At 44.4% G+C, this 261,344-nt stretch overlaps 8 protein-coding genes across 19 annotated transcripts; 5 read left to right on the forward strand and 3 right to left on the reverse strand.

Moving 5' to 3' along the window:
- Positions 1-14,904: 14,904 nt before the first annotated feature.
- YWHAB (tyrosine 3-monooxygenase/tryptophan 5-monooxygenase activation protein beta) lies at positions 14,905-36,763 on the forward strand. Its single transcript, XM_027977229.3, has 6 exons — positions 14,905-15,086; positions 29,648-29,950; positions 32,152-32,275; positions 33,338-33,501; positions 34,425-34,520; positions 34,810-36,763. Exons 2-6 carry the CDS (start codon positions 29,651-29,653, stop codon positions 34,864-34,866), a joined length of 741 nt encoding a protein of 246 aa, XP_027833030.1. The 5' UTR covers positions 14,905-15,086; positions 29,648-29,650; the 3' UTR covers positions 34,867-36,763.
- Positions 35,952-63,072, forward strand: PABPC1L (poly(A) binding protein cytoplasmic 1 like). 4 transcript variants are annotated; one of them, XM_042230170.2, is made up of 15 exons: positions 35,952-39,087; positions 41,401-41,594; positions 46,864-46,979; positions 48,541-48,680; positions 48,835-48,929; positions 51,181-51,318; positions 51,622-51,717; positions 56,729-56,995; positions 57,855-57,939; positions 58,566-58,694; positions 59,234-59,340; positions 60,373-60,466; positions 61,887-62,017; positions 62,462-62,539; positions 62,893-63,072. In XM_042230170.2, the coding sequence occupies exons 1-14, from the start codon at positions 38,895-38,897 to the stop codon at positions 62,531-62,533; spliced, it is 1,857 nt and encodes a 618-aa protein (XP_042086104.1). In that variant the 5' UTR covers positions 35,952-38,894; the 3' UTR covers positions 62,534-62,539; positions 62,893-63,072. The 4 variants fall into 4 exon arrangements, with proteins under 4 accessions (XP_042086104.1, XP_060253031.1, XP_042086105.1 ...); XM_060397048.1 differs by lacking the exon at positions 58,566-58,694; XM_042230171.2 differs by lacking the exons at positions 61,887-62,017; positions 62,462-62,539; positions 62,893-63,072 and having other exon boundaries at positions 60,286-60,397.
- On the reverse strand, positions 54,797-84,959 carry TOMM34 (translocase of outer mitochondrial membrane 34). 4 transcript variants are annotated; one of them, XR_006055720.1, is made up of 8 exons: positions 84,704-84,959; positions 80,412-80,511; positions 79,126-79,278; positions 75,768-75,937; positions 72,791-72,938; positions 66,190-66,316; positions 60,526-60,984; positions 54,797-55,079 (listed from the first exon to the last, which is right to left on the reverse strand). XR_006055720.1 is itself a non-coding variant. In XM_042230172.2 (7 exons), exons 1-7 carry the CDS (start codon positions 84,828-84,830, stop codon positions 60,871-60,873), a joined length of 939 nt encoding a protein of 312 aa, XP_042086106.1. In that variant the 5' UTR covers positions 84,831-84,959; the 3' UTR covers positions 54,797-60,870. The 4 variants fall into 4 exon arrangements, 3 of the variants coding, with proteins under 3 accessions (XP_042086106.1, XP_042086107.1, XP_060253032.1); XM_042230172.2 differs by having other exon boundaries at positions 54,797-60,984; XM_042230173.1 differs by lacking the exons at positions 54,797-55,079; positions 60,526-60,984 and adding an exon at positions 64,338-65,369.
- A 4,859-nt stretch (positions 84,960-89,818) lies between these two features.
- Positions 89,819-218,486, forward strand: STK4 (serine/threonine kinase 4). Of its 4 annotated transcripts, XM_060397051.1 has the most exons (13): positions 89,819-89,918; positions 95,374-95,454; positions 95,879-96,763; positions 97,370-100,908; positions 101,822-101,950; positions 105,061-105,175; positions 107,651-107,815; positions 110,000-110,167; positions 113,036-113,173; positions 116,643-116,771; positions 117,885-118,071; positions 140,488-140,645; positions 181,310-185,571. In XM_060397051.1, exons 5-13 carry the CDS (start codon positions 101,934-101,936, stop codon positions 181,466-181,468), a joined length of 1,236 nt encoding a protein of 411 aa, XP_060253034.1. In that variant the 5' UTR covers positions 89,819-89,918; positions 95,374-95,454; positions 95,879-96,763; positions 97,370-100,908; positions 101,822-101,933; the 3' UTR covers positions 181,469-185,571. The 4 variants fall into 4 exon arrangements, with proteins under 4 accessions (XP_060253034.1, XP_042086108.1, XP_060253033.1 ...); XM_042230174.2 differs by lacking the exons at positions 95,879-96,763; positions 97,370-100,908; positions 181,310-185,571 and adding an exon at positions 212,645-218,486; XM_060397050.1 differs by lacking the exons at positions 95,879-96,763; positions 97,370-100,908 and having other exon boundaries at positions 95,374-95,472.
- KCNS1 (potassium voltage-gated channel modifier subfamily S member 1) lies at positions 191,899-199,502 on the reverse strand. Its single transcript, XM_015099896.3, has 3 exons — positions 199,427-199,502; positions 197,693-198,735; positions 191,899-194,864 (listed from the first exon to the last, which is right to left on the reverse strand). The coding sequence occupies exons 1-3, from the start codon at positions 199,500-199,502 to the stop codon at positions 194,394-194,396; spliced, it is 1,590 nt and encodes a 529-aa protein (XP_014955382.2). The 3' UTR covers positions 191,899-194,393.
- On the reverse strand, positions 204,310-207,249 carry WFDC5 (WAP four-disulfide core domain 5). Its single transcript, XM_004014592.5, has 4 exons — positions 207,083-207,249; positions 205,073-205,213; positions 204,839-204,979; positions 204,310-204,465 (listed from the first exon to the last, which is right to left on the reverse strand). Exons 1-3 carry the CDS (start codon positions 207,165-207,167, stop codon positions 204,840-204,842), a joined length of 366 nt encoding a protein of 121 aa, XP_004014641.1. The 5' UTR covers positions 207,168-207,249; the 3' UTR covers positions 204,310-204,465; position 204,839.
- Positions 217,900-219,438, forward strand: PI3 (peptidase inhibitor 3). The gene is given in 2 exon segments (NM_001035224.1): positions 217,900-217,981; positions 218,858-219,438. Coding segments are annotated over 2 exon segments (663 nt in total).
- Positions 219,439-236,526: 17,088 nt separating this feature from the next.
- Positions 236,527-237,965, forward strand: WFDC12 (WAP four-disulfide core domain 12). 3 transcript variants are annotated; one of them, XM_042230175.1, is made up of 3 exons: positions 236,527-236,630; positions 236,758-236,916; positions 237,752-237,965. In XM_042230175.1, the coding sequence occupies exons 1-2, from the start codon at positions 236,549-236,551 to the stop codon at positions 236,913-236,915; spliced, it is 240 nt and encodes a 79-aa protein (XP_042086109.1). In that variant the 5' UTR covers positions 236,527-236,548; the 3' UTR covers position 236,916; positions 237,752-237,965. The 3 variants fall into 3 exon arrangements, with proteins under 3 accessions (XP_042086109.1, XP_042086110.1, XP_042086111.1); XM_042230176.1 differs by having other exon boundaries at positions 237,756-237,965; XM_042230177.1 differs by having other exon boundaries at positions 237,772-237,965.
- Positions 237,966-261,344: the final 23,379 nt, after the last annotated feature.

A 261,344-nucleotide genomic window follows, 5' to 3' on the forward strand; every position in this document is an offset into this window, starting at 1 on the left:
TGTATATGGTGATGTTGCTAAATTTACTTTTAATTCTATTAGCTTATTGGTAGATTTGGGATTTTTCCTTATATGTAACCATGTTTGTAACTCTCTTCCTTTCATATCTTTTATTTTTCCACTGGCTAGGATCTCAAATACAATGATAAATAGAAATGGACATACTAGGAATGTGTTTCTTTTTTGATCTCAGTGGCAATGCTTTCAATATCTTCCCATTAAATATGCCATGTGATCTTTGTAGAAAATCTTCATCACACTAAGGGAGTTCCCTTCTACTGCTAATTTCTGAAGGTCTTTTTTTTTATTATTATCATAAACTTGTGTTCTATATTACTGAATGCTTTCTTTGCATCTATTGAGATGGTTGGGCTTCCCTCATAGCTCAGTTGGTAAAAGAATCTGCCTGCAATGCAGGAGACTTGGATTCGATCCCTGGGTCGGGAAGATTCCCTGGAAAAGGAAATGGCAACCCACTCCACTCTTTTTGCCTGGAGAATCCCATGGACAGAGGAGCCTAGCAGGGTACAGTCCGTAGGGTTGGCAAGAGTTGGACGCAATTTAGTGACAAAACCACCACCACCACCACCGCTGAGGTGGTTGTATGACATTTCTCCTTACTTATTAAAGTAGTAAATTATATGAGTTCATTTTCTAATGTCTGTTTTCTTTTTAATATTTATTTTTATTTATTTTACTTATTTGGCTGCCCCGGATCTTAATTGTATCACTCAGGACCTTTTAGTAGCAGCATGTGGGATCTAGTTCTCTGACCAGGGATCAAACCTGGGCCCTTTGCACTGGGAGTTTGGAGTCTTAGCCACTGGACCGCCAAGAAAGTCCCTCATTTTCTAATGTTAAATCAACTTTATATTCCCGGAATAAAGTGATATTGGTTGTCATGCAAAATAATAATTCTTTCAATCATGAAAGTGAAAGTGAGGTCGCTCAGTCATGTCCGACTCTTTGTGACCCCGTGGACTGTAGCCTACCAGGCTCCTCCGTCCATGGGATCTTCCAGGCAAGAGTACTGGAGTGGGTTGCCATTTCCTTCTCCAGGGGATCTTCCCGACCCAGGGATAGAACCCAGGTCTCCCACATTGCAGGCAGATGCTTTACAATCATGAACATACTTTTTAATGTGAATTTTTTTTTCTCACTTAACTCCTTTCATCCTCTTTCCCTATCCTCCATTAATCTTTCTAACTTACTCCACACTTTCTGGCTCAAGACAAGCCATGTTAATAGCTGATGTGCACATTTACAGACTTTTCTCCAAGTCAGTATAATCTCTTTCTTTCTCTCTCTCTCTCTCACACACACACACCCCTACCTATATAAAGGAGCTCTGTTCTTCTGTTCTGAACTCTCGCAATTTTCATTTTAAGGGACAATGAAACACTAATGGTGGCATTTGGGGCCCAGAGCCTGGTTGATGAGAGAGGGATTTCATCTGTCGAAGAAGCCCTTCTTGGCACCCCTAAACTGCCCTGCTGGCGTGGTCTTCCGGTGAGTTCATTCCCCTACAGCTCTGGAGTGGGTGAGAAAAGGCTGAGGGGGGACCCTCTCTCCCACTAGGACCTCAGCCGGCCTGGTCTCCTGGCTTCCAGGGATGCTCGCTGACTACTGAACGAACTGCTGCAAAGCCGCTTCTCCCAGGGGCTTCTGCGTTCACGCCGGCTGACTCCTCTTCCCTGCAAGCCTTCAGCATTTCCTTCACAGATTTGTTTTTCCTCTGACTGGGCCATTTTAACCAGCCCAGGTACCATGTGCTGTGTGCCCTCAGATCAATGGCCCTTGGGAAGGACAGCAGAAGGTCTCTGGGGAGCCACCTTAGCTGTCCCTGCAGAGGTGTCATCTTCCTGCCTCCGTTTCACTCAGATCAAGCTTCTTGGGCTTTAGTGCTTTATTGAAAGCAGAATTGGCAGCAGGTCAGGACCAGAACAAAATCAGTGGCTAAAACTTGTCTTTTTTATCTGTAAAAGTTCAGCTTGCCAGCAGGGTCTTGGAATTTTATTTCTTTTCTTTAAAAAAATATTATGTATGTATTTATTTATGGCTGCGCTGGGCTTAGTAGTCATGCACAGACTTCTCTGTAGCTGTGGCATGCAGATTCCAGGGAGCAAACCCACGTCCCCTGCATTGCAAAGTGGATTCTTAACCACTGGACCACCTGGGAAGTCCCTCGTTTGTTTTATTTCTTAATCAAATGCTTAAGAAGGGATGCTCTAGAAGGGATTTAAGTCTGCTCTTTGGCTGGAGTAAAGACTCGGTAAGCATGCGTTGAGAAAGAGATGAAAGAATGATGAAATAGTTAGCCCTTGAGACATAGTTGATGACAGAGAATCAAATGAGATAGTCCCAATGAAACTGATGTCAATCTGTGAACAGTGAGAATTGTAACTGAGCTGGACAGGACTGCAGCCTTACCCACTGGCGTCATCTGCTGGAAAGAACTTAGCATAACAGATCCATTTCTGCCTTGGTGAAGTATGAGGACACTGGCTTTTGGAAGTCCCGGCAAAGATCTGAGTAAAAACGGAATACATTTCAGCACAATCTAACATGTGCCAGGTACCATGTGATTTACATGCATTATTTCTCTTCATCCTCACTGTAAATATAACTGGCATATGCTATTATTATTTTGCCTTCAGAGATTAAAAAATTGAGGCTAAGGTGGTTGCATCATGTCTAAGGCCACATAGCTTGTGAATATTTGGGATAAAACTCAGACGCCAGTTCCATCTGACCTCAGAGCCTGTTGTGGGTTAGAGTCCCCAGAGGCCTCAGCTGATGCAAAGAGGTAAGCACAGAGCTCAGATGGCATGGAGGCTAGCCTCTGGGACTCCTACTTCACCCAGTCATTGGATGTGCAGAACTTGGACTAGGTTGCTTTCTTCAGCCAAGGGCAAATCCTCATGAAGGATTCAATTGAGAGCTGTCAGCAGCCTATGCTTCCAGCAGCAGGGGGAATATAAGTGCCTCAGTCCTGAGTGAGGGGTCTGGGCAGCATGTCACTGTATCCACTACAGAACCCACATATTTTTTCCATCTGCACTGCTCTTCAAAGAGGGGGAATGACTGGTATGTAACCAATGTCAATCTCATGGGTAGGGGGAAGGGGGATTTAAAGAGTGAAAATGGTTATGCTTGTCATCCACTCAGTGAACCTGTGACCCAGGCCTTGCCAATTGTAATAACCAATGTATTTTGACCAATCCATACAGAAATAAGACATATAATATTTTATGGGTTTCATGCCATTAACAATGATGACTATTCCCAAGTGCTGACTATTTCATCATTCATGTTAAGCAATGTTCAACTAACTGGGCAAGTGGTTGGTGATGGATTCCTTGACCTCTTCAAATAAGTAATGGAAGAATCGAGTGCCTCAACATTACTAAGGCATTTGAGTGATTTATTTAAAAATCAATTTCCTGGCAAATTTAAATTGTTTAAAAACATTTCACTCCCTCTCCCACACCACTTCTAGAGGAAGAGCAAAATTTTGATGTTGGGGATGTTGACCTGGATCACGTTCCGGGATACTTTCCACCTGCTCGCTGACCTTAGGCTTTGCTGCATGACTTGTTTTCCCAATGGGATGTTAGCAGTTATTGACTCAAGCAGAGGCTTAAAGTGTGCTCACGGGGTTGGCCTTGCCCTCTGTGCTTCTGCTATGCCAGAGAGTGCCTGGCTGCTGGATCAGCCAGAGTGCAGCCGCATACATGAAAGTAAATCACTGTTGTTTTATATCACTGGGTCTTAGAGTGGCTTGTTAGGCAGTCCTGGCTAACTGATACACATTTACAAAATCATGCAGGATAACAATCTATCAATAATATTTTGACTGTGTATGATTTTTCTTTAAGAACTGTCTTTAGGGACTTCCCTGATGGTCCAATGGCTAAGATTGCACTCGCCCAGTGCAGGGGGCCTGGGTTTGGTCCCTGGTCAGAGAACTAGATTCCAAGACACAGCTAAAGATCCCGCATGCCACAGTGAGGGCCAAAGGTCCCATGAGCCGCAACTAAGACCCAGTATAGACAAACGAGTAAATAGTATTTTAAAAAGAAATAAAAGAAAAAAGAACTGTCTTTAGAACTTAGCCTCCATATAGGATGTGACTCCTGTGCTAAAAACACAGAAAAAAATGGGCTGGGCATTATTCTGAGTATCTGAGGAAGAGACCACTAAATGTCCCCTAATAAACATCTCTACCTTTATTTCTTCCTCAAAGAAATGAGAAACCCTAGGGTCTCCAAACTATCAAGAAACAGGGGTATAGTATCTGTGCAGTCTCCAAAAGGGTAACACTCGGGTATCTATTAAAAGGATTATCTATTAAAATTTAGCCATAAGAATACTGAACTAAGAAGAGTGTCCCCAAGGAAAGAGCCAGGGGTTATGGAGGTTAGAGGACAGGTACACTCCTAGAAAGCAGGGCCCACTCACCTTCCAGAGAAGTATGTCTGTCCAATTCCTGGGCTTTTAAAAACAGTATTTACAGGTCATCTCCCTAGTGCCTAGGCACATAGTCTCCCAAATAAATGTTAATCTTCTCAAGAATTGAATCGCCAGTCTATGTCTGACGCAGGATACAGCATGCTTGGGGCCGGTGCATGGGGATGACCCAGAGAGATGTTATGGGGAGGGAGGTGGGAGGTGGGTTCATGTTTGGGAACGCATGTAAGAATTAAAGATTTTAAAATTTAAAAAAATAAATAAATAAAAAATTAAAAAAAATGTTAATCTTCTCAACTTTCCTTATAGCCAAGTATGGCCATGTAACTGAGTCCTGTCCAATAAGATATAAATCAGATAATCACATAGCAGATTCTAGAACCTTTAAGAGGCAGTGGGATTGTACCCAATACCTCCCCCTTTTCCCTCTGGCTGCTTCTTTTTTCCTTCTGGTTTGGATGCAGATGCAATGGCAGGAGTTGAAACAGACATTTTGTACCCATGAGGTGATCTTGGTCCAAATGAACAATTAATGTAAAATGAAGCAACAAGACTAAAGTAGCCCAAGTCCCAGAAGACTTGGTGGTACAAACCACCAAATCAACCCCATTGTTTCTACAAACAGTAACAACAAGATCTCTTTGCCTCTAATTAAATGTAAACACTATGAACTGTCAATAGTTGGATGTTGTATCACATGAGTCTGCAATCTTTTTGGCATCAGGGAAGATAATTTTTCCACAAGCTGTTGGGTAGGGGGCCAGAGGTGGGCGGTGGTGGTGGTAGTTTCAAGACGATTCAAACACATTACATTTATTGTGCACTTTATTTATATTATTATTACATCAGCTCCACCTCAGATCATCAAGGGTTAGATCCCAGAGGTTGGTGACCCTTGCTGTAGCAGTTAGGGTTAGATTATTTAAACCTAGCTTGTCTGGGTCTCTGCGTTATAAACAGAAGTCCTCACTAATAATTGTTGTTCATTTGCTAAGTTGTGTCTGACTCTTTGCAACCCCATAAACTGCAACACACGAATAGCGTCCTTCACTGTCTCCTGGAGTTTGCTCAAATTCATGTCTGCTGCGTCAGTGATGCCATCCAACCATCTCATCCTCTGTTTTTCCATTCTCCTCCTGCCCTCAATCTTTACAGCATCACGGTCTTTTCCAATGAGTTAGCTCTTCACATCAGGTGGCCAAAGTATTGGAACTTCAGCTTCAACATCAGTCCTTCCAATGAACATTCTGGGTCAATTTCCTTTTGGATTGACTGGTTTAATCTCCTTGCAGTCCAAGGGACTCTCAAGAGTCTTCTCCAGTACCACAATTAGGGCAATGCAAGTTCAAAGTGTACTTTTAAGTACCTTATTTTTTCTTATAATATTGGCAAGCAATTAGGTCATTTCTTGTTCCATGGATAAGAGAACGGATGACTTATCTTCTGTTTGCTCCTTTAGATTGGCTTTCTATCCTTTCTACCTCTTCTGTGTTCCAGAAGGCAGGCCAGGATGGGCTAGATAAACAGACACCCTGGCTGTCTGTTAGCTGGTTGAGGTCAGTCCCATAGGGGACCAGAGGGAAAAGCGGGATTTGAGACGTTTACTCCCTTTTCTCCTTCCCTGTGGGGCCCTATCGGTCTGGTTTCACCCTTCCCTTTCCGTGTGACTGCTCAGTGCTCTCTTCTTGTTCCTTCGGGTCTAGCCTCACCGTTTTCAGTCCTGGGATACTACACTGTTCTTTGTAAATAGTCTTTGTGTCAAACTCTTTGACATTCTCCTGATGAGTGTGCCATACTAGTATACAGAGAGAGAATTGGCAGTGCTTTTGGAACTATTCATGAGCTCTTCACGAACAATTCTACTTCTCTGTACCCACCCCAGAGAAAGCTGCACATGAGCACAAGGGGCAAATTTGAGGATATTTACTACACTTTGTTTGCAAAAATAGCACATCAGAAACAATTTGAATGTCTTCAAATAAGGAAATAGCTAACTAAACAATACTGCATCCATATTATGGCATGTTAATACAACTGTTGAAAACAATTCCAAGGACAGAGAAGCCTGGTGTGCTGCAGTCCATGGGGTTGCAAAGAGTCAGACACTAGTGAGCACCCATGCAGCAATAAAGAAAAAGTAAGCTTAAAAAATAAATAAACAAATAAAAGGGACATGGATCCACTATCCTGGTGACCCAGTGGCTGAGATTCCGTGCTTGCAATGCAGGGGGACCAGGTTAGATCCCTGGTCAGGGAACTAGATTCTACATGCTGCAACTAAGACATAGTGCAGCCAAGTAAATAAATATATAGAGAGATTATATATACAGATATATTTTAAAGTGAGAGACAGGTCTATTTTTATAACATGGAAAGACTTCTAAGACATTTTTGCATGAAAAAAGTAAAGCTCAATATTGTAATAAATTGTATTACAATGACACCTGGGCCCTGGCAATCCAGTGGATAGGTCTCTGAGCTTTCACTGCCAAGGAAGCAAGATCTTGCAAGCTGTGGCCAAAAAAAAATTTTTTTAATAAAAATAAAATGATGCCTATTTCTATAGTTTTATGTATGCTATAAAACTGCAGAAAAATTTTTACTGCCCTTCTCTATGGAAGATTATACATCCCTACTAAAGTAGACTTGGCTATATAATTTGCTTTGACCATGGAAATGTGGGTGAAAATGACATGTGCCTTTCAAGCAGAGGTGCCTCACTGTTTCTTTTCCCTCTGCTTTGAGACTACCATAACCTTCTTGCTTTCTTAATCTGTGTCCAGAGATACCACATGACAAACATGTAGGATCAAGAAACAGACCTTTGTTGTGGTAAGGCACTGAAATTTTGAGGGTGTTTCTTATGGCAGCAAAACCTCACCTCCCTTGACAAATGCATGCTGCTATACTAGCTGATAATTGGTTACTTTCTGGGACTTCCCTGGTGGCTCAGACCATAAAGAATCCGCCTGCAATACAGGAGAGGTAGGTTCAGTCCCTGGCTTGGGAAGATCTCCTGGAGAAGGGAATGGCTACCCACTTGAGTATTCTTACTAGAGAATTCCATGGACAGAGGAGCCTGGTGGGCTACAGTCCATGGGGACGCAAAGAGTCAGACACAACTGAGCCAAGAACGCTTTGACTTTTCACTACTTCCTGGGGAAGAGAAATGGCATTGGGGGTGGGGATCACAGGAGACTTTAGTTTTTATCTTTAATATTTTAGCTTTCTTACAGTGAAAATATATTCATGCATAACCAGGTAATAAAAATACATGAGTTAAAATGAATACAGCAGATGTTTGCTTACTTAAAATTAAACGCTACAAAATATCATTCTTAAAATACATAGACAAACACCCAAGAAATTAATGGTTCTTTTTGCTCAGCTGGCACTCTGAAGAAAGAGACTGGAGGCGGATAGTTCCATGAACTTTCCAAGGTTAGAGCAAGTACTGGAGTGCGATGATGCTTTACCACTTCCTCAACAGGTACAAATTTTTAAAACCTAGACATATCTTGCAGAGAAGGCAATGGCACCCCACTCCAGTACTCTTGCCTGGAAAATCCATGGATGGAGGAGCCTGAAAGGCTGCAGTCAGTCATGAGGTCACTAAGAGTCAGACACGACTGAGCGACTTCACTTTCACTTTTTACTTTCATGCATCGGAGAAGGAAATGGCAACCCACTCCAGTGTTCTTGCCTGGAGGATCCGAGGGACAGGGAAGCCTGGTGGGCTGCCGTCTATGGGGTCGTGACTTAGCAGCAGCAGCAGGCATATTTTGAAACTTATTTCTAGTTATCATGAAATCAAAATACAGATTCATATTTGTTTCCATAATGATGCCTACCTTTCCAGTGACTTCATTTACTGGAACGAAGTAAATGAAGAGCCAAAGTGATTATGTGACCAAAATTCAATTCAGTGAGTTTGGAGAACTCTGGTCTCCTTGACACAGCCTACTCTGGTCTGGCAAAGTTAGTGAGAGCTATCAGAGCTCTGTTTCTGATTACACCTTACAACTCTCTGAGTCAGGAGTTCAGCTTCTGTTCCATTAAAACGAAAGCCCAAAATTGGCTGGATGAACATCAAAGTCCTCTTGCAAGTTGACATGTCATAGACTACCCCACAATTTCAACATCTTATTCAAGCCAAACAAAAACCCTCTTGTCTTTAAACTTTACTTTTGAACCAAATGTCAGTAATCAGACTCCCTGATCCAGCACCCAGTTCCCAGCTTCCTGTGGTCAGGAAGTGACGATGGCAACAGCAGGAGTAGCAAAGGTAACCTCTCAGTCACAGTTATGGAGACTTTGAAACAGAAATCTCCCTGACTTCATCAACCTCAACCCTATGTTAAATTCCTTTCTGCTTAAAATACCTACTGTTTCCCCATCTATTTGTAAGGCCTCCCGACAGCCATTTTGCTTTTTTGCATTTCTTTTCCATAGGGATGGTCTTGATCCCATCACTTCATGGGAAATAGATGGAGAAACAGTCAAAACAGTGTCAGACTTTATTTTTTTGGGCTCCAAAATCACTGCAGATGGTGACTGCAGCCAGGAAATTAAAAGACGCTTACTCCTTGGAAGAAAAGTTATAACCAACCTAGATAGCATATTCAAAAGCAGAGACATTACTTTGCCAACTAAGGTCCGTCTAGTCAAGGCTATGGTTTTTCCCGTGGTCATGTACGGATGTGAGAGTTGGACTGTGAGGAAGGCTGAGCGCCGAAGAATTGATGCTTTTGAAGTGTGGTGTTGGAGAAGACTCTTGAGAGTCCCTTGGACTGCAAGGAGATCCAACCAGTCCATTCTGAAGGAGATCAACCCTGGGATTTCTTTGGAAGGAATGATGCTAAAGCTGAAGCTCCAGTACTTTGGCCACCTCATGCGAAGAGTTGACTCATTGGAAAAGACTCTGATGCTGGGAGGGATTGGGGGCAGGAGAAGGGGACAACCGAGGATGAGATGGCTAGATGGCATCACGGACTCGATGGACGTGAGTCTGAGTGAACTCCGGGAGTTGGTGATGGACAGGGAGGCCTGGCGTGCTGCGATTCACGGGGTCGCAAAGAGTCGGACATGACTGAGCGACTGAACTGAACTAAAATAGTTAGAGTGGTTTCTGATCCTGCGTTTTGCACAGAACTCTGACTAAATACAGGTTGGAAGATACTATTCAGAAAAGCAGACCCAAACACAAAAAGGTAAACAAATAAAATAAGAGAGGGAGGAAAAAAAAAGGCAATAAAATTAGGAACTTCCCTGGTGGTCCAGTGGCTAAGACTCTGAGCGCCCAATGCAGGGAGCCAGGGTTCAATCCCTGGTCAGGAAACTAGATCCCACATGCCACAGTTAAGGTTTCACATGTTACAACTCTGACCTGGCACAACTAAATAAATCAATAAAAACAAATATAAAAAAGCAAAATTAAAAAATCATTCCAGGACCGCAGATTCCAAATAATTGGAGTGACGATGTAGAAAATATGGAGATGAATTGAAGGAAATCTTTGAAGAAATAATTCGCAAAAATACTTCAGAGCTGAAAGAAATGAGTTTTCAGATTGGAAGAGATCACTGAGGAACAATTAGACTTTACATGCCTCCTGATCTGATGAAATAAAAAATCTAGTCTCACCTGCAAAACACTGTTGCCAAAAACTGACATCTAATCAAGCCACTAGATCTCACTACCTGTTTACAGGACATTCAAGGGATAGTGTCACATTTTTAAAACATTGCAAAGATTCAATCAGCCAGAATCAGACTGTAAGAAACTCTATAAGAGAATTTACCTAGTTTCTTCATCAAATCAATTGCATTTTTAAAATGGAGGAATAGGAGTAACGGTTACAGATTAAAAGAGGCTTAAGAGACTCAGCAGCTAAATTCTTTGTGTAGACCTTGTTTGGATCTTGATCTAAATAAACCAGTGTGAACAGTAATTTTTAAGACAATTAGGGAAAATTGGACCTGGACTCTCTTTTAAGATAGTAAGGAGTTATTGTTAATTTCCTTCAGTGTGATCATGAATTATGGTTATGTAAGTTCTTAGAGTTAGAGCTTCTTACTAAGATATTTACAAAAGCAATGATATAAAATGATATGTCTGGGATTTGCTGTAAGATTGTGCTGCCAAAACGGAGAAGGCAATGGCAACCCACTCCAGTACTCTTGCCTGGCAAATCCCATGGACGGAGGAGCCTGGTAGGCTGCAGTCCATGGGGTCGCTAGGAGTCGGACACGACTGAGTGACTTCACTTTCACTTTTCACTTTTATGCACTGGAGAAGGAAATGGCAACCCACTCCAGTGTTCTTGCCTGGAGAATCCCAGGGATGGGGGAGCCTGGTGGGCTGCCGTCTCTGGGGTAACACAGAGTCGGACACGACTGAAGTAACTTAGCAGCAGCAGCAGCAGTGCTGCCAAAAACTGTGAGGAATAGTGGAATAGTAAAATAAAGCTGAGTTATGAGTTCATAGAGCTTACTGTACTATTTATTGTTGTATTTGTTTGAAAATTATCATAACAAAAAGTGAAAGAAAGAGAAACAAAGACAGAAGAAAGAAAAAGAAAGGAAGAGACAGGAAGGGAGGGGCGGAGGTAAGGAGAAAAAACGGAAGAAAGGACAGAAGGAAACACTGGGTTTCAGAGTAGTAGGAACAAAAAGAAACTTTGCGGGAGACAAACCAGGATCTTACATCACACATTTATGTTAAGAATGGATGAAATTAAAAGCAAACAAAACAAAATAAAAACAAACTTGATAATACCCAAGGCTGGCATGAATATGGGTCATCAGAAACTCTCTTTCATTGATGGTGGAAATGCAAAATGGTGCAGCCACTTTGGAAGACAGTTTGGCAATTTCTTCAAAGCCAAACAGTCTTAATACATGATCTAGGATTCATGCTCCCAAGTGTTTATCCAAATGAGTTGAAACCTCACGTCCACCCAAAACCTGCACACAGCTCTGTGTAGCAGCTTTACTCATAATAGTCAAAAGCTGAATCAAGGTGTCTCTTGAAAGGTGTATCATTTTTATAGGCCTACTGCAGCCAAGTACCACAAACCAAGGGCTTAACCAACCAAATTTACTCTCTAGCAGTTCTGGAGGTGAGAAGCCCAAAATCAAGGTGTCAACAGGGCCAAGTTCACTCTGGGACTCCAGGTAGAATCCTTTCCTGCCTCTTTCTAGCTTTTGGTGGTAGCTCTGAATCTTTAGCATTCCTTGCTTTGTAGCTGTATCACTCCAATCCTTCACTCTTTCATCAAAAGGTATTACCCTCTCTCCTCCCCCACCACGTGTGTCCATTTGACCTCTTCCCTTTTTAAAAACAGTAATTAATTAATTTGGCTGTACCAGGTCTTAGTTGCAGCATGCAGGATCTTCATTGTGGTATGTCGGATCTAGTTCCCTGACCAGAATTGAACCTGGGCCTCCTGCATTAGGAACAAGGAGTCTTAGTCACTGGACCACCAGGGAAGTCCCTTCTTGCTCTTTTTATAAGGACGTCAATTATACTGGATTAGGGCCCACACTAATGACATCATCATAACTTGATTACATATGCAAAGGCTTTTTATTTTTTTCCAAATAAGTTTACATTCACAGGAACCAGAGATTAGGACTTCAGCATTATCTTTTTGGAGAACTTGAGTCAATCCATTATGACAGGTGAATGGACAAAATGGGCTACATTCATACAACAAAATATTATTCAGTCATAAAAAACAAGCTATCAAGCCATAAAAAGACATAGAGGAATCTTTAAATCATTGTGCTTCATGAAAGAATCCAGTTAGTGAAGGCTACACACTATATGATTCTGACTATATGACATCTGGAAAATGCAAAACTAAAAAGAGAAGTGACTGCCAAGGGTTGAGGTGAGGGGAGAAGGTGAGAGCTGAATAGGTGAAGAATAGGCCATTCTAAAAACAACATATTGAAACAACAGTGAAACTGTCCTGTATATTGTAATGGTAGATACCCGACATTATCCATTTGTCAAAATCTTTAGAACTGTACAGTAGAAGGAATGAATCCTAATGCAAACTATGGACTTTAGCTTAAAATGTGTCAGTATTTGCTCATCAGTTGTAACTAGTATACCACAATGATGCAGGATGTTAATAACAGGGGAAGCTGTGATGGGGAGATATTGGATATATGGGAACTCTCTGTACTATCTAGTTTATTTTCTATAAACCTAAAACCATTCTAAAAAAATAAAGCCTATTAATTTTTAAAAATTCATTATGAAATTTAGGGCTCCAATATCACCTCTTTGAGAAATTCTTTCCTGTCTCTCACCATTCTCTCAAGATGGGTTAGGTGCTCTTCCCTTAGGCTCCCATAATGCCCTGGGCATATACATTTCCACAGCTGCATCTGCCACATTGTATTTTAATATCTCCTTGCTTCTCTGTTAGTTAATAGCTGTGGTTTGCTGACCCCAGGCTGAGAATGCAGAGGTAATGAAAGTAATCCTGCAGCCTGTTAGCAGGCACCCAGGGATGCCTGGCAAAGGGCACTTCTGTTCCCTCAATGCACTGATGATGTAATTTGCAGTGTAATTAACATGAGCCCTCCAACCTTCTAGGGTATTTACTGGATGGGAACCTAAGGTCATATCACATGAAGGTTTATTTCAATCTGAGCAGTCTCTGGACTACGGATCTTTGGTTTGCCAGAGATGGATTCCCATGGGGAAGTTTTTGCACTTGGGAAAATTTTCCAGGGTTCAAATCCTGTGGTTTTGATGTCAAGTCCATATCGTGTATATTACACAACACTTTCAATCTTGCTCAAGTTAAAAGGGGGAATAGTAACGAGGCGCTGGCACAGATGCCTGTAGGACAGACATTGTAAATGATGAAGGCAGTCTCAGGTCAGGTGGGTACCTTGGCACTTTGGCAAGTCCATGCCTGATCTAAACCAAGGACAGTCATTCCTTGGTTTCAGCCGATTGTTGCCACACAGAAATGTAGACAGAGATGCAGAGATGCAGATTTTCCCTCACAAAGATATCTCTCAATCTTTAAAAAAAATGTTGGCAACTAACACCAATGGTTTAGAAAGACTGAAACTGGCATATTGAGAGGATAAGGAACTGAGGATTTGGGGTGGGAAGAAACAGCAAGGAGAAGCTGAAAGATGAGGGCAGCTTCTGGAGAACCTTGACTGTCACATTCAAGGAGCTTATCGATTGTCTTCAAGGTCTGAGTGATCACCGAACATATTAAGAAAGAAGAGGCACCAGTTAGAACGGGGTTTTTCAACAATCACTTTGGCAGTTGATGGGAGCAGGTCTGAGGGAAGGACGATGCATTAGAAGTTGATCAAAACCTAAGTAAAGTTAAAGGAGAAATGACAAGGACTATTTACTTTGTTCTGTCTCCTACCAGCCTGTAAACTCCAACACAGCAGGGCCCCTTCTGCCTTGTTCTTGCTTTGTTTCCAACATCCAACATAAAGCCTGCTTAATAAGTATTTGCTGAAAGAATGAATGATGGGGGTGGGGTGGGGTGGGGGGAGTAGAGGTGAGGCATTTTGAAGAACTGCCTTGGGAAGTGCTTAATGTTGATAAAGGGTGAGAGCAGTCATGAGGAGTAGGAGGCAGAGAAGGCCTGGTTCCTTTCGTTAAACTTCCTTTAAGATCTTGAGTAGAGAGTATTCGGGAATCCCTGATAGCTCAGTTGGTAAAGAATCTGCCTGCAATACAGGAGACCCTATTCCTGGGTCAGGAAGATCCCCTGGAGAAGGGAAAGGCTACCCACTCCAGTATTCTGGCCTGGAGAATTCCATGGGCTGTATGTATAGCCTGTGGGGTCGCAAAGAGTCGGACACCACTGAGCGATCATCGGCAGTCTGATTCCCGGTTTCCTCAGTCCATAAAATGACGTACCTTGAAGGACGGAAGGGAGGACTAAAGAAAACTCTATGGATGAGCAATTGCAGTCCTTCCCTAAATCTAGTATTTCCAGAGCACGCAGCAATAGGGGGCTGACTTGCACCTCCGATCCCGTGACGACTCCTTTCGGGGAGGGGTGGGAACCAACGACCTCGGACACTGGGCCTGGCCCCGGCGAGCTCCGAGCCTAAGCCTCAGGCCCGCCAAGCCCCAAGCCTCGCCCAGTGCCCCCAGTTTCCACACAGCCCCTTTCTAGAGCCCTCTCAGCCCCGCCTGCACTCCGCCCACCTCCTTCTTCCGCTCCCCCCTCCATTTCCGTACCCCCCCGCCCAAGCCCGCCTCCTCCGTGCTCCCGGGCCAGACCCCCGCCGCGCCCCGCCCCGGCCGCGGCACCCCTGCCCTCCGCTCTCCTCCCTCCTCTTTCGGGCGGCGCCCCTCTTGGGCGGCCGGGGCGACCCCGTGCCCCGCTCGCCCAATGAAGAGGCGGCGCAGGGGCGGGGCTCGAGCCGGAGCGGAAGTGGTGACCGGAGCGGAAGTGGAGCCGCCGCAGCCGCCGATTCCGGAGCCGGGGTAGCTGCCGCCGCCGCCTCTGCAGCCGCCGCCGCCGCCGCCGGAGGAGTGGGATTGGGGAGGAAGCGGTCACTGCGCCCGGAGCTCTGCTCGCAAGGTTCTCTGCCCCCTGCAGTCCTCCCACGGTGAGTGCGGCGCGGGGTCCGCCCGAGGCCCCCAGGGGCCCGAGCCCACGGCTCCCCCATCACTGGCAGCGGCGGCGGCGGCGGCGAGGGCGACCTCCCGGGTGGGCTTCGGGGGCGGCGGCGCGCGGCCTTCTCGGCCCCGCGAGGCCGCCCGCTGCGCGGGCTCTGCCTCACCGCGGCCCCTCCCTGTTTCCGGGGCCGGGCCCGTCGTTCTGGGAGAGGCCCGGGCCACCCTCGCCGCCCGCGGCCCTGCCCGGCGGGCGGGGTGCGGCTCCCCATACCAGGCGGGAACGGACGAGGAGTCGCGGACTCCCGACTCTTCCTCACGACCCAGCCTCGATCCCCGCGCGACCTTTCCCTGCACCTTGAGCGGCCAGATCGTACCCTTTCAGCTCGGTCACCCTCGTTCCTCGCTTTCCGGTTTTCAAAAATGAAAATGTAACCAAATGCAGGCGAGCTTTCAGGCCCAATTCCTCTGTTCGTTACCCGCACCCCCCGCCCCCCGGGATGGGTAACAGGTTTAACCTTGGGAGAGAGCAAAGGGAAAACCCCCCTCCCACTTTGCAGTAAAGCCATTTCATCATCATTCGCTGGTTTGGGAGCCTGGCAGGACCCGAGATTCCCTAGGAGGCACAGGGTTGAGATTTGTATCAAGAAAATGCATTTGCTGGAACTGGTTACTGAGTCAGGCCGGATCCCCAGGAAAAAAAATAAAATGTCTGAGGCTCAGAATTGGAATATTTTCCCAACGGCATTTACCGTCATTTAATGCCAGAGTCATTGTGTCCTCGCCCCAAATTCCCCATACTGTGTGTTAACGCGACTTTAGGACTGAAATTTGCCTGGTGGCCTCCCTGGTGGTGGCGAAGGGGTGGGAGTAATTAAGACCCTTTTCTGCACAGAATGAGTGCATCTTTGTCTATTGCAAATGGAGAACTCTGCGTGTAATGGGGCTTTGAAAGGTGGCAGTATTGGTAAGACAGGTTGCCAACCTTTCTGTAAAATTTTTGTCTCTTGTCCTTGCCATCACTGCTTTTCCCTTTAGTAAGGCTAGATCGCATCAGGTTCTGATTTTACTTGCCCTGTGTGGGAGAGAGGATTTGGCAAGATTCTATTATGAACATAGAACATCAGGCGGCCACGGGAGCCAGAACAGAAAGATGAAGCACTTGGAAGAATATGAAAAATTGTCTGCATTTCTCAGTCTATCTCAATTGTTCATATGAAACCACACACACACGCAGCTTACAGAACTAGACACATGGGTACTCTGCTTTTTGCCTTTTCATGTTAGAAATTTATGTATTAATATGTGTTCTTGATTCTTGGTCATTTCCTTCTTGACTGCTTCCAGGGCACTCCATTTCTTGTTTAGGAATGTGTCAGTTGCCTGAGCCCTCATTTTTAGCACACATGGTGAGCATGAAACCTGGCATTGTGCTGGACCCAAGTTAGAATTTTCCAGGTGATCTTCATGGTGGAAAGCTAATCCAGTAGCCACTGCTGAACTGTTTCTCTGTTACCTCCTTTCAGTGAGATAAGAAACCCTTCACCTGTCTTACAGATGAAATCCTTCAGAGAAAGGAGATGATTTGGCCTAGACCACACACCTGGTTTCCAAGTTGAATATCCTCCTTCATCAGTAGCAAATATTTATGGCCTGTCAGTCCCAGGAGTGTGGCTCCTACCCTATAATCTTCTGTACATTTCCCATCAGGCAGTGCTTGTGTTAGGTTGGAGCCATTTTAGAATCAGAGCTCTATAGATTGGGGAGGCAGCCTCCAGAGAGCCAGGCTGAGCACATTCCCATAATGCTAGTTCTTGAGGCAGAGTCTCCGGAGATTTGGGCCGCTGCAAAAAGTGTATTTTGCCCGGCTGTGGGTGTGAAGCAGGAGGAGCACTGGACTCGGAGTCAGGTAAATTCGATTCCACCCTTCCTTGCAGCATTTTCTAGTTGTGGGATCTTCAGTGTTCTGCTTAATCTCTGGTTCCTGGTTTCTCTATCTCCAGGTTTGTCAAGAGACCTTTTTACAAACTGTAAACTGTTAAATATAAGCTTTTGTGTTTTAATCACAGAGTTCACTGTTAAGGGCTTTTCCCCCCTTGGTTGCATTCTGATGAGACCCAATGTTACTTTGTATACATGTTGCTTTAAAAAAAAAAAAAACTGGTATGGTATTATGGAACTGCATTGTGGACCAATTTTCTCATTGGTCAGTGCACACGGTAGTAGTCTTTGATGTATTATTGTGACAAACTCAGTAATTAAAATAAGGGTGTGAAATCTACCTGATGTTTAATAAATGTTATTTGACTATATTTGTGAGTATACATATATATAGATAAGACACATGCATATGTGCTATAATGCATAGGCACATAGAGAGTCCATCCAATGTTTATTCATCAACTGATGAGGTGGTATCAAGCTGTAATAGTAATAATAGCTGTTGTTTATATGTGCCAAGCTTTGTTCTGAGCACTCTACACGTATTAACTAAGTCTTCATAACAACCTATGACAGGTAAGTACTGCTAGCCCCGTTTTAGTTGAGGAAACTGAGGCACAGAGAAGTTAAATAATTTCCCTGGAGGCATACACACACGCAGCACTGGGTCAGTGCCAGAGCCAGGAATCAAACCCAGGCAGTCTGGCTCTAATGATAGATTTCTACTTGTGGTAGAAACAGCACATGTTTATCTTTCATGTGAACACCATGTAGTAGTTAATTTTTCTTTACATGTATCTTCTTCAAGTAAATGTGTTTGGATGAGAATTTTAGCTACTTTTGGAAATATAGTTTATTGCAGGGTGGGGGGAGTATATTTATTGTGGAATGCAGGGAAGATAACTGCTGGTGTGCTTTAGGAAGGAAGCTTCTGAAAAATCCAGTTTTTCTAGTATTTGCTTGGTACTAGGGAGAAAATTCATCAATCACTTTATGGCATACTGATTTATCCAATCCTAGGTGGTTCTAATAGAATTTGGTCGGGACCAAATATCTATTAATATATATCCATAAGTAGAGAAAGAATTCTAAATTAGAACATCGTTTTGTGCTGCCTGCTCCTTCAGTGGCATCAAACTAAGAGGTTTTCCTTTAAATGAAGGGTACCTTAGAGAATGAACTAAAATTTACTTGTAAAGGGAATTTAAGTTCCTAGGTTCCTATGTTTTTCTCGGGAGAGGTGACAATTCTCACTAGCTAGGAGGCAAGAAATTGGTTGTGTAATAGCAATTTTTAAGTTTTAGAACCATCTTGGTCTCCCCACAAATAGGTTCTAGTCTTCTCTGTCATGATGGAGAAACTGACAGAGCTAGATTCTGAGGGAATTTGTCTGAAGAGACTACGTAGGGGGGAAAAATGGACGAAAGTACTTTCTGTTTTGTCATGTGTTATGTTGAAAGTCAGCCATTCTTCTGCTTTCTCTGCTAAAAGATTTTCTAACATAAGCATAATTATGTGTTTCTGTTACAATGAGATGAAATTGATTGATGGCCTCAAGATGAAGGCATTTCTAGCAGACTGTAGGTTAGTAAGGTGACTTTTTAATAATCTGGCCAGCCCTCTGTTATGTAAGTTTTTTCCTGTACTGATTAGTTTATTTTATTGTTTTCCCTAAGAGACCCAACAATAAAAAGTTATTTCTGAATAGCCTTGACCTGGGCAGAGATTGGAGGAGACAATAAAGTCGAAGTGAGTCCTTGCCATTTGTTACTGTTTGCCCACAAACCTCACCTTAAAGCCTGATGAGCTTTTGGCATATGCTGTTTGAACTGCTAGTTTGATTTTGATTTTTAAAGCTCCATAAATTAAGGCCAGTTCTCAGACCTCACTGATAACTTTGTGTGGTTCGTTGAAAAAGTGTTCTTTCTCTCTTTTCCTTCAGTAATCATTCAGAGTCATAATTGGTCTTTAGGAGATGGTGCTACACAGAGGAAAGAGCATGTGCCAAGTACACCTGTGAGACCCTGGACAGGTTACTGGGATGGTGACGCCTACCCCTTAGGATACTTTAGATGAAAGGAGTTGATACAACCCCCTGTTTTGCACATTGAGGCAGACCATAAATGAGGGATATTTTGTTATTATTTACTAATAAGCTGGTATGGCTTTTTGTATAGCTAATCGTTTGGACTTCTGAAGAGGGGAGTCAAAGGGCTTTTGGAACTCAGTTAGAACCTATAAATAGAACAAGGGGTACCTGAGAAATGATTGGTCAGAAAGTGTGCTGTGGTCTCCTGGTTGGAGCTGAGATGGCTCTTTTCAAAGAGCACTCTTAAGACAGCATATAAATGTACTCTGTATTTTATAGGCCATATGTGGTCTGCTTACCTCTTTCCACATAGGAAATAGCAGCCTTGTTCACTTCTTTAAAAAGCTGCATCAGTTGGTCAGATAGTTTCACATGCATCGTGCCAGGCATCATGCCACGTGTTGGGCGCCCAGAGATGGAAGTCTGGATTCCCATCTTAAGCTCACAGTCCAGTGTGGGAGCCAACAAAGACATTTCTCTAGATTCTGATAAATGCTATCTTAGAAGGAGGCGTGGGTAAGTTAACATGCACCTTCCTCTTAAAAGTCTTGAAGAAAGCCATATGGATTGAAGAGAAATGAGGTGTGTAAGTAAGTGTCCCTTCACTGGCTGACCATTTATTTATTGACTTCTGTGTGGAATATACTGTTGCTGCCATTTTAGTGCTTACGGAGACTCTGCTAAATGTTTTGCATTGTGAACTAATTTACCCCTTACAAGAACCCTCTAAGGTAGATTTGCTTATTTTATGCATGAGAAAACAGACTTCACAGAGGTCAGGTGACCTGTGGAGTTGGAACTGGTAAGTTGGACTGTGTTGTTCTATTGTGTTGGTGGGCCCAGAGCTTTTGAACCCTATTCACCTGGTTGACCAATTGGTTATCTTTCTGAATCAGAATTAGCACATTAAAAAAAATTTATTCTATATTATAGATCACTTCAAGCCGAGAGATGAGTTTATTGTCCTGTCTGCTATTGATTCACATTGTATGACCTTGGTATAACACCTTGATTGTTTTTAAGTTTGATTCTGGCTAATTGGACATAATTAGCAGTGATATTCAATAACTGATATGAAGGAACAAATTTTGAAATAGAAGTGATATTTCTCTCCATAATTCAGTGTTGGCTGGATATCAGAGCTATTGCCTTTGTATTTTAGACATGCTGTGTTTCATTTTCTTTTCTTTTCTTTTTTAATAAATTTTTATTTTTACTTTATTTTACTTTACAATACTGTATTGGTTTTGCCATACATTGACATGAATCTGCCACGGGTGTACACGAGTTCCCAAACATGAACCCACCTCCCACCCCATATCATCTCTCTGGATCATCCCCGTGCACCAGCCCCAAGCATCCTGTATCCTGCATCAAACATAGACTGGCGATTTGTTTCTTACATGATAGTATACATGTTTCAATGCCATTCTCCCAAATCATCCCACCCTCTCCCTCTCCCTCAGAGTCCAAAAGTCTGCTCTACACACCTGTGTCTCTTTTGCTGTCTCGCATACAGGATCATCATTACCATCTTTCTAAATTCCGTATATATGTGTTAGTATACTGTATTGGTGTTTTTCTTTCTGGCTTACTTCACTGTGTATAATCGGCTCCAGTTTCATCCATCTCATTAGAACTGATTCAAATGTATTCTTTTTAATGGCTGAGTAATACTCTATTGTGTAGATGTACCACAGTTTTCTTATCCATTCATCTGCTGATGGACATCTAGGCTGTTTCCATGTCCTGGCTATTATAAACAGTGCGATGAACATTGGGGTACACATGTCTCTTTCAATTCTGGTTTCCTTGGTGTGTATGCCCAGCAGTTGTGTTTCATTTTCTAACAAAGAGCCTGTAAGCATGTGAATGGAATTAAATTTGTTACAGTACTCAGAATTTTGTGTGTAGAATGGCACACAGACCTGTTTTTAGAGCGGGTGTTTTTCAGTGAGCAGTTAAAATTCTTTAAGAGCCAGGAGTACTTCATTTTTCTCTGGGTAACACCCACCAAACACCTGGGCCCACTGGCGTTCTCAGTCCCTCCCACAGTCACCTGGCATCTGTTTCTCCTCCAGCCGTGACTCCAGAACTGTGAGTTTGAGTTAATGGTGCTGTGGATGCTGTGTCTGGGGTGGTACGTCAGTGAATGCTATTCAGAATTTACTGTCAGTTCCTCACCCCATGGAACCTTCTAGCATAGATTTTTAGGGTGCTCCTGTCAGTTTCTTCTCTCCAAATTTCTTTGTTGTTCAGTTGCTAAGTCAGGTCCAACTCTTCATGACCCCATGGACTGTAGCACACCAGGCTTTCCTGTCCTCCACTCTCCCGGAGTTTACTCAGATTTGTGTCCTTTGCGTCAGTGATGCTGGGATCTCCAGATTGTGCCTTTTCTCATTTCCTCTCTACTTTGGCCTGTGATTTCTTTTGCATCTAGAAACAAATGCATTTTATTCGTACATCTGTGTTTCTTGTCTCTGCCTAGAGCCCTCTTTTTCTCTCAGAACCCCTCCAACCCATAAAACCAAGAAGAACCCGGCCTCTTTACAGCTAAACCTCCTCCCTTTCTACCTGGTTGCTTCCTCAAGGAGATTCTTGTGTGCGCCCTTCTCATGTTCTACCCTGGGAGTTTCAGCTCTCGGAGGGGAGAACCGTACTATACTGAACTCCGAAAAAGAGTTCTTGGAAATGCTGGTAGTGTTTTCTTTTTTCATTTGCAGTTATTGCAACACATACCAACTTATGTACATTATGTTTCTGTGAAGTAACTTTAAGAGTGTAGGCCTATTTATGAGCCTCCACTTTGGCCAGCACTGTCTAGGCATTTTTATGTATATGGTCTTTTTTGATAGCTATTAATGTTTCCTTTTAACATGTGAGGAAACTGAGATTCAGAGACATTAATTTTAAAGTCACCTGATTTCTCTTTAGAAGCCCAGATGTGTTGTGTGTAGGGCTTTCCTAGAAACAGATCCCACTCACATGGGTTTTAATGCTGGAACTTCGGTAATCCTGTGAAGTGAAAGTCGTTCAGTCACGTCCTACTCTCCAGGCCAGAATACTGGAGTGGGTAGCCTTTCTCTCCTTTAAGGGATCTTTCTAACCCACGGATCGAACGCAGGTCTCCCACATTGCAGGCGAATTCTTTACCAGCTGAGCCATCAGGGAAGCCCTCGGTAATCCTGACACCTGGTAATGGACTCCTCATTTTAAATTTCTAGCAAATTGCTAAACTCAAAACCTCAATTCTAGAATTGGGCATTTTCTTTTCCTTGAAAACAAAACATAGCTGAAAGCTAATACTTCTAAAACCCACATTCCATAAGGTCCTTTGCAGTGCCTTTTTTTTATATTAGCAGTGAATAGTCGTTTTTAATTTTTTTTCCTTTCTTATTCTTGGATGTCTCCTTCTGGCCACTGGAAAATGACTTCTCAGGATTCTGACCCAGGCTTAAAAAAAATGTCCCTTAAGCAAAGAATCCAGATAGAAGGGCTAGGTTGATTGATTTATACTTTTGTTTCAGCATTTACTATTTAGGTTTTCATTTATTTGAGGGAAATCCTGTTGTTTCATGGGCACCTTTAGAATTATTCTTCATAATATTCTTTAGGGGACATTTTACAAAATGGAAGACTAATTGTAAACTCACCCTCCCGTTACACCTCTTTAACAAATCTATGACATGAAATCCCTTTTGATGGCCATGTAATCTTGTACCAACTGTGTCTTTTTAGCCATTCCTCTGTTGGCTACGTAAGACAGTTTCCCCTTCTTCGCTAAGCAGTTGCTGGTTTAATCAGCCAGTGCTCCCCAGTCCTCTAAAATGCAGCCTGCAGTGGCTGAGAAGAGATGGGGAAACCTGTGCTTGAGACCTCTGCTCTGACATGTGTCAGCGGCTTCCTCTGTCCACTCTGGTGTCTTGACTCTGCTTTAGTGCCAGGCAGGCCTGATGAGGAGACTGTGGTCATTTAAGGCTTTTTAGGGGCAAATAAAGGCTCTCTTGCTAGTGCTTTCCTTGGTGGGTCCTTGATTCAAAAGTCTCACCAGGGGAATGGTAGGTCCTGGTATATAAACCATGACTACTGGCACCCACCTGGTGGCTCAGACGGTAAAGCATCTGCCTGCAATGTGGGAGACCCGAGTTTGATCCCTGGGTTGGGAAGATCCTCTGGAGAAAGAAATGGCACCCCACTCCAGTACTCTTGCCTAGAAAATTCCATGGATGGAGGAGCCTGGTGGGCTACAGTCCATGGGGTCGTAAAGAGTCAGACAGGACTGAGCAACTTCACTTCACTTTCACTGGCACCTCCTAAGGAAATCAGGAACTAATGAATGAAAGTGTTATAGTTAAGGAGTGTGTCCCATTTTTCAGGACATTGAAGGGTGGAGTCTTATCTAGGAATGTGAACATTGTAACATACTCTCTTCCTGTACAAGATTAATCTAGACTTGTTTTTTCTTCTCATGGCTCCTTTATTTTTCTTTTTTTAAAATTCCAGGCTCACATTTGTGGGCCAATGGTGATGTATCGATACTATTAGAGGAATCACACTGCTTCCAATTTGTTTTGCCCTGTGTACTTTTTAAAAAAGATTTCCACATTTATTTAATTCCTCGTCTGTCTTTTTCACGGGCATAGCTGTTCCGCACCGAAGAAGCTGCTGTTAGGGCAACAGTTCAGGAATTGGAAGACTGAGTTTGACTGAGCTGACAAGGCCGTGTACATTTCATTCAGAGATGGGCACAATAAGGGACAGAAATGGTATGGACCTAACAGAAGCAGAAGGTATTAAGAAGAGGTGGCAAGAATACACAGAAGAACTGTACAAAAAAGATCTTAATGACCAAGATAACCACGATTGTGTGATCACTCACTGGAATGCACCTTAGGAAGCATCACCCTGCTTATTTAACTTATTTGCAGAGTACATCATGTGAAACGCTGGGCTGGATGAAACACAAGCTGGAATCAGGATTGCTGGGAGAAATATCAATAACCTCAGATATGTGGATGACACCACCCTTAAGGCAGAAAGTGAAGAAAAACTAAAGAGTCTCTTGATAAAAGTGAAAGAGGAGAGTGAAAAAGTTGGCTTAAAACTCAAATTCAAAAAACTAAGATATGGCATCTGGTCCCATCACTTCATGGCAGATAGATGGGGAAACAATGGAAACAGTGACAGACTTTATTTTCTTGGGCTCCAAAATCACTTTAGATGGTGACTGTAGCCGTGAAGTTAAAAGATCCTTGCTCCTTGGAAGAAAAGCTATGACCAACTTAGACAGCATAGTAAAACGCAGAGACATTACTTCGCCAACAAAGGTCCATCTAGGCAAAGTTATGTTTTTTCCAATAGTCATGTATGGATGTGAGAATTGGACCATAAAGAAAGCTGAGCACCGAAGAATTGATGCTTTTGAACTTTGGTGTTGGAAAAGATTCTTGAGAGTCCCTTGGATGGCAAGGAGATCAAACCTAGTCAATCCTAAAGGAAATCAGTCCTGAATATTCATTGGAAAGATTGATACTGAAGCTCAGGTATTTTGGCCACCTGATGTGAAGAACAGCCTTACTGGAAAAGCCGCCAGTGCTGGGAAAGATTGAAGGCAGAAGGGGATGACAGAGAAGGAGATGGTTGGATGGCATCACCGATTCGATGGACATGAGTTTGAGCAAGCTCCAGGAGTTGGTGAAGGACAGGGAAGCCTGGCATGCTGCAGTCCATGGGGTCACAGAGTCGGACACGACTGAGAAACTGAACTGAACTGACAGGGCCATGTGTCAGCCCCTGCTCTCACACAGAGGCCTCTTTTCACACCACATACAAGTAGCCTCCGAGTAATGACTTGCTGAAAAAATTCACAGATAACTTGAGTATTAGTTTTGTTCTTGGCAGAGTTTTAGGCATTAGATGAGAAAGAAATGCAAAGCTTTCCTTCAGAAGACATACATGTGACACACTGTACGTGGTCCACCGCTCATCACCTGGACCATAGAGCGTATAGAACGGAGGCCTGGAGAAGCGCGGACTGTGTAAGAGGCCACAGTGTATTTGAATTCATAGTCTGGGTAGATCAGTGGGGACTAGGGTAGTCAGGGAAGGCTTTGTAGGCCCACATGGATGGGTAGAGTTTGCCCCAGCAGGAAGTAAATAGGGACCTACAGAAGTAATTTCAGACATGTTTAAGCCTGACATTTGAGGGTATCTGGTGATGTGCAGCCTGCGAGGAAGGTGCGTGTCGGAGAACAGTGGATGAAAAACAGGTACAGAGGATCCAAGTTATGGAGGACTTTGCAAGCCAGGTAAGAATTTCAGCTGGATGGAGTAGAGAAGAGAGAGAGTCATCAGAAGTTCCTGAGTGAGAGTCAGGGCATGACTGAGGGGGTTTTGGAGTCAGAAGCGAATGGAGTGAGGTATGGATTAATGAGGATCTAATGTGCTTGTGAAGAATAGGTGCTTTGAATTACTTGAGAAGAGACAGAACTCTACCAGATTTGCCGTTTTAGGATCTGTTTGTTCATTCAGTGAAAACTCATTCATGCCGATTCTCCACAAGGTGCTGTGGGGGATGTGCCCTAAAGGGCTTTGTAGTGTGGGAGGGGACTTAAGGGACGTAGACAAATAATTTTAGTACCGAAGAAACGCGATAAGACATTAAAGAGAAGTGTGGAGGAAACGCTTTGTGAGACTGTTTTCAGCTTAGAGCAGTGCTGTCCAATAGACATAGAATGTGAGTCCCATGTAGTTTAAAATTACTCTGGTAGCTACCTTTAAAATGTGAGGGGGAAAGATGAAATTAATTTTGGTAATTAAAAAAAATTAACTCCGTATATCCAAAACAGTACAATTTTAACATGTGGCCTGGGCAGTCTTATTAGACAGCTTAGGTTAAGCAGCTTAAGAAAGGTTTCATGGAGGGAGTGTCCTTTGAGCCACGCTCTGAAGAATTTTAAATGCAGAATAAATGGGAAAGGCTATTCCAGGTAGAGGGAGTGCTGGATGAGCAAAGACCAAAAAGCATGTGGACGAAGAGCATCGTGACGGAAGCACCTACTGCGTAGATGGTCTATTAGGGCAAAAGTCTGGGAAGACAGCTTGGAAAGCCTACACTGACAAGGGAGGAAGTCTGACTTTACTGGCAGTAGTTGGGAACTTTAAAGAATTTTGAGCAGACAGTGACTTGATCAGAGCTTTAAAATGGATCTGATAGCAGATATGAAGGGGGTTAAAGAAAATGGGAGACTGAAGGCAGTGGGACTAGGGAAAGACGATGGGTATAGGAGGTTTATTAGGATGCACAGATAGGGACAATTTCATTCCTCCCTTGTCTGCTGCCTTCCTCCAAACTGCTGGGTGTTGTGTAACCCATTTCCTGTTGAAATTGGTCTAGCTGCTTCAAAATCCTTGTTATATAAGCACAAGTTATGTAAGCAGTAGGCATCAGACATTTAGCTATGGATTTTGTTTGTTGTAAGTTGGGGGCAGGGGTTGTAGGTAAGAAATTTTTGAATAGATAGATACATTTTTTAAGGCATGCATTCAATTTTACCGTATCATAATGGTTCTCCATCTCTAAGAGCTCTTGCAGGGATCCCAAAGAAGCCTGAAATAGTTGACTCCAAACCAAAAAGGCCACATTTTATTTTGAGAAATAGGGCGTGTACATTTGGGAGGTCTCAGGGAGTAGTCAGGATTCTTTGGAGAGGTATGGTTGAACTTTTAATGTTCGGGAAGAGAAGAAGTGGGGGGTGAGGGGACCTTAATTGAGGAGCCTAGTAAGCTGAAGAGTTTCACAGTATCCTTTAGCAGTGCTAATTGTATTTTTTTATCACTCTTTTGTAATAACTCCATGGGATGGCTTCACTTTGAATTGGCTTTGGCCAGGACTGTTATTAATTGGAATTGTTCCTGGGTAGAGTTGCACAGGTGCTGTTTATGTACTAAGTAACTTCTAACTCTGAATTAGTCTACAGACTGGAAAATTTCTTAAAAGTTTATTAAAAGTTGGCTTCCCTCTGCCTCTTACCTTTAGGGACCATGAAGTAGGGTTGTCTAATGGTAAAGATAGTATCCTAATCAGAAAGATGTCATGATCAAGAAAGCTATATGGAGAAAGTATGTAATTTTAAGAGGATGACTAGTGTACCTGTGATGCACGTGTATCAGAGCAGACTAAGTTGTGTTGCTGTAACAAACAGCCCCAGTGTCTAAATGACTTCAGCCAACAAGGGTGTATTTCCTTCTCACCCTGCGTGTCCACTGTGGGCCTACAGGAGTCTCTGCACTACTCAGTCACTCGGGGGCTCAGGCTGTAGAAACTGCTGTTTTGTGACAGCACCATCTAAGTGACATGGCTGCTGTAAGAGAAGAGAGCCTCGCATGGCCTTTCGCAGTTTCAACATTTATCCTTACTGAACAGAATGAACCATATGACCCCTCCTAAGTACAGGGGGGTTGCTGGGAGATGTAGGTGAGCAGATGAATTGTTATCTCTGCTGTAGGCTTATTCTAGTCATGTGGGTGAAGATGTCAGACAGGTCAAGGTGAGACTTGTCTTACAGTGTAGGATTCGAGTCAGCAAGCCTTACATAGGACACAACTCTTAATATGACTTAGATAAAAAGAGGTGGGGAGAAAACTCACAGTTCTGAACTGGAGCACCAACTCTTTCTAAATTGTCTAGATTTAGGGTGTATCTTAAAATTGTCCTTCATTTAATAAGACCTTTTCATGTGGTAGAGTCTTGTCTGTAGAATTTCTCTCTTGAAAATACAAAAATGGCTGTGAAGGCAAAACCAGAGTCTTAAATTGTGGTATGATGTATAAAGTAATGAGAGCATTTGTTTAAAAAAACACTGGTATTCCCACTACTGTTATAAAATAAAATACTATAAGTAGTATTTTATTTTTTTTCTACCTCAAGATATTAGTGTATTTTAACACTGTGGAATAGGTGAATACAATTGAGATTTAAACCAGCAGTGCCTGAAACTATGTCTTACTGGTTAATAAATATTTTTTTTAGCTACATGTTATCCAGAAATTATTGCATTATATTAATGGTGGCTATTTTTGCCTTGGTGTTTTTTTGTTTGTTTTTTTTTTTCCGGCCTTGCCTTGAGGCTTGTGGGATCTTAGTTCCCCAAGCAGGGGTCAAATCCACGCCCTTGGCAATGAGAGAGCAGAGTCCTAACCACTGGGCCCCCAGGGAATTCCCGTAATGGTGATTAGTATAGTTGGGAATTGACTGAGGTGAGGTGAATCATTTTAAGAGGTATTCACTGATTGCTGTATAGAGGGTTTGAGAAAATGAAAAGCTGAAATCACCAAGATTTTTGTCTGTTTCAGGAAAACTTTTAAACAAACTGAATTATGGTTCACAGCTCTGTTGCTGTGCGTCTTGGTGAATACACCCAGGTCTCTCGCAGTCTGTACCGTGTACAGAGTCAGTGCCTGGTATTTGTATATAATGTTCTCGACCAGGGGTCCCTGACCTCCAGGCCATGGACTGGGACGTCCTGTCAGATCAGCGGTGGCGTCAGGTTAGATATAAATTGCATGATAAGTGTAATGTGCTTGAATTCATCTTGAAACCATCCCACCCCCACCCCTGGTTGGTGGAAAAATTGTCTTCCACGAAATCAGTTCCTGGTGCCAGAAACTGGGAACCGCTGCCCTGGGCTTTCCACGGTGCCTTCACACAGATGAGGCCACTTGTGCCTCACAGCAGCCCCCAGAGAGTTGGCAGTGTTCTTCCTCTCCAGTTAGCAAACGGAAGTTCTCAGAAGCTGAGTGATTTGACCAAGGTCATGTTTCTTGTAAGTAGCTGAGCTGGTGCAAGGTTGAGCCAAATCTGCTGTCGTGGACAGTGTGTCCTTGTACCAAAGTTAGCACTTTGCAGACGATGGGATAAAAATGGCTTGTATGTTTAAGGTACCTACCACTTGATGGGCACTGCCAAATATAACACTGAAAGTCCTATCTTTTGCTTTAAGGTTAATGAAACAATCATTGCATGGTGTTTTTCCCTATAGTATGGGGAAAAACAAATTTGGTGAAAACCAGATATTTCTTGAAAGAAGAAAAGGCTGTATGTTTAACATAAGCTTCTAAAGAATTGAGCCATCTCTGGCATTGAGGAGGCAGATTAGGAAAGTGGAGGAAAACAGCTCGAAAGATAGACGTGAGTTTGGGTTCTGGCTCTCTGCTCTCTCCTGGCTGTGCTGCCCTGGACACAGCAGTTGGCACCTCTGAACCTCTACTTCTTCACCTCATGGAGGGGGAAGGGAGTGTTGGAAACGGATCTACCTGTAGGACTGCTGTGAAGGTAAAAACACCTTTTTAGCAAAGTTCCTAACCCGGTGGGTGCTCCTGCTCAAGTATTACCGGAGGCATTTGGAAATAGACATTTCCCATTTAGCTGTGTTTCCTCCCAGATGGGTTGAAAGAAGATTGGCACGTACGCGCCTCCTGGGCCTCGAAGCCTGATGTTCACTTTCTCTCTCCCTCTCGTTTTAGGGAATGACCATGGATAAAAGTGAGCTGGTACAGAAAGCCAAGCTCGCCGAGCAGGCCGAGCGCTACGATGACATGGCTGCAGCCATGAAGGCGGTCACGGAGCAGGGGCACGAGCTTTCCAACGAGGAGAGAAACCTGCTGTCCGTCGCCTACAAGAATGTGGTCGGCGCCCGCCGTTCATCCTGGCGTGTCATCTCCAGCATTGAACAGAAAACCGAGAGGAATGAGAAGAAGCAGCAGATGGGCAAGGAGTACCGCGAGAAGATCGAGGCTGAGCTGCAGGACATCTGCAATGACGTGCTGGTAAGAGGCCAGTGTTCCTGTTCTAAAGAACACCTCTTAATAGCGTTCATTTCATGAACAAACGCCACCTCTCAAACAGCTCTTGAGAGAAAGGTGGCTGAATATACTGGGAAGCTGCAAACCATTTGCAGCTAAGTTTTAAGCACACTGTGTGATTTTTTTTTTTTTTTTTCTCCCTCAGCTCTTAACCTGATCAGAGGTTGCTCATCACTTGTGGGATATTTTCCTCTCTCTTCCAAAGACCTCTGAAAAACGGGAATGTTTGCTCAACATCCCTCCATCTTTTCTTTAGAAATTGAGGGCAGAGAGGCAGCATTTTCGATAGGTGCACCCACAGAGAGGCTGTTCTCTGTGGAGTCTGACGGCGGTGTCCTCTCCGGGAGGGGAGAGGGGAGCCAAAAGCTGACCTATCTCTCAGCTGCTCCCTGGTCCCTGCACAGTGGTAGTTTTGTAAGTTAGCCCTGTCCATCAGTTTGGGCCTTCTTTCCAAAGGCAAATCACAAGTGGAATGGAGATTTTCCCTTGCCGTGATTTCATATGAACCTGAGTTGGACCACTGATTCCTCGCTGCTTTCCCTCGAGCCATCACCTGGGGGTGGGTGGGAGGGCCTCATACCGTAGAGCAAATCATGATCACACTGTCTTTCCCTCACGTCTTGAGCCCACTGGGAACTCTCTCTTTCTTCCAGGTGAAATCAGGTAAAAATGAATGGTGAGGGCTGCTTTGAAGGGAGAAGGAGTTCACATTTGTGGATCTCCCTCCTCCCCTGCTGGCTGCCTTTCCGAGTTACTGCCCTTGACACCTTTTGAAAACCAGTACAGAGCTTGTTAGCCATCAGGCAGGACTCCTCATGTCCAACCCATAAGGAGTCGCACCCTGTCTGTCTGCACAGATGATTAAAACGACTACCGCCCCCCGCCCCCGCATCCTCTCACTCTGATTGATTCGGTCCCCCTTACTGCTAAGCTTTTGCATCAAGCTGCTGTTTAATTTTTTTTTTTTTTTTTTTTGGTTAGACTCGTGGTATAAGAGTGTCGTGGCTAAATTTGTTGCCTGTCGGTCATTTGGGGGTTTGTTAATGGTGCGCTAATTCCCGAATGTTAGGTACATCTGGTACTCAGATGAAGTATGGCATGCACTCCCAAGGCAAGAAAGTTCCCTAATTCCTGAACGGTAGACCAGCTTTTACGAGCATCTGAAAGAATGTGAAGAAAAGCATGGTACTTACTGCCTCTTAACCAGTTTTTCAGGATGCCACATTCTAAAACAACTCTTCGAAAATATTGCTCTGTATACGAAGCGTGGACTCCTTCACAACTGCTTTTGTTGTAAGCATAAATGTTTAAAGGAATTTATTATTAATAATAGTCTTAGCTACTTTTGGAGTGCTTCCTAGTGCCAGGCGGCGTGTTAAGCACTCTGAACATTGGCTCATTTATCCTCGTAACTGCACTAGGAGATGGCTGTTGGGCTTCCCCTTGTGTAGCTGAGGAAACAGGATCAGGGCAATCAGGTCCTTTGTCCAGGGTCATACAGATGGTAAGCAGCAGAGGAGGGATTTTTTTACCCAGGTCTGAGCGATTCTAAAGTTAGTTCTTGGAATTTCTCCCTACTATCACCCTTTTTCTTCTGAAGTGGAAAGATTTTTTTTTTAAAATTACAGAATTAATACGATTTTTTTTTAAGCACAAGGCAGAAGAGTATAAATAAGAAAACTTTAAAATCACTTCTAATACTATTACTTAGAGAACCATTGTTAACATCTTGATAAATATTCTTCTAGATTTTTCCCTTAGGTATTTATATGCATGTGCATATATCTGTTTTAATATTAAAATAGGATTCACTTGGTATTTATTATCCGTTTTTCTTTTTCCCCACTCAGACTTCTTGTGGAGAGCCTTTCCACATTATCAGTGTAGTTCTGCCTCGTCATTTTTAATGCCTGTAGCATGCCATTGTATGGCTGTACTTTAACCCTTTATTGGACCGTCAGAGTGGATTTTAATGGATACTGGCATCTGTTATGACCTGGGCTAAAAACTATTTAAAAACTTTGGATGAAAATCATGTATTTTGTAATCACGACCCCTCCCCCCCCAATTATTTAGAAGTGGTAGTATCTCAAATCTCAAACATAGTTTTAACATCTTGTAAGTAATATTTCCAGAGTCTTAACAGAATGTGGATCATTTTTTAGGAGCTGTTGGATAAATACCTTATTCCCAATGCTACACAACCAGAAAGTAAGGTGTTCTACTTGAAAATGAAAGGCGATTATTTTAGATATCTTTCTGAGGTGGCGTCTGGAGACAATAAACAAAGTAAGTAATTTTTTTTTTTTTTTCTTTCTTTTTTTTTTGAGGAATTTGACCAGTAGCAGAGACCATCTTCCTAGTAATTTTGAGTTTTTGCTTGGTCTGTAGTCAGAGTTTAAGGAACCACAGCATTGTGCTGACCAGTGACAAACAGGGTCACATGTGCTCAGCTGCTCTGTCGTGTCCGACTCTTCGTGACGCCATGGACTGTAGCCTGCCAGGTTCCTCTGTTCATGGGATTTTTCAGGCAAGAACACTAGAGTGGGTTGCTGTTTCCTCCCCCAGGGGATCTTCCTGACCCAGGGATCCAACCGGGGTCTCTTGTGTCTCCTACATTTAATTAGCGGGGAGGTTCTTTACTACTAGTGCCACCTGGGCAGCTCCTGAACAGGGTCATGGGGTGGCAAGTATGGGGGTATTGAAAGTCTGGTGCAGTAGTGCATTTAAAAAGATCTTTATTGTAAGGATTGTTTGGTAGCTGTCTTAGATGTGAAACTTTAAAATATTTGATAGAGTAAAACTGCCAAGGTAAAAAGAGAAGTGCATTTCTTGTGTCATATATGTGTGAGTGTAATGGTGATCGTGGCTCTGCTTTATTAAGTGCCTCCTGTGTGTTTCATTTATTCCTCACACAACTCTAGGAGTGTAGGTGGGAGTCTGTCCTTTTCTTCTGATGAGGACACCAGCACTCCCAGAGGTTTTCACTCAGTCCAAACCAAACAATTAAGAGTTGGGAATTCATTCCAGCTTTGCGTCTTGACTCTGAAGTCCACAGTCTTTCCATTAGAGCACATTGCTTTCCATGTTTCATCTTGTTCAGGGTTATTCCTGTATTTCCTAACTGCTTTTGTAGACTTTGTCGTCATTGTCTTTGTTTTCCCTTGAAGCATTTCATACAGTACTCAGATTAGAGTATATGTTTAACAGATGATTGTTAATCGGATAGTAGAGGCATTTGATAACATATTTGCTCCAGCCCAGTTTGGCAAAATAATTTGGTAGTGGATCCAGCGTACAATGCAACCTTATGTAAGACCCACCCTTTCGTGTTTTTTCTCTTTCTTATAGCCACTGTGTCGAACTCCCAGCAGGCTTACCAAGAAGCATTTGAAATTAGTAAGAAAGAAATGCAGCCTACACACCCCATTCGACTGGGGCTGGCACTTAATTTCTCCGTCTTTTATTATGAGATTCTAAACTCTCCTGAAAAGGCTTGCAGCCTGGCAAAAACGGTGAGAAAGACCTTCTGGGGTTTCTGATAGTAAAAGTGCTCATGCTTTCTAGAACCTTGTTTTAAAATTACCTGAACGTAACTCATTGTTTTGGACTTCTCTGAAGATTTTTCTGGGGGTAGGAGAAACCATCTGTATTGCCTCCATTTTTTATGGAGTCAGTTACTATTACTTCTTGACAACTTCTCAGCGCCTGTGCTGATTGGCATTTGAGATCGGTTTCCCTCTCGGGGTGGAGGTGGTAGACAGCCCAGAGAGGAGGCACTTTGTTGCTCTCATCACGCTCTGGGCTGTAGGCCTCTGCTCCACACTGTCGTCTTTGTACTGAGGCGGGAAGTTATGGCAGGAGGTGTAGAGAAGGAAGTCAGATCTTGTTTCTTTGTGTCCTGAATTACGTCTTGTCTTCTTTGGGTAGAAAACTGCCTTTTCTACGTGTTTTTGTCATCTTTCAATATGCACAGTCCTTGAACATTTTTTTAATTGGTAAAAACTGTGTGAAATGAATGCTCAGAGTTCCATCACTTAATTGAAGCTCAGATTTAGTGATGTGAACTTCTGTTCTCCATTTATCTCCTTATCTAAACCTTTTGTTTTTCCTCTTAATGAAAAAGGGGGAGGGATTACTAGAAATGTCTTTGGTAATTCAAATACCATGTGAATTCATTTAGAATGAGTAATACTTGTTGACTTGATAGGTACAGTAAAGTTCTTAGCTAGGAATTTTTGTCATGGTTGGTTGATGCTTTAGAAACCAGTATCACATGTTTACTGACATGACTAACAAGTAAGGTAACAATAACCTAGGTTCCCCAAGAATACTGTACAGGAAGAGAAATGATAAGTCACTTGGTAGCAGGAAGAAAACGGGGCTAACCTAGTTCCAAGGAACCTGTGACATCTTAGCTAAAGGCTCTTTGTTTTAGGCGTTTGATGAGGCGATTGCTGAATTGGACACACTGAATGAAGAGTCTTACAAAGACAGCACCCTGATTATGCAGCTGCTTAGGGATAATCTCACTGTAAGTACTGCCCATTCCGTGACTGCTTCCGGGGGGTGGGGCTTATGGCTTGTTCCTGTTCCTCTTCCTCGTAGCCTGAGACTCAGGACAGGATTTGTGCCCTGTAGGTGTAATTAATTTGTTTAATTGGTTATAAGCACCTGCTGAAGTTTTGACCTTTGCCATCACTGTCTGCAGTCATATGAGAAGAATTATAAACAGTTGAGATGAGGTGATACAGAGTGGGCCACCTCCCCGCGGAGAGTTCTCAGAGCCCTACTTTGTTTATAGCTCTGTTTTTCTCTTGCAGCTGTGGACATCGGAAAACCAGGGAGACGAAGGAGATGCTGGGGAGGGAGAGAACTAATGTCTACCTGCTTCGCGATCTCTTGAGTGTCACTCTGTACCTTCCACATATATCCCTTTGTGCGATAAAAAAAAAAAGAGAAACGTACGTCGACTTTCAATGTTTCACAGCCTCAGCCTAGCAAAAATGGTCCATGGGATGAACAGCTGGTATTTGTATCTAAAATTCAGATTGGTCACATAAATGCCACGGCATTCTGAAGTTTTTTGATTTTGATTAACATTGACAGGATTACTGTGTGTTTCATTTAAAAAAAAAACAAAACAAAACTGAACACTGTGATTCTGGGGTTTTGTAATTTAGCAGAACTCTTACTGGTAGAAAAAAAAATAGACCTGAATTATGTGTAACTTTTTGGAAAGTTAAATTTGATTCAAAACAGTTGTCCCTGAAATACAGTTCCATTGTAAAGCTGTACAGAAAGTTATAGATTCTATTGTGACACTGGGACCTGGAGTAGGTCACCTTTCACTTGGTATTCGAGTTTTACGATAATTTCTAGTGATTCTGCCCATTCTGATCAGGGCTTTTAGACACTTGGTATGTTGGGGCTTGTTGCCACTGAAAAGTTCGTGACCACAGATGGCCACAGTGTCTTCCTCCAAGGAAACTCGAAGCCAGAAATGAACATTCTTGGTCGCAGATAACTGGGTTATGACAGCATGCAAAGGTCCACTGCTCATAGACCACCTGTGACTCCAGCCCCTTCCCCTATAGCAGCATGTTTACTGATTGGCAACTTGTGCTTAGGTAGTGGAATCTGTTTTCCCTGTAACCATGAGCCCAAGATGGAAAAAAGAAAGCCGTGTATCTTATGAATGGCCTTATCTGTTTCCTGGGTAATACCTTTAAGAATAATGTTGTGCAGAGATTGTCTTTCACTTGAGGAGTAAGTACTCAGTGTTTGGGTTCTTCCTAGCTCGGGGCTTTAAAATTTTGAAATCTAAACATTCTTTCCCACAGTCCTTTATGACTGTTGACTTTAGTATTCTCTAAATTTCTGTCCTGCTTCCTTATATTTTTTCCTTTGGGCATTCACTCTCTCTCTATGCCTTTTATTCGTGGTTTAGAACTAGATGGGCAGGGACAGGGGGTCCACAAGGGGATGAAAGATGTTGGCGAGCACTTTGGTGAGCCAGCCTTGCTTCAGAGTTGAAAAGAGCTTCCCACATTTCAGCTGTCTTCCTCCAATTCTCAGCTCGGTGGTTGCTCTTCAGTCACACCAAGATCTGACTCCAAAAAGTATTTTTAAATATCCATGGTTTCTCTTTATATTGCAGCCAACCCTGATAATGCTTGTTAGCACCTGTCACCAGCTCTCCCAAGGGTACCCATCCCGTCAAGTTCACAGACACATGTCAGGGAAGTTGCATGAACACTGCGATGGGGAGAGTCAGGAATAGCCCGGCCTAGCAGTCTCAGTCTCCACCTTCCTCCCCGAACATTCCACGTAGCCGTAGTGTCCCATCTGTTTGTCCATCTGCTGAAATAAGAAAAGAAACATTCATGCACTGATTTCAAACAAACCAAAAGGAAAAAAAGAAAAAAAAAACCCCTCTCTCCTTTCTAGCTGAACAAAAATGTGCAGTTAATACTTGCCGCTTGAAAATGCAGTAGTGACTGTGGAACGAGCCTGTCTGTATATCTGGTAGCTCTCTCTCTCTCTCGCTTTGTTTTTCCTCACCAGTATTCTGCCTCACGTTTGCTTCTGTGATGGTTATATTGCCTAGCAAGCACACCCGTGGTTGTGAAAATAGTATAGCAAAAAAGAAAAAACCCCGGTTATTGATGTACTAGATTTGTGTATGTCTTTTAAACAGTTCTAGTTTCCACCTTACACGGAATAATCAGGAAAAGTGTAAAAACTCAAAAGTGAAATAAAAAATTTTATCAGTTAGTTGGCTGATGCACTGATATGTGGCGTCACCTGTATCACCACCAGAACTAGCTAACTTCTGAGCACACTTATTTGGTTCGCTACAGGCAGCAGCTTCATTTCATCCTTTTGAGCCAGATAACCCAGTTGGTAAGGAATCTGCCTCCAGTGCTGGAGACCCCAGTTCAATTCCTAGGTCAGGAAGACCTGACGGAGAAGGGATAGGCTACCCACTCTAGTGTTCTTGGGCTTCCCTGGTGGCTCAGCTGGTAAAGAATCCACCTGCAATGCAGGAGACCTGTGTTTGATCCCTGGGTTGGGAAGATCCCCTGGAGAAAGGAAAGGCTACCTACTCCAGTATTGTGGCCTGGAGAATTCCACGGACTGTATAGTCCACAGGGTTGCAAAGAGTTGGACACGAGTGAGTGACTCTCACTTTTACTCTTCAGAAGGAGGCAGCAGCTTCATTTCATCCTTTTGAGCCAGAAGTAGTGTTGGGGAAGAAACTGCCTTGAATGAACACAGAGCCTGTCCACCTTCCACAGCAAACCATCAAGGTGTTAGATCCTCATCTGTGGCTTCGATGACTTGGTGATACGGATTATTACTTTGCATCCCACTCATATACCACCACCACTTACTTTTTTTAAAACCCTGAGATGTAACCAAAGGAGATGGTAGCAGAAGTCCTAGTCATCTCCAAGGTTGTACAGGCTCTGTTATCTGCCCTAACATTATCTAAGATAGCCTGCAGCATTGAGTTTCCTCATGGGGTTTGCCCCAGTCTCAGAACATCCACATTGGGAATTCCCTGGCAGTCCAGTGGTTAGGACTGGGTGTTTTCACTCACTGCACCTAGGTTTGCTTCCTGATCAGGAAACTAACATCCTGCAAGCCACGGGGGTGCAGCCAGAAATGAAAACATCCACATTCCCACAAGGATGGAGGGGAGGGTCAAGACAGGAAGATAATTTAAGCCCAAGTTAGAACTGGTTGATGCTTGGTAGTGTAGGTGGGACAGCCAAGACGCACTCCTGCCCCTGGTTCTCAAGCTGTTCCACTTGTCACACCCAACCAAAGGTCAGTGGGAACCTACCTGTTTTATTGAAGCAGGAAACAGAGACTCGGGAAGTATTTCACGGTAGGCTGGACCAATATTTTCAAAAAGGACTCCACACCACAGATTGGGGCTGCAAACGAAGGCTGGACGGAAGGGTCTTGGGGCTTAGTTTGGGACCACCACCATGACCTTGTTCGGTTAGGTCCCTACAGTTGCCATACAGGTTGGACTTGGTGAACCTTCAAGGCGGAGCGCAGGTGGGTTGGCTTCGCTGAGAGATAATCAGGGAACGTCCCACGAAAGGCTCTTGGCAGAAGAACTCCGGTCAAGAAAGACCTTGGAGTGGTCCGGAATTCTCACATGGAGCCTTCAGGCCCAAATCACCAAGCCGGGGGATTTCCCTGGCCGTCCAGTGGTTAAGAATATCCTGTGCTTCCAGTGCACCCGGCATGAGTTTGATCCCTGGCCGGGGAACCAAGACCCCCCCAGCCTGTGCCGTGGGGTGCGGGCGCAAAAGCAAATCACCAGGAGGGTTCCAGATGGCTGGGACTAAACCCAGACTGTCTTGATGAGAGAAAGCCTCCTTTCAGGAGGGTGGGTCCACATTTTGAAATGGCATCCTGCAGGGAATTCTCCCCTTTGTGTGTAAAACGCACAGAGCACACGGTCGCCTTTCATCCTCGTGTAGAGGGAATCCTCTAAATCACAGAGAGGAAACAGGTGAAGGACGAAGACGTGATGGGGATCAAAACCCAGGTCTCTTGCCGTAGAGTGCCGCCCTCTCCGCGCCGCTGGCGCCGGCCCGGAGCCCTACTCGGGGCCAGGTGAGGGTTCTCCCCGCTTCCCGTCGCGGGGCCGAGATGCTCCCACCTGGTGCTTCTAGAAGGCTGAGGTGGGGGGGGGGGGGGGGGCGGGGAATCCCAGCTGCGGGGGCGGGACCCGAGCGCGCTGGCGATTGGCTCGGACGGCGGGGGCGGTCAAGGCCGGGGGCGGACGTGGGTGGGAAGAGCGCCGCTGCCCTGCGCGCCCCCGCTGCCGCGTCCCACCCGGGTGAGCGCACGCGGGCGCCGAGCGCGGGGCCGCGCGCCCACCATGAACGCCAGCGGCCCGGGCTACCCGCTCGCCTCGCTCTACGTGGGCGACCTGCACCCGGACGTGACCGAGGCCATGCTCTACGAGAAGTTCTCGCCCGCTGGTCCCATCCTGTCCATCCGCGTGTGCCGCGACGTGGCCACGCGCCGCTCGCTGGGTTACGCCTACATCAACTTCCAGCAGCCCGCGGACGGTGAGCCCCCAGGGGAGCGGTGGGGCGGGGGCGGGGGTGGTGACGGACCGACAGACAGACAGACTGTATCCCAGCCACCAGCGCGCTTTCATCTCTGGCCACTCCCGCACCTTCCATTTTGCAGCCAGGAAAACTAAGGTCCAGAGTTGCAGGAGGGGGCCCCTGAGACATGAACTAGCAATTTGTGTGCCCCCTACTCTTTTTCACCGGTGCTCCATCTTCCAGAAGAGAGGTGATGCTGCTGAGTGAAAACAGCCAAGGGCTTAGGGGTCAGCCAGACCTGGGATTAGAAGGCCAGCAACGGTGCGACCTTGAGCAAATGAGTCAGTCTGAAGTTCAGTTACCTGTCTGCAAAATGGAGGTGGCACCTGCCTCGTAGAGTAGGAGGAAAGCAATGCACACCACCTGCTGAGGAAGATGCCCCGGCAGGCACAGGTGATGGTGGGTGGGGCAGCCGGGAGTGCTCAGCCTCGGTCTGCGGCCTTTCCTGACAGCGGATCCCGAGGTCTGTCTGCATCAGGCGCCTCCACTTTGGGGAACCCCGAAAAGCTGCCTCCCCTCTGGAGTCCACAGTCCATTTCTCAGAACTGATAGGATCGATCAGAGCTTGCCAGCTGGGTATGTCCTGATTTCTGTTCAGAGCCGAGAGGAGAAAAATTAAGAGCGCTGGATTTTGTTGGAGTTCTGCCATGAGAGTGTGAGCTCGAGCAAGTCGTCACACCTGGCGCCTCTTTTTCTGTAAAATGGGACTAACGCTTGTTCCCCAGGAGCATGGAGGCAATGGGGATTGTGTCTAGGAAGTAGTTCCAGTGTTATGTGGTACATTGTAAGCCCTGGGTAAGTGCTAACCTAAGAAGAATCCTGGTAACTATATATAGCAGGTGTGAGACTCTGGAGACGTAACCAAGAGGCCTGCCCCAGCCAAGTCCACAAGGGGGCGCCTTTACTCTGAGGCTCTTGCGAGGCTGGGGAGGTACCCGCCTCTGGGAGTTTGCTGGAGAGGTTTAGCTGGTTTCCCAGCAGGTGACTGAGCCGGATTCCAGGGAGCTTTCCCCTCTGCTCTGTTTCACCCGGCCACTGCCTCTTGCCTTCTTCTGCCAAGTCCTGTACAACCTGATTTAATAGAATGGGAAATTGAGCTCCAGACAGGAGAAGGAGTTTACTCCTGGCTGTTTATGGCAGGACTAGATGCAAAACCCAGACTTTTCCAAACTTGCCCACTGAGTATTCCATGGTTCCCCTCCATGCCTCTGAAACCTGAAGTGTCCCTGTAGCTGGGGACAGCACGCCACCTGGCAGGACGATGGGCATATGCTGTTGTGCTTAGACATACTACTGTTTACCAAATACTTATTTGAGCTAGGCACAAAACGCTTTGCACAGGTTATTTAATTTTTAACACTGAAAAAAAAATGATTTATTTATTTGGCTGCACCTGGTCTTTATTGCCACATGTGGGATCTCTTAGTTGCAGCATGCAAACTCTTAGTTGCTGCATGTGGGATTTAGTTCCCTGACCAGGGATGGAACCAGGGCCCCCTGCATTTGTGAGCACGGAGTCTTAGTCACTTGACCACCAGGGGAGTCCCACACCTTATTTAATTTTCAGTCTGTCTGACAAGCTGGAGGTGGGTGATATTCTCTCCCTTTGTTAGATGTAGAAAGTGTGTTAGCCAATCAGTTGTGTCCGATTCTTTATGACCCTGTGGACTGTAGCCCTCTGGGCTCCTCTGTCCATGGAGTTCTCCAGGCAAGAATACTGGAGTGAGTTACCATGCTCTTCTCCAGGGGATCTTTCCAACCCAGGGATCGAACCTGAGTCTCGTGTATTGCAGGCGGATTCTTTACCCACTGAGCCACCAGGGAAGTCCTTGAGTAGTATAATCATCAGCATCTCTTTCCAAGTGTAGAAATGGCCTCAGAGATGTGATGTTCACTTTCCTGAAAGCCATCCTCTTTGGGGTCAAATCTCAACTCTGCTGCCCAGCACCTCTGAGCTTCACTTTCCTCAAACTGCTGCCACCCTTGTCATAGGGACCCTTCTGATCATTTCCCCTTCTGAGCCTCAGTTTGTCTTTTTATAAAATGGAGGTAGAAATTCATGCTCATTTCACTACGATAAAAGAGTTGAAGGAGATCCTCCCTGGAAGCCACACACATGAATTCTATTTATTCCTCTTGAGCCTTCAAGCTCATCTCGAGTGAGACCCAGCCAGTGGCTCATTTATTGCTTGGCTCAGCTCCCAATTAAGCTGTTGAGGGCTCAGGGAAAGAAAATGCCCTTAGTTAGCTCCTTTCTTTCCTCCTATCCAGCGGAGCGGGCACTGGACACCATGAACTTTGAGGTGATCAAAGGCCAGCCCATCCGCATCATGTGGTCCCAGCGAGACCCAGGACTTCGTAAGTCAGGTGTGGGCAACATCTTCATCAAGAACCTGGAGGACTCCATTGATAACAAGGCCTTGTACGACACCTTCTCCACCTTTGGGAACATCCTCTCTTGTAAGGTGGGTGTGCCTGTTGTGGTGGGGGGAGGCGGTTGGTTCTGGGTTAGACATCTGAATGATGGTAGAGGATTAGCAAGCAGCACCTCACTTTACACTTTACAAGGTCTTATCAGTAAAGTTCCAGGTTCAGCTAGCACCTGAATGATAGTCGTTCTCAGTTTTCTCTTCATAGAACTATTCAGTGGTCACCTATGGATCGGCTAACTATTGCCGAATAACCACCTCAATATAGCAGGTGTCAACAGCAGCCATTTATTTTGCTCATAATTCTGCCATTGGTGGTTTGGGCTGAGTTCAGCTGGGCAGTTCTTTTGCTCTTAGCTGGATCCTTCGTATGCCCACTGAGAGCTGGATGGCTCTGCTGCTAGGGAGTGAGTGGTTGTCAGCTGGACTGTCCTGGTTTTCCTTCCTGTGGGCTTTCCTCCTCCAGCAGGCTCGCTCGGGCTGTTCTCATGGCAGTAGTAGGGTCTCAGCAGATGGAGAGCGGAAGCTCGCCAGGCCTCTTGAGACCTAGACTCAGAACTAGCACTGTCATTTCATTGCATTCTACTGGCCAAAGTAAGTCATGAGAACAACCCAAATTCAGAATGAGAGGGCAGGAGACGTGATAGGACAGAACAAGTAGATGCAAGAAGGCTCTTACCTGGGGCCATGATGGCAGTGGACATCATGTTTGTAGCATTTCTCTTATGATAGAATGGAAATTTCCTAAGAATAGGGATCTTGTTCACCACTGTCTCCCAGTCCCTAAATGGCATATGGAAACATAGTAGGTGCTCAATAAATATTTGTTGAGCTAATGGCTGTATTATCATTTGGGAAAGAATGTGGGCATTTCTCTGACTTATAGTTGAGGGTCAGGGGGCCATACAGCCGGTTAGTCTGTCCTGACAGGCCTAACCCTGGGTGGTTTTGCCCCCTGATTTTATGAGGATGGTTGCTCAGTTACCTTGCAGCCTTTGGTATGTGCAGCCTTCTGGGGAGGTGGCCAGGGGAAGGGGGGTGATGGCGCCCCCATGTATTAGAACTCTTCCTTGACTCCTACTGTGTGACAGGCACAGTCCTGAAGTTCTCAAGTGAGGATTTAACCCCTCTCTGTGAGTGAGGGGGTATTCTCGTGACTCAGAGGGACACACAGACTGGAGGAGGTGCATTAGCTGCTAAAGGCACTCCATGATGGAAAGAGCTGTTTCCTATGTCTGAGGATCAGTGGAAGGGGAAGTCTTAACTGTGTGCTAAGTTCCTAGAATAAGAAGAGCAGATTTTCCCAGCACTTTCCGTGTGCAGATCTTCTGCATATACATCCTCATTGAATTACCTACAGTGGCCTCTTAAGATGTAAATAGGAGGATCCCTGAGTTACGTGGAGGGCAGAGAGGCTCAGAATTGGGATCACTTATTCCCAGTTATATGTTATGGGGGTGGGAAGTAAGTGGCTAAGCCAGGATCTGAAGCAGTGGGTTTGCCAGCTTAGTTGAAGCTAACTTAACAGGCATGAGTATGTCTGTCCCCATCACTGAGGGCTTGAGGCTCCTTCTAGGTCACTGAGGATTGGAACAAAAGCTCTGTGTGACTTGGGCAAGTCTTTGCAGGCCTAATGAAGCCCTGTTGGGGGCCTGGCTAGGTACAAAGCATTCAGTGTGGTCCATTACCCTGAGTGTTTGCCTTTATATTTTATGAGGATGGCTGGTCAGTTACCCTACCCAAGACCCTGGCATATCCAGCCTTCTGGTGAGATGGCGAAGGCAGGAGAGAGGTTGGGAGTGATGACACCCTCTGTGTTAGAACTCTCTCTTGCATGCTCTCAGGCTGTTGGGAGGAAATGGTGAGACTTTTAGCAACAGCAGGAAATTGAGCTCTAAGGGAGATGCATTGGGACCCAGGGAGACAAAGGCCCGGAAAGGACAGTGCCCTGAGTGGCTGAGGAAAGGTTTGTGAGGCATGGTGGGACTCCCCCTGATCTGGAGCCAGGCTCCCCAAGTGCAGATGTCAGCCCAGCCTACCAAGCAGAGAGGCAGTGTAACACAGTTGGTTAGACCTTGGACTTTGGGACCAAGAGTCCTGGGTTCAAATCCTGCCTCTTCCACTTTCCGGCAGTATGGCCTTGGGCTGGTTGTTTAAGCTCTCCATACCTCAGTTTCCTCTAAAAGGGGGCAGTGACAAAACCTACCTCGTTAGGGTGGTGGTGAATGTATTGGTTGGTCAAAAGTTTCATTTGTGTGTTTCCATAACATCTTACAGAACCCCTTGAATGAAATTTTTGGCCACCCAGTGTTAACTCGGGTAATTTTCACAACACGGGTAGCCCTAGAGAGAGTAATGGACTTCCCAATAAGCCTATGTCAAAAGTGTCACTTGCTCATTTGTGTCCGACTCTTTGTGACCCCATGGACTGTAGCCCACCAGGCTCCTCTTTACACAGGATTTCCCAGGCAAGAATACTGGAGTGGGTTGCCGTGCCCTCCTCCAGGAGATCTTCCTGACCCAGGAATTGAACTAGGCTCTTCTGCATTGCAGGCAGATTTTTTACTGCTGAGCTAGTGGGGAAGCCCATTAAGCACCTACAAGAATCAAATAATGATTTCTGCTGGCTGGCTGACCTTGGACAAGTCATTTATTCCCATTTTCCCCAATTAGGCATTTGAGACTCAGAGGGTAAGAATTGCCTAGGAGGGTTCTTATGACAAATATATCAGTATGGGATGCCCTTAGCAGGTGTTTGGCTTGGAGTGGGGCTGTCAGTGTGATTAAATCTGAATGGCAGAGCTGGGCTTGAGTTGAACATGGAGGGGCCCTACTTGGGGCTGGAGCGGTGTGTGTTGGTTATAGATTTGGAAGCAGGACTTGTGCACACCAGTTGGAGAGCCTCAGTTGTCAGGTTGGTGTAGTTCTGTGGATTGTAGGAGCTGCTAGGGGTTATTCCCAGAGAGACATGGTCACAGTTATATTTGAGAAAAAGTGTCACACAGGTCAGTCCAGAAAGAAACTCAGTTGGGAAACTGGGATGGTGGTTGAGGTAGAAAAGTGTCACTTAGCTGAGTGGGGGCAGTCCCCTCAGTGAGGGGAGCCGGGGACCCCATTACATGGTCACTAGGGGTCTTAGGGCAAATTCAGTCAGAGGAAAGGGGACTCTATGAACCCAAGATCTTTCCTGTTCTTGAGGTCTCTCCTAACTTGAGAGGGGAACCTTACAGAATGGGAGTAGGATGTTTGTAGATCTTTTCAAAATTTGAAACAAGTCTGCTGTTGAAATAACTAATTGGTAAATGTTTTTTGAAAATATTTATTTGGCTGCAATTTTTGTTGAAGCATGTGAACTCTTAGTTGTGGCATATGGGATCTAGTTCCTTGACCAGGGATCAAACCCAGGCCCCCTGCATTGGGAGCATGGAGTCTTAGCCACTGGACCACCAGCGAAATCCCATTAATTGCTACAGTATAAACAATTTGGAAAGAAATAAAATAAAAAAGATTCCATCACTTTCAACTGTAGTTCCCCAAAATAGTAATTCTTAACAGTTTTGTGTGTCTGTTTAAAAATTTCTTTGCCAAGGTATGGAAGCAACCTAAGTGTCCATCAACAGATGAATGGATAAAGATGGTGTGGTTTATATATGCAATGGAATACTACTCAGCCATTAAAAAGAATGAAATTTTGCCACTTGGCAGGAATGTGGATAGATGTGGAAGGCATTATTCCAAGTGAAATAAGTCAGGAAAAAACAAATACTCTATGACATCATTTTTTATATATATAGAATCTAAAAAATACAACAGATGAGTGAATATAATTAAAAAAAGAAGCAGCCTCACAGATATAGAGAGCAAACTAGTGCTTGCCAGTGGGGAGAGGAGGAGGGACAGAATAGAAGTGGTGGAGTGGGAGGTACAAAGTACTGGGCGTAGGCTTGCTCAGGGGTATATTGTATAACAGACTATAACCAATATTTTGTAATCACTGTAAATGGAAAGTAACCTTTAAAAATTATATAAAAATAAAAATATAGCCATCCCACATTTTCCCTCTCCCTGCTTTCCTTCCTTCTTTTATCTTTCCCCTCTCTCTGTCACTTTTCCATTCTTTCTCTATCTCTTTGTCTCTCTCACTGTCCAAATGGTTTCCACTACATATGTATTTCTTGTGTTAGCGGAAACTTAAATGTTATCAAAAATGCCAAAAAAAATGTTCTCAAATGTGTAGATGCCCACTTGAATCTAAGTGGACTCGATTTTTTCCCCCAGGTAACAATATACCTTACAGGTAACTCTGCCAGCCATGAAATCTCTTCGACTATGCATACAGCAGACCAAGATGTGTTATTTACTTAAACAGTCTTCTCTCTTCTGTCTGTCTCTCTTTTTTTTTTTTTTTGGTCTTCCAATAAATAGATTGTTTATTTAAAACAGATCAGCATTAATAAAATGTACAAATTATATCTATAAATATTAGAAACAGTGTGTCATTATTATTTTGCTGTATGCCAGAGACAGTGAAGTGAAGTGGTTCAAGTCTCAGTTTTGGTATTCACTAGCTGTACAATCTGGGAGCAATTTATGAAGCCTGTTTCATTTCACTTATCTGTAATAGGGGTTAATAACTTCTACCTCACAGTTCTCTTGCCTGAAAAATCCCATGGGCGGAGGAGCCTGGTAGGCTGCAGTCCATGAGGTCGCTAAGAGTTGGACACACTGAGCGACTTCACTTTCGCTTTTCACTTTCATGCACTGGAGAAGGAAATGGCAACCCGCTCTAGTGTTCTTGCCTGGAGAATCCCGGGGACGGGGGAGCCTGGTGGGAGGCCATCTATGGGGTCGCATGGAGTCGGACGTGACTGAAGCGACTTAGCAGCAGCATAGTGTTATAACAGGGATGAAAGAAGTTAATTTCACACAAGCAGCATTTGGGATGCCAGTGTCCTCTTGATGGACACTTGGGTTGTTTCATGATGCAGCAAGGGAGGGCAAGTGACTTGAATCTAATCCTTTTATCCATCGCGTTGGGAAGATCATTAAAAGCTGGTCTGTGGTATAGACAAGACCTGTGTTCAATCTGAGGATTCTGTCCCTCTTTACTGTGTGATCTTAAGCAAACAGATTGACCTCTCTGAGCTTTCATTTCCCACCTGTAAAATAGGGCTGTTGCGTGACATAGGATTGTCTTGACAGGCAGGGAGCCAGCACTCAGATATTAGTCATTTATCACGGTTGTCATTCTTTTCTACGGGAACCTCCTGCTGGATGCTCTGTGTCCTGTTTTCCTGGGGTGCAGGTGGTGTGTGATGAGCACGGCTCCCGCGGCTTCGGCTTTGTGCATTTTGAGACCCACGAGGCTGCACAGAACGCCATCAGCACCATGAACGGAATGCTGCTGAATGACCGCAAAGTGTGAGTGAGGAGGTGGGGGGCGTGGGGTCAGGGCTAAAGGAGCAGAATCATGGTACCACCAGCCTGGGACCAATCCTGCTGCTGCCCCCTAACGGACACTGGACACGGAGCAGCTGTGGTCTTACTGGCAGTGGGACCTCACATGAGCTGCTCAATCTCCCAGGGACTCATTTTTCCAAGTAAAACATGGGGCTGCTGACATGTGTTGGAGGGTGATTCTGAATAGTAAATGAGGGGATGCTTTGGAGATTCCAGCTAATGGCCAAGTCATCCATGGACTCAGTGATCTGTGTCTATTTTCCAGCCTTCTCAGTATGGCTGTGAACTTTATTAAACCTTTTGTTTCCTGGGATCTGGAGACAGGAAGGAACGTTGGCATACGCTTAGCCTGCCACTTTCATACCTTTAAGTTTGGCGTCTTTCCCACTTTACAGATGGAAAATTGAGTCACAGGTGCTGGAGAGAATCTGCTCCAGTGATTCTCACTTAGTTCTGGTGTTTTTTTTGTTTTTTTTTTTGGCTGCACTGAGTCTTATTTGCAGCATATGGGATCTAGTTCCCTGACCAGGGATCAAACCCAGCCCCTTGCATTGGGAGTGTGGTGTCTTAGCCACTGGACTACGAGGGAATTCCCCCCCTAATTCTGGTTCTGCTCATCAGATGGCCCAGCCCTAAGCCTGAGGCTGAGCAGTGGAAGAGACTTTGAGCTGGGAAATGCCCAGGGTCATTTTGTCCAGAGTTTCTCTATCAGTAAACCTGAACTTTGGTGGGCTTTTCCTGAATCTCCAGAAGCATGTTTCTATTTTTGGTAGGTTTATTTTGCCTGTTTTCCTGTTATTCCGTTTCCTTTCATTTTTGGTGCCAGCTATAACTATCCTGTGCTAAATATCTTATAGGTACCTCAAGTTTTCTTGTGCTTGCTTTTTTCCCCTTAATCTAGGATAGCTTCTTAGATTTTATGTTTATGTGGACTTGGAAATTACCATTTTTAAACTTCATATTACATTTGAATTATTTCAGGGCCCCCCACCCCCACCCTGCCACCTGCCCCAGCGACACTGGCATAAACTGCATCTGGTTCTCTCACAACCAGCGTACCCAATACATGTTAAATGAATAAGCATATCCCTGTGATGTGAGTTTGATCCTCAGTTTTACTGAAATGACCACTGAGGCTCAGAGAGGTTAGTAACTTGCCTGGGATCACACAGCTTGGCAACTACCAAGTGAGGATTCAAGCCCTTTTCTGGGTGGTTCCCACCCAGCTTTGTGCTCTTGTCTCTTGGGCACTCAGCTGCCTCATGTGCAGTAGGAGATCCAGTGCATTTGTTACAAGAGGAAAGTCATCTGAACCTTACTCTGGAACATAGAGTCTTGGCTGTTGGAAGTGGTTGGGTCTTGGAGTATTATCCTGCCCAGTCCCCACGTGAGGAGTACAGAGGCCCCAAGGCCGGCAGCAATTGACTCAAGTGACCCAGGCCTGCTGGGCGGGCTGGAGCAGCAATGGGGGTGGTTGATGGCAGCTGTAGGGCAGCTGCCTACCCTGTCTGTGTGTCCACAGCTTCGTTGGCCACTTCAAGTCCCGACGGGAGCGGGAGGTGGAGCTGGGCGCTCGGGCCATGGAGTTCACCAACATCTACGTGAAGAACCTCCACGTGGACGTGGATGAGCAGCGCCTGCAGGACCTCTTCTCCCAGTTTGGTGGGCGTGTTTCCCAAGGGAGTTGAGGATCACTTCTACTCCCAGCTCAGGCTGTAGGGGAGGGCCCCCTGGGGCTTCCAGAAGGCTTGGGGGGAGACTGGGGGCCATCTCGAGGCTTCCTTGACACCCCTTTGAGCTGAGTTGCCCTTCCCAGGGAAGATGCTGAGTGTCAAGGTGATGAGGGATGACAGCGGCCACTCCCGCGGCTTTGGCTTTGTCAACTTCGAGAAGCATGAGGAAGCCCAGAAGGTAGGAGCATCCCCATGGCCCTGTTTCATGGAGGAGGTGCGGAGTCAGGCCTGGGACCAAGGGAGATTAGGAGCGGAGGGCTCCAGCTTCCCATGGAGGAAAAAGTCCCTCCCCAGATTGGGTCCATCGGAGCCAGGGCCCTTCATGCCTGTGGTGAAGGCAGATTCTTTCTGCCTCCTCTGGTTGCTTCCATACCCTGAGGTTGGCTGGCTTTTCACAGAATCTTACTATACGGGAGCTAGTAGGGGCCTTTGAGACAGCCATTGTTTTGGCCCTGCACATGGCATATGGGATCTTAGTTCCCTGACCAGGGATCTAACTCTCACTCCCTGCAGTGGAAGCACTGAGTCTTAACCACTGGACCTTGACTTGATGGTGGGATTGAGGCCAGGGAGGGGCAGTGCCATGTTATTCCTTGCTTCCAAGCCTTTGCAAACGTTTTCTCAAAACACTTCCCCTCCCGTATTCTTTAGACCAGTGCTGTCCACTGGAAATATAACGTGGGCCACGTGTGCAGTTCAAAACTGTCCAAAAGCCATGCTAGCAAGGATAAAGAAACTCCTGTAATTTTAATAATATATTTTGTTATTCAAATGATCACTTCAATGTGATATAACAGTGATACAATGGATTGTGATACAAAATTTGTATTGATAAACACAGATTTTTACATTGCCTTTTTTGTACTAATTCTTTGAAATCTGGTGCCTCTAGCACGTCAGTTCAGACACCATATTTCAAGTATTCAGGAGCTGCATGTGACAAGTGACTGCCATGTTGGACAGTATAACTGTAGATTATTGACAGGTCTCAGCTTATACTTTTCCCTCCTCAGGAAGCCACCTCTTCCTGTCCTCAATGCTTCTGATGAGGTGCCCCTCCTGTCTGTCTCCATCTTTAGCATAGATTCTCCTTGGATAGAACTGAGGGCAGGGACTGGTCTTGTGTCACTGTTAAATCTCTAGTATTGCTGGTAGGTACTAGGTACATATATCCTGACCTAGGGAAGGGTTCAAGGTCACACTATGAGTAACAAAGGGTTAATGTCCTATTTTACCTCCCACCATGAAGCTGTTTCCATGACTGCTGCCCCATTAAGCTCACTGGTCATGGAAGAGCTCAGCCTATGGTGGGATCCTGGGCCCATCTTGAAAGCAGCCACTTCTCACGGAGCATGTACCACGGGCCAGGCGCTGCCTGGTTTTTCATATGCTCTCCTGTCTCTCCCACCGATGTGGGCTCTACTGTAATTATCAGGATCCAGTAGGTTGTAGCTAAGAAGACAGATCATTGGAGTTAGAACCAATTCTATGAAGTTTTGTCCTTAAGTAAAGGGCTCCTTTGAAAACTAACTTTTTGTGTGCCCTTGAACAAGTCCCGTCCTTTATGTAGACTTTGATTGTCCCAACTATAAAACAATAAGCTGGAGTAGATGGATGAAGCTGGCAGGGGGAACCGTAGTCTCCAAGGTCTTGGTTAATGACCTGAGACTAATGTAGACAGTCAGTTCTTGGGGGCCCAGTGTTTTTATATATATTTACATTCATCTGCATGTTTAGGTAGAGAAGCAAGTCATCATCATGTGAAAGTATTTACTAATGAACTGACCACTTAAAAATTCCCTTCCAAACATTTCTCCTCCCTAATCCATGTCTTTGAGTCAGTACACATATGGGTCTGCCTTTTGCAGATTTTTGCAGATGAACTGATGCAGATTCAGTTCATTATGAATGGGTTGCAGAAAGATTGTACCTCTTACAGAAGATGTAGGATTCCATAACTGAAGAAAAACCAACAAGGTTTAAGTCAATGCTTCTAATTTAAAGCCTTCATAGTTAGCAAAAAGGGTTATCTTTGCTGTGAAACCCCAACATGAAGGCTGTGGATGATGGCATCACACCATTTTGAAAGAATCATGCTTGCTGCTTTGTTCAAATCATCAGTGTGTAGTTACACTTGGAAGCTAAATGGAAACGTCGCAAATTAAAATTTCACTTTTTAAAGTAAAGCTCAAAGCAATTAAAAAAAAATCTACAGTTTACTCTGAAATTTTGTCCCATGTTTTTTAAAAAAAGTGGAGTCGCTTTAAATGGCTTTGATCCTGGTACCAGTTTCTCTCAGCTAACGAGGCTGGCCTGGCTTGCAAGTGGCTCCCCCTGGACCCAGGAGATGGGACTGGAGTCCAGGTTAAGGCCAAAGGCTCATGAGAGTGGTTACCAATGAGGTAACTGGCTGCCTCTTCTCTGCACAGGCTGTGGTGAACATGAACGGGAGGGAGGTGAGCGGGCGGCTGCTCTACGTGGGCCGGGCCCAGAAGCGGGTTGAGCGGCAGAATGAGCTGAAGCGCAGGTTCGAGCAGATGAAGCAGGACCGGCTGACCCGTTACCAGGTGAGGATCAGGCTTCCTGGGGCAGCTGTTTCGATGTGACAGTGTGTGTGCTGCCCTGAGAATGTGGCTCCCTCCCCCAGCAGTCCCATTTCTGGAAATTTGGCTTTGGGGATGAGGGTGGGGGAAGGGGCTGCAGCTTCCAGGTGCTGGGCTGGTTGAGTGAAGGGTGGGGTGTTGGGGTGCTGCCTGCTGGGAACTGGAGGCTTGGTGGGTGGAACCCGTATAAGCCCCTCCTTCCATCCCAAGGCATTCTGGGACTTGGAGGGGAAGGGGCGTGTCTAGCAGGTATCCTTTTCTTTCTAGGGCGTGAACTTGTATGTGAAGAACCTGGATGACTCCATAGATGATGAGAAACTGAGGAAAGAGTTCTCTCCCTATGGAGTGATCACCAGTGCCAAGGTGAGGGCCTGGGGCACACACAGGGGATCCGTAGCTCCCTTCCATCCTCACTGGCCTTGAACACCCAACCCCTGCCCTGCCTTGTGGCTTTCAGGGAGTTGGTGGTGCTAACCTGCATCTTCCGGAGTGGGAACTGGGTCTGACCCCACTGAAGCTTGTTGTTTATCTGCATCTCATCTGGACTCGAGGGGAAGAGGGTAGAAATATAGGCCCATTCACACAGCTGGACTTATTGGGGCTCACAGTAACCTAGGTTCATTCAACAAGCATTTATTGAGTGCCTACTGTATGCCAGATACCAGAAATTTATATCTCGGAATTTCCATTGACTTCTGTTGTCTGGCCCTGGCCGGTGATATAACCTGTTTCTGGGCCTCAGTTTCCCCATACGGAAAATGAAAGAGTTGGCCTACATCATTCTTTGCTTATTATTTATTGAGCACCTGCTGTGTGCTCAGCCCTCTTAGCATCAGAGACATGATGTTGGCTCTGTGACCTTGAACAGATGTCTCCCTCGCCTCCTCTGTAAGATGAGGGTGATGGGCTCCCTAGATGGTTCTGAACCCTGGCTTCTCATTAAAATCCACTGGAGAGCTCTAAAGCAGACACCCAAGTCAGAGAACCTGAATGTAGATCTCTGCACATCTTAATTTTAAAAGCTCTCCAGATTTTAAAAAATATTTATTTGGCTGTCTCAAGTCTTAGTTGCAGAGAAGGCAATGGCACCCCACTCCAGCACTCTTGCCTGGAAAATCCCATGGATGAAGGAGCCTGGTGGACCGCAGTCCATGGGGTCGCTAAGAGTCAGACACGACTGAGCGACTTCACTCTCACTTTTCACTTCAATGCATTGGAGAAGGAAATGGCAACCCACTCCAGAGTTCTTGCCTGGAGAATCCCAGGGATCGGGGAGCCTGGTGGGCTGCCATCTATGGGGTCACATGGAGTCAGACACAACTGAAGCGACTTAGCAGCAGCAGTCTTAGTTGCAGCATGTGGGTCTTTGTGGTGCACAGATTCTGTAGTTATGCCGTGCAGGCTCAGTTGTTGCAGTTTGTGGGCTTCGTTGCCCCAAGGAATGTATAGTCTTAGATCCCTGACCAAGAATCGAACCCGTGTCCCTGGCATTGCAAGGTGGATTCTTAACCACTAGATCGCCAGGGAAGTCCCTCCCCAGATTATTTTTAAGAAGAAAGACACAGTGATCATTCATTCCATACTTGAGCACCTGCTGTTTTGCCAGGCCCTGTGGGGAGCACACAGGAATAAGTCAGATGTAGTCCTTGCTCTTGAGTAGCTTATAGTCTTGTGGGGAAGTCAAATGCATCATTAACTCATGTCTACTATAGGGTGTGGTGGGGGTGAGGTCAGTATTGGAGGCAGAGTTGTGGTAGCTTAGCAGAACAGGAAGGAGGACTTCCAGTAAGAAGTGGCAGTGGCAGCAGCATTTGCCGTGGCTGTGAAGAGGTAGCAAGCTGCAGGTGGGAATGAAGAGCTTTCCAAAGAAATCAGTGTGGGTGAGGGCCTTGGGACCTGCACATGTAGTGTGATAGTTGGGTTCTTAGGAAGTGGTCTAGAAGATCTTTTGCCTATTGAACCCTTTTAAAATGTTCTTCAGGGAGCCTGGTATTTGGGGACGAGGTTCTAACAGTTTTTGAGTTAAGGACCTTTTCTCAAAAAAAAAAAAAAGTGATAGAACTCTATGGGACATGTGAATTAAACACCAGTAACTCAGATTCAACTGAACAATCAATAAGCTGATAAATTTGATTTGTATGAAGGTCTGGGCCCTCTTTCCTGATAAATGCATACTTTATATAGTATTGTGGTTGGAAGCTGGGATTTTAAAGTTAATCAGAACTAGGTCTAAATCCCAGTCCTAGCATTAACTAGTTATAGAGCCTGGAGGAAGCCATTTGGTTTACTTGCTGCTGCTGCTGCTAAGTCACTTCAGTCGTGTCCGACTCTGTGCGACCCCATAGATGGCAGCCCACCAGGCTCCCCCGTCCCTAGGATTCTCCAGGCAAGAACACTGGAGTGGGTTGCCATTTCCTTCTCCAATGCATGAAAGTGAAAAGTGAAAGTGAAGTCACTCAGTCGTGTCCGACTCTAGTGACCCCATGTACTGTAGCCTACCAGGGTCCTCCGTCCATAGGATTTTCCAGGCAGAAGTGCTGGAGTAGGGTGCCATTGCCTTCTCCATTGGTTACTTACTCATCTGTAAAATACGGGGGTAATACTGCCTACTTTGAGAGGTGTCCTAAGAACTAAAAGGCCAGCAAGTGGAGCACCTGCCCTCGATAGGAAGTGAAATAATGATCTAATTGTTTACACATCTTGCATATAACTTCAGGAGGCTCACTGACCTCCTTGAAAAGCTCTTGAATTGAAGGGAATTATCAAAATCTGGGTTGCTTAGAGATGAGGCACACTGGGATGATTATCTTGTTATAAAATGGGAATTTTTTGTAATCTTACATAGACATATAATTTATTTTCTATTTTATAAAATAGTGCTTGAAAATGAGATGATAGTGTTGTAAGTATGTTACATAGATTAAGTTCATAGTAAGCTCTGCATAAGTATTCATCGTATAATTATCTCTTTTTAAAACCACCTAATAGGAGTTCTTATTAACTTGTTAAAACACTGTTTTTGTGCCAAGAAAATTTGGCTGTCTGATAAAGCTTATGGACCCCTTCTGAAGATATTTTTAAATGCATAAGAGAAAATTCATAGGATTAACAAAAAACAGCTGTATCGGAATATATTTGTTAAAATGCTAAGGTGATAGCAGTATGTGCTCCTTTAGTAATGCCTCAAGCTATAAATTCTGAAAAAATAAAAACCAAAAAACTAAGATCTAGGGAAATTCCTTGGCTGTCCAGTGGTTAGGACTCTGCGCTGTCACTGCTGAGAGCCCAGGTTCAATCACTGGTCGGGGAGCCAAGATTCCCACAAGCCACATGGCATGGCCAAAAGAAAAACAACTGTAAGACTAGTGAACTGGCAATGAGCCTAAAAGATCAAGGTCAGCAATAATTAATGTGATAGGAAAATATTCCTCTTGACAAAGTCTGCACAGCTAATGCTACTTTATTTTTTCTTTGCCTATATTCAGAATAGAAGGAAATGCTAATATGAAAATATACCATTTTTTCCCCCATCAAAGTTCACAGACCCCTAGAATTCTATCCAGTGATCTTTCTGAGGGGATCTGTGAACGCTCAGGTCAAGGCCTTGTATGAATGGGTAGCAAAGTGCAGTTGAAAGTCACTTATGTTAGGGTGTGGACTCTAATAGAGCAGATTTACAATGTTCTCAGCTCAAGTCCTCAAGGAGTCAGGCCAGTGTCTCAACCCTAAAAAAAAAAAAAACACAAAAAAACAAAAATCAGGAATCGTAAATGCAATATGGATTGAATCTTGGGAGAGAGAAATGTTAGAAAGACCAGTGAAATCTGAATAAAATCTGTGTTTCAGTTAATAGCATTGTAGATAATAATTCATAGTATTGTCCCAATCAGTGGATATTGTAGTTTTGTTCCCATGTTAACATGGTACATTTGTCAAGCTAGGTGAAAGGTATGTAGTAAGTCTGTACTATTTTTTCTATAAATCTGAAGTCCTTCCACCATAGAAAAGTTTTTTTTTTTTTTTTTTTTAGTATCACCTTTATGACCGATATGAACCAGGCTGGAAAAGTGGCTTCTTTTTCTCTTTAAAATATGTATTTATTTGACTGCTCAGGGTCTTAGTTGTGGCATTCAGGATCTAGTTCCCTGACTAGGGATTGAACCTGGGCCCCTAGAATTGGAAGCACAGAGTCTTAGCCACTGAACCAGCAGGGAAGTCCCAGAAAGGTTAAGCACCTCTTCCTGAGATTTCCAAAGAACTTGGCTCATGCCTTGCCAAGGCAGTGGAGGTTTTCCAGCACTGTGCATTGGGTTTGAGTTGTGGCTAATGTGTGACCTGCTGACTGGGTGACCATGGACAAGTTGTTGTTATTATTTTTTTTCATAATAGGATTTTTGTTTATATTGCAAAGAAAATCAACATGATAAAGCACCAAAAATACAATTCAAATTATTTTCTTGTTCAATACAAATCCCTTTAATGGAGTCTCTAGAAACTACAGCTCTTAAGAGCATTTCACTTTGTTTATAATTCACAAATGAACTAAAGAACTATATGGGTAGTTTAATGAAACCCAGAGAGTAGTTGAAATACAGATTTTTCATCATAGTGACGCCCACCAAAAGGTTTAAGATTGTAGCCTCGCTGAGGAACCCTGCCCCTAAATTTTAACCTGTTCCAAACTATCAACCCACTTCATTATAGCCTCACTGATGAGGGCAGAAATAGTAACAATTTAAAGCAGCTTTCCATCACTACTTAGAAAAATCTTAAAAATATTTATTTATTTTTTTGACTGTTTCGGGTCTTAGTTGCAGAGCGTGGGCTCTCTAGTTGTGGCTTCTGTGGTGGCAGCTCATGGGTTTAGTACCTCTGAGGCATGTGGGAATCTTAGTTCCCTGACCAGGGATTGAACCCATATCACCTAAAATGTATGGTGGGTTCTTTAACCACTGGACCAACAGGGAAGTCCCAGGAAAATCTTTAGGAAGAAAATTTAGAGGTCAAAATGAACTCTGAAATGCACCTATTCTCACTAACTCTGGGGAATGGTCTAGAAACTGAGGATCATCCCCCAGGTAGCAGGTGGGCTGGTCTTGGACAAGTCATTCTGAGCCTCACTTCCATCACCTGTAAAGTGGGAGTGGCCACGGCTCCCCGCTCAGGTGGCTCTGCCTGTCAAATGAGAAGGCCTGTCAAGCATCTGGCATGCGGTGGGCCTCAGTAAATTTAAGGGTGAGAGGACCTCCATCAATTGCAACTTCTGGGTGCCCTCTGCACCAGGCTGGCCCCCTCCCTGGGGGAGGGAGGGGAGCTTGACCCCAGGAGTCTTCCTTCTTCACCCCCAGCAGCCCTTGTCTTGTCTTGCTTTTAGGTGATGACAGAGGGTGGCCACAGCAAAGGGTTTGGCTTTGTGTGTTTTTCCTCTCCAGAAGAGGCGACCAAGGCCGTGACAGAGATGAACGGGCGCATCGTGGGCACCAAGCCACTGTACGTGGCACTGGCCCAGCGCAAGGAAGAGCGGAAGGCCATCCTGACCAACCAGTACATGCAGCGCCTCTCCACCATGCGGGCCCTGGGCGGCCCCGTCCTGGGCTCCTTCCAGCAGCCTGCCAGCTACTTCCTGCCCGCTGTGCCCCAGGTGACCGCCTGCCCACCCCCCTTCCCTGATGGCCAGGGAGAGCAGGCAGATCCGAGCTTTGCAGGCAGAGAGGGATTCCCAGGGTGCTTCTGCTGGAAACTCACTCGGCAGGCGGCCGTGGTCACCCCATCTCTGAAACGGGTAATAGTGTGTCCAACAGTGTTTCCTGATCTAGGAGAGATTTGTGAATATTGTGCAGAGAAAGATACTCTGTGGTCAAATACTGGGTTGGCCAAAAAGTTCACTTGGGTTTTTCCATGCTCTGTGAAAAGATTGCATTAAGCCAGACAAGCCTAGATTTCTTTACTGTGTGCCTTCTTCTACCCAATATGCCAGCAGGCACCGTGACTTTCCCAAACTGGCAGGATTTACAGATTCTCCCAACTGAGATGGTCATTTTTGTGGGCTGTCTGCTAACATCTCTCCTGGATGTTGATGTCCTGAGGGGTCTTGTTTGGGGAAGGAGCTTGTGTGACTTGGAGCGGTAGGAAGATGTCTGCAGGAAGATGAATGGCTCAGAGAATGGGAACATTCCTTCCCCTTTGTAGTTACTTAAGCTGGCATGAGGGACAGTGGGATGTGTCACCATTTTATCCAGGTTACTGGGCTAGTATCACTGATCAGCAGAGCAAGGACTGAGCCTGAGGTCTTGCCCTGAAGGGCTCAGGGCTAATGGACCTCCTGAGATGGGAAGTAGGAGCCTTCACCCAAACTTTCTGGGTGTTTGCTGACTAGTCCCCTGGAGGGCAGACTGGTATTCCTGCAGTGGTGTCCTTGAGGGATGTAGTTGCTCACCTCTCCCCCTGCACCCCCTGCTGCTGCCACCCCGCTTCACTCTAGGTCTTTCTCTCCTACACAGCCTCCGGCTCAGGCTCAGTACTACGGCTCTGGCCCACCCATCCAGCCTGCCCCCAGGTGGACGGCCCAGCCACCCAGACCATCATGTGAGTGACCCAGCCCCTCCCCCCTCGTGCCCCACCCCTGGCTGGGCATGTGTTAAAGATGTGGACTTGGGGGTCAAGCCTGGCTCTGTGGCTTCCTAGTCATTTGGGTGGGTGACATCTCCCCTCTGAGCCTTGGTTTCCTCTTGTGAACATGAGCCCGAGTGAGATGCGTGTAAAACACCAAGGACAGGGCTGTGTGCATGTAGAAGACACGCACACCTGAGCTGTTACCTTCAGTGAGCTCCAAAGGCTCTCTTGACTGGTGGTAAAAGTTCCTGCAAAGCTGAGAAAACGAAACTCCATTGGCTGTACTGTTGAGGATGGTCCCTCTCTTCAGAGGGAAGTTCACCCTGACCTGAAGCTGACTTTGGGGGGCCAGGGTGTGTGGTCCTGACACCTATGCCTCTTGGGGTCCCGGGTAGATAGAAGTTGGGTGGGCTTTGTAATTGCAGATTTCCATCCCCCTCCCCTGGAGGTCTGGGTCTCTGGTGAATTCCCTCCCTCTCCTGTCTGCCGTTCATGTTCACCTTGCCACCCCCTTCCTCACCTTGGAACTGTCAGGGTGTAGTGTGTCCCTCTGATTGTCCCCTTCCACTAAACTTCCTCTGTGTTCCCTGTGCCACAAGCCGCTTACCCGCCCGGGGCCTCGGTGGTCCGGCCAGCAGCCATGTCTCGGCGCCCCTTGGCCCCTGTTGGAAGCTCCAGGCAGCTCTCCACCCACATGCCACACCTGGTGCCCCACACCCAGCGAGTGGGTGAGTGTGGGCAGGGCCAAGAGGAACTGAATGGAGGGCAGGTGGGGGAGCAAGGGCTTGCTGCTGGGGTTGATGCTGGTGGGGAGTCAGAACCGGCCTCCACAGTGACCCTGCCGCTGGCCCCCTTGGAGGGCAGTGCTGGCATTAGAGGCTGTGCAGCGTGATAGTCAGCGTCGGCTTTAGGGTCCTACAGACCTAGTTCTGGGGCTGGCTCACTCTGATCTTGCTTGCTGCTGTACCTGATATCCTCTTCCCTAAAATCTGGGTGAAAACAGTATTCCTGCTGTGTTATGGAAGTGAATGCAGTCATACCTGCAGGGGCTCAGCACCAGACCTGAATCTTAAGTACCTCAGCAGCTGTGAACAGGGGCATAGGTGCTGGCTATAAGGCCAACATCTGTTCCTTCACCTGGCAGATGTTTGCACGTCTGTGTGTTGACCCTTTATGCCCTTTAGGGAATTCAGTGTGAATGCTGGTTTTGAGCTGTTAGGCTTTTGAGTTGCTATTGGGCCTTATCATTCCTACTTATTTCTTCCAGCCAACATTGGAACCCAGACCATAGGACCCAGTGTGACGGGATGCTCTACCCCTAGCAGGCCTCTCCTGACACACAAATACTCCACGCCAGCACACTGCACTGACAGGGTAAGGCTGGCCCAGCTGCCCCCTTAGTTTGGGCTCCAGGGGTGCCTGGCTCAGAACCTCCTCTAAGGCATTGCTGGTCTCTGGGCCTTGGTTTTCTTTCTTTTCTTGGCTTGTAAAGTTTCATTTATTAATGTGTACCATCAGAAGAGATATTCCACCCTCCCCCCTGCATCCCACCCTTACCAACAGAAAGGGAAAAAAGGCTAGGATCACATTTTGTTTGTTCATCACAAGCTGCTTTGCCTGGGTTATTACCAGGATTAACTTGGGTTTCCTTAGTATTTACGTGGTGAGCAGCGAGAATGTGATCAGTCTACAGAACAGAACTGAAAACATCTTCTGTAATTAAAAGACTGTGTGTTTATCTTCCTGCCCCTTTAAAAAGTCTCCAAGTCAGCATTTTCATATCCTGTCTAGAATTTCTGTATATATACTTCAAACTATTTCCTACAGAATGAACAAAAGTAGGCTTTAGAGAGCAAAACTATTTTAAAGTTACCAAGATGTGAAAAGTGAAAGTTGAGTCTGACTCTTTGCAGTGACATGGACTATATTCCCCAAGGTCCTCTGTCCATGGAATTCTCCAGGCAAGAATACTGGAGTGGATTTCCCTTTTTTTCTCCAGGGGATCTTCCTGACCCATGGATCAAACCCAAGTCTTCCACATTGCAGGCTGATTCTTTTCCAGGGAAAGCCCACCCAGAAAGGGTCAGGAGTCATGCTGGGATGCAGCCATAGAGCTACCTGATTAAAAGGTGCCTGTCCGGCACCAGGTGGTCAGTAGCACGTAGCTTCACTTGGCCACATGCATTGGTTCCTAGCATCACAGAACACGTCTGTGTTAGAATGCCACTTTGTCTTCTAGTCCACTGTGCCCTTGTTAGGGATTCTGCCCACCTCCTGCCCCTGATTGTCCATATCTTGACCCTGCTCCCCCTCTTCCAGAGACTTCCTTGGAGGCCTGTGCTCACCCGCTGGGGGTAGCTTTGCCCACCTGTGTGGTTAAGGGATGTGTCCCTGTGCCATGTGCAGGTCCAGGAGCCTGCTGTGCGTGTCCTCGGACAGGAGCCCCTGACCGCGTCCACGCTGGCTGCAGCACCGCTGCACGAGCAGAAGCAGATGATCGGTGAGTGGCTGGTTCCCCTACCCTAGAGTGGGAGGGGGGTGCGCCACCAGCTGACTTACCAGCTGGAGGTCAGATGTGGAGACCAGGTCCCCAGCCTCAAGCTGACCCGCCTGCTGGGTGAGCTTGTCCAAAGCGCCTTTACTTCCCAGGCTCCTGTTCATCTTCAAACACTGGTCAGACCAGGTAGTCCGAGATTTCTTCCAGCTTCGCTGTTCAAAGACTTTGACTCAGGCTGGGAGAAACCCCAGATGTGGGAGATGGGTTGGGGGGAGCTCAAGGGGGTAGGAGGAGGAGCAGGAGGGTAGGGTCTTGGGTTTCTGTCAGCAGATGGCCTGTTGTAGGGTGGGTGCTGTGGTTCCTCACACCCCTCCTGATGGGAAGAGGCTGTCACCACGTTTCATCAGTCACCCAGTGCCCACTGCTGGGAGGCAGGATGTAAACATGCACTGGGGAAAGAAACGGTGTCCCCCACACCTGAACTCCTGTGCACGCATCTCCCTCCTGGCGTCTGGCAGGCCCTGCGGAAGTGTTAGGGTTACGGTTAATTAAAAGAATGAATGAATGAACGAGCTCGCCATGGTCCCTGGGCTCTCTCTTCACCAAGACCTCCATGCTCTTCTCTGAGGGCCCCCACTGCCGTCACCCCATCGTTTACTCAGCTCACTGGGGCTTCTGTCACTCTCCTACCCACCCCTCAAAGAAGAACTCTAAATGGGCTTCATGGAGGGGAAGGCTCTGTGGGCAGTGCCCTGGAAACTCCTTCACTCTCCTCATGGGGGAAGCCCTCCCGCGCCCACTAATGGCAACTAGCACTTTGTCCTGGCTGCACCCTCCACACATCGCCACCAGCACGAGGCCCCGTCCCTGGAAGTGCCCGCTGATGGAAGGTGAATTTATCTTGTGTGTTTGGCTCCACTGTCTCTCCAAAAAATCAAGTTCCATATTATTGTGTCCTGTCTAGAATTCCATGTGATCCTTCAAATGACTTCTTGCCCAATGAACAAGAGTAGTTTGGTTTTTTTCCCCGCCATACCCTGAGGCATGTGAGATCTTAGTGCCCCCGAGCAGTGATCGAACCTGCGCCCGTTGCATTGGAAGCAGAGTCTTAACCACTGGAGTACAAAGGAAGTCCAGCAAGAGTAGTCTTTAAGACACAGCAATCAAAGCTGTGCCAGAGCACCTATGCGGTATAATGTCAAATTTGATTCTTCAGCCTCCAAGGTGGGGCTTGCAGTACTCACTTTACACTTGGGGAAGAGGCTCCTAAGAAGGTTCAGTGACACACCTGGAAGGAGCCGTCCTGGGGCAGAAACCTGAAATGCCTCTCTGTTCGGTTCCACGATATACACCGACCCCTGCCCCGGGAATGCCCGGCTGTCCACCAGGTGTGTGCCTAAGCCTCAGAGGCTGTTCTGTACAGGTGAGCGTCTCTTCCCCCTTGTCTACAATGTCCACGCCCACTTGGCCGGCAAGATCACGGGCATGCTGCTGGAGATTGACAACTCGGAGCTGCTGCTCATGCTGGAGTCCCCAGAATCCCTCAACGCCAAGGTGGGCTGGAGCCTGGTGGGGGGCCGGGGAGGCCTGAGGGTGGAGGAGGGTTACGGAGCCAGGCGTCTGCTACTGGGACAGAGGAGGTGGGTTTTCTTGCTAATACCTGCTGGAGGTGGGGCTAGGGGAGAGCCTGGTAAAGGGCCTGCAACTTCAGCCCCTCCCATTCTCTGCAGCTCCACAGGCAGGACTGTGTAACAGGGAGGTGTGTTCAGACCCAGCCTAGGGGAAGGATTCCCCACCGCTGTCTGGCTAGGGTAGAAGGTGGCTGCTGGGGGTTTCTGTCATGGGAGCTGCTGTCATGGGAGCTGGTGCAGATGACAGCTCTGCAGCAATGCTAGGGAGGTGGGGGTTCTAGCCTCAGCTGGAGGTAGGGGAGGAGAGGCTGTCTCAGGACCCTGCTGGGGCTGCTGCCCATGTACCCCCCCACCATGTACCCCACAGGTCGAAGAGGCTCTGGCAGTGCTGCAGGCCCACCAGGCCACGGAGCACATGCGAGGAGTGAACCTGCGCTGAGACCAGGTGGGTGGGAGGGGGCGGGAGAAGGGTGAGCTGAGTCCAGAAGCTCTAAGGAACAGGGCAGGGACATTCAGACTCCCCGAGAACCCTGTGGTGTCACTGGCTTATCTCAGAGACACGGAGGAGGCGTTCAGGGGAAGCGGTGAGGATGAGAGGCGAGGACAGACTGTGATGGGAACTGGCGTGGACTCTGGTGCCCAGTGGAGGGGTGGTTATCTTACTGGCTGCCCACCGTGGGGGGCCAGCTCAGAACAGGCTGGCCTTGCCCTGGGGCCTGCCTGCTGGTGCTTGGGCTAGTCTGCATCCTTAAAGACTGCTGTGCTTGTTTTAGAAACATCTTATCTTTTCATCCCCAGAAAATGGAATCCTCACTCCCTTGGCTGAGAAACAGCATTTCCTGCTCGTCTCTAAGGCCCTGTGAGCCGTGACTTCCCGATTGGGGTGTATCTGTACTTGAGCTTTTTGTGGAGTGAAGGCTGGTCACCCGGCCGACCTCTTGCATGTTGCTTTATGTATTAAAACTGCTGCAAACTTCACCTTGTCTCTCAGGAGGCCTTGTGTCAGAGGGAGGTGGGCAGGGCAGGGGGTAGCCTTGGTTGCTGGGGGCTTTGGCTGTAAGGAACAGGGAGCCTAGACCTGTGGTAATGTACACAGAAGGCCTGTCAACCGTGCGCCTGACAGAGCAGAGCTGCCAAGGACTGAGCCAGGCCACCCGCCAGTGGTGCTTCGGGGTGCTAAACAGTTATCACAGGGCACTGGAGCGCCACACGTGAGACGTGTATGGGGGTTCTGGACGCCTGGCTTGAGTAGCCTGCAGGGCGGAACACTCTGGAAGCACCAGCCGCTGCTTTGCTCTGGACTGGCTGGTTAAGGGGTCACGTGGCAACTCCACTCCTGTAGAAAGACCTCAGGATGCCCTCCCAGGTTGTTGATTTATGCTGCTCCGTTTATGCTCCAACGTTTTTGTGAGTAAATCAAGATACTTGCCTTCTATGAGGAGCTCGAGAAGGGAAAGTCACTTGTGACTAGATGTTACCACTGAGCCTGCCTAAAATTAGGGGAAGAGTCAGGCCTGCTTAAGAGGCAGGGAGAAAAGGGGCGTGCAGCTGCCCAATTTGAAATGGTCCCTGGGCCAGGCCCACAGAGTTGCTGATTCAAATTTGCTTCAGCCTCAAAGTCTGGTTGCTCAGAGACTCTGCCCTCGGAGAGGATGGAACCCTAAGAGCTGAGTATTGCCCCGCACTGAGCATGATGGGGAGCAGGCAATAGACCCTGTCTGCTCAGCTTTATAGAGTCAAAATGTCTCCATTAAGGTGAAAATGGTTTAACTGAAGACAATAAGACAAGCCCAGGAACACAGGTAATGGAGGGGAGCCCTTTGTTCAGGCTGATCCTCAGGTGCTCCCAGCCTCACCCACTTGTTTTGTGAGGCTGAGAACCACTGCTGGCAGGTCCTCCCAGCCAAGGTCTTCACCAATGCCGTTCGCCTGCCCGGGTGGCTCTTCCCTCCCTTCTTCACCCACTGACCCTCCCCACCCCAATGTTAGAACTCAGTTCAAACTGGACTTCCTCAGGGACCCCTTTTTCTCCACAGGGTCAAATCTCCCTAGTTGGAGGGGAAAATGTGACTGCTCATTTATAACACTAAAGCGGCTGCGGTTTCACGCACCGTGTGTCCGATGGGACTGTCAGCTTTCTGAGCGCAGGGATCCTGTCAGTTCATTCACTGCTGTTTCTCCAGCACAATGAGTAGGGCCTGGCCCATGCAGACACATCCCAGTAAATTTGATCAAAAAAAGGATGAATGCTCCATAACCAGTTTTTATTACTGCAAAGTTCCAAAGTGAACCAAAGCTGAACCATAAATCAAAGTACAACAGACATTCATGTAGATGGTGTGAATGCAGTAGCTTAAACTCGCAGTTCAACAATAGTCAGTCTATTCAGTTCAAATTAACTTCAACGTATTACAAAGAACTAAGAAGCCTAGTGGGGCCACTGTGGAAGTCAAAAGGCAAGTCCCTGCCGGGAAGGGAAGGACACGGACTCCAAGGAGGTTTCTCCCCACCCCACCTTCAGGAGCAGCAGCCACACCTCTGGGCTCTTGAAAGAACTTAGGTATCTCTATGTGGGCGACAGCAGCGCAGAGCCACAAACGCCGGCCAAGGGGACAGGTTCCGCATTCCTGTCAGGAGGCTCCGCCAAAAGGCACTGGGGCTCAGAACACGAGTGCTGTGCAAGGACAGGGAAGGGGTCGGCAGCCTTGGAGAACCAGCTCAGCTGGCTGCCATGGGTGTAGGCGGGCCAGGGTTTCCCAGTTGTCCTTCCCACGCCAGCCTGTGTCCCATGGGACTGGCAGCTTTCTGAGCACCCAGATGGACCGGGGTGAGAGGACCTGGTGACCGGAAGGGCAGCACTGGGTCTGGAGCCTCTGGGCAGAGACCAGGCTGAGCACACTGCTGATGAGCACCCATCGCTGTGACCTGCTCACTGTCCACAGCACAGGGGAGTGCAGAACAGGGGGAGGCTTTCCCAACAAAACGTCTGCTTTCTGACTACACTGAGCTTAATGTGAACAGGCGGAGCCTCCTGAGGGGTGGGAGGCCATCACGTCTCTGAGGGGGAAAGGAGGGGGCTTCAGAGCCCACTCGGGGGCCCACCAGGTTCCAGGAGCAGGCACAGAAGAAGGTGCTCAGGCAGACAGGTGTCCTGCTGCCCTTCTGGGATTTTAGTTTAAGCTCCGGTTAACCTCCTGCCGCAACTTCCGCGCAGGGCCGTTCCTAGGCTCTATCTGCAGGAGGCTGTCGATGTCTGCAAAGCTGGATCTGAAGTCCTGAGGGGAGAGAGGCTGTGAGCACCTGTAGTCCTGAGAGGACAGAGATGCTGTGGGGACCTGCAGTCCTGAGAGGAGAGAGAGGCTGTGGGGACCTGCAGTCCCGAGAGGAGAGAGAGGCTGTGGGGACCTGCAGTCCCGAGAGGAGAGAGAGGCTGTGAGGACCTGCAGTCCTGAGAGGAGAGAGAGGCTGTGGGGACCTGCAGTTCTGAGAGGACAGAGAGGCTATGGGGACCTGTATTCCCAAGAGAGAGAGGCTGTGGGGACCTGCCGTCCCGAGAAGAGAGAGAGGCTGTGGGGACCTGCAGTCCCCAGAGGAGAGACAGGCTGTGGGGACCTGTAGTCCTGAAAGGAGAGACAGGCTGTGGGGCCTGTAGTCCTGAGAGGACAGAGAGGCTCTGGGGACCTGTAGTCCCAAGAGAAGACAGGCAGTGGGGATGCAGTCCTGAGAGGACAGAGAGGCTGTGGGGACCTGTAGTCCTGAGAGGACAGACAGGCTGTGAGGATCTGCAGTCCCGAGAGGAGAGAGAGGCTGTGGAACCTGAAGTCTTGAGAGGACAGAGGCTGTGGGGACCTGCTGTCCTGAGAGGAGACGAGAAGTTGCGGGGACGAAGCCTGGGCCCTGGGGGACCAGGCGGGGGTGAGGACTGCTGCCGAGCTGGTTTCTGCACCCCAGGCTGGAGGCCTGTCAGGAGCACCTGGGGCCCTTGGATGAGGAGGGATGTGAAAGGGCCCCCCTCACCTGGACCATGCTCTGGTAGTGCCACCACAGGCATGATTGGTTGTGGCTCTTTGGTGCCTCTGGACAGGATCTCTTTACCTTGAGAGCCTTGTAGGCTTGAGCCCGGCGGTAGAACGCCTTCACGTTCTTTCCATCCAGCCTGAGGGCTTCTGTGCAGTCCTTCACCGCCTCCTGGTACTGCTTCAGCTCCAGATGGCAGAGCGCCCTGCGGGGAAAGACCAGGCTGTCAGCTGCTCCCTCGGGGCCACTAACTCTGAGGAGCGCCCCGAACACTTTGTGCTGGGTGCATCACACCTTCCTCAGTTCTCACAGCCACCCAGCCCGCTTTTACAGAGGAGAGTGGCTCAAAGGGGTGAAGAGACTCCCCAGGCTTCCTCCACTACTGGTGCGCAGACCTGGGGCTTGATCTGGGTTTGAACAACCTGAGATCCCGACAGTGTTCAGAGCTATCATCCCACACTTAACTCTTTCAAGCAAGGACTGGAAACTTTCCCCTTGACAAAAAATTATCTACCTTAAGAAAAAACCACATAAATGAAAGTGTTAGTTGCTCAACCATGTCCAACTCTTTGCAACCTCAAGGACTATAACCTGCCAGACTCCTCTGTCCATGGAATTTTCCATGCAAGAACACTGGAGTGGGTTGCCATTCCCTTCTCTAGAGGCCCTTCCCAACCCAAGGACTGAACCTGGGTTTTCTGCACTGCAGGCACATTCTTTACCATCTGAGCCATCAGGACAGCCACATAAATACTAAGCTCTAATTAGTTATATGCACACTGACATGTTTGGGGTGAAATGTAAAGAAGATGCATCAATAGATGGCCATAGTGACCAACCAAACTGTTCTGATAGTTGTGTTACACAACACTTTTTAACTGAAGTTATAGTTGTTTCTATAACTGCTTATAAATTTAATTGGGAGTATATGGGTGTTTGAGATCTAATTCTTCCAACTTATATTTTGCATCATTCTTACATTCTGCATCAGTGGGGGAGAAGTACATACTTGTGTGTATCTTTCTTATTCAATTTTAGTCCTCTTCCCCAGTGACTAAAAATGAAACAGACAGTTTTCAGTGGCTATGGAATATTCACTTGTCTGTATCCTAATTTATTAACTCCGTATCAGGAGACATATTTCTATTTCCAGTTAAATGATAAATGCTGCTGCTATGAACATCCTTGTACGTCAGTCTTAGGAGGGACTGCCGACCGCTGCATCAAAAGGTGCGTGCACTTGAAATTCTGACTCTTACCAAAATGCTTCCCAAATAAAGCAGCTGACCTTAGCAACACAGGTTTGAACTGTGCAGGTCTACTTATGTGCAGAATTTTTTTTTCAGCAACAAATACTGCAGTATTACATCATCTGCATTTGGTTGACTTTGTGAATGCGGCAGAACTGCAGGTATGAGAGGCTGACTGTAAATTATATAGAGATTTTTTTGACTGAGGAGGGTCAGTGCTCCTGACAGCCGACTTTTTCAAGGGTCAACTGTACTTAAGAACAGTTACTAACAGAACCCATTTTTCTGCAGCTGTACCAACCCTGGGGCTCAGCCTTTAAGTTCTGCCAATATGGAAGAAAACAGTATCTGTTTTACTGTAGCTGCTTTAAATACAGTTAAGCTGAATACCTTTTAAATTTTATTTTATTTTTTTATTTTGGCTGTGCTGGCTCCCAGCTGTGGCACACGGAATCCAGTTCCCTCATTAGGAATTGAACCTAGGCACTGTGCATTGGGAGCATGGAGTCCTACCCACTGGACCACCAGGGAAGCCCCCAAACTGAGCATCTTTACGGAAGATTTTTAAATCTTATGAAATAAAACTTCTCCAACTTATTTAATGACTTCCGCAGGTTGCCCTCCACCATCACCCCGTATAATACCTTCCCCACTGCAAGATAATTAACCCACATGTTGTTTAAGAACTTAATGGTTTTACTTCTTCCATTTGAAACTGATCCATTTAGATTTTATTTTAAAATAAAGAGTGATGATGGAGGTTCAAGTTTCTTTTTAATTCTTTCCAGCCAATCCAATACCTTTATTGGATAATTCCTCCTTTTCCCCACAATTTATCATATACTAAACTCTCTTATGTTGTTTTTTTTTTTCCCTCATGGGATTATTACCATGGAATTGTTACCATTATTCCATTTTTCCTCCTGGAATTATTATCATGGAAGAATGTAAAAAAAAAAAAAATTCTAGTATTTTCGTTCAGATTGCATGGAAGTTATAAATTAACTTAGGAAAAGCTTCTCCTTGTATCAATTTTAAAGCAGATGCAGGGATTTCCCTGGTGATCCAGTGGCTAGGATGCCACATTTCCAATGCGGGGGACCAGGGTTCGGTCCTTGATCAGGGAACTAGATCTCACATACCACAACTAGGACCTGGTGTAGCCAAATAAATAAAAACGAAATTAAAGCAGCACAAATTCTGTGGCATTCTTTCCACAGAAGAGGTCCTATGTATCAACACTTTCTTCTCGACTTTAGGCAGGTTCTGTGACTGCTCTGACCAGTGGAGCACAGAGGAAAGGATAGTGTGAGTCCCACGACTAGGCCTCAGAGGTCTTGGGAGCGCCTGCCTGAGCTCTGGGAACACTTGCTCCTGGAGCCTTTAGCTGCTCCTGTGAGAAGCCAACTACCCAGAGGCCACCATGCTGTGAGGAAGCTCAAGCTGGCACAAGTGAACAGACTGCCAGGAGGGGAGAAAAAAGGCTCTAGCTTGCTCTATCAGTTCCATTCCCAGCCATGTCAGTCATCGCAAGCCTGGTGCCAGATATGTAGGAGAAACCTCTGTGCTGTGCTTAGTTGCTCAGTTGTGTCCGACTCTTTGTGACCCCATGGACTGCAGCTCACCAGTCTCCTCTGCCATGGGAATTCTCCAGGCAAGAATACTGGAATGGGTTGCCATGCCCTCCTCCAGGGGATCTTCTCAAGCCAGGGATGGAACCCACTTTTCCTGCATTGCAGGCAGATTCTTCACTGTCTGAGCCACCAGGGAAGCCCAGGAGAAGCCTTTAAATGACTCCAGTCCCAGGACCCTTCTTGTTGACCCTGAATGAGACCCTGAGTCAAAGAACTGCCCTTCCTGAACTCCTGGTTCACAAATCATGAGCAAAACAAAATGGCTGTTGTAGGCCACTAAGTTTTAGAACAGTAGGCCCTGATCTTAATTTGAACACACAAGAATTCTAAGGAAACTGATGTGTTCTCCCAATGGACTCTAGCAATTTAAAGAATAAGCCAAGTTTCTGGGAAGTAGAAGCAGCACATTGTAAGCATTAGGTACTATTTGGTGACTTCTGAATGTAACTGTTATAATGAAAATGATTCCATATGAATGCCAAAGATCATATTTCAGTTCAGTTCAGTCGCTCAGTCGTGTCCGACTCTTTGTGACCCCATGAATCGCAGCACACCAGGCATCCTTGTCCATCACCAACTCCTGGAGTTCACGCAGACTCACATCCATCGAGTCAGTGATACCATCCAGCCATCTCATCCTCTGTCATCCCCTTCTCCTCCTGCCCCCAATCCCTCCCAGCATCAGAGTCTTTACCAATGAGTCAACTCTTTGCATGAGGTGGCCAAAGTACTGGAGTTTCAGCTTTAGCATCATTCCTTCCAAAGAAATCCCAGGGCTGATCTCCTTCAGAATGGACTGGTTGGATCTCCTTGCAGTCCAAGGGACTCTCAAGAGTAAAGCATCAATTCTTTGGCGCTCAGCCTTCTTCACAGTCCAACTCTCACATCCATACATGACCACAGGAAAAACCATAGCCTTGACTAGACAGACCTTAGTCGGCAAAGTAATGTCTCTGCTTTTGAATATACTATCTAGGTTGGTCATAACTTTTCTTCCAAGGAGTAAGCGTCTTTTAATTTCCTGGCTGCAGTCACCATCTGCAGTGATTTTGGAGCCCCCAAAATAAAGTCTGACACTGTTTCCACTGTTTCCCCATCTATTTCCCATGAAGTGATGGGACCGGATGCCATGATCTTCGTTTTCTGAATGTTGAGCTTTAAGCCAACTTTTTCACTCTCCTCTTTCACTTTCATCAAGAGGCTTTTTAGTTCCTCTTCACTTTCTGGTGTTAAAAATGCATAACTTTGGCCTCTAAAATAATCACCTGTGGCTTTTGGTAAACTGGATATTCTGTATCCAATGAGAAGGGTTTTCATTACAAAGTAGGAGTCTGAGAGACAAGATGAATGAGTGAAAAGGAAGCCAAACTTTCATCTTCAGCCCGTTTTCTTAGGTAAAATGTGACCACGCGCTAACCTGAAGAACTGCTGTGAGTACTCAGTGAGACTCTTCTGGAGGTCCACCCAGGACCTGGCAAACTGTAGGTGCCAAGTACCTGATGGTGATACCCACTCAGATGTCAATGCACAGAGAGGACCGAAGCCTAAATTCCTGTACCATACAGATGCATCCGCACGAAGTGGAGCATTAAAATGGCATCTGGAATGTGGTATATTCAACCATACGGACAGAAAATTCAGTTCTGTAACAGGTTTTCAGTCTTATAAATTTATAAAATCAATGTAATCACAACCTAAAGCTCAATGGATTGAAATTTATCAGTGAGCCCAAGGCTGAGCTAGAAGATCAAAGCTGGCAAAACAGTCAGTGATGCTCTGGTTACAAAGACTAATGAAGAGATCAGCCTACAAGATATATTACAAAGAAACAGTACTTAAAACGGCATGGCATGGACACATTTGCATGAAAATCAGTTATTTAAACAAAACACTGTCCTGAATGTGGTAAAAATCCAGGAAAATGGGTTAACAGAGATTTCTATGGACACGAGGTAAGCAAAGACAGAGCCCACAGAAAGAGGAGTTAGAAGATACTCCTGCACAAATGTGGACGAATGGGCTGCAGTCTTTGATCCCAAGTGCGAATGGCTGACTGAGGCACCCTTAGGTCCAATCAGCCAATAAAACCAGAGGTCCAAATGTGAACACACGTTCTGAGATGTAACATAGAGGCATACCTCATTTCACTGTGCTTCACTGTGCCAAAATTCATGCTGTGAAACTAAAGGTTCCCTTTTTAAATCATTTGGCAAAAAAAAAAATGACCTCAACTGACATGAGGCTGCTTCATCTTTCTTGATACTATTCTGTGTGATAGTGGAATTTCCATGTTTCACTGCAGAAATGCTAGTGATTAAAACTTCAGCAAGCTGCCCAGACACTGCTGGAGTGTTAAGACAACTCATTATATGCACTATCATCCCTTTCTAAAATCTGAAACACATTTTATCCCAAGAATTCTGGATAAGGAGCAGTGAGCTTATAGAAGATCCGAGATCTCTGAACTTAAGAGTAATGTGAGTATGTTGGCTGGGAAGGGAAAACAAACACAAGATTTATTAATGTTTTATAGGAAATGTTTAGAGCAGATCTGGTCCCTTGCTAACTGTTTTAAGCCTCTGACAGTAAAATGAACAGATCTCACTGGAGCCAGGTTCCAATTCTGTCTCCACCATTTACTGGCTGGGTGAGCTGAAGCGAAGCCCTTCCATCTGAGCCTCGGTTTACTTGACATTAAGACAGGAAGAGCACCTACTACCAAAACCTTTGTGGGCTGCTGCAGAGCAGGCACTCACACACGATGAAGGGATGCTGCCCTGGCTCCGAGGCCCTCACTGCTGGTGGAAAGGATCACTGACCACTGGCGACAGCTGAGGATGAAGGCCTTTCTACAGCCCCACAAGTCCAACACCTCAGGCTCAACTAGGCCCTCTCTCTTGCTCAGGTCAGGTAATTCCCTGGGTTCTACCCTGATGCTCACAGACAGACTGGCAGAATTTATAACCAGAGAGTCTCAGAGAAGCCATGGGGTGAGAGTCACGGAAGGCACAGAGGCTTTGAGACTTGTGTTGGGGTTGTGTTTGCACAGCAAGCCCAGGGCTTTTACTTACATCCTATGCTTACCTGGTGAATGAAAATTCTGGAATGGGCTGAAACAAAGCCCGGGCTCCCTGTGGGAAACCCCAGTTTCCACCCATTTAACAGCGTGAATGCCACTGGCAATGCCCATCTCATGGTGACCAAAGGGAATGTGAACACATGTTCTGAGATGTAACAGAGGCATACCTCATTTCACTGTGCTTCAGATACTTTAAAGACACCAAAACTGAAGATTTGTGGCAACCCTACATTGAGCAAGTCTATCTATGGGTGCCATTTTTCCAGCAGCATTTGCTCACTTGGTACCTGTTTCACATTTATGTCATTCTCACAATATTTCAAACTATTTCATTGTTAGTATACTAGTCACAGTGATCTGTGATCAGTGATTTTTGATGTTATGACGACTGGTGGTTGGCAATTTGTAGCCATTAAGTTTTTTAAAATTAAAGCATGTATGTTGTTTTTTTAGACATGATGCTATTGCACATTTAACACACTACAGTAGAGTGTAAACACAACTCTTCTATGCACAGGGAAACCCCCAAATGTGTGTGACTCCCTTTCTCCCGATATGCAGTCTACTGCAGTGGTCTGGAGCAGACCCTGAGACAGCTCTGAGGTCCGCCTGTACTGACTAAATGCCAGGATGCAGAGACCATCACAGTCCAAGAGCAGACTGCGGGAGAATGTCCGGTGTCCTGAAATCCCCCAGGCCAGCCGTGTGAAAGGTACCTGTTGCTGTACGTGGCGGATTCCAAGTTACTAAACCAGAGGCTCTCACTGTACTTCTCAATCGCTTGCTTATGGTTCCCCTTCTTTACAAGCTCATTGCCTTCCTCCTTCAGAGCTCTGGCTCTCTCCACATCCCCAGCAGAAGGCACTAGATACAAATTCAGAAGAGGAAAAAACCATGGAGCAGGTGCCCAGCTCAGCCTGAGGACTCTCTTGGGCAGCGCCTCTTCCAAGCCGTCTACAGCGCTCTGTCCCCCGAGGTCTCCTGCACTGTGCAAGCACCCTTCCTGAGTCAGGAGTTCCCCCGAGCAATGGCTTCTGGGAAAAACACAGTTTTTCATTCAGAAGAGGTTGGGGGCTCCTAATGTAGATATATTTCTACACACACAATGATATATACACAGTAGAAAGTTGTGGCCTCAGCACTGCCGCTCAGGAGCTGGAAGCCTTGTGGGACCCAATGCTTCTGGACCTCAATTTGCTCACCGACACATGTGGGGCAATACCTACTCCACCTTGGGCTACTGTCAGGACGAAATGGGGAGAAAATAGGAGAAAGTCCAGAGCACCGTATAAACTTAAAGCAGGAAAGTAAGTGAGGAAGCATTTAAATAAACATGCATCTGCTTAAACAAAAAAGAAGAGTGGAGCTCTTGGGCTTCCAGAAAAGGGCAGAGGAGGCCCTGCTTCTCAGCTGTTCTGGTTTGAGTCTGGCGGTGTTCTCCCCAACCCAACACCTGAGCTCTGTCCCAGCCTCCAGGAGACATAATGAGAACAAGGTGAGATCCAAATTGCTCCGTGGAGCCCTGGGGCTTCACTTCACTGCACGGCCCTAATGAATTTTTCCAGCCTCAGCTCCCGTTATCATCTACTTTGTCAATTTTTAAAACTTTCTTCATAAAATACTGAATATTTACAAGGGTAAAGTTTTAGGAATAAAACTAACACCCTTGAATTCATCCCTCATCTTAAGAAACAGAATGTTTACTAAGACCTTTGAAGTCCTATGAGCCTCTCCCCGCCAGTCAATCCACCCCTGGAGGAAACCATTTTCCTCAATTCTGTGCCCCCCACCCTGTTATTTTAAAAACTTTTAATTGGAGGATAATTGTTTTACAACGTTGTATGGTTTCTGCCATACAACGAGACAATGCCCCACCTTTTTGGGTTACTTTAACTAGATATGATAGTGTCTAGAAACTGTTTACTGTTTACTTTGTTTGAGAACTTCAAATACAGGAGTGCGTAATTCTATGTATTCTACCATGACCTGGTCTTCTTTTTCCCTCAAAATTACATCCCTGGGATTTTCACACCCCCAGCTGCTTCACTCTTACTCTTACTGAGGCAATGCAACTGTTTCATCTATTCCATTTACAGGGACTTGCGTTGTTTTGCTTTTTGTTCTTATCGACTTTTTGCTCTGAACACCTTGTACCCATCTCTTTGTGGGCACATGCACGAGGTTTTCTGGAAGCAGAGCCAGTGGGCTGCAATGTACACAGCATCACCTTGACTTTGCAAGGCATCCTACGCTGTACCATGTGATACCCCCACGACCTCATTCTCTAACTCCTTCCACTGTCTCAGCTGAAAACTCCCTTCCCTTCTCGCCTGAAGAACTTGGTTTTTAAGGTCCAGCTCAACCTGTCACCTCCATGACACTTTCCCCAACTTCCCCCAGCACCCTGACATCAGTTCCCAATTTGAATTCTTCAAACATTAGAGACTCTAAAGCACCCGTTCTCCCTGCTGTGTTTTAAATTGCTCTGTTTATGTGTCTCAGTCTCTCACTGGGCTGGGACCTTTCTGAGAGGGCCTCTCCAGGCCACACATGGTTGTGACTTCAAATCAGTGAAATAAATAGGAGGTGCATTGAAGCCATCAAGTTCATTAGCGGCTCATGTTCTCATTCTAGGGAGTGAATGCTGCCCATGGCCAGATAGGTTTCCTGTTGGGAAGGGGAGAATCCCTGTCCTCCTGTACATCCAAGGCCAGGCTACAGCCCTGCCCCGAGCCTCCCATCCTCAATACCGAGCCTGCTGGGCTAGGAGAACTCCCCTGGAGCCTAATAAGTTTCCTGTCACCCCTGCCCAGGGAAGGTCCTCTCAGTTTCATTAAGCTGAGGTCTCCTGTTTGGGGCTACCTGGCCTTGATCTCCCTTCCCTTGTTTATTCCCTTCCAGAGACTAGTAAGTGTGTGAATTCCACTGGCTACGGAGATGGAGCAGATGGTGTCAGGCTGAGCTCGTCACAAAATCTCAGGCCCTGGTTACAGGGACTAGTTAAGGGAATGGCCTGTGTTTATAGGCTAGACTATATTAAGAAAAGATGAGCCAGGGATTTTAGTGGAAGAAACCCTCTTTCTTAGGGAGCTATCAGAAAAACAACTCTTTCTCTCCCTCTTGGTCATGAGGCATGGCACGCAGATGTGAGGCACAGAACTGCTACTGCTACTATACGACTCAGGAGGGAAGACTGCCTGAAGACAAAGCTGCCACATCCTAGAGAAAAGAGTTGAGAGAAGGACAGAGAAATGGGAGTCTGATGCTGCAGTGAGCTGCTGGAGCAAGCCTTGCCTGAAGGCCCTTTTTGTTATATGAGCCAATATGTTCTTTTTATTATTTTTACCACATGGAGTTTTCTGTTTCTGCAACCAAAAACATCCTAAATGATACATCCCAAATGCTGCCAAAGACATGAGAAGGGAACTAACACCAGATAACTGGGTGCCAGGCTGGGATTTCATTGTGCCTTACATCACCTTTCCCTTACACCTGTGGGGTTGGCTTTCCCACTGCCCACTGTAACGCTGAGGAGACCGTCCCTAAGGGGTTATGGCTTCTTGTTTTTTTACTTTGTTTATAGGACTTTAAAAATAACACATTTTAAGCGAGGCCAGTTTTTATAGGATTAATCTAAAGAATGTGGCTCTGGGGGAGACTGCAACTCTCTCTGGGTAGGAAGTCACAGCTTACCTCTGCTCTTCGCGCTTGTGGTTTCTTTGGATTTGCTTTTAGATGTCTCTTTGTGGTTTTCCAAAGGCAGACACTCCCACCTCTTCTGAGATGAAACAGGCACCAAGGGAATAGAGGGCAGCTTCAAGCGCCACTCGGGCCCAAAGGAGTCCATGAGAGTTCTGGTCATTCTGGAAAGGCAGGCAGGATGACAGAAAGGTTTCCAGCTGGGTCAAGAAGGTATTCTTTCTCTCATAAGCCCAAAGGAAGTGTATGAGAGCCAGTTATCATCTTCCCTGGTTTGAACCATCGCTTTGTACCCTTCCGACCTGCAGCAGGAAAGGAACAGGAGCTTGCCACCCATAAGGGCCTTTTCAGCTCAGCCACCATGATACTCCCTCCCTGCCTGGCCCTTGCCTGGGCACACTGTTAACTTCAAAGAGAGGGATGTGGTGCTTGTTAAGGTAATTAAACCTTATCCCCAAGGAACCACACATGTCCCCAAGAATGGATGCTATGTTTTCTTTTTTAAGAAATTATATTTACTTTTAACTGACTGGATTGCTTTACAGTATTGGTTTGATTTGTCATATATCAACATGAATTAGCCACAGGTGTATGTAGGTCCCCTCCCTCTTGAACCTCCTTCCCACATTTTATGTTTCCTTAATCTATTTGAGCTTCCCTGGTGGCTCAGTGGTAAAGAATCTGCCTGCTAATGCAGGAGACCACAGGTTTGACCTCTGGATCAGGAAGATCCTTGGTGAAGGAAATGGCAACCCACCCCAGTACCCTCGCCTGGGAAATCCCATGGACAGAGGAGCCTGGCAGGCTACAGTCCACAGGGCTGCACAAGAGTTGGACATGACTTAGCGACAAAACAACAACAACTTATCTATTTACAAGGCCATGCAAACACCTGACATCTGATTGATGCTCAGAGATTTTTAAACGCAAATCCTCTGTCATTCTCAAATTGTAAAACCTCTCAGTGGTTCCCACTGCATTAGGCTGGCAAGGCCTGAGACCTGGTCCCCTCCCACCGCTCCATGTTTACCATGTGCCACACTGCCTCTCTCGATCCTCATGTTCAAGTCTTTCCCCGCCCCACCCCACCCTGGAACAAATCCCACCATTCCCCACTCCCCTCTTCTAAGCTCAGGGAACATGCTGGTTTTGTTAACCGATCTCTAGTACTCAGCAGAGCACCTGGCACCCAGCGGGATCCAGAGGTATGTACTGAGTGAGCAGATGAAGCCAACAGCAACTTCTGCCTCTACAACCACATTCCTGTGTTACTACAACGAAGAGCTCACAGACTGCTATCACTACAAACTCACGGTCTCTGGCTCAGCCCCCAGAGCTGTTTTCTTGATCGGTCTTCAAATCTCTACCCTCCTCCATCTGATGCTCCTTAACCCTCTCCTACCTTGGACTTCCTCACACCCTGAACACAGACCTCTGTGCCTGGGCACACTTCCTACTTCTCTATTGCTACAGAGAGGTGACAAGGCCAACCCCTCCACCTGCACTCGGGATCCACTGCTCCCTGCCTCTCTTGGGCCACACTCAGCCAGCACCACCCTCTCCCACACCTATATCCTTTCCCTCTACCGACTCCAGCTACCAGCATCAAGCTCCTTCTTCCTGAACAGCCCTCTGCCCCTTCACAGCCACATTCCTTTAATCCACTGCCATCTGCTTCGGACCCCAGTGGATTGACTCCATCAGGATCACCAGTGACTTCATTCTGAAACCCTCAGTGTGCTTAAGCTGACTGAACACCTGATACGAATGACGTCGTCCTCCTTCTGCAAACACTCCTGACCCTGTGACACTAAACGCTTTAGTTTCCTCCCGCTGCACTAGCTGCTGTTCCTCTCTGTGCGCCTCAAACGTCGGGATTCCGCAAAGCTCCCTGGCTACCCCCACTCGTGGCAGTACTCCATTTTTCTCTCAGAACTTCAAGCCACCTCTAGGCTGGTGACCTTCCAATCTCTATGTTCAACCTGTATTTTTCTCCTTTGCTCCAAATGCACGTAAACATCCAGCCGGCCTCCTTGCATCTCGAGTTTCCAGCCCCATGCTGCCACCTCAGCATGTCAACCACCTGGACACCTGTTCTTCCCTTCTCCCCACCCTCCAACCACCAAAACTTGTCAAAATACTGCCTAGATGTCCCCTGAATTGGTCCCTTTCCACTGTTCTCTTTCCACCGTCTCTTTTGGATTACTGCCCACCCCCTTCCTATTCTCTTTTTCCTTCATGGTCAACACGGCAGGCAGCCAGCCAGCTTTTCTCTCACATCTGCTCAGCTGCCCCCCAGCTGAAGACCCTTTCACAATGCCTCACTGTGTTCGGATTAAGTCCAAGTCCCTGGACACCACAGCGTGTGTGGCTGGGCCTCGTCACCTGTCCTGATCCGAGCGCCTCGCCCGCCACACCACCCCTCTAACACCTCGACTCACTCGCGGTGCACGTGCTGCCCAGGCCCCTTGCTGGCCCCTGGTCCAGACAACTATGCATTTCTGTCTCGGCTCACCTCCTCCGAAAAGCCCTCTCTGGACCCCCCACTGGCTGTCAGGTACGTCCCACCACGTCCCGCCCTCATCACAATGCTGAAGTTTGCCTGTGACTGACTGTGGTTCTCCAGGAAACTGGGAGCTCTTCGAGGGTGGGCAGAGGTCTGTCTCCTCCTCAGCCCAGGCCTGAGTGCAAAGTCTGGCACAGAAGTGGCAAATTTTGTGGAATGATAGAGACTGAGAGGAAGCACAGAGAAAATAAGTCAAGCCAGAAACGATGCACTGGACAGATACCACGCAAAGAGGGGAAATGGGATCAGTTACACGTGACTGATGAGATTAAAGACAACTGCTCAAGAGACCAGAAAGAACTTCACCTGAGCGGCCTTGTGAAGGGATCACAGCCCAGTACACTGAACCATACCCACAAATGACAGCCCCACAGCCTGGGGTCACAGCTACTTGCACTGCGTCTTCCTTTCCCCACTCGAGGGAGCTCTCTGAAGCAAGTGGGGTCTGTATCTCTTTTTTTATCTCAGTATTTCCCACTGAATCTGGCTTAGACAGAGCTGAACTAAGTATTACTGTGTGAATGCATTTGAGCATCTAGGCAAAAGAACAATAACAAAAAACCCAAACCACCCCCCCCCGCCCCAAACTCAGTAATTCTGACTCCTTAAAAATCTGCTAAAATACGACAGCAAATTGTCTTTCCACACTTTCTGCATGTGCTCATTAGAAGTTTCTGAGCCTAAACCACACGGTTTGCCCCAGACGCCCAAAGCGAAGGTTCCAAGCTCATCGGAGAGGACAGGACAGGACATTCCGGAGAGACGGCCTCAGTGACTCGGGCTCACCTGCTGCTGCCTTCCAAGGCTGACGTCACGCTGTCATCAATCTGCAGCACGGTCACGTAGTCCACGTAGGCCAGAGGGTACTTCTCCAGGGCCTCGTAGGCCGATGCTCGCCGCAGTAGGGGCTTCATGCTGAAGGGAACCAGGGCCAGTGCTCTAGGACAGGAGGCAGAGACGTCACTGGGCTGCTGAGTCCCGGGGGCTCCCCGCGCCCACCCTCCACAGTTCCTTCTGGTCTGGGTCATCAGCAGCATTCAGTGCATGGGAGGCCATTTCTGGCGACAGATGCTGTGAAGGCTGTCAACTCTCAGAAGAGGGGCTTTTCAGCTCAGACTGAAGTGGAGAAGGGAAGGAGGACAGAAAAGCACTGCTACCGGGAAATGTGTGTGTGTGTGTGTGTGTGCGTGCATCAATTTTCATAGGTGTGATCCGTCGGAAATCAAGAGTAAGTGCTGATAGCTTCCATGCTTCTCTGTTTTCTACAGAGGGTGGCCAAGTGGGAATAACAAACAGGCTTTGGAGTCAGATGGAGCGGTGTCTGAATTCTACCTCTGCCACTAACCACGAGACCCCAGACACATCATTTGACCTCCACAATCCAGGGCCAGCCTGGACAGGGTGGCAAACTTCACCCACAGAGTACTCACGAGCACTCCACAAAGGAGATCTAGCACAGGGCCTGGTACAAATCAACGGAGCAGAGGCTCCACGAGCACGCTCACCTCTGTCCTCCTCTCCCACCCACCACCAGGGCCCAAAGCTAAGGCAACACCCCAGGATATCAGACTCCTGAGGACACATCAGATGCAAGTGCTAGTTCAGTCATGACCATGAAGGCAATCTTGGTCTGGCTTCAAGAAGAAGCATGAAAAAACGGTTTAACATGCTCTATACCTGGTCAGTGATGGTTACCATTTTCTCCTTTCAAGGCTATCTATTAACCACCATCCCTCTTTCTTTCCCTCGCTCCTTCTCTCACCCACATCTGTCCCAGAAAAAAACCTGAGCATGCCAGTCACTGGTCTGCAACTCTAGGTCATGCCCAAGTTAAACATCTCACAAAGACTAAAGGCCTTCCTCTAACTGACCACCCTACTCCTTTCAGCAGCAGAGATGAGGCTCTAGGGACACAAGTCAGGGGCCACAAGGACCAAGGAGAACTTCCTATTTTCAGTGACCAGCTGATCCTGAGTGACACTTCCTAATATTAGAGGTAACTGGTGGGGCCAGGGAAGCCCAGTCTCCTCTCCCAGGCCCCCAGCACCCCAGGGGCAGCCCTGCCCACTCACGAAGTGCAATCCTTGATGCAGTCAACGCAGTTCCCGTCCTTCAAGTGGCAGGCTGCTCGGTTAGAGTAGAGAACACTTTCTTTTTCTGGATCAGAAGAACCTGCCCCGGTGGAAGCAGAAAATGCACAATTAACAGGTTGGGAGATGGGGGCCTTGGGACATCAGGGATGCATTCCACACCTTGAGCTCTCTGGGGTTTAGTAAAGGGCAGCAGAGATGACTGTAACCCCATCATGCATGTTGGTCTGATGGACTGGCAAGGGAGCAAGAATACCATGCTTCCTGCTATCCACAGGGACCAAGCACCTGCTCATCTACCCAGTCATGCACTGAACTTGGTACCAGGCCAGAGATCAAAATGAAATAGCTCAAAGAAATCCACGGTGTAACTACTTGGGGGTGTGCGTATATGTTAGTTTTTATTACAAGAAGCATGTAAATCCAATAAAGAAAAAAAAGGAGACAAAAATCTGATAAATGCTATGATAAATGGACTGAACAAGTGTTGCGGGGACACAAATAACAGACTAATTCTACCTGGTCAAATCAGAGAGGACTTCGCCAGGGAAAAGACCTCTGAGTCTGGCAGGACTATGGAAATCTTAATCAGGGGAAGAGCTCAAGCTATCCCGTGGGGAGGGGAATTATCATAGATGTTTCCCTGAAGACCATCTTTATCCTCAGGAATCTCAGAGGCTCAAGTCCTTTATTGTGGCCATGATGATTTTCATCTTCAAAAATAATTTTTCAACCACTAGCAGGGGCCATAATGAAAATAAAACATGGAAACTATCAAGTGTTGACTCAGTGACTCCATTCCCAGGCACATGCCCAGAAGAACAGAAAACAAGCTCTCCTTTGAAAATGGTAAAACATACAGACAACAGTGTAATAGATACTTGCTATCCATCACTAAACCAGCATATGTTTTATTAATATTTACTTCCCACCTTTTTGGGTTTTTTTTTGTTCATTTATTTTTGGCTGCATACCAACCACAGATCAAACCTGCGGCCCCTGCAGTGGAAGCACGGAGGCTTAGCCACTGAACCACCAGGGACGTCCTCTCACCTTTTTGGTTTCACTATGACTAAATACCTCTACTCTCTCCCCTCTGCCCCATCCTCAGGTCCCCAAAAGTTGCCACAGTCCTAAAGTGGGTATGTCACATTCTCATGTATGTCCGTCTTTATTATATAGGTATTCACAGGCAGGACACAATATCCTTTAAATAACTTTTCCGAAGTGGTATCATATCGCCTCTCCTTCTGCGGCTTGCCTTCTTTGCTAATTATCATGTTACCACATTGATGCAAAACCTGCTTCATTCAATACCAAAAATAATAAAATGATCTTGTCTTCCCTTTTGTTGCCAGACCCCAAGGGAGACAGCAAAGCACAGAGATAAGTAAAAGACATCCTGGCCCTTGAGGAGCAACTGCAAGTATTCAAACCTTGCTACCCATCTCAAGTCATTGGAGCATGGTTGCTCAGAAAACAGCAGTGGTGTGGCAGAAACGACATCAGACCCCCCCAAATCCAGCCTGTGACCCTGCGCAAGTCATTCAATCCCCTCCGATCACATGTGCTTACCTATCAGATGAAGATATCATTTCACAGACTGGCTAGAAGGCTCACTGTGTTAGGTTGCTCCCTGCTCTCCTTTCAAGATCAGAGAAATTGATCAGAGAAATCAAGGAACTTGCCCATAAATTATCTAGAAAATTAGTAGCAGGATCAGAACCGAATTCTGGTCCCCTGCTAAACTGAGAAGAGGTATCAGTATGGTTCTTCTTGGGGCCTAGAATAAATCCTACAAAAAAGCCAAGTTTTTCCAGGCAGCTGGAGTAGGGTACCAAAAAAAAAAAAAAAAAAAGACACAACTTTATCAAGTTGAGATGAGGGTGGGCCTACAGAGAAAGGTTCTAGAGGAAAAAAAAAAAAACCATGGGGTGGGGGGCAAAAGAGTGGCTTGAAACTGCAAAAATTCAAACAAAATCGACTGGAATTAGAAGAGGATTTGGGAAGAAGTCCAGCAAAATGATTAAAAACTTGGACTTGGGAACTGGAGAAACCCCTGTTCAAATTTTGCCTCTGATTTCAGTGTGTCACCCCAGAAGAAGGGATTTAAGTCTTCCGGAACCCTTATCTATAAAGTACCTTACCCATAAGTTACTGGGAAGATATAAAAAAGGGAAAAAGTCTATCACGTCTAGCAAGTACTCAACAAATGCTAGCCAAGGAAATGAGAGAGAAGGAAAGCAATGGGAAAGAGGGACTACAGAAAAGGAATTCTACTGAGGCTCTGGGATAAGCCACTTCAGAGAGGCCTTGGGCAGAGGGCTTTGTTGGCTGAACTGAGCCAGAGGCTGGGAGGACTGGTAAAAAAACATTATTCCTCTGTTGAAAACTCTCCAGCAGCTTCCCATTAGGGAATAAACTCCAAACTCCTCCTTCCCATGAACTACTGTGTAAAATGCCTGTCTTTGCTACTCCCTCCACTGGCTCCCATATGCTCTGGGTCCTGGAACACACCAGGGTACTGCTGTCTGGGGCCTTTGTTAACTACGGCCTTCTTCACCTGGGGTGCTCAGCACTCAAAATTTCACGCAGCTGGCTTCTTCTGACCATTCAGGTAGCACCTCAAATGTCACTTCTTCAAAGAAGTTGTCCTTTACCTTGCATTTCTTCATAACAGAGCTCCCTAATCAAATCTACCACACAACCGCATTTGTCTGCTTCACAGCTCAGATCATTTCCACGTAGTTCTTGTTTAATATTCATTAGCTTAACACATTATTGACCGGAGATGTACTAATATGTTTCTTGTTGAAAGTCCAAAGTGTTAGCTGCTCAGTTGTGTCCGACTCTTTGCGACCCATGGACTGTAGCCCACCAGGCTCTTCTGTCCATGGAATTCTCCAGGCAAGAATACTGGAATGGGTTGCCATATCCTATTCCAGGGAATTTTCTCTCAGGGATGGAACCTGGGTCTCCTGCATTGCAGGAAGATTCTTTACCATCTGAGCCACCAGGGAAGCCCATGTTTCTTGTTACCCAAACATTACTGACCAAAAACATCAATATCACTTACACAACAAAGGACCAGCCACAAGTGTTTCTGCAAAAATCCCCCAGTCAATGAATTAAGATCACATCTGGAGCCTCCCCATTAACAAGAAAGAATGGCCCTTGACAGAAAGGACCTTCTCCAAGACACTTATTACATACAGTTGCTTAACAATGTTAATTAAAGAATGTACAGTTGAGGAAAATGAGAGTTGCCTCAGGGATCAGAATGAGGCTTAAATATTAGAATGGGGTCCAACAAGACAGTTAAAAAGCAGGCAATCTATCAGGGTGGTCACTATCAAAAGAAGAAAAAATAAAATGTGTTGATAAGGATGCTAAGCAGTTGGAATTATTGTGCCCTGTGGGTGGGAATGTAAAATGGTACAGTTATTATGGAAAACATTTGGGAAGCCCCCTCCTTTCCTGCGAATTAAAAATACAATTACGATCTAATCCATCAATCCCACTTCTGGGTATATATTCAAAAGAAATTAAAGCAGGATTTTGGGAGATTCTTGCACACTCATGTTCATCATAGCCAAGAGGTGAAAACAATTCAAATGTCCATTAAAGGATGAATGGATAAAGACAATATGGTATATCTACACGATGGAATTATCAGGCAACCTTAAAAATGAACGAAAGCCTGTCACATGCTACAACACAGTTTATAATGTCAAAAATATTCGGTCACAAAAGACAAATATTGTATTATCCCATTCATTTGAAATACCTAAAGTAGTAAAAATCATTGACATAGAAAAAAAAAAAAAAGGTGGATACCACGGGCGGAGGGGGGAATCAGAGTTTAGTGGGTACGGCGTTTCCGTGCTGCAAGATGAGAAAGTTCCAGAGATCTGTCGCACAACAATGTTACAAGAGGTTAAGGTTGATGTCGTTGTTTTACCACTATAAAAAGTGACAAAAGATCTATTAATATGAAAATATGTTCCTGTTATGTCATTAAGTAAAAAAGGGCCAGAATAAAGCCACGTTACAATAATAATAAAAGCGGAAAGAAAGGTCAGGGAAGTTTCTCGCAGGATGCCGAAGGTGGGGGAGGGGGGAAGGAATGGGCAAATACTGAGAAGACCCGGTGGGCCGGTCAGCCGCGGGGTAAACGGAAGCCCCAGGCCGAGAGGGCCAGAGCGGGGTCCGGGTAGCTGGGGTCGGGGGAGGCGAGAGGGGGAGAAACGGGGGTCGGGGGGCTGGGGTCGCACCTTGTTCCTGCAACATCCGCAGCGCGCGGCTGTAGAGTGTGGCGGCCTCGGCGAACTGGCCGTTGCGGAAGCTCTGGTTGCCGGAGGTGCGGAGCTCCTCCACTGACTCCGGGGGTATGGGGGCCATCCTGGCGCTGGGCCGGTAAACTGGGGGGGCGCTACAGTTCCCGGCGCCAAGACGGGCGCAACGCCGCCCGCGCGGAAGCTGCGAGTACCCGTGCCGGCCGGCTAACCCGGCGAGGAGTGGGCGTGGCGTGGCAGGGGCGGGGCCTGCGCGGACCGGAGGCGCCTAGTGCCCCGCCCTCCACGCACGCTCAGTTGGGTACCCGCGCTCTGGGAGTTTGTAGCTGCGGTGGGCATCGTGGCGTGATAGAAGCCTACAGGTGAAACTCTTAACAGGTCACTGCTCGCCTAGGGTGTACATTCTACTAGGGCCTGACATTCAGTTACCTCATGTGCACAAGAAGACGATAATTTCATTAATGTGATGGTGCTCTAAGGAAAACAAAACAGTAATGCCATAGAAGGTGACCACGTGGAGACTTTTTAAGTAAGAGGGATGGGAAGGCATCTCCCAGAGACTAATAATTGAGCTGAGACCTGAGAATATAGTAGGGGATGCTGTTTCAGACAGAGGGTTAGCAAGTGCAAAGGTACTTGGGCTGGAAACTGGCACCTAGTTATCTATAGATACTGATTTTATAAATGAATGCACTGATAAGTTGATGTAAATCGCTGAGGGAAATGAGCTTATCATCAGCCTCCTCTGACTTCACTCTATGTCCCACTTACTACACCATTTTTTTTTTTTTAAGCTGCTTGTTGCTACCTGTGCACATTATGCTGTTCCCCTTGCTTCCTAACCTTTGCTTATGCTCTCTTCTTTCTGGGATTCTTTTCCAAACACTTTTTTTTTTTTTTCTCTTGCCTAATCCTCACTGAGCCAAAAGTCAACTCAGACATCATCTCCTTTATAATCTCCCTCCTCTGCTCCTATTGCTCTCAGGTTTTATTCCTAATTTAGCGGTTATTCTGTGATTGTCAGTTGATGAAAATTAATCAATAGTCAATCTAATAAAGAAGTGGAAAATTTTACTTGAGCCAAGTTGGAGGATTGTAACCTGGGACCACCATCTCAGTTCTGAAAACTGTTCCACACATTAGAAGTCAGGGCAGCACAGTTATATAAGTTTTTTGAGACAGAAGGCAACTGTCATCGTGACCCCTTACAAGATCAAGAAGGAATGTCATCCTTTAAGGAATTCTCTTGATGCTAGCAGAATGTTGCTCTTTATGGTTGAACAGGTATTTCTGCCAATGGGGAAGTTTGGTTGATGCATAATGCAGATATATAATGCACAGTAGAGGGGGCAGAGGAGGGCAAAGGGCAGAGAAAAACGTTTACGTTCAAGTTTTTCTACTCCTGGGACCTCCCTGGTGGTCCAGTGGTTAAGGCTTCCAACACAGAGGGCGCGGGTTTGATCCCTGGTCCAGAAACTAAACTCCCACATGCTGTGTAGCACAGCAAACAAAAAATTGTCTTGCCATAAAATATTGATTTTATTTCACATCAGTTTACAGTGTTTCTTAGACTGTGAGGTCTTTAAAGGCAGTGAGTAGGTCTTCTCTCTCCCCAGGCCCTGTAAGATCTGGCATGCAACATTCACTTAAAAAGTTTCGTCAACAAAAACCTAGTCTCTGCCATCAGGTATTTAGTTACACAATTGATGGTTAGGGACATCAATTCCTGGACAACTGAATCGGTGTGTACCTTTAGTTACCCCTCTTTGTCTGATGTTCTGCATCCTGGGATCCAAACAACCTCAGATTGTGTAACACTGTGCTGCTAAGTCATTTCAATCGTGTTCGACTCTGTGCAACCCATAGACGGCAGCCCACCAGACTCCTCTGTCCCCAGGATTCTCCAGGCAAGAACACTGGAGTGGGTTGCCATTTCCTTCTCCAATGCATGAAAAGTGAAAGTGAAGTTGCTTAGTCGTGCCCGACTCTTAGCGACCCCATGGACTGCAGCCTACCAGGCTCCTCCGTCCATGGGATTTTCCACGCAAGAGTACTGGAGTGGGCTGCCATTGCCTTCTCTGTAACACCGTAGCACACATTTATTTTTAAAAATCCACACGGACCCATGCAGCTAAAACCCATGCTCTTTCAGGGTCAACTGTAATTATTTGTGTAAACTCATAACCCAACCAGACCTTAAACTTTCTGAGGGCTGGGTAGCTCTTTCATCTAAATCCCTGCAGTCCAGAATAGGCCCAATACAAAAACAAAGACGGAACACTTACTGTGGCAGGGAAATCAGATCACTCATACACACACACACATACACACAAATGATAACTACTCAACAACCTCCATTTTTATTTTAATAATTTTGCCTGAGATTCTCTGGGCCTAGAAAATGAATCAAGATTTCCCCAAAGCAATCACAATAATCTCATTCTTTTACCAATGAATGGACAAGGAGTGAGCATGTGACCCTGATCTAGCCAATGAGATAGAAGGATGTATGCTGTGCTTATGGGAAAGGTTTCCTTCCCAGATAAGAGATACAGGACTTCAAATAGCCTTTTTTGTTTTTCTGTTGGGTTAAGGATATGACACCTGGAGTTGTGGCAGCCATTTTGCATCTGAGTCAGTAAGCACAAGTATGAAAAGCCAACATGCTGAATTGGGCTGCGGGAATGATGAAATCAACTTTGTGCCAATCAACCCTACAAGTGACTCCTGGACTTCTTAGTAATAAACAAGAAATGTGAAAGGGTTCAGCCACTCAAATAGCTGTTCTCTTGTTCTCTGTACATCCCCTGCCCAAACAGAGCCTGTTTCACTTACACCCTACTTACATGACGGACCTTCCTATGTACCTGTCCCAAGCCCCAGCTAATGACAGCTTACCAAAGGGGTGGTGAGTGGCTAGCCCCTTTGCTGGTTTCCTTGGTAACTAATGACCCCCACCTGAGATCAATCCCTCTATAACTGATAATTCCCCGTTTCCCAGCTGGGGAGCAAAGACTGCCACTGTGTCCTGCCTGCCATGTACTGCACATGGTGGGGTTTTGTAGATGGCATATCAGAGGCTGCTTTGAGTAACTTTCTCTACAAGCAAACTGGGATTTTTCCATTTTCTTAACACTCATTGATGGTGGTAGCAATTGAGGATTTATGAATTTCCATAGCTGTTTATAAGCTTCCATAGGAGTTCTGAGTGGAGCCAAAGCTTTGACTCTCATGCCCAACGAGAGGGTCCAAGTGGTGGTGTCCAGTTTGGTGGTGCAGGCTCTGGAATTCTATCCTGGAGAAGGAAATGTAAACCCACTCCAGTACTCTTGCCTGGAAAATCCCATGGACAAAGGAGTGTGGTGGACTATCCATCTGGATTTAAATCCCCAAACCTGTACTTTTAGCTATGTGAGCTCACCTCTCTGGCCTTGCTGCTGCTGCTGCTAAGTCGCTTCAGTCGTGTCCGACTCTGTGCGACCCCATAGATGGCAGCCCACCAGGCTCCCCCGTCCCTGGGATTCTCCAGGCAAGAACTCTGGAGTGGGTTGCCATTTCCTTCTCCAATGCATGAAAAGTGAAAAGTGAAAGTGAAGTCGCTCAGTCGTGTCCGATTCTTCGAGACCCCATGGACTGCAGCCTACCAGGTTCCTCCGTCCATGGGATTTTCCAGGCAAGAGTACTGGAGTGGGGTGCCATCGCCTTACGAGAGTAATATTACCTACCATGCTGCTGCTGCTGCTGCTAAGTCGCTTCAGTCGTGTCCGACTCTGTGCGACCCTACAGACGGCTGCCCACCAGGCTCCTCCGTCCCTGGGATTCTCCAGGCAAGAACACTGGAGTGGGCTGCCATTTCCTTCTTCAATGCAGGAAAGTAAAAAGTGAAAGTGAAGTTGCTCAGTCGCGACCCCATAGACTGCAGCCCTCCAGGCTCCTCCGTCCATGGGATTTTCCAAACAAGAGTACTGGAGTGGGGTGCCATTGCCTTCTCCAATTACCTACCATAAACAGTTTTAAAACTACTGAGTTAGTAGTAGTAGTAGTTTAGTTGCTGAGTCGTGTCCGACTCTTGCGACCCCATGGGCAGTGGCCTGGCAGGCTCCTCTGTCCATGGGATTCTCCAGGCAAGAATACTGGAGTGGGTTGCCATTCTGAGTTAGTAATAGAGTATTGAGAACATGATAGGCAGTGGAAAACAACAGATAAGACTGGGATAGTTACAGGCTTGATATAAGGATTAAATGAGATAATATAAAATGGCAAGTACATGTTAAGAGCTTAATGTGTGCTAAATCGCTTCAGTCGTGTCCAGCTCTTTGTGACCCTATGGATTGTAGCTTGCCGGGCTCCCCTAGTCATGGGATTCTCCAGGTAGGGCTACTGGAGTGGGTTGCCATTCGCTCCTTCAGAGGATCTTCTCCACCCAGAGATGTAACCCGAGTTTCTCATGTCTCCTGCACTGGCAGGCGGGGTTCTTTACCACTAGCGCCACCTGGGAAGCCCCAAGAGCTTAATAAACGTTGACTATTTTTATGTCTGCAAGCTGACTCAAAGGTAAGGCTCTTACGAGGGTGGGGCAGTTTGCAGGCTGATGATCCGTGACATCCAAACAGACGTTATGCACGTTCCAGCGTCCACCTGGAACAAGAATTCAACCAGGGAAGAATGGCAGAAAATCACAAATAGCTCCAGGGAAACCCGCAGCAGCGCTTCCCAGCAACAGTGTAAACTTGGCTGGTTAAGAATTGACAGTTTTTTATTAAGCCGGTTCTTCGCAGGAAGTCTCAGTATCTGTGTCTGAGAAACGAGGTGAGCAGGGCCCGAGGCAGAGATGAGTTCTCGGGTCTCAGACCGAGTTTCTTGGGCGAAGTGTCGCAGAGAGACAAGGACGGCAAATCTCGAAACCTGACCGAAACTTCCTCCCGGGAGAAGCCTCCACGGTTCCGCGGTTCGGCGTCCGCGCCCCAGCGTACCACGTGACTGGTGTCCGCCCCACGTGACCCGGGGCCAGCCCTCGCGGCCCCGCCCCGCTCCCGCGCAGCACGCGGCTTCCGGTAGGGGCGGAAAGCGGAAGTGTGGGAGGGTCTGCTGGGCGGGATCGAGGAGGTCCCGGGGGAGGATGGAGCAGTGAACGGGTCTGGGCGGCTGCCGGCAGCGCCATGGAGACGGTGCAGCTTAGGAACCCGCCGCGCCGGTGAGGGGCCGCTGCCTAAGACGAAGGGGAGGAGGGAGGGAAAGACGGGGACTGGCGGAGGGGAGACCCGGGCGTGCGAGCCCCCTTGGAGGGGACGGACCTGCGCGGCGAGGTGATCCGGCTGAAGGGGCACCTGCTGAATGGGGGAACCTCTGGCCGGTAGGGGTCCGGCCCCGGGGGATAAACGTGGGGCTGGTTAGAGAGATCGCTTGCCGAGGCGGACATCCTGGCGGAAGGTGGGGGCAGGTGGGGAGGGCAGCTGCTGGGAGACTGGAGACAAGTTAGGGAGAGCACCTGCTGAGGGCGGGGGCCGCTGGGTGAAGCCTGTCCTAGAACGGACTCACTGAGTTAGAGAGGATGCTGAAGCCAGATGAGGACCTACGAGGGGGCTCTGGCTAAGGGTGGGTCGGGAACTAGCAGAGAGGAGAGCTGGGCAGACTTTCTAAGGGAGGGAGTCGCACCAGAGGTGCAGTGGGGAGGGTCTGTTGAGGGGAGAAGCTTTGCTACCTGAGGCCGAAGGTGTGCCGTGCAAGGTGGACGGTCTAGTAAGGGAAGCTTCGTGCAGGGCAGCGATTTAGATGTTTTTGGTAGTGTCCTCTCTCTAGATGGTGGTATCTTTCCTCTCTGATATCCAGGATCTTCCTAATCTTCCTCACTTCTACACTGGGAGGTAGATAGAGAAATAAGAGACTTTTCAAGATGGGCAGATTGAGGCCCAGAAGAGTTGAGAGACAGTCGTGTGTGTTTCCTTTTTTGTTGTTGTTGCTCTAGGTCTGGCTCACTGCACTCAGCCAGACTGTGCCCTTTTTTTCAGGTCTCTATTGTTTTGTATCAGCTCCAAATCCTACTGCTCCCTGGAATTGTTTTAAGTCAAGATCAGGGGGAGTGGCTGATCCTAGATAGTCTGACCTCCTGAGTTGGTTGCAGTTGTATCAGTGATTTGCTCTGTGCACCCCTGGGATCTTCAATCACTCTGCCACATCTGGATAAAAATGGAGAGTACAGCTTGAGGTGCCATGAAGTTTGCTTCAATTTCACAGAGCCCTCTGACTTCCTGTAGCAGAATGAGCTCTAAAGTAGGAAGTGTTCAGTGTGTGGGAGTGCGGGGCAATGGAGAGGTGAAGGGAAGGGTTCCACAGCTGGGCCTGTGCCCTTGGCTTTGTTTGAAGTGCACAAACACTGCAGAAGGCAAATAGCTGGTGGGGATGAACTCGTAAGTCACTCTACTGTAGTGCGCTGAGTCTGAAATAAAGTGATTATTGCATCCATCTAGCACTTACTGGGTGCCAGATGTTATTCTCAGTGCTTTCCATGTCTGTCATTGAACCATATGAATTTGCCTATATTTGACCATTTTTGATGTATAAAAATAGTAGTTTCATATGGTTCAGCTTAACTGTTGACTCGTTTGACCATCACTTAACAGTCTGATCACCTGTATCTCTGTTTCACAGGTGATGAAACTGAGGCCCAGAGAGGTTAGTGATTGGGCAGAAGTTGCACAGTTACTAAGTGACAGAGCTGGGATTTTAACCCAGGCAGTCTGGGCCGAAGTCCTTGCTCATAGCTGCCTCACTCTGATCCCTCTCTGGGAGTGCTCTTGTTGCACGGGGGCTTGTATATGTTAGCAGGTATTTGCTGTTGCACCATAGATCCAATTATAAATGGATAACGGTTATATTTCCTTCTGAAATATGTTTGTTCTTCCCTGGACGCGCTGGTTTAATTGAAGAGAGGATTGGGAATCTGATTTTTGTTTCTGCTTTTACTTTATGCTGTACAATCTTGGGGAAAAAAGTAAACCGTTTTGGTTTTTGACACTCATTTCCCGTGCCTTTTGGATTTTAAAAATTTTATTAAATGTGCAAGAGAAAAGTGTTGTAGGGTTGAATTCTTTTTTTATCTTTGAATTTATTTTAATCGGAGGATAATTACAATATTGTGATGGTTTCTGCCGTACATCAGTATGAATTTGCCACAGGCGTACATGTGTCCCCTCCATCCTGAACCCCTCTCCCATCTCCATCTCCACCCTGTCCCCCCAGGTTGTCACAGAGCACCAGCTTTGGGTGCCCTGCTTCATCCGTTATCTGTTTTACATGTGATAATGTATATGTTTCGATGATGCTGTTCTCTGATATCATCCCATCCTCTGCAGGGTTGAATTCTTGAATGACAGGTGCTTTCCTGCTCATCATAGCTAGTGAACTGCCTTTCAGCCAGTTAACTTTATTACCAGTGATATTAGTTTGTGAGGACTGCCATGTTGATCTCACAGATGGCATGAGTTGACAGAAATTTATTTTCTCATAGTTCTGGAGGCTAGAAGTCTGAGGTTTAGGCATCAGCAGGGTTGTTTCTTTCGAGGCCTCGCTCCTTGGCTTGCAGATGGCTGCCTCCTTCCTGTGTCTTCACATGGTCCTCCCTCTATACCTATGTCCTCATCTCCTCTTACGAAGACACCAGTCATGTTGGATGAGGGCCCACCCATATGATGTCATTTTTACCTTAATTAGCTCTTTAAAGGCCCCATCTCTAAATACAGTCACATTCTGAGATATTGAGCATTAAGACTTTAACATGAATTTGAGGAGGTTGGGGTGGGCACGTATATTTTATTTTCAGTGAAAAGCTCCATCCATTTATCTTACATATTTGTTGTAACCCATAACGAATTCTGTGTGGAAAGAATATATAAATAAAATGGACCTTACAAAAGTTCTAAGATGGGAGAAAGAGGTTTGGGAGCTAGCCACACCAGTGAGTAATAACTTCATGAACACCCTTATTTGTGTTTGGAAAAGTACTGGTGTCTTTTCAGAGATTCAGATGGCATGTGTTTCCAATAAGGGAAAGCAATCCCAAGGTAGGAAATGCTCTTTGTGTTCCTGAGTTTGATATTTGTGTGTGACTAAGAGTGTGACGATGGTAAAGGGCCCACCTGCCAGTGCAGGAGATGCGGGTTTGGTCGGGAAGATCCCCTGGAGAAGGAGATGGCAACCCACTCCAGTATTCTTGCCTGGAGAATCCCATGGACTGAGGAACCTGGTGGGCTACAGTCCATGGGTCACAAAAGAGTTGGACATGACTTAGCAACTAAATAACAACCAACAACATGTGAATAACGATAAAGTTGACAGTTTGCATAGGAGTTTTATGTTTTTTCACTTTCTGTTTATTTTTTAGAAGTTTATGATTTTAAGAAGTGAGTTGCCATTAGATACTAATAGTGTGGTGGAATGTATAGAGTGCATTTCTGGGATACTGACCATCCACGCAGCTGACTTAGGGATGGAACATCCCCTGTTGTCTGGTCCTTGGAGGCTGTGTTGGCTAGGCCTGTTCAGTTATGAGCAAGCGCTGAAACTACCTAGGACCTGGGGAAGTACAGTCGAAAGGGCTGAATCATCAGAGTTGGGCTGTTTGCTTAGAATGCTTCTTCCATGAAGACTCGTGTAAAAAACATCGAGTCCCTTGTCAAGATTTTCCATAGAATTGTTATTTGTTAATAGCACAGTAATACTTTCTCGGGGTGAGCTTCTTTTTAATTTTGAAACCTCATTAAATGAGTGCTGAGAAAGGTTTAGGATTCTCATCATTGCATTCATTAGTCCATTTAGCAAATGTTCTTATAGACCACCTCTAGGTTCAGGCACCAGAGATAAGATCCTTTAAGCCCAAAGCAGACAAAACCCCACCTAGACTGTTTTAAAGGAGCATCTGAACACTCATATAAAGTTTGTCTGTCAAAGTATTATCAGAGGCCTGCAGCTGTCTCATGGCAGTGGCCGTTTCCTGTGTTATGCCGTGGTCTCTAATAGTTGAAATAGTGAGTTTTGCTCTTGATAAACCACAAAGCCACCACTTCAAAGGAACACATCTGATCTTCCTTTACATAAGCTGTTTATGAAACTTTATACTTGGGAAAAGCGGTATTGTCCATTGTTTATATAGTTATAAATCAGTGCTTTACCCACTCCTGCCCCCCCAACCCCATTGTGAGATGTTCATTCTGATTTCTGGGCTCATGGGAATTTCACTTCTGACATTGAAGTTTCACTTCAACCCTTTTTGTTTTGAACCTGGGAGTTTTTGTGATGTCATTGGAATTTAATTTTTAGGACCTTTTGATTTTCAAAGGTCAGTGTGGTTGTTTCTTTGGTTAATTTTCAAGTCATGGCAGTTATTGACCTAGAGCAGTTCTCCCTTTCGCTAGTCTTTGATATTTATACAATCCTGTTAAGATTGTCTTCTTGAGATCAGCATTTACTGGAAGATACACTTGATGTGTTCAGGTGTGTGGGGTTTTTTTTGGCCTCTCTTAACGGTTTTGCCATTTTCTCTAGGAAGGTACACGTTTGTGTGTGTGTGTATTTTAGTTTACCTTTCCTTGTAAAAGCTGGTATATTGTCCAGCTAGTTTAAACATTTTTCTTTACAAAGAAATTTCCAGTGGACTGCTTCCACATTTCACCACTTCCTGAGCTCTCCTTTCTTTGTTGTCCTTTGTAGTTTCAGGAAACCATGGCGTAGAACACACACATGCACGCACACGAGTGCTCCTTGGCAGACAGCTCACCTAGGACTTAATAATTCTCACAGTTCTCAGTTAAAAAGAAACCCTATGCTCAGTTTATAACCTCCTGTGTTGATCATGGTTTGTCATAGAAAAATCGGAATTATCTGGAAGTTGTGTTCAAAATCTTTGATTTTGGGGAATAGTCAGGTACATAGTCACCCCAGGAGAGTCTTGGTGAGACTATTTGAAACTTACAGCTGTCTGGTTATTTTTTCACTTTTGATCACATCTAAGCATATACTCTCCACTTTTTGTTTCTGTGATACCTTATAGAATCCATGTGTTTCAACAAAAATAAGTACCAAAATCTTGCTAATGGGGAGCAAGATTCTTCTCCATCTTTGTTGGCCTCCAGTCTAAGCCCATGTTTCAGTTCATTAGTAAACTTGCATTAAGCATCATTTCTGAACAGAGTTATGTCATCTTAGTTGATGGAATCTCAAGATTTGAACGGATTCTAGCTATTGCTTAAATCTACTCTACTGCATTTCAGCTACACAAGGACTCGTTTTCTGTCTAGATGCTCCAGTGATGGGAATCTAGTGACTTCTTAATTGCAGTCTAAATCATTTCAGAGCAACTTTTAGTGTTAGAAAATTCTTACAACTGTGGAACTGAAGTCAGCCTCATAGTAGCTCTTAACCCTCCGGTACTGATTTTGCTCATGAAGGTGACCCTGGACACAAATAACATTTCCACAGACCAGCCCTTCAGCTTCCCTTAAAGGTCCCTTAGCTTGCCTTTATTGGCATTTACCAGTGTAGGCTTTGCAGAGAAATTCCTCAGATGCTAATTGTAAAATAAATGATGTGTTTTGTATTCTCTCAAGTTGCTGGTAAGTACAATGTATTTTATGCTTAAATTTCTTCATTCACAGGCAGCTGAAAAAGTTGGATGAAGATAGTTTAACTAAACAACCGGAAGAAGTGTTTGATGTCTTAGAGAAACTTGGAGAAGGGTGAGTGCCCAGAAAAATGTAGGTGGACTTGTAGGTCTCCCGTCTTTTTCCTGCCCCAACACCAGCAGGATGTGAACCTTTCTCATGCAATAATTTGTAAAGCTAAGGAAAAGAAAGGGAAATGTTGCATATCAGCCTTGCTCTGGGTGGGGTGGGAGGTAAATTTACAGCTTGAAATGCCCTTTCTTTCATCCCCCAATCACTTTGATAGACAGTGTTAGTGATTCCTGGTCTTTTCAGTACCATGGACATCTGTTGTTTGCTCTCATAAAATCTGTGGTATCCATGATTATATCTATTTAACAGATAACACTAATTAGTTTATACTTTGTTCAAGAAATTTTATTAATCAGACATACTTTAATTTTCTGTTCGTAGCCTCTGAGAGATATTCAATAACTTGTTTCATTTTGTTTTTTTAAAGGAATTCAGCATTTTAGTTAGTGCTCCTTTGGCAAATAAAGAAAATAAATCAAGGACTGTCACTACCTTTACAACTTCCTAAGAGATCTAGGATCCTAGGCTGGGAACTGGAGGACTTCTTGAAACACAGATTTGTGAATGAGTTTATAGAATACGAGTAGCAGGATATTTCGTAATAGTGACTGTCATTGGCTTTCATGATACAATAAAGGTTACATCATAATTTTTTATACTTTTGATATTTTAATATTTATTTCTTTTTCTGTAATGACCAAGACATTAAAATATTAGACACCCTTTTATAAGTTTTCATTGTTCATTTTTGAATAGGTAATCAAGTCACATGATTGAAGATTTGAAAGGCATAAAAAAATGGCCTGAAAAAATCTGCCTCTTATCTATCTCAGCCACCCAGAAGCAACCAGTATAGCAGTTTTTAATGTATTTTTCAGAGGTAGTTTATGCATATATAAGCATGTAAATGTGTGGGTGTGTGTTTGTGTATAATGTAGAATCTCTTGGAAGTAATTCTGGTTCAAGAGAAGAGCTGAAATGTTAATTTATGAAAATGTCTAGTGTCTAATTAGTGTTTGTTCTTTACAATCAGCTTTTATATGTCTTAAGTTTATTTTGGAGTCAGTGTTATTTATGCCTAATATAGATAACAAATGCTAAACCCAATCCTGGATTACATGGAATAGGATTTCATGGATTACCTTCTTGTGAAAAACATTAGTCATCATCTTTTTGTAAGTTGGAAAAATGCTCTTTGGAATCAAGCAAGGAATCAAGCAGAGAAGGGAAGTAAAAGATGACAACAGCTGCGCTACTAAAAGACAAGTACTCGATGAATCTGAACCTACAAGTCGACTTGGCATCCTTAGAGGTATGGGGAAAGAAAATCCAGTCCCTTTATGTCTTTTGCCTGCCATTTTCAACTCTAGCTGGATATCCTCGGTATTTTCCTCCATGTAGTGAGTCCAAGGCCCTTAATCTAACCATACTCATAGGTTATACTTAAAATAAGATCAAGAGTGGTAGGCATAATTGACTAGGTATGTAACTGACTTGTTCTATTTTTAATGAAAGTGTGTTACAGTAGTACGAACATAGACTCTGAAGGTTGATGAACATCTTGAAGCTTCAGAAGCCTCAGCTTGTGAGGATATTAACATCTCCCTCATAGGATTATGTTGAGTATTACATGAGATAATGAGACTAAAGTATATAATACAGTGCTTGTCACCTAATAAGGGTGCAGTAAATGGCAACTATTTTTAATATTTTTAAATATATCAATTGAAGCATTTTTCAGATCTTATCTTGCCCAAAGTTAAATCTTAAGTCTTAAAGTATATTTAGATGTTCTTGAAGGGAGCTCTGTTTGGGTGGATTGGGTTTGAGGAATGTCAAAAGAAAACTACAGACAGAGAGTGATCAGAAATATAAGGAGAAAATAAGCTAATTATGATTATTTTAAATTACATTTTAGATCTGTGGATGTCTTCTTTAAGGACCTTGGAAATTTCCCAGTAAATCTGTCACCAGAAAGAAAACAAAGCTTCAGATCTTCAAATGTTATCATCATATTGTTTTAAATGTTACCACAAGTGCTTGGATTTCTGTCATCCTGACTGAATGAGCCCGAGCAAGCTTCATTTAATCAGCAGAGTCCTAAAGGAAGGCCTGACCTGCGCTTCCTTCCTGAACACAGAAGACCATGCCACGGTTCTGGAAGAGGAATGGGTTGTGAGCTCTCACGGACTTGGTCCTTATGTAATGAGCTCTGGCTAAAGGATTGTGTCGGATTCCCAAGACTGCCGCCATTCCGTATTTTGAGGAAATTGTGGATCTGTGGCAGAGCAGGGTCAAAGCTCCAAACCAGAATGGATGGACAGCCCTCAGAAAGTGTTTTGAATTAGAGCCTTCACCTTTCTTCCTTCTTTTGTATTTAAAGTTTTACCCGTTGACTCATTAAGTTTTTAACCAGGGGATAAGAGCAAAAACATTTTGCCCATAGTTTTGTAACTAGTGAGTGATATGGTTAAGACTGATACCTGGTTAATTTGGCCTCAGATACTATATAATTTCTATTTCTCTGCATTGACCCTTGCCTTGCAGAGCTTGTGTAAAGCACCTCCTTTGTGGTATTATTTGTTCTGTTCTCTGCCAGTTAAAATTCATTGAGTCACTGTAGTTTTTTTTTTTTGTAGAGAGTCAGGTCTTGGACTTACCTTCAGCAAGGGGTTCTTGCTGAAGCCTTCTAAATTGTACTCTAAGTGCAGTCTGGAATTGTGAATCTTAATTGTTCATATGAGCTCTTGGAGTTTTCTTGGCTGTCAAGATAGCATAGTAAGATGTGGAGGGTTTTCTAGTCAAGATTTCTCAGTGCATGCAGGAACCTCTCCTTTCCATTTCAAATATATAAGAATAATGAATGAAAGTTAGTTTTTTAAAATATAAGGATACATAGCCAGCTATAGACCAGGGATAGAAAAGATAGCTGTCATAGTAATAGGAGGGTAAAGCATGCCGTGTTGTTGTGGGGAGATTGGGCTTCCTGCAGGAAATTTTTGTATCAGTTGCCTGTGCCCTGGGGAAAAAGAGGGACTATTCTGACTATAGGAACTGGGCCTGGCGTGTATTCAGGTATGGTGTCTTGAAGGCTGAAAACCCTAAATGCTAGTGCAATACCTAGCTTAAACTGTACAGCCTCAATAACTGAGCTAAGGGAATCATGAAACCATCATGATGTCATGAAATGCTCAAGAACAGTGAGCACTGTATAGAAAAGAATCATTCAGAGTAAAATGAAACCCATATGAGGAAATCCAGTGCCATTAAATAATCAACAGATGTAACAAGTAGGAAATTCCCACCCAAGGAAATAGAAATAATGGAGCAATCTGAAATGGAATTTCATGTTTATTTACAATTTTCAAAAAGATAAAAGGAGGGAATAAAATCCTTAAAAGACGAACACAAAATTATTAACACGAACAGCCCCATGAGAAAGAAACAGCTGAGGGGCCTGACAATGAAAACTACAATAATTGAAGTTCTAATGCCCAGTAAGTTGCAAAAGCTGTCAACTGGACAAACTGAAAAGAGAATTTGTGAGCTGAAAGCTAGAAATGAGACTGATCACAAAATGCAGGACAGAAATGCAGTGTTGGAAACAAGGGAGACAGCATGGATTGACAAGGTCCACTATAGGTCCAGTACGAACTCTAGAAGAAAGTTGGAAGAGACAGGAAATAAAGAGATAATACTAAGAAATTTCCAGACTGGAAGAAAGACATATGCCTTCCGATTGAAGAAGTTTATGAAGTGCCGAATAAATCGACTTCTAGTTATAGTAAAATTACAGAATGTGAAGGATAAAAAGGCAATCTTAAAAACTACAGGAGAGATAGCACAAGATTACCCATGAAAAATGATAACCCGATCACAGTTGACTTTTCTACAGTAGAAGCTGATAAACTACAGTACAAGTGCTGAGAGAAAGCTGTTGTCAAAGAAGAATTCTATATCCAGCAAAACTCATTCCAAAGTGAAGATGAAATAAAGAACTTCTTTACCTGTATGGGACCTAGGGCAGTGGTCCCCAACAGTTTTGGCACCAGGGACCATTTTCATATAAGACGGTTTTTCAGGGACCGGGAGTGAGGGGAATGGTTTTAGAATGATTCAAGCATATTGCATTTATTATTCACTTTGCTTCTAATCTGTGGCAATCTCAGGCTATTCTGCCTTGACTTTAGGTTAGGATTTGTGTTCCTGTGAGAATCTAGTGCCACTGCTGATGTGACAGGAAGCAGAGCTCAGGTGGTCATGTGCGCAGTGGGGAGCGGCTGCAAATGCAGATGAAGCTTCACTCACTCACTTGCCCTCCACCAGTCACCGCCTGCTGTGCAACCTGGTTCCTAACAGGGAGTTGGGGACCCCTGACCTAGGGTATCAGTAAATTTGGATGAAAGTTACAGACTACCCAACTAATAGTGGCTAACCAGTAAGGGCATTTAATAACGAGCAGAAAAATCTGGGGGTGAAAGATTAAGCATTTGTGTAGTCTCACAGTCTCAAGATGGCCACTTCAGAAGCAGGAAAGGAAGTGGCAGGTGAAAATGGGCCACCTTGTTTGCTGCTTTTTTTATCAGGGAAGAAAGTCTTTCCCAGGGACCCTTCAAAAGAATTCCTCTCAAATTTCACTGGTCTGTACTAGGTCTTTGACTTACTGCTAGTTTAGTCGCTGGCAGAAAGGGATCAGAATCCTGGGACTGGCTTGGATCACCAGCCTTTATCTCCTGGGACCAAGCATTTGGTCACAAAGGTTTGGTCACAAATCTTGGGGTTGTCTTATCAAGGAAGATAAGGCAAGGCATGTTTCCCGTGAATGTTAGTTCCCTGACTAGGGATTGAACCTGCATCCCCTGCATTAGAAGACACAGTCATAACCACTGGCCCACCAAAGAAGTCCCCCTTTCTTTTTTTCATGATACTTTTGTGGTTACTCTCAACTGGCTAAAACCCTCCTGTTTCTTGATTGGAGGGACCAGAGTAAGGTAGCAGTTTTTTTTGTTTGTTTTTTGGTAGCAGTTTCTTTTGTCTTGTGCGTAAGATACATGATGGCAGCTTTTTCCAGTGGCCAAGGAAGAAGAGGCAGTGGTTGGATCTTCCACACATGGTCAGTGGTTGTCTTGCCCTTGCAAAAAATAAGTTTCAGGCAACATTTAAATATCATTATATTAGTTTCACCAGTGAAAGAGTCTGATGGAATGGAAATTTTTTATGTGCTTTGCATAGATATTAAAAAAAAATTTTGTGTGACTTTCACATTGAAACAATGCTTGAGTAGCATTTTGTTAGCTAGAGCACTCAGCTACTTTGATGTATTAGGTGCACTGTTATTTTGATCTTTCTTTTCACCAAGGGAGTGTGAAGAAACAGGTGTGTTTGGAAACTGTGAAAGATAATTTGCTCATTATTTCACTGACAGCCATCCAGGATTTAAGTGAAAATATAATCTGTGTAAGATAATGATATCATTTAACCATCGCAATTCTCTTGTAATGTTGTCATTTTACAAGTGAGAATATTGAGGTACAAGGTTAATAATATATCTGATATGTAATACTGTAATAAGACGGATAAGTAGTGGTGGTAGGACTCCAGTCCTGGGTCTTTAGGTTCTAAATGTATTGCTGTTATAGCCCCCAAATTGAAAGGCTACCCAACCTTTTATTTATCTTGATAATAAACTCTTAAGGGAAGGTGAAGCGAAAGATAAAAAGAATTAAAGAGGAGTAAAAATTTCCTAACATTTTCAGTATTATTGCAAGCAAGAGGGGCAAGGACTAAAAGGCAGCAAGGACTGAAAGGCTTTGTGATGCTAGAATGAGTGCAAGAAAGGGAAGAGCACCCCCCCCCCACATGTTTTTTTGTTTTTTTTTTTTTGCCCTAATACAAATGTAGAGAGAATATAGGCTTTGTGTTCTGACACACCTGGATTCATATCCCGGACTGACTGCTTATTTATCACTTCATGTAACCTTGGGGAAGTCGTGTAACTTCTCTGAACCTTTTCTCGTTTGCCTGTAAAATAGAGATAATGACCCTTTCTCGGCTTTTCTGTAAGGGTGAACCTCAGAGGATGCTGCTTCCTGCGGACAGCAGAGATGGTAGCTACTGTCCTTATGACTGTTATTTCATACTCATATAATCAGTAAACTTTAAATGGGAAGTGTATAAGTAGTTCTCTTAAGGACAGTTTTTCCCCAAAGTATCAATACTTTAGCTATCTCAGTTTTGCAAGTGTAGCTAGGTATATATGTCTTGGGCACCTGGGGATGTAAATTAGAATGGTGAGTTGCTTGTATTTAAGCGCTTTTTAATCTCTTGGCTTGTTTTGGCTTTGTAAGTATCCTTGTCCCCCCAATTACAGGTCCTATGGCAGCGTGTACAAAGCTATTCATAAAGAGACCGGTCAGATTGTTGCTATTAAGCAAGTTCCTGTGGAATCAGACCTGCAGGAGATAATCAAAGAAATCTCTATCATGCAGCAATGTGACAGGTAAAGGCTTATGGTGTTGTTCTGGAGATAATAATACTTGAATTTGCTCTGATTTAGAGTTTGACTCCTATAATTGCATCGACTCAGATATTTTGCAAAAGGGGGAGTTTAGTGGATTTCCTACACGTTTCTTTTCAGAAAAAAAAAATGATGAAAAAGTTTGTGTGTTTCAGCAGCTAAACTTTCAGAGTTTCTATTTCTCCATTATTTTGTTTTGTTTCAGTTTAGCCCTTTTCAAAACTAGGAAGAAGAGGCAAAGAGGCAGAACATGGTGCTGGCTAGCCTTTTTTTGATAATGATCTCTCTCACTTCCTTCTGAGAAAACATTTCTGCAGACAGCTCAGAAGAGATAGTTCAAATGCTTTTACTTCCAGAAACCTTAGAACAGCAAACGTATAAAAAGAGAATATATAAAGAGAGTATAAAAAGAGAATACTTGTTTATATATTACTGTTCTGTCCCTTCCTTCACAAGTTTAAGAAGCTATTCCAGCTGAGAGTAGTTAAGTGTTTTATTTTTGAGGAACTAAGATTTGTCAAATGCTGCAAGCAGGAAGTCGGGCCAGCAGGCAACCGCAGAAATGCACGTGGTTTGCCCCAAATTTCCATGACAACATGGGGTCACTGCAGGGGAGCAGGCATCCTCAGTTCAGATTGAGAAACACAAGCTGAGGCAACTCTTGGGAGTTGAGAATGAGAAAGTCTTGCACCCCAAGGCTGTCTTCATCCTTCTGAAGCTGTTTGGGTCAGCAGATAACTCAGTCTCTCCTGTTGGTAAAGCTTAAGATAGATGGGGCTACCTGCTAGGCATTTTTTTTGGAGAAGGCAGTGGCACCCCACTCCAGTACTCTTGCCTGGAAAATCCCATGGACAGAGGAGCCTGGTAGGCTGCAGTCAATGGAGTCGCGAAGAGTCAGACAGGACTGAGCGACTTTCACTTTTCACTTTCATGCATTGGAGAAGGAAATGGCACCACACTCCAGCGTTCTTGCCTGGAGAATCCCAAGGACAGAGGAGCCTGGTAGGCTGCCGTCTATGGGGTCGCACAGAGTCAAACATGACTGAAGCGACTTAGCAGCAGCTGCAGCAGCTAGGCATTTTGCCCAGAAGCCCTTAAGTCTTATAGACTTGTGAATGCAATCACTTTTCTTCTTCCCAACTTTCTTTTTTTCCTTTTCAGGAATAAATTTGTTAAAGATTTTTTTACATAGACTATGTTTTGAAGTGTTAGTTGCTCAGTTGTGTCTGACTCTTTGCAACCCCATGGACTGTAGCCTGCCAGGCTCCTCTGTCCAAGGAATTCTCCAGGCAAGAATACTGGAGTGGGTTTCCATTTCCTTCTCCAGGGCATCTTCCTGATCCAGGAATCGAACCCAGGTCTCACGCAGTCCAGCCAGATTGTTTACCATCTGAGCCACCAGGGAAGCCCTGGACCATGTTTATAAAATCTTTATTGAATTTGTTACAACACTGCTTCTGTTTTGTGTTTTGGTGCTTTGGCCATGAGACACGTTCCCCATGGATCTTAGTTCCCTGATTAGGGATCGAACCTGCATCCCCTGCATTGGAAGACACAGTCTTAACCACTGGACCACCAAGAAAGTCCCCTTTTCTTTTTTTCATGATACTTTTGTGGTTACTCTCAACTGGCTAAAACCCTCCTTTTTCTTGTTTGGAGGGACCAGAGTAAGGTAGCAGTTGTTTTGTTTTGTTTTCTTTTCTTTCTGGTAGCAGTTTCTTTTGTCTCGTGCATAAGATATATGATGGCAGCTCTTTCCAGTGGGCAAGTTGGACTTTGCCACTTTTGATAGGCTGTGTAGGAGCTGTGTTTCAAACACAGTGTGCACATGCCTCTAAAGATGAGAGATTTCAAAGAGCCTACTCTGTGCTAAACATCATAAGGAATACAGAGAAATACAGGGCAGCACGCTTGTCCTCCCGGAGTCTGCAGACTGTAGTTGGACAGGCCAGGCTTATATATGTACGGGAAAATCTAGTTGATGATGCGTGATTGTATAGGATATATTCCAGCAGTAAATACCTGACAGTAATTGCCTTATGGAGACAATAAACACTGTAGAAATTCAGAGATGGGAGCATAGATGTGGTAATATGTTATCTTAAGAGATTTATTCATCTATTTCTTCATTAATATTCATTTTGCATATGTGTGTGTGTTTTCCTGACATCCTGTCATTTTGGCATGTTTCCCAAGGATGAAGGGGCATTTGAAATTTTGAGAGTTAAATCAGCTGAGTTGGTTTTAGCCTCTTCCGTTATTACATTGTGCAGTATTACTTAGCCCTGATAATGATCTAGCTAGTTAAAGCTGGTAGCTTCAGAAGACACATTCTTTTTTTTTTTTTCCCCAAATTATTTCATTTTAGAGGGATTTTGACTTTTTCCTGAACTCTTTCTTCAAGATTCTATATTTCAGGTCTGATTCTGAATATTTTTCCCTTACAATAGATTGTAGTGTAGTTTTATTTTTCCTTATTACAAAGTATATGTGACTGCTCGGGAAAATGCAGATAAGAAAAGAAAACCACATTTCCCTTTGGAGAGATAATCATTGTTAAATACTCCTTGGTATACATGTCCTTCTGTATGTCTTTTTGGAGTTTTACTGTGCTCTCTGTTATGTAATCTGCATTTTTTGTTTGTCTTTTGGTAAGCAGAATCTTCTCATCAAATATTCTTCTATTACATTTTCCACGGATTCGTGGTTTTTCCTTTATACAGATATATCATTATTTCTTAAATAAACTCCCTAATGTCAGACATTTAGATGGTATCTAAATTTTCACTTTTTTAAGCAGTTCTGTGACTATGGTAACTCTTTCTTTTTGAAATCTGTGATTCTTTTCTTAGGGTGAGTTGCAGACTTAGAAATGCTGGGTTAAGGGGCCTACAGTTTTTGCACTGGTGTAATTTATTGCCCACCAGAAATCAATGCTATTTTAATTTCTTACCAAGAGAGTGCCCATTTTAACCTTAAATATGAATAATTGATCTTTTGAGCTGAGAAATGGATTTGCATGTATTTTACAGCATGAATTCATAGGGATGTTTGAAGGTTGTTCCACTGATTAGTACTGTCTCTCTCCCTAGCCCTCATGTAGTCAAATATTATGGCAGTTACTTTAAGAACACGGACTTGTGGATCGTGATGGAATACTGTGGGGCTGGTTCTGTATCTGATATCATTCGATTACGAAATAAAACGGTAAGTTTACCTTCTGGAATCGTGCAGCGGCAACTGGTCTCTCACACTGTCTTTTCTCTGCTCTGTATTCATGTACACTCTCCTGCTAATGTATCTGGACAGATGGCTGTTGCATCTCCCCCTTTCCGTGCTTCTTTCCCCTCTCTGCTTTTTGATGTCTACTAAATGTGGCAGTTTTGATACCAACCAACCTAGTCCAGTGAAGTGCTTTACTTGTTTCTTACTGGGGGAAAAATGACTATCAAATCTTAGCTAGGTCACGAGTTCTTTTTTATTTTTTGGCCCTGCCGGCTTTTCTCCAGTCGCAGCAAGGGGGGGCTACTTTCTAGTTGCAGTGCACGAGCGTCTCTTTGCGGTAGCTTTTCTTGTTGCGGAGCACGGGCTCTAAGGCGCAGGGGCTGTGGTGGTTTCGGCTCTCATGCTCTAGAGCACAGGCTCAGTAGTTGTGGAGGGTGGACTTGGTTGCCCCATGGCATGTGGGATCTTCTGGATCAGGAATTGATCCTGTGTCTCGTGCATTGGCGGGCAGATTTTCCACCACTGAGCCACCAGGAAAGCTCAGCAATGAATTCTGAGTGTTTAGAGTTGGTTGGGTTTTCTCCTTCTACCCAAGTGTTCACAGGTTAACTTCCACTAAATCCTCCTCATCAGATTCCTCTCTGTGAAAGATAGTTTGCTGTTACTGTGATGGCTGGGAGAAAAGCTAGGAGTCATGATTTCTAGTTGCGGTTCAGTTGCGTAAACTCTTTGTTTATTCATTAGGTAAGTATTTCTAGAACACTGATCTAGGCCTTTGGGATCCAGTAGTCAGTAGAACAATGTCCCTGCTCTTGTAGAAGTGCATTTTCTAGTTATTAAACCCCATGGATGCTTCCATGCCTTAATGTATCGTTTGATTTTTGTGACACTCTTGAAAAAAGGTGATTTGCCTATTTTTCTAGATTGAGAAACTGAGATTCAGAGACATTACTAGATAACTTGCTTAAGTCATAATGCAGAAGTAGAGCCAAGGCTAAAGACTAGATCTTTCTAAACCCAAATCACGTATTTTTTGCACCACTGCTTATTCTCTTCTAAATGTGACTTGTTTGTCATGAGGGGGACTGATTCAGAGTCTGTTGATTGAGTTTGTTTAGAACTGGGCTAGGATCAGCACAGAGTTAGCATTGGACTGATCAGGTGTTCTGTGTCAGTCTCCTGCATTTTTGCTTACATTTATTCATCATCATTTAACAGATATTTTTTTCAGGACCTGCTATGTGCCAGGAGACTCTCTTGGTGGTGGAATTCAGTAGTAACCTAATCAAAGGCATTTTAAAATGGAGTTCACGTGTGCAATAGGGAAGATGTCACATGAATAAGTATACAGAGTATGTATAGTATGTGAGATGGTGATAATGTTGCATTAAGCTATAAGTAGGATAAGGGGATAGAGAATGATCTAGGAGTGGAAGGAGCTAGCGAAAGCCTCTCTGTTCCTAATGAGGTAATGTTTGAGCAGAGACAGTGACATAAGGAACCATCTCATCCAGAAATCTGGTTAAAGGGCACTGCAAGCAGAGAGAACAGATAAATGGGCCCCAGAAGTGGGAGTGTGTTTAGAGTTTTTGAGGAACAGCAGGGAAGCCTACATGGCTGAAACAGGATGAAGAGGTAGAAAGTGGTAGAAGATGAAGGTAGCTGGGAGCCAGATAAGGTGAGGCCTTCGTGAGAACTGGCTCTCATTCTGAGTGACTTAGGAAGGATTTTGAGCAGATATTTAGCAGAATCTCAGTTGCAACATGTGTGATCTAGTTCCCTGACCAGGGATCGAACCCAGGCTCCCTGTGTTGGGAGAGCAGAGTCTTATGGACTGAACCACCAGGGAAGTCCCTGACTTACATTTTAAAAGGTTCGTTATGGCTGCTGTGTGGAATATACATTATATAAGGTTAAGGGCAGAAGCAGCCAGACAAGTTAGGAGATTATTAGAACAATTCAGGCGAGGCATGTTGGTGGCTTGAATCAGGGTGAACCCAGAGGATATAATTGCATATAGTTTGAAGATAGAGAAGAGTCAAGGATGACTTCAAGATTTTTGACCGGAACAGCTAGAAGAATTAAATGGCCTTTTACTGAGAGAGAGAAGACCGTGGGAAGAATAGAGTAGGTGGGTGGTATGGAAAGGGGTAGGGTGGTGGTAAAAATAAAGAATTTGATTTTGCCATGTTGTGCTTATGATGCTTGTTAGGTATTCAGCTGGAGGTGTGGTGTGGGAAGATACATAAATCTGATATTTGGGGAGAGATCTGGCTTGGAAATATAACTTTGGGAGTGGTCAGCATAGCAATGGTACTATAAGCTGTCAAATGCTATTTTACACATTGAATGAGATCTTATTTATATTCTAGGAGAAGAGTTTGGATCGAAATTTTTTTCTCCTTTTTCAAATGTGCTGATGTAAACTAATAGTATTTTAATTTCTCATATTTTCAGTTAACAGAAGATGAAATAGCTACAATATTACAGTCAACACTTAAGGGACTGGAGTATCTTCATTTTATGAGAAAAATACACCGAGATATCAAAGCAGGAAATATTTTGCTCAATACAGAAGGTCACGCAAAACTTGCAGATTTTGGGGTAGCAGGTCAACTTACAGTAAGTGAAAGTGTTACTTGCGTTGGTAACTTTCAGGTCTTTCTTGAGAACTGTTCTTTTTATTTATTTATTTTAAAATGTAATATTTAATATAATTGTGTTTAAAAAAATTAAAGAATGTGCCAATAGGTTACAAATGAGCTGGTAGGTTATTTTCGATCCTTTCCTGGGGCTCAGGTCCCATAGTTTAACTCTGTTTAGCTTGAAAAAAATAAAAGCTAAAACAAGAAATGATAGAGTAGACGTTTAAATTCTTTTGGTCTACGTCATCGTATTTACAAAAGGAATAAAAATTAAATCTAATCGGCTTTCCTTGGATAAGACATAACGTCATCTCATTCAGCCTCTAGGTAGCAGTTGGCAGCTGCTTTACTGAGAGCGTTCTCCTCATTTGGTTCCAAAACACAGGCTCTTGATTTTCCTCCTACCTCAGTAGTGCATGGCAATGAAAAACATTATGCTTTCAAAACAGGAAGGCTAAAATTATCTGATTTTGTAAAATATATGAGATGTGTGAAATATGTGTAGAAAACAGAGTTCTAGATAGATGTATACAAAAATTTGCAGCAATGTCATATATCAGGTTTCTTGGGTGATAGAAAGCTACGTCCATATATAGTTTGTTTAGAGCTTTATCATGTAGGTTTTTTATTTTTAAAAAATTTAAATGGAAAACAATTAAACATTGCTTCGATGTTATTAAAAAAAAACCAACAACCTCAGGAACTTATTCCATATCATGATTTGTGGGCCCTTCAAAAGATTTTGTTGTTAACACATAAGTAAACAATACCAAACAGTATTATCTAAATTACAATCTTTATTGAAAAGAAAAATTCTTCTGGTGCTGTGTAAAAGATATTATAAATTTAAAATATCAGTTGTTTTTTAGTAATTGACGGTTTTCACAGAAATAGAAAATAACAGTCTTGAAATTCATATGGAGCTAGAAAAGGCCCCATATATCCAAACCAGTCCTGAGAAAGAAGAACAAAGCTGGAGGCTTCATACTTCCTGATTTCAAACTATGTTACAAAGCTAAAGTGATCAACACAGTATAGTATTGGCATAAAAATACACACACAGACCAATGGAATGGAATCAGGAACCCAGAAATAAACCCATGCTTATCCAGTCAGTTAATATTTGACAAGGGAGCTAAGAGTGCTCCATGAGGAAAAGACAGTCTCTAATAAATGTTCTTGGGAAAATCTGATACTCACATGCAGAAGAGTAAAACTCGACCTGTTTCTTACACCACTCACAAAAATTAACTCAAAATGGATTAAAATAAATGTAAGGTCTGAAACCCGAAAACTCCTAGAAGAAAACATAGGGGAAAAGCTCCTTGACATTGGTCTTGGCAATGATTTTTTGGATATGATACTAAACGCACAAGCAATAAAAACAAGAATAAACAGTGGGACTTCATTTAAATTTTGGTTGGGATTGAATTGAATTGTGTTGAGGTTGTGTTGAATCATAAATCAATTTGAAAAATACTCCCATCTTCATGATGTCATGTTTTAAAAGTCCTTTTCTGCTCCAACCTTATATAACTATTCATCTGTACTTTCCTTGAGTGCTTTTTGGATTTTGGTCTTTACATTTAAAATTTTAACCTATTTGAACTTATTTTGCTGAAAGTATAAGTTAGGAATTCAAGTGTATAGTTTTACAAATAAATAGACAGATGCCCCTTTTCCAGCCTTTCTATTATTATTATTTTTACAATACTTGTGCATCTATCTTGGGATACTTATACATAGGATACATTTCTAGAAATAGATTTCAATCAAAGGATATGGACATTTAAAGTTAGTAAATATTGCTGAATTGCCTACTAAAACATTGTACCAACTTGTGTTCCTTTATCATTGTATTTTGATACCTGATTTTTTCTATGCTATTATCCATATGAGTTGTTAGTAATCTTTTTAATTTTTGTCAGTCTCATTTTGGTGTTTCATTAACTGGTTGATAGTTATTTCTGTGTTTTAATAATTGATTGAGAATCTTTTATGTTTCAATGTCATTTGAATTTGTTTTGTGACTGACTGACTTGCTCATGTTTGAGTACGGTTTGTGTATGTATTTCAAGCCCATGACAATCACTATTGTTAGAAGGGACTCTTTCTCAACAGTTTCAGTGGTTAATGTTGATCTCTCTCCTTTCTGTTTCAGGATACCATGGCCAAGCGAAATACAGTGATAGGAACACCTTTTTGGATGGCTCCAGAAGTGATCCAGGAAATTGGGTACAACTGTGTAGCAGACATCTGGTCATTGGGAATAACAGCCATAGAAATGGCTGAAGGAAAGCCTCCATATGCTGATATCCATCCAATGAGGGTAAGGAAATGGACAGAAAACCAGTGGGATGGTCAGTTACTGGTGATAATGAGAAACTGAGTTAAATGAGTTTCTTGGTTAGGTACCAAACAGTAAATGAATTAATTGTAAATAATTGATAAGTGTCAGTGTAGACTTCAGATGATATACTTCCACTAGTTGTAATCACTAATTAAGTCAAGTGTAATCCACCCCTGTTCATTCTAGAAGCTGTGTATTGATATCTCTCTGGCAGGACTTGATTGGTTTGACTTGTGCAGTGTATGTTTTTAGTAATTCGAGCACTCACATATTAAAAAATTTTAATTTATTTTTAAATTTTTGACCGTGTTCCACAGCATGTGGAATATTAGTTCCCTAACAAGGGAATGAACCCACACCCCCTGCGCTGGAAGCACAGAGTCTAATTCACTGGACCACCAGGAAAGTCCCCGAGTGCTCACGTTTTAACATAACAACATTAATTGGAGCTGCGAAACAGTCCTCTCCTTTATACAGGGCATGCGCTTTGCGTGCCCTCCGCGGCTCCCTGTTCGCCCGTATCAGTCATAATGTATTGCCGTGTTTTCTCTGTTTTTCTTATACTAGCCTTAAGAGGAAAGCAGAGTATTTTCAACTCATATCACTAACACTCAGCCTGATTCATTTGTTGTCTTCTTCCTGCCTGGCCTGGGTAGGGATTTGCATGTGTGATTTCTAGAGGCTCTGTGCTCCCTGACCTCCATCCAGTTCTGGAGTGTGAAAAGCCCACACGTGTCTCCATTGACACTCCTTCAGTGTTTCTGCATTAAGCATTTTCCTGACTTTCCCCACCCCCAGAACACCTCATCACAGCACTGTTGCAAGACCTTGACCCCTGCCTTCCTCAGAGGCTCCAGAGTCTTTTCCATACCACCCAACTCAGCCCCTCCTCTTCTCTTATTAAGCAGTCCTTCTGTTAATAGACTTAACAGTTTTGTTTGTTTTTTTTTAAGCTATGCACATGCCCAAAGGTAAGCACCTCTCTTTTTTGAGGGACAGAAATGGAGAAGGATGGGAAGATTTACTGGCTTTATTTTTAGATTCAAATAACATAATTGAAGCTGCCTATTGCAAAGAGTTTTATTTTTTTTTAAATCTGTACCTTTTCTATTGGAAACTCAATAAAATAATTTTACAAGCATACCTTATGTTACTGCACTTTGCCTTATTGGATTTTTACAAATTGAAGGTTTGTGGCAACACTGCATCAAGAAAGTCTGTCAGGGCTATTTTTCCAACAGCATTTGCTCACTTCATCTCTCTGTGTGACATTTGGTAATTCTCACAATATTTTAGGCCTCTTCATGATGATTATATTTGTTATGGTGATCTGTGATCAATGATCTTTGATGTTACTATTGCAGAATAACTCCCTGAAGGCTCAGTTGAAGGTTAGCATTTTTTAGCAATAGAGTAATTTTTAACTAAGGTATATACATTGTTCTTGCGTGGAGAACCCCAGGGACGGGGGAGCCTGGTGGGCTGCCGTCTATGGGGTCGCACAGAGTCGGACACGACTGAAGCGACTTAGCAGCAGCAGCAGCATACATTGTTTCTTTAGATATAATATTAGTGCATACTTAATAGACTACAGAATAGGGTAGGTCTAACTGTCATATGCACTGGGAAATCAAAACAATTCATGTGACTTGCTTTATTGTGATATTCACTTTATTTCAGCAGTCTGGAATGGAACTTGCAATATCTCCTGTAGTTTTCTTTTTTGAAATCGTAGAATTTCAATGCAATGTAGTGGGCCAGCTTTCAGTTTTCAAGTATGTAGGTAGAGTTGGCGTGGCTTGGAGGTTGATGAATCCCTTGTGATTTGGGGGGACTTCTGGTTTTATGACCTCCTCGCAGTCACCACTTGCATCCAGTGGTGGGGGTAACTTTCAGGAAGCAGGGACATTTGACAGCTGAGGTCATTTTCAGGATATCGATGTTCTTAGAGCTCGTCTTTCCAATTTGAAAGGCAACATGGTCAGCAAAAAACAAACAAAGCTCACCAGATATTGTTTCAGTTCAATTTGGTCACTCAGTCCTGTCCGACTCTTTGCGACCCCACGGGCTATAGCACGCCAGCCTTCCCTGTCCAACACCAACTCCTGGAGCTTGCTCAAACTCACGTCCCATCGAGTCGGTGATGCCATCCAACCATCTCATCCTCTGTTGTCCCCTTCTCCTCCCACCTTCAGTCTTTCCCAGCATCAGGGTCTTTTCCAATGAGTCAAATTCTGTGCATCAGGTGGCCAGAGTGTTGGAGCTTCAGCTTCAGCATCAGTCCTTCTAATGAATATTCAGGACTGATTTCCTTCAGGATGGACTGTTTATTGTTTAGGGGACAAGAATACATATGCCAGAGGGGGAGGGAGAAAAGAGGAGGAGGGTGTAGGAGAGCTCTGTCAGATTCTCTAATGCAGCAGTTCCCAACGTTTTTGGCACCAGGGACCAGTTTCATGGAAGGTAATTTTTCCACACTCTGGTTGGGGTGGGTGTGGGTTTCAGGATGATTCAAGCACATTACTTTTATTATGTTGCTGCTGTTCTGACAAGATATGGCGCTCAGGTGGTAACGTGAGTGATGGGGAACGGCTGTAAATTCAGATGAAGCCTCGTTCATCTGCCTGCTGCTCACCTCCTGCTGTGCAGCCTGGTTCCTGGGGACTCCTGCTCTAATGGTCATACTTCCTACTTTGAGAATCTTAGATTTTCGTTGCAGTTAGGATCGGCTTATGGAGGAGAAGAGGAACATCATTTTATCAAACTTCAAAATTATGTCTAGTCATATTTTTATTGGAATATCACTTTTATTTTGCCAAATCGGTTTTTTTTTTTCTTTCCAACCAGGCCATCTTCATGATTCCTACCAACCCACCCCCCACATTCCGAAAGCCAGAACTGTGGTCAGATAGCTTCATGGATTTTGTGAAGCAGTGTCTTGTCAAGAGCCCGGAGCAGAGAGCCACAGCCACTCAACTCCTCCAGGTATGACTCACCCTGGGATGCTGCCTCTCTCTCTGTTTCATTCACAGGTTATCCATCCAAGATGCTGTTGACCCACCCACATGGAGATGGTGAAGAGCTGTAAGATATTCCTTGCCTCCTGTGAGGTTTGAATGTAACTGCTTAGAAGAGACATAGAAAAGAATGTTAAATCACTGAACAGGACAATCATGCAAGAAAATACAGGGCTGTATGGGATCAGAGAACAGGAATTGGCCTTTATTGAGCACCTGCTGTGTGCTGGATCCTTTACATGTTGTGCCATTTAATCCGCACATACACCCTGTGAGAGAGAAGTGTTATTTTACTTCTACAGATAAGAAAACAGAGATTTGGAGAGGTTGGCTCATTTAGAGCCACTTGGTTGGTAAACAGCAAAGCCAGGCTTAGGAGCTAAGTCTTTTTGACTCCAAAGCAGGAGTGCCATACCCAGTTCTGGGAAAGAACTGGGATCAGTGGTAGGTCCACCATTTTGAACTGGTGATGCCAGGACTGCTTTCGTGGAGGAGGTAACTTCAACCTTGGGCCTTGAAGGATGGGTGGAATTTGGCAGGCAGTATGCTTAGTCAGCTCAGACAGTAAAGAATCTGCCTGCAGTGCGGGAGACCTGGGTTTAATTCCTGGGTCAAGAAGATCCCCTGAAAAAGGGAATGGCAACCCACTCCATTTTTCTTGCCTGGAAAATTCCATGGACAGAGGAGCCTGGTGGGCTACAGTCCATGGGGTCGCAAGAAGTCAGACACAACTGAGTGACTAACGCTTTCACACTTTCTTGCTTAATATTTAGGAGCTTGGATTCTGGAGCCTGACTGCCCAGGTTTGAATCCTGGCTTCCTGTTTGCTAGCTCTGTGACCTTGGACAAGTAACATAACCTCTCTGTTTAGTTTTCTTATCTATACAGTAGAGATCAAGTACCTGCCCCATAAGTTGGTTGTGAAGATTAAGTGATACAATATGTGTGACTTTGAATAACATTTTCACATATTAAAGATAATATATTATGAATTTGACATATATCTATTATTGAGCTAGGCCAGTGTTTTTCAGTCATGTCAGATCCATTGCTGCCTTATCAACACAAATTTTTTAATACTTACTATCTTTTTGGAATGAACCTCATAGATACTAAAATCCACTTACGCCCATTAATTTAAAAAGAATCAGTGTAATATCTGTGATATGATGGAGGAATATAAGGATAATTATTTATAATAAAGTAATATATGTGTCAATATAGAAATGCTCCAGCTTTTCAACTTAGAGATGTGATGAAGTAATCGGACACCTGTACCTAACATCATGAATGAGTTTAAATTTAAGAGCAGTAAGAAGAACAGAAACCTTTCCATTCAAGAAACACCAGAACATGAGTGGGTGGATACTAACAGAAGTCTAATGTTAAGTAATAACAGAGCAGCCTGATTTGTATAAGAGATAAGAGGAGGGAAATCAACTTACGGACTTGCCCAGTGGAGAGAACCAGGAGCTAGTTACTCTTGCAGATGAGCTGGGTTCTTTTTCTGAGTAGTGGCAAATTATTTTCCTGCCTGGATGAGGTACTGATACAGTTTTATAGAAAAGATACCTCCCATATTTTAATCCCATCACACGTTGAGGCATCCTGTCCACTTCTAGAGTTCTTGCAAAGACCTTGGAGCCCATATCTTCTGATGGGTGGTGGGGAACAGAGAATGGATTGCAGATAAACACTGGGGACAGTACTAGAACAAGTTTGGAAAACAACAGCAACCCCCACTCTTCCAGAAAGGAGTTTTCCTGTGTAACTTTCACAGCATAATTTTTTTTTTTATTGTATTACACAGGCAAACAACAAAATTGTAAGATGGTATTAATGTTAAAAACGTTAAGCCTAGGATGGATGATCAACAAGGTCCTACTGTATAGCACAGGGAACTGTATTCAGTATTCTGTGATAAACCATAGTGGAAAAGAATATAAGAAAAGAATGTATGTGTATAACTTAGTCACTTTGCTGTACATCAGAGATTGGTACAACATTGTGAATTAACTATATACTTAAGTAAAAAAACTTAAAAAAAAGGACTTCCCTTGCAGTTCAGTGGTTAGGATTCTGCTCTTTCACTGCCAAGGGCCTGGGTTCAGTCCCTGATTGGAGAACTAAGATCCCACAAGCCACATGGTACAGAAAAAAAAAAAAAATCCCCAAAGTTTTAACCTTTTTTCTATTGAGGAAAGTCAACAATATCCCTGTGTTTCAAGTGCCTTTGCAGATGCATAATACTTGGGCTGACATCTGCTACGTATGTGTGACCAGTTTTAGTATTTCTGCAGTAACTACCTTTTGGCACTAAAATCTTTTTGCATATGCATGCACGCTCAGTCATTCGTGTCTGACTCTTTGCGACCTCATGGACTATAGTCTGATAGGCTCCTCTGTCCATGGAATTTTCCAGGCAAGAAAACTGGAGTGAGATGCCATTTCCTCCTCCAAGGGATCTTCCCAACCCAGGGATTGAACCCAAATCTCCTGAATTTTCTGCACTGGGAGGCAGATTCTTTACCACTGAGCCACTTGGGAAGCCACCAAATCCTTTTTACCCAGATACACAGTTGGAAATGCTATAGGACATTGAATAGAAAGAATAAGCAGGATGAGTAACCTATTCAGTGATTTCTAAACAGTGTCTTTATCCCACCTATGTCCCCCTCTCTGAAATCACCTCCCAAATTCACCAGACTGTGCTTATCTGTTGAAAAACTGTGTCAGTGTACACGATCACTGTGTGTCTGTACTCTGAGATGTGCAGGGGGCGTGAGGGATCTGCACGGTGTATTTTTGTGCGGGACGACTGCATTTTGAATGAGATTGCTTGTGTCTCTGCTTCCTATCCTGTGTCCCGTGTAGCTTGTGTTCTCTAAACATCTTAACCGTAAGCTCCCTACACATTTACAGAGCTTCCTCTAGGGGGTCGATGCCAGCCTGTTGACACTCTCTAGAGTTGCTAGAAATGGAGGAAACATTCCAGCCAAGCCAAAAAACACCTGGGCAAAACTGAATGTGCCTGCTCAGAGTTATAAAGTGAGTGTGAGTTCAGTTCTGTCGCTCAGTCATGTCTGACTCTTTGCAACCGCGTGGACTGCAGCACGCCAGGCTTCCCTGTTCATCACCAACTCCCGGAGCCTACTCAAACTCACGTCCATTGAGTTGGTGATGCCATCCAACCATCTCATCCTCTGTTGTCCCCTTCTCCTCCTGCCTCCAATCTTTCCCAGCATCAGGGTCTTTTCAAATGAGTCAGTTCTTCGCATCAGGTGAGAGTGTGAGTTAGGGTTGGCTGTTGCCCAACGCATAAAGAGAATGATTAGATGCACTGGTTGATGCAGCAAAGACTATGGAGGGCCTCCTCCGTGCTGGCTAGTGTTTCGGCATCAGTGCCACATAAACCATCTTCAACTTTCTTGTTGAAGCACCCGTTTGTCAAGAATGCCAAAGGAGTGTCCATACTGCGGGACTTGATTAATGAAGCCATGGACGTGAAGCTGAAGCGCCAGGAGGCCCAGCAGCGGGAGGTGGACCAGGATGAGGAAGAAAACTCTGTGAGTGCAGGCGTTGCGGTGGGCCTTGGGCATTAATGCTTGTCATTTTGTGATTGTCAGCCAGGTAAGACGAGTCAGTTGTGGGGTCCGCCTGGAGCTGGAGACGCTCCATGCCCCACCGGGTCCTGTCGTGGACCAGGGCTTGCTGGATGGATGTTTGTTCTTCTCCCAGTGCTTCCTGAGACACTTCCATATTTTATTCTTTTGCCTCCATATCTTTTCTTCTATTTAACTTTTTATTCAGGAAAGAGAACATTCAGGTCTGAGACTGGGTTTTTCTGTGCTCTTTTGGGACATCTAGTATCCATACTAGCTATGTAGACTTTACACTGATAAACTCTCTCACAACCCTCAGATTCCAAAGGTGTGTACCTTAGCTCCTTAGAGCAGTGTTAAAAAAAAATATGCAGGTTAGATATGCGGCTCTCATGTGGATAAATGTATGCTTTCCTTTGGTTGACTAGGAGTGTTCTCATGGAGTACAGCTTTTAGAAATTGTGAATCAGTATACTGTCCACCTGTAACATATATAATGGTGACTCAGTGGTAAAGAATCCACCTGCCAACGCAGGAGACGCGGGTTTAATCCCTTGGTCAGGAAGATCCTCTGGAGAAGGCAACCCCACTCCAGTATTCTTGCCCAGGAAATCCCACGGACAGAGGAGCCTGGCGGGCTCCAGTCCATGGGATTGCAAAAGAGTCAGACGCAACTTAGTGACTAAACAACAATGACATATTTAATACTGTACACCAACTACGCTTCCCTAGTGTCTCAGAGGGTAAAGCGTCTGCCTGCAATGCGGGAGACCTGAGTTCGATCCCTGGGTTGGGAAGATCCCCTGGAGAAGGAAATGGCAGCCCACTCCAGTATTCTTGCCTGGAGAATCCCATGGACGGAGGAGCGTGGTGGGCTACAGTCCACAGGGTCGCAAAGAGTCAGACACGACTGAGCACGGACATGACACCAACTACACTTGAATTAAAAGAGTGTTCTTAGTTCTATGAGTAAGGCTCAAATCCAGAAATATTTGCAGCAAGATGAATATGAGTAATGCAGGGAACTCGATCTTTTTAATCAAATTAGCCCTCATTTGAGATTTCCTCCTTTTCCAGGAGGAGGATGAGCTTGACTCTGGCACGATGGTCCGAGCAGCAGGGGATGAGATGGGCACCGTCCGAGTAGCCAGCAGCATGAGTGACGGGGCCAATACAATGATCGAGCACGATGACACGTTGCCGTCCCAGCTGGGCACCATGGTGATCAACACGGAGGACGAGGAAGAGGAAGGCACGATGAAAAGTAAGGCTCTGATTAAACAGACTAACTTCACAGGCAGACCTGGTGCATTCCAGAGAAAGCAGATTCTCGCGGTCCGCATGGACTCAGTCTTGAGGCTCCACTCTGTGGCTGCAGTCTAAGGAGCTAGAGTGTTGGAGCCTTGGGGCAGCCGTGGAGGGTTCGAGGAGGGAGAAAGCTGGCTTCTGCAGTCAGAGGCAGGGAAACAGCAGCGGTGAGGATTGACTTTCGGACCTGAACGGCCATTCTCTAGTTGAATGTCATCACTTTTTTTTTTCTTCTTTTCCTTTATCTGCAGAGGCAAGCACATACATTGCTTTTTCTTTTTTCCTCCCAAAGTGATTGTTTATTTTATTTTTAATTTATAGTGTTCATTGTTGATTTAAGTGATTAGGTGACTGTTCATATGGCCCAAATCAATAGTTCCAGTGGTTCTACATCTGGTCCAGCACTTGGTATGGGTGGTCTTTGTCAATGTAGACCATCTAGCTGGTGTGTTGTGGTATTTCATAGTGGTTTTAATGTACATTTCCCTATTGACTAATGCTTTGGAGCATACTTCCGTGTAGTTCTTGGTCATTTGTATCTCTTCTTTTGCTTCTCCCCCTTCTTTGTATGTTGTTGTTATACATTTTACCTCTAGAGTAGAGCATACATCGTTGTGATGCGTAGTTCAGAGTGTAGTGAAGCTCTGAGCTATTTACATACGGATGATCTTCAGTCTGTTTTCATGATCTTACTCTGTGTGTCTAAATCAGGTTTATGAATTCTCAGTCAGCATCTTAAGGATGGGAGTGTACAAATTGAAGAGTCCTATCAGTCACTTGTGGTTTAAACACGCCTCTAATGCTGCTGGTCCTTTTTCTTCAGCCTGTGACTAAGGCCTTATACCTGTACTCAGTTCTCATCGAAGGGGGCCTCCCCTCTCCTTTGAGTTCTTTTCTTTTCCCCTTTCTCTCTGCATCACAGACCAAGTCACAGAGGATAGGAATTTGGGAGTACAAAGTAGTAATAATAATAATTGAGTTGAGTTCTAAACATATAGTGTAGCCTAAACTCTGTGTAGGTTTAAAGCATTAACTATCTATGGTCTTTTCATCATTGTTTGTTTGTTTTTTTTTTTTTTTGTGCTTCATCTTTTAAAACTTCTGAGTTTTAAACTTCTAAATCAGGGATTATTTGGCAAACTATGGTCCACAGGCCAAATCCAGCCTGCCACCTGGCTTCGGCAGTTAAGTTTTCTTGGAATACAACCATGTCCATCCCTTTGCTTATTATCCATGACCGCTTCTGCACTACAGAGCCAGAGCTGAGCAGTTGTGAATGGGACCAGGTGGCCCCCAAAGCCTGAAGTGTTTGCTGTCTGGTCCTTTACAGACAGAAATGGTTCTCTGACCAGTGCTTTAGCCCTGCTGCTTTGTGACTGACTGATTCATTCAGGAAACTTCTCTTCAGTGCCTGCTGCTGCATCCCAGGTACTTCGCTAGATGCTGAGGATGCAGCAGAGAATGAAGAAACAGTCTGTGCCCTGAAAGAAGCTGTTGTCTAGTCTGGGAGACAGACCATTTAATTATACTTCAGCGTATGAAATGGGCTTTAAAGCAGAGGTAATCTGAGGGTGTTGGCAAAGCAGAGTGGAAGAGTATTTAATTTAGGCTGGGGATTACTGACAAATTCCTGGAGGGAAGAGGCGGGGAGGTTGGCAGTGAGTAGGGTGGGTAGAGATATGCCCGCAGAGGAGGCCGGTCCACAGAGTCCAAAAGGCCGTGAGTTCAGGGGAACCGCAGCTGGTTTATCTCAGCTGAAACAAACTGTTCCAGGGCTTTGGTTCTCAGGCAGCCCCCTGGAATTTTCACCTTCCAGGTCTGTGTATTTATAATCAGCCCTTTGTTTCTGAAGGGAAAGGTTTTCTTGTTTTCTTTTTTCTAGTTTGGGGCCCGGGCTCACCATGTGTGTGACTTTGGGTCAGAATTACACAGATGGTGAAGTAGTCCCACTGCCGATGGATGTGTAAACTGCTCTGACTTTTCTGGAATGTAGTGCGCATCAAGAGCTTAGAAAGTTTCTGATTTCACATTTAGATCTTTAATCCATTTTGAGTTTATTTTTGTGTGCGGTGTTAGGAAGTGATCTAGTTTCATTCTTTTACAAGTGGTTGACCAGTTTTCCCAGCACCACTTGTTAAAGAGATTGTCTTTACTCCATTGTATATTCTTGCCTCCTTTGTCAAAGATAAGGTGTCCATATGTGTGTGGATTTATCTCTGGGCTTTCTATTTTGTTCCATTGATCTATATGTCTGTCTTTGTGCCAGTACCATACTGTCTTGATGACTGTGGCTTTGTAGTAGAGCCTGAAGTCAGGCAAGTTGATTCCTCCAGTTCCATTCTTCTTTCTCAAGATTGCTTTTGGCTATTCGAGGTTTTTTGTATTTCCATACAAATCTTGAGATTATTTGTTCTAGTTCTGTGAAAAATGTGGCTGGTAGCTTGATAGGGATTGCATTGAATTTGTAAATTGCTTTGGGTAGTATACTCATTTTCACTATATTGATTCTTCCAATCCATGAACATGGTATATTTCTCCATCTATTAGTGTCCTCTTTGATTTCTTTCATCAGTGTTTTATAGTTTTCTATATATAGGTCTTTAGTTTCTTTAGGTAGATATATTCCTAAGTATTTTATTCTTTTCGTTGCAAAAAGATCTAAATGTAAAATCAGAAACTATAAAACTCCTAGAGGAGAACATAGGCAAAACACTCTCAGACATAAATCACAGCAGGATCCTCTATGATCCACCTCCCAGAATTCTGGAAATAAAAGCAAAAATAAACAAATGGGATCTAATTAAAATTAAAAGCTTCTGCACAACAAAGGAAAATATAAGCAAGGTGAAAAGACAGCCTTCTGAATGGGGAGAAAATAATAGCAAATGAAGCAACTGACAAACAACTAATTTCAAAAATATACAAGCAACTTATGCAGCTCAATTCCAGAAAAATAAACGACCCAATCAAAAAATGGGCCAAAGAACTAAATAGACATTTCTCCAAAGAAGACATACAGATGGCTAACAAACACATGAAAAGATGCTCAACATCACTCATTATTAGAGAAATGCAAATCAAAACCACAATGAGGTACCACTTCACACCAGTCAGAATGGCTGCGATCCAAAAATCTGCAAGCAATAAATGCTGGAGAGGGTGTGGAGAAAAGGGAACCCTCCTACACTGTTGGTGGGAATGCAAACTAGTACAGCCACTATGGAGAACAGTGTGGAGATTCCTTAAAAAATTGCAAATAGAACTACCTTATGACCCAGCAATCCCACTTCTAGGCATACACACCGAGGAAACCAGAATTGAAAGAGACACATGTACCCCAATGTTCATCGCAGCACTGTTTATAATAGCCAGGACATGGAAACAACCTAGATGTCCATCAGCAGATGAATGGATAAGAAAGCTGTGGTACATATACACAATGGAGTATTACTCAGCCGTTAAAAAGAATTCATTTGAATCAGTTCTGATGAGATGGATGAAACTGGAGCCGATTATACAGAGTGAAGTAAGCCAGAAAGAAAAACACCAATACAGTATACTAACACATATATATGGAATTTAGGAAGATGGCAATGACGACCCTGTATGCAAGACAGGGAAAGAGACACAGATGTGTATAATGGACTTTTGGACTCAGAGGGAGAGGGAGAGGGTGGGATGATTTAGGAGAATGACATTCTAACATGTATACTATCATGTGAATTGAATCGCCAGTCTATGTCTGACGCAGGATGCAGCATGCTTGGGGCTGGTGCATGGGGATGACCCAGAGAGATGTTATGGAGAGGGAGGTGGGAGGGGGGTTCATGTTTGGGAATGCATGTAAGAATTAAAGATTTTAAAATTAAAAATAAATTAAAAAAAAAAAAAAGAGCTTAGAAAGTGCACACCTTTGACTCAGTAAACTCCATTTCTAGGAATTTGGCCCAAGAAAATAATTGAAGATCTAGGCAAATTAATATTCCAGCTTTATAAAAGTAAAAAGATAAATTAACATGTTAATATGTACATGAAAAAAAAAGGACTGGAAAAAAAAAAACCCAATCAAAAGGCTAGAGAAAAATCAACCAAATATTAAAAGTAGGTAAAGGGATTATAAATAGGTATTTTCAACTGTATTTGTTTTTCAAGTTATTTTCTAGAGTTATTCTCAGAGGAACAAAATACCACCAAAAATATTGCTGATATCATAGTGTATCCTGTAAATTATTAATAGGACTTTGAATTCTGCATTGCCTTAATCTTTGTTTTTTTTCCTTCTTCTTAGTCTTGGACTGTTGTTTATGGCCTTAAAAATGGATAGTTGCAAAGAGTTTATGGGCTTCCCTGGTGGCACTTCCCAGATGGTAAAGTGTCTGCAATACGGAAGACCCGGGTTCAATCCCTAGGCCGGGAAGATCCCCTGGAGAAGGAAATGGCAACCTACTCCAGTATCCTTGCCTGGAAAATCCTATGGACAGAGGAGCCTGGTAGGCTACAGTCCATGGGGTTGCAAAGAGTTGAACACGATTAAGCAACTTCACGAAGAGTTTATAAAAACATTTTCACTCCCTGCTAGTCTCAATTCTTACTACAAAAGTGTTCTTAGGGTATATTTCATCCCCTGGATGAAAGATTTGGTGTTCCATAAATTGTCAAGTGAATGCTCTGTACTAAATTTAGTTTTTCTTTTGCTCTTTTAAGTAGCTAGCCTATGTAATTTGTTAGGTTTGTTTGTTTTGCAGTAATGAGCTGCTGACTCCTGGTTCTTTTCATTGACTCTAAATGCTATATCGTCTCCTTGTTTTAAGGGCTTCAATTATGAAGATTATTATAATCCCTATGTAATATAACTTGGCAGACCCATTAATGTGTGTGTGCACGTGTTATGGAAAATCTGCCTTTTTTTAATTTAAAGAATTCATTTTGTTCCAAATGTAATTGTCATATTTTAAGTGCTCATTAATTCAGTGGGTTGTTTGTTCAGTTTCTGAACTTGGACAGTGTTATCATGTCTAATGAGAAACATGCATCTTTTATTATAGCCATGAGGGAAAAACCCACTTAAAAGCCTCCATAGTCACAGCTAAGTGACATTAAACAAACTTTGTTCACAATCTGTTTCAGGTTGTATAATTCAATTTTTGAGTCACAAGTTAGATTTGCCACTTCTTTTGAGATCTTTACTCATTACTTTAGGAGTTGTTGAAACTTTTCACTATGGAAAATTAAAATATTTTTAATTTTAATTTTCAGAATAATGTCATAACCTCTGTGGACATACAGCCAGTTTCAAAAATGACTCACTGCCCATCATATTTCTGCCTTATGCCAAAAAAATAGCAGGCTGAATTAATTTAAAGCAAATCTCAGACATTCGACTGCTCCTTCAGAATTGATGTTTAAACATTAAAAGGAGACCAACCAAGGCTGACTCAGATACTATCTGTGTTATGTTGAACAATTCTTTTTCCTTGTATGGGCCTCAGTGCCCCTATTCAATAAAAGCGGAGTTATCAATCGTATATTTTCCCTTGTCCCTGATAGTTCTACTTGTCCACATGTTTATAAAAATTATAGAACTCATGACTAATACAGAACTGAAGTTTCTGCAAGTTTAAATTTTGTGATAATAAATAGGCTTTCGCTTACTACCTTAGAAAAGGTTTGATATTTCAGTTGCCTCTATTCTCATTTACTGTATTAAAAATTTTTTATGTCAGCAGTATTCTAACAGTATCGATGCCCTCTCACAAAAGAAATTGGTTCACTCCTAAGTCCTCTCATTCCAGCAGATAACTCCTGTTCTTGACCATATGCCTGTATAGTTCGTTTATGATAATAATTTGCCTAGATGTTCTACTTTCTGATTATTTTCTGCTGGAAAAGCATATACATTTTCCATGTTGTTTGCATAGTCCTTTTTATATTTATCACACTTAACTGTTTTTTTGTCGTTTCCCCATTGCTGGGCATTTTTTCTGTGTCTAGTTTTTCACTATTATAAATAACTCTGCAGGGAACAAACATCCTACATATAAATTTTGCCTTCCTTTTAATGTTTCCTAGGAACAGTTTTTGTTTGAATAATTATTTAAACAACATCATGTGCACGTTTGCCATATTGTCCTCCAGAAGGTTTGTACCAGTATACATTCCACAAGGATTAATAGCAATTATTAGTATCCTTTGTTTCTTCCCTGGACAGCCAGCTATTTCCCATTTATAGTTTCTATCTTTTAAATCTCTGTGTGCCACTTTTTGAGTGTCTTCTCTGGATTTATCTTCTAATTCTGAAATTCTTTTTGGAGTCATGTCTAATCAACTGTCTGACCCAGACATTGTGGTTTTTTCAGTAGCTAATATTTGTTTATAGTCATATGACTAGTAAACACTGGAGTTGGAAATTGAAAGAACTCCCAAGTCTATGGGACTTCCCTGTAGCTCAGATGGTAAAGAATCTGCCTGCAATGCAGGAGACCCAGGTTCAATCCCTGGGTCAGGAAGATCCTCTGGATAAGAGAATGGCAACCCATTCCAATATTCTTGCCTGGAGAATCCCATGGACAGAGGAGCCTGGCGGGCTACAGTCCGTGGGGTCACGAAGAGCTGGACACAACTGAACGACTAAAACTATAAAGGTTCTTAATCTTAGTCCCAAAGTCTATGCTGTTTTCATTCTCCTGGACTTTGGTTTGTTTTGGAATTCTTGTGTTAATGTATATTGTGTATGTGTGTACACGCACATACGCACGCACTCAATTGTGTCCTACTCTTGGTGACTCCCTGGACTGTAGCCCGCCAGGTTCCTCTGTCCATGGAGTTTTCTAGGTAAGAACACTGGAGTGGTTTGCCATTTCCTTCTCCAGAGAATCTTCCCCACCCAGACCCGAGGCCCCTGCCATGTCTCCTGAATCGCAGGCAGTTTCTTTACCCCTGAGCCACCAGGGAAACCATATTGTGCATTAGATCCATAATATAAACCTATCAAAATTCATGTTAAGACTGGTGTTGACTTTGAGGAAATTCCAGAGATACCTTTTTTTTTTTTTTAAGAAACAGTTCTTTTTATATATATATTAATTGTACCCAAGAGGATAGATGTTGTAACTGGTAATAATAGTCATTAATGATTAGGCACTTAATATCTACCAGGTGTGGTGCTTAATCCTTTGTAAGCATCTCATATATTTTAATCATTGCAGTCATGCTGTGTGGTTTTTCATAGCCACCTCCACCCCTTTCAGAGCAGCAGAAACTGAATTGCAAAGCGATTAAGTAACTTGCTCGTGATTACATAGTGAGCAACAGAAGAGCCAGGACTTGAGGCCAGATGCATCTGATTTCCAGGCTCACACTCTTAACCATTATGTGACCCTGGCCCTCAGCAGAGCCCCTTCATTAAGTTGTGGAGGGACAGGATCAGGGCGTCTGATGGGAGGTCTCAGCTTGCCACGATCCATGCTGGCAGCTTGAGTAACTCACCTCTCTACGTGTTTCCCCAGGATTTCCAGAGGCAGAGAGCACAAGGTTTTCTAAGGGGACCCGCCTCTGATGATTCTGTTAACATCTGAGGGATTATGTCTTGGTTGTGTATGTCTGACCACCGTAAAGAATCAGATTGCTGTTGGAGGGAGGGTTGAAGCGGGGTGTGATATGATTGCTTTATGAGAGACCCCAAGAACAACCTTTCACAACCACGAAGGTAAATCATGGCCCACCCTACTTGGAAAACCCCTGTCTGGATGAAATACCAGTTTGGGGATTTGGGTAGGCTGCTTCTGTGTCTGTGTCAGTGGGGTCTTTTTTTTTGCATAATGACTGGAGAAGAACTTTTGCCCCCATGATTTGAAGTTCACATTCCGGAGATGACTTGCGAGGGCTCTGTGTCAGTGTCCCGGTCCTCATACTTTCTCTGCACCAGTAGAGGGAGCTCTGTCATAGGTTATGAGTTTAAATGGTATTCTCACTTGTGTCCACAAATCCCCTTTCTATGGAAGGCTTCTTTCTAGATCAAGACTGTGATTTATTTATTTTAACATCTATTTTAAGTAACTACAGCAACACTAGGGCAATGTCTTTCTTTTATTTAGGTAGGAGTTTGAATACCTCATGCTTGGCAAAGTTCAAGAGGAAAGTTGGTCAGAACATCTCAAAATAGTTTAAACTTTTCCTGTCTCTTCCCAGATTTCTTGGTAGACCTTAACCAGAACTGAGGTGTTCTTCCTGCAGCGTGGTACCATGCATATAGTTTTGAAACTATCATCTGCCAAAGTGACCCTAACAAAGTAACTGAATATATATATATATTTTTTAAAAACTTAAAATTCAAAAAAAAACACAAAATTCTTCTGCAGAAACTGACTTGGGAAAAGTTATATTATGTATCATAATAAACATTAACAATGACAGTTTATAGCTTTTCTTGTGTAGCCACTTTAGTTTTCTTCTAATTTATTTCTATATTGACTTCACAAATCTAATACTTTCTTTGAGAGTAGATGTTGTCCTTTTTTTTTTTTTTCTTTCTTTTTTTGTTACTGGTTTACAGTGGTTCTTTGTGTGTTGGATACTAATTTTTCATCAGTTATATGCACTGTAAATATTTTTTCCCAGCTAGTGACTCGAGTGCTTTTAATTTTTCAGGCTCTTTTTTTAGAAAGCAACTTTTGTTTTCATGAAGTCACATTCGTCAGAATTTTCTTATACCATACGTTTTTTGTGCCTTCTGTAAGAAATTCTTAATAATGTATTTTTAAAAAATTAATTATATTTGGTGTATAGCTGATTTACAATGTTCTGTTAGTTTCAGGTGTATGGCAAAGTGATTCAGTTATACATACATCCATTCTTTTTCAGATTCTTTTCCTGTAGGTTACTACAGAATATTGAGTAAGATTCCCTGTGCTATATATAGTAGGTCCTTGTTGATTATCTGTTTTATATGTAGTAGTGTGTATATGTTAATCCCAGACTCCTAATTTATCACTCTTCCCTGGTAATCAAGATGTTTACGAGGCAATGCATGGTGATCATTTCATAATGTATGCAAGTGTCAAATCATTATGTAATATTTCTGAAACTAAAATAATGTGCCAACAATGTTTCAACTAAAAGAAATTCTTTGCTACTCAAATGTCTTAAAAACTGTCTCCTTTTTTTTTTTCCTAAAGGCTATAAAGTTTTACCCTCCACATTTAGGACTTTAATATAGCAAATGTTTTTAAAAATTTGCAATATGAGCTATAGTCATCTAGTTTTATTTCTTCCATGTGAAAGGTTTTCTTTTCCCTCCATTCAGATCTTTGGTCCTGTTATCTTCTCTTTCTTGCCTATCTATGAAAAATAAATTCTCTTTCTCCTACTTGTTTTTCTTTTCAATTACAGGTTACTCTTGAAATTTATATTATTCTTCCATGCAAATTTTAGAATCAGTCTGTGGAATTTTGTACAATGCCTCTGGGATTTTGACTGAATTGCATTGAATACACAGATTAATTAGGCAGAATGGCTATCTTTATGATGTTAATTCTTCCTGTTCGTGAACATAGTATATCTTCTCATCTGTTTGGCTTTTATCTTTTATTCTTAGATAACTTTATAATTATATCCATAAAGATATTTTAGATCTTTTTGTTAAATTAATTTTTGTAGATTATTTTATTTGTTCTAATAGGTTTTTTTTTAATGAAGACAATCTAATTGCATTCTTAGTTTTTCCTTTTGGTCTTTATACTTAATATATTTTTCTGTCTTAGTAAGACCTCTAAAAATAGAGGTGGTAGTGGGCATTCTTGTCTGATTCCTTATCTTAAAGAAATTTCTTCCAATTATTTCCACTAAGTCATTGTAGTGGATCAAGTTAAAGAAGATTTTGTCTATTTCTAGTTTAAGAGATTTCTTTTTTAATCAAAATTGGGAATAAATTTTATTATTCGTTTTTTTGGTTGAACACAGCTATTCGGTTTTCTTGCTTACTAATGTATTCAGCTAACAGTTTTTTCTCGAAGTTCAGTTTTCTCTGTATCCCACAGGTTTCATATGTGGGACATTGTAAATATTTTTTCCCAGTTTGTGGTGCTTTATGCTAATTACATATTTCTTTCTTAACTCTTGAATTATTCAGAAGTGCTTTTTAAAAACCAAATTGTATGAATTTTTTAAACTACTTATTTTTAATTTTCAGTTTCAGAGAATTATGGCTAATGAATATACTTGACCTAATATGTCAGTAATTTTTGTTAAATGTTGTTTGGGTGCCTTAGAAAGAATGTGTATTTTCAAACTGCTTGTAGGAATCTATATGTATCTGGTGGATTTGGCTTGTTAATTATCTTCAAATATAGCTATTCACAACTAATTCTTGATATTTGATCTTTTGGTTTCTGAGGGAGATATGTTAAAATTGTTACTCTGTGGTTGTGATTTGTCTATTTATTTTTGTTAATTTTGAGATTTTTATTTTTGGGGAGAGGTATTTTGTATTTTGAGGTTGCATTGCCCGATGTATATAGATTTAGAATTGTTAACTCTTCCTGAGAATTGTTCCTTTTATATTTGACTTTCATAACTTCCCTGAGATACACGTTTATCAGTTATGAACTTCCTGCCAAGCATAATGAGGAAGTTCAAGTTGAAAATTCAGCATCTTGTCTGAAGTCACCCTAGATTGCAAGCCTTTGGCTTCTCTCCTCACTGCATCTGGGATATAGGCCATCTTGTTAAAATTGTGAAAAGCCTGCATTTCTTACCTTTTGACACCTATTTCTTGGATCTTCAAACCTAAGACTTTTGTGATGTTGGTGTTTTGGGTTATCAAGACTCACAACTGTGATAAGATTCTGTAGCTAGCCAGCTAGGTTGATTAAAGGATGATAACGCAGATGTAGTAAGATGTGCATTTAATCAAAATTGGGAATAAATTTTATTATTCATTTTTTTGGTTGAACACAGCTATTCAGTTTTCCTGCTTACTAATGTATGCAGCTAACATAATTTTTTCTCGAAGTTCAGTTTTCTCTGCATCCCGCAGGTTTCATATGTGGGACATTGTAAATATTTTTTCCCAGTTTGTGGTGCTTTAAGGAGGAGATGTACTCCTCCTTAACATTTGAGGAGTCTGAGTGAAGGTTATCTGGATAGTCTTTGTAACCTTGAAGGTTTTGTACATCTGGTACATCAGCATAAAACATTACATGATTATTAACTCATGATTTTCAGTTTTTAGAAATAAATCTCAGGAGGCTTAATTTGAGATATAAGTTTGAAAGTGGTTCACTTAAGAGTTTCCTAATAAAATAGTATCTAGAGGGTGTTGGTTTCTACTGATTCAGGTATTACATCTGTCTTTAATATTGATAGAAATATATGCTTCAGAAAATCAAGCATATCCCACAGGTTTATAAAAATGTTAATTAAAAAAATTAGCAGTCCTCTTATTGAAAAAATTTAGTGTCCATTTTTTAAATTGACGTATGGGTGTTTTACAGTGTCATGTTAGTTTCAAGTATACAGTAGAGCAAAGTGATTCAGTTATATTAATTATTAATGTATGTCATTCAAAGTAATATATTGGGCACTGAAGATCATTAGTAGTAATATGAAGATGATGAAATTTTGTTATATGTGAGTTTTTTTTTTGATGTGTACATGACACCACCCTTATGGCAGAAAGTGAAGAGGAACTAAAAAGCCTCTTGATGAAAGTGAAAGAGGAAAGTGAAAAAGTTGGCTTAAAGCTCAACATTCAGAAAACGAAGATCATGACACCTGGTCCCATCACTTCATGGCAAATAGATGGGGAAACAGTAGAAACAAAGGTCCGTCTAATCAAGGTTATGGTTTTTCCAGTGGTCATGTATGGATGTGAGAGTTGGATTGTGAAGAAAGCTGAGTGCCAAAGAATTGATGCTTTTGAACTGTGGTGTTGGAGAAGACTCTTGAGAGTCCCTTGGACTGCAAGGAGATCCAGCCAGTCCATTCTAAAGGAGATCAGTCCTGGGTGCTTTGGAAGGACTGATGCTAAAGCTGAAACTCCAGTACTTTGGCCACCTCATGCGAAGAGTTGACTCATTGGAAAAGACTGATGCTGGGAGGGATTGGGGGCAGGAGGAGAAGGGGACGATAGAGGATGAGATTGCTGGATGGCATCACCGACTCGATGGATGTGAGTTTGAGTGAACTCCGGGAGTTGGTGATGGACAGAGAGGCCTGGCGTGCTGCAGTTCATGGGGTCGCAGAGTCGGACATGACTGAGCGACTGAACTGAACTGAATATGCAAGAAAACTGCTCCACCATTTCATCCTCAAGCAAGCATCTTTTCTTAAAGGAAGAGAATTTCTTCTGTTTTACTTCATCATGATCAAATAGGATATTATAATTAGGAGCTCAAATGAGAATTCTACTTCTGTACAAGAAGTATAGAAAGAATCCAAGCTTTTAAAACATATTAAAAGTATTTTGTCACATAAACTGTTATTATACTTTAATAATACTTTAAAGTATCTTTGAAAATAACAAAAGAAATTATTTTTCAGAGGCAGAGATAACAAAAAAATCTTGGAGCAACTTGAGCCTGATTGGCATAAATTTGTAGTTTAGCAGTTAATGCTTTTGTCCCAGATGAAATGACAGGCCAAAGGATGACCCCTTAAATTATGTACCTCATGTGCTAAAGATTTGACACGCAGTGGTTCTCCCTTCCAAGACTCATTGGCTATAAATGGTTTTCTTGTCCTCACTACATTCCCAAGAGATGCATGGTGGCTGGTTCCTCTCCTTATCTCCGGGCTGATTAGGCCACTGATTAGGCAGAACTTGGACAACTGAATTAAAAGATTATTTCCACTGACGCAAGCCTTTTAAACTAGACTCAGTGAAGTAAAGGGAGGGACTGGATGATTTCTATTTGAAACTTAAATTTCTAATTGCGTTCTAATCTCTTGTTGTTTTTGTTGTTCAATCTCTAAGTTGTGTCCGACTCTTTGAGACCCCGTGAACTGCAGCACACCAGGCTTCCCTGTCCATTACCATCTCCTGGAGTTTGCTCAAACTCATGTCCATTGAGTCAGTGATGCCATCCAAGAATCTCATCCTGTGTCGCCCCCTTCTCCTCCTGCCCTCAGTCTTTCCCAGCATCAGGGTCGTTTCCAGTGAGTCAGCTCTTCTCATCAGGTGGCCAAAGTATTGGTGCTTCAGCTTCAGCATCAGTCCGTCTAATGAACATTCAGGGTTGATTTCTTTTAGGATTGACTGGTTTGATCTCTTTGCTGTCCAAGGGACTCTCAAGAGTCTTCTCTTGCACCACAGTTCGAAAGCATCAATTCTTCAGCGCTCAGCCTTCTTTATGGTCCAACTTTCACATCTGTACATGGAAAAACCATAATTTTGATTATAAGGACTTTTGTTGGGAAAGTGATATATCTGCTTTTTAATATGCTGTCTAGGTTTGACATAACTTTTCTTCTAAGGAACAAGCATCTTTTAATTTCAGGGCTGCAGTCATCGTCTGCAGTGATTTCAGACCACAAGAAAATAAAGTCAGCCACTGTTTCCACTTTTTCCCCATCTATTTGCCATGAAGTGACAGGACCGGATGCCATGATCTTAGTTTTTTGAATGTTGAGTTTTAAGCCAGATTTTTCACTCTCCTCTTTCACCCTTATTAAGAGGCTCTTTAATCTCTTTGAAATAGAATTTTATTTTTTAAAGATATTTTTGCTATGGGTCATTTTTAAAGTTTTTATTGAATTTGTTACACTATTGCTTCTGTTCTACATTATGGCTTTTTGTTTGTGAGGCATGTGGGACCTTACTGAGCTCCCTGACCAGGAACTGAACCCATAGGCCCTGCATTGGAAGGCGAAATCTTAACCATTGGACCACCAGGAAGACCCAAAATGGAATTCTAAAGCATCATGGCATTATTAACTTAGAGCAGCTCAGAACTATGTTTTGCGTAAACTGCTGTGATAGTATTATGTGATAAAAACTTTATATATTCATAGTTTCCCAGAAAGTCCTAGGTCTCATGAAGGCATCTATTGTTGAGTTTCCTCATGTTAAAACCAAAAATTTTCAGGATCTTGTTGAAATGATTTTATTTCAACACCATCCGTCAGATGCTAATTTCAGAGCTACATAAGATGGAATTCTTGACTCACAGCCTATTTTCTTTCCACCTGCAGTTTTTTTAAAAGAGGACTGTTATAACATTGCCTCCCTTGTGTGTTCTCTATCTCATTTTCTCTGACTCAGATTTTAATATTTGCAAGGATGGTAAATAGGACATAAAGTACTGCAGAATTTCTTTTAAAGCTTCTTTACTACAGTGACCTTACTGTCTGATTTCAGATCCCTTCAGATTGTTTAAAACTATCATCAGAGAGTATTTGTATTCTTAAAAATACAGTCCATAAATCTTTGTCATGCACAGCATCATATGAGAGTTTCAGATAGCATTAGTGTGCTTGTATGTACCAAAGCTAAAAGCCAAAACATGTAGTTTGGTTAGAAATGTATCTCTCAGTAAGGGTAGGAGAAAGAAAAAGGAGTAGCAGAGGGAACATTAATTTTTGTAATCAGAGTCTTTGGTTTGAAACTTTTCTCAGAATCTTACAAACTTTGTCAAGCTTTGGCAAGTTACTTCCTTTTTGGAGCCTCAGTTTCTTAGTCTGAAAAAGTGGAGCATGAAAGTTCCTATTTTGTCAGATTAAGATGGTAAGAAATATATATTTAAAATGCTTAGCCTAGAAAAGCTTAAAAAGAGTAAGTAGTATGGTATTTGATAGTATATGACAGTGGGTTTTTGGGTTTTTTTTTAGTATATGATGGTGTGGTTTTTTTGGTTAGACCTTCAAAAATTCCTTCAACCAGAGCTACATTTCTGCATTGTAATTCCTTTTTTCTTGCTAGTCGTGGTTTTTTGTTTGTTTGTTTTTACTCTTGGTATTAATGGTATTTTATAAGTGCCACTTCTGTGGCACTGGCTTGAAGCTGACTGATCTAAAGGAAGGTCACCTGTCAGTTTCAGTAATGTTTTTAAAATGTGGAGCGGGGAGAGAAAGAGAGATTAATTCTAATTCCTTGGCAACAAGGTAACAGATGTTTTGAGAATCTGTTAAGTAGTACCTCAAAATATAAGACCGTAGATTTTAGAGGCTAGATTTTGGAGGCTAGGTTTTGGATCCTTGTGAACCTTCCTTTTTGAAGTTTCAAAAGGTTATCTTAATATTGTGGGATTTATTACCCACTTGATTTTTTTTCCATCCCTGAAAGATAATCTCTGGCATTCACTGAGCATTTATCAGAAGCTCCCTCTAGGGTGGGATTCACAACAGAAGAGGAGAAATCTTGGTCTTTAGACTATTCTCACAAATAATTTTTGCACAAGTAATTCAAGGTCATCCTGCCAAAGCGGAGACTAAATCCTAATTGTTTGTGCAGTTTTTCTAATTATGTCCAGATGTCGGGCTCACTTTTATCTTTGGAAACCTTCTTGATTCTTGTGGGATGAGCCAAAAAGCACAGACACGTGGTGCCTGAAAATTCGTTCAAACCCCTCATGCCAGACCACATATTAGGATATGAAAGTACTGGATCTCAGTGTGACGTGGCTGAAGGGCTCAAGGCCTATATTTTGGGGAAGATAAGGTGCTGCTCCACTGGAGTTAAGTTGGTAAAGGAGAGCCAAGAATAGCCATTGGGGGAAAAATCTATTTTCCAAAAGAGGGTAGTTGTAATGAAGATCAAAGGGAAAAGTCCAAAAAAAATACTTTGGCTCTTATGTCTAAGAGGCCGATAAATCAGTTTTGATCAGTTAGGGGAATATATTTTCCTGGTGCTCAAAGCTTTCCGACCTGCTTACCCTTGTTCCGTAAGAAGACGGAGATGCATTATGATCAAATTAAATGGTCCCAAAGTAAAAGTAGATGATTCCCTTACAAGTTTATGCTCTAAAAAAGATCAACTTGGAACCAGTATTTGTTAAAAAGGAATATTTAATCTCGACCAAAAAATATTTTTTAGGTCTTCACTATGTGCCCATACTGTGTGTAGTATATGAAAAACCGAATGAGACGTTTGCTGCCAACCAGGAATTTGTAGGTTGAAAGGGGATGATGACATTTGTCATTATTGTTATCTAACATGTATAGAGTGCCTACTATATTCTTACCGTTCTTTCTAATTCCTTATATATCTGGAGCTTTATCCTAGGTGCTTCTCATAGTGGTATTTATGGTGACGTCACTTTGTTAAGGAGGACCTTTGCAGAGGCAAGTAGTAATGTTAAGCCAAATACTGGATAAGTGATTCAGAAAAGTGTTAAAGGATTTGTGAGAACTTAGATATACAAAGAGATGGGAGGATGATATTCCATGCAGGTGCAGACTCAGAAAAGATGGGGTGTGTTACATATTAAACATTCAGTTTGGCTGAAGTGGGTGGGTGTTGCCTAGATACTGGAGGACCTTGAATGCCAGAGTAAGAAGTTTGAACTTAATCTTGTTGGTAATAGGGTAGTACAAAGACATTTTGATCAGAAAAGTGACATAGCAAATGTTTTTTTTTTGAAAAGAAATTCAGTTGGATGATATGGAGTTTGAAAAAACTAGGAACAATGAGACCAATTAGGAAATTGTTGCAATAACCACAGTATGGATCATTCTCATCTGTGAACCTTTTGTATCTTTTTGGGTATGCCGCCTCTATTGCTTTAGTCAGTAACACCTTGAAATCTGGGTTTAGATCTCTTTGAATAGATATATGGTAGCATACTAGACTTAAAGAACCAGAGCATCATTGCCCAGAAGTCAGTTTACATAGAGGCAATTACCAAAACTGGTTCCTAGAAGAGTTATTTGGGTTGGACTCCAGGGAACCTTGTAACTTATCATTCTGGCAATTCTTAGTGGTTTCAAAGAACGTTCAAAGGAATATGGCCACATACAGAAACTTGGATAATAACTTGTGCCATTAGATGGGTTAATACCTGTAAAGCACTTAGGTGCCCCAGTCTTGAAACCAAAAACCACACACATAATGGAAGTTAGATTAAAAAACAAAACAATAACCCTATGATAAGGTATATTATTCCATGCTAGAAGAAAACGTTTGAGAGATTACTTGAGTTGTTTTCATGTGAATATTTGTGCATGAAACAGAGAAGAAAATGTAGAGTTTTTCCAGTTCTGTAGTTTAGACCAGGTAGAAAAGAGTGACTATAGAAATTAAGGAAAAAGTAGATTAACCATCATGGTTTACTTAATGACAGTCTTAAACATGAACATTTCAAACGGAAGGGCATGAAGTTTAATGTCTAATAGATGGCCATTCCAAAGGAAAAGAAGGGCCTCAGTCTTTGTTCAAGCTTCTTCCCAGCTATGACTGCCTTGGCATTGTGTTATAGTTCATATAAATCCAGAAATATAAGTAAATAGAGAAAAGGGGTCCTTCTGTTCTTTTAATTGAGTTATTGATATAGAATCCACTCATTTAAAGTGTACAGTTCACTGAACTGTACACTTTGAGTCTATAATTTTTATGGACTCACCATGGTCTAATTTTTTTAATTTATTATTTTCTAATTGAGATATAATTCACATATAAAATTCACCATTTTAAGGTTACAGTTCTGTGGTTTTAAGAAAGTTTTAGCAGGGTTGTGCAGTCATAACCACTGTTGAATTCCATACATTTTTGTTATCCCCCAAACCAATATCCTGTTAGCAGTCACTTCTTGTTACCCTTTTCCCCCATCCCAAGGCAACCATTGATATGCTTTCTGTCTCTTAAGGATTTGCCTATTCTGAAAATGGAGAAGGCAATGGCACCCCACTCCAGTACTCTTGCCTGGAAAATCCCATGGACAGAGGAGCCTGGTGGGCTGCAGTCCGTGGGGTCGCTAAGAGTCGGACAGGACTGAGTGATGTCACTTTCACTTTTCACTTTCATGCGTTGGAGAAGGAAATGGCAACCCACTCCAGTGTTCTTGCCTGGAGAATCTCAGGGACGGGAGAGCCAGGTGGGCTGCCGTCTTCGGGGTCACACAGAGTCAGACACGACTGAAGTGACTTAGCAGCAGCAGCAGCATTCTGAAAATGTTATATAAATGGAATCATGCAAAATGCAGCCTTTGTGTCTGGCTTCTTTCACTTAGTTTATGTGTTCAGGGTTCGTCAGTGTTGTAGCATATATCAGTAGTTCGTTCCTTTTCATAGCTGAATAATATTCCATTTGTATGGACATACCTGATTTTGTTCAAAATCTAATTTTTGAACATTTTGATCACCCTCTAAAGAAACTCTGTATCCATCAATACTCACTGCCCCTAATCTACTTTTTGTCTCTACACATTTGCTTATTCTGAACATTTCATTTGAATAGAATCATAGACTGTGATTTTTGTGACTGGCTCCTTTTATTCAGCATCCTGTTTTCAGGGTTCCTCTATGTTGTACCATGTGTCTATTTCTTTTTTACTCCAAATAATACTGTGTATCTGTATATAGATGTCACATTTTATTATTTCCTTCATCAGCTGATGATTTTTGGATTGTTGTGTCCTTCTGCTTTTACACAGCATTTTTCAAAGAAAACTAAATATAAGATACAGTTGCTTATGAATTTACCCTTTTGTGAACTTTGACAGATTATCCATTTAGCTTACCAGGTGCTGCTTACAAAGAGAAACGGGCCAGTCATAATGTAGGAATTCAGGCTTTCTTCGCATCAGATGAAAGAATCAGAGCAAGACATGGCTATTTTCCAAGTTTGACTTTTCTATTGAGTCCATTCTCCCAGTGGCTTCAGGTTTCTGGTATTATCATTCAGTGGAACGTCTTCATTTCCTGGGATACACCTGAGAAAAATACCACAGCTCACACTGAAACACAAAGCCCACCAGCTGGCAGAAGCCCTGGGGACAGCGTTGTCTTGATTCAGCTGGGAGCAGTTCTCTGACACCGTTCAATGTCGTCAGGCTGTTGTCCAGCATGCCTGATGGTCTCACTCAGGAGTGCTGAAAGAAGAGTCCAGAGATAAGGTTACTGGGAAAATTCCATTCCCCTAGTCTTTCTACACTCAGCCTAATGGCAGTTTGGACATGTCAAGAATTTTCATTTTGATTTTAGAGCATTTTGCAATATGAGAGGCAGCCTTGAAGCCTGATGATCAGGGTTCAGATCTATCCTTGTATAACCTTAGGCAGATTTCTCATCTAGAAATTGGAAATGATAGTGGTGGTAGTGGTGGTTTAGTTCCTAAGTTGTGTCCGACTCTTCTGACCCCCTGGTCTAGCCCGCTAGGCTCTTCTGTCCATGGGATTTCCCAAGCACAAATACTGGAGTGGGTTGCCAGTTCCTTCTCCAGGGGATCTTTCCGACCTGGGTTCTCAAAACATGGAAGACAAAGGGAAACGATACATCCTGTCGCACTTGGTAGGTGCCGACAAGGGCATCTTCCCTCCCACTTTATTTACATGGTGTTCCTGAAGCTTGGATGGCAACATCCTGTGGAAGCATCCAGCCAAGGGCCTGAAACTTAGAAAGCATTCAGTCAATGTTAGTTGCATTTGAACCTCAGTTCCTGAAGTCTGTAATTCCTCTTGTAGGTATAGTTCGATGTATGGGGGGTATGATGGAAAGAGTTGGAGACAGATCTCAGATACTGAATCAGTCAGTTTTTGCTGTGTAACAAACCACCTCAAAACCTTGGTGATCAGCTGGGGCTGACTTCTGAAGGTTTCATCTAAGACCATGTTGTAGAGGCTTCTCTCTGCTTCCAAGTTTTAAATACATCGCATTTATACATGTTTTCTTCTAGTATTTATGGTTTCCATTTTTATAATTAGAGCTCTTTTTCATTTGGAGTTTTCCTGGTTGAAGATAGGAGATGTGGTTAAAATATAGTCTTTCCCTAAACAGCTGTCCGGTTGTTTGATACACATTGAGGCTTTCTGCCTTGTTCTGGTTATTCTATTCTCTTCAGCTGGTCCGAACCAGTGTGTGTGTGTGTGTTTTTTTTTTCTGGTTGGTTGTTTTTTGCTGCACTGTGTGGCCTACGGAATCTTAGTTCCCCTGACCAGAGAAGAAATCCATCCCCCCTGCATTAGAAGCACTGAGTCTTAACCACTGGACCACCAAGGCAGTTCCAAGATATTTTGTATAAAAGTACACTGCGCACTGCCTGTGTCAACCGCCTGTAGCACTGTCACAGCTGCTTGGTTCAAAGGGACCCTCAGAACACCCATTTTTATTTGTAGGATCATGGGTAGACTTGCTACAGAGTCGTCTCTGAACCAAACTTCTCCTCTGGTGATCTCCATAGGAAAGGACTGATCAAAAGGACTTCATGTCCTAACTTGTTGGAAAATCCAAAACACCCCCATTTTCACAAGTTTTGTTTTGTTGCAGTTCCTTCAGAACTATATTAAATTTAACTTTAAAAGTGTGTAAAAAATTAACTTAAAATTAAGTGTAAAAACCACTTAACATCATGCCTAGAACAGACAAAACAGATATTGAACACAACTATTGACTGGTCCCAGCAAATATCGTGTTTAATCCCTAGTAAATGAAGGGACAACAATGAAGTAAGCTACTGGCAGCATCTAGAAGTGGGCAAATCTGGGATTGACTGCTGTTGAACTTGGCAATGGTGATGGTAAGTAAGACAAACATCTGAGAGGCAGTCAGGATGCTGGCTTGAAACTGGGACTGACCAGATGTCAGGAAATAAGACTACAGGGAACGAGGGTGCTTGGAGAGAAACATGTGCTGTTCTTTATGTTCTGGGCCCCTACCTGTTCACTTCTTATAGCTCTGAACCTTCTAGTCGCTTTTCCTGGTTACTGGGGGAAAAGGCAGTATAAATCCACATGCAAAGTACTGGAGAAAAAAATACAAGCTTCTGTACTTCCCAGTATTAGATTGCTGTGAAATAAGTACACCTTCAGCTAAGTAGGCTTTTAAGTCATTCCGGGTAAAGTTGCTCTTTCTGCAGTTGTTACTAGTTCAGTGAGTAACTGCTGTATTCTGCTCTCATATGGCAACTGCTGTTGCATAACCACTGGTTCTACTCTGTAGCCGCCCTGCTGTGGGACTTCTCACCTAAGTCCTTCGACCAGTCTTCCCCAACCACCTGTCTTACAAGATCTTGCCATCTCCTGGGCATGTAACTCTTCCAGTCAACTTTACCTATTTAATATCCTATACGATCTTCTTCACAGAGTGAAGTGAGTCAGAAGGAGAAAAACAAATATCATATATTAACACATGTGTATGGAATCTAGAAAAACGGTACTGAGGAACCTGTTTGCAGCACAGGGATAGAGATGCAGATGTAGATAACGGGTTTGTGGACACAGCCGGGGGAGGAGAAGGTGGGGCCGATTGCGAGAGTAGCAGCGAAACGTCTGCATCCCCCTGTGTAAAGCAGAGAGCTTCGGGAGCCGCTGCATAGCACGGGGGGCTCGACCCAGCGCCCTGTGACAACCTCGAGGAGGGATGGGGTTCAAGAGGGCGGGGTATATGTACACTTAGGTCTGAGTCACTGTTACGTGGCAGAAACCAACACAGCACTGTAAAGCAATTATCCTCCAATTAAAAATAAATTTAAAAAAACTTTGGATCAAGGAAAAAATATTTTAAAGAATTCAGTAAAATCACCTATAATCCTGCTATCAGAGATAAATCCTATTAACATTTTAGTCATATTTTTTCTAGTCATGTTTTTTCCCCATGTATATAATTTTACCGAGTTGAGATTGTACTATATATATAATATTGTATCTTTATTTTTCCTCCTTAACTTTATCATAAGCCATTTGTAAACAGTGTTTTAAAAGTTACATAATATTTTGTGAAGCGGATTGTGACATACTTGGACTTTCTTTTTCAGACCTGTTTTTCTCATTTGTCAAATTAGATCATGAGATTGCCAAGGGAAGTCAATCAGTCTGTGGTGTCATCCCCTGTCCTGACTCTAATGCCTATGGTGCATATTATATATGTAGATGATTAATAAATATTTTGGCTTGTGCTCCTCTTTTCAGTCTAAATGTTATAGAAACTCTTCGTTATCAGGGATCTGAAAACTATGACTTGCAGCTGACTCAGATTCATTCCATCACCAAGTCTTTCCATTTAGAAAAAGGGACCCAGAGGGGGCCATGAATCCTCTGAAATCCTATGGAACATATTATGAATGAGAATTTTTTGGGTGTATTTTCCTATACTTTTCACTAGAACATTCAAGATTTAACAAAAAGCCACTGATTGCATAACAGTAGCCCACCTGGAGACAGATCCATTTACTAAACTTGCCTGAAATCTGAGATAGTATATTTCACCTTGTATTTGTCTTGGTTTTCAGGAAGGGACGAGACCATGCAGCCTGCCAGACCGTCGTTCCTTGAATACTTTGAACAAAAAGAAAAGGAAAATCAGATCAACAGCTTCGGCAAGAGTGTCCCTGGCCCATTGCAGAACTCTTCAGATTGGAAAGTTCCCCAGGATGGAGACTATGAGTTCGTAAGTAGAGTTGGAAGCAGATGGTCATGTCTGCTGGGGAAAGCTGTTTGAAAGATCACACATCCAATTCTGTTGTTTCTCTCAAAGTGCAAAGTGCTTGAGCATTTTCTTGTGCAGCTCACACCTCCTCTGAATGCCCCTGGCAGCAGCTCCTGTCCCGAGGGCCTCCAGGGTCTCGAGACAACATTTTGACTGACATTTGAGCTGTTCCAAGGACCCCCAATTAGTGGCACCGTTTTTTGTGACCATCCAAAGCAGCTTTAATAATTATTTCCTCACTTGCCATTTTTCCTTTAGTTGAGTTTGAAATTGTTAACAGTAAAAGAAATACTCAGTCATCCGATGAAGATGCACTGTCTTTCATAGTCTATCTGGGCTTGTGATTTTATATTTAAGAATTAGACCAGAGGGAAATTAGTGCTGCTTTATTGTGTCTTTGTTGTTTGGTTAACCACTATCTTAATATTAGGCTCTCTGAGAGGATTATTCTGAATTTTGTCTGAGGATGAATATTAAATCATTCCAAAGTTTCCTATGAAAAACTGGGTGTGTTTTTCCTTTTTGTGCTGTGGAACATTCTCCTTTAACCACAGACACTTGTTAATGTTTGCAGAGATTTAGTGAGTAGAGTCAGTAAAAAAAAAAAAAAAAGTGGAAAAAAATAAGCTAACGGGTCTGCATTCCTTTTCTAGAATTTTCTCTTTAGGATTACTTTTTATATTTGTCAATTCTATCATAATTTTGTTGTTGTTTATAAGAGCTTAGTTTGGGCATTCTGTTTGGACTTGGGGAGACTTTCCAGTCCTGACTTTCTCCTGCCTTCCTAATTGGCTCACAGGAAATGGTGTCATTCTTCTATAACATAGTTTCTGCTTTTGTAGAGTAGCAGGAATGTCAACGTTTATACAGCTAAGGATAACAAGCTTCTGAGGTCCAGAATAACTCACCTGAAGTTACTTAACCTATTAGTCCCTGAACCCATGTTAGGACCCAGGTTCCTTTGTTTTTATCATCTGTTTGTTTATTCACTGATTTACTCATCATCTGCTGTTATCATCTATTTTTTCATTCATTTATTTATTAGTTCTTCGGGTACCAGTATGTGCCTGACACTTTGCTAAGGGTGTAGGGGTGAACAGAACCATCAGAAACCCATTCCTCATGGAGGTTCATTTTAGAAGAAGAAAAACAAGAACGTAAAATAGTGTGTCTGATAATGATAAGTGTTGTAGAAGGTATGGAGCAGGAGAGAGATTGGTGGGGAAGGGAAGGGGAAAAGCAGGGGCAGGGGACTGTGTGTGAGTGTGAATATGTCGCAGTTTTAAATAAGGAGTTGAGGAAGGTCTCATTGGTAAGAAGATAAGAGACTGAACTTTGTGACCATCCAGAGTGGCTGGAATAGCAAGTGTAAAGTCCCGAGGCAGCGATTTGCTTAGTGTGTTGGCAGAATAGTGAAGTGAATGGTAATGTCTGGAGTGGCATCAAGGGGACATGCTGTAGCAGGAAATGAGATCAGGTATAACGAGGCAAATAACATAGGGCTTTTTGTGTAATAATAATAACTTCAGCTTTTACTCTGAGTAAAATGGAAAGCTACTGGCAAGATGTGACTTGATCCTACTTATGTTTTGAAAATATTATATTGGTTGCTATATTGATACACTATAGGAAAGCTAGATTTGGTGAACACAAGTGTACCTGTTAAACCAGAGGTCTGTCTGCTGCCACTTCTTTCTTCTAGGTCTTTGGCAGTCATGGTTTTCCACCGTGTCAGGATTCAGCTTCAGAATCCTTCTTAAGACAGTGTCCCAGGCTGCCATCATTAATTAGAGTAGACCCAGGAGTCGTGAATCCTCAGGTTTGCTATTCCACCTTGCCTCTGCAGTTGTCTTAGACATCTTTGAAAGGACTGATTATATATACCCCAAGTTGTACATAAAGAAATAATGGAATATGCAGAGTCCTGACCCTCATTGAGACAAACAAGGCTTTCTTTTTGCATACCCTCCCGTATACAAAAGGTCTCAGGTGGTTTACATTATCTTCTGGCCAAGAGGCCTGTTAACATTTTTATGGCTCTCTTCCTGGATAATTGTCTATCAACCAGAAAACTCCTTTTCCCTAGAAGTGTTTTTTCTTTACTCTGCATCACCCTCAAAGTACTAAATAAAGTTACATTCCTGTAGAACAAAGGTGCAGTGGGTTGTAACAAAGAAAGTACTTAACTCAAAGATCTAATGTTGCTAATACCAGGTCTACTACCTGTTTTTCTATATACCAACTATCTCTACAAATAAAAGATATGAAAATTTGGCAGCAAGTATTGGCTCAACAAATGAAACCTTTAATCAGTCCTATTCTAATGATTTTGACTCCTCGGAAGCCCCTACATTCCTAGGATATTCTAAGCTTCCTGTGCCTCCTGCAGTCAGGATGCCTCAAACAATTACATGCGCAGCTGTATGAGTCCTACAGGCAGGCTAGAAAGCCATCAGAGGGGTTTTTGGATTGAAACACTCGTATTATGCCCAGGAGATTTATTATCTAAAAGCTCTAATTTTTTCCAGAAAAAGGTGGTGGGGGGACAGCCCCCTGTTAATGACAGAAGAGTAGGTGGAAAGCATAACACAGTAAAGCAGGCAGACTCTGGTCTTGGGGGGTGGATGCTCAGGAAGTTCCGGGGGGAACCCTTGAAGCCTGATCACGTCCTTGCATTTTGTCAGGCTTCCTTCCGCATGACCTTGTCACGGGCGGGATTCCTCACGCTGGCCCCCGGCAGACCTACATTAAAAAAATTTTTTTTTTAATTAACTTTTTGGTTGTGCTGGGACTTCCTTGCTGTGCAGGCTTTTCTCTAGTTGTGGCAAGCAGGGGCTACTCTCTAGCTGCAGTGCGCAGGTGTTGCCGTGGCTTCTCTTGTTGCCAGGCACGGGCTCCAGGGCACCTGGACTTCAGTGGTTGTGGCTCCTGGGCTCTAGAGCACAGACTTAGTAGTTGTGATGCACGGGCTCATCTGCTTCGAGGCTTGTGGGATCTTCCCGGATCAGGGATAGGACCTATGTTTCCTAAACTTGCAGGGGGACTCTTTACCACTGAGCCACCAGGAAAACCCCCAGACCTACATTTTTTAAAAAATGTTTGTTTTTTTTTGCATTTTTGGCTGCACTGAGTCTTTGTGGCTGCATGCAGGCTTTCTCTAGTTGTGGCGAGTGGGCTTCTCGTTGTGGTGGCTTCTTTTGTTGTGGAGCACGGGCTTTGGTAGCTGTGGCTTTGGGCCCCTAGAGAGTGGACTCAGTAGTTGTGCTGCAGTGAAGAGTTTGCATGCTCCAAGACATGTGGGATCTTTCAGGACCAAGGATAGGACCATGTCCCCTGTGTTGGCAGGTGGGTTCTTAACCACTGGACCACCAAGGAAGTCCAAGAGACCCTTTCTAAAAATTAATTAATTTATTTTCATTGGAGGCTAATTACTTTACAGTATTGTGGTGGTTTTTGCCATACATTGACATGAATCAGCCACGGGTGCCCATGTGTTCCCCATTCTGAACCCCCCTCCCACCCCATCCCTCTGGGTTGTCCCAGAGCACCAGCTTTGAGTGCCCTGCTTCATGCATCAAACTTGCGCTGGTCATCTCTTTTACTTATGGTAATATACATGTCTCAGTGCTGTTCTGTCAAATCATCCCACCCTCACCTTCTCCCACATAGTGCAAAAGTTTGTTCTTTATATCTGTGTCTCTTTGCTGCCTTGCATATAGGGTTGTCATTACCGTCTTTTTAAATTCCATATATATGCGTTGGTGTGTTGGTGTTTGTATTGGTGAATTGGTTTTGATGTTGCTGTTTCTCTTTCTGACTCACTTCACTCTTAAGTAATAGGCTCCGGTTTCATCCACCTCATTAGAACTGACTCAGATGCATTCTTTTTTAGAGCCAAGATCCATTTTTGATTGATAGGTTGTCTGGAGCTGAGTAGAAGCTGGTCTCTTCAGATCTGACCACTCCAGAGTAGAAGCTGGTCTCTTCAGATCTGACCACCCCAGTCCTCCTCAAGATACTGTCGACTTCATTCACTTGTATTAAGTTTCTGACCTGTCTGACGTCTGAGCCATTTGATCTGGGGACTCCTGGTCTAAATCATTTGGATTTGTATGTGTCCACATTGTGTCTAAGTCACCCCATCCTGACATAAAAAATTTTATTCTAATGTTACCTTGAAAATTTCAAGAGAATTCTCTTCTAAGAGAATTTCAAACTAAGCAGGGAGAGAAAATTGAGGTAGGATGTACTTGAGCTGGGCTTCCCTGGTGGCCCAGATGGTAAAGACTCCACCTGCAGTGCAGGAGACTTGGGTTCAGTCCCTGGGTTGGGAAGATCCCCTGGAGAAGGGAATGGCTCCCCACTCCAGTATTCTTGCCTGAAGAATTCCATGGACAGAGGAGCCGGACGGGCTACAGTCCATGGGGTCACAGAGAGTCAGACACAACTGAGTGACTACCACTTCTTCTTCCATACATAAGCTACTACACCAAAACTTTCCAAAGATCAGATGAAAACTGTTCTTAATGCCTCAGTACTCTAGCTGTATGGCCTGAATCCCAACTCAAGTACTTAATAGTCTAAGTAATCAGGTACTTAGTCTAAGTAGTAATAGTCCTCTGTCCATGGAATTCTCCAGGCAAGAATACTGGCATGGGTTGCCATTCCCTTCTCCAGGGGGTCTTCCCAACCCAGAGATCAAACCCAGGTCTCCTGCATGAGGCAGATCCTTTACCATCGGAGCCACCAGGGAAGCCCAGTAGTCTAAAATAGTGTTTCTCAAAGTGCAATTCCCAGACAAGCAGTGTCAGCATCATCTGGAAACTTGCTGGAAATGCAGCTTCTCAGACCCCATCCCAGACACACTGAGAGGCTCTGGGGACAGCACCCGTTAATCTGTGTTTTAACCTACCTTATGCATGATCCTAACCTGCTAAGTTCATATAAATTTCTTCTTTCTTCCCTACCGAAAGTCACTCAGTCGTGTCCAACTCTTTGCGACCCCATGGACTGTACAGTCCGTGGAAATCTCCAGGCTAGAATACTGGAGTGGGTAGCCTTTCCCTTCTCCAGGGGATGTTTCGAACCCAGGTCTCCCTCATTGTAGGTGGATTCTTGACCAGCTGAGCCACCTTCTTTCCTACTAGGTGCTATAAAAATTCAGAAATCAGGATGAATCCATATTTTAACAATGTTGCATGATTTTTAAATTTCCTCTCTACTCCCCTTTTGAGTCTCCTGTACTCTTACTGGAGGAACCTAAAATCAGAAAAATGTATGTGTGAAAGTGACATCTGGCAGGAACTTCCCTAGTGGTCCACTGGCTGAGACTCTGTGCTTCCAGTACAGGAGTCTGTGTTCAATCCCTGGTCAGGGAACTAGATCCCCTGTGCTGCAGTTAAGAGTTCACATGTCGAAACTAAGACCCAGTGCAGCCAAATAAATAAATGGTTTAGAAAAGGAAATATTAAATGACATCTGGCGAAGAAAGAGGCAATCCATTGAGTGAAGAAAGCGTTCTGAGTAACCTCACTAAGCTTAGAGAGAGGGGTATGTGTCAGACAAGCTGCCATGTTCCCCTTAATGGTCTTTCAGAGATTTTCTGATTTCCCAGCAGGCAGTATTTAGTTATAAAGAAGATATTCTGTTTCTTCCTGTGAAGGCAATTGCTATTTTGAAATGAATTTTTTTGCCCAGACATGGCAAATGGGAAGTAATTTAATCAGTCAAAAGTGGCAGAATTTGATACTGACAAAAAAACTTATTTTCATCTGCAACTGAATTCTTGTTGCATTTTTTAAATTGAATTGCCTTGTTTGCTATGCTGAAAAAACAACAAAGATTTCCTTTAATTTTTGAGACATAATAGTGATTAAAGTATAAATAAAATGTACTTGTACATGCAGTATTCTCTAAAATTTGTATTTTATAGTCTATAAACACATGCATTTTTGGAAATGAATGTTGCTTTTATGAGAATTCAAACCCTTCCATTTGCCATCGTAAAAGCCACAAAAAGCTGTCGACTTAAACCCGGTTTGGCTCATGGACCTTCCAAAAACACACTGTAATATTTTCGTCTAAGGAGGCTCAATACTAAGGGGGGTGAACAAGACAGAGCAGCCCTAGGCTCTCCTGGACTTGACTGTGGTGAGGGGAACAGACATGAAGTCAGATAATCTACCAGTTCAGATAACAGTGGCTATTACTGTTTTAAAGGAGCACAGTAAGAGAGAGTGTAAGAGAAGGCCTCGCAGAGGACAGAGCTGAGAAAGACACCTGTGTCTATATAGGAATTTTTGTGTGTAATAATAAAATGCAGAATAATGCAAACAGTGTGATATTTTTTGTATACATTTTTTGAAAACCACAAACCGTGCTACATATTTCTGTTATGCACACATGCAACTGTATAGGTAGAAAAGGATATGAAACTACTTGGTAAGAGTCACTACATTTGAGGAGAAGAACTTCAGTTTTAACTGTTTCTACAGTGAGAATGTATTGCCATATTAACATATTGCTTGCTTAAATTTAAAAAATAGAGTGAGATATGTCTTTTAAAAATTCTTCCTGGTTTTAGTCTAAATAGAGTTAGCCAGAGCTTCCACAGACCTAGATGAACCACGGTACTTTTCAATCTTAGTAACTTTGCAAAGATTGCTGATTATCAGCTCTTAGTATATAAGGTCTAAGGGTAAGTTTCCTGTTTATTCAAATAGTGTTTCCAGATTTCTTACGGCTTATTCTTTTAAAAAAGACTTGATAGTAACTGGACCCCACATACTCATTCAGTCTGTGTACACTGAGTCCTCTATGTGTGAGTAGCCAAGACTGTAAGATCCTTGATGGCCGGGAATTTTATTTATCTTCATATTCCTAACACCTAGCAATCGCCTAGCTTATAGTTAGTACGGACTTTTCAGTTAACCTCAGAGAGAGTCTTTGAATTAATTGATTCTCTTAACTCTTAAAAATTAATAACAGTAATAATTCTTTAATGCCATTAGTTAATTGAATTAATTCAACAAATATAGCCATTACCCTGAGAAAGCACATAGTGTAGCTTAAAAAGGTGATCAAATAATTTCAATACCTTGTGCTAATAATAGCTTACATTCCTTGAGAACTTACTGTGTGCCAGGCATAGGTCTAAGGTCCTTTATAAACATTAGCTCAGTTCTCCTAACCATTCCAGGTGGTAGGCAATATTATTGCCGTTTTATGGATGAGAACACTGAGGCTTAAAGGGAATAAGTCATTGATGAAAGTTGTACAGATCGTAAGTGGCCGAGCAAGGATTCAGCTCCAGAGCCTGTCCCCTTAACCTTCTTTTGGCCTCTCTCTAGGCTCTTCTGGTAAATTCTGTTCATAGTTCAGTTCAGTCCAGTTGCTCAGTCGTGTCCGACTTTGTGACCCCATGAACCGCAGCACGCCAGGCCTCCCTGTCCATCACCAACTGCCGGAGTTTACCCAAACTCATGTCCATTGAGTCGGTGATGCCATCCAACCTCTCATCGTCTGTCATCCCATTCTCCTCCTGCCTTCAATCTTTCCCAACATCAGGCAGGGTCTTTTCAAATGAGTCAGCTCTTTGCATTAGGCGGCCAAAGTATTGGAGTTTCAGCTTCAACATCAGTCCTTCCAGTGAGCACCCAGGACTGATTTCCTTTAGGATGGACTAGTTGGATCTCCTTGCAGTTCAAGGGACTCTGTTCATAAAGTATTTATAAAAAAATGCTGTAGGAGCCCAGAAGAGGGAGCAAGAACCTCAGGAAAAAGAACCCCAAGGACAGCATCAAGAAATCTCATCTGAAGTGTTTTGAAAGATGAATAGAAATTCTGCAGCTGGAGGAGGGAGAGGGCCCTGCAGGCTGAGACACACGGAGAGGGTGGGAAGTGTGTGTGTGTGGAGGCAGAAGGGGTGTGGAATGGACAGAAGTCATAAGTCGTGGTGTTCGGAACGTGGGTGTGGGTGTGTGAGGAAGGGGGCACGAGGCAATGGTGTGCCCTTCAGGTGAAGTAAATTAGTTCCCAGTGTGCCCCCTTTTTGTTTTTCTGGAAATAGTTAGCACCTTCTTAGATTTTTTTCCTTGATGTATCAGAGAAAATTAAAAATAGAATCCAGTGCAACACAAAGAGCTAACAGCCCTCTGATGTTGTCTGATAATGGGTCCAGCAGGATACAAAACCACCAGACTGTTAATTCAAAATTAATTTGATCAGCAGAACCTGAACAAGATCGACTGTTTGGATTCTGTGCATAGTTATAAACCATTTGGATGGCTTTCTGTGGTAGTGAAGGATACATTTTAGCCCTGACTTTTTCCCTGGAGGGTGACACAAACCTCTGATTTTATGAGACTATCTTAAGCATTCTTTCCTGGATTAGGCCTTCAAATCAGATTGTTAAGTAGAGATTTCTTTGGGCTTTTATTAAGCTTTCCTGAACTGTCAGGACGTAGTCAGCTACTCATTTATTATTGGATGGCACTTTTTGCTTTTGGCTGTACTCTTTAGAAATTAGACATTTGGTGAGTGATGAGAATTATTGCTGTCTTATTTATACTTTAAATTCATGATTGATATGGTGGTAGAAATGTTTGCTTTGCTCATGTTTAAATTAATACTCCTAAGGATGCTTCTTCGGAGAAGGCAATGGCAACCAACTCCAGTACTCTTGCCTGGAAAATCCCATGGACGGAGGAGCCTGGTAGGCTGCAGTTCATGGGGTCGCAAAGAGTCAGACACGACTGAGCGACTTCACTTTCACTTTTCACTTTCATGCATTGGAAAAGGAAATGGCAACCCACTCTAGTGTTCCTGCCTGGAGAATCCCAGGGACAGGGGAGCCTGGTGGGCTGCCGTCTCTGGGGTCGCACAGAGTTGGACACGACTGAAGCGACTTAGCAGCAGCAGCAGCAGCAGCAGCAGCAGCCTCAGCAAGGATGCTTCTTAATGTTTTCTGGGAACCCAAGTATCTACAACTTGAAACTTTATCTGCCATTTTATGGAAGTAAAAGAAACACTCCTAAAACTTTCTATCTTTGGATTTATTGTCCATTTGTTTCAAGATGAGTTTTTAAAATGCATATCCTCAAATATTCCTGCCTCCATTGGTAAGACAGGCTCTAATGAAGCTCCTGTCACTCGACTAACAACCATCAACTCATGGCTCTTCTTATTTCCTCTAATCCTCCTCTTCTATTACTTATCACTCCTACTGCATGGTTATTCTGAAGCAAATTCCAGGCATATTTCATTTTTAAATACTTCCATATGAATCTATAAAAGATCACTTTAAAAAAATAACCATAATACCATCATCATACATTTAAAAATTAAGAACAATAATTCCTTAAAGCTATAAAATACCCTGCCAGTGTTCAGTTTTCCTCAGCATCTCATGCTATTTCTCATTTGCTATCTGTTTTTAGATTGTTTTTTATTGTTTCCCCTTATAATTATACAAACTAATTGGTTCCAAAGACAAACTACAAAACAGAATTACTCGCCAACAGTATACAAATACATGGATATTTCTACTTCCATTCTTAGATAAGTAGATGCACATTAAGATATCCCATTCTTGGTTAAGTAGATACACATAAGATATCCCATTCTTAGATAAAGATACACACTGTCATCTGCTTTTCTGTTGTCACTAAACTCTTATGTCCTAGGAATCACTCCACAGCAGTATACAGGGATAGTCCTTATTTCGTTTTTCCTGATGTTTTAGCATTATATCATGAAGAAGTACCATAGTTTATCCAGCCAGTCCTCTGCTGATAGATGTTTAGGTTGTTTGTAGTGGTTTTCAAGTTGATCACTTTGTAAACCTGTTCATAAACAGAGATCAAAACTTTTTATAATTGCTACCTTTGTTTTTTAAGGTGTTTAATAGCTGTAGCCTTTCAGTTTTGAGAAGCAAGTTACATGCTTTAAATATCTGTAACTTTTTTTTTCTTTTTTGTAGTTATGTTGTCTTTTATTAACAATGAGTAGACTGATTCAGCGATCTCTCTCTGTTACATTCTTGGGCTGGTGATATAAACTAATGAAATTCTAATTTAGCCATAACACCTGTGTCACAGGAGCGTGCGTAATCAGTGTCCCAGTAAACATTGTTAGATGCTCCAGAATGTTGCCAGGTTGGTATTAAGAACTGAAGGAATTCCTGGAGGTCTGGGATTCCCACTTGCTGTAATCAGAACCTGAAATTTCTTTAATTTGAATCTCATTACACCTGAAGCCAGATTTGCTCAGTTACTTTAATGTTGCTAAGTCTGAAGTCAGAAAAGAAAAACAACTATTAGTTTAGTATCATTTACTTGTCCTCAATCAGAAGCTTCCAAATACTTTAAAATGGGAATTAGTTATTACTCTAGAAAGTAGAGTTTTCCATTTTCAGTTGCGATAAGTGTAATTTTTTTTTTTTCTGTTGAATCCACAGCCACGACATTGAATTGTGGTCTGTGTACCTAGACCTATCTTTTTTCACGCTTCTTCATTTGAGCTGTCAGATCCTTTCTTCAGTCTTTGTTCTCCACTTCCTCTCCCATTTTTCTCTCACATGGACTCTCGGCAGGTCGGTAATCCATATTCCTGGGAGATGAAATGTTGAGAAAGATAGGGAAAAGGTTTATGCCAGTTTTCTCACCCCCATCCAGAGACACTGTCTGTTAGAATTCTGAAAGTAGTATTTGCTTTTGTAGCCTAGTGCCTTTTTTTTTTTAGTTTTTTATTTTTTAAATTTTAAAATCTTTAATTCTTACATGTGTTCCCAAACATGAACCCCCTCCCACCTCCCTCCCCATAACATCTCTGTGGGTCATCCCCATGCACCAGCCCCAAGCATGCTGTATCCTGCGTCAGACATAGACTGGCGATTCTATTCTTACAGCCTAGTGCCTTTGAAAGAAGGAAGATAGTGCAGGACTTTTCTCATTCCCTGAAATGTAGTACTTATATCATTTCCCTCCCCAAATGTGACCACATTTACTTAAAAATCCCTGTGCTTTTTCATCACTCAAGCGAAATACAACAGAATTGAGCATCTTTTGTCTTTGATGACATGTTCTCTCCAAGCACCAATAATTCTGAGTAGAAAGCCTGTCTTTTCCTGTCTTCATCTCACCATTGGAATTCGATGCTAATGTTACTGAGATTTTAAGCTGACAGTGTAAGGAAGTGTTGACAGCATTGAGAAGATGATTCAGCGAGGAGAAAGCTGATCAATGGTAATTTATTGTATTGTAAAGACACAACTCATTGTGTGTTATTGATTGCTCTTGACATCCAAGTTTTTGGACAGGAAAAGTGTTAGATTTCACTTGCATTTAAATGTGAAATGGTGTCTGTTTCTAAGGAAATATATTATGCCTGTGGGTAGTAGGTGTTGATTTTGGTTGAGGTGGTTTGTGTGCCTGGGGTGTTTAGATCATACGGTCAGACCTTTAGGTTTCTAATCCTGACTTTACCATTTATTGAGTAGTTTGGGGCTAGTTTCCTCTCTCTGTGCCTCAGTTTCCTCACTGTAAAACGGAGATAATACTATTTCCTATAGGATAACTTTCATGTGGGAGTGAGAATTAAGCATGGTAATGTTTATAAAGTGCCTTCAACACAATAGGCATTTCATAAATGTTAACTTCCTTCTCTTTCCCTCCTCTCTCCCCTCCTTTCTTGAAACATCATCCATGGAGTAAATTTCAATGACCTAAACACCTTTCCCCAGTGATTTGCCACTGATTCTCATTATTAAATCAGAGATACATTCCCAAAGAAAACTTGTTCCCGAAGAGACTGATTTAAAACTGGTCTAAAAGAAAGGAGTCAGGATTTTTACCAAAAGTGATTACCCAAAGTGGTCATGAGTCACATTTTTAGAACATCCCAGTGCTTGCTAGCTTTCCCCTACTGCTCTATTCCATATGTTTTTTGCTTTGTACCCACCCCTATAACCCCTTTGTGCTGCTAAGTTGCTTCAGTCGTGTCCGAATCTGTGCGACTCCATAGTCAGCAGCCCACCAGGCTCCCCCGTCCCTGGGACTCTCTAGGCAAGAACACTGGAGTGGGTTGCCATTGCCTTCTCCAGTGCATGAAAGTGAAAAGTGAAAGTGAAGTCGCTCAGTTGTGTCCAACTCTTAGCGACCCCATGGACTGCAGCCTATCAGGCTCCTCCATCCATGGGATTTTCCAGGCAAGAGTACTGGAGTGGGGTGCCATTGCCTTCTCCGACCCCTTTGTACCCACCCCTATTAACATTACCGATCTTTTTCAAATCTTAAAGCACTCAGCTTCCACTGCAGTGCACACTTTCACCAGTAGATGTCACCGTCTCTCTGCTTGTGTGCACAGCTTCCTGGGTGGAAGAATTTCCTTATGATACAGAGAGGTTGCCAGCTGTGTCAAATTACTGATACCATTACTTCATCAGCCTGGAAGTTGGACATTATGTGAAGTGAGTTTCCTTGAAAATAGGGGTGCCTTGTAACTCTCCTAGACCAGGAGAATGAATAGCAAAGTATGTCAGAAAGAGGGTTGAATGGCCCTGGCTTTAGCTGGGAAGTAGGATGGGTGACTTTTCTCTTTCAGGCTTGTGTTTCAGGTTTGCAGTCTGTAAAACTCAAATATAATTCCACCTGTCCTGCTTTTCCTCCAGGGTTAGAGAAAGGATCACATGACTGTTGGTTGGGGTTTTTTGAATCACGTTTATTTTTAGAACAGTGATAGAATTCTATTAGCAGAGGATTGTAGGGTTGTTTATGTTTGCTTTTGGTTCATTGTATATTACTGTTAATGTTTCCTTTATTATTATTACTTTACTGTTTATCTTTGTAAAAAAAAAAAAAACTAGGTCTTTGAATAAGAACAGATAATCCAGAGAGAAGGCCAAAGGGGCAGTTAAGCCCAGACTTCTGGAATGCATCTGTTGCTCATAACGATAATATTATCATCACTTTTGTTAATACAACATGTAATACAGTTAAAGGTGCATTCATATTTTCCTCTTTAACTTGGCGATTCTTACAGGGTACCTCTGAGGGGGCAAGACGAGTTTTTTTAATCCCTTTTATAGTTTGAGTATCTGAAATCCAGACGCTAAAAGACAGCTTTCCTACTTAATGCCAAAATCAAGTCTCGAACCAAAACTCCCAAGTTGCTTCCTGCCTCTGTTTACTCTTGGGTATTTTCTTACAGGAAACACAAAACAAGCTGATTGTGAGCTCCAGTGACATGCATGCGTGCGTGCTCAGTCGTGTCTGACTCTTTGTGACCCCATGGACTGTAACCCACCAGGCTCCTTTGTCCTTAGAATTTTCCAGGCAAGAATACTGGAGTGGGGTGCCATTTTCTCCACCAGGGGATCTTCCCAACCTGGGGTCTGAACCTGCATCTCCTGTGTTGGCAGGCGGCTTCTTTACCCAATGACATAACTACGTACTTACTTAACTTTACAAAGCAGGTGAAAGAATCCTCTTTCAAATAGTACGTGATGGGGGTTCTAGTGACCAGGAAGAATGGTTTCAGATTTATCACATCTTACTGGGAATTTTGTAATATTAGAAGAGTATTTATTATTATTATTTTTTTTTTTAGAAGAGTATTTATTATTGACTTGAATTTTTTTCATGCTTATTCAGAGTGCATGCAGATTGACAGGCTTTGCATTTCCTTATTTACATAACTAATTCCCCTTGTCAGAACAGTGTGATTTTTACCTTCTTTTAATGTTCTTTATTATTTACTTTGTAACTGTGAGTGTTACAGTAATCTTGCTGTTGTTCAGGAACTGTCCTGCTAACTATAAAAAGACATTGTTATTGAGTTTTGATGAAATGTAACCTCTGTGAAAACAAAGGTATCAATTGTAGAGGAGTCTTAATGGCTGCAGCAAACAATTGATATGCCTTCTGGTGCCTTTCGGTCTCATTCAAGCACTTATTTCCAAATTTTTCCTCCCTCATAACCTTGTTATCTGGAGAAGGCAATGGCACCCCACTCCAGTACTCTTGCCTGGAAAATCCCATGGACGGAGGAGCCTGGTGGGCTGCAGTCCATGGGGTCGCTAAGAGTCAGACACGACTGAGTGACTTCACTTTCACTTTTCACTTTCCTGCATTGGAGAAGGAGATGGCAACCCACTCCAGTGTTCTTGCCTGGAGAATCCCAGGGACAGGGGAGCCTGGAGCGCTGCCGTCTATGGGGTCGCACAGAGTCGGACACGACTGAAGCGACTTAGCAGCAGCAGCAGCAACCTTGTTATCTCTTCAGTTTTAACTTTTCTGTAAATTTACTCTTCTTACGTTAGTGGTAGATGCTGGATATTTTTACTAACTTTTTATTAATTAAAAAAATTTTAATGCAATTGTTAAAGATTCCACTCCATTTACAGTTATTAGAAAATGTTGGCTTTATTCCCCAGGTTGTGTAATACCTCCTAGTGGCCTGTCTTAACACCCAACAGTTTGTGCCTCCCACTGCAATAATCATGTTGGCTGTTCATGATCTTGTCTTCTTTTCCTTCCCACCTTCTGTATTTACTTTACTATATAGTTTTTGTGTTTTTGATAAGAACACTTAACGGAGGAACTACCGTCTTGGCAGATTTTCAGGGATATACAATACCGGGCTGTTTGCCGTGGGCGCCGTTGCAGCATGGCCGTGGGTCTCCAAGGCGTGCTCATCTCGTGCACCTGAGCTCGGTGCCCTCGGACCAGTACCTCCGTTTCCCCGTTTGTCTCCTTTTCAGTTTCACTCTCAGGGATATGTGCTCTCTTCAAGTGTAGGATTTGAGAAGAACTGATAATAGCAGTTACTGGGTGTTTATCCCGCGTCAGGTCCCTCAGGCGTCTTGGTCCATTCGCCTCTCACAGCATCTCGGCCCAGAAGATGCCAGCTCTTCCCCCTCATCGACAGAGAGGCCCAGACACTCTCACTCACGTGCCCCCACCTCTCTCTCCCCCTCCCCCCGCCCAGGGCACCTGATTCATGGATGGTGAAGTTAGGCTCTCAGTCTAGATTTTCTGATGTCAAGACCATTGCTTTTTTTCAGAATAACACACTTCTGTAGCAAGAAGCATCACCCATGCACCGGTGGTGAGTGTTCATTGATTCGGGGGCTGAATTGTCTTTCTCGGTGGGGCCCAGCCCTTGGCAAACCATCAGGGCACACAGGTGCTCAGAAAGCATCGTTTGATTACATTGTTGAGACCCTGTGTGCCTTCTGTGACAGATTTTCCAAGTCTTTCCATATTTTCTTCCTGTGATATCCATTCGTCTGTGTGTAGAGGATCATGTTAACCACCTTGTAGAACTGATGTGTGACATTTAAGTCGAGGTCCCCTTCTGTGGTCCATGTTAGTAAGAAAGCACTGATTGGAACAGCAGTGTTGGGAACCCCCTCCCTCAGAGTTAGAGAGAGCGCGTAAAGCATCTAATCTAGCAAAGTGCCTCGCATTCCTGCTCTATTATTCATAATGTTGGTTCCTTTCAGAGCGAGAGTTTAGATGCGGCGAAAGAGAGCGGTGGGTTGGCAGCCAGACCTCGGCTGTGACAGTAACCACCTTTGTGTCCTTTGTGTCCTTCAGCAAGCCACCTAATCTTTCTGGGGCTCTCGTTTCTTCATCTGCTACGTAAAAGTGAGATGAAAAAGTCTTCAAGAGCCCTCAAATTCTCTCAGGCTTTGTTTGCTAATCTTTAAAATGCATACCTTCGAAGGGGTTATTTGAGCTGGAAAGTGAGAGCCTGTGTAAGGCATATAAGATGCCAAGTATATGTCAGGCTTTTGTCCCTGCTGTCTTTTTACAATGCGGGGAGGTGCTCTGGACACCCTGGAGACCAGCATGGAACCAGGAGGCAGGATAACATACTGAGCGAGAGCCAGACACACCTGGATTCAATCCTTGCTTCATTGTTGAGATCTGTATCTCTGGGCAAGTCCCTTAACCTCAAATCACTAATCATATTTACCTCAGGGTTATTGGGGAGATTAAATTACAAACGGCTTTTAAACTGTTTAAGAGAGTGCTTCACACATAGTAGGCATTTAGTAGGATTTGTAAGATGTTGGTGGGAGAGGTGAACTAGCAGAGGGAAAGAGCTAAAGACGATGAGGTGTGTTGCCCCAGACAAGAGAGGCAGGAGGTAAGCCCCAAACTCAGCTCACAGCTCTGTCTAGGGCCTTGCTGCTGCAGTTTCCGCCTCCTAGTTAAATGGGGTTTGCCTTGAAGTATTTACTTAACATCTGTGTGAAAGTCGCTCAGTCGTGTCCAACTCTTTGTGACCCCATGGACTGTCCATGGAGTTTTCCAGGGCAAAATACTGGAGTGGGTAGCCTTTCCTTTCTCCAGGGGATCATCCCAACCCAGGCATTGAACCCAGGTCTCCCACATTGCAGGCAGATTCTTTACCAGCTGAGCCACAAAGGAAGCCCAAGAACACTGGAGTGGGTAGCCTATCCCTTCTCCAGGGGATCTTCCCGACCCAGGAGTTGAACTGGGGTCTCCTGCATTGCAGGCGGATTCTTTACCAACTGAGCTATCGGGGAAGCCCCACTTAACACCTGAAATGAGCTTAATTCTGTTGAGACTTTGTTGTGCGTGGGGTTTGAATATCAAACTTAACCAATTCCTACAGACCTTGTGTGTCTTCTCTGATGAGATCGCTTCCTTTCTGTGCCTGCCTGGAAGCTGTAGGACCCAGAAAGTTCTCACATTGGTGTTCTTTGTCAGGACAGTTTTAATCCGGATGGGTGTGGTTGTTCATATAAAATAGCTCACTTGAATGTGTATGTATGTGAGTGAGTGTGAGAGAGAATGAATGAGATAAAGAGACCCAGAGCCATTTCTGGAATCCATCACCTGCCAAGTGCCACGGCCCGTGTAGCTGAGTTCAGGTTGCACACGTCAGATCAGAAGGTGGGCAGCTGCTAGAGGAAGAGCAAGCTCGGATCGACTTTACAGACCCACCCATCACTTCCATTTGCTCTTTACTTAGCACAATTGTAGTAAAGACTAGTCTAGGATTTTGTAGCCTTCAGATTTGGATGTCCCTTTTTAAAAAGGAATATAGACTTCTATTTTGAGATAACTGTAGATTCACATACAGTTGCATGAAATAATACAGAGGGATACTGTGTACTCTATACCAGGACTCCCCAACCACTGAGATCTCATGTTTGATAATCTGAGGTGGGGTTGATATAATAAAAATAGAAATAAAGTGCACAATAAATGTAATGTGCCTGAATCATCCCAAAAGCATATCCCATTCCTTCTGGTCCATGAAAAACTTGTCTTCCACGAAATCAGTCCCTGGTGCCAAAAAGGCTGGGAACCATGGCTCTCTCTACCAGTTTCCCCAGTGGTAACATCTTGAAAAATCATAGCACAGTTTCACAATGAGGATATCGAGATTCATCCATCCAGACGAGAGACGAGCATCCATCGGGGATGGAAGAACAGTTCCGTCACTGCGAGGATCTCTCCTGTTGGCTTTTACAGGCGCATTTTCCCACACTGTTCCCTAATGTGTGGCAGCCACTCATCTCCATCTGATGTGCCTCTTTGGGAGTTTAGCAGATCAAGGAAAGTTATGACCAACCTAGATAGCATATTGAAAAGCAGAGACATTACTTTGCCAACAAAGGTCCGTCTAGTCAAGGCTATGATTTTTCCAGTGGTCATGTATGGATGTGAGAGTTGAACTGCGAAGAAAGTTGAGCGCCGGAGAATTGATGCTTTTGAACTGTGGCATTGGAGAAGACTCTTGAGAGTCTGTTGGACTGCAAGGACATCCAGCCAGTCCATTCTGAAGGAGATCAGCCCTGGGATTTCTTTGGAAGAACTGATGCTAAAGCTGAAACTCCAGTACTTTGGCCACCTCATGCGAAGAGTTGACTCATTGGAAAAGACTCTGATGCTGGGAGGGATTGGGGGCAGGAGGAAAAGGGGACGACAGAGGATGAGATGGCTGGATGGCATCACCGACTTGATGGACGTGAGTTTGAGTGAACTCCGGGAGTTGGTGATGGACAGGGAGGCCTGGCATGCTGCAGTTCATGGGGTCGCAAAGAGTCAGACATGACTGCGCGACTGAACTGAACTGAAGGAAGTGGTATTTAAAATGCAGTAAAATCAAGGAATTGGCTGTCCTCTCCCAAGGATTCTTACCCCAGATGGGGCAGGACCGAATGGCAAGTTCTTTTCTCTGGGAAGAAATGTTCCATTCCACATTCAGGTGGACATTTTCTGCGTCTGTCGTGCTGCCCAGACTGAAATTATAATCTACAACCGTTCTGGGATGAGTTTCGTTAAACCGGTTCCTGGGGTGAGTTAAGATCTTGGGAGAAAAATACCACACATCATATCATATTAGCCGTGGCAGCCCTTCCCTGTGCCAGCTTGGTTAATGAGGCAAACAGCTGCCCAGAAGTTTATTGCTGAAGGAACACGTAACAGTGGTGCTGTGAACTCAGTACTCTGTGCGACAATTTTCAGAAATCGTGCCTGATTTCCTGGTATTTGATCAGTATGTGCAGTTTTAGAGACACTTCCATAGAAGGTATGTGATTCAGAGGACTTCGCCTTTTTTTCATTCACACGACCTCTCTTCCCGTCTCAGTTTTGTTCTTATGAAAAATGAAAATCCCACAAGAAAGCCGTCTTCCCTGACTGCTGGCCTTCCCCCCATCTCTGCCTTCCCTTCCCCCTGTCTGTCTTCTGTACCTGGGACTGTTCAACAAGGCTGCACTGACCATAGCCTCAAGGAAATGTGTAGACTATGACCTTCAAGGTTTTATCCGCTTCTGGGAGTAAGTGATGTTGCATCAGTGAACTCTTCTGTAGCCTCTCCGGTGCAATGCGGTAGAGGAGCATCCCACATTCACAGTAAGGGGATCCTCCTGGGTGTGTCTCAGAGCAACCAGGCTGCCGTACGTGCCGTGGATCACACGTCCAACCCTGAGGGGCCTTGGAGACCGGGGAAGGGAGAGCCAGTGTGGCCGTGAACACATAATTTTTACCATTTGGATTACCAAAAAGGGTCTGTACTCTCCAGTTCACCCCAGATCTTACCACTTTCTGCTTCCTTGTGTTAAAATTGGCCCATTGAGGTCATTTTCCTTGGCTGTACTGGCTTCTGAAAACAGCTGCGTTTGTGACCTCTGATTTAAGTAATCCCTAAATCATGGACCTCAAGGTAGCTTCCGGCTTTTTGAAATTAAGCATGCTTTAATGAACCTCTTTGCACGATATGTATGTCCTTAGAAGTAATTCTTACAAGTAGAACACTTGAGGATCAAACTTTATAAATTTGAAATTGTGATACAGATGGGCACATTCCCCTATTGTTTTGGTGTCTAAATTGTCACTTCGTGTTATTTGTCAGTGGAGTTTTTTATTTTTCTATTGATTCCAAAGAGTTCTTCATATATCAAGTGAGCTTATGAATTTTTAAATAGAGATATTTTCCTAGTTTTAAAAAACCTTATGTAAGATGTCTGTTCAGATATTTTTAATTCTATGTATTTTCATTTAGCAGCTTTTCCTTTGTGGTTTCTGCAATTTAATGCCATGTTTAGAACTTTTTCAGATCCCAGCATTATAAAATATTAACCCTTACTTTGTTTTAGAATGTTTATGTTTTTCTTTTTCAATATTTATCTTGTCAGGATGTGTCTTGGTATGAAGACTAAGGTTGCAGTCCAGTTTCATATTTTTCTAAACAGCTAGCCAATTTCCCTAACAACCAGTATTTTTATTATACATGGTGAATTTGGAATTACCAAATCTCAGTGGTGTCTCATAGCTATTAAAGTGGCTTCGTTTTTACAGATAGCAAGTTTCTACTTCAGACTTTGAGTTTAAATATTTTTCTGCTTTTAAAGCCTCTAGAAAGGAGCTGTGAACAGAATACCATATTGGTTTTGGCATTAACTTTAATGCATCTCAAAGAGGCTGATTCTACAGAATTTGATCCAAAGCACTTCTATGTCTTGATGCCTTTTTTGCCAAGCAAAATTGATTCTGACTAAAGGCCTTCAATGCTGGGCTGAAAAAAGAGTTGGGATCCTCTTAGGCTGGTTGCAGGTTATATAATTTGGCATCAAGTACAATGCTTTTTTCTTTTTCTCCTAAATTTCTTTCTATTCTCTAGTCTTTAAGAGTCAGTGCCCTTTGCTGCTGGGTACTTCGTATTTGGAGGGCAAATTCAGGTCCTCTTTGTCCAAACCTTAGTAATTATAACTCAAGTGTGCTAAGTCGCTTCAGTCATTTCCGACTCTTTGCGACCCCACAGACTGTAGCCTACCAAGTTTCTCTGTCCATGGGATTCTCCAGGTAAGAACACTGGAGTGGGTTGCCATGCCCGCCGCCAGAGGATCTTCCTGACCCAGGGTTTGAACCCATATCTCTTACGTCTCCTGCATTGGCAGGTGGGTTCTCTACCGCTATCAGTTCAGTCTCTCAGTGAACTCTTTGCAACCTCATGGACTGCAGCACAGCAGGCCTCCCTGTTCATCACCAACTCCCAGAGCTTGCTCAAACTCATATCCATCAAGTCGGTGATGCCATCCAACCATCTCATCCTCTGTCATCCCCTTCATCTTCTGCCTTCAGTCTTCCCTAGCATCAGGGCCTTTTCCAATGAGTCAGTTCTTTGCATCAGGGACCAAAGTATTGGAGCTTCAGCTTCAGCATCAGTCCTTCCAGTGAAACTTCAGGACTGATTTCCTTTAGGATGGACTGGTTGGATCTCCCTGTGGTACAAGGGGCTCTCAGGAGTCTTCTCCAATAACACAGTTCAGAAGCATCAATTTTTTGGTGCTCAGCTTTCTTTATGGTCCAACTCTCACATCTGTACATGACTACTGGAAAAACCATAACTTTGACTAGATGGAACTTTGTCAGCAAAGTAATGTCTCTGCTTTTTAATATGCTGTCTACGTTTGTCATAGCCTTTCTTCCAAGGAGCAAGTGTCTTTTAATTTCATGGCCATAGTCACCATTTGCAGTGATTTTAGAGCCCAAGAAAATAAAATCTGTCCTTGTTCCCATTGTTTCCCCATCTATTTGCCACGAGGTGATGGGACTGGATGCCATGATCTTAGTTTTCTGAATGTTGAGCTTTAAACCAGCTTTTTCACTCTCCTCTTTCACTTTCATCAAGAGGCTCTTCATATCCTCTTCTCTTTCTGCCATAAGGGTGGTGTCATCTGCATATCTGAGGTTATCGATATTTCTCCCAGCATTCTTGATTCCAGCTTGTGCTTCATCCAGCCCAGCATTTCTTATGATATACTCTGCATCTTAAGTTAAATAAGCACAGTGACAATATACTGCCTTTATGTACTCCTTTCCCAATTTGGAACCAGTCGTGGTTCCATGTCCAGTTCTAACTGTTGCTTCTTGACCTGCATACAGATTTCTCAGGAGGCAGATAAGGTGGTCTGGTATTCCCATCTCTTGAAGAATTTTCCAGTTTGTTATGATCCACACAGTCACAACATTAGCGCCAACTAGCCAGTCTCTACCACTAGCACCGACTTAAAATGCTTTTATTTACTTATTTATTTATTAGTTTGATGAATAGCTACCTGAGGTCTTTCTTTTGACAGTGATTCCCAGCTTTCTTTGGTATTGTAGAATTCAGCTGTGGGTTTAATTTGTTGTGCTGGTATATTTTTACCTACAGTGATGATTCATTCTTTCACATCAGTTCAGTTCAGTTCAGTTGCCCAGTCGTGTCCGACTCTTTGCAACCCCATGAATCGCAGCACGCCAGGCCTCCTTGTCCATCACCAGCTCCGGAGTTCACTCAGACCTGCATCCATCGAGTCAGTGATGCCATCCAGCCATCTCATCCTCAGTCGTCCCCTTCTCCTCCTGCCCCCAATCCCTCCCAGCATCAGAGTCTTTTCCCATGAGTCAACTCCTCGCATGAGGTGGCCAAAGTACTGGGGTTTCAGCTTTAGCATCATTTCTTCCAAAGAAATCCCAGCGCTGATCTCCTTCAGAATGGATTGGTTGGATCTCCTTGCAGTCCAAGGAACTCTCAAGAGTCTTTTCCAACACCACAGTTCAGAAGCACCAATTCTTTGGCATCAGTTCTCTTTAAAACTTCAATTAGAAAGTGCTTTTAGTTCTTCCAATTTGAAAACTCAAACCCAAGTATCTTAGCATCTGGGCAGATTCCTCTTTTGTGGTCATTCTCCTCCATTATGATAGTGTCAAGAAGATTTTTATCATCGATGCTTGTTTTTAGGTCCAGCTTGCAGGCAGAAGGGCAGATTCTGCTGTTGTGTTCGAGAGGTAGTTTAAGTCTTGGTTAAAACCACCAGCCATGCTGTACGGCTTCATGTCCTGTCTTATCCATCTGTTATGCCACCTGGGTAACCTTCAGTTTCCTTATCAGATATGGATAGAAGTGACACTCATCTCATAGGGTTGTTGTAAAAGCGAATGTGCTAATGCATGTGAAGCCCTAAGGACCGTTGCCTGGCCTGTACTAAGCCCTTAAGAAACGCTGTTTCTTATCTTCTTTTTCAGTGCTGGTTTGCTCTTCTGGATGTTGCTATGCTGTTTTCCCGCCTTTAAGGTGTAAAAAGAACACATGCCCATTGTATAACGTTTAGAGGTTGAAAAGCTTAGGGAAGAAAATTTCTTCCATGGTTCCACCACCCCCAACAATAATCCCAGTTCACATTTTAATGTATTCGTTTTCAATTTCTTATACTTACATATTGTACACAGCTGAAATCATTTTGTGTATATAATATGGCATCTTGATTTTTTTTTCACTTAACATATCAGATACTTTTTCATATTATTAGAAACATCTATAAAATTATAATTCTGATGGTTATATAATAGTTCACCACATCTTGTAATTTATTTATTTTTTAAAATATTTATTTAGTTATTTGGCTGTGCTGGGTCTTAGTTGTAGCACCTGGGATCGTCGATCTACGTTACAGAATGTGAGCGCTCAGTTACAGCATGTGGGATCTAGTTCCCTGACCAGGGTTTGAACCCAGGCCCCCTTGGGAGCATGTAGTCTTAGCCACTGAACCGCCAGGGAATTCCCCCACATAATGTTTTTATTAACTTCCTCATTCTCCTTTCATTTGATGTTCAGTATTGGGAGCTTTTTTGGTTGAAGTTAGGTTGCTTTGAGGAGCTTCCCAGGTGGCGCTAGCGATAAAGAACCCAACTGCCAATGCAGGAGACATAAGAGACCCAGGTTCAGTCCCTGGGTTGGGAAGACTCCCTGGAGAAGGGAATGGCTACCCACCCCAGTATTCCTGCCTGGAGAACCCATGCCCCATGGACAGAGGAGCCTGGCGGGGTACAGTCCATGAGGTCACACAGAGACAAGACTGAAGCAACTTCGCACGCACACAGGTTGCTTTGAGATCATTCGAACTTATTAAGCCAGGCTTTCTCTCTTGTCAGTGAGAGGTTTAGGAATTGAGGCTGCCTGTTTGCTTTTTTGTTGGTGGTGTTTTGTTGGGAGTGTGTGAATGAAGTCAGGATTTTAAACCTCAGATGCTACTCTCTCTGTAGCACCATCTCTTGCCACCATCTCTCTGTCCTGGACTAACTCCATGCTTGTGTGCTTGTTAACCTTCCTTTGATGACCTTCTTTTCATAATCCTGTGCTGAAAGAAAGGTGAATGGAGACCGTGATTAGTACTCTGGCCTCCTACCCTGCAGTGCCTTGTGAGTGCCCAGAGCCAGCCAGGATAAACACCAGTTGCACGTTAATGGTCTTTACTGGGGTAACCACGCCAAGCAGCTCCTGGTGAGAAGACTGTCCTAAATTGTTCCTGACAAGGTATATACTATTTTTGTTTCAGATTTCTTATTTTTCCTGTAAAGCTGGGCTTAAAGTATGTTAAGGCTGAATTCATTTGTACGCGGGAATATAACGAGATCTTGTACTTTTTACTGTCAGAAAACCGGCCAAGAACAGCAGTCGGAAAAAGAAATATGTATCCAAAATTGCCCGGGCAACCTGCTGTTTAGATATGCTTTGAGAAACCACATGGCAGATGAATGTCGTCTTTGTCTTGAGTCACAGCGGCCTTGTTCTGCTGGGGAATCGTGCAGCTGAGGGAAGCTTGGTTTTTAACTTGGTTATTGACATGGCTCCAAGAGCAAGCCTTCAGCGCTGTGGCTTGTGACCCCAGAGGGTTGCTTAGAACGCTCTCAGCCTGGGGTGGGGGGATGGCGGGTGGTGGAATGAACTGGGAGATTGGGATTGACACTACTATGTATAAAATAGATAACGAGTGAGAACCTGCTGTGTAGCACAGGGAATCCCATGCTCTGTGATGACCTAAATGGAAAGGAAATCCAAAAAAGAGGAGATATATATATATATATATATGATACAAGAGATGCAGGTTCAATCCCTGGGTTGGGAAGAGCCCCTGGAGTAGGAGATGACAACCCACTCCAGCATTCTTGCCTGGAAAATCCCATGGACAGAGGAACCTGGTGGGCTACAGTCCATGGGGTCGCACAGAGTCGGACACAACTGACTGAGTGGCTGTACACACACGCACACGTGTGTGTGTGTGTGTAGCTAATTCACTTTGCTGCATAGCAGAAACTAACACAACCTTCTAAAGCAACTATACTCCAATTTCAGGGGGAAAAAAAGAATGATATCAGCCTGTGTGAGCTTAACACTGCTTCTCATTGCCTCTGTTTGGTTCTGAGGCGGCCTGAGCCCTGTCTGCTTGGCACTTCTTTCTTTTGAGTTGAGTCCTCACGGCCAGTTATTCTCAGCTATTACCACATAGGATGTTTTTTTTTTTTTATCTCAGCCACATGGTGAGCCAAAGAACAGAGTCCAGACCATGGGTTCCATGAATTTGGTAGTGGCAGTGAGAACAGGAGTAAGAAATAATTTAAATATAGGTAGCTTAGAACAGAAGAGCAGAAACAGATCCTAAGACCTGTGAACAGTGTATTGACAACATCAGGCTCTAGGAAGGGCTGTCTTGAGGTCATGTCGACTGGGCTTCACTGACAGTGCAGGCAACAAATGGCCTGTGTCTTGAATTCCTAGAAGCTGTGTCTCCCTCCATAAGCTTTTCTGGCCCCGTGTCAGCCAGAAGAGTGCTGGGCTTTCAGAATGGAAAGGGGCCTCAAAGGGCGCATGTTCCAGTCCTGCTGTGTCTCCAACAAGAGACATCATCTGGCATTTTCTTGCCTGCTTTAAAAAAAATATATTTTTTTCTCGATTCTGTGGGCTTTTTCCTTGATTTTTTAACTTTTATTTATTTGGCTGTGCTGGGTATTAGTTGCCGCATGTGGGAGCTGGTTGGTTCTCTGACCAGTGATTGAACCCATGCCCCCTGCATTGGGAGCGTGGAGTCTTAACCGCTGGACCACCAGGAAAGTCCCTTCGTGACCACCTCTGGTCATTTCTGAGAAGAGAGGATTCCATAGCTGGGAAATATACATACTGTTGCTTTAAAAGGTCTGCCTGAAGATACTGTGTTTTTTGATTTCAGCCAAAATTTGTCCTCAGGTGACTCCTACCCACGTGTTTATTTTGGTTATTCCTCACAAAACCTTTCCAAGAGGTTAGTTGGGATTATCTGGATTTTCCATTTTACAGATGGAGAAAGCCAGTCAGTCTGGGTCTCTGTCCCCTGCTGACTGTAACCTCAGACAAAGTATGTCATTCTGCAAGCCTCAGATTATCTATACAATTGGGTGAGCAGTCACAGCTGTAAGATTTAGTGACAATCAAATGAGATAATACACAAAAGGTGCTTGATACAGTGACCAGCTAAGAATAATATTTTTAAAATACTGGCTTATATAATTGTAATTATTACTATAATCATCATAAACCAGTTTCCTTATATCCTACCCTCTCACCAAGGCAACCAGGGTGGGTGGGGTGGTGGGGACTTCTGTTTATCCTTCCATTCTGTCATCCTTTATATTTTCTTGATTTACCAGAAACTGCACTGTTAGTATTTAAGAAGATAGGATTAGTGTGATTAATGTAACAGTGATTCTGGCCCCTGGAGGTTTCCCTTCTTCCACAGGCGGAATCTGCCTTGTTGGGAGAACTGGAATTCAGTTCATCCTGTATCCTTGCCATCCAGATTTCTTAGTCTGTGGTCTTTTTGGTTTAATTCCAGGTAAATCTGTGGTATTTTTTTTTCCCCACCTGGAAATCTTGATTTTGTATACGTTTTTAGATTTTTTTGACAGAAAGGTTTAGATTTAAAAATTTATGGAATCTGTAGTCCAGCTTGCTTTTCATTCCCGGTAGTTTTGTTTCCTCTTTTTTCTTGATTAAACTTGTCAGCAGTCTTCTGTGTGTGTGTGTGTGTGTTGTGTGTGTGTGTGGTTTTTTTTTTTTTTCTTTTAGTCATTTGGAAGAATCAGCTTTTGGTTTGGGAGATCCTTGTCATTGAGCTTTAGCTTTTGAATTCATAATTTTATATTACCCGTATCTACTTTCTGTGGTTTTTCCTGGGCTTTTTATTCTCTAACTGGATAATTAAATGTAACAATTTTAAATCATCTCTGTAATCTATCCATGTGAGGTATAAAATTCCCTTTAAGTGTTACATGAACCACCTTCCACAGTTGGGTTTTTTTTTTTTTTTGGCCACTCTGTGTAGCATGTGGGATCTTAGTTCCCCACTCAGCGACTGAACCCATGCTGTCTGCATTGGAAATGCAGAGTCTTAACCACTGGACTGCCAAGGAAGTCCCCCACAATTCTCTTTGTATGTATTTAGTTTTTTGCTTTATAAGATCAGGTTTATGGAGGCTATACCATAAAACTGGCTTATTAGTGTGCAGTTTGCAGAGTTGTGACAGATGTATCCAGTGGTGTAAACACAGCCATCATCAGGACATAGAGCACTTCCATCGCCTCCCAGAGTTTCCCTTCTGCCCTGTCTTTCGTCCTGGTAGTTTCATCTTTTCTGTAATGCTCTCTGGATGGGGTCATTCAGTGCATAGTCTTCTGTGTTGGGTTCTTTGGCTGAGCGTTCCTCTTTTTGATTCACCCATGTGGTTGCACGTCCCTGGAGTCTCTCCTTTGGGCCACTGAGTAGCTTTCAGTTGTCTGGCTAAACCACAGATTGTTTTTCTGTTCATCATTAGTACAGTTTTCAGTGGGAGCAAGTGAGAGTATTTTAGTCCTTCATTTGGGCTATAAATAAACATACCAGGCTCTTCTGGATTTGAAATTGTCTGGGTATTTTTCCCATGAAAATTTTTCTTTGGGGTTTGGCACTGTGGACATTTTTCCGTTTGTGGGCAGGCATGTGCTCATGTTGTCCTCTGTGGTGCCCTTCCTCCTGGTAGTAGCCTAGGTCCAGTCAGGAGACAAGAGCCACATAGTAGGTTTAACAGGGGAGGTTTAATACCAGGAGTCATTCATCTAAAACACAGTACAAGTGAACTTATCTACAAAACAGAAATAGACTTATAGAAAACAAACTTATGGTTACCAGGGGACCAAGAGGGGAGGGATAAATTGGGAGACTGGGATTGGCACATAGACACTCCTGTACATAAAATAGAAAACTAGTGAGGACCTACTGTAGAGCATAGGGAACTTGACTCAATACACTGTAATGACCTATATGGGAAAAGAATCTAAAAAAGAGTGGCTGTATGTATACATGTGTGTGTGTGTGTGTGTGTGTGTGTGTGTATATATATATATAACTGATTCACTTTGCCATACACCTGAAACTAACACAGCACTGTATTAGTAAATCAATTATACTCCAATACAAATTAAGAACAAATACAGAGAGTTACTACCTATGATAAATGAGGAACCGCAAGGTGTAAGAAAACTCTCTATGGTTCACTAGGGCTGAGGGAGTGTCACCAAGGAAGGCCAAACTACCAGGGGTTCAGACCTCAGTAGAGAAGGCAGGGTTCAGCCCATGGCATAGCAGAGGAGTTTGCTGGTTTAGCTAGACCCAAGCTGGCGCACGAGCTCTGGGAAAACCATAGATGGCCCTCCGGAGTGCAGGCAAGGAGCAAGCAAGAGGCAGCCAGTGCCGTGGATGTGCACTCCAGGTCTGGGTACCAGTGGGACCACAAGACCTTCAGAGCCAGTGGAGGCGCTGGTATCCATGTTGACAAAGACTGCCAAAAAATTATGGCCAGGCTGAGGCTGCAAGATAACACAGGAACCAGGTCCTGGGCTGTGAGTGGGCCACACTCCACTAACTGACCTCCTGTCCACACAGCCTGTCCCAGTGCTGGGCATTCAGCGGAGCCACCTTCTGCTTGCACTGTCCCTCCAGCCTCTTCTGAGAAAGCTTAACATCACATATGCTTGAAAGGAGAAGTGCTTTAAGAGCGTTTGTTTATGGCAGAGAAGGGTGCTTTTGGAGCTGAGAGGCAGTAAATTGGTAACTGATAACACTCTCCCTGTTCTTTTTCAAAGAAATACTATCAAGTCAAAAGCAGTACTAACCATGTACTTGTGCTATTAACAGTCAGATATTTCACCAGGGGAATAAAGTTTAAGAAAATGAGGGCGTAAAAAGACTCCGTTTATAGACACGTATCAACATCATCTGAATCATGAAACAGACTTCCCCATGCCATATTAGCGTATATTACATAGTGAGTGAAAGTCGCTCGGTTTCTGACTCTTTGCGATCCCATGGACTATACAGTCCGTGGAATTCTCCAGTCCAGAATACTGGAGTGGGTAGCCTTTCCCTTCTCCAGGGGATCTTCCCAACCCAGGGATTGTAGCCAGGTCTCCTGCATTGCAGACAGATTCTTTATCAGCTGAGCCACAAGGGAAGCATATTAGCGTGTACATCATAGTATTAGCAGCATTCTTCCCGCTCCGTCATTAATGATTCCAAACTTTATGCCAGATCCCAGGTTGGAGATAGTTTCTTTCTTCATGCTGCTTGCTCATTATAGAAAATATTTGGGACACAAATTTTAGAGAACAGTTTTACACCAGAGGAGTTAAGTGGTTTTTAACTCTGAGCTTGGATGAGCTTACTGCTAAGAATATGGTGATCGCTATTTCTGAACCAAAAAACTAGGACACATGGTCTTTACAAAGAGTGCTTTCTGGTTTCTGAAGTTATACACATTTGAAAAGTATTACCGTGGCATGAATTAAATCACATTTGATTATCCATAACGATTAAACATTGGTGGAAAAGAATAAAGGACTGTCTCAAAGCATCTAGGACACATACATATTAATACTTTTATTTTTCTGATTTAGTTTTCTAAAAAAAGATGACTTTGAAAAAAAAAGTCTTAAATCAGAAAAAGAAAAGAAAATGGCAAAAATCCCTGTTTAGCAGTTTTGTGGTTTGGCAGAATAAAAAAGTATTTTACACACACACAGACACACCCCTATCTATCTAGACCTAATTTTTTTCTTTTTGACTAGAATTTTGCAAGGAATTTAGGTCCCAAAACTTGATGGCCATTGCAGAAAGATGCTGACATGCCTTGCAGGTAGAACGTAACTGCTTTTGTTGCAGAGTCCTTTTATTCAAGGATATTGAGAGAGTATTTCCTTGTGGGTGGGCTTCCCTGGTGGCTCAGATGGTAAAGCATCTGCCTGCAATGTGGGAGACCCGGATTCGATCCCTGGGTCGGGAAGATCCCCTAGAAAAGGAAATGGCAACCTACTCCAGTACTGTTGCCTGGAAAATTCCATGGACGGAGGACCCTGGCGGGCTACAGTCCATAGGGTTGCAAATAGTCAGACTTCACTTTCTTTCTTTGCTTGTGGGTATTTGGGTTATAAATCTCTGATCCTCCATTACAGGGGAGCACCCAGCAGTAAGACTCATAGAGGTTTCCAAAAATTGAGTGCTGTTCACTTACAAGTTTTACCACTTTGAGAAAGCCCACGCTGAAAAAACTCAGGCCTGCAAAGTAGCTTACTCAGAGAGCTTTTACTTTCCTTCTTTACCAGTTTTCTGTAAACATTGTTATTTTAGTGTATTTAGATTGGGTCTTATTTATCTCTGAAGATACCTTTGGAGACTATGAAATAAAGTGACATTAATTTATATTTCAGTCTTCAGAGTTTGCTTTAGGATTCTTTGAGCTTCTCTTATTTGGCAAGATAAGAGAGAAAAATAGCCTGGACTTTTTGGTACCTTGGAAATTTCCAGCCCCAAAAAGTGTCCAAAGGTACAACCGATAGGGATTCTTGTGTGACTAGCTGCTCCTTTCCTGAATTATTCAGCTCCATTAAAACAGCAGCTGCTTGGTGCAGTGGTGCTTTAGGTTTTCATATCCTCTGAAAGATTAATATCCTCACAAGAATGATGATATTGTTGATGTCTCCCTTTAGTGCTTTCAAATATCAGGGGCATCGTATTCAGCTCTGTTCCCATACTCTTCTCCTTTAGGCACCAACAATTATTTTATAACATTTCATTATTCTAGAAGGCTATATGTTTGCTAACTTCCTGAAAGTTTTCCTTTTATAGTTTGGCTTCCTTCAGTGTGCAATCTATAAACCAATTTAGAGCCACTTAAAAAAATTTATTTAGTTTAATTGGAGGATGATTACTTTACAGTATTGTAATGGTTTCTGCCATACATGAGTATGAATCGGCCATGGGTATACATGTGTCCCCTCTATCCTGTGACCCCCTCCCACCTCCCTCCCCGCCCTATCCTACCAGATTGTCACAGAGCACCAGCTTTGGGTGCCCTACGTCATGCATCAAATTTGCATCAAGCTCGCATTGGTTATCTGTTTTACATATGGTAATGTATATGTCTCAGTCCCCTCTGAAAGTAGAATTTTTCTTAAAAGAGCAGTGGTTAGCAGTCAAGACCAGCGTGGATTTTTCTGTCCATTTTCTCTTGTAACTTTACTGCAATCATGAGTGGATAAGCTATTTGTTTTGATTTCGGCCTGCATTTATCAGTCTGGAGTAACTGACATAACCTTATTTAACACTCTTACATTATACTCAGGCTTATTTATTGATTCCACATTTTCAAAGCTTCTGCAAAGCCCAGTGTCTTACTAGTAATTGCTGGAACCCAGTAAAAAGTCAGTATCATTTTCATGCAAAAGCTTCAAGATTGAAGGATCTGTTTCTTTATTAAATATTCATTGAGAACTCTCTTATGCTGTCCTGACTCTCTGAAAATAGATGTAGTTCCCACTCTTAAACAACTCCCACTTTTAGTAAAAGAAAAAGGGAATTGGAGAGAGACACGAGTGGGGGGTTGAGCTGGGCTGCAAGGTTGAATGGGCATTCCCTAAACCGAAGACAGAATTCTGTTCTGCAGAAGCCTGGAGGCATGAAAAACTATGGTACTTAAAGGAATTTTCAGTAGCTATTAGTGATACTGATACAGGAACTTACACAGCCCTTCATTTACTCAACCTAATTTTATTAGCTCCCTGTGCCTCAGGTGTGATAGTGACTGGAAATAAGATTTGCATTTCATTTTTTTAAAGTTCTACGATTCAGTTAGTGCCCCTTCTGTGCACAATAGATGTATAAAAAGACAAAGTCTTTCTCTCAGAGACACTGACCACAGGGATTCTTCCTTCTCTTAACTGGAGTACATGTTGTCTTGATACAGACTGGGCTTGGCTTTGCTCTCAGCCAAGCAAGGGTTCATGTCCTAACCTGATCACTTACATTTATTGGTTCTGGGGTCAGGGGAGAAATTCCTGTATCTCCCTCAGTCTCAGTTTCCACCTCTGTAAAATGGATGCTTATCCCATGGGCTTGTCTGAGGCTCCCATGAGGTGATACACGTAAAGGGCTGAGCACATAAGCACTCGGTTCACAGCAGCTCTCGTTAGCAGTCATTGGGCACTTGCTCGGTGATGCCTCATATTGTAGCTTGGTTCTGTGACTTACCTGCCTTGTTTATTTCTGCTTCTTGTGTGAAGGGACCCTGCCATATACTTTCTGTCCCGTATACACCCTTCCTTGGTCATATCCCTCTATCACCTGCATTCCTGCCCAGTCCAAGCCAAGCACAAGTGTCTGACACAGAGCTGGTACTCATTGCACCTTTATAAAGTTATAATGTTAAATATTAGCAATGCAGTACATCTTGAGATCCATTATTCTTTTATATTTGGGGTATGAAATTTCTTTTTGGGGTTTTGCTGTGAAAAGCCCCATTTATAAAGTCCGGGGGAAATCTGGGTTTGGTCAAAACCTGACTACTTTTGGCCAACAACTATTATAAAACTCACAGAACCAAACCAAACCAACAAGAAGCAGGTGCACTGTGATTTTCAGAGTAAGCTGTGAAAGTTCATGCCAGAACAGAGTTGGAATAAATTCTAAGCATGTGAAAGTACTACTTCAAAATTCCATTTTGTCATGGAAGTTTAAGGAAGACTTTGAGAAAATCACAAATAACTAAGAGAATGCAAGTACTATATACTATAGTAAAACCCCATTATTTAAAGAAACATTGTCTTTTTATTTTGTTATTGTTTAGTCTCTAAGTCATATCCAACTCTTTGCCACCCCATGGACTGAAGCCCGCCAGACTTCTCGGTCCATGGAATTCTCCAGGCAAGAATACTGGAGTGGGTTGCCAGTTCCTTCTCCAGGGGAATCTTCTTGATCCAGGGATCAAGCCTGGATCTCCTGTATTGCAGGCAGATTTTGTACCACTGAGCCACCTGGAAAGCCCACCTTTTGTTTGTACCATTTGTCAAATTAATCCTTCACTCGCACACACACAGATTGATACTGAGCCCTCTCTGAGTGGGAGGCTCTTTGGATGCAATCTGCGGGTTATCTGAGGCCAATCTTCTGACCCCTGTCAAAGCTCTTGTCATTGTCTCACCATCCCTGCATGGAGCCAGATTTGTTTGTCTCACCCAGGCTCAAAGCCTGCATTTCATTCCAGTCATCTTAGTAAATACTTTACAGACTTGCAGTCATGTCTTCTTTGGTTAGAATTCTGGTAACAGTTCCATGTATTGATTCGAAGGCATCATAAACTCAGAATGGGATTGCAGAAATAATTTACTGGTAACAGTTTTGCCACTTTTCTTCCTTATTGGAGAGGCATGAGGAAGATTTTATAAGGTGGAAGCGTGATTTGGCATGACAGTAATTTGAATCAGAGGCAGTCACTTAAAATTCTCACAAGGCTTTAAGGAGCAAGATCTTTTGAAATGGAATGGCCCAGTGCTTGCTTAATCCACACAAGCTGTCATTTACTTGTCAGCATCCTTGCTTTTCTGCATCACTATCTTCTCACCTGCTGAGAGGTGATGCATCATCTAGGAATCTTATCTTACTAAAGTCCCCAGTCTCCAGTCTTGAATCCACCCCTAGATGGAGACAAGGTCACATCAAGAAAGGCTACCTATCTTTGGTGGATCTAAATCAGTGTCTTCAATGCCTTTTGCCTGATGTTTATGTGTTTTCTCTGTTGCACTTTGGCTAACCATCTAGGGGAGGGTGTTAAAGACATGGAGTAGGGACTTCCCTCGCAGTTCAGTGGCTGAGACTCTGCACTCCCATTGTAGGAGGCCTGGGTTCCATCCCCTGTTGCAGAACTAGATCCCACATGCCGCAATGATTGAAGACCCACATTTCACAAATAAGACCCAGCACAATCCAATAAATAAATAAATTTTGGAGTGGCATCCTGATAGCTTCCTCCAACTTTTAGCCTCTGTCGAGCTTCCTTGTCATCTTGCACATTCCAAAGGTGTGTTCTTTCACGGTTCTTGGCCACAGTAGAACATCACCCATGCCAGGACATCAGCCTGACTCACCTGTCCTGAAAAGATGATGTGCTTGAGTTTCTTTTTTAGGGACATATTGTGACACCATTCTCGCGATAGATTTCTAAGGTGAGAGTTTCTGGTAGCCACAGAGGAGGACCTAGAGATAGGTCCACACCCTGTACCTTGGGTTGTGTGTTCACTATGGGCCTCATTGCAGAGGCAGGAAGGAACTCTGCCGTACATGCTGATATGCTTAGTTTAGCCTGACTCTGCTGATTCCAGTGACTCTGCTCATTGTCATTGTAATCTCTGTGACTTGTCGCGTGTGATGACACACCAGCCGGATCTTCTCGGTTGTTCTTGAGGCCACTTGTGCAACTGACGTTGACACAGTGCCATTCAGAATCTCAGAGTTGCTAAGGCCATTTGAGAAGAAGTCACTTCCCGTCAGCCTCATGGATACATCGTGATGCTTGGAAGCTGAGGACTTGGCTGTCCTCTGGCTCCGAAGAAACAAGCCAGGTCCATCTGATTTGGGGTTTCTCCCACAGAGTTTGGGCTTCCCAGGTGGTGCTAGTGGTAAAGAGCCTGTTTGCCAGTGCTGGAGACACAAGAGACCCGGGTTCCATCCCTGGGTCAGGAAGATCCTGGGAGGAGGGCATGGCAACCCACTCTAGTATTCTTGCCTGGAGAATCCCTTGGACAGAGGAGCCTAGCGGGCTGCAGTCCATTAGGGTCACAAAGAGTCGAGCAGGACTGAAGCGACTTCACACGCACGCATGCATGCACCGAGCTCACTGGAGATGCGTCTGTGAGTGGGGTGTGTGTCCTGTGCCACACTGAGCTCACCAAGCTCAGTTCTTAGAACAGCAGCCACTCTTTCTTTTACTAACCTATTTGGTCCATTTTTTTTTAAAGATTTAAGGTGGCAGCTCCCACTTGCCCTCTTTTCTTTCCGTGTGCACCAGACACTATGCTCTGTACTTGACCAGCCCCTCTAAGCCTCACAGCTGCCCTCGGGAAAATCCTGTTGTCCTCCTTTGAAAAAGACAGGTGAAGCACGTAGCAGAGACTTGTCCAGGGCCATCCAGCTCGCAAGGGCGCAGCTCCCGTGGAACCAGGGCCACCTGACTCAAAGCCACTGCTCTTCCCCTAAACCCACCCACTCCTCCAGCAGCTGTTCTGGATGAGATGGTCAGAGAAGGCTTGCTCGAGTTCTCTGGAGGAGTTCACCCCTGAGCTGAGGCCTAAAGGATAAGGAAGAGCTGGGGACAAGCCATCCATGCAGAAGGATCATTAGCTGCATAGCCTTTGAGGCCAGAAAAGTATATCTGACAATCTAAAATAAAGCTTAGCTAGAGGGTCCTGGGCAGCAGCAGGTAAGGAAGTTGGAGGGGACGATGGGCCAGAGGTGTAGGGCCATTGTAGACCCTGGTGAATTGTTGGATTTTTTTCCTAAGTGCAGTAGGCAACATAAGGGCAGCTCATTTCTGTATTTTTATTTGTGGCTAGGAGATGTTGCGGAGAAGGCAATGGCACCCCACTCCAGTACTCTGCCTGGAAAATCCCATGGACAGAGGAGCCTGGTAGGCTGCAGTCCATGGGGTTGCTAAGAGTTGGGCATGACTGAGCGACTTCACTTTCACTTTTCACTTTCACGCATTGGAGAAGGAAATGGCAACCCACTCCAGTGTTCTTGCCTGGAGAATCCCAGGGATGGGGGAGCCTGGTGGGCTGCCGTCTATGGGGTCGCACAGAGTTGGACCTGACTAAAGTGACTTAGCAGCAGCAGCAGCAGCAGGAGATGTTGGTGGCCTGAATTGAAGGGTTGAAGGCAGAGATGAAAAGAATGGTTGGATTTGAGTCTTAACGAGTATTTCAGAGATCGGAGGATTGGATGTGCACAGAGAGGTGGTGACAGAAAGAGGAGAATCAGGGATGATTTTGAGCATCTGGGAGGATGGGGGCACCATTCCTGAGACAGGGAAGACTGGGGAGGAAGGAGAAGAGGTTTGGAGGTGAGGGAAGGGTAGGTCTCAAGACTTTTGGTCTGGATGTGTTGAGGGGCTGAGATAGCTGGCAGGATCTGATTGGGGTGTGTGAGTCTGGAGTTCAGAGGAGAATTCTGGTCTAAAGGTAGAATTGTGGGGGTTGCAGGGTAGAGAGGAGATGCTAAACGGTGACCCTCCCTTTAGCTAGTGAAAACCCCTCAAGCTGCCTGTGTGGTCAGTGTGAGCATTTACTCTCCGAGGATGCTGGCTGCCGCAGAACTTTTACTTCAGGAAATCCATTTGAAATTTATTTATGCCACCCAGGACCACGACGGTGAAATGCTATACTCGGAGCCATAAAGCCATTCTCTTGAGCTCATTTTCAGAAAAATCCGTATCTGGATGGTGTGACTGGCTGGGCGTGTTCTAATAGGTCAGGTGTAAGTTTAAGCTCCCAGGGACTTAGAGCAATCTGAAGCTGGCTGAGATAAAGTCAGGGTGTTTGTTGTTGCCCAAAGATTAGAATCAAGGGCAAAAGATCCCCAAAGACATTGGAAACCTAGAAGCCTCGACCAGACACAGACACAGACACACACACACACAGACACACACAGACACACAGACACACACACACAGACACACAGACACACAGACACACACACACACACCAATGACTGTGAGAATTTCACTGGCAGGAAAATGAGAAGGAAGATGTAGGATCGGGCTTATCCCACTTGACGGCTTATAAGAAACACCTGAAGAGCATCTTTAGCGTCTGAAGCCCTGCCCCTCCCCTCCCAGGGAGCCTGATGAAGTAGCTCTGACTAGGGACACAGGAGTCTGCATTTTCAACAAGTGATTCTGATGCAGGTGACCCATGGGTTGTACTTTGAGAAACAATGAATTTCAAAAGACCTTTAAGATCATCTAGGCAGCCCTTTCTTACAGGCAGGGAAACTGAGGCCTAGAGGGAGGAGGGGCTCCCTAAAGTGGCAGGACAAGCTGGCAAGCCAGTGCAGTTCCAGCAACTTTCTTTCTTTTCTTTTTCATTTATTTTTAAAAGAATACTTGTTTGTTTTTATTTATTTATTTGGCTGCTCTGGGTCTTAGTTACTGTATGAGAAATCTTCATAGTTTCAGCACGTGGGATCTAGTTCCCTGACCAGGAGTTGAATCCGAGCCTCCTGCATTGGGAGCTCAGTCTTAGCCCCTGGACCACCAGGGAAGTCCTGCCACTGAGTTTTTATCTGAATGGATGGACCAGAAGTAAGCCTCCCACCCCAATTCCCAACTCCCCTCTCTTCACTGTATGTTTTTCTTTTATTTTTTGTATCACCTTCTAATCTGAGTCATTTACTGATTTATTGTGTTACTTGCTGTATGTCTGTCTCACTTTACTAAAATGTAAATTTCACAAGGGCAACGATTTGGGGAGTTTTTGTTTTTCTTTTCACTGAAGTGTCCTCTGTGCCTTGGACAGTGCCTAGGCCATAGTAGGTATTCAGTGAATGTTTGATAAATGGATGGATGAAAACTATTTTATTAAACTATAAAGACTTGTTTTAACAGGCATTGTGGGAAAGCCCCAGCCCTTAGGCACTGTTAACGCAAAATAGAGTAGTATAGTTTCATTTTCACTCGTTTGACTGGTTTGGATCAGAGATTGTAGGAACAGCTTATTGATAAGAGATTTGTTATTGTTTAGTCACCAAGTCATGAGGGGGGGTTAGAGAGGTTCTAATAATATTGTTAATAATATTAACAGCAACAAAAATCACAGTTATTAATAACATTGATAGCTACCATTTGTGACATGCTAAGATGACTCACCCTTATGGCAGAAAGTGAAGAGGAGCTAAAAAGCCTCTTGATGAAAGTGAAAGAGGAGAGTGAAAAAGTTGGCTTAAAGCTCAACATTCAGAAAACGAAGATCATGGCATCTGATCCCATCACTTCATGGGAAATAGATGGGGAAACAGTGGGAACAGTGTCAGACTTTATTTTGGGGGGCTCCAAAATCACTGCAGATGGTGACTGCAGCCAGGAAATTAAAAGACGCTTACTCCTTGGAAGAAAAGTTATGACCAACCTAGATAGTATATTCAAAAGCAGAGATATTACTTTGCTGACTAAGGTCCGTCTAGTCAAGGCTATGGTTTTTCCTGTGGTCATGTATGGATGTGAGAGTTGGACTGTGAAGAAGGCTGAGTGCCGAAGAATTGATGCTTTTGAACTTTGGTGCTGGAGAAGACTTTAGAGTCCCTTGGACTGCAAGGAGATGCAACCAGTCCATTCTGAAGGAGATCAGCCCTGGGATTTCTTTGGAAGGAATGATGCTAAAGCTGAAGCTCCAGTACTTTGGCCACCTCATGCGAAGAGTTGGCTCATTGGAAAAGACTCTGATACTGGGAGGGATTGGGGGCAGGAGGAGAAGGGGACGACCGAGGATGAGATGGCTGGATGGCATCACCAACTCGATGGACGTGAGTTTGAGTGAACTCCAGGAGTTGGTGATGGACAGGGAGGCCTGGCGTGCTGCAATTCATGGGGTCGCAGAGAGTTGGACACGACGGAGCAACTGAACTGAACTGAACTATCCACCAGATACACGCGACAAGGAAGTCCTGCACTGTGAGCGCCACACCTATTATGAACTCATCTAATTCTCATTTCAGCCCAAGGGTGGAGGAACTGGTATTGTCTGTTTTCCAGAGGAGAAAAGTGAGGCTCAAAGAGGTCAAGTTATTTGTCCAAGGCGACACAGCCAGCGCAGTTAGGATCTGTCCTGAGCTGTTAGTAACATCCAGTTTTAGGTTTGAGGTGTCCTATCTTTGGAGAAGGGCTCCAAAAAAAAAGCTAAAGACTAGGCAAGCATCGCTTTCTGGGGTGTCCCTGGGCCAAGAATACCAACCTCCGAGATGGTATAAAGCCACACAGGCTGGAAGCAAGATGGAGTTTTTCAGCGCGACTTTCCAGCATTCCCCCACCCTCTCGAGTCTTTTCATTCTCACTTCACAAAGAACCTTTCGTCTTGAACTGTGCGGCTTTTCTCACGTCTCAGTCCGCCTCCCTGAAGCGGGCCAAGGGACATTCCTGTGGTGACTGGTCATTAAGCCATTTCTGCCGAGGCCGCTGGAGCGCTTCCCACTCCACCCTCTAAAGGGAGAGGGGACAGAAAGAGGTTCCTTCACCCACCTTTCGACCCCCCTCCCCTGCTGAGGCCTCAGGAAGGGGCCGGGAAAGCCGATGAGTCTATAAATCTCCTGTGACGCTTGAGTGAACCTTTTTTTCCTGAAGCACGGCGCCTGTCAGCTGGCCGTGAGCTCACAGAATCTCACCACCTGCTGTGGAGAATGTTGGCACTCCTTCCCGCGCCTGCGCGCCTGGCCTGGCCTCGCTCTGATGCAGTGGACACTCCACACAGATGCCACGGCCACGAGGGCACGTGCCCGGCAGCTGCAGACCCAGGTGGGAGGTGGTGCCCCCCGGCCGTGGCCAGGAGCGTGTGTTGTCACACGCACTGCCATCTTGAAGCACACGGGGCTCCGGGCGCTGTGCCAGCAACCCGGCAACCCCGGTCTCATTTAATTCTTACAATAAACGGGGTGAGGCCCTGTGGTCCCACTTCCGTAGGTGAGGAAGCCCCGAGAGACTGGTCACTGGCTGGAGTCCCGCAGCATCTGCACAAGGCGGAACCATGTTTCCGACAGAGGTTGAGTGGGTTCTCAAGCCCGTGCTCTGCCAATCTGCCTTCTTCCAGTGCTGCTTAAGAGGGGACTCTGGGTTTGAATCTTGACTCTGCCACTTCTTTTCTTTTTTTTCCAAAGATTTTTTTGATGTGGACCATTTTTTTTTTTTTAAGCCTTTATTGAAGTTGTTCTACTATTGCTTCCATTCTTATGTTTTGGTTTTTTAGTTGAGAAACATGGGATTCTAGCTCCCCCAACCAGGGATCGAACCCACACCCTACTACCTTGGAAGGCAAAGTCCCAACCCCTGGACGACCAGGAAAGTCCCTTGACTTTGCCACTTCTTGCCCATGAGACATTGGGCAGGTCATGAGCCACCCTCTTCCTTGGCTTGTTCATCTGTAATGTAGGGATAATACACTGAAATCACAGAATTGTCATGAGGATTGAATTAATGGATGTATAATATTAATATACATCAAGCACTCAAGTGTCTGGTACGTGGAGAGCACTGGGGAAACGTTCACCTTTGTTATTAATGTAGATATTAGGTCCTCTTTTTTTTCTCTCTCTGCCTGATGGAAGCTTCATCTTAGAAGTTTCAGGGCTTCTCCAACTACCCCCCACCCCCCGCCCACACTCAGGGTTTGTGTCTGTATTCCTGAAACACAAGTGCTTACTTAGAGTGGTGCCCCCAGTAGATGCCAGCGATGACCAGTGTGCTATTGCCAAGACAGTGTGTGGAGGCGGGATGGTGGGGAGAGCAGCTGTCCTGGTGCAGCATCCAGGAGACATGGCCACCGTGCACACAGCCATCTTCCGGGTAGGATGAGAGCTAGGAGGGAGCCGTTCTGCTGATTATATACCAAGGTACTGTTCTAGTAGTGCCCTAACCATGAATCCAGTGTAATTAACTTACAAGAGAGAGGGGAGGTGAAAGTCTCATTCATTAGGTTCCTGGTCAAGGAACAGTAAATCAGAGATTAGCACTTAGAACCCTTTCCGAGGGGGATTTCCCTGGTATTCCCATGTTCAAAGCCAAGGGTGCTGGTCAGTCCCTGGTCAGGGAACTAAGATCCCACAAGCCAAGTGGCGCAGTCCCCCCACCCCCCAAAAAAAGAGAAGACCTCTTCCTAGGATAGGTTGTTTCCAGAAGCCACTGGCCCGGGCCTTGTTGTGACTGTGCTGTCTGCCTCTGTTGTAGCTGAAGAGCTGGACGGTGGAAGACCTTCAGAAGAGGCTCCTGGCCCTGGACCCCATGATGGAGCAGGAGATTGAGGAGATCCGGCAGAAGTACCAGTCGAAGCGGCAGCCCATCCTGGACGCCATTGAGGCCAAGAAGCGGCGGCAGCAGAACTTCTGAGGGCGGCCCAGCCCCAGGCCGCCAGTGAACTCCGGCTCACTCGCCCCTCCAGCTCGCCTCCCTCATCTCTCCAGAGCCCCCTCTGCGAACTCAGGAACCAAGAAGGTGCACCAGCAGCCAAGGCTGCAGAGCCAGTCAGCACGCCACCCCGCCGTGTGTATTTGAAGTGGACAGGTATATATCATTTCCCAGGACTCATGCGGGCGCTTTGAACCTCAGACTTTCCCACCCCAGAACCAGAGACTCCTCGTCGAGTGAGAGCTGGGAAAGTGTCACGTGGTCTCTTTGTTTTTCTTCTCCCAGTAGCTTTCAGTGGTTCTTTCTGGAAGACTTTTTTAAAAAATATATATAAATATGCACATATATATATAAATTATAACTAGATTCCCCACGTGGTGTGGTGGCATCTCTGTACAGGTACAGTTTTAAAACAGTTGCCTCTTTTCTGTAAGATGACGGTACTATGGAACACGAGGGCAGAGGACACCAGGAGGCTTCGAGGCCCTCCACACCCTGGAGCCGGCCTCACCCTCTGGCTGGGCTGTGCTGAACAGATGAGGTCGGGGTCAGTTCCTTCGCCACGCTTTCAGCCTTACGCGGGCCACCCCTGGCTTCCAGAGCTATTAGTGATGTCCTGGGAAGGACAATTTGCATTGGCTTTCTGAGTCCCAGGAGAAGCCTGGCACCCTCCTTGCGAGCTTGGCCTTTGCAGTTTCAACACCTTTCATCCACCTCCACTCTCCCAGCTGCCTAGAGTCACAGCACAGACACTGCCCAGTGCCTTAAGAGGAGACGTGATCCAAGCGAGGGCACAGGCCTACCCGGAACTCCCTGCAAAGTGGGGCTGCATTCAGTCTGCAAAAGGGGAAAAGGCTTTCCAAGTTCTCGTCATTCACGTGAAGGTGACACCCGTGGCATTTTGCTCCATGTTCCTTACAGACGGGTAGGGGGCGTTGCTTTTGTGACCACATTCAAACATGTGACTCTTTTCTTTTTTCATTTTTCTGCTTGGGGTCTGGAAAGGGTTAATGAATATCAGACCAAGATTTGTCCTCCAGGAGACTCAACCAAGATGTGTAGGATGCCAAAGCTGGAAGGGACCGTGTAGATATCATCTGGCCTGATGGCAGCCCAGAGCAGGGAAGTGACATGGCCCAAATCATGAAGCAAATGAAAGAAAGCACTGGGACTGGATGGTGGGGCCCTTCGCTCCTGCTTCACTGGGCTAAGCAGCCCCTTCTCTGAAGGAAGACGCTCACGTCCATCTTGGTAAGGTTCCAGGGAACCCTGCTAATGGGAACTTGCCTGCCTTTGTCTCTTCAGTAGGCGACTGGCTGTGAAGAGATTCCCACAGGGAGCCAAGATCATTCCGTTTCAGCCATCCCACAAGTTCTACGGCATCTGCCAGGTAGCACACGAGCATCACACAGGTAGACGCAGAGCCTAAAGCAGGTCATAGGGTTTTGCAACAGACAGCACTGAGCCATCCCTCTGCAGCTTTGGCCCTTAGTCACATGGCCGAGAGCAGACAGTTGGGAAAGGCAACTGCCTTTTTATTTTTCAGAACGTCTTCCCCTCAGATAGGGGAGCCGTGACTGGGTTGCACCTAAGGATACTGTAATTTGACTCCATTGTTGCTCTTGCTGCCCAAACCTGGGAATCAGTGGAGAGTCAGGGATGTTCCTCTTCTGTGGCCAGATTCTGTTCTTTGCAGTGACAGCAAGTTATTGAAAAGGCAAGGGGCCATTGCTTGTCTGCAGGGCTTGGCCAGTTATGCAGCTACTTGGCAGATACAGAGAACAGAGGGCAATTTGAGGATCCTGCTATAATAATAAAGGGCAGCTAGCAATCAGGACCACTTACTCTGTGCCAGGCACTGAGCTAGGTAGGTAGGCTCTTTATGTCAGCTCCAACCTCCCCAATAACTCTGTGAATTAAGTATTTTATCTCCATTTCATAGAGGATGAAGCAAGTTCAGAGAGAAAAAAAGTTCTTTCCGTAGGTGGTACACCTAGTAAGTGATAGAATCAGGATTCATAGCATCACCAAGTGGGACCAGTATTTACAGGGAATAGGAAAACCACAAGTCTTTTTAAAAATGTTATTTTATTCACATATAGTTGATTTACAGTGTTTTGTTGGTTCTGCTGTTAGTGAAGTGACTCAGTTACACATGCTTTTTCATACTCTTTCCCACTGTATTTTATCGCAGGATATTGAATATAGTTCCCTGTGCTATACAGTGAGACCTTGTTGTTTATCCAACCAGCCTTCTTAAAAATGAAGTGACTGCTTTTCTTGCACAGACTAAAAAAACCCAGGCTGGCATTTTGGGGTTGGGAAACCACTGAATCAGTCAAGTCTGACAGTCAAGTGAGTTAAAAAACCAAGTATGGAGCATGAATTTCCCTATATCATCTGCTGTGCTAATTAACAGTCCTGCCTCAGTTTCCCTCTCTCCCTCCCTCCCCCTCTCTTTCTTGTTTTTTTAAAGGATTTTGCACTTGGCCAGACAGGAAAGGAATGCCCATTTTCTCCCTTCCTAAGCTAGATCCAAGTAACAGAAGGTTCAGTTTTTCCCCATAAATATTCTCGGGTGATGAGTCTTGATCTGAAGTTTATTTTGTTTCAGCTCCTTGTGTGCGTCCACCATGCTGGTCCAAAAAGCGCATCGCTCTCCAGCTGAGCTAGACAGAGCCCTTTGGCCAGAAGTCAGTTTATTTTGGATGAGACAGATTTTCTGACAAGGTGTGTTTGTTTTCTTATGCCAGGAAGGCAGAGAAGTCAATCCTAGCCATTTTTTCCTTGGATACTAAATTCATGATAGGTCGCTGGCTTCCTGTAGAGCCCTGAGCTTCAATCGTTTGTGACTCCAGCTTCCACGGAACTCTGGGCCTCTCGCTTGTTCTCCTCTGATAAACAATGACCCAGACCTAACTGTGTCTTTTAAAAATCTCAGATCCTCCAGGAATATCTTCATTGCTTCCTCATCAGTAAATTTTGCAGCAAATTTCTATTTTTATTTTTTGTTGTCTGTTCTCCCAGCCACCAGCTGATAGACAGATAGATGGACTGGTGGATAAATGTTTGGTGTGATGGATAAATAGATAGATATAGACAGAACCAATACTCTGAAGCAACTTAAGAACTATGGCCTTGATTCCTTGAAGCTGTAGGTTCTGACCTAGGAAACATTTACCTAGCACCTGCTGCCAGCAATTTATTATACCATTTCAAACTCAATAGCACTTACTGGTATCAGGAATGAGAGAGGTGACACCAGTATAGACCCCATAGATACTAAAAGGCTAGTAACAATTTTATGAACAACTTAAATAAAACAGACAAATTCCTTGAAAGATACAAAGTACCAAATCTCACTTAAGAAGAAGGAGATAGTCTGAACAGCCCCACATCTACTAAAACTTTGTATCTCTGAGAGATACAGGTGTCTTTGTCCTCGTTTTATGGAAAAGGAAACTGAGGCTCCGAGAGGTAAAGTCTGTTGCTCAAGGTCGGGTAACTGGAATACAGCAGAGCCAGAGCTCATATCCAGGTCTTTTCTTCCAGTGCCCTTTCTAGCATACCATGTTGCCTCTAAAGACTGCAGCTCCTTTTTTTTACCTGAAAATTGTTCCTGCCCAGTGCACATCCTATCATCCCATCCTTTCTTAAGCACTGTGTCTGTCTTTTCATCAGGATTATAGTCATTGTATTTGGAATTGATGTACTTTTTTGTGTTTGAGGGGGGAAAGAAAAACTCTTCCACCAGCTTGCACTCGGACCAACTTGGAAAAAAAAAAAAACTTAAATGCTGTTGCAGACGTACAACTTAAAAATGTGAAGTTTGTAGCTTTAACTTTTTGTAACAAAAACTAATAACACTGGCTTAAGTGCTGACTTGAAATGCTATTTTATAAAGTTTGGATGTAAATAATCAATTGAGGTCAGCAGTTTGTATATGTATGAGACATAGCTTCCTCCATTGCCCTTTTTTTTTTCTTAAATTGAGATGCTTCCTATGTGCTTTTATGTTAGAATTGTTCTCCCTCCTTCCTCCACTTTGTCACCTTTGTTTTAAATAAACTGTCCTTTGGACCAGAGACTGTTCTCTTTTTAAAAACAGCATCCTCCATCTGCAGCCTGGATGATGGTATTGTGAACCACTGACTCTGTGTGTGTTTGTTCTAGAATCCAGTGCCAGGGGAGAGGCAGGTGGCGTAGGGAGTAAATTTTTGTTGGACACCTGCTACGTGCCAGGTACGGAGCTAGTTGTCAGGGGTTCAAAGATGGAACCAGACACAGCTCTGGCAGGCCACTCGGGGAGTCAGTCCAGCCCACGAGCACACAACATCGACAATCTTATGGCAGAAGGAAGTACACGGCCTGCAGACACAGGAGGAAGGAGCAACAGTCAGTTCTTCTGGGATGTCCAAGGAAGCTTTTCTGGAGGAGGTAATAACATCCTGAACTCACTAATACAAAATGAAAAAGAGGGGATTTCCCAGGTGATCCAGAGGTTAAGACTCCATGCTTCCATTGCAGGGGGCATGAGTGATTCCTAGTCGGGGAACTAAGATCCTACATGCCCCAGAGCAACTAAGCAACTTCTCTCTAGTTAGAAAAGCCTGTGCACCTCGACTAAGAGCCCACGTGCTGCAACTAAGACTTGATGCAGCCAAAATAAAATAAAAGATAAAGCAGAGTAATAAGGTTGAGAGCAGTGTGTGTGTGGCGATGGGGGAAATACAGCTCTACACAGAGGGATCTGTGCCTGCCCCAGAAAAGATGACTTTTGAAATGAATAACAAGAAGCCAGCCAGGTGGAAGGCATGGACGATACCCATTCCAACCTGAAGGAACAACAAGAACTAAGGCCCTGAGGCAAGAACAAAAGCTTGACTTGCTAGAAGGACAGTCACTGTTCCTGGAACAGAGTGTTTGAAGGAGTAGGTGAGGTGAGTAGGTGGTGAGGTCAGAGGGGTGAGACAGGGGCATGCAGGGCCATGTGGTCTATGGGATGGGGTTTGGATGTTTATTCCTGATAAGACGGAGGCCATCAGAGGGTCACTATCCAGCCTCATGCACGTGTATGGGGTAGCTACTCTTTATCCCTCAGCATTTGTCTCAGCCAGCATCCTGCTTTGATGAATGATGTAACTGAGGCCCCAGATTCGACCACATTGATTCTGAACTCAAATTCGGGTTTCTTGACCCCAGCTGGGGCCTCAAGTAGAAGAATGAGCCTGACTTGTGATCTCTGGACATGCAGCTACTTCCTTTCCTAGGTGCCCCCTGTGCAGAGTTGCTTTACTAAGGAGAACACGAGCTCTGAAGGGGATTGCTGAGCTCTCTTTCCTGAGTATATTTTGAGGGTTAATATGTTACAGTATCAGGCATTTTCACATGTATTATCTCACTTGATATTAATACTCTTGAGTTGTAGGAGTTTATTAGATCAAGACAAGTGAACAGCTCAGAGAGGCAAAAAAAAATCCAACTAAGATCACACAAAGAAAAAATCCAGCTAAGATCAATGCAAACAAATAGAGGAAAACAACAGAATGGGAAAGACTAGAGATCTCTTCAAGAAAATTAGAGATACCAAGGGAACATTTCATGCAATGATGGGCTCGATAAAGGACAGAAATGCTATGGACCTAACAGAAGCAGAAGATATTAAGAAGAGGTGGCAAGAATACACAGAAGAACTGTGCAAAAAAGATCTTCACAACCCAGATAATCACGATGGTGTGATCACTCACCTAGAGCCAGACATCCTGGAATGTGAAGTCAAGTGGGCCTTAGAAAGCATCACTACGAACAAAGCTAGTGGAGGTGATGGAATTCCAGTTGAGCTATTTCAAATCCTGAGAGATGATGCTGTGAAAGTGCTGCACTCAATATGCCAGCACATTTGGAAAACTCAGCAATCGCCACAGGACTGGAAAAGGTCAGTTTTCCTTCCAATCCCAAAGAAAGGCAATGCCAAGGAATGCTCAAACTACTGCACAATTGCACTCATCTCACATGCTAGTAACGTAATGCTCAAAATTCTCCAAGCCTCCAGATGTTCAAGCTGGTTATAGAAAAGGCAGAGGAACCAGGGATCAAATTGCCATCATCCACTGGATCATGGAAAAGCAAGAGAGTTCCAGAAAAACATCTATCTCTGCTTTATTGACTATGCCAAAGCCTTTGACTGTGTGGATCACAATAAACTGTGGAAAATTCTGAAAGAGACGGGAATCCCAGACCACCTGACTTGCCTCTTGAGAAACCTATGTGCAGGTCAGGAAGCAACAGTTAGAACTGGGCATGGAACAACAGACTGGTTCCAAATAGGAAAAGGAGTATGTCAAGGCTGTATATTTTCACCCTGCTTATTTAACTTATATGCAGAGTACATCATGAGAAATCCTGGGCTGGGAGAAGCACAAGCTGGAATCAAGATTGCCGGGAGAAATGTCAATAACCTCAGATATGCAGATGATACCACCCTTATGACAGAAAGTTAAGAGGAGCTAAAAAGCCTCTTGATGAAAGTGAAAGAGGAGAGTGAAAAAGTTGGCTTAAAGCTCAACATTCAGAAAACGAAGATCATGGCATCTGGTCCCATCACTTCATGGCAAATAGATGGGGAAACAGTGTCAGACTTTATTTTGGGGGGCTCCAAAATCACTGCAGATGGTGATTGCAGCCATGAAATTAAGACGCTTATTCCTTGGAAGGAAAGTTATAACCAACCTAGATAGCATATTCAAAAGCAGAGACATTACTTTGCCAACAAAGGTCTGTCTAGTCAAGGCTATGGTTTTTCCAGTAGTCATGTATGGATGTGAGAGTTGGACTGTGAAGAAAGCTGAGCACCGAAGAATTGATGCTTTTGAACTGTGGTGTTGGAGAAGACTCGAGAGTCCCATAGACTGCAAGGAGATGCAACCAGTCCATTCTAAAGGAGATCAGTCTTAGGTGTCCTTTGGAAGGAATGATGCTAAAGCTGAAACTCCAGTACTTTGGCCACCTCATGTGAAGAGTTGACTCACTGGAAAAGACTCTGATACTGGGAGGGATTGGGGGCAGGAGGAAAAGGGACAACAGAGGATGAGATGGCTGGATGGCATCACCAACTCGATGGACATGAGTTTGAGTGAACTCCGGGAGTTGGTGATGGACAGGAAGGCCTGGCGTGCTGCAATTCATGGGGTCACTGAGGGTTGGACACGACTGAGCGACTGGACTGAGCTGAAGATCACACAGCTCCTAGTAGAAGAGATTCAAGCCCAAGGCTCTTTGGCCTCAGAGCCCGTATTCTTTACTCTGAACCACATGGTAATGCTCAGTCTCCCATCACATACAAATAATTTTCATACCTTCCCACCTGAGAACAAGCCAACATAGGAAAGTAGAACAGGGAGAGAGGAGCTGGTGACCTCAGTTGAACCTCTGGAACCCCTGTACTTAGGACACCTTGTTGGGTTTCTGTAACTTGTAACTGAAAGAACTTTACCAATCCGAGAAGGGAGGAAGAACTGGGCTTTGGCTACCAACCCAGTTGGAGGTTGACTCTGAGATGGGCTTCTTGGAGACCAACAGGTCCCATCCAAGGTCATGCAACTGGTAAGTGGTGGAGCCAATATCTGAACCAGATCTGACTCCAAGAGCAAGCTGTGCCCAGTCCCTCCTCAATGCTTGGATTTCCTGAAGGTTCTGAACCTATTCCTTTGGAAAAAGGGTACCAGTCAACACCCATCCTTGTCCTGCTCCTCGTTTCTAGCAGTCATGATTCTGAAAGACACTGTCCTTTTCATCTCAAAGGCTCCTGCCATATGAGGTTAGCTTCTCAGCTTATTAAAACTTTCTGGAAAATTCTTTCTACACTGAGGCACAGGACTTGGTTGGCCTGAAATAAGAAGGCTGGTAGTCATCAAGGACCATCCCAGCCAGCACCTAAGCGCAGCGTCCAGAATCCAGAGGAAAGAAGAAATTCATAACAGGACCCACATTTCAAAGTCACTTCCTTCAGCGATCCCTGGGGAGTTAAGTTTGGCAGAGGAAGTGATGGCAGTGGGCCGTGATGCCAGGTGAGAGCACTGCAGTATTAGGAAGCCCAAGTCTGAATCCCTGATTCATTGCTCTTTTTTATTCACTACTTCTTGACTATGACTAGTTTCCTGAATCTGCCCAATTATGATTACACTATTTTATTACCGTTGCTGCTTTCCTGCAGGGTTATTGTGAGAAGTATATGAGATAAAGGATGTGAAATCACTTTAACTGTAGTCTGCCAGACACATGAAGGGTGGTTATTAGTCAATAAGAAGTGAAGTCACTCAGCTGTGTCCGACCCTTTGCGACCCCATCAACTGTAGCCTACCAGGCTCCTCTGTCCGTGGGATTTTCCAGGCAAGAGTACTGGAGTGGGTGGCCATTTCCTTCTCCAGGGGATCTTCCCGACCCAGGGATCGAACCAGGTCTCCTGCATTGTAGACAGACGCTTTACCGTCTGAGCCACCAGGGATGATCTTTACTCGAGAGCCTCAAAAAGTACCTTATGAGTCAACCAGCTTCCCTTCCACCTCCACTTTCCAGTATGAACACAGTGTGTGTGTGTGTGTGTTAGTCGCTCAGTCGTGTCCAACTCTTTACGACCCTGGACTGTAGCCCTCCAGGCTCTTCTGTCCATGAGAGTCTCCAGGCAAGAATAATGGAGTGGGTAGCCATTTCTCTTCTCCAGGGGATCTTCCCAACCCAGGGATTGAACCTGGGTCTTCTGCATTGCAGGCAGATTCTTTACCATCTGAGCCACCAGGAAAGCCCGTGAACACCCTGCTTGGTCCTTATTTGAGCTAAAAAGCTCATCTCCACACAAACAAACTCAAGTATGACTGTGGACCTCCCTGGGTCTTTGTTTTCTGATCTGTAATAGACTGAGGATGTGGCCCTGACTTAAGCCACTGTGATAGTTACAGATCGCCACCCAACACCCAGGCTTGAGTTTTTATTAATGGAATGAAGCATACACAACTAACCTGGAGGAAGGACTCTGGCATGAGTGGAATGTGAACATTTCTCTTGCAGAAGGACTTGTGGCCATTTTCCAGGGTAACTGGGTGTGGAAGGAAGGGAAAGACCCAAATCTTTTAGGGAACTTTGGATGAAGACTTTGAGCTATTAACAATTTTGGGGGACCCAGACGACCACCGTAGGTCCACCAGTCACGTGAAAACATGTTTTGACCTTGGTCTCTGTCACTGGAGGTCTAGTGGGATCCCACAGCTATCCTGTATCTTCAGTTCGGAGTGATAGCTGGAAAAGATCCCTACATTGGCTCCCAGACCCATGAAGGCCATTATAATACAAAAGGCCAATAGAATTCAATTAACTGTGTCAAAATAGAGAACTCAACAGAGATCCCACATCTTTCAGGGAGGCTAAAAGACTAGTGCTTCTACCAAAACTCCTGCAGGGTGATGACTCCTTTCAAAACACCATTAGGGACTTCCCTGGTGGTCCAATGTTTAAGATTCCTTGCTCCCAATGCAGGGGGCCTGGGTTTGATCCTTGGTCAAAGAACTAGATCCCACATACTGCAACTAAGACCCAGCATAGCCACATAAAATTTTTAAAGGATGAGATAATAAAATTAAATAGAATTTTAAAACAAACAACAAAACCGTTATTTTTCCCTGTTTGGTGCAAAATTAGAAGAGGCTTAGAAAATGACATTAATCAAGTGTCAATTCCCATCTTAGCTTCTGTGTTAGAAACATGCTCCTAATTACAGTCCCTGGAGCTAATATACATCTAAGGGAATATGACCCTGCTCACACTCTGATTTTGGATTTCTGGCTCCCAGAAATGAGAGAATAAATTTCTGTTGTTTCAAGTTTGTAGAAATTTGAAGCCACCAGAAACTAATACACCTTCCAATAAATTAAGTATCATTTTAAGGAAGTCAGTTTCTCTTGCTTGCAAACAAAGAACTCTAATTGTAACTGTTGTTCATCATTTCAATTATTTACTCTAATGAATTATGCTTTCTGACTAAGTAATCAGCTGGATTCCTGTTCTTATCACTTATGTGTTAAGTCAATTCAGTCCTGACTGTTTGCAGTGCTATGGACTGTGACCTGCCAGGCTCCTCTGTCCATGGGGATTCTCCAGGCAAGAATACTGGAGTGGGTTTCCATGCTCTTCTCCAGGGGATTTTCCTGACCCAGGGACTGAACCTGCATCTCTTATGTCTCCTGCACTGGCAGGCAGGTTCTTTACCACTAGCACCACCATCGCTTATAAACTGTGCCTCATTGAAGACTAGAACCAGAGATTGCAGATTCTGAGTCACTCCACATGTCACCCTCCGTCCCTAGTCATCCAGAAAGCACACCAGGCAGCCAGCTTCACACAGACAGACACAGGTCCCTGGACCCAGACTCTTTATTTGCATCATGGTTTTCACTGATACACAGGAGAGGGAGTAATTTGTTGCTTTTCTGCCAGGACCACATGCAGCCTCGTGATGGGTGCAAGCCAGACGATGCTTCCCTGAGCTTTCCTCAAACCCGCTCTAGGGACTCAAAGGCTGGAAGCTATCTGGCTCCTTGGTATGTTCAGCAAGACTGTAAGGGTGGCGCATGCAGCCCTTCAGGTCTCTGTGCCCTGACCTGGGCAGAGCCAGGCTAGGAATTATGTGAGTGTGTAGGAGGGCTGGTGTGTGCGTGGTGAATTCACAGGCAGCCCCTTGGCTTAGCTCCAGTCTCTGCTCCAATCTGGAGACTCAGAATCCACCCACCTGTGGGGGCCGCCTGTGTACTAGGCCCTGTGTGGGACCCAAGGCCTTCACATATGCTGTTCCCTCTGCTTGAAACACGCTTCCAGGCACCCCATTGCCTGATTTGGTATTTATCCTTATGATGGGGTGACCATTTGCTCAGAAAAGTCTCCTCTGACCTTCTTGGTTAATGGTCCCTGCTCCCTTACAGGCTTCCAGTTCCCTTTACTTCATAAAACGATTACATATTTATGTGATTATTGGATTAAAATCCACTTCCTCCACTAGTCTATAAGCTTCACGAGTGTAGGGATATATATTTTGCTCCCCATTGTATCTCTGGAACCTAGTAAGCAGTTAATAATTCAAAAGCCAGGTAGGTGACGCAGATCTGAGAAGTGGTGGGGCTGATATAGTGGCGCCTGTGTGTATGAGGAGATGCAGAGGAAGCGGGGGTGGCTATGGGGAACTGGAGAGCGTGTGCCTGCCCCAACAATGTCTGAATTAAAAAATACACTAAAAATACTGTTCGGCCAAACAAAACACATCTGCAGGCCACACGTGTAGTCCCAGCTTATGCCCCTTCCAAAAGGTATTGGTTGAATGAGTGAGGAAAGAATCTATAAGGAAATCATTTTTAAATCCTCAAAACGCAAGGAGGAGGGAGGCAGAACCTCCTTTTCGATCTCAATTTCTCCCTCTTTCTTGAGGACAAGGTCTCTCTCTATTTCTCTTTCTCCTCAGTGCCCAGCATCCTGTGGACTGTACAAATCAGTCAATCCATTCAACGTTGACAAAACACCTGCTCCGAACCAAGCTGGGTTCAATCAGACAGCGTCTTCCATCTTGGAGCTCAGTGTAGGGCAAAGACAGGGCCATAGTCCAGCCATGATGGTCCTGTGTTGGCTCTCCTAGCCACAGTATGTGGAAAGGGCTGTGGGAACCCTTCCCTCCCAACTTTCTCGGCAAGTAGAGAGAGGATTCAGCAGGTGAATATAAGAGATATGGCCCCAGAAAAGAGGAGAGCTGGACCTGGCCAAAAGGGGCAAGAGGCTCAAGCATTGCCTAGCTGGTGACCCAAGGTAGGGCTGGAGGTCTGTATCACGGGAAGAAGGGAACTGCCAAGGTCAGTCTAGGGGGATCTGGGAAGGGAGACAGATGTCCAGGCACAGCAGCTCCTTGCCATCAACACTTCAGAGCTGAGCTGGCTCTAAATCAATGCCACCCCTGCTCCATTTGGCTTTCATCTCCCTCTGGGGCACAGACTGTGACCATCTGATAAATGGACTGTGACATGGAGATGGAGCAGCCCTAGCACAGCTGGGTCTAGACTTCAGGCCTCAGGCTGGGGCCCCTTCAGATTTTCTGTATCTTAAGCCAGGGAGGAGTCCTGGGAGGAAGCCTCAGGACTATTGTTTAGCAAGTCTTACCCATCCACTGAGGAGGCAGCCTTCTAGTCCTTCCTTCCAGACCTCATCTTTGAGACTTAATTCTTGTTGGAAGGTCCTGGCAAAGAACCACAGATGAGGTCCAGGGATTCTACATCTGAATCCCCTGTCTGGCCCTTTCCCTAGCTCTAACAGAAGTGTCTAACCCTATGAACCAACTCTGGGGGCCCATGAACCACCTAAAACCGCCTACAAACTTCGTGAGGGTAGAAGAAAAACCAGAGCAAGAAATATTGGCCTTGGCAGATCAACAAGCTGGGATTCCAACCTTGGCTCCACCACTTCTAGCCATGTGATATTTAGGCAAGTCATTGTGCCTCTCTGAGCCTCAGTTTCCTCATCTGAGAAATGGGGATAATTCTCATCTTCTAACATAGGGTCAATGGGACATGGCTAACAGATAGGAAGTGCTCAGGAATTGTTAGCATCCTTTTGACTTTCCCTCTTTGGCTCATGCCTGTACTGTGGGTGGCTTTTATTTATAAAGGTTTTTGGGTTGCTCCACAGGCTCATAGAGTCTAGGATAACACTGTGTTTCCCTGTCTTTGGAGGAAAGGACCCAGCCTCCAGGTCTTATTTCTGAGGCCAGAGTGAGTGATCCTGAGAGGTCATGCCACGAAGAAAAAGTTAAGCAGGGGTGGAATCTCTGCTCCATTTCAGCTGATTGCAGGGATATGGGAAGGGGGTGCATGGAGCCCTGGTTTTAATACACCTGAGAGTTTGGAGGCCCACTGGAGGTCTGGGCCTCCAGGTCTTCAGACCTGCCCTCCTGGGAGGTCTCGCGAGACGTCTCCAGAGATGCCTCTGACACCCCATCGATGCTGCTCAGCAAGTCCTCAAACTCCCGGTGGTCGCTGTTGCGCACGGCAGCTTCCAGAGCCTTCTGGCGCCGGTAGAAGTGGGAGAACTTGTTGAAGATGATGGTGATGGGGAGCGCCACAACCAGGATGCCCCCCAGGATGCAGCCCGAGGCTGCCAGCTTGCCGGCCACCGTCACTGGCACCACGTCCCCATAGCCCACGGTGGTCATGCTCACCGTGCCCCACCACCAGCAGGCTGGGATGGTGTCAAAGCCCACGTCCTCCTCCTTCTCGGCTGTGTAGGCCACACCAGAGAACACAGACACCCCCACGGCCAGATACAACAGCAAGATGCCCACCTCACGGTAGCTGTGCTGGAAGAGAATGCAGGAAGCCAGGTGAGAGCCGGCTTGGCTTACAGACTTTGTGTTGGGAAGGTGTGGAAACTGAGGCTCAGAGAGTCCTAGGGGCAGGTCTGAAGTCACCCAGCAAAGCAGAACTGATGCCAACACCCAGGGTTCCCTGCTGCACACTAAGATCTTTCAACTATAATAGCCAGCAGATAGCCCTGAGATTGAACACAGGCCTGATTTCTGTTGTCCAAAGTGAGTGCCAGCTAAGCCATGGCTATTTCTCCTAGTGCAGGGGCCACTGGTGACACCAGCCAGTTATGGAAAGCTCAGAATTTTTTCCACTGTTGCAGAACCAAGAGAACCACAGTTTATATTCCACAATGCAAAGAGGTGGGCTCATGTCCTTTGGTCTATCCTATTTCTGATAAGGACAAAAATATTTTCTGCCACTCAAGGAAGCTGAGAGGATACATAGGTTCCCTGGACCACCTATTGAATGCACTTGCCTGTGGGTATGTATATTTGTTCTGCCCCTGAGGCCAAGCCCTATGGCACTGATTCTCTAGGGTGACTGTGCCCCACGGGGCATGCAGCAATGTCTGGAGTCATTTGGGGGGTAGATGTGCTACTGGCATCTAGGTAGAAGCATCTAGTCCTGGCATCAGTGGTAGAGGCGAGGGATGCTGCTAAACACCCTACAACGCACAGGACAGCCCCACCAACAAGGAATTATCTGGCCCTAAATGTCCACAGTGCCAGGGCTGAGAACCCCTAGTCTGGAACAGGGCCTCCCAACTATAAGGTGGAGAGAAACCATGTCCGGTGCTGTGCTTAGTTGCTCAGATGTGTCTGACTCTTTGTGACCTGTGGACTGTAGCCTGCTAGGCTCCTCTGTCCATGGGGATTCTCTCAGCAAAAATACTGGAGTGGGTTGCCGTGCCCTTCTCCAGGGGATCTTCCCAACCCAGGGATTGAACCCAGGTCTCCAGAATTGCAGGCGGATTCTTTACCATCTGAGCCACCACCGAAGCCAGTAAGGTGGAGAGAAATCAGGAAGGGGGGACCAATTCAGTATTTCTGGGGTTATTGCTTAGTTGCCAAGTTGTGTCTGACTCTTTTGCAACCCTGTGGACTATAGCCTGCCAGGCTCCTCTGTTCATGGAATTTCGCAGGCAAGAATACTCAAGTGGGTTGCCATTTCCTTCTTCAGGAGATCTTCCCAAACCAGGGATCAAACCCAGATCTCCTGCACTGGCAGGCAGAGTCTTTATTTTTGAGCCTTAACTCCAGGTCTGCGACAGGGCCAGAGATTTTGCAAGCTCCCTGGTAACAAGAAAGCAGCCAGGGTCTCATCAGGAGTCTTTCACCCGTGTCTTAGACTCTGCAGTGTTGGTCAATGAGTATTGACCTTCTCCTTCCTTGTAGAAAATGTCAGCAGCATCAGGCCCTGGCTCCCTGCAGGGTTGGAGGCAGGGTTCTGGGGTGCTGGAGAGATGCCGAGTTCAGGAAGTCTGGCAAATGAATTCCCTCTACCTGCCCCAGCATTATGCCAGCTGCCCTGCTTGCATTCAGCATCCCAGCTGCCCTGCCATAAAAGCATGCAAAAGGTTTTCCTAAGCTATGCGTGGAAGGGACCTTTTAGCACCTTTTAGGGATTCCTAACAGGGTTGCATGGACCTTCAGGAGGAGCTGAGGTGCTAAAGTCAGGACCAGCTGGACTCCTCTCTGGGCGGTCCCACTTACTCCCTGAGGAACTTCTGACAAGTCCTGCCACCTCTTGGAGCCTCAGTTTCCACATATGCAAAGTAGTCACAGAAATACCTGCCCTGTTTAAAACTCTCACAGGATCCCCTATTCCCATGGGATAAAATCCAAGGTTGTGGGCCAGGGACTTCCCCGGTGGTCCAGTGGCTTAGACTCCATGCTCCCAGTGCAGGGGGCCTGGGTTCAATCCCTGGTCAGAGAATTAGATCCCACATGGCCCGACTGAGAGTTCTGGTGTGCCACAACTAAGACCTGGTGCAGCCAAATTAATTAAAATAAAATATTAAAAAATAAATTGAGGGCCCTTCAGTACCCTCCCCCACTTACCTCTCCAACCTCCTCAGTGGGCATATTCTTCCCTCCAGGTCCCCCTCCCAGCATCACCCTTATTCCCCTCCAAACTTTCATCCAAGCTATTCACATTTCCTTCCTCCTCCAAACAGGTCAATTTCACCCCCTTGAGGGTAAGCTTGCCAGGGCAGCGATTCACCCACAGCGCAGGGCCTGACACAGGGCGGCTGCTCAATAAGTTGCAACCAGGCTTTAAAAAGCCAACCCTCAGACCTCAGCTTCTTCATCTACCGGAAGGGAATAAATAATAGCACCTTCCTGAGGATAAAATCGAGAATGGATATGAAACTGGCACAGAGGCAGCATTCAGTTAAGTGTTAGCTCTGGACCCATTGCTAGACTTAGCCTAGGCAGTGTGACCTATGATACCTGTGTTCTCTGATAACGCCAGCACAAAGGCTCATCGGGAGGAGCCGGCTAGCACCCTGCTTTGCATATTTTTATGATAGTTGACTTGCAAAGAGTCGGACACGACTTAGCGACTGGACAACAACAACAATGTTTTGACAGATAGCTCCAAAGTAAGCTCTGTCTTTTTTTTTTTTTTTTTGGTATGTTTTTGGTTTGGTTTGGTTAAGCTCTGCCTCGGTTTTCCCCTTCTCCCCTGGGAAATAGAAAGGCCTCCTGTTGAAATGCACACCTGGAATCCTGAGCCTGGACACCGCAGACCTGGAAGGGCCCCTGTTCACCAGCCCCGCGGTTACACCCACCTCCCCAAAACCCCCACCCCCTACCTTGAGTGTTGCTCCCAGCGAGCGCAGGCCGGTGGAGTGGCGCGCCAACTTGAGCACTCGGAAGATACGCATGAGACGGAACACCTGCACCACCTTGCCCAGATCGCCCAGCTCCTCGCCACCCGCTCCGCCCCGGTCTCGGAGCGCCGCACCGGCCAGCAGCGTAAGGTAAAAGGGCAGCACGGACACGATGTCAATGAGGTTGAGCGGGTGGCAGAAGAAGTTGCGCGTGCTGGGCGCTAGCAGCAGGCGCGACGACACTTCGAAGCTGAACCAGGCGATGCAGAAGTACTCGAGGCGCCGCAGCACCGGATCGTCGCGCACGCCCTCCGGGCTGCGGCCCGCGGCCACCGCTGCCACCGCGGCCGCCGCCTCGCGGGCCTGGTACTCGGGCAGGCTGTGGATGCACATGGCGGCGATGGAGGCGAGCACCACGCCGATAGAGACGCAGCTGAAGAGCTTGCTGGGCAGCGAGTAGCCCGGGTTCTCCATGGTGAGCCAGAGGCGGCGGCGCAGGCGGCCGCAGCGCGCTGCCCCGTAGCGCGCCAGCTCGCGCTGCACGTCGGAGATCTCGTCCGGGCACGGGTCCACGCTGCTCGGCGTGTCGCTGTCCTCGTCCCAGGCGCGCGGCCGCGTCACCCGCCGCTCCAGGTAGCGCGCGCGGCAGCACGTGGCCAGCGCGCTCTCGCCCAGGCCCCAATAGTCGGCCTCCTGGCCAAAGGCGAAGACGCACAGCTCGTCGAGCACGTGCAGGTGGCCAGTGCGGTAGAAGTGCAGCAGGCCCAGGAAGAAGCCCGGGTGCCGATCGAAGTAGAACTCGCGCGCCGCCGCGTCGTAGTCGTCGCACAGGCGCCGCGCCTGCTCCTCCGACGCCGCGGCCTGCAGGCGGCCCAGCCGCGTGCCTGGGAAGCGCGCCAGGGCTCGCGCACTCAGCCGCCGCCGCACGCCGCCCACGTTCACGCGCAGCGCCTCGTCGCTTCGCCGCCAAGGGACCCGGGCGCCGGGCCCCGGGGACTCGCTCACCATGGCTGAGGCACCCTGGCCTGCGGACAGGGAGGGTCACGCTGAAGGGCGCGTCCTCGGACCTCCCTTCCCCAAAGTCAAAGTGAGGTCGCTCAATCGTGTCTGACTCTTTGCGACCCCATGGACTGTAGCCCGCCAGGCTCCTCTGTCCATGGGATTTTCCAGGCAAGGGTACTGGAGTGGGTTACCATTTCCTTATCCAGGGGATCTTCCCTACCCAGGGATCAAACCCAGGTCTCCCGCATTGCAGGCAGACACTTTACCATATGAACCATCTTGGAAGCCCTAGAGCCTAGCCCCTTCCCCAAAGACCAGGTCTAAATTCCCTCCCTGCGCCATCCACCAGCCAAGTGTGTTGGAGGTTCCATGTGAATCGTCTGGTATGCCATAGGCGCGCAGTGAGTGTCAAGTGCCCTCTGGACTCAAGAGTCAGGCTTGGGTTTGACTCTCTCTCACTCCCCGACTGGTGGTTTTTTGGCCAAATCATCAAGTCCGCCTCCTTCATTTACATAAAGGAAATGCTGAGCTGTACCTTGGATGATGAGAACTATTGAAAGCAGGATGTCCTGGAACCTGGTGGCTGCCCATACAATATGTCTCCTTGCCCAAACTTGGATTTTCGCATACCAGAGGTTTCCTACGGGATCTTGGACAAGCCGGTACTTTGAACTTCAGTTTCCTCTTTTACACAATGGGATAGTTAATGCTTACTATCTAGGGTTATTGGGAGAATCAATTTAGACCAGAAGTTCTTAAGATGCGTTCCCTGAGCTAGCAGCGTCACCATCACCTGGGGATTTGTCAAAGATGCGCCGTATTCTTAGCCTGCTGGGGACTTGCTGAATCACAAACTCAGGGGAGGGGATTCAGCAGTGTGTGTTTCACCAAGTTTGGAGGGTGATTCTGATGCACGGTCAGGATTGCGAGTCATTGGCTTAGACTTTTTAATCGGTAGAGTCTGTCAGAGGGCTTCGGTGGTGGCTCAGCAGTAAAGAATCCACCTGCTAATGCAGGAGACATGGGTTTGATTCCTGGGTCAGGAAGATGCCCTGGAGGAGGACATGGCACCCACTCCAGTATATTGCCTGGAAAATCCCATGGACAGCGGAGCTTGGCAGGCTATATAAAGTCAGTCCATAGGGTCGCAAAGTGTCAGATGCGACTTAGTGACTAAACAACAACCGTAAGCATCAGTCAAACAGAATTTTGGCTCTTGTGTGACCACAGACAAATCATGTCACCTTTCACAGCTTCTGTCAACCATCGCCAGGGGTGGTTAAAAATATTAAATGACCTAATGTCTTTAGCAGGCCTGGCTCCAGAGGGGTGTAGTAAGTTGTTCACCTGTTTTACTGTCTCCTAGAGTTAGGCAAACCTGGGCTTATCACCACCGCAATGCAGCTGGAGCCTTGAAGAAGATGCTTTTCTCCAGATTGCTATTTCTGGCACGATGCACAATTCACAATGCAGACAATAGCACCTGCTCCCGAAGGCTGGAGGATTAAGGTGGGTTATGGATGTGCTCAGCCTTAGTGGATACACAGGAAATGTTAGATCCTTCCACTGCTCACTGTCTCCAAGCTCTGCTGGATTCAAGGGCTAGTGACCACCTCCTGACCCTCAGTAATCTCATCTGGACTGTGGGTTCAGTAATGCCTGCTTCCCAGGGTGAACCAGGGACTGAGTTTGTATCCAGCCGCTGGCCTAGTGCCTGACAGGAAGCACGCAGGGTACCTTTCACTCACTCTGAGCCTAGTGTTTAATTAAGTGGGGATTTTGTCCTTACCTCTGTCACTTGTGTGACCTCTGGCCAGTCTCCTCCAGCTCTGGGTTTTAGCTCCCTTATCTACAGAATGGAGATAATACATTCCGGTGAAGAGTTATTGTGAGTATGTGTGCAGAGGCCCCTGGAACACAATAGATGCTCAATAAATGTCAATTCATCGCACTTCCCTCATTAGACTTGGGTTCAAATTCTGCATCTGCCATTTACTAACTGTTGACCTTGAGCAGAATCATGCCCCTCTCTGAGCTTTGGTTTCCTCATCTGTAAACTGGGGAACATCATACTTTTCATAAGACGTTTTGAGGATTAAATGAGGCAAATTGTTAATGGGCAGCACCATTCCTGGCACATAATTCATGCACAATAAATACATATGTGATGCCGCTCCTATGCCTCTGCTGGACTTGGAGTCAAAAGATGGGGTTTCTAATCCAGTTCCATCACGCATTAGGCACATGACTGTGGGCAAATCCTTTTCCCTTTTTTCTAGAACCCACCTTCCTGCTTTATGAAACAAGATGAATAATTTAACAAACCTTCCCTGACAAGAATCTGAATATCAGTAAGAAAGATTAATGATTTGCTCAAAATCATTTGCTCAAAATTATTATCCAGCTAGCCCATGGCACAGTTGAAGCTGGAGACTAGACTTTTTGATTCAAGACTTTCCATACATTAATTTTGAGCACCTACTATGTGCTGGTCCCTTCTCTGGGCTCTAGATACTCTTGACTGAGTTTAATCCCTCCACCCTGACTGGGAGGTTTTCGACTCCTGCTGTACAGATGAGTCGATGGGTCAGCCCCAGAGCTCAGCCAGTCCCACACTGCTCGCTCCTTGAGGGGCTTCTCATAGTGGGGCCCCAGGCACTGGGAACCCCGGGGCAGCCTGGCTTCCCATTCTTGCAGCCCACGCCCCTTCCCCTAACCTCGTGGCTCCCCGCTCCCCAAGGGAGGTCCCTTACCTGTAGGGGCTCCTCCAGGGTGCCTGCAGGCCGTGTGGTTCCCAAAGGCGCAGAGGCTGGAGAGCCGCTGTCTGGGCGGGATCTCTCTGCCCCGCGGCCCCTCTGTGCCTCTGCAGCCTGCAGCCAGAGGCCCCGCTGCTGCCTCTGCCCAACCTTCCTCCGTCCCCGGTGGCTGAGGTCTATTGATCGCTGCCGCTGCCCGGGGAGGGAGCCCGGAAGCAGTGGTTTCTATTCCTGACTCGGATGAGAGAAGAAGGGGGGTGTATGGAGACTGGGCCCCCACAGCATCCTCACCAAGTCAGGGGCCAGGGGATGAGGGGTAATTTGGTGGGGGGGGGGGTCCCTGTAGAGAAGGACAACAGTAATAATAGCTTCGTTAGTTGAGTCCTTAATATGAGCCAGGGGCTGGGCTTCAGGTGGCTTATCTAAGTTCTTGCCGGCAGGGTCTTCTGTTCCTTGTTTCCAGGTGTCACTTGCTCAGGGCACTTAGCTAGACCTTGTGGCCCTGGAATTGGAACTCACATATTCCAATATTTCAGCAGCGACATCTTGAAACAGGGAAGCCTGAAACAAACCATTTTGCCCCCGAAATTCAGTGTCCTTGCCTGCCCACAGAATTCCTGATTCACGGTGGCAAGGGTAAGACAGAACCCTGCCAAGGAGCTTTGTCAAAGGGTGTGACCCACAAGCTTTTATTAAACAGCTATTGTGTGCCTGGTCCTGAAGATTAGGACCTGGATACAAGAAAGGATTCCTACTTTACAGATATTGTTATTAATAATCATGGCTTATTTATTGAGCACTTACCTTGGTTCCAATATTCTATAGACCTCATCTCTTAAACTGCACAATGTTTGTGGCATAGGCACCATTATTATTATTCCAATCTTGCAGATAAGAAATGTAAGGCTTTGAGAGATGAGGTGACTTGCTCAAGGTCATATGGTCGGTCGACTTCTGAGTCCTCTAGGCCATCAGTGTCTGATAGATGTAATGTGAGCCACATTTAGGCTTTAAATTTTTCTTAAGGCAACTTTTAAAAACAGTAAAAAGAAATGGGTAACATTAGTCTTACTACTATAGTTTATTTAACCCCAATATTATTAATATAATTTCAACATGGAATCAGTAAAAAAAGTATGAATGAGATATTTTACATTTTCACTTTTGTGCTGTTTTCAAAATCCAGGTATTACTTTGGAGGAGGTTGTTTGTTTTTAGTATTTATTTATTTGGCTGCACCAGGTCTTAGCTGTGGCATGTGGAATCTTTACCATCTGAGCCACCAGGGATGCCCCACATGTGGACTCTTTTACTTGCAACATGTGGGGTCTTTTCTTCTCTTTTTCAGTTGCAGCATGCAAACACCAGGCCTTCCCTGGTGGCTCAGACGGTAAAGCATCTGCCTGCAATGCAGGAGACCTAGATTCGATCCCTGGGTGGAGAAAATCCCTTGGAGAAGGAAATGGCAACCCACTCCAGTACTCTTGCCTGGAAAATCCCAAGCATGGAGGGGCCTGGTAGGCTACAGTCCACGGGGTCGCAAAAAGTCGGACACAACTGAGCGACTTCACTTCACTTCACTTCATGCACACTCTTAGTTGTGGCATATGGGATCTAGTTCCCCAACCAGGGATTGAACCTGGTCTCCCTAGCAATGAAATTAATCACCTCATAGTTTCTGTGGATCAGAAATCTGGGCATGGCATGGCTGGATTCTCTACTCAGGGTCTTACTAGGTTGAAGTTAAGGTGTCAGCCAGGGTCATGGTTCTCACCTGGGGTTTGGGGTTCTCTTCCAGCTCACAGAGTGTTGGCAGAATTCATTTCCTTGTGGTTGTAGGATGGACCTTTTCTTGCTTGCTGTCTGCTGGGGATCACTCTCAGGAATGTCCCTTGGGATGGCTCTGTGTGTGTGTGTGTGTGTGTGTGTGTGTGTGTGTGTGTGCACGCGCGCTAAGTCGCTTTGGTAGTGTCTGACTCTTTGCTACGCTATGGACTGTAGCTCACCAGGCTCCCCTCTCCATGGGATTCTCCAGGCAAGAATGCTGGAGTGGGTTGCCATTTTCCTTCTCCAGTGCGTCTTCCTGACCCAGGGATCGAACCCTAATCTCTTACACCTCCTGCACTGGCAGGCTGGTTCTTTACCACTAGTGCCACTTGGGATGGCTGTCATCCCCTTGACACCCCCACTCGTTAAGCTCTGACTATGGACCAGGCCCACAAGAAATAGAGGCCAGTGAGTTATTATCCAATGGTAGAGTCAGACCCACCCATAAATAATGACATCTCAACTGTTCAGACAACATTTCCCCGAATGTGGAGCAATTTGAAATGATCTTGGGTGTGTCTGGATGCAACATCGTACAACAGTGACTCTTGCATTGAGAAAATTCTTTTCAATCCTTCTGATCACACCAGCAAGAATATCCCAGATTAGAGATCTGTGTCTTTAATGTCTCTTTAACCCTCGTTAATCTTCCTTTATTACAACAGAGACAGAGAGCAGGCTTCAGGCTCACAGTTCGGCCAGGTGGCAGTATCTAGCCAGAATCTAATATTATTATTTCATATCATTTAATCAGACATGATTTACTTACATGGAACTTAATTGCTTTCATTGCATCTGTTTTTACACTTACATTCTGTTTGTGAAAAGTGTCCCTGCTTATCCCATTTAAAGTAGTGATATCCAGTTTTTCTTCTCAAGTAAATTTATTTTTATACAAAATGAGTCCCTTGGAAGAAAAACATTAGGTCAATAGGAGTACAGGCAATACACAAAATATTATGATGCTATTTTGCAGATATGGCGAACACTGTGAACAGATTGATGTTTGGAAAATTCTTCTAGAACAGTGTTTATTAGAAGGTTGGAATTTCCACTGGCAGAGGGGCTTCTCTCTGGATTGCTGGGTCCCAGACCCCACCCATCTTCATATCTTCCTGCAGAGAACCCCATCCCGAGGTTCAGAGTTATGGATCCTAAGCCAGAATTAGCCTGAGGAGAGAGAAGGAAAAGGTTAACCCCCTTTCCATAATAAAGCTCCGGGTTCTGGGCCTGATTCCCCCATCGAGGCCCCATCAGCCCAGCCATGAAGGCAGGATCCCCCGCCCTCCTTCACAAGGGCAAACTGAAGCTCCGAGCATTTAGGGCTGTGGTCCAGGTGATGCGAGTTCAGCAAGAGAACAGGGACCCCCAGTTCCTCTGTCATCCTCAGAGAACCCCTCCCACCCAATCCACTTTTCCAGTGCTGGCCACAGGAGGCCCAGGCTTCTGGGAAGGTTCCTGTTCAGCTGGTTGAACTTGAGGAATGTCTTAGGGCTGGGGCTCAGAGAGGGAAGGAGCGTGCCCGAGGCACGCACAGCCCTACCTCAGACAGGGTTTCTGCAGTCCCGGCCGCAGGCGCCCAGGCAGCACCGCTTTCGGCCCTGGCAGTCCGAGTCCTTGGAGCACAGGTGCTGCACGGGGCTCACGCAGCGCAGACGGTCCTCAGGGCATCTGCCCATCTTAACTGCAACACAGGGACCGGGTGAGCCCTGCCTGTGCCCCGGCCCTGGCGTCTGGGGTCTGGCTGGCGATCAGCAAGGTGGAGAGGGACCCTTACCTGAGACCTTCCGGACACACTGGAGGAAGCACCCTTGGCGACAGCACTTCATCCCTGAGGGACACTGGCTGTCTTGCAGACACTGATCAGGCACCCGGAGGAGGCAGGGCCCGTCATCCGGTGGGCAGCCCCCAGACTTCTCTGTAAGAGAATTCCCCAAATTTTGCCACTGGAGGCAGTTCAGAATTCAGTATAAGCGCTGTCCTGGGGATAGCATGATCTAAATTCTCCATTCCATACTTCTTTGCCCATCGTTTGCAATTTTTTTTTTTTTTGGAATGGACTTGCTTGGTTTTTTTTATTGACATCTAAAGTGAAATGTAACATTATGTTAGTTTCAGGTGTGCAATGTGATGATTTATTTTTTATGTCCTGCAAAATGATCACCACAGTGTCTCATTAACGTCCGTCACCATCATAGTTAAATTGTTTTTCTTGTGATGAGAACTTTTAAGATCAATTCTTTTAGCTACATCCAAATGTGAATTATAGCATTATTAACTGTAGGCACCATGCTGTACATTATATCTTCGTGACTTACTTTATATCTGGAAGTGTGTACATTTTGATCCTCTTCACCCATTTCACTCGCACCCCTACACCCTAGCTTTGGCAACAACCACCCAGTGTTTTCTGTATCTGTGAGCTTGATTTTTTTGTTTCTGAGATAATCCCATACAGTAGTAATCTCTGTCTGATTTATTTCGCTCAGCACAACGGCCTCAGGTCCATCCAGGCTCCTGTAAATGGCTGGCAAGGCTTTTGCTGCTGTTGTTTTTTAGTTTGTTTTGTACTCTAAGCCTCAGTTTTCTGTCTGTGAAATGGGAAGCTAAACTCCATCCTCCCAGGGTTGGTTCGAGACATATAAGGCAGGGGAAAAAAAATAACAATTTTAAGTTCAAAATCTCCACCGGGGCACCTGGACCGCGCCCAGCCCAGCCCCAGCCCATCTCTCTGGTCTCTTCCTCTCCCCTGTCTCCACCTGGCGGCTCCTGATCAACTCCAAGCTGCTTCTCTTTGCAGGCCCTGTTTTCTTGCCCCGTGTATTACTCTCAAGTTTTCATCTGCCTTTCATCCCTAACCTTCTCTCCACATCCAGGCTCCTCACTCACAGACATATACACAGAGACCCAGTCATATACACACACTGGTGTGGTCAGAGTGTTACAGGCCCAGAAGGGATGGAGGTGGAGGCATCGCCTGGGTGGAGAGGCACCTGTCTTGCTATCTCTGCGGCCCCAGCCTCTCCCATCTGTTGACAGGTCAGACTCAGCCTTTTAAAGGAGGAGGAGGAGAAGAGAGGTGGGGTAGGTAGAGCTTCCTTCCGACAGATCCCCGATCCCAGAAACCATGCCTCCTACTCAACTCAGGAGTCCCTTTCACAGATTGGGCTGGGAGACAGAGAAGCCTGGAGAAGGACACAAACAAGATGGCAGGGGGCCAGACCAGACCTTGTTCCCACAGAGGATGACAGAAAAGACCATCTCCCTGCCATGCAGACCCACAGGTCCAGACGCCGCCATGGAGACACCAAGGAGCAGGGACCGACCGTCCACTCCAACCCTCCCCAGAGGCACAGGAAGACACGTGTTCTCACATGGACACTCATGCAGGCTCAGACACACGTGTGTGGTCGTCCCTAGGGATACGTGGGCAGACGCAGATCACACCGACAAGCAGGCACAAAGCTACACATATGACTAGAGGTAGACACATGCATGTGAACACAGTCCTACACTCAGACGTGTAGACAGGCAAGCACCGGGAAACTGGCAAGAAGACATTTACAGCTGCACGCGCAAGCAGGCTGACGGGCATGAAGATGTACAGACAAGAGGCAAGCTGCTGGAAGCACTAAGAAGTGGTCACACGCGCGCGCACACACACACACACACACACACACACACACACGCTTACACTTCATTGCCTGTCTTCCCCAAAACCCTTATTCTCGCCTTAAAGGTAGAAACCACCTCTGTCCCTGGAGCAGAGGAACCTACCCATACTCACCTCCCTTCCTCCTGCCCAAGGCAGCAGGTAACTGGCTCCCCAAACCCAGGAGGGCCACCAGGAGGAGGAGGCTCTGGCCTCTCATATTTCTTTTGCTGACACCTGATAAGGTAGAACCCAGAGGCCCCCAGATTAACACCTACTAACCTTGGGAGGCTAGAGCAACTGAGTTAAGGGAGGAAGGAGAGAGGATAAACAGAGTGGTATGTGTCTGTCTCATCCTGGCCCCACCCCCTGCCCAAGAGCCACCGTGCAAAGCTGCTTGTGCAAGAATTGATGACGGGTGAGGACCCATCCTGCGTGTCAGGGGCTGGGATCTGGTCCTACCTGTATCGCCTACTTGGGTTGTGATTTGGAAAAACCTTGTCCGTGTTTGGACTTCAGTTTTTCTCATTTGTATAAAGGGTGAGAGTTGTTGAGTTAGATGGTCCCTTTCCTGGGTCTCTAACATCTTGAAGCCCCAGCCATGGCTTAGGTGGAGGATAGAAGTCGGCGTTGAACGTCCAGGAAGGGTTTGCAGAGCTCTGAGACCTGTGAAGTGGAGCATCCGAGTTAGGGTAAGCACTCTGCTGGAGATGGCTGGCCCAGGCTGGCCCAGTGAGTGGGGCCAGCCCTGGTCTTTCCTCTTGGGCTCCGGTGGATGAGAGAGAGACCACCCTTCCTTTGGTAAAATCACCTCCAGTGGCATCTGGTAGAACTGCCGTCCGGTTGGAGCTGGCTGAGCTATCAGGGGTGGATGGAGCGAGGCTTTAGATTTGGCTGTGGTGGCTGGTCACAGAGGATGAAGGTGGCCTCTGGGGCCCCTTCCCTGGCCCTAAGGGATCCTTAGCAAAAGGTCATCTTAGCCAAGCCCCCCCCCCCCCGCCCCCCGCCTAGATTTCACATCATCTGGCTCCTGTGTTTGGTGGAAGAGAGACAAGTGGAGCTCAAAGTCCTAAGGGGCCCCAAGCGGAAATGTACTGAACCTGAGTAACTCACCAGGACTGGAGGAGACCAAGGCCATCCTCCCCGCCCTCCCATCTGAAAGATAAGGGAACAGTCGGCTGTAGATGGGAGGGGGCTGGCTCAAGGACACAGTTAATTCTTAACTAGGCTGGGACATCTTCTTCGTGAGAACATCGCCTCTCCATGATCCCCATCCTGTTCTCGGAAGTGAGGCGATACCTCCTCTGACCCTGAGAAAGGAAGAGAATGTTCCAGTCCAGGACAACCCTCACAGTCAGGAAGTGTTCCCGGGGGTTTAACCTCATGCTATCTTCTAAGCTCTCAGGAAAAGAAGGGCCCTGTAGTTCATGATCTGATGTGACTTTGGAAATTCTGGCATCCCCATGGCAGCTTTATTTAGAAGGCAAATTTTATGAGGCTGATTTTTATTCCTGATTCCAAACTACACAGACTACTTGGCTGTTGCTCACAACCAAGTTCAGTAAAAATCTAAACCCCAAACTGAAGCTCAGAGAAGGAGAGTTATTTTCCTGAAGTCACACAGCAAGTTCGGGGAAAAGCTGAGACTGACTTCCAGGCCATTGTTCTTGAAGTCACTCAGAGTATCTCCTCCCAGGAACTTGAACTTCCTTGGCACCTCCTTGAAACCCGACTGCTAGACCAGTACATGGACAGCAGAGCCATGAGGTCACTGGGGTCTGTCTAGGAAAGTCCCCCTTCCACCGTAGGCTCCTGCCACCTCTTAAGTCTTCCCTACCCCCAAATTATTATTGTCTAGAGAAATGCTGGGCTCGATGAAGCACAAGCTGGAATCAAGATTGCCAGGAGAAATATCAACAACCTCAGATATGCAGATGACACCACCCTTATGGCAGAAAGTGAAGAACTAAAGAGCTCCTCGATGAAAGTGAAAGTAGAGAGTGAAAAAGTTGGCTTAAAGCTCAACATTCAGAAAACGAAGATCATGGCATCTGGTCCCATCACTTCATGGCAAATAGATGGGGAAACAGTGGAAACAGTGTCAGACTTTATTTTGGGGGGCTCCAAAATCACTGCAGATGGTGACTGCAGCCATGAAATTAAAAGACGCTTATTCCTTGGAAGGAAAGTTATGACCAACTTAGAGAACATATTAAAAAGCAGCGACATTACTTTGTCAACAAAGGTCCATCTAGTCAAAGCTATGGTTTTTCCTGTGGTCATCTATGGATGTGAGAGTTGGACTGTGAAGAAAGCTGAGCACCGAAGAATTGATGCTTTTGAACTGTGGTGTTGGAGAAGACTCTTGAGAGTCCCTTGGACTGCAAGGAGATCCAATCTAAAGGGAATCTGTCCTGAATGTTCATTAGAAGGACTGATGTTGAAGCTGAAACTCCAATACTTTGGCCACCTGATGCAAAAGAACTGACTCATTTGAAAAAACCCTGATGCTGGAAAAGATTGAGGTCAGGAAGAGAAGGAGATGACAGAGGATGAGACGGTTGGATGGCCATCACCAACTCAATGGACATGAATTCGGGTAAACTCCGGGAGTTGGTGATGGACAGGGAGACCTGGCGTGCTGCAGTCATGGGGTCACAAAGAGTTGGACGTGAGCAACTGAACTGAATTGAACTGAGAGGAGACTGTTCGTGCCACTAAATTATTCTAGCATATCAGAGACTCAGGGTGTTTTGCCTTATCATTTATTTCTCAAAAGAGACCACAGGGAGGAGGTTACTGTGCCATCCAGGCAGATGGAGGGCCTGCCAGTGAAGCTGAATCTCAGACTCCAACAGGAGAGATGCTTAAAGAGCAGGGACCTCCCAGTAAACTGTTGCAGCAACACTTTCTGATATTCCTGGGACATAATGAGGTGAGATGGCAGGGCTAGCAGAGCTGAGGGTCGGTGGTCTGGGTTGGAGCCTGCAGTGAAAGTGGATGTGCCCAGTAGGGAGCTACCTGCAGGTGTGGGGGAAATGTGCAAGACCCAGTGTGGAGACTTCATTTTCCTCCACAGTCTGTACTGGCTTCTGGACATTAGATAAAATAGCAATGTCTTCCAGTTTAGACCACATGACCACATATAGGAGAGGAACCTTGTGGTCCCACCCTCCCAAACTCTTGGTTGTGTCTCGAACCCTTGTAATTGTCCAAGCCAACTTCTTTGTTCTTCGTGGCTTGAGGGTGTGCCAAGACCCTCTCCAAAGTGAGTATTTTCTTGCTTGCCCAATATGTAGCACTGGCTCAACTCATTACTGGATTTCTTTCAATGGCTTTGTGTTGTAGCTGTCAACTTTGTGTGACCAGGGGTGGAGGTGAGTTGAGGAGCCTCCTGTGTCTCAGTCATGGACCAGAACTTCCTGTTTTCAGTTCTTTTACATATACATCTGGGAGTGGAATTGCTGAGTCATCTGGTAATTCTATGCTGACCTTTTGGAGGAACTGTCAGGCTGTTTTCTGCAGAGTTCGCACCATTTTACCTTCTCCCCAGCAATGTACAAGGGTTCCAATTTCTTCACCTCCTGGCCGATGCTTGTCATTTTCCATTAATTTTTTAAAAATGTAAATTTATTTATTTTAATTGAAGGCTGATTACTTTACAATATTGTATTGGTTCTGCCACACATCAACATGAATCCGCCACGGGCGCACACATGTTCCCCATCCTGAACCCCCTCCCTCCTCCCTCCCCGTACCCTCCCTCTGGGTCATCCCAGTGCACCAGCCCCTGTAGTGGTATCTTGTGACTTTGATTTGCATCTGACTAATGACTGGAGAAGGAAATGGCAACCCACGTATTCTTGCCTGGAAAATCCCATGGATGGAGGAGCCTGGAAAACTGTAGTCCATGGGGTCGCTAAGAGTCGGACACGACTGAAGCGACTTAGCAGCAGCAATGACTAGTGATGTTGAGCATCTTTTCCTGATGCTCACTGGCCAGTTGTGTATCTTCAGAGAAATGTCTAAGTTCTTTCCCCATTTTTAAATTGGGTTGTTCACCTTTTTAATGTGGAGTTGTGAGAGATCTTTATATAGTCTGGGTCATAGGCCCTTATCAGAGACCTGGTTTATTTCTTCTCAGCAGGATCTTCTCACTATCCTGATAGGACCCTTTGATGCACAAGTTTTTTAATTTTGTTGACCTGTATGTGTTTTAAATATCCTTTGACTTGAAGCTATTATATATAAAGCAGTCAGTGGACTTATTCTTTGAGCTACCTCTCTCCCTCATCCTCCTGTCTGACGGAAGTTTTGGCATTTGTACATTATCACAATAGGTCACATTTACATACTATTTATTACTCCTTCATCAGACTTAATTCCACAATGAAAATGTTCAGTACTCAGTAATAATCATGTTGCTAATTCCCGCAAATGTTTCTTGATTGAATAAATCTTGTCTCTTGGAAACTCCCCAGGAAAGTTATCAGAAACAATATTTCTTGAGTTCTCGCACATTTAGAAATACATTTAGGTCAAGGACAAATTTTGTACAAAAATCCTCAGTGCATATTTTCTTCCATAGAGTATCTAAGTTTTGCTCCACTATTTTCTGGCATTGAGTATTGCTATCTTACAACCTGATTTTTTAAGGTTTTGTTTATTTTTTAGTTGGAGGGGGGAGTGATGGCCTCCTGAAAGCTTCTATTTTTGTCTTGAAAGACCACAATATTTACGTGCATTCATCTTATGTTTAGTATAATGTGAGCTTTTAATATGCACACTCAAATCTTTTATTTCAGAAATCTTTTCCTCGATTATTGTTTTAAATAATTCTTCTGTTTTGTTGACTCGGTTTTCTTCCTGGTAGGACTTGATTTTTGTGTCTGGTGGATCTTCATTGACTTTTCAATATTTAAGACTCTGTGTTTTTAAGCTACTTCTTTAGTTATTTTTAGTTTATGTTATATACTTTTTAAAATGTTTTCCTTTTTCTTTCTTACTGTACTTAGTCCTTATTTATGAAATATTTTTATCCTTTTCTTCAATTTCTCTTCTCTCCATCAGAGTCTATTTCACATCTTCCTGTTACCTTGCTATCTCTTCTTTGAGTTTCTATATTTCTCTTATGATGGTTCCTCATACCTTTGGGCTTCCCTGGTGGCTCAGATGGTAAAGAATTTGCCTTTAGTGTGGGAGACCTGGGTTCAATTCCTCGGTTGGAAAGATCCCCTGGAGAAGGGAATGGCTACCTACCCCAGTATTTTTGCCTGGAGAATTCCATGGACAGAGAAGCCTGTGGGCTACAATCCAAGGGGTAGCGGAACTGGACACGGCTGAGCAACTTTCATTTCTCCTCATACCTTTAATTTGTTTCACTAGTTTTAAAAATCTATTTTAGATTATAATTTTTTCTCAGCTTTGTGGTGATATTTTACTGGGGATTTTAAAACTCCTCTTTCAAATGCTTTTAAGGTTTGCTTCTCATTTCTGTTTTTTTTTAAAGGAGTCTCTCTATACAGCTTATATGATTTCCAAATTTCTTATTTTAAAATCAGAGTCAGGAACTATCTTTTGAAAGGAGTATCTTATTTGAGTGGGAAGGGTTGGAAGTAATAGGTTTCTTAATTTAGCTCAAGGGCTCCCTCCTCTGTTGCAGTTTTCCTAATACATAGGGGGACTTCTCTTTCTTAGGTACTTGTTTAAAGAGGAGGGCTCCCACCATCAACCCTGGCCTCTATGAGATACTACTCCAGCATTGCAAGGTAACAACTGCTCTCATAAATACCCTGTATTCTTCTCTATTTATTTTATTCATATCTCCCAGCACTTGTGTCCTGCCTTGCTTATTCTCAGACCCACTCAATTCAGCTCCCACTCAAGGTGGGCACTTTGCTTTCTGAGAGGTGAGTATTTTCTAATGGGAAATATAAGTATGGGAGGGGGCTGGGGTATGGCAAGTACTATGCCGTGTCTCCATCTACAAGCATTTCAGCTGCTCCCAGACTGCCTTCCTGCAGGGGTTGTAAATCAAATGCCTATCTTTCCCCAGACTCTTTCATATCCAGGATTTCACGCGTGATTCGGGTTCTTACAATGAGATGTGCTCATACAATAGCTGAAATTCTTTTTCTGCTTGAACTACCTACGCGATTTCTTTTGACTGCCTCTGATTCATGCACTATTTTACTTTTACATTATGACATATTTTAAACATCCCTTTGTAGCACATTAATGATTATGTGTATATATAATCATTTCTTTAGATGCAACTCTCAATTACACTGTTTCCTCCACTCACGTGATTACTTGAGTGCTTTATTCTAGCCTATAATGAATTTTGGTGGCTCAGTGGTAAAGAATCTGCCTGCCAGTGCAGGAGATGTAAGTTTGATCCTTGGGTGGGGAAGATGCCCTGGAGAAGGAAATGGCAACCCTCCCCGGTATTCTTGCCTGAGAAATCCCATGGACAGAGGAGCCTGGGGGGAGTTACAGTCCGTGAGGTTGCAAGAGAGTTGGACACAACTTAACGACTAAACAGCAACAACAAATTATGAATTTTAATTTTCTTTATTCGATATGTTCAGATCATAAGAGTAGTGATTTTTGCTATGATGAAATAAAATTCTTATTTCCAGGCAGGATGAAAAAAAAGTTAAACACAAAACTCTTTCTCTGCATCCGTTTGGGCCTCTTTCCTGCCTCCCTAATGTGTAGTGTGTGCTTGCATTACATATTAAACAAACTTCCTTGAAGACAGGAGTGTCTCCTTGACCATAAAGATATTTCCCCCTTTCTTCTGACATTAGCAATATAATTTCTTAAAAGGATAGCATTCTTTCCCAACTCTGTGGGGGGATCACGGACTTCCTGCTCTCTTTATACGTGCTTACCTGCACTACGTGTCCTTGGTAAACTTTGTATAAAATATCAGTATGTCATTTTGATGTATGATCCTTTGTCTCAAAAATGTGCCTTCAACTTTCACCTGGCGGAACAGTTTCTCAGAGCTTTCTGAGAGTCTCTCTTCCAGGTTATAATCCTCAGTCTGGTTCAACTAAAATTCCCTTTCTTCTTAACTGTTAACTGAGCTTTCATCGACAGCTGAAATAAGAAAAAGCTTAGAAACTAACATGGATAAAGGGAGAGCCACTCATGCTTATCCCCTTTCCACTCCCACCATCATCATGTAACCAGTATTCACAGCAGTGGATATTCCTTCAAACCCTTTTCCTTTTTCATACATAAGTATTTTTGTATACAGGAAAGTTCAACTGAAATATTATCAAAACCCATATATTACTCTCCAACTTTTTTTTTCTGTTGGTAAGATTTCATGGACATCACTGGAAGACAGTAAACAGAGATCTAATGATATTCATTTTTTGGCAATACATTTATAAATGTAATAGGATCCCATGAGACATGATGAGTTTTTTGGTAAATCAACATTTATTTATTTCTCTTCTTCTTCCTTCTATCCTACCTTCTTAACCTGAATCCTCCTTCAGCCACTTAGGGAATGCATATTAATATTATGATGTGCAACCTTCTTAATATGACTATATCGATATTTGTTTACTATAGCCAAGTTAGAAACATACTCTTATTATATGCAGTCATCTGTTTGAGGACTCTCTATTCTGTTTCATTTGCATATCTATCTATGGTTGTTGCAATACCACTTTATCATAATTATTACAGCTTTAAAATAAAGCTTGATATCTCTTACATCGTTTTATTAAATTATTCTTATTCAAGAGTATTTTGGCTATCTTGCCTTTTGCATTTTTTGCATGCATTTCAGAATTGCATTGCTAATTTTCTCTTGGTTTACTTCTATAAAAACTTTTCTGGGGGTTTGAGTGCATTGAGACTAAAAATCAATTTGAAGAGAATTGCCATGCTCATCATATTGAGTCTTCCAATCCATGAACATGGTGTACACATCTGATTTGGGAGTGTCACAAAACAGCTCTCACTAAAGGTTTGTCATTTTCTCTGTGGTGAGTCTGCACAAAATTTATTACTTGCATTTATAAGCTCTTCATATTTTATATGATTATAAAGATTATTAAAATTTCATTTGCTGATTTGTGTTGTTAATATATGTAGTACCATTGATTTTTGTACATTTCCTTTGTATGCATCTGTTACGATAAACTCTTATTGACTCTAACAATTATATGTAGATTTGTTTGGAATTTTATGAACATAGTTGATTTTTATGTTCATGAATCTATGTTCTATGAGTGAGATTTGCTAGAAGCTTCCTTTTTCACAGAAACCTTGTTGATAATTTTATTTTTAAACAGCTTTATTGACATATAATTGACATAAGTTCTTATTAAGCTCTGGTATCAAGGTTATGTTTACTTCATAAAACATAAGAAATTGGGAATTGTTTCTTATTTTTATTTATGTCATATTGGAACTAGTTGTTCCTTGATTGCCTTATAGAATATGCTTATGAAGAGGTCTAATCCTGATGCTTTAATTTGGTCAAATGTTGTCGACTGTTGTTTCCGTCTTTGTCATGGTTACAGTATTATTCCGATTTTCTACTTTTTCTTGTGTCAGTTTCAGTTTAGAAAGTTATTTTTTTCTATGATTCATTTGTACAATTAAGATTTTTTTGGCACACAAATTGAAAAAAAGATTAATTACCCAGTTTCACCAATCTAAGGATATCATGAAGCAGAAATGCAAAAGTCCAGAGCAGAAATAGTCAAACAACAGTAGGCAATCTCTAGATAAGAGGAGAAAAGGGTGCCACCCTGAGGTGTTTTGAGCAGGTCTAAGAATGAATTAAAATTTTTACTTGCAAACCTTATCACAGATAAAGACCTTTATAATATATAAGGAGTTAGAAGTTGAGAAGAAAAAAGCTAATGACTATAGAGGAAAATGAGCAAAAGAAATGAAGCTTTCAGATAAAGAAATATAAGTGGCTTTTAAGATATAAAAAATGCTTGAAATAATTGATAGAGAAATGCTAACTAAAAACTTCAGAAGTGTATTGCTTCTCACTCACCAGATTGGTAAAAATCTAAAAGATTTTGCTCATGTTTAATTTTACTAGCTGATGCCAAATTCATTTTCAAATAGGTTGCATGAACATACACTCTCACTAGTAATGAGTGAGAGTTTCTTCTCTCTACAAAACAATGAGAAAAGGAATAGACAACCCAGCTAGAAATGGGCAAGATGCTTGAGTTAACAGGAAATTAGAAAATCCAAGATAGTGGTTACCTCTGTGGAAGATGGAGAGGGAAGAAATTAGTGAGGAGTAAATGTTGATAGGGCCTATATACAGGAAATAGTCTCCTTGTTTACCTGGTAAGTGAGTAGAAATAGGGCCTATATACAGGAAACAGTCTCCATTTTTACCTAGTAAGCAGGCTGCCATTTCAATGCTTTAATTCTTTGAATAATATAAGTTCTACACACTTTTTTTGTTTGTATAATTTATTTTGTGATGAGCGTTGTTTTTTTTTTTTTTTTTTTAAGTAGCCTGCCAACTCCAATGTCTTGCATTTATTATGGCTTCTTAATGTTTCAGCAGCACTGGTGGGCATGATGAGGTCTGAGTCCAGAGAGACAAAGGATGGAGATTTAAACAACTGTTTGACTATAAAATACTTAGTTTGCTTCCATCCCTGTCTCGCCCAGAACTCAACTGTTATTTCCACACTTCAGGTTCTGTTCCTGTCAATACCTAACTTCTGTGTATTCATTTTTATTACTCTGAACTATGACAGCAGTGATAAAATACCAGCTCAGACTAGCTTAGGCATTTTATTGGGTCATAACCGAACTACAGCAAAGGTGTAGGAAGAACTGCTCTCAAGATAGAGGGGCATGAAGGACTGGCTTCCAAAGTTTAGTCCCTTCCAAAGCCGCTCTTACCATCCTTTCTCTGTTTTTCTAATTGAATTAAGTTTATTTTTCTCAAACAGTTGCCCTCCTCCCAGGCTGGAACCATAGCTTCAGGAGTTTCCAGGCTCATCTCTCCTACCAAAAGGAGGGACTTCCCCTTACTGTCCATTTAAATAAAAGATGTCAACTGACCACATATGCATGCACCTCCGATCTGTGACTGGCTGTCAGGCTTTCATGGTCAACAGTCCCCATTAGATTCCTAAGTTGGTGGTACAAAGAAACAGGAGTCCTTCAGAAGAAACAGGGGGCCTGTTCTAAAAAGGAAGAAGCCATATTGGATGTATGCACTGTAGATTCCACCTTATAGATGGTTTTTATTTTCTTCCCTTTATGGGTATTCCCTCTCTTCTTACTGTGATTTCAAGAGCATCATGCCGCTCCAGATGTCAAATGCCACCTTCCCTATTACTTTCTTGGTGCATTTCAGAGGCTGCCTGTGAAATGGAAAAGTATAATGATTAGTCATTAAACATTCAGGGCAAATTTGCCTTTGAGAGTTTTTCTTGGGATCAGGGGGAGAATGAAAGAAAAGCCTAGCATGATGCTGGGAAGAATAAATTGTTAGGGTAGGTCTGGGTGGGGCTTGCAGGAGCTGGGGAGAAATGGGGGAACACCTTGGCTATACAAACAGTACTCCAGACCTACCACTGACTTGTTGAATGACTGTGGGCGATTCCTCTCTCTCCTTTGGGCTTCATATTCTTTAAGTATAAAGAATTTGGTCATGACGGTGCCTACAGACCAGCCAGCCCTACTTCTTTGTGAGAATGTGAGATAGCTCTTGGGGCTATTAGAAATGATGTAACAGCCATTTCTCCCTGTGGATAATCCTTGGGGAAGGGCCCAAGGTCCCTCCCAGGATGAGGGTGTATATTTCCTGGTAGAACTAAGAAAATTTAAGTCTTATCCCTTGTGAAACCACAGACCCACCCTTGGCACCTGGCCAAGCTGAAGCTGCATAAAACTAGGCTTAGCTTCAGCTCTCAGTCATACATCTTCTTGACAACATGAAGACCAGAAGCTTCTTGGTCCAGGTGGTGGTGCTTCTCATCCTTGGGACGCTGGTGGCAGAGGCAGCTATCATAAGAGGTGAGTGGACAAGTGGCCTGGGTGAGGCTGGCTTGGGTTGAGGAGAGGTTGTTAGGGGCAGCCTGGGTCTTGACAAGGGGCAGCATGCAGAGCTGGAGCCCACTCTTTAGCCTGGACAGCAGGCTAAAGTTTTGAGTGTATCCAGAGATGTAGGAAGTTGCCCACTAGATTCCATGTACATTCTGCCCCAGGACTGCGAAATCAGGGCTGTTTGTGGAAGGAGTGTTGTAACATGACCTTGGCCTCAAGCACTGATACTTGGACAGAACATGCAATGAAGTTGAGGAGCCCAGGAATCTGGGCCCTGGGTGGTGTCTCTTCCCTGCCTGTTTGCTCCATCAAAGCACCTGAGTCATCAGTCCTGTAAGGGGAGGTTAAGAACTAACAGGGCCTCAGAAATCATGGAGTCTGAAGACCTCTGTTTTCCAAAGCAGGACACCGAGACCTAGAGCAAGGTGAGGAATTGTCAGGGCAATCTCCAGAGCCAGGCTGGAGCTCAGGTCTCCTGGCATTTGTCTCAAAGCTCCTTGCCCTTCCACCAAGTTTCCTCAAAGATGACAATGTGTCCTCATCTCCTGAAAGTCACTCCTCCCTGGCATATCCTCATGAGGGCCCCAAGACCCAGAATGGAGGGTGAGGGGAAGAAATGGACACCCAAAGGAAACCTGGTCCTATGGACCTTTTCTCCAAAGCCCAGGGAACAGCCATCCAAGAGTGCAGACCCTAGCTAGCCCTGGTGAGCCTCCTCTGTCTCAGTGTCCCTCAGCTTAAGGGACACCGCAGTAAGCAGTGGCTGGACCTGGAGGAAAGACTAGATAGTTGAAGCAGACATGCTGGTCTAAATATTAGTAATAGTAGGGATATTTCTTTCAACAGGTCGTCCAAAAGGTCAAGGTACTAAGAAAACAAATGTTTTAGTCAATGAAAAGGGTCCAATCAACGGTCAATATCCTGTCAAAAGACCAAATCCAGTGAAAGGTCAAGGTCCAGTGAAAGGTCAAGATCCAGTGAAAGGTCAAGATCCAGTCAAAGGTCAAGATCCAGTCAAAGGACAAGATCCAGTCAAAGGTCAAGATCCAGTCAAAGGACAAGATCCAGTCAAAGGTCAAGATCCAGTCAAAGGACAAGATCCAGTCAAAGGTCAAGATCCAGTCAAAGGACAAGATCCAGTCAAAGGTCAAGATCCAGTCAAAGGTCAAGATCCAGTCAAAGGTCAAGGTCCAGTCAAAGGACAAGATCCAGTCAAAGGTCAAGATCCAGTCAAAGGTCAAGATCCAGTCAAAGGACAAGACCGAGTCAGAGGTCCACTCCTCACTAAGCGTGGCTCCTGCCCCAGGGTTCTGATCCGGTGCGCCATGATGAACCCCCCTAACCGGTGTCTGAGAGATGCTCAGTGCCCAGGGGCCAAGAAGTGCTGTGAAGGCTCTTGTGGGAAGACCTGTATGGATCCCCAGTGAGGTGAGAAATGGGTGGAGGGAAAGGTGGCCCATGAGGGTGCAGAGAGGCCAACTGGCAGAGTGCAATCCTAGGCTATGGGGGAAAGGACACGGGAGGTGATGGAGAGACTGAGGGGTCTCAGGGGCTACAGCTGGGGTCCTGAGAAGGATGGCATGTGGACTTGGCCCTGCCTCCCACTGCCTCTGAGTCTTCCACCTGCTGACTCTCATTTTCGATTCTTTCTCTTTTCTTCCACCAGGTAGAGTCTGTGCTTGCTGCACCTGTGAGGTCCCCAGGGATGTAGGCCCTGGTGCCTGTAGCATGACCCTCTCCCACACTGCCCCTTCTTCCTCTCAGCCAGGAGGCCCAAGCTTGAGCATGGACTGCTTCCCTCGTGAACTTTCCAATAAAACACTGCTTTCAACTCCATTTGTTTCTGGTTTCTGTGACTTCTGGGCTTCCAAGAGCTCTGGGGAGATGGGTGTGGGTTTGGGACTTCCTGTCCCTAGTGAAGAGTGGAGCAGAACCCATGGCAGATGTTCTTGGGGTGTGAAGGAGAGGAGGGGCAGGAACAAGAGGCCTATTCCTAGGGATCACTGTAGAAATCCAAAAATCAACCCAAGAACTGCAGCCTCCATTTCACCAGGAAACGGAAGCCTAGACATTTGGCCTCTGGCCTCTGGCCTTGGACCAGGGAAATAAACCCCCAAACCTTCCCATTGACCTCCACTTCTGACCTGGCTATGATCAACCCTGCCAGTGTGACCAACCAACCCTCCTGGCTAAACCCCTGACTCCCTCCTTCCCTTCCTCTAATGTTTCCCATGAATCTGTATCCTCCAAGAAGACAGAAAGACAGATGCCAGGAAATCCCTGCTCATGAAGCATTTCACCCGTTCATGATTGAGATGACCTCCAATAACACATAATTCCTTTGGGTGAAGCAATATCCTCTCCCAGCTTTCTATTTCAAGATGTGAATGAGGAGGCAAGACACATCGATCCTTCCATGTCATTGCTGGGGACATACAAGTTGGGGTGGGGTAGAGTAGACTAGAGGAGTGAAGACAGCGGGAAGGTGTATGTTGGCTAACCTTGGATAGCCTCATGGCTCTGCTGTTGGCTCACCTGCCCCCCTGCCCTTGTGCAATGGAGTTCTCCAGGAAGAAGTGGGAGGAGCCTTGGGGTGCAGTGGGCACCCCACTTGGGAGTCAAGAGACCTGAGTTCTAGCTCTAGCCTCCTCCCAACTTGCTAGATGACTGCAGATGAATCTCTTTCTCTCTCTGAGCCTCAATTTTGTCTATTCAGTTTGAGGGGAGTTGGGTGAAATTATTCTGGAAGTATAGTAATGAATGTCAGTTCAGCCCTGATATTCTGGCACTGAAACATCTCTTCTTTGTGTATGTGTGTTGGGCTCTGCTAGAGGGGAGGTGGGGAGCAGAGGCTTTGTTAGGGGTGAGAGAACAGAGAGCCCAGTGTCCCTTAGACACACACCCTCAGGAGCCAGGGTTCCCCTCTGATTCTCCAGGGGATGGACTGGACCACGCATCTTGGAGGACAGACAAGAGCAGTGCCTAAACTTCTGGCCTGAGAAACATGTAATGCACCACTGGTGGTAAGAATTGTTCCTGTCTGAGTATTTTGTCTCTTTCAGATCCTGTACTAAACATGTCATAACTATTGTCTTATTTCTCATTAGAACTCCCTCAGCTGGGCCATATACACCTCTTTAATTTTGTTAAAAGATTGAAACCATGGGACTTCCCTGGCAGTCCAATGGGTCAGACTCTGCACTTCCAGTGCAGAGGGTGTGACTTTGATCCTCGATCAGGGAACTGAGGTCCTGCAAGTCACACAGCACAGCCAAAAAAAAAAAAAAGATTGAAGTCATGAAAGTGTCATTAATCACCCAAAGACACAGAGCTAGTAAGTGATGATAAGTCCTAGTTTTTCAAAATTTTTTATTGAAGTATAACTGATTTACAATGTTGTGTTCACTTCTTTTGTACAGCAAAGAGATTCAGTTACACATATCCACACAGATTCTTTTTCATATGCTTTCCCATTATGATTTATCACAGGATATTGCATATAGTGCCCTGTGCTATACAGGAGGGCCTTGTTGTTTATTCATTCTATATATTATAGTTTGCACCTACGAATCCCAAACTCCCAGTCCATCCCTCCCCACCCCCACCCCATTGTAACCACAAGTCTGTTCTCTATGTCTGTGAGTCTGTTTCTGTCTCACAGATAAGGTCATTTTTGTAATAGTTTAGATTTCACCTCTAAGTGATGTCATATCGTATTTGTCTTTCTCTTTCTGACTTTCTCCATTTAGTGTGATAATCTGTGGGTTCACCCATGTTGCTCCAAATGGCATTATTTCATTCTTTTTTATGGCTGAATAGTACCCTTTGTGTATATATCACACCTACCTTATCCGTCCATTTGTTTTTGTTTTTGTTCACCTGTTGATGGTCATGTAGTTTGTTTCCATGTATTGGTTATTTGAATAGGCTATTTGAACATAGTGAAGTGAAGTGAAGTCGCTCAGTCATGTCTGACTCTTTGCAACTCTGGACTGTAGCCTACCAGGCTCCTCTGTCCATGGGATTCTCCAGGCGAGGATACTGGAGTGGGTTGCCACTTCCTTCTCCAGGGATCTTCCCGACCCAGGGATCGAACCTGGGTCTCCCGCATTGCAGGCAGACACTTTACCGTCTAAGCCACTAGGGAAGTCCCAATATAAACATAGGGGCACAACTAAATCCTGTTTTATTTTTAAGTTTTTGGCTGCACCACATAGCTTACGGGATCTCAGTTCCCCAACCAGGGATTGAACCCAGGCCCAGCCCTCGGCAGTGAAAGAATCAAGTCCTAACTGAATCCCCAGGGAACTCCCATGAATCCTATTGTTATTATAAACTAGCAATAATCAGACTCCAGTATTCTGCCTGGAAAATCCCATGGACGGAGGAGCCTGGTAGGCTGCAGTCCATGGGGTCGCGAAGAGTCAGACATGACTGAGAGACTTCACTTTTACTTTTCACTTTCATGCATTGGAGAAGGAAATGGCAACCCACTCCAGTGTTCTTGCCTGGAGAATCCCAGGGACAGAGGAGCCTGGTGGGCTGCCGTCTATGGGGTCGCACAGAGTCCGACACGACTGAAGCGACTTAGCAGCAGCAGCAGCAGCAATAATCAGAAAATGGAAAAAAAATTCCAAATACTAATATCAACACAATTAAACCACTCAACAAATAAACTTAATGAGAGAAGGCAGAATTTTAAAAAAGAAATGTAAACAAGTATTCATGTAGCAAATAAAAAAGTCTTGCATGAATAATTAACATGCTCCAGAATGTGAAGATTCTGTATGGTGAAGATAGAAATAAATATTTACCCCTTTGATTTTATCTCTTTCCTCTGTTTTATTGAGATAAAATTGACATATAACATGTATAAGTTTAAGGTGTATAACCTGGTGATTTGCTATATGTATACACTGCAAAATCTGAGGTTATTGATATTTCTCCCGGCAATCTTGATTCGAGCTTGTGCTTCTTCCAGCCCAGCATTTCTCATGATGTACTCTGTATATAAGTTAAATAAGCAGGGTGACAATATACAGCCTTGACGTACTTCTTTTCCTATTTGGAACCAGTCTGTTGTTCCATGTCCAATTCTAACTGTTGCTTCCTGACCTGCATAGAGCTTTCTGAAGAGGCAGGTCAAGTGGTCTGGTATTCCCATCTCTTTCAGAATTTTCCACAGTTTATTGTGATCCACACAGTCAAAGGCTTTGGCATAGTCAATAAAGCAGAAATAGATGTTTTCTGGAACTCTCTTGCTTTTTCCATGATCCAGTGAATGTTGACAATTTGATCTCTGGTTCCTCTGCCTTTTCTACAACCAGCTTGGACATCAGGAAGTTCACGGTTCACATATTGCTGAAGCCTGGCTAGGAGAATTTTGAGCATTACTTTGCTAGCATGTGAGATGAGTGCAACTGTGCGGTAGTTTGAGCATTCTTTGGCATTGCCTTTCTTTGGGATTGGAATGAAAACTGACCTTTTGTCCTGTGGCGACTGCTGAGTTTTCCAAATGTGCTGGCATATTGAGTGCAGCACTTTCATAGCATCATCTTTCAGGATTTGAAAGAGCTCCACTAGAATTTCATCACCTCCGTTAGCTTTGCTCATAGTGATGCTTTCTAAGGCCCACTTGACTTCACATTCCAGGATGTCTGGCTCAAGGTGAGTTGATCACACCATTGTGATTATCTTGGTCTTGAAGATCTTTTTTGTATAGTTCTTCTGTGTATTCTTGCCACCTCTTCTTAATATCTTCTGCTTCTGTTAGGTCCATAGCATTTCTGTCCTTTATCGAGCCCATCTTTGCATGAAACGTTCCCTTGGTGTCTCTAATTTTCTTGAAGAGATCTCTAGTCTTTCCCATTCTGTTGTTTTCCTCTATTTCTTTGCACTGATTGCTGAGGAAGGCTTTATGGCAGAAAGCGAAGATGAACTAAAAAGCCTCTTGATGAAAGTGAAAGTGGAGAGTGAAAAAGTTGGCTTAAAGCTCAACATTCAGAAAATGAAGATCATGGCATCTGATCCCATCACTTCATGGGAAATAGATGGGGAAACAGTGGAAACAGTGTCAGACTTTATTTTGGGGGGCTCCAAAATCACTGCAGACGGTGACTACAGCCATGAAATTAAAAGATGCTTACTCCTTGGAAGGAAAGTTATGACCAACCTAGATAGCATATTCAAAAGCAGAGACATTACTTTGCCAACAAAGGTCCATCTAGTCAAGGCTATTGTTTTTCCAGTGGTCATGTATGGATGTGAGAGTTGGACTGTGAAGAAAGCTGAGCACTGAAGAATTGATGCTTTTAAACTGTGGTGCTGGAGAAGACTCTTGAGAGTCCCTTGGACTGCAAGGAGATGCAACCAGTCCATTCTGAAGGAGATCAGCCCTGGGATTTCTTTTGGAAGGAATGATGCTAAAGCTGAAGCTCCGGTACTTTGGCCACCTCATGCAAAGAGTTGACTCACTGGAAAAGACTCTGATGCTGGGAGGGATTGGGGGCAGGAGAAGAAGGGGACGACAGAGGATGAGATGGCTGGATGGCATCACTGACTTGATGGAGGTGAGTCTGAGTGAACTCCAGGAGTTGGTGATGGACAGGGAGGCCTGGCGTGCTGCAATTCATGGGGTCGCAAAGAGTCGGACCCGACTGAGCGACTGAACTGAACTGAACACTGCAAAATATCTACCACAATAAAAGTAGTTCATAAATCTTTCTCAGGTAATGGCTATTTCATTGTTGCTGTTGTTATGGTGAGAACATTAAAGCTCTACTTTCACAGTGACTTTCAAGGATGCAATAGTTTTGTCCCTGCACAGACTCCCTTGGTGATTTTGGCACCAGGATTAACAAAACAATCCAAGGAAGCGGTGGTTGTTATTGTTATTCAGTCGCTCAGTCACATCTGACTCTTTGTGACCCCATGGACTGCAGCAAGCCAGGCTTCCTTGTCCTTAACCATTTCCCAGTTTGCTCGAACTCATGTCCATTGAGTCAGTGATGCCATCCAACCATCTCATCCTCTGTCGCCCCCTTCTCCCCCTGCCTTCAGTCTTTCCCAGCATCAGGGTCTTTTCCAATGAGTCAGTTCTTCACATCAGGTGGCCAAAGTATTAGAGCTTCAGCTTCAGCATTGACTTTAGGACTGACTGGTTTGATCTCCTTGCTGTCCAAGTAACTCTCGAGAATCATCTTTTAGGATTTTAAATAGCTCAAAAGATGATGACGCAAGGGGTTAGGGACAATAAAATATCTGTAGAGGGGACTTACCTGGTGGTTCAGTTGAGTCCACCTGCCAATGAAAAGGACATGGGTTTGATCCCTGGTCCGGGATCTACGAACCCACATACAGTGGGGCAAATAGGCCCACAAGCTGCAGCTACTGAACCTGTGTGCTCTGGAGCCCGTGCTCTGCAATAAGAGGAGCCACCACTCTGATGGTAGCTGAGGACAAGGAGACTAGAATGGGGTGATGAGGAGGGGTGATGATGATGGTGAGCAGCTATAGCAGGGGCTGGGGCTGTAGTTTGCCCCACAGACCCCCACCCTCTATGATTTCCTACAGGAAGAGAGCCCACCAGAGCTGTTCCCCAGTATGAACGGAGATGTGGATCCCCAGAGCAGAAGGTGGTTTGCAGCTCAGAGTTCCTTCAAGAAGCAGCTCGCCACCCAACTGCGAGGAGTGTGTTAGCTGATCGCAGATAGCAAGTGCTGCTCAGACACCTGGTACTTGAGCTGAGATCACACTATACCTGGTGAAGCCCCTGGCCAGGGGCAGAGTAAGGATTCGTTCAAGGCTCTTTCCTCTTCTGCCTAATGGAGGACCCCCTCTTATGGAAAATCCTTGCTCCAGAGCTTCCCCGGGGGGCTGGCAGGGATGCGATCAGGTCAGCAAGATGATGCTCCTGGTACCTAGTCCTGCATCCTCTCCTTCCCTTTCACTGATGTTACTTTGCCATGAAACTTGTACTGCTAACTCTGTCTCAGCTTCTGCTCCCTGGAGAATGCAATCTGCAAAGCATGGCTCATGGAATTGTGAGGATTCAGGCTCAGGGCACTGTAAGAATGAGCGTCCAGGCAGTGTGATCACAGCCAACCACAGCTCAACAACCGTGTGATGTGAACACCTTTACTCTGGTCCTGGACACTCACCGCAGCCACCAGTGGTCCCTGACTGGGTGCTGCTGTAGATGAAAATATTACATTGCCCTGCAAAAGGCTGCCCTTTGGTCCTTGCTGCTTAGGGTCACTCAGTGGAGATCTAAGTGTCATGTAGGAGCATCAGATTTGCCAGGCATCTTAGTGCAGCCCTAGGTATCAGGGTAAAACAAAGTGACTCATTGATTTGTTCAGTGTCTGCAGCAGGGGTCCAGAATGTCCATCAAGACTCAAGTATGGGGACTTCCCTGGTGTTCCAGGGGCTAATCCTCCCTGCTCCCAATGCAGGGGACCTGGGTTCAATCCCTGGTCAAGGAACCAGATCCCACATCCTGCAACTAAGAGGTCGAATGCTGCAGCTAAAGTTCCCGCATGCCACAACTAAAGATCCTGCGATGACAGAAGAACCCATCTGCCACAACTGAGACCCAAGACAGCCAAATAAATTAAAAAAAAAAAAAAGACTCAAGTATGAACTTGAAAGGGAGGTACCAAAATACAGTGGGCAGTCAACAAACATCAGATACCCTCTGCATACTCCCCGTGAAACTTCAGAGAGTCTTCACATTGGTGGTTACAAAGGGGACATCACAAATGTTGCCACCTCTGAAACAGAAGCCACACTCCCTGGTTACCATGGCAACGTCCCTGGAAAGCACCTTCTCTGATCGGACTCCTCTTCTGCCAGTTTCTCTCTTAGCAGTAGTCTCTTTCACAAGGTCATTTTTAATGGATCTGAATCGTTTTGCTACTCATTTTATTTTATTTATTTGGCTGCTCTGGGAGTTAGTTGCAGCACTTGGGATCTTTAGCTGCAGCATGTGGAATCTAGTTCCCTGACCAGGGATTGAACCAGGGCCTCTGCATAGGGAGCATGGAGTTCTTAGCCACTGGACCATCAGGGAAGTCCCTCTAACCAGGGAACCAGTGAAGTTGCTCAGTCGTGTCTGACTCTTTGTGATCCCGTGGACTGTAGCCTACAAGGCTCCTCCGTCCATGGAATTTTCCAGGCAAGAATATTGGAGTGGGTTGCCATTTCCTTCTCCAGGGATCTTCCCGCACCCAGGGATCGAACCCAGGTCTCCCGCATTGCAGGCAGACGCCTTACCATCTCAGCCACCAGGGAAGCCCTGCTGCTGCTGCTGCTAAGTCGCTTCAGTCGTGTCCGACTCTGTGCGACCCCATAGACGGCAGCCCACCAGGCTCCCCCATCCCTGGGGTTCTCCAGGCAAGAACACTGGAGTGGGTTGCCATTTCCTTCTCCAATGCATGAAAGTGAAAAGTGAAAGTGAAGTCACTCAGTCGTGTCCAACCCTCAGCGACTCCATGGACTGCAGCCTTCCAGGCTCCTCCGTCCATGGGATTTTCCAGGCAAGAGTACTGGAGTAGGGTGCCATTGCCTTCTCCTATCCCTCTAAAGTGGGATTTTAATCCCAAATTACCTTCCAGCTTTCTGACACTAGATGGCGCTTGGTCTTCCCTAGTCTGCAACTGAGTGTTTTTAGACACTAAGATAGTAATTCTTCAATACTTGTCCCAGGGTTGTTTACTCCTGAATCACAGTAGGGTGCCCCATCCCCCATTGCCTCTGGGCAGAATGATGTCACATCTTTTCCAGCCAACACTGCCAAAGCCTTGGGCATCCCTTCTGCTTCTCTGCCTGGAAGTGAGATGCTGCAGCCATTGGCTGCTGGGAGAAATCCTCACTTCCTTTCTCTGTGTCTGCTTCTAACAGTCACCAGTCCTCACACCCATAACAGTGTTTGTGCATGGGTTCTTAAAACCAGCACTCTTGCACACGTGATGGCTGCAAAGAAGGCAAGAGGGAGCTGATGTCTGGACTTTGCAGCTGCTACAGGGGATGAGCCTCAACCTCCCACTCCCAAGACTGACCTGGTGGGACACTCCCTCCTTCCACCTATGCTTAGAAGTCCAGACGTGAAAGTTGTCTAAAGCACCTCATTCCTGCTGTGAGCACTGGAGCAGCTCTGCACTCTCCTCTCCATTCTGTCTTCTGGTCTCAGCTTCTGCCCTACAGTTTAACAACCTGTTAAAAAGAAGGGGATTGGGACTTCCCTGGTGGTGCAGAAGAGAAGAATCTGCCTGCCAGTGCAGGGGACTTGGACTCGATCCAAGTCTGAGAAGATTCCATGTCCTCTGAGCAGCTGAGCCTGTGCACCAAACTAGACACTAGCCACCGCTCTCTGCAACTAGAGAAAGCCTGCGTGCAGCAAGGAAGACCCAGTGCAGCCAAATATAAATAAATAAAGCAATGTGTACATGTAAAAAAAAAAAAGATTTTAAAGAAAAGAAGGAAATTAGGTGGAGCAGAGTGGCTCCAATATTCTCTAAACCACCTACTGCCTCATCAAGCCTTTTCCACTCTGCCTGTTGTGGTGAGGAGACAACAAGGATGATGGGGAAGGTGAGAACTTCTGGGAATGCATGATGTTCAGTTCAGTTCAGTTGTGTCTGACTCTTTGCGACCCCATGGACTGCAGCACGCCAGGCCTCCCTGTCTATCACCAACTCCCGGAGTTTGCTCAAACTCATGTCCATTGCGTTGGTGATGCCATCCAACCATCTCATCCTCTGTCGTCCCCTTCTCTTCCTGCCCTCAATCTTTTCCAGCATCAGGGTTTTTTCAAATGAATCAGCTCTTCACATTAGGTGGCCCAAGTATTGGAGTTTCAGCTTCAACATCCTTCCTTCCAGTGAACATTAAGGACTGATATCCTTTAGGATGGACTGGTTGGATCTCCTTGCAGTCCAAGGGACTCTCAAGAGTCTTCCCCAACACCACAGTTCAAAAGCATAAATTCTTCGACACTCAGCTTTCTCTATAGTCCAGCTCTCACATCCATATGTGACTACTGGAAAAAGCACAGCCTTGACGAGATGGACCATTTTTTGGCAAATTAATGTCTCTGCTTTTTAATATGCTCTCCAGGTTGGTCATAACTTTCCTTCCAAGGGGTAAGCGTCTTTCAATTTCATGGCTGTAGTCACCATTTGCAGTGATTTTGGAGCCCCAAAATAAAGTTAGCCACTGTTCCCAGTGTTTCCCCATCTATTTCCCATGAAGTGATGGGACCGGATGCCATGATGTTAGTTTTCTGAATGCATGATGTTAGTGAAGTCAATAAGAGATGCTTGCTGAGGTTCCCAGAATGGGCAGTGCAGCCAGAAAATATACGGTTAATTGGGACCAGCTCAAGTGCTACCACGTGCCTGCTAGAGACGCAGTGCTCCCCAGCTGAGGAATGTTTTGTTGAGATGAAGCTCTGATGTCATTCCTGCACGCTCTGTGTGCGCCCCGGGGTCACTGATAATTCTCGGACATTCTCTGGCCACTTCTTAGGCTCTCCTTGTCCAGAACCTCCTTGAATGAGGAGACTCTGTTCTAGCCAGCCATGTGTATCTGCCCTCAGGTGTCCAGTGTGACAGGGGTCATGCACAGACACCACAAGCTTCTCAGCTTGTCCCAGATGCTCAGAGTCACAACATTCTGTTGAATTGGAGTTGAACATGAGCCAGACAAACACCTTCATTTCGAAAAGTAGAAAACTGACGTCTGGGGGCATCATCAAACTTTACATGGGGAGTCACAGGCGGAGCTGGGGCTAGGAGCCACCTATCCTGATATTATCTTTTTTCTCTTTCCATGGGGTGTTTTTTTCATTACTGTATTTTATCACTGCTTTTATTTTAATAGCATTGCCTAATAACTGTTCCCATTTTATACAGAATGCTGAATAAAGTAGGAGGAGAAGTAACCTTTCAAAGAAAGACTTCATGATCTATTCATCTGATCCGAACAGGATTTCAAGTTCATGGCAGGAATTCCAGAGTAACAGAATTTCTCAACCCAAAGTGTAGAATCAGGGACTTCCCTTATGGTCCAGTGGCTGAGACTCTGCTTTCACTGCGGGGGGCATGGGTTCTATCCCTCACTGGGGAACTAAGATCCCACGTGCCCAATGGCACAGCCAGAAAAACAAAAACAAAACCCAAACAGCAACAATAAAAGGAACATAACAGAAAAATAAATCCCAAAGTATAGAATCAAAGATAATAATCAAAGAATTGGGCAGGAGTTGAGAAGTCAGCTATGAACTGAGACTCTGCAATTTGCCAGGTCAGCCATTGTCATGAGTGTCCGGCATCATTTTGGAGCCCTCTCAAAGATGCCTCTGCTTGTCTCTCACCAATTTACTCCTCACCAGGCATAGACCTTTGCTTAGATTTTTGGAGCGTTTCTCCAGCAAGATGGGTCCTAAGGGACTAAATCACCCATTTTATAATAACTGAGACAGAGACCAGTGGTAGATGAAATTTGTGCCAAATCAACAGTGGGAAACCAGTCTCATGGGGAAAAAAATAAGAATCATGTTGCCTTTATTTGTATTTCTTTAATTATAGGCACAGTTATATATATGGATATGCTACTTGTATAAATTTTCTGCCATCCATATCTTCCTGGCCTGTGTCCATGTTTCTATTAGGTGATCTGTTTTCTTTACTGTATTGTAAAATGTCTTTCTATTTATTATAGAATATATATTCCTATTGTATGTATTCACTCACATTTTCAGAATTTCTAATTTTTTTCCTAGTGTAGGATTAATTTTGCCCTACAGAAGTTTTTCATTTGCTTGAGGTTAACTTTATCTTTCAGAAATCATTCCCACATCTGTATTGTACAAAACTTTCAATTTCATGGCTGCAACGTCTTTTAATTTCATGATCTGCAGTGATTTTGGAGCCCCCCAAAATAAAGTTAGCCACTGTTTCTGGTGTTTCCCCATCTATTTGCCATGAAGTGATGAGACCAGATGCCATGATTTTAGTTTTCTGAATGTTGAGTTTTAAGCCAATTTTTTCACTCTCCTCTTTCACTTTCATCAGGCTTTCAGAGGCTCATCACTTTAAGAGGCTCTTTAGTTCTTCTTCCCTTTCTGCCATGAAGGTGGTGTCATCTGCATATCTGAGGTCATTGATATTTCTCCCAGCAATCTTGATCCGAGCTTGTGCTTCCTCTAGCCCAGTGTTTCTCATGATGTGCTCTGCATATAAGTTAAATAAGCAGGGGGACAATATACAGCCTTGAAGTACTCCTTTCCCTACTTGGAACCAGTCTGTTGTTCCATGTCCAGTTCTAACTGTTGCTTCCTGACCTGCATACAGGTTTCTCAAGGTAGGTCAGGTGGTCTGGTATTCCCATCTCTTTCAGAATTTTCCACAGTTTATTATGATCCACACAGTTAAAGGCTTTGGCATAGTCAATAAAACAGAAATAGATGTTTTTCTGGAACTCTCTTGCTTTTTCAATGATCCAGCGGATGTTGGCACTTTGATCTTTGGTTCCTCTGTCTTTTCTAAAACCAGCTTGAACATCTCGAATTTCATGGTTCACATATTGCTGAAGCCTGGCTTGAAGAATTTTGAGCATTGCTTTACTAGTGTGTTAGATGAGTGCAGTTGTGAAGCAGCTGTGAAGAGAGACCCCACGTCCAAGGTAAGAGAAACACCAGTAAGATGGTAGGCGCTGAGAGAGGGCATCAGAGGGCAGATAGACTGAAACCACAATCACAGAAAACTAACCAATCTAATCACATGGGCCACAGCCTTATCTAACTCAATGAAGCTAAGGCATGCAGTGTAAGGCCACCCAAGACAGACAGGTCTTGGTGGAGAGGTCTGACAAAATGTGATCCACTGGAGAAGGGAATGGCAAACCACTTCAGTATTCTTGCCTTGAGAACTCCATGAACAGTAGGAAAAGGCAGAAAGATAGGACACTGAAAGATGAACTCCCCAGGTTGGTAGGTGCCCAGTATGCTACTGGAGATCAGTGGAGAAATAACTCCAGAAAGAATGAAGAGATGGAGCCAAAGCAAAAAGAACACCCAGTTGTGGATGTGACTGGTGATGGAAGCAAGGTCCAATGCTGTAAAGAGCAATATTGCATAGGAACCTGGAATGTTAGGTTCATGAATCAAGGCAAATTGGAAGTTGTCAAACAGGAGGTGGCAAGAGTGAACATCGACATTTTAGGAATCAGCGAAGTAAGCTGGACTGGAATGGGTGAATTGAACTCATATGACCTTTATATCTACTACTGTGAGCAGGAATCCCTTAGAAGAAATGGAGTAGCCATCACAGTCAACAAAAGAGTCCAAAATGCATGATCTCTGTTCATTTCCAAGGCAAACCATTCAATATCACAGTAATCCAAGTCTCCTGAGAGTCCCTTGGACTGCAAGGAGATCCAACCAGCCCATTCTAAAGGAGATCAGCCCTGGGTGTTCTTTTGGAAGGAATGATGCTAAAGCTGAAACTCCAGTACTTTGGCCACCTCATGCGAAGAGTTGACTCATTGGAAAAGACTTTGATGCTGGGGGGGATAGGGAGCAGGAGGAGAAGGGGACGACCGAGGATGAGATGGCTTGGATGGCATCACTGACTCGATGAACATGAGTTTGAGTGAACTCCGGGAGTTGGTGATGGACAGGGAGGCCTGGGGTGCTGCGAATCATGGGGTCTCACAGAGTTGGACACGACAGAGCAACTGAACTGAACTGAACTGATGCCCCGACCAGTAATGCTGAAGAAATTGAAGAAAGTAGGGAAAACCACTAGACTATTCAGGTATGACCTAAATCAAATCCCTTATGATTATACAGTGGAAGTGAGAAATAGATTTAGGGACTAGATCTGATAGACAGAATGCCTGAAGAACTATGGACGGAGGTTCATGACATTGTACGGGAGACAGGGAACATGACCATCCCCAAGCAAAAGAAATGCAAAAAGTAAAATGGCTGTCTGAGGAGGCCTTTCAAATAGTGAATAGTGAAAAGAAGAAAAGTGAAAAGAAAAGGAGAAAAGGAAAGATATGCTCATTTGAATGTAGAGTTCCAAAGAATAGCAAGGGGAGATAAGAAAGTTTCCTCAGAGATCAGCGCAAAGAAATAGAGAAAAACAATAGAATGGGAAAGACTAGAGGTCTCTTCAAGAAAATTAGAGATACCAAGGGAACATTTCAGGCAAAGATGGGCTCAATAAAGGACAGAAATGGTATGGACCTAACAGAAGCAGAAGATATTAAGAAGAGGTGGCAAGAATACACAGAAGAACAATATAAAAAAGACCTTCATGACCCAGATAACCTCAATGGTGTGATCACTCACCTAGAGCCAGACATCCTGGAATGTGAAGTCAAGTGGGCCTTAGGAAGCATCGCTATGAACAAAGCTAGTGGAGGTGATGGAATTCCAGTTGAGTTATTTCAAATCCTAAAAGATGATGCTGTGAAAGTGCTGCATTCAATCAGTTCAGTTCAGTTCAGTCGCTCAGTCGTGTCCGACTCTTTGCGACCCCATGAATTGCAGCACCCCAGGCCTCCCTGTCCATCACCAACACCCAGAGTTCACTCAGACTCGTGTCCATCGAGTCAGTGATGCCATCCAGCCATCTCATCCTCTGTCCTCCCCTTCTCCTCCTGCCCCCAATCCATCCCAGCATCAAAGTCTTTTCCAATGAGTCAACTCCTCGCATGAGGTGGCCAAATTACCGGAGCTTCAGCTTTAGCATCATTCCTTCCAAAGAAATCCCAGGGCTGATCTCCTTCAGAATGGACTGGTTGCATCTCCTTGTAGTCCAAGGGACTCTCAGGAATCTTCTCCAACACCACAGTTCAAACGCATCAATTCTTCGGAGCTCAGCCTTCTTCACAGTCCAACTCTCACATCCATACATGACCACTGGAAAAACCATAGCCTTGACTAGATGGACCTTTGTTGGCAAAGTAATGTCTCTGCTTTTCAATATGCTATCTAGGTTGGCCATAACTTTTCTTCCAAGGAGTAAGCGTCTTTTAATTTCATGGCTGCAGTCACCATCTGCAGTGATTTTGGAGCCCCCCAAAATAAAGTCTGACATAGTTTCCACTGTTTCTCCATCTATTTCCCATGGAGTGATAGGACCGGATGCCATGATCTTCGTTTTCTGAATGTTGAGCTTTAAGCCAACTTTTTCACTCTCCTCTTTCACTTTCATCAAGAGGCTCTTTAGATCCTCTTCACTTTCTGCCATAAGGGTGGTGTCATCTGCATATCTGAGGTTATTGATATTTCTCCTGGCAATCTTGATTCCAGCTTGTGTTTCTTCCAGTCCAGCGTTTCTCATGATGTACTCTGCATAGAAGTTAAATAAGCACAGTGACAATATACAGCCTTGACGTACTCCTTTTCCTATTTGGAACCAGTCTGTTGTTCCATGTCCAGTTCTAACTGTTACTTCCTGGCCTGCATACAGATTTCTCAAGAGGCAGGTGAGGTGGTCTGGTATTCCCATCTCTTTCAGAATTTTCCACAGTTTATTGTGATCCACACAGTCAAAGGCTTTGGCATAGTCAATAAAGCAGAAATAGATGTTTTTCTGGAACTCTCTTGCTTTTTCCATGATCCAGCGGATGTTGGCAATTTGATCTCTGGTTCCTCTGCCTTTTCTACAACCAGCTTGGACATCAGGAAGTTCATGGTTCACGTATTGCTGAAGCCTGGCTTGGAGAATTTGAGCATTACTTTACTAGCGTGTGAGATGAGTACAATTGTGCAGTAGTTTGAGCATTCCTTGGCATTGCCTTTCTTTGGGATTGGAAGGAAAACTGACTTTTTCCAGTCCTGTGGCCGCTGCTGAGTTTTCCAAATGTGCTGGCATATTGAGTGCAGCACTTTCACAGCATCATCTTTCAGGATTTGAAATAGCTCAACTGGAATTCCACTAGCTTTGTTCGTAGTGATGCTTTCTAAGGCCCACTTGACTTCACATTCCAGGATGTCTGGCTCTAGATGAGTGATCACACCATCGTGATTATCCGGGTCATGAAGATCCTTTTGTACAGTTCTTCTGTGTATTCTTGCCACCTCTTCTTAATATCTTCTGCTTCTGTTAGGTCCATAGCATTTCTGTCCTTTATTGAGCCCATCTTTGCATGAAATGTTCCCTTGGTGTCTCTAATTTTCTCGAAGAGATCTCTAGTCTTTCCCATTCTGTTGTTTTCCTCTATTTCTTTGCATTGATTGCTGAAGAAGGCTGTCTTATCTCTTCTTGCTATTCTTTGGAACTCTGCATTCAGATGCTTATATCTTTCCTTTCCTCCTTGGCTTTTCACTTCTCTTCTTTTCGCAGCTATTTGTAAGGCTTCCCCAGACAGCCATTTCACTTTTTTGCATTTCTTTTCCATGGGGATGGTCTTGATCCCTGTCTCCTGTACAATGTCATGAACCTCATTCCACAGTTCATCAGGCATTCTCTCTATCAGATCTAGGCCCTTAAATCGATTTCTCACTTCCACTGTATAATCATAAGGGATTTGATTGAGGTCATACCTGAATGGTCTAGCGGTTTTCCCTGTTTTCTTCAATTTCAGTGTGAATTAAGCAAATATGGAAAACTCAGCAGTGGCCACAGGACTGGAAAAGGTCAGTTTTCCTTCCAGTCCCAAAGAGAGGCCACGCCAAAGAGTGTTCACGCTATCAGTGCACGATGGTACCCGTAATCTCCATATTAAGGGACTTCCCTGTGGTCCAGTGGTTAAGAGTCTGCCGCCGATGCAGGGATACTGACTCAGTCCTTGGTCTGGGAGGAATCCACATGCCACTGGGCACGTAAACCCGTGGCCACAACTACTGAAACCCGCACGTCTTAGAGCCCGTGAGCCGCAACAAGAGAAGCCATCACAATGAGAAGCAGGCACACTGCAGTTAGAGAGCAGCCCCTGTTTGCTGCAACTAGAGAAAGCCCAGGCACAGCCAAGATAAATAAACAAATAATGTTTTAAAGAGGAGGTGTTTTTGTTTTTGTTTTTTTAGAAAAAAAGCTCCATTTTGTTTTGCTAATAGCTTATTATTGTGCTTTGTCTTGGTACCTGTGTGTATTTCAAAGGTTAATTTGTTCAAAGGAAACTCTTTGAATGCACCCCTTTCTGAAATCTGTGGGGAGGGTTGGGGTTACATTGTCCTGGATACATAGTGAGAAGGGGAGAGAGTTTGTCAGACCGGATAAAGTGCCCTGGGAAAGACCATTTCCTCCTATTTGCCTCCAAATCCACTGCATAAAGCAGGAATGTCCAGCCCAGACACTCTCTGAAGACGAGGGCGCACTTGTGGGGTCTCAGAGGTTATGCCTCAGAGGTTATTACAGTTCCTTTTTCAAGGATGGGAGACTTGATACTTCCTGGTCAAATGCAGGCGCTTTTGACCTTGGACCCTGGGAACTACAGCTCCCCCTGCTGGCCGCCGCCTGCCAGAGTCGATATAAACAAGACATCCAGTCTCCGCGTTCACCGACACTCTTTGCTTCCACAATGAAGATGAGCAGCTTCTCTGCGCTCCCCGTGATCTTCCTCCTGCTCTGCTTGCACACGGCGCAGCCGGGACCCCGCAAGGGTGCGTGGAGGGCGCGGCGGTCTTCTGTGTGGTGGGGGTGGGGGCACGCTTTCTCCGAGAAGCCGGTGGGACCCGCTGGGGCAGATGCCCAGGGGCCCCCACCTCACCTTGTGGCATTTTCCCCCAGGCGTCCAGAAACCTGGATATTGCCCAGAATTTTTTCTTTCCTGCCCTTTCGTCCTTTTACCTATGTGCCAGCGCGATCGAGGGTGCAAGGGGACCAAGAAGTGCTGTTTCTACAACTGTAGGCGTCAGTGTATGGAACCCTGGGCATCGTTGGAGTGAGGTGAGAGGCCCTACATCTGCCCCCCGCACCCCCTCCACTTTGCCCCTGAAACGTTGCAGAAGAACCAGGTCTTCCAGAGGGAGTGGAGGACTGTCAGTACCCTTAGATTTCATGGAGACAAGAGCTTTTAAATCGAGATCTGGTCTGGGACTTCTCTGGGGATTCAGTGGTTGAGACACAGCATTTCCATTGAAGGGGGGCCCTGGTTGGGTCCCTGACTGGGAAAGTAAGGTCTGGTCTGCCTGCCCCAAAACTCGCCTCAAAGACAGTGAAGAGAGAGGCCCTTCAAACCTTCTTCAGAAAACGCACCATTTGCGTCTTAGGCATCACTGTTTGGTGAAATGACAAGGTCAGGATGAGATTATCTCTAAGCGTCTGAACTGTTACTGAATTTTTATAACTGTTTTCCAGGGCCGTTTTTTTTTTTTTTTTTTTTTTAATGTTTGTTTATTTGGCTGCACTGGGTCTTAGTTGCAGCACGCAGAACCTGTGATCTTTACTGAAGCTTGTGGGATCCAGTTCCCTGACCAGGGATGGAACCCCGGCCCCTCGCATTGGGAGTGCAGTCTTAGCCACTCGACCACCAGGGAAGCCCCTGGCCATTATTTTTTCTAATCACTCTTTACATTTAAACAGTGAGGTAAGGGGTTCTGAGAGTATAATTCTTCAGCATGGCTCGTCTAGAATTCCCGAACCCTGATTCCTTGGAAGTGCATCTCAGCATCCTTGGGAGGAGTATATGGGGTGCAGACCATAGTGGTCGTGGGATCCAGTCCGTGTTCCCCTCAGGGTCTGCATCATCCCATGTCTCTGTTTCTCTCTCTGCTCTCCCCAGGTAGAAACCTCTCTTTACAGGTTTCTTGAGAAGGCTTGAGAAGAGGCTTCTCAAGGCTTGAGAAGACATGGGGGAGTCCAGGATGAGACTTGGATAAGTGATCTCCAGTGCTTCCCTGCTTGCCTCATTCCACAAGACTTCTTTTTATCAAGAGTTGAATGCTTCTCGATATGAAAATGCCACAAAGAAATAAAGTGTTCTCTATTTAAAACTACAGGGACGTCTATGACTACTGAGTCTCTCTCTCCCCTGCCCCCTTCTCTGTCTTCAGCCTTTCGTGGGGGACCCTTCAGTGATTATATAAAAGGATGGGATCACTGTTTCTCGCTTCCTCTTAAGTGCCTGCACTTCTGTTTTTCTGATACTTTTTTTTTTAATGCCTCCTGACACTCAGACTCTTTGTTTGTTAAATTCCCAGGGCATTTTTGAGTCAGAGTTTCTGTGTTTGGATGCTATGAAAGGTGTACATTCTTATCCTGAGGCAAGGGGCAAGTCTCTGCACTGCATCATCTCTGGTGCAGCCGCTGGTCGCCTCTCCACTTGTGGGAGCTGTATGATGTAAGACTAGACTTGGGACTTCAGGGCTGGAAATGGAGTGGAACGTGGCCTTGGTTCTAAGCTACTTCAGCATCTAAAATCTAGGCCTTCATAAATTTAGAAAAGGAAATTCTGCTTAGCAACTTTGAATCTTAATTTAAGGGGTTGAAGACCCTAATCTACCTAATAACGAAGTGTTATTTAGCCATGCATTTCCTCTGTCTCTGCTTTGTGATTCTTTCTTGATTTGGGATCACAGAGGGATTTCAGTTCTTAGAGAGTGGTCTTCAAATAATGTGTTTTTCTTTTCTACCTTCATGAACTGTAACAATTCCCTTAATAAATAGATAAATATCAATTTTCAAATTTATGAAAATTTGAAATATATGTATGCTGCTGCTGCTAAGTCGCTTCAGTAGTGTCCGACTCTGTGCGACCCCATAGACGGCAGCCCACCAGGCTCCCCCGTCCCTGGGATTCTCCAGGTAAGAACACTGGAGTGGGCTGCCATTTCCTTCTCCAGTGCATGAAAGTGAAAAGTGAAAGTGAAGTCGTTCAGTCGTGTCCGACTCCTCGCTTCCTTTCCCTTCATTGCTTGAACAATTCAGACCGAAAACAAACAGGTGACTAACTGAGCTTAAGGTCCCCTGGACGGCAGATGTCAGGGTAAGATTAGATCACCAAGGGTTTCCTGGGGAAAAGGTGTGTCGGGGTCAACGGGTGACAAGGGGGTGAGGGCAGCCATCAGACTAGGTGCAGGGTTGACTCCTGGCGAAGGAGGGAAAGATGGAGGGTTGAGGAGGAAGGGTCTTTGAAGACAGTGTAATAGTAAAGAAGCATTGACCTGGCTGAAGGGGAGGGTCTGAATCACAGTCACCTACTGGGGGTAGCTCAGAATGGGCAGGGGTGGAGGGGTACCTGGCTAGCTCGGGGGACAGGGGGAGTGCCTCTTTCTTTCCTAGAGCAGGAGTTCAACCCAGTCCTTCCACTGGGCATCTCTGGAATGGGAACCCTGACAGAGACCAAGTTCTCGTGAGGGCTTCATCTGGGAGTGTGCCTGGACCACCTGAAAGGATCCCTGCGTAGACAGCTCTGTCTGCCACATCCTGTGTGTCTCTCGCCTGCTTCCTCCCTCCCTCTCTCTCCTCTCATTCTCTACGTCTCCTTTGTCCTCTTGCTCTTCATCTTCTTTCCCCTCCATATCCTTCTTTCCGTTTCCGGTTCCTTTGATTACTGTCTTGCTGTCTTTCTCTCCTTTCCTGTCTTGCTCGTCCTTCCGTCTCAGTTTTCACCCAGTGTTTTCAGGTGTGTGCTTTACTTTCTTCTCTCTCTTTCTGTCCTGCTTTGTTCTGTGTGCCTGTTCTCTTTCTCTGGGTCAGAAACACCTGAGTGGGGGCCCGGCGCATTCCCTCAGGAGTCAGCGACATGTCACGCCCCTGGTCAGGCTGTCCTTAGCACCCTCCCCTTACCCACCTCTGGGTCATATCTGCTCCCCTGCCGCCTTCCTTCTGCTTTCTGGGGAATCCTTTCATCTTCCAGGAAGGTGGTCTCTGAGCCCTTAAATCCACCTCCCTCTATGTTGTATCTCTTGAGGAAGAGACAGCGAAAGACTCTCCCCTGCCCCAAAACTCCCTATTGGGGCTGGAGCTTCCAGCCAGCCCCTGCCCCCAACCCCCGGACGGATGCCAGGATGGCCAGCAGTCTTCAGAGAAGAAGCAATGCTGGCCTCATATTGGTTGCATGAAAGACAGGAATCCTCTAGCTGTTCTGAACCCATGAGAGGGGCAAAGATCGAGACGGACGGCAGAGGGTCTTGGGATGCTGGTGTTCAGTTCAGTTCTGTCGCTCAGTCGTGTCTGATGCTTTGCAACCCCATAGACTGCAGCACGCCAGGCTTCCCTGTCCATCACCAATTTCCAGAGCCTACTCAAACTCATGTCCATCATGTTGGTGATGCCATTCAACCATCTCATACACTGTCATCCCCTTCTTCTCCTGCCTTCAATCTTTCCCAGCATCAGGGTCTTTTCCAGTGAGTCAGTTCTTCGCATCAGGTGGCCAAAGTATTGGAGTTTCAGCTTCAGCATCAGTCCTTCCAATGAATATTCAGGACTGATTTCCTTTAGGACTGACTCGTTGGATCTCCTTGCAGACCAAAGGACTCTCAAGAGGCTTCTCCAACACCACAGTTCAAAAGCATCAACTCTTCAGTGCTCAGCTTTCTTTATAGTCCAACTCTCACATCCATACATGACTACTGGAAAAACCATAGCTTTGACTGGATGGATTTTTGTTGGTAAATTAATGTGTCTGCTTTTTATTATGCTGTCTAGGTTGGTCATAGCTTTTCTTCCAAGGAGCAAGCGTCTTTTAATTTCATGGCTGAAGTCACCATCTGCAGTGATTTTGGAGCCCCCCAACAGAAGAGAAATGAAAAGCAAAGGAGAAAAGGAAAGACATAAGCATCTGAATGCAGGGTTCCAAAGAATAGCAAGAAGAGATAAGAAAGCCTTCCTCAGCGATCAATGCAAAGAAATAGAGGAAAACAACAGAATGGGAAAGACTAGAGATCTCTTCAAGAAAATTAGAGATACCAAGGGAACATTTCATGCAAAGATGGGCTCGATAAAGGACAGAAATGCTATGGACCTAACAGAAGCAGAAGATATTAAGAAGAGGTGGCAAGAATACACAGAACTGTACAAAAAAAGATCTTCAAGACCAAGATAATCACGATGGTATGATCACTCATCTTGAGCCAGACATCCTGGAATGTAAAGTCAAGTGGGCCTTAGAAAGCATCACTACAAACAAAGCTAGTGGAATTCCAGTTGAGCTATTTCAAATCCTGAAAGATGATGCTGTGAAAGTGCTGCACTCAATATGCCAGCAAATTTGGAAAACTCAGCAGTGGCCACAGGACTGGAAAAGGTCAGTTTTCCTTCCAATCGCAAAGAAAGGCAATGCCAAGGAATGCTCAAACTACTGCACAATTGCACTCATCTCACACGCTAGTAAAGTAATGCTCAAAATTCTCCAAGCCAGGCTTCAGCAATACGTGAACCATGAACTTCCTGATGTCCAACTGGTTTTAGAAAAGGTAGAGGAACCAGAAATCAAATTGCCAACATCCGCTGGATCATGGAAAAAGCAAGAGAGTTCCAGAAAAACATCTATTTCTGCTTTATTGACTATGCCAAAGCCTTTGACTGTGTGGATCACAATAAACTGTGGAAAATTCTGAAAGAGATGGGAATACCAGACCACCTCACCTGCCTCTTGAGAAATCTGTATGCAGGCCAGGAAGCAACAGTTAGAACTGGACATGGAACAACAGACTGGTTCCAAATAAGAAAAGGAGTACGTCAAGGCTGTATATTGTCACCATGCTTATTTAACTTCTATGCAGAGTACATCATGAGAAATGCTGGACTGGAAGAAACACAAGCTGGAATCAAGACTGCCAGGAGAAATATCAATAACCTCAGATATGCAGATGACACCACCCTTATGGCAGAAAGTGAAGAGAAACTAAAAAGCCTCTTGATGAAAGCGAAAGAGGAGAGTGAAAAAGTTGGCTTAAAGCTCAACATTCAGAAAATGAAGATCATGGCATCCGGTCCCATCACTTCATGGGAAATAGATGGGAAACAGTGGAAACAGTGGCAGACTTTATTTGGGGGGGCTCGAAAATCACTGCAGATGGTGACTGCAGCCATAAAATTAAAAGACGCTTACTCCTTGGAAGAAAAGTTATGACCAACCTAGATAGCATATTGAAAAGCAGAGACATTACTTTGCCAACAAAGGTCCATCTAGTCAAGGCTATGGTTTTTCCAGTAGTCATGTATGGATGTGAGAGTTGGACTGTGAAGAAACCTGAACGCCGAAGAATTGATGCTTTTGAACTGTGGTGTTGGAGAAGACTCTTGAGAGTTCCTTGGACTGCAAGGAGATCCAACCAGTCCATTCTGAAGGAGATCAGCCCTGGGATTTCCTTGGAAGGAATGATGCTAAAGCTGAAACTCCAGTACTTTGTCTACCTCATGCGAGGAGTTGACTCATTGGAAAAGACTCTGATGCTGGGAGGGATTGGGGGCAGGAGGAGAAGGGGATGAGACCGAGGATGAGATGGCTGGATGGCATCACTGACTTGTTGGAGGTGAGTCTGAGTGAACTCTGGGAGTTGGTGATGGACAGGGAGGCCTGGCGTGCTGCGATTCATGGGGTCGCAAAGAGTCGGACACGACTGAGCGACTGAACTGAACTGAAAATAAAGTCTCTAACTGTTTCCATTGTTTCCCCATCTGTCTGCTGAAGGTGGCTGGAGATAAGAGCTAGTCCAGTCTCTGCCATCGCCAATTTTGTGATTCTTGTTGATGGCTTGATCAGTTAGTGGAACTTACTTTCAGCCTGACTCGAGATCAGCCACTTGTCAGTCCAGCAGGGGGCGCCCTGGGTTAAAGGAATCAGGTCTGCCTTCACGAGATGCTTAGGCCTCAGTTTGGGGACTGGGGCAGTTAGCTTCCATGAAGGCGGGTAAAACTGGGCTGTAGTCTTGGACAGTGGGAGGGTTTCAAGCTCCAGACCTGCTCTCTCCAATTCAGGTGAAGCCTGGGAAGTGTTCAGTGGTGAGAGACACTTGGAAGCTGCTCGGCGTTGACATGAGGGCAAGTGTAGACAGTGGTGCATCGTCCCTGAGGAAGTAAGAAGTCAGCCAGGCTCAAATCTCTGAGTCATCTGCCATCAGTCTCCCTCAGCCTGACCTAAGTACCCTGAAGGTCTGTGCTTTGTGACAGGGGGCTGCCTCAGCAGAATGTTGGCCCTTCCACAACATCTCCCGCTGTCTTCTGGGCACAAAACCTCAGAGGATCACATTGCAGGGCCTCTATGCCTGACCTATCACCTGGGCCCCGGGCGGGAGATGGTCTGGAGAAGCTTGGAGAAGCAGCCCTGACTTAGGGTTCATGAGACTGAGGTCTGAATGTCAGCTTTGCCTGACTGACTTGTTGCCTTGGGCAGGTGAGAGTGCCTCTCTGACACAGTTGAATGAAAGCCCAGAAATGGACCTTAAACATATTATGGCCCACTGTTTGACCTGGGAGCCAAGTATACTCAGTGGGGAGAGGAGAGTCTTTGCAATAAATGGTGCTGGGAAAACTGGATATACTCATGCAAAAGAAAGGCATTGGACCCCATCTACACCACTTACAGAAATTAGTTTGAAATGGAGTAAGGACTTACACATAAGACCTGAAATCATTAAACTATGAGGAGACAACAGAGGATGAGATGGTTGGATGGCATCACCGACTCGACGGACCTGAGTTTGAGTAAGCTCCGGGAGTCGGTGATGGACAGGGAAGCCTGGTGTGCTGCAGTCCATGGGGTCGCAAAGAGCTGGACAGGAGGAGCGACCGAGCTGACTGAACTGACTAGGAGAAAACGGGGAAAACCCTCTTTGACGTCAGACTTGGCAATGACGTTTTTGGCCACAACATCAAAATCACAAGCAAGAAAAGCAAAAATCAGTAAGTGGAACTACATCAAACTAAAAAGCTGCACAGCAATATCAACAATCAACAAAATGAAAAGGTAACCTAAGGGATGGAAGAAAATATTTTCAAATCATATATCTGATAAGGAGGTTAATATCCAAAATCTATAAATAATTCATATAATCAATAGCAGAAACAAAAACAGACCTCCCAATACAAAATGGACAGAGGACTTGAATAGACTTTTTCTCAAAGAAGACATACAAATGGCTGACAAGTACATGAAGAGGAACTCAACATTACTGATAATCATGGAAACAGCAAATCAAAACCACAGTGAGATATTGCCCCACATCTATTAGAATGGCTATCATCAAAAAGGAAAGAAATAAAGTGTTGTTGAGGAGATGGAGAAAAGAGAACTGTCACGTACTGTTGGCTGGTACATAAATTGGTAGAGCACTATGAAAAACAATATGGCGGTTCTTCAAAAAATTAAAAATAGAGCTACCATATGATCCAGCAATCTCACTTCTGGGTATGTATACAAAGGAGATAAAACCGCTATCTAGAACATCTTAAAAAATCATGATTTATTTGCTTGTATTTCTAACATGAAGGATAGTTTACTATATACACTGTTTTTGCTAAACACGATAACTGACAACTCTTCATCTCAACTCATAGAGACCTTCCTCACTCTATTTTTTAAAATATTGTCCAGATATTTTATTGTGCTGATATATCACAGTTTATTATCCCATTTTTCTCGTCCTGCACAGATAAGCAATCCTTTGCTATTACAAATGACGTTACAAATTATGCTAACATGGTTGTTGACACATGTCTTCAGAGTAGATTCCTAGAAGTTAGACTGTTGACAGGCTAAAAACATGTCATTTTGTTAAACATTGCTCAATTCCTGTCCCCAGGAACTGCCTTATTTTGGATTCCTACCAGCTATGCCTGAGAAAGACTGTTTCTGCATAGTCTTAGTAATGGAGTTTGCTGCCAAGCTTTTGAATTTCCGCCCGTTTGGAAGACAGGGAACAGTACAGCTTCAATGTGGAGTTTTCTATTCACATACCCAAACCACAGTGCTTTAACTACAGGGGCATTAGAGTGCATTGTAACATATGGGAAGGCTAGCCTTTGTTGATGCTTTTCTCCTTTAGGGGCTTCCTAGTGTTCTTGCCTGTTTACTTTTTATATGAAGTCTAGAATCAACTTCTTAAAATTTACTGGTACTTTATTGAAATTATACTAATGAATAAATTTGACATTTTTATTATGTTGTAATCGTTCCATCCAAGGACAAGGGATGTTCCTATTTAAGCATACTTTTGAATCTTTGACAAATGTTTTAAAATTTTGATAATTTCCTAAGGCATTTATTTCTAGTGTAAAGTTTTGTTGCATTAAATGCATAATGTCTTACATTAAATCTTTAAACTTTTTCATGTGTAAGAATATCAGTGATTTTTGGTGCTAATATAAAATATGATTGAATGCTTTCATCATTTATATGCTTTGGATTTAACATGGAATCTTCTGGCTTCTACAGATACACAATCATGTTATCTACAATGGTGTCTTCATTTCTAATTTTGGTGTATCTGATTTTTAAAATCCTGTGCAATACCTTAGCTACTTCTTCCATTACAATATGAAACAGTAGTGAAGTTAGTGGACATGCTCCCCTTCTTAATCTTAATGGAAAAGTCTTTGTATTTCTCGATTCAAGAGGTTATTAGTCCATTTTATAGCTTATGTTCATATAGCTTTTAAAAATTATAAATAAGTGTTTATTTTTCTGAAGTTCTTTTCAACATTTATGAGAATAAATTCTATCATTTTTCCCTCCTTAGATATATTTAGATAAGAAATTATATTAAAGATTTCCACCATCTTGTATTTGAGCATAATGAATTATTTTTTAAAATATACTTTGTATTCTGCTTGCTAAATTTTATTTTGGATTTTGGAATTAATATTCATTACTGAAATTAATCAGTAGTTTTCTTTTTTATGTAGTTTTACCAAGTTGGGATGTCAATTTTGTATCTACTTCAGAAAAAGAATTGAAAGATTATCTTTTTTACACTTTGCAATCATCTAAGCATTATTGGAATTTTGTGTCTTGGAAGGAAATAAGTATAGCAGGGAATGGTTCTCCCCAAAAGCATCTGCGGGGAGCATGGTCCTGGTAACACTTTGGTTTCAATCCAGTGAAACTATGTTGGACTTTCAGCCTCCAGAACTTTTATGTAAAAGCATATATGTCTGTTGTTTTAAGTCAGTAAGTTGATGCCAATTTGTTAAAGCAGTCATAAGAATCTAACACAATAGATTGACTGATAGTTTTGGCCACATAAAAATTTGGTGCAGAAGCATTTTACAGAGCTGTTGCAGAATAATGGAGGACTTAACTAGTTTCTTTTTTTTAAGGGAAGAAAAATGAAATAATAAGGTAATTCATTACAGGAAAGACTTAAACTGTACCGGCATACCTCGGAGATAATGTGGGGTTAGTTCCAGACCACCACAATAAAGCAAGTTCACTCAAATTTTTAGTTGCTTAGTGCGTCTAACAACAGAATCATCTCTGTTTGTTTCCAAGGCAAATCATCCAGTATCACAATAATCCAAGTCTATGCCCCAACCACTAAGGCTGAAGAAGCTGAACTAACAACAACAAAAAAAGATGTCCTTTTCATCATAGGGGACTGGAATGCAAAAGTAGGAAGTCAAGAGATACCTGGAGTAACAGGTAAGTTTGGCCTTGGCGTACAAAATGAAGGGCAAAAGCTAACAGAGTTTTGCCAAGAGAACAATTTGGTTATAGCAAACAGCCTCTCCCAACAACACAAGATGCGACTCTATGCATGGACATCACCAGATGGTCAATATCGAAATCAGATGGATTATATCCTTTGCAGCAAAAGATGGAGAAGCTCTATACAGTCAGCAAAAACAAGACCAGGAGCTAACTGTGGCTCGTATCATGAACTCCTTATTGCAAAATTCAGACTTAATTGAAGAAAGTAGGGAAAACCACTAGACCATTCAGGTATGACTTAAGTAAAATCCCTTAGGATTATACAGTGGAGGGGACAAATAGATTCAAGGGATTAGATCTGATAGACAGAGTACCTGAAGAACTATGGACGGAGGTTCTTGACATTGTACAGGAGGCAGTGATCAAGACTATGCCCAAGAAAAAGAAATGCAAAAAGACAAAATGATTGTCTGAGGAGGCCTTACAAATAGCTGAGAAAGGAAGAGAAGCTAAAGGCAAAGGAAAAATACCCAAAGTAATGCTCAAAATTCTCCAAGCCAGACTTCAACTGTACGTGAACCATGAACTTCCAGATGTTCAAGCTGGATTCAGAAAAAGCAGAGGAACCAGAGATCAAATTCCCAATATCCATTGGATCATCGAAAAAGCATGAAAGTTCCAGAAAAACATCTCCTTCTGCTTTATTGACTATGCCAAAGCCGTTGACTGTGTTGATCACAACAAACTGTGGAAAATTCTTCAAGAGATGGGAATACCAGACCACCCAATCTGCCTCCTGAGAAATCTGTTATGCAGGTCAAGAAGGAACAGTTAGAACTGGACATGGAACAACAGACTGGGTCCAAATCAGGAAAGGAGTATGTCAAGGCTGTATATTGTCACTGTGCTTATTTAATTTATATGCAGAGTACATCATGAGAAATGTTGGGCTGGATGAAGCCCAAGCTGGAATCAAAATTGCCGGGGGAAATATCAATAAACTCAGATATGCAGATGACACCATCTTTATGGCAGAAAGCAAAAAGGAACTAAAGAGTCTCTTGATAAAAGTGAAAGGGAGTGAAAAATTGACTTAAAACTCAACATTCAGAAAACTAAAATCATGGTATCCACTCCCACCACTTCATTGCAAATAGATGGGGAAATAACGGAAACAGTGACAGACTTTATTTTGGGGGGCTCCAAAATCACTGCAGATGGTGACTGCAACCATGAAATTAAAAGACGCTTGCTCCTTGGAAGAAAAGCTATGACCAACCTAGATAGCACATTAAAAAGCAGAGACATTACTTTGCCAACAAAAGTCCATCTAGTCAAAGCTATGGTTTTTCCACTAGTCATGTATGGGTGTGAGAGGTGGACTATAAAGAAAGCTGAGCACTGAAGAATTGATGCTTTTGAACTGTGGTGTTGGAGAAGACTCTTGAGAGTCCCTTGGACAGCAAGGAGATCCAACAGAAATCAGTCTTGAATATTCTTTGAAAAGACTGATATTGAAGCTGAAACTCGAATACTCTGGTCAACTGATGCAAAGAACCAACTCACTGGAAAAGACACTGATGCTGGGAAAGATTGAAGGTGGGAGGAGAAGGGGACGACAGAGGATGAGATGGTTGGATGGCACCACCAATTCAATGGACATGAATTTGAGTAAACTCCAGAAGTTGGTGATGGACAGGGAAGCCTGGCGTGCTGCAGTCCATGGGGTCGCAAAGAGTCAGACATGACCGAGTGACTGAATTGAACTGATACTCACCTGAATGCAGAGTTCCAAAGGATAACAAGGGGAGATAAGAAAGCCTTCCTCAGCAATCAATGCAAAGAAATAGAAGAAAACAATAGAATTTGAAAGACTAGAGATCTCTTCAAGAAAATTAGAGCTACCAAGGGAACATTTCATGCAAAGATGGGCACAATAAAGGAGAGCAATAGTATGGACCTAACAGAAGCAGAAGATATTAAGAAGAGGTGGCAAGAATACACAGAAGAACTATACAAAAATGATCTTCATGACCCAGATAACCATGATGGTGTGATCAATCACCTAGAGCCAGACATCCTGGAATGTGAAGTCAAGTGGGCCTTAGGAAGCATTACTACAAATAAAGTTAGCAGAGGTGATAGAATTCCAGTTGAGCTATTTCAAATCTTAAAAGATGATGCTGTGAAAGTGCTGCACTCAATATGTCAGCAAATTTGAAACTCAGCAGTGGCCACAAGACTGGAAAAGGTCAGTTTTCTTTCTAATCCCAAAGAAAGGCAATGCCAAAGAATGTTTAAACTACTGCACAATTGCACTTACCTCACATGCTAAAAAAGTAATGCTCAAAATTCTCCAAGCCACACTTCAACAGTATGTGAACTGAGAATTCCAGATGTTCAAGCTGTATTTAGAAAAGGCAGAGGAACCAGAGATCAAATTGCCAGCATTCACTGGATCATAGAAAAAGCAAGAGAATTCCAGAAAAAAACATTGCTTCTGCTTTATTAACTGCACCAAAGCCTTTGTGTGGATCACAACAAACTGTGGAAAATTCTTCAAGAGATGGGAATACCAGGCCACTTGATCTGCCTCCTGAGAAATCTGTATTCAGATTAAGAAGCCAATGGTTAGATGAGACATGGAACAATGGACTGGTTCCAAATTGGGAAAGGCGTATGTCAAGGCTGTACACTGTCACCCTGCTTATTTAACTTATATGCAGAGTACATCATGAAAAATGCCAGACTGGATGAAGCACAAGCTGGAATCAAGATCGCTGGGAGAAATATCAATAACCTCAGATATGCATATGATACCACCTTTATGGCAGAAAGCAAAAAGGAACTAAAGTTAAAGAGGAGAGTGAAAAAACTGGCTTAAAACTCAACATTCAGAAAACTAAGATCATGGCATCCAGTCCCATCACTTCATGGCAAATAGATGGGGAAACAGTGACAGACTTTATTTTCTTGGGCTCCAAAATCACTGCAGATGGTGACTGCAGCCATGAAATGAAAAGAGGCTTGCTCCTTGGAAGAAAAGCTATGACGAACCCAGACACCATATTAAAAAGCAGAGACATTACTTTCTGACAAAAGTCCATATAGTCAAAGCTTTGGTTTTTCCAGTCGTCACATATGGATGTGAAAGCTGTGCCATAAGGAAAGTTGAGTGCCGAAGCATTGATGCTTTTGATCTGTGGTGTTAGAGAAGACTCTTGAGAGTCCCTTGGACTGCAAGGAGATCAAACCAGTCAATCCTAAAGGAAATCAACCAGGAAGATTCAGGGGAAGGACTGATGCTGAAGCTGAAACTCCAATACTTTGGCCACCTGATGCAAAGAACTGCTTGCCTGCAAAAGACCCTGATGCTGGGAAAGATCGAGGGCAGGAGGAGAAGGGGACGACAGAGGATGAGATGGTTGGATGGCATCACTGACTCAATGAGTATGAGTTTGAGCAAACTCTGGGAGTTGGTGATGGACAGGGAAGCCTGGCATGCTACAGTCCATACGGTCACAAAGAGTCGGATACAACTGAGTGACTGAACTGAACTTAACTGAGTGCCTCTCAAAGTTATGTTTGTACTACAATGTATATGTGTATACTATATACATTTACTGAATATATATGTCTACACTACACCGTAGTCTTTTGTGGGCAAGAGAATTAAATCTAAAAAAATGTACATACCTTAATTTAAAAATATTTTATTGCTAAAAAATTCTGATCATCTGAACCTTTCGAGAATTGTAGTGATAACATCAAAAGTCGCAGATCATAAGTCCCTAATAACAAATGTGATCACAGTGAAAAAGTTTCGACTATTGCAAGAATTACCAAAACGTGACACAGAGACAGAAAGTAAGCATATGCTGTTGGAGAAATGGCACCCACAGACTTGCACCACAGAGGATTGCCACAAACCTTCAGTCTGTTAAAACTGCAACATCTGTGAAGCACAATAAAACAAAGTACAACAAAATGAGATATGGTTGCATAAAGAATGAACTGCGAACATGGTACACAACTCGACTCAGTAGTGACATTTTTACTGAGTTGCAAAAGGTCATCGTTGAATACAGTTTTACCAAAATTGTGATATACTTGCAAGAGTATAGAGGTTGTAACAGAAACCGCAATTAGAGTTGGGAGGTCAGAAGGGGGCGCTCTCACACCCTCTGACCGTAGCAGAGCCCAACAGGAGACTTTTCCTCCCTAGCAAAGACTCAGGCAGTGAAAAGCCACAGATCTTTTGTTTCCTAGAGTCCTCCCGACTTCCTTGCTTGTGTGAGTGCATGCTAAGTTGTTCAGTTGTGTCCGACTCTTTGTGAGTCTATCCTCTGTCCTTGGGATTCTCCAGGCAAGAATACTGGAGTGGGTTGCTGTTTCCTTCTCCAGGAGATCTTCCCCACCCAGGGATGAAATCTTCTGCATTGGCAAGTGGGTTCTTCACCACTAGCGCCACTTGGGAAGCCCCCCCTCCCCCACCACTTCCTTTTCCTCTCTGTAAAAGCATTCTCTTTCCCTTGCTGGGCAGGGACTTTCACTTGGCCCATCATGGTTGCAAACCCCAAATTGCAATTCTTTGCTGATCCTTAATGTTTTTGCTGGAGAAATAACTGGCTATCTGTTTTTTGTTTGTTTGTTTGTTTGTTTTTTTAAGTAACATGATCTCCTTTGCCTAAACATCTCTGTCTCTCTTATTTTCATTCTCTTATTCTCTATACCTCCTCACTGTCTTTCTCTTTATGCCTCTATTTCTGTCTCTGTCTGGATTCCTTTTAATCTGATTTACCTTCTTTGTCTCTTACTCTTTGTGTGTGCTCCTTACTCTCTCTTCTGTCTGCCTGTCTCTGCCTCTATCTCTCAACTCTCCATCCAGATGCCTCCATCTGTTTGTCTTTAATCTCCACTCCACCCTCATTTCTGGCATTCTTTGTCTCTGGATGTCTTTGTCTTTCCCTGAAACAGGGATACCTGATCATGAGCTCTACAACTTTCCTCCTAAGCCAGTGACTTTTCTTGATGGGATAACCCAACTACTACCCCCTCAACGCCCCCTCCCATCACAACTGCTCCCTGACAGGTTGGATCCTTTCACCTCCTTAATGCATTGGGGAACCCATCCCCTTCTCACGGCATGTAGGAAGGAAGAGAAAGCTGGGTTCTTCCCCTCAAAACCACTCTTTCACGTTAGAGGGCTCAGCCCCCATAATGCCATATGATGGCAGTGCCCATGCAGAAAAGACACACCCTAGCCTCTGTTGCATCACATATGGGAATTCCACAGGCATCTCAGACTCCAAAGCAAAGGTCCTGCCCAGAAAGAGTAGTTCCCACGGTATGTAGGTGTCCATTTCCACTGGGGGTTAGTCAGCTGGACCCAGTCAGTTAGCCTGTCCGTCAGTGCCACATGCCACGAGCTATGGGCACTGCTAGAGGCTCCCTGGGGAATCGGTCGCTCTTTCAGGAGTTGACTGGACCTCAGATATGGGAGATATGGTCCTGAGATATGGGAGATATGAGACAGGTTGATTTCTTTACTAACACTCAGACCTGGGCTGGGATTTGGCAGAATGCAGGGGGCACCCAGAGGCATCCTGTAACCTGCACCTCTGTCTTGTTCTGTTAAGGTGAAGCCTGGAAAATGCCAAGGAGATTCTGGCAAGGATAGGAGATTCTACCTGCTGCACCAATGTGAGCAGGATGGTTAGGGTAATAACCTCAAGGGCCAAGAAGGCAGGTTTGCCCCTTCATGAAAGCTAAAGAGGAGGTCCAGGCTTATTTCAATGTCTCAATCCATCTTCCACTTGGTCCAGACCTACAGAAAGGGGCTCTCTGCCTTGTTCCCTCTGCCAGGCTTCCTGGCCTTCAGTATCATCCCCACTCCCAGTCCTTCAGCAAGAGTCCCACGGAGTCACCATCTCGGGGGGTTCTCCCCCTTACTCATTTCTCCGGTGCCAAGGGCTCAAGGGCACCCAGGAGAAACTGGTAAGGAGATGAGGGAAAGAAGCCTAGCAGTGGTGCCATTCAGAGGATGTCCCAGATACAGCATGATCCCAGAGGGATCTTTGAAGCATTAAAAAGAGGGATTTGGGGGACTTCCCTGAAGGTCCAGTGGTGAAGACTCCACCCTTCCAAATCAGGGGGCGTGAGTTCAATCCTTGATTGGGAAACTAAGATTCCACATGCTGCGCAGCACAGCCAAAAAAAAATTTTTTTTATTTAAAAAAGCACACCAAAAGAGGGGTTTTGTACTCCCATAGGGGTCAAACATTGCCTAGGAGCTGAAGGAGATCAAAGGAAGTCCCAGGCACTTCTGGTTCTTCCTCTGGACAAAGGGACTGCAATAGCTCAAAGATGTGCCTCAGAGTAAGATGTTAGCATGAAACACTAACTGGGGTCCTCGCCATACAGAGACACTCAAAGGTATTGAAGGCACCTGGGCATGGAAGCAACAGTGTTCAGTGTAACCAGTACCCACAGCAGTGCTCCCATCACAGACATCTTTGGTATGAGCCCTGGAAGAGAGAGTAGCTTTGATGGGTCAGGAGGGAGTGCCCAGTGCCCTGCTCTGTCTAGCTGGGAAGATTGGAACGCATCTGGTGGTACAAAGCCACAGCAGAAGGTCCTCCTACAGTGATAAATGTCAACAACAGCCAGTGCAGAAGTGTGACTAAACATCGCGAGGTCCTGTGTAGGAAAGCAATGCATTTACCTCGCAGAAGGGAAAGAGGAAGTCCAAACTCAGATCAAACTTCTTCGATCCCGTTGGCCTCAGTACCCCAGACCCACGGGGAGGGGCTGCCTCCTTAGTTATTTCCGGCAGAGTTTGTGCAAGGCCTCCCTGACATTAACACAACTCTTGCCCCAGGCAAGGATTCCCAACCAGTTACCTGGGACAGTGCTTTCTCCCAGACGCCTCCAAAGGCCCTGGGCTCATTGTGGGGATGTTTGCGAGGACATTCAAACCTTATACAAATTTCAAAAGATCCATGTGGAAAGAGCTGGAACGGGGAAACCCCTGCAGAAAGGCTTCAACTGTGAAGCGCGTTCATGATTGGAGGAGATCTGACGGCCACAGTTGTCATCCCTTAAATGACTGGAAAGAAGGGGAGTATGCTTGGAGTGACCTTCCCTTGTTTTTACCAGATTTCCCAATATCTATTTTTTAGTCAAATTCAGCAGGTTTCTACCCTGCCACCCACCACCAGCTTGTTGGCATAAGATCACGATCTCAGGCAGCCAGCCTCATGGCGAAGGGGCCCTCCAACCCCCTTAGAGATCATTGGAATTTTTCAGAGAAACTCTTTCAAATGTGACAATAATACTGTACATACCAGGACATGGATGAGTGTCTCCCAGGACTAGGGAGGGAGAGATTGGAGTGTGGCTGAGAGCACTTTCTGGCTTCCTTCACTGGTTTCCTCAAGGAATCATTCATTCAACACATACTATGTGTCACTGTGCCAAACCACACAGATGCCACCCTCCTCCTGACGACAGTCGGAGTCTATGCGTGTCAGTCAGAGCTGGATGCTGGGATGTACTTTCGGTTGAGTTCTCCTGGAAGCAGACCCTAAGGCAGTAATTTGAGGACAAATAATTTACATGGGAAGTGATCCAGGAAGCATTTTTCAGAGAATAGGCTTGTGAGGCGGGGAGTGGAAGGAAGCCATAAAGGGGGCAGGGCTGAGGAGTTTACTGTTGGGGGCACGGAGGGCGCATCCTGTTGGAAAACTCTCGGAGCTTTCATAGAGCCTGCCTTAGAATTTCCCACTCTGGATGAGAAAGAGGAGGTATTTATCCTCCCACTCCTATCTGTCATTGGCTAAGGGCTGCTCCCTGAAACCCCTCAGGCAGAGAATCACAGGCTTATACTAGATGCCACTGGCATGCAATGGAGTGGAGAGTGCCCTGGGACTATGGACAGGGCACAGAAGGGGCCGCTGAAAATTTTGGCTGAAATGAACACTTATTATAAAACTACATGTCTTTTAAATTTTATCTATTTGGCCACGCCCACAGCATGCGGGATCTTAGTTCCCCAACCAGATATCGAACACATGCCGCCTGCACTGGGTCTTAGCAACTGGACCGCTAGGGAAGCCCCTAAAGCTACATGTCTTAATCTACTCAGACTGCTATAGCAAAATACCATGAACTGGGTGAATTAAACTTCAGAAATTTATCTCTCACTGTTCTGAAGTCTGTGAAGTCCAAATTCAAGGCTCTGGAAGATTTCGTGTCTGGTGAAGTTCCCCTTCCTGGTTTGTAGATGGCTACCATGCCCTTGCTGTATCCCGCCAGAGAGAGAAAGATCATTTCTCTCATTCCTCTTCTTATAGACACTAATCCCCATTATTGAAGGCTCCACCCGACTCCACCCTCATGACCTAATCACCTCCCAAAGGCCCCAGTTCCTAATATCACCACATTGGGTGCTGGGGATTCAACACAGGAATTTTGAGGGAACACAAACATTTAGACCACAGTACTATAGTAATAAAGGCACCGTGGTATTGACAAAAGGATACACACACAGATCAATGGACAGTGCAGAAGTGAATTCACATGCAACTAGTCAGTTGACGGTTGACAAAAGTGCAAAGGGAGTTCGTCAGAGACAGAATGGTCTTTTCAACAAATGATGCCAGAACAGTTGGATATCCATATACAAAAATATGAACCTTGAGCCATACTTCATATCATTTGCAAGAACTCACTCAAAATGGATCATAGACATAAATGCAAAAATTAAAACTATGGAACCTATAGCAGAAAACATAAGGAGAAAATCTCTGTGACCTTAGGTTATGCAATGATTTCTCAGGTACAAAACCAAAAGCATGATGAAGAAAATACTAATGAATGCGACGTCATCAAAATTAAAACCTTCTGCTCTTTGAAAAATCACTGTTAAGAAAATGAAAAAACAGGCCACCAAGGACTCCCAATTCGGAAAGAAAGTCTTACGTTTTAAAGAACCCTATTGTGGGACTTCTCTGGTGATGGAGTGGTTAAGAATCTGCCTTGCAATGGAGGGGACGTGGGTTCAGTCCCTGGTTGGAGAACTAAGATCCCACATACCTCGGGGGCAACTAAGCTCCCGCACCATGCCTAGAGAGAAGACTGCGTGTCACAACTAAGACCCAACACAGCTAAGTCAATATTAAAAAAAGAAAAGAGCCCTATCTTGAGAAGAATAATCCTGGGTGATTGTACATGGGGATCTGTGTAAGAAAATAGGCTTTCTTTTAATTTTTTTAAAATACAAATTTATTTCTTTTAATTGGAGGTTGATTACTTTACAATATTGTATTGGTTTTGCCATACATCAAGATGAATCTGCCACGGGTGTACACATGTTCCCCATCCTGAACCCCCCTCCCTCCTCCCTCCCCATACCATCCTTCTGGGTCATCCCAGTGCACCAGCCCCAAGCATCCAGTACCATGCATGAAACCTGGACTGGTGATTCGTTTCGTATATGATATTATATATGTTTCAATGCCATTCTCCCAAATCATCCCACCCTCATCCTCTCCCACAGAGTCCAAAAGACTGTTCTATACTTCTGTGACTCTTTTGCTGTCTCATATACAGGGTTATCATTACCATCTTTCTAAATTCCATATATATGTGTTAGTATACTGTATTGGTGTTTTTCTTTCTGGCTTAATTCACTCCATATAATAGGCTCCAGTTTCATCCACCTCATTAGAACTGATTCACATGTATTCTTTTTAATGGCTGCATAATACTCCATTGTGTATATGTACCACAGGTTTCTTATCCATTCGTCTGCTGATGGACATCTAGGTTGCTTCCATGTCCTGGCTATTATGAACAGTGCTGCAATGAACATTGGGGTACACATATCTCTTTCAATTCTGGTTTCCTCAGTGTGTATACCCAGCAGTGGGATTGCTGGGTCATAAGGCAGTTCTGTTTCCAGTTTTTTAAGGAATCTCCACACTGTTCTCCATAGTGGTTGTACTAGTTTGCATTCCCACCAACAGTGTACGAGGGGTCCCTTTTCTCCACACCCTCTCCAGCATTTATTGCTTGTAGACTTTTGGATCACAGCCATTCTGACTGGTGTGAAATGGTACCTCATTGTTGTTTTGATTTGCATTTCTCTGATAATGAGTGATGTTGAGCATCCTTTCATGTGTTTGTTAGCCATCTGTATGTCTCCTCTGGAGAGATGTCTATTTAGTTCTTTGGCCCATTTTTTGATTGGGTCATTTATTTTTCTGGACTTGAGCTGCAGGAGTTGCTTATATATTTTTGAGATTAGTTCTTTGTCAGTTGCTTCATTTGCTATTATTTTCTCCCATTCTGAAGGCTGTCTTTTCACCTTGCTTATAGCTTCCTTTTTTGTGCAGAAGCTTTTAAGTTTAATTAGGTCCCATTTGTTTATTTTTGCCTTTATTTCCAATATTCTGGGAGGTGGGTCTTAGAGGATCCTGCTGTGATGTATGTCAGAGAGTGTTATGCCTATGTTCTCCTCTAGGAGTTTTATAGTTTCTGGTCTTACGTTTAAATCTTTAATCCATTTTGAGTTTATTTTTGTGTATGGTGTTAGAAAGTGTTCTAGTTTTATTCCTTTACAAGTGGTTGACCAGTTTTCCCAGCACCACTTGTTAAAGAGATTGTCTTTAATCCATTGTATATTCTTGACTCCTTTGTCAAAGATAAAGTGTCCATCACTTCAGTTCAGTTCAGTCGCTCAGTCGTGTCTGACTCTTTGAGACCCCATGAATCGCAGCATGCTAGGCCTCCCTGTTCATTACCAACTCCTGGAGTTCACTCAGACTCGCGTCCATCGAGTCCATGATGCCATCCAGCCATCTCATCCTCTGTCAAAGCCTTCTCCTCCTGCCCCCAATCCATCCCAGCATCAGGGTCTTTTCCAATGAGTCAACTCTTTGCATGAGGTGGCCAAAGTACTGGAGTTTCAGCTTTAGCATCATTCCTTCCAAAGAAATCCCAGGGCTGATCTCCTTCAGAATGGACTGGTTGGATCTCCTTGCAGTCCAAGGGACTCTCGAGTCTTCTCCAACACCACAGTTCAAAAGCATCAATTCTTCGGCGCTCAGCTTTCTTCACAGTCCAATTCTCACATCCATACATGACCACTGGAAAAACCATAGCCTTGACTAGACGGACCTTAGTCGGCAAAGTAATGTCTCTGCTTCTGAATATACTATCTAGGTTGGTCATAACTTTTCTTCCAAGGAGTAAGCGTCTTTTAATTTCATAGCTGCAGTCACCATCTGCAGTGATTTTGGAGCCCAAAAATAAAGTCTGCCCCTGTTTCCACTGTTTCCCCATCTATTTCCCATGAAGTGATGGGACCGGATGCCATGATCTTCGTTTTCTGAATGTTGAGCTTTAAGCCAACTTTTTTCACTCTACTCTTTCACTTTCATCAAGGATTTTTAGCTCCTCTTCACTTTCTGCCATAAGGGTGGTGTCATCTGCATATCTGAGGTTATTGATATTTCTCCCGGCATCTTGATTCCAGCTTGTGCTTCTTCCAGCCCAGTGTTTCTCATGATGTACTCTGCATATAAGTTAAATAAGCAGGGTGACAATATACAGCCTTGATGTACACCTTTTCCTATTTGGAACCAGTCTGTTGTTCCATGTCCAGTTCTAACTGTTGCTTCCTGACCTGCATACCGATTTCTCAAGAGGCAGGTTAGGTGGTCTGGTATTCCCATCTCTTTCAGAATTTTCCACAGTTTATTGTGTCCATAGGTGTGTGGATTTATCTCTGGGCTTTCTGTTTTGTTCCATTGATCTATATTTCTGTCTTTGTGCCAGTACCATTCTGTCTTGATGACTGTGGCTTTGTAGTAGAGCCTGAAGTCAGGTAGGTTGATTCCTCCAGTTCCATTCTTCTTTCTCAAGATTGCTTTGGCTATTCGAGGTTTTTTGTATTTCCATACAAATTGTGAAATTATTTGTTCTAGCTCTGTGAAAAATACTGTTGGTAGCTTTATAGGGATTGCATTGAATCTATAAATTGCTTTGGGTAGTATACTCATTTTCACTATATTGATTCTTCTGATCCATGAACATGGTATATTTCTCCATCTATTACTGTCCTCTTTGATTTCTTTCACCAGTGTTTTATAGTTTTTTAAAAAAATAATTTTCTTTATTTTTTTTGAAGTTATACATTTAGGTAAGAGCTTCCCTAATGGCTCAGAAGGTAAAGAATCTGCCTGAAATGTGGGAGACCCGGGTTTGATCCCTGGGTTGGGAAGATCCCCTGGAGATGGGAATGGCAATCCACTCCAGTATTCTTGCCTGGAAAATCCCGTGGATGGAGGAGCCTGGAAGCTACAGGTCGCAAAGAGTCAGACAGGACTGAGCGACTATCACTCACTCATACATGAAGATAGACTAAGAAGTCACATGCTTTTACAAAGCATGTTGTGAAGAGTATCGGTTGCTTACCAGCAGCCTCCCCCTAGAGGAAACCATTTCTAGTTTATCATCTTGGCGTTTGTATCTCCATTTCTAAGTAATATCCATTATATTAACACCTTGATAAAATAATGCTGCATCTGGACTTTTCAGTTTTAGATCTAGTCCATTGAATTCCCATGATTGAAAAGGAGATTTTTGTCCACCTCCTTGCTCCCTATACCTCTGGCACCTAGGCTCACCCTCCCACCGCCACTCCCTCCCATCAACACTATATGCTCCTTGTGATTTGATCCGTGCTGTTGTTTACATTATCATGATTATGAAAACATGTTGTAGTTGAACTCTGTTGTAAACCCAACACCTTTTCCCTTCTGATATGGCTTTTTTATTTTCTCTGAGGTGAAAAAAAATTGTCTGATTTTGTGTTTGCTACATTTCCTATGTACATTGGTCTTTCCAGGTGGCTCAGTGGTAAAGAATCTGCCTACCAAGCAGGAGACACAGGAGATGAGGATTCGATCCTGGGATCAGGAAGATCCTCTGGAGGAGGAAATGGCAACCCACTTTAATAATCTTGCCTGGAAAATCCCATGGACAGAGGAGCCTGGTGGGCTACAGTCCATGAGGCCTCAATAATTGGACACAGCTGAGCACGTATGAGTTGCTGCTGCTGCTAAGTCACTTCAGTCATGTCCAACTCTGTGCGACCCCATAGATGGCAGCCCACCAGGCTCCCCTGTCCCTGGGATTCTCCAGGCAAGAACACTGGAGTGGGTTGCCATTTCCTTCTCCAATGCATGAAAGTGAAAAATGAAAGTGAAGTCGCTTAGTCGTGTCCGACTCTCAGCGACCCCATGGACCCCAGCCTACCAGGCTCCTCCGTCCATGGGATTTTCCAGGCAAGAGTACTGGAGTAGGGTGCCATTGCCTTCTCTGCATGTGAGTTGAGAGAGCATCTATTCAACCACATCCTCTTCACCAGTTGCCCAATCTCCTCTCCACGTATTCATCACTGCCGGATGTTCTCTATTAATTTCACCTTTCAGAAGATGAATTTCCTGGGGCCCTCTGACCCTCTCCAATCTGGTCTGGTAGTTCCGTTTTTTTTCTTTTTTCTTTTTTTCTTTTTGAAGTAGCAAATGTGCAATGCTTTCTTAAAATTTTTGTGTCGATGTAGAGTTGATATAAAATATTATATGTTACAGGCATATTATATAGTGACTGACATTTTAAGGGTTATACTCCATTTATAGTTATAGTAAAATATTGGCTCTATCCCTCAGGTTGTGCAATATATCCTTGCAGCTTATTTTATACATAATAGTTTGTACCTCTTAGTCCCCCTGGGTTTCCTGGTGGCACTAATGGCAAAGAATTTGCCTGCCCTTGCAGGAGATGAAAGAGACACAGATTTGATTCCTGGGTTGGGAAGATCCTTTGAACAAGGGTATGGCAACCCACTCCCATATTCTTGCCTGGAGAATCCTATAGATAGATGGAGCCTAGCGGGCTACAGTCTACAGGTTACAAAGAGTCAGACACAACTGAAATGACTTAGCACGCACACTTAGTCCCCTACCCCTGTATTGTCCCTCCCAGCTTCCTTCTCCCCACATAACCTCTAGTTTGTTCTGGCACTCAGGTCTCACTCTGGGATTTTCTGTCACCATCATCATGAGGACTCTCTTATTTTCCTTTCCTACATTCTACTTTGTGTATTTCATGCATTTTTTTTCTTGGTTTCACCTTAAGAGGATTTCTTTTGCTATTTAGAATTGTTTAAACTTCTCATCATGTAGCCAGTGTACAATAAATGTCCATTATGATCATGCAAGACCAGTGAGGATGACTCTGGGGTGTGAGAGGATTTTTTTGAGCATATGAAATGACATACCTGTTTCAACTGGCTCTTCAACTGACTGCTAAGAAGAGCCCCATCGGTTTATCTCAGGAAACAGGGCTCCAACGTGATTGACTTTGCATCAGTCTCACTCCCATTCTGCTAACAGGTAGTGTGTTCATTCTTCTTCAACTTCCTTCCACTCTTTTGAACTCAAGTTCCCCCTCTGTGATCTAGTCCGTTACTATTATCCCGACTTCACAACTGAGAAAGCTGAAGACCCAAGAGGTTTTCCTTGCTGTCCCCTCTCCACCTGTCATTCAGCAGATTCTCTGTGTGACTGGCACTGCAATTATATGTGGTAGTAAGCCAGGAGAGAATGAGAAAAAATGTCACCTGCCTTTTAGGGAAGGGAGTGACCCTGGGTAATGTGGTAACAAATGTGGCAATCCTCCAGAGCCCTGGAGTGTGGGAAAGTCATGGCAT

Source organism: Ovis aries, chromosome 13 (genome assembly GCF_016772045.2).
Source record: "Ovis aries strain OAR_USU_Benz2616 breed Rambouillet chromosome 13, ARS-UI_Ramb_v3.0, whole genome shotgun sequence".
Classification (NCBI taxonomy): Eukaryota; Metazoa; Chordata; class Mammalia; order Artiodactyla; family Bovidae; genus Ovis; species Ovis aries.

Bases quoted from the DNA above. Each gene is read 5' to 3' on its own strand.
- WFDC12 (XM_042230175.1), top strand. From the start codon at position 236,549: ATGAAGATGAGCAGCTTCTCTGCGCTCCCCGTGATCTTCCTCCTGCTC. The intron at 236,631-236,757 runs GTGCGTGGAGGG...ATTTTCCCCCAG, and splicing joins GCAGCCGGGACCCCGCAAGG to GCGTCCAGAAACCTGGATAT.
- STK4 (XM_004014591.5), top strand. From the start codon at position 89,884: ATGGAGACGGTGCAGCTTAGGAACCCGCCGCGCCG. The intron at 113,174-116,642 runs GTATGACTCACC...TTCTTGTTGAAG, and splicing joins CAGCCACTCAACTCCTCCAG to CACCCGTTTGTCAAGAATGC. The intron at 118,072-140,487 runs GTAAGGCTCTGA...CTTGGTTTTCAG, and splicing joins AGAGGAAGGCACGATGAAAA to GAAGGGACGAGACCATGCAG.
- YWHAB (XM_027977229.3), top strand. From the start codon at position 29,651: ATGACCATGGATAAAAGTGAGCTGGTACAGAAAGCCAAGCTCGCCGAG. The intron at 29,951-32,151 runs GTAAGAGGCCAG...ATCATTTTTTAG, and splicing joins ACATCTGCAATGACGTGCTG to GAGCTGTTGGATAAATACCT. The intron at 33,502-34,424 runs GTGAGAAAGACC...TCTTTGTTTTAG, and splicing joins CTTGCAGCCTGGCAAAAACG to GCGTTTGATGAGGCGATTGC.
- KCNS1 (XM_015099896.3), bottom strand. From the start codon at position 199,502: ATGGTGACGCTGCTAGCTCAGGGAACGCATCTTAAGAACTTCTGGTCT. The intron at 198,736-199,426 runs GTAAGCATTAAC...CCCTGTCCGCAG, and splicing joins TCTCCCAATAACCCTAGATA to GCCAGGGTGCCTCAGCCATG. The intron at 194,865-197,692 runs GTAGGGGGTGGG...ATTCTCTTCCAG, and splicing joins CGCTGGGAGCAACACTCAAG to CACAGCTACCGTGAGGTGGG.
- PABPC1L (XM_042230170.2), top strand. From the start codon at position 38,895: ATGAACGCCAGCGGCCCGGGCTACCCGCTCGCCTCGCTCTACGTGGGC. The intron at 48,930-51,180 runs GTAGGAGCATCC...TTCTCTGCACAG, and splicing joins AGCATGAGGAAGCCCAGAAG to GCTGTGGTGAACATGAACGG. The intron at 60,467-61,886 runs GTGAGTGGCTGG...TGTTCTGTACAG, and splicing joins CGAGCAGAAGCAGATGATCG to GTGAGCGTCTCTTCCCCCTT.
- TOMM34 (XM_060397049.1), bottom strand. From the start codon at position 84,830: ATGGCCCCCATACCCCCGGAGTCAGTGGAGGAGCTCCGCACCTCCGGC. The intron at 79,279-80,411 runs GTGAGTGGGCAG...CTCCTGTCCTAG, and splicing joins TGCATCAAGGATTGCACTTC to AGCACTGGCCCTGGTTCCCT. The intron at 75,938-79,125 runs GTGAGCCCGAGT...CTGCCTTTCCAG, and splicing joins GCCTTGGAAGGCAGCAGCAG to AATGACCAGAACTCTCATGG.
- WFDC5 (XM_004014592.5), bottom strand. From the start codon at position 207,167: ATGAGAGGCCAGAGCCTCCTCCTCCTGGTGGCCCTCCTGGGTTTGGGG. The intron at 205,214-207,082 runs GTGAGTATGGGT...ATTCTCTTACAG, and splicing joins CTTGGGCAGGAGGAAGGGAG to AGAAGTCTGGGGGCTGCCCA. The intron at 204,980-205,072 runs GTAAGGGTCCCT...CCTGTGTTGCAG, and splicing joins GTGTGTCCGGAAGGTCTCAG to TTAAGATGGGCAGATGCCCT.